At 44.1% G+C, this 226,216-nt stretch overlaps 7 protein-coding genes and 1 pseudogene across 19 annotated transcripts; 6 read left to right on the top strand and 2 right to left on the bottom strand.

Moving 5' to 3' along the window:
* Positions 1-29,041: 29,041 nt before the first annotated feature.
* On the top strand, positions 29,042-124,173 carry slc8a2b (solute carrier family 8 member 2b). 2 transcript variants are annotated; one of them, XM_064974512.1, is made up of 13 exons: positions 29,042-29,198; positions 90,536-91,024; positions 96,869-97,006; positions 97,559-97,786; positions 97,887-98,228; positions 98,924-99,379; positions 101,589-101,965; positions 105,134-105,237; positions 105,797-105,814; positions 108,997-109,121; positions 111,451-111,550; positions 116,003-116,281; positions 118,412-124,173. In XM_064974512.1, the coding sequence occupies exons 2-13, from the start codon at positions 90,632-90,634 to the stop codon at positions 118,786-118,788; spliced, it is 2,937 nt and encodes a 978-aa protein (XP_064830584.1). In that variant the 5' UTR covers positions 29,042-29,198; positions 90,536-90,631; the 3' UTR covers positions 118,789-124,173. The 2 variants fall into 2 exon arrangements, with proteins under 2 accessions (XP_064830584.1, XP_064830586.1); XM_064974514.1 differs by lacking the exon at positions 29,042-29,198 and adding an exon at positions 54,834-54,856.
* A 1,665-nt stretch (positions 124,174-125,838) lies between these two features.
* LOC135546245 (serine/arginine-rich splicing factor 7-like) lies at positions 125,839-132,652 on the top strand. 5 transcript variants are annotated; one of them, XR_010456555.1, is made up of 8 exons: positions 125,839-126,038; positions 126,602-126,830; positions 127,039-127,221; positions 129,192-129,260; positions 129,340-129,378; positions 129,582-129,626; positions 129,749-131,025; positions 132,221-132,652. XR_010456555.1 is itself a non-coding variant. In XM_064974510.1 (8 exons), the coding sequence occupies exons 2-8, from the start codon at positions 126,610-126,612 to the stop codon at positions 132,270-132,272; spliced, it is 717 nt and encodes a 238-aa protein (XP_064830582.1). In that variant the 5' UTR covers positions 125,839-126,038; positions 126,602-126,609; the 3' UTR covers positions 132,273-132,652. The 5 variants fall into 5 exon arrangements, 2 of the variants coding, with proteins under 2 accessions (XP_064830582.1, XP_064830583.1); XR_010456554.1 differs by having other exon boundaries at positions 129,337-129,378; XM_064974510.1 differs by having other exon boundaries at positions 129,337-129,378; positions 129,749-129,853.
* Positions 132,653-133,029: 377 nt separating this feature from the next.
* LOC135546244 (heterogeneous nuclear ribonucleoprotein L-like) lies at positions 133,030-142,018 on the top strand (annotated as a pseudogene).
* Positions 142,019-145,019: 3,001 nt separating this feature from the next.
* Positions 145,020-147,817, top strand: LOC135545256 (delta(3,5)-Delta(2,4)-dienoyl-CoA isomerase, mitochondrial-like). The gene is given in 8 exon segments (XM_064972885.1): positions 145,020-145,183; positions 145,293-145,332; positions 145,494-145,558; positions 146,685-146,755; positions 146,882-146,953; positions 147,030-147,049; positions 147,052-147,179; positions 147,450-147,817. Coding segments are annotated over 8 exon segments (615 nt in total). The 5' UTR covers positions 145,020-145,069; the 3' UTR covers positions 147,555-147,817.
* A 553-nt stretch (positions 147,818-148,370) lies between these two features.
* On the top strand, positions 148,371-155,182 carry LOC135545255 (thymus-specific serine protease-like). Its single transcript, XM_064972884.1, has 12 exons — positions 148,371-148,467; positions 149,850-150,025; positions 150,433-150,532; positions 150,751-150,880; positions 151,155-151,278; positions 151,360-151,437; positions 151,608-151,655; positions 151,818-152,102; positions 152,547-152,688; positions 153,842-154,021; positions 154,518-154,672; positions 154,962-155,182. Exons 1-12 carry the CDS (start codon positions 148,407-148,409, stop codon positions 155,019-155,021), a joined length of 1,539 nt encoding a protein of 512 aa, XP_064828956.1. The 5' UTR covers positions 148,371-148,406; the 3' UTR covers positions 155,022-155,182.
* A 6,470-nt stretch (positions 155,183-161,652) lies between these two features.
* Positions 161,653-201,169, bottom strand: LOC135546242 (ras and Rab interactor 3-like). Of its 6 annotated transcripts, none has more exons than XM_064974502.1 (11): positions 201,026-201,169; positions 197,256-197,319; positions 197,049-197,121; positions 195,713-195,988; positions 192,370-192,598; positions 189,893-190,540; positions 189,389-189,706; positions 189,084-189,215; positions 186,939-187,349; positions 178,421-178,498; positions 161,653-162,323 (listed from the first exon to the last, which is right to left on the bottom strand). In XM_064974502.1, exons 4-10 carry the CDS (start codon positions 195,752-195,754, stop codon positions 178,425-178,427), a joined length of 1,854 nt encoding a protein of 617 aa, XP_064830574.1. In that variant the 5' UTR covers positions 195,755-195,988; positions 197,049-197,121; positions 197,256-197,319; positions 201,026-201,169; the 3' UTR covers positions 161,653-162,323; positions 178,421-178,424. The 6 variants fall into 6 exon arrangements, with proteins under 6 accessions (XP_064830574.1, XP_064830579.1, XP_064830573.1 ...); XM_064974507.1 differs by lacking the exon at positions 161,653-162,323 and adding an exon at positions 173,666-174,384 and having other exon boundaries at positions 201,017-201,169; XM_064974501.1 differs by lacking the exon at positions 161,653-162,323 and adding an exon at positions 173,666-174,384.
* Positions 169,033-178,603, top strand: LOC135546243 (homeobox protein meis3-like). Of its 2 annotated transcripts, none has more exons than XM_064974509.1 (13): positions 169,033-169,485; positions 169,895-169,993; positions 173,578-173,717; positions 173,941-174,115; positions 174,337-174,387; positions 174,536-174,586; positions 174,826-174,975; positions 175,173-175,281; positions 175,448-175,593; positions 176,203-176,279; positions 176,609-176,667; positions 176,838-176,924; positions 177,184-178,603. In XM_064974509.1, the coding sequence occupies exons 2-13, from the start codon at positions 169,982-169,984 to the stop codon at positions 177,372-177,374; spliced, it is 1,248 nt and encodes a 415-aa protein (XP_064830581.1). In that variant the 5' UTR covers positions 169,033-169,485; positions 169,895-169,981; the 3' UTR covers positions 177,375-178,603. The 2 variants fall into 2 exon arrangements, with proteins under 2 accessions (XP_064830581.1, XP_064830580.1); XM_064974508.1 differs by having other exon boundaries at positions 169,033-169,491.
* A 5,943-nt stretch (positions 201,170-207,112) lies between the features above and the next one.
* On the bottom strand, positions 207,113-210,420 carry dmac2 (distal membrane arm assembly component 2). Of its 2 annotated transcripts, none has more exons than XM_064974499.1 (6): positions 210,341-210,420; positions 209,293-209,483; positions 208,897-208,977; positions 208,598-208,737; positions 207,967-208,129; positions 207,113-207,646 (listed from the first exon to the last, which is right to left on the bottom strand). In XM_064974499.1, exons 1-6 carry the CDS (start codon positions 210,356-210,358, stop codon positions 207,493-207,495), a joined length of 747 nt encoding a protein of 248 aa, XP_064830571.1. In that variant the 5' UTR covers positions 210,359-210,420; the 3' UTR covers positions 207,113-207,492. The 2 variants fall into 2 exon arrangements, with proteins under 2 accessions (XP_064830571.1, XP_064830572.1); XM_064974500.1 differs by lacking the exon at positions 210,341-210,420 and adding an exon at positions 209,960-210,293.
* Positions 210,421-226,216: the final 15,796 nt, after the last annotated feature.

Genomic DNA, 226,216 nt, shown 5'->3' with positions numbered 1-226,216 from the left:
TAGAAAGCGATCTCCCCTGTCCTCCAGCCACAATGAGGACACTACCCCTATCTCAGAGACCTCCAACATACACACACACATTAAATGTATATGCTTTTCTCCCCCAAAGAAACAATGGATTAAATAATGCCCTAGCAGCACAGGCAGTCCTTTTAGCACCAGAGCACCTGTGAAATGCACACCATGGCAGAGTATAAGGGAGAGCAGGAGACAAAGAGGTATTGAAGATAGAGCCTGGAGGATGGCTGGGGCTTGGGGAGGGGTGGGGGGAAGAGGCCATTGTCCGGGTCCAGGTCTGATTAGGAGAGGGAAGGTCAACGACAAGAGAGGGACCCGTGTGTGAGCGCATGTATGATACCTAGCTTTCAGTGAGATGTCTGGCACTGGGCAGCATGTGTTAGCAATTTAGCAGAAGCCTGTGGGCTGTGGTCCAAGTACCCCTCTCTCTGCTCTCTGCTCTCGTCTCTCCTCCTCCCACCTCACCGGAATGTTGATGTAAAAAAGACACATGGTGTGTCAATAGAAGTTTATCAAATGAAGTCGAGGCCTCGGGCATTCCACTAACGATTAGTGACACCACTGTGCCTATGAGTTAGGCTGGAAAAAGCTGCAGTGCACCGATACTATAGCAAGGATACAGGGAAAGCCCTCGGACAGCAGTCCTGTTCTGCAACAAGAGACTTGCTCTCATGATGGCGATAAGTGTCCTTCTCTAGGATGGTGTGTGTCATGTACTCAAGTAGTGACTTAAAAACAGATAAGAGAATTTAGAGGTCATGCATGTGTGTTTTATGGTCCAGTATTAGAGTATTAGCGCAATATTCAGCAGAAATGTTCCAGCATCTTCCTTCTGCATGCAGGCCTGTAAAATACAGTACTTTACTCCAGCCATGACAATGAGCTGCAGATTGAGCCCACAGTTGACAGGCAGGGAGGTGAGGCGGGCCTGAAGGGTCTGGAACCGTCCCCTCAGTTTGGCCTGTTTATTTACAGAGCCGTTAGCTAGCGAAACCAGCTCTCACAGGGACAGGAGCAGGTGAAGACCAACATATACACACACAAACACACTTACCCACTAATTTCCCCGTTTTCTGTTTTAAATGTTCACATACTTTGGCCATGTGTTGACTGCTGCAGTGCCTCTCATATTTCACGCGCTCCCTCATCTTTCCCTGGCGTGACACTGAAACACTGTTCCTGTGCCAGACAAGCAGCAGACTGAGCATTAACAAGCCAATGCACCAACAAATCCCTCTCTCTGACCATGTCTATCCACACCCATAACACTACAAACATGTATTTACCCGTGTTCTGATTGGTCACACAACCTCAGTACGAGTCCTACCCGGCTCTTTTTCCATCTATCTCTCTGATACAGTACGCTGGGGGTCAAAGTGTGCCAAATCAGAGTACAGGTCAGCAGGTTGTAATTGCATTGTGCTGCCTGTGTTGCTGCTTGTCTCCAGCCGTTTCTCATCACAGAAAACATTGCCCCGAGGCTATGCGCTGGAATGCCACAGGGGACGCCACCGGACTGAATGTGGCAGCAATGGACGCCTTTACAAATCCCTGTATGCCTTCCAAAGAGCCCAGTACATCACCACTCAGCTCCAGATGGCACCACGAGCACACTGTGCAGGTAAGTACCCTTTAGTGAGTGTAATCTGTGTACATTCTATGAAATTAAGTCATAGATGCCTCCATCTACACACACATATTCATACTATACACATCGATACATACCATCTATCATTCATTATATGTACCAGGGATTGGCAACTTTGATGGGGGTGGGGGCCCCCCCAAAAAAATCAGAACATATTATAAGGTACTGCAGTTGCGCGTGGGTCTGCGTCTCTCCCCCTCCCACATTGCAAGTTCATTTCGTGCAGTTTAAAGCAAATTTGTTTCAAATCTACTCGTTTTTCCAGGGGGCAGAGAGGAAAATTAGCCGTTTTACAGCTAATTTCCTGCAATTCTACACATTTTGCCAGAGGGTGGAGAGAAATGTTTGCAGTTTTTAATATAATATCTTAGTGAGACTGACTAACAAAATCAATGGGGGCCCACCGGCTGGTAATTTGACCATGATTAAAAGTTTAGACAGCTGGCCGCTTAACTAATTTAGCAATCTGAAAAAAAAGTGCTGACATTGACTGACTACCAGTCATTGGAGGCTGCAGAGGGGAGGACTGCTCATAACAATGGCTGAAATGGAGTGTAATGGCTGGAAGAAGGTGAATAGAATGCTATCAAACACATGAAAAGCCCCCCAAAAACATGTTTGATACCATTCCATTTACTCCATTCCAGCAGTTATTATGAGCCGTCCTCCCCTCAGCAGCCTCTGCTATTACATTTACATTTACATTTAAGTCATTTAGCAGACGCTCTTATTACTGACTGACATAACAAGAGAAAAACTGTTGATGCACAACCACATTTTGAAATTGCACCTTGTGTATTCTATTATATTCTATATTTTTTGTTGTTGTGGAAATAGATCAGAGGGCCTTCAAAAGGGCCACAAGTTGATCATCCCTGATATATACAGTACACACAATCTATACACACTTCCGCTTGAATGATAAATTATGCCAACAGAAGTAGTTGAGGTAATTGCTGGACCTCCCACATTTTACGCTCGCTTCGAGGCAAGCAATACTGAAGAATGCACGAGAGCACCAGCTGTCCCGGACGACTGTGTAAACACGCTCTCCGTAGCCGGTGTGAGCAAGACCTTTAAACAGGTCAACATTCACAAAGCCGTGGGGCCAGACGGATTACCAGGACATGTACTCAAAGCATGCACCCATCACTGGGGCCAAGTATCCTGACATCCAGGACCTCAATACTAGGCAGTGTGAGAAGAAGGCCCAAAAAATTGTCAAAGACTCCAGTCACCCAAGTCATAGATACCGCACTGCATTTTTGCAAATGTATAAAAAATAAAATATTGCATTTACATAAGCAAATGTGATTGTACATGAAGGCAGGGTAAAGTGACTAGGCATCAGATAGATAATAAGAATAAAATAAAGAACAGAGTAGCAGCAGCATACACTCAGATATTTCTCAGATAGAGTTCAGTGTGTCAAATCGGAGGGCCTGTTGTCCGGACCTCTGGCAGTCTCTATGGGGGTGCCACAGGGTTCAATTCTCGGGCCGACTCTTTTCTCTGTATATCCGCCATAAGCCTCCTCCAACTTCGCTTTAGAGAATTTTGGCAGTACGTCCAACCGGCCTCACAACCACAGACTACATGTAAATCCATAGATTAGGGCCTAATGAATTTATTTAAATTGACTGATTTCCTTATATGAACTGTAACTCAGTAAAATCGTTGAAATTGTTGCATGTTGCGTTTACATTTTTGTTCAGTGTAATTAAACCCACTGGACTTACTCCTTCTACCATCTGTTTATGTCTTGACTGCATCCCTCTTTCTTACTACAGGTCAGTCTGCATACCCCTCTATACTCGTGTCTATCTTTCCAGTTCATCCCTCTCTTTCTCACCCTTACATCTCTCCTCCCTCTCGTGGCCACTTAAATGCTATATACCTCTTTTCCAATCTAACGCTACATCTGTCAGTTTTTCACTCAGTTCATTTATACACACAACTCTCTCCTTCACTCAACCTCTTCTGTTTTACATATCCGTCCATCTGTAATTCCATGTTTCTCTCACCCCTCTCTCTCCAAATCCCTCCTCTATTCCCTGTTTCTCTCACCACTCTCTCCAAAACCCTCCTCTATTTCCTGTTTCTCTCACCCCTCTCTCTCCAAAACCCTCCTCTATTCCCTGTTTCTCTCACCCCTCTCTCTCCAAATCCCTCCTCTAGTCCCTGTTTCTCCCACCCCTCTCTCCAAAACCCTCCTCTTTTTCCTGTTTCTCTCACCCCTCTCTCCAAACCCCTCCTCTATTCCCTGTTTCTCTCACCCCTCTCTCTCCAAACCCCTCCTCTATTCCCTGTTTCTCTCACCCCTCTCTCCAAACCCCTCCTCTATTCCCTGTTTCTCTCACCCCTCTCTCTCCAAACCCCTCCTCTATTCCCTGTTTCTCTCACCCCGCTCTCTCCAAACCCTCATCTACTCCCTGTTCCTCTCACCCCTCTATCCAAACCCCTTCCCCTGTTTCTCACCCCGCTCTCACCCCTCTCTCTCCAAACCCCTCCTCTATTCCATGTTTCTCTCACCCCTCTCTCTCCAAACCCTCCTCTATTCCCTGTTTCTCTCACCCCTCTCTCTCCAAACCCTCCTCACCCCGCTATTCCAAACCCCTGTTTCTCTCACCCCGCTCTCTCCAAACCCTCATCTACTCCCTATTCCCCCTCTATCCAAACCCTCCTCTATTCCCTGTTTCTCACCCCTCTCTCTCCAAACCCTCCTCTATTCCCTGTTTCTCTCACCCCTCTCTCTCCAAACCCTCCTCTATTCCCTGTTTCTCTCACCCCGCTCTCACCCCTCTCTCCAAACCCCTCCTCTATTCCATGTTTCTCTCACCCCTCTCTCTCCAAACCCTCATCTATTCCCTGTTCTCTCACCCCTCTATCCAAACCCCTCCTCTATTCCATCCTCTGTTTCCAAACCCCTCCTCTATTCCCTGTTTCTCTCACCCCGCTCTCACCCCTCTCTCCAAACCCTCCTCTATTCCCCGTTTCTCTCACCCCTCTCTCTCCAAACCCTCCTCTATTCCCTGTTTCTCTCACCCCGCTCTCACCCCGCTCTCACCCCTCTCTCCAAACCCCTCCTCAATTCCCTGTTTCTCTCACCCCGCTCTCACCACTTTCTCCAAACCCTCCTCTATTCCCTGTTTCTCTCACCCCTCTCTCTCCAAACCCCTCCTCTATTCCCTGTTTCTCTCACCCCTCTCTCCAAACCCCTCCTCTATTCCCTGTTTCTCTCAACCCCTCTCTCCAAACCCCTCCTCTATTCCCTGTTCTCTCACCCCTCTCTCTCCAAACCCTCCTCTATCCCCTGTTTCTCTCACCCCGCTCTCTCCAAACCCTCATCTACTCCCTGTTTCTCTCACCCCTCTCTCCAAACCCCATCCTCTATTCCCTGTTTCTCTCACCCCTCTCTCTCCAAACCCTCCTCTATATGCTGTTTCTCTCACCCCGCTCTCTCCAAACCCCTCCACTATTTCCTGACAGGTATTAGTAGTAGAGTGTATATTCTGAATAAATTACCAATTTACCAGGCCACTGATTGGCTGTTGTGCCATAATAGATCTGATAGTACTCCAGCATGTGATTAAATATTTCAAACACATCTTTAGATATATATTTGTTCTATCAAAGACGTCTTTTTCATGCCAATAGTCTTCCTGTCTATAAATAACTGGTTTGCTCTTTTCGTCTCGACACAGAAATTGGAACATGGTTATATGACTGACAAGCAGCATTGCTTCAGCTAAGGTTCAGAAATGGAGTGCTTGTGTGAAATACATTATTTTATCCTGACTGCAGGTATCTCATCCGTATAGACTCACTGACTAGTCAGACTCTGTGGTTCTGTAAGAAACACAGTGGAGCGTCGTCTTCAGTATGTCAGCGGGAGGACGTTTAAGAAGACACTCTCTTGTGTCTGCTAAATGCTCTCTGCGCGTGGCTCACCACTTAAAATCAACATTGTATTTCAATTCAAGACTATACAAGCCAATACATGACTATAGTGCGCAGAAGAGAGATGCTACTGGTTTAAAATGTGTCATTTCTTTACCAGGGTGTCAGATGCCCTCCTGTCAGGCACCATGTCCCCTCCCCCATCTAGCTCGGTCCCCTCCCTGGGGGTTGAGGAGTGGGGACATGTCAGACCCAGGAGGATGAGGGGCTGCGCTGGCACTTGAGATACAGATGACAGTGGAGAGCTGAGCAAACGTGAGGCACGGCCGCTCCGCCTCTACCTGATCAGGAGGTTTGGTCTACGTTGCTGTGCTGAGAAGTTTGCCCAGTACTGTGACCACCACAGGGAGCGCAGCCTCACCCTGTCTGGGGCTGGGAGGTGGGTTTGGTTCTAGGAGAGAGTTGGGTTTTGGGTTTTGAGAAAAAACATCTGAAGAGGTGAATATGGGTAAAGATTTGGCCTTTTGATACGTTTAGTTTGTTACCACTTTGAGCTGAGAGGCTTTGAGTTGTGAGATCAGCCCTTCTGTATATGCTATGTAAGACCAACTGTATTTGATGAAAGTCCAAGATCGGTTTAGAAAACCACTCAGTGGTCGTTTAAGTGGAACACTTTATTTGTCGGTGTCGGTGCCAGGTACATGTTTTGTCAGAGAAAAAGAGTCCTTTCTAGCTGGGAAATTGGATCTCTCTGCTCTCTTCTTCATGAGTCACATTTTAAGTAGTGCCAGGAGGAGGAGAGGTGGGGGGAGTGTGTGTTGTAGAGATGAGTGAGGCGAAGGTTAAGTAAATTACTATCAGCGAATCCACAGAGCGAGAGAGAGGAGAAGGAAATGGGTACAGGGCATCGGAGAGAACAGGAACCGATGGAGTGGATTGAGGCATTTCTAAGCTCTTCCAACCCACTGCTTCTCTCTCCCTAGGCCTGTCCACATTGTATATGTGCTCTACTGTATCTTAGCATAAAGATGTGTTAAGATTAGCCCCGTTAAATTACATGGAGGGTGAGGAAATACATGATCTCTCTTAAGAAGCTCCACACATACACAGATCCATGCCATTCAACCATATGAAGACCATGACAAGATGTGGTTTGAGCAGTAACAGAAGCTGTGTCTTCTCACCCCATTGTATAGACCTGTCAGCAATGTCCCTCAGGGGCCCAGACCACAGGAGGTTGGTGGCACCTTAATTGGGGACAATGTGCTTGTGGTAATGACTGGAGTGGAATGATATCAAATACAACAAACACGTGGTTTCCATGTGTTTAATGCCATTTAATTTGCTCCATTCCAGCCATTATTGTGTGCCGTCCTCCCCTCAGGATCCTCCGCTGGCCCAGACCTTCTCCATACCAGCTCCAGATGGGTCTCTGTGTTTTGATTTCTCTCTCCCTCTCTCTCCTTCTCTCCATTCCATGTACGAGAGGGTGAGAGAGCGGGAGAATGAGACAGAGGAGAGAAAAAGGGTCTTTTACCTCCTCAAGGTTGTACTAGCTCACCAGGGATGGCTGTTTCGAGCTCAAATGGTCACCCTGTCAGCTATCAATCCCACCCGACCCTTAACCTCCGATTATTCAGTCTAGATGAGGCGTAGTGACAGCTTGGGGAGAAGGTGAGAGGTGTTGTAATGGCTTCTCCCTAACACACGTATCCATCCCCCAGACAGTCCCGGTGACAGTAATGGGAATAATGAGGAAGGCCTCCAATGATTCAGAACGACTCGTCTGAAACAGAACTAAAGCCCACAAGACATTGGTTAGAGGTCCTGTTGAATTAAACAAGACAGTCATTCATAAATTATATATCTCTCTCTCTCTCTCCACTCCTCCCCTCCCCTTACCTCTCCTTTCCCATCCTGTTTCACCTACAGTATCTGTCAGTAGAATCGAGGAGGGAAGACAGAGGGAGAGCATAGAGAAACAGAAGATCCAAGCCTGAAGCCTTGGGCCTGTATTAATTAAGCGTCTTAGAGTAGGAGTGCTGATCTTGGATCAGGTCCATGTAATCTGATTCATTATGATCTCAAAAGCGAAACAGATTCCAGAACAGCACTCCTACTCTGAAACGCTTGGTAATACAGGCCCTGAAGACCTGCATTCTGCTCCACTCCTGTCACATTGTCATTGGAAGGTCCAGTTCTGCTGTACTTTGTACAGCACAAACATAAGGCCTCAATTGAAGCGCCGTTGCAGAATATACAGCCCACCGAATGGAGAATATAGTCTCCGCTTTATTTTAATGTGTCCTATGTCTTTTGTGTTATCTTGTCGACTATGATAATTTACTCATATTCATGTTTATCAGTAATGGTCTTCTGCTGTAAAACCACAATGTAACTTGTGTATTTGTCATTTTAATCCTTAAACTCCTGCTCAAATATTTGTTGACAATAAACAACATGGATTTTAAAAATACAATACTGCAGTGTACAGATCTGTATATGGATTAACCCCCCTGGAGAGCAAGTGGCATCGTGAAATGATTTTACTTTCCAGGTAGGGTTTTCATCTGTGTGTGTTTATGATGAATTCAACAAGAATTTCAATATCTTTTGAAGGAATCACTGACAAATGGAGATGTATGGCGCTCAAGTCTACATCGTGATTGATGGAGGACTGGACATAAAAGACATTCCTGCGAGTAAAGCAGCGATTTTGAAGAGAGCAATTAGCTAAAGCTGGGGTAACATCTCCTGGGAAGGATGAGATGGGTTACATCATGATGTCTTGTCTCAGTTTTTTATTTATTTTATTTCACCTTTATTTAACCAGGTAGGCTAGTTGAGAACAAGTTCTCATTACAACTGCAACCTGGCCAAGATAAAGCATAGCAGTGTGAACAGACAACACAGAGTTACACATGGAGTAAACAATTAACAAGTCAATAACACAGTTGAAAAAAAACAGAGTCTATATACACTGTGTGTAAAAGGCACGAGGAGGTAGGCGAATAATTACAATTTTGCAGATTAACACTGGAGTGATAAATGATCAGATGGTCATGTACAGGTAGAGATATTGGTGTGCAAAAGAGCAGAAAAGTAAATAAATATAAACAGTATGGGGATGAGGTAGGTGAATTGGGTGGGCTATTTACCGATAGACTATGTACAGCTGCAGCGATCAGTTAGCTGCTCAGATAGCAGATGTTTGAAGTTGGCGAGGGAGATAAAAGTCTCCAACTTCAGCGATTTTTGCAATTCGTTCCAGTCACAGGCAGCAGTGACACCGCAATGGGGAAAGTATTGGGCCTTTACAAGTGAGGCAGGAGGGGAAACTGCCTGGAAGTTGGAAGCAGGTGGTAGTGATGGCAATAGGTAAACCTGGAAAAGACTCTACTAGTCCTTCAAGCTACAGGCCGATAGCGTTGACGTCTCACGTATGGAAACGTATGGAAAGGATGATAACATAAAGACTGACATTCTGTACTTTCTGGAGAGTAGAGGACTAGTGGCAGGGTAGCCTAGTGGTTAGAGCGTTGGACTAGTAACCGAAAGGTTGCAAGTTCAAACCCCCGAGCTGACAAGGTAAAAATCTGTCGTTCTGCCCCTGAACAGGCAGTTAATCCACTGTTCCTAGGCCGTCATTGAAAATAAGAATTTGTTCTTAACTGACTTGCCTAGTAAAATAAAGGTAAAATAAAAAATAAAAAAATGTCACCAGGAAAGGCAGGGGATCCTGTACTGCCTTGAGTCAGTCATTCGGGAGGCACTGGCAAATAAGGAGGTGGTAGCCATTCTATTCAATGTACCGAAGGCCTATGATATGATGTGGAACGAAAGCCTACTTATCAAGCTGGAAAACATGGGGGTTGGAGGAAGGGTTTTTAACTGGATAAAGGATTTTCTTTTTGGGCAATCAATACAAGTCAGGATGGGGAGCTCTATGTCAGAAAGCTATGAGGAAGATAATGGTACCCCCCAGGGAGGTGTCATTAGTCCTTTGTTGTTCGCCATTATGATTGATGATGTATTCTTCCAGGTGAGACCTGATATTGGGAGGTCATTGTTTGCGGATGACGAGGCACTGTGGAAGAGGAGGAGAAATATTATCCATACAGACAGGAGATTTCAAAAAGCATGGTACCTCGGGTGGGGCTTTAAGTTTTCAGTTGAGAAAACAAAGACAGTTTTTTTCGAGGAGGAAGAATGGGTATGGAATATACTTGAAGTTGTATGAAAGGAATCTGGAGAGGGTGGGAGTGTTTAGGTTCCTGGGGGTCTGGATTGACACTCGAATGACATGAGCAGAGTATATTAGAAGAGTAGCTGTCAAAGGAAAGAAAATATTGAATGTTGCTTGTCAGGAAGGGAGTGGGGGCAGATAGAATGCCATTGAAAATTATATATACAGCGCCGTTAATGTCATCAATGGATTATGGAAGTATAGCATATGGATCAGCAGCTCAGACATCTTTAAAAAGCTAGATGTTATCCAGGCTCAAGCCCTAAGAACATGTTGTGGAGCCCTCAGGACCTCCCCGGTGGCAGTGATGCAGGTAGTGTCACACACAAACCCATCTGTTTCACTTGTCTTTGTGATAGTCTCCACCCCCCTCCAGGTGTTGCCCATCTTCCCCATTATCCCCTGTGTATTTATATCTGTGCTCTTTGTTGGTCTGTTGCCAGTTTGCCTTGTTTGTCAAGTCAACCAGATGGTTTTTGTTCTCAGCTCCTGATTTCCACAGCCTCTCTTTTTTCTCGCCCTCCTGGTTCTGACCCTTGCCTGTCCTGACTCTGAGTGCGCCTGCCTGCTGACCTGTACCTTTGCCCCACTTCTGGATTATTGACCTCTGCCTATCCTGAGCCTGCCTGCCATCTGGTACCGTTGCCCCACCTCTGGTTTACTGACCCCTGCCTGCCTTGACCTGTCTATCGCCTGCCCCTGTTGGATTATTAAACCATTGTTCATTTGTCTGCATCTGGGTCTTACCTTTATACTTGATAGGTAGAGTTGGGAGAGATACCGTTCAAGTTAAGAAGACAACAGCCATGACATATTGGGTAAATCTACAAGGACACAAGGTTACACGTCTTACAACAAAAAGGTGCTCCTAGAGTGCTGGGAACATGAATGAAATCTGAATAAAGTTTTGGGTGGATAGGCAATTGCATGGCGAGAGAGATGGGGTTGTTTGGGAGGGAGTTTAGCCCCTCTCTGGTTCTTCCTGCCATCCCACCTCCCTCAACCAGTGATAGATCTAGGGTTGCTTGAGAGGGTAAGACATGTTAAGGAGTAGATTCAGTTGTAAGTGAACATTTAAGGACACAGTGCTATGCCTTCTTGAATATATTCACAGATGGATTTGAGGACAAGAGCAGCTTTTACTTTCCTGAGTTTAAGGTGGCAGTGACAAAAATAGCCATGAACAATGAACACTTTTTATTTTAACTTAATATAATACATCAATAAAATCAATTTAGCCTCAAATAATGAAACATGTTCATTTTTGATATAAATAATGCAAAAACAATGTGTTGGAGAAGAAAGTTCCTTGCTCAGAACATGAGAACATATGAAAGCTGGTGGTTCCTTTTAACATGAGTCTTCAATATTCCCAGGTAAGAAGTTTTAGGTTGTAGTTATTATAGGACTATTTCTCTCTCGACCATTTGTATTTCATATACCTTTGACTATTGGATGTTCTAATAGGTACTTTAGTATCGTCAGCCTAATTTCGGCTTGAAGTCATAAACAGCGCAATGCTTGAAGCACAGCGAAGAGCTGCTGGCAAATGCAGGAAAGTGCTGTTTGAATGAATGCTTACGAGCCTGCTGCTGCCTACCACCGCTCAGTCAGACTGCTCTATCAAATATCAAATCATACACTTAATTATAACATAACACACAGAGATACGAGCCTTAGGTCATTAATATGGTAAAATCCGGAAACTATCATTTTGAAAACAAAATGTTTATTATTTCAGTGAAATACGGAACCGTTCCGTATTTTATCTAACTTTTTATCTAACTTTATCTATCTAATTTAAATCATCCCCCGTTTGGCAAAGTTGGCTGTCTTTGTTAGGAAGAAATGGTCTTCACACAGTTCGCAACGAGCCAGGTGGCCCAAACTGCTGCATAAACACTGACTCTGTTGCACAGAACGCAAGAGAAGTGACACAATTTTCATAGTTAAAATAATTTAATGTTAGCAGGCAATATTAACTAAATATGCAGGTTTAAAAATATATACTTGTGTATTGATTTTAAGAAAGGCGTTGATGTTTATGGTTAGGTACACATTGGTGCAGTAACAGTGCTTTTATGCACTTGTTAAATCACCCGTTTGGCAAAGTAGGCTGTGAGTCAATGATAAATGAACTGTCATGGCTCTCGTCGGAATGTGGATCGGACCAAAGCGCAGCGTGATAAGTGTTCATGATTTTTATTGATCAAAACACTCGAACAAAATAACAAAGAGAAAAACGAACAGTTCTGTAAGGCAAATAAACTATACAGAAAACAACTACCCACAAAACACAGGTGGGAAAAAGGCTGCCTAAGTATGATTCCCAATCAGACAACGATAGACATCTGCCTTTGATTGGGAACAACACTCTGCCAAAAACAAAGAAATAGAAAACATAGAAATAAAAAACTAGAATGCCCACCCTCGTCCCACACTGGCCTAACCAAAATAGAGAATAAAAGCCTCTCTATGGCCAGGGCGTGACATTAACAAGCACCACATTGATTACATGCAATGCAGGACAAGCTAGATAAACTAGTAATATCATCAACCATGTGTAGTTAATCACTAGTTATGTTAAGATTGATTGTTTTTTATAAGATAAGTTTAATGCTAGCTAGCACCTTACCATGGCTCCTTGCTGCACTTGCATAACAGCTGGTCAGCCTGCCACGCAGTCTTCTCGTGGAGTGCAATGGAATCTGCCATAATCGGTGTCCAAAAATGCCGATTACCGATTGTTATGAAAACTTGAAATCGTCCGTAATTAATCGGTCATTCCGATTAATAGGTCAACCTCTAGTTGATGGCCATACTCTTGGCGGCAGACTGGGTGGAGGAGGTGAGGCCAGACAGGGTAGTCATCTACTCTGACTCCTGTGCAGCACTGATGAGCCTAAATTCATGTGTCTCAGAGCAGACTGGATGTATTGTATGAGGTTTTGCAGTGTTTGTATAGAGTGAAACAGATGTTTTTTTTGTGATGTTCCTCTGGGTACCAGCTCATGTGGGAGTAGAGGGGAATGAGGAGGAGGGTGTTATCGCCAAGCAGGCTCTTAAACATCCTAATGTTGAGATGGAATTGCCAATCAATAAAGCAGAAGCCAAGGGGTTGATAAAAACAGTGGTTAAAAACAAATGGCAAGAGTTGTGGAAAGGGGAGGGAAAGGGAAGACGCCTGTATAAGATGCAGGAAAAGGTGGGGGCAGGGAGGTCATCAGGCTGAGTGAGAAGGGAGGAAAGTGTAGTCACAAGGCTGAGACTGAGAAACACAAGGCTCAATAGTCCTTTGAAGTTGGTGGGGAAACATCTGACTGGTAGGTGTGATCATTGTCAGGAGGAAATGGAGACAGTGGAACACGTTCTATTTTCGTGCCAGAAATATGGAAGTGAAAGAAAGAGTAATGGGGTTGAAGAGCCCGAATTTAAGTGAACTGATGGGAGAATGTTCAGGGGATGTAGTATTTAATTATGTATTTAGTTTCCTTAGGGAGACAAGGATATTGGGTAGGATTTAGACCTCCACTGTTTCTGGTCCACACTCCAGTCCAGTTGGTGGCGGTAATGCACCTTAAAGTTGGTTGCCAACTGCCATATAAATCTACAGAAGAAGAAGAAGTTAAAGAAGAAGAAGAGGCCTCCCGAGTGTTGCAGTGGTCTAAGGTACTGCATAGCCGTGTTTTAGGCATCACTACCGATCCGGGTTCCATCCCAGGCTGTGTCATAACCGGCCGTGACCGGGAGTCCCATTGGGCGGTGGACAATTGACAATCTACTGGCAAATCCTTTTCATATTAATAACATTTTTATTTAACCAGGCAAGTCAACTTAGAACAAATTCTTATTTACAATGACGGCCTACCACGGCGACGCCAGGCCAATTGTGCGCCACCCTATGGGACTCCCAATTACAGCCAGATGTGATACAGCCTGGATTCAAACCTCTTGCACTGAGATGCAGTGCCTTAGACCGCTGTGCCACTCGGGAGCCCAAAAGAAAAAGAGAAATTATGAATAGAAATTATAGATAAAACATGTCGGTGCTCATCGGCAATTGGACATAAACATTACACAGCAAGTTGGAAATTGCAAATTGAGTGGTTTGGAAGGAATCAGTGGCTAACTGCAAGCATTGCGATGCAATCACTAGTCTGCTATTCAGTGCAGTGGATGTGCAGTGGATGTGTGATCCAAGTCTGGGTTTAAGGGTCTCTTTTCCAAGCTTAAAAGGATAAACACTCAACATTGGCCATTGTCTATCCAGCATGACTTCTGCAGCGTTCAAAACAACTAGAAACTCGGAACTGGGAAATTTCAGACTTCAGTAAGTTCAAGACAACTGGGAACTCTGAAAAAAATTAGCTCCGACTGGGAAAATACGTTTTGAATGGTCATCCAACTCGGAATTCCAAGTCGGGAACTTGGGCCTCTTTCTAGAGCTCCGACCTAAAGATCACTAACGTCATGATTCAGCCTTGCTTTTTTCAGAGTTCCCAGCTGTCTTGAAAGCACCATAAATCCAGAGAATGCCAGACTTTGATGACAGAGGTTGTTGACAAAATTTTCCCATGAAGGACCATCACGCTGCCTTCCTGTTCAAGTGAGCACAGCACGACAAGGTGTCCAAAACTGTCTTGTGTGCTTTTGCATAAATTATGTAATATGCCAGGGAGATATGTATACTGTAGCTAAGACAGTAATACTAAGTGTATGTTGTGTAGTAAGCTAGCCCATGTGCCTCACCCTAATAATGTGGTCCCTTTTCCCCTCATAATTTAGCCTACTGTTCTGACTTGGTGGTGCACATGTATCCTATAGCCTGTTTTAGACAAATGTCATCATCGAATAATGTAAGAGCTTTCATTGTCTGCTTATATGCCCCCTTTATTTATCATACGGTTCTGACTTGGTGTACAGGGAGAATACTGTAAGAACTGCCTATGTTCTGAATTCTGTCTCTGTACATTTCAAAAGTGCTGAACAAATAATTGTATTGACTATGTACATCCTCGCTCGCTCATTCATGTTTTAATCGAAATTACGGATTGCCTCTTATCCGCTCGTCCCCGCATAGTTTGTACATCTCAATTGTCAGTAGAAACCAGATTTGTTTAAGTAAGTCAGCCATATCAGCTATGTTTTTTAAAAGTCTGTAAATGAGGCTGAGTGAACTGTTTCACTGCCAGACGGCTCCTGTAGCGATGGTAAGCTGTTGGGACTGCTGTTGGAACTCTCTAGGCCCTAACATTTTGTGGGTACCGTTTGTCACGTTATAGTCCAATTAATGTACTATTTAGTGGCTTTGCTGGCATGTATCTAATTGTGTTGTTGTTCAGTTTGCCCCACCAAGATTGACATGCTAAAATCGTCACTGCACTGGCAGCATTTCAAGCTGAGGGGTGAATTTATCCCGTATGATCTGACCCATTACATAAACATATCTGCAACATAATTCTGTGCACTCCTACAGATGAAGTCGGAAGTTTACATACACCTTAGCCAAATACATTTAAACTCAGATTGTCACAATTCCTGATATTTAATCCGAGTTAAAATTCCCTGTCTTAAGTCAGTTAGGATCACTACTTTATTTTAAGAATGTGAAATGTCAGAATAAAAGCAGAGAGAATGATTTATTTCAGCATTTAATTCTTTCATCACATTCCCAGTGGGTCAGAAGTTTACATACACTCAATTAGTATTTGGTAGCATTGCCTTTAAATTGTTTAACTTGGGTCAAACGTTTCAGGTAGCCTTCCATAAGCTTCCCACAATAAGTTGGGGGAATTTTGGCCCATTCCTCCTGACAGAGCTGGTGTAACTGAGTCAGGTTTATAGGCCTCTTTGCTCGCACACGCTTTTTCAGTTCTGCCCACACATTTTCTATAGGATTGAGGTCAGGGCTTTGTGATGGCCACTCCAATACCTTGACTTTGTTGTCCTTAAGACATTTTGCCACAAATTTGGAAGTATGCTTGGGGTCATTGTCCATTTGGAAGACCCATTTGCGACCAAGCAATGGCGGTTTTGGGGCAGTGGCATCTTCCTTGCTGAGTGGCCTTTCAGGTTATGTGGATATAGGACTTGTTTTACTGTGGATATAGATACTTTTGAACCTGTTTCCTCCAGCATGTTCACAGGGTCATTTGCTGTTGTTGTGGGATTGATTTGCACTTTTCGCACCAATCTACGTTCATTTCTAGGAGACATAACGCATCTTCTTCCTGAGTGGTATGATGGCTGCCTGGTACCATGGTGTTTATACTTGCGTACTATTGTTTGTACAGATGAACGTGGTACCTTCAGGCATTTGGAAATTGTTCCCAAGGATGAACCAGACTTGTGGAGGTCTATAATTGGCTGATTTCTTTTGATTTTCCCATGATGTCAAGCAGAGAGGCACTGAGTTTGAAGGTAGGCCTTGAAATACATCCACAGGTACACCTCCAATTAACTCAAATTATGTCAATTAGCCTATCAGAAGCTTATAAAGTCATTACATAATTTTCTGGAATTTTCCAAGCTGTTTAAAGACACCGTCAACTTAGTGATGTAAACTTCTAATCCACTGGAATTGTGATACAGTGAATTATAAGTGAAATAATAAATGACTTGTCTCATGCACAAAGTAGATGTCCTAACCGACAAGAAATTTGTGGAGTTGTTAAAAAACAAGTTTTAATGACTCCAACCTAAGTGTATGTAAACCTCCGACTTCAACTGTATGTCGGTGCAATTGCCATGTTCAAGAGTAGCGAAGAATGACAAACAATTAGCCAATGATATTGATAATGCCTGTTATGCATGGTTTTGTGTGTTAAATGTTAGGATATTCTTGTGTTTAAAACTACTCTTGTGACTACAAATGTCTGCGAGAGACCCAGTATTTCAGATAATCTCTCAAATTTGACCAGGAGATGGGGTTATTTGACCAGATACGCTCCCAGCCCAGAAGCAGAACAGCACCTCAGTGCAGGCATACATAAAACAAAATGAGATGTTTGCATGCACGTGAATGGTTGGATGGATATGTGAGGTTATTTGTATGCTATGGGCTCCTGTATCAAAGGAAGGTACCCTAGTGGTTAGAGCATTGGGCCAGTCACTGAAAGTTTGCTGGGTCGAATCCCCTGAGCTGACTTGGTGAACATCTGTTGTTCTGCCTCTGAACAAGGCAGTTAACCCACTATTCCCTGGTAGGCCGTCATTGTAAATAAGATTTTGTTCTTAACCTAGTTAACCTAGTTCTTGCCGAGTTGAACAAAGTTTACATTTTTTTTAAAGGACCAAGACTGTGACAAATGGCTGGAGCATGACCATGAGGTCATACTGGGTGATAAATATCCCAGCAATCTCCAAATTGGTTATATATCTCACTCCCCCTTCCCAATACCCCAACCCCTTGAGAAACTCAGACATTTGCATGCTATGATGAATCTATAATTCATGCAATCCATAGCTCTTTTTGCAATACCATATACTTTGGATATTGACATCTATGTTTTTCCAATTCTGCTGTTACTGTTCAATGCCATCACCCTGACTTAATGAGATGGAAACAGAGGAGATTCTATTAGATTCCACTGTGGGGTTGAATTGTCTGGGTCATTCAGCTTTACATATGACACCACATAGATTTGGCTATTTCTATTAAATAAAATACAGTTTTTTTCGGTCACAGAGCTGGATTTGGTTCATTCTCTAGGACCTGTTTTCACAAAGTGTTTCAGAGATGTAGTGTTGATATGGATCAGGTTCTAGGTAATCTTATCCATTATTATCTAAAAGGCAAAACTGACTGAGATCAACACTCGTACTCTGAGAAGCTTCATAATTTGTGTTTGTGTACTTATATGATATCTTAATTTGAACAGGTTCTAATACAAGGAAAATAATCCTGCATCAACAGGAAATGTGAAATATTACTTGGATTCTAATTAATTGTAGGGAATGATTATTTTTTGTTGATAAATGATAAATCAAGTCTGATATTTTAACTGGGAAATTACAAACTTTAGAAGCCTTTTCAAACCTTGAATACACTACAATTTGCATTTCCTGCTGCACAGGACAATTCTCTGAGACAACAGAGTGATCAAATTAAGAGAGCACACCTGTTTTGAATGAATTTACTTTCCAACTAATCACATGCTAATTGGGAATGGAGTCTCTGGTTAAAGCTGAGTGTGATTAAGCAGCCTGCAACAATTCTCTCTGACGTCTTGCCAATTGCCATGTGTCATACTGCATTACTTTATGACATCTAAATATTGTTCTGTTTTTCCTCATCATTTTCTCAGATGCTCTGTTGGCAAACACATTGTTTTGACAGGAGACAAGAGCACAAGTCAATGTGACAGCAGACATAAGGCTCTTATATCTCTCTTTTTTCCTCTCTCCTCACCTTTCTCTGTTGTTGTGGAACTCGAGTCTCCTTCTCTCCTGTTCACCATTTCTTCTCTGTTTTTCCTCCATCCTTTTGGACAGCTCACACACTGTGACACTCCTCAGGGCATGAGCAGTTTAGTGCTAATATAGCTTTAAAGGTATATTCATTCTAATTTCATACAGCACAAAAGGCACTGCTCTTACACTGATGACCACAGGGCATTGCCATTCATTCTTTTCTCTTCCCTTCCTCTCTCTCCTATTCTCCATATTCCAGAATCCTCTCTTTCTCTCTCACCCAGTGTTGAATTCTTCCCCTCCTGCATTCTCTCCATCCATTGTGAAGGGGTTTCCTTTAGTTAAAACTGAGATCTTAGGCCTTTATTTATACTGTGCCACAGTTCAAAGCAAGGTGTCTTCTTAATGATTTCCAATAGGTCCACCCCGCCCACCCACCCACCCACCCAGCGACCGTTCAGCTCAGACTTCATCACGGATGGCTCGTGTTCAGTCCTTGTACCTCTGAGGGCATTGATTTAACTCTAATTTGTTTTTCTTTGTGGAGAGCGGCCTCCCATTGGTCGGTGCAGATTCAATTTAGATTTGTGTGACACACAGGGATCGGCTTGCCCCAACCGCTTCCTTTCCTGTCTACCTGGTACCTCCATTATGGGTACCAGACTTTGGAAGATGCATTATTAAAAAGCTGTCCTCTGTTGTATTTGAAGACGCGGCAAGTCTGGTGTTTGAGCTCTTGGGCTTCCTGGTCCTACGTATGTAAGATGAAGATAATTCCACCACCACAGTCCCCACTGGGCACAAACTGGTTGAATCAATGTTGTTTCAATGTAATTTGTGACATGGAATCTACATGGATAATATATTGGATTTGCAAAAAGTCAACAACGTAAACTGTTGTTTTATGGTGAAATTTCTACCACAGGATTATGTCATCATAGTAACACATCTTTTTATAAATTCCTAATATTAAGTTGCACCCCCTCACCCCCCCTCCCCCCACAGGTATGCTGGCCCATGTTGACTCCAATGCTTCCCACAGTTGTGTCAAGGTGGCTGGATGTATTTTGGGTGGTGGACCATTTTTGATACACACGGGATACTGTTGAGGGTGTTGCCCGTCAGGAAGTCTAGGATCCAGTTGCAGAGGGAGATGTTTAGTCCCAGAGTCCTTAGCTTAGTGATGAGATTTGTGGGCACTATGGTGTTGAACGCTGAGCTGTAGTCGATGAACAGCATTCTCACATAGGTGTTCCTTTTGTCCAGGTGGGAAAGGGCAGTGTGGAGTGCGATTGAGATTGCGTCATCTGTGGATCTGTTGGGGCAGTATGCGATTTGGAGTGGGTCTAGGGTTTCCGAGAGGATGCTGTTGATGTGAGCCATGACCAGCCTTTCAAAGCACTTCATGGCTACTGACGTGAGTGCCACGGGGTGGTAATCATTTAGGGAGGTTACCTTTGCTTCCTTGGGCACAGGGACTATGGTGGTCTGTTTGAAACATTAGATATTACAGACTCAGTCAGGGAGAGGTTGAAAATGCCAGTGAAGACACTTGCCAGTTGGTCCGCACATGCTTTGAGTACACATCCTGGTAATCCGTCTGGCCCAGAGGCTTTGTGAATGTTGACCTGTTCTAAGGTTTTGTTCACATCGGCTACTGAGAGCGTTATCACACAGTCATTAAAAACAGCTGGTGCTCTCGTGCATGCTTCAGTGTTTCTGGCCTCGAAGTGAGCATAAAAGGGATTTAGCTCATCTGGTAGGCTCGCATCACTGGGCAGCGTGTCTGGGTCTCCCTTTGTAGTCCGTAATAATTTTCAAGCCCTGCCACATCTGAATAGCGTCAGAGCCGATGTAGTAGGATTCAATCTTAATCCTGTATTGACACTTTGCCTGTTTGATGGTTCGTCTGAGGGCAGAGCAGGATTTCTTATAGGCGTCCAGATTAGTCTCCCACTCCTTGAAATCGGCAGCTCTAGCCTTTAGCTCGATGCAGATGTTGCCTGTAATCCATGGCTTCTGGTTGGGATATGTACGTACAGTCACTGTGGGGATTACGTCGTCGATGCATTTATTGATGAAGCAGATGACTGAGGTGGTGTATTCCTCAATGCCATTGGATGAATCCAGGAACATATTCCAGTCTGTGCTAGCAAAACAGTCCTGTAGTGTAGCATCTGCGTCATCTTACCACTTTTGAGCGAGTACTTCCTGCTTTAGTTTTTGCTTGTAAGCAGGAATCAGGAGGATAGAATTGTGGTCAGATTTGCCAAATGGAGGGCGGGGGAGAGCTTTGTATGCATCTCTGTGTGTGGAGTAAAGGTGGTCTAGGATTTTGTCTTCTGTGGTTGCATGTGACATTCTCGTAAAAATTTGGTAAAACTGATTTAAGTTTGCCTGCACTAAAGTCCCCAGCCACTGGGAGCGCCACTTCATGGTGAGCATTTTCTTCTTTGCTTATGGCCTTATAGAGTTGGTTGAGAGCCAGCTTCGCTTTGTGGTGGTAAATAGACCGCTACGAATAACACAGATGAGAACTCTCTTGGTAGATAGTGTGGTCGACAGCAATACCTCAAGACTTCTTTAATATTAGACATCGCTCACCAGCTGTTATTGACAAAAAGACACACACCCCCACCCCTTGTCTTACCAGAGGTCTTGTCTATGTTCTGCCAGTGCATGGAAAATCCGACGAGCTCTATATTGTCTGTTTCTTAGTTCAGCCACGTCTCGGTGAAACATAAGATGTTACAGTTTTTAATATCCCATTGGTAGGATAATCTTAATAGTAGGGCATCAATTTTGGAAGGCATTGGGAGTTTACTCACTCGCCTACGGATTCTCAGAAGGATCCCTGATTTGCGTCCCCTTTTCCGGCATCTTTTCTTCACGCAAAAGGCATGGATCTGGGCCTGTTCCAGTGAAAACAGGATATCCTTCTCATCGGACTCGTTAAAAGAAAATGTTTCTTCCAGTCCGTGGTGAGTAATCGCTTTGCTGATGTCCAGAAGTTATTTTCGGTCATAAGAGATGGTAACAGCAACACAAGTTAAAAAATAAGTTACACAAATGCAAAAAAAAAAATTAATTGCACAATTGGTTGGGAGAACGTAAAACGTCATGTTCTTTGGCGCCATCTTAAATCTTCAACCAGCTTCATGAGGAATGTTTTTCCAACAGTCTTGAAGGAGTTCCCATATGTGCTGAGCACTTGTTGGCTGCTTTTGATTCACTCTGCAGTCCAACTCATTCCAAACCATCTCAATAGGTTTGAGGTCAGGTGATTGTGGAAGCCAGTTCATCTGATGCAGCACTCCACCACTCTGCTTCTTGATAAAATAGCCCTTACACAGCCTGGAGGTGTGTTGGGTCATTTTCCTTTTGAAAAACAAATAATAGTCCCACTAACCTCAAACCAGATGGGATGGCGTAAGGCTGCAGAATGCTGTGGGAGCCATGCTGGTTAAGTGTGCCTTGAATTCTAAATAAATCACTGACAGTGTCACCAGCAAACCACCCCCATACCATCATACCTCCTCCTCCATGCTTCACGGTGGGAACCACACATGTGAAGATCATCCGTTCACATACTCTGCGTCTCACAAAGACACAGTGATTGGAACTAAAAACCTCATATGTGGACTCATCAGAACAAAGGACAACTTTCCACCGGTCTAATGTCCATTGCTCGTGTTTCTTGGCCCAATGAAGTCTCTTCTTATTATTGGTGTCCTTTAGTAGTGGATTCCTTGCAGCAATTCAACTATGAAGGCCTGATTCACGCAGTCCCCTCTGAACAGTTGATGTTGAGATGTGTCTGTTACTTGAACTCTGTGAAGAATTTATTTGGGCTGCAATCTGAGGTGCAGTTAACTCTAATGAACGTATCCTATGCAGCAGAGGTAACTTTGGGTCTTCCTTTCCTGTGGTGGTCCACATGAGAGGCAGTTTCATCATAGCGCTTGATGAGTTTTTGCGACTGCACTTGAAGAAACTTTAAAAGTTCTTGAAATGTTCCATATGGACTGACCTTCATGTCTTAAAGTAATGATGGACTATCGTTTCTCTTTGCTTGCATGAGCTGTAATGCCATAATATGGTCATGATCTTTTACCAAACAGGGCTGTCTTCTGTATTCCAACCCTACCATGTCACAACATAACTGCATTCATAACTCGATTGTGCCCTCGATCTGTAAGAGTTTGTGAGTGTTTTCGATGACAAGCCAATTTTCTTCAGCCTCCTGAGGTTGAAGAGGCACTGTTGTGCCTTCTTCACCACACTCTCCACTACTGTCCTGTTAATGTGGATAGGGGGGTGCTCCCTCTGCTGTTTCCTGAAGTCCACGATCATCTCCTTTTTTTGTTGATGTGGAGTGTGAGGTTATTTTCCTGACACCACACTCCGAGGGTCCTCACCTCATGAAGCTGGTTGAGAGAATGCCAAGAGTGTGCAAAACTGTCATCAAGGCAATGGGTGGCTACTTTTTATTTTATTTGTTTAACACTTTTTTAGATGTTTCAAATGTGTTATTTCATCATTTTGATTTAGAAAATTGTAAAAATAAAGAAAAATCTTTGAATGAGTAGTTGTGTCCAATCTTTTGACTGGTACTGTATATGTAATTAATTTGAAGACAAACTGGATATAAAGCCAAACTAAGTCAGTTGCAAAAAATATACACTACAGTTGAAAGTTTGGGGTCACTTAGAAATGTGCTTGTTTTTGAAAGTCCTCAACTGGCAGCTTCATTAAATAGTACCCGCAAAACACCAGTCTCAACGTCAACAGTGAAGAGGCGACTCCAGGATGCCGGCCTTTTATGCAGAGTTCCTCTGTCCAGTTTCTGTGTTCTTTTGCCCATCTTAATCTTTTCTTTTTATTGGCCAGTCTGAGATATTTATTTTTCTGTGCAACTCTGTCTAGAAGGCCAGCATCCCGGAGTCACCTTTGACATTGATACTGGTGTTTTGCGGGTACTATTTAATGAAGCTGCCAGTTGAGGACTTGTGAGGCGTCTGTTTCTCAAACTAGATACTCTAATGTACTTGTCCTCTCGCTCAGTTGTGCACCGGTGCTTCCCACTCTTCTTTCTATTCTGGTTAGAGACAGTTTGTGCTTTTCTGTGAAGGGAGAAGTACACAGCGTTGTACGAGATCTTCAGTTTCTTGGCAATTTCTCGCATGGAATAGCCTTAATTTCTCAGAACAAGTATAGACTGACGAGTTTCAGAAGAAAGTGCTTTCTTTCTGGACATTTTGAGCCTGTAATCAAACCCACAAATGCTGATGCTCCAGATACTCAACTGATCTAAAGAAGGACAGTTTTATTGCTTCTTTAATCAGAACAACAGTTTTCAGCTGTGCTAACATAATTGCAAAAGAGTTTTCTAATGATCAATTAGCCTTTTAAAACGATCAACTTGGATTAGCACAATGTGCCATTGGAACACAGAAGTCATGGTTGCTGATAATGGGCCTTGTACACCTATGTAGATATTCCATAAAATATCTGCCATTTCCAGCTACAATAGTAATTTACAACATTAACAATGTCTACGCTGTATTTCTGATCAATTTGATGTTATTTCAATGGACAAAAAAGTTGCTTTTCTTTCATAAACAAGGACATTCCTAAGTGACTCCAAACTTTTGAAGGGTAGTGTACATCTCTATCAAATGTTGATATTTGGTTGCGTTGACAACCAAACATAATTCAATATCACTTTTGCAATACAGTAAAAAGTGTAATAACTTGTCGAGAAGTTAACAAATTATATGTAGGATTCAGTTCTTCAACTAAACTAAAAAGCACAGTGGTAACACATTAAGTTGTTGCATAAATACAATGTATCTGAAATTGTATTCCCATTTGAACTTGGTTGTGCTTTCAGATGGTTGAAAGCACAGTGAAAACACATTGGGTATACAACAAACTTCTGGATGTCTTTTTGAGTGGGTGAATAAAGGTTGAAATCTCATTGATCAACGTCTCAACCAAATATTACCCACATTTCCATGTTGAAATGACGTGGTGTGCCCAGTGGGATTGTGCTGTGCGTGGTGGTAAATAATGACAAAATGAGCTACTGTATTTTTTATTATTTTCCTACCTCTCTCAGTATGAAAACATAACACCTGCTCTACTTCTCTACTTTGACTAAGTACAGATGTAGGATCTTAATTTGATTACTCTTTTGTTGCTGAGAATTTTCCAGCACAGCAGTACATGCACATTTGTAGTGTATTCAAGGTTAAAAAGGCTTCTATATTTTTGTAATTTACTCTTTAAAATGTTAGACTTGATTTGCCCTCATGAAAAATGTATCAACCCCTACAAAAAAATCCATAAATTATATTCCACATTTCCTGTTGCTGCAAGATTATTTTCCGGCTGTAGCAAACGGTCTCAAATTAAGATCCTACGTCTGTTAATCTCTGTGGAAGACTCAGCACTGGCAGCATTGGCATTTGCAGCATTGTCCTGCCTTGAACTGCTTCCATCTCCATCACTTCTTCATCCGACTGGTCCCTGTCTGAGAGTGGATGGATTTCTGGGACTGTACCGTCTTGGTTGAGTTACGCTGCAGAATTGTTGATTACCTTAGCTGTTCTGGTTCCAGAGGAATATCTTACACACACACACACACACACACACACACACACACACACACACACACACACACACACACACAGACAGACAGACAGACAGACAGACAGACAGACAGACAGACAGACAGACAGACAGACAGACAGACAGACAGACAGACAGACAGACAGACAGACAGACAGACTTGTATAACTAACCTTGTGGGGACACACAATTCAGTCCCATTCAAAATCCTTTTTTTCCTAACCCCTACACCTAAACTTAACCCTTACCCTAACATTAATCCTAACCTTATCCCCAAAATCTAACCCTAAAACTAACCCTAATTCTAACCCTGACAGTAATTCTAACCTTAACAACAAACCCCCTACAAATAACATTTTACCCTGTGGGAACTAACAAATTGTCACATTTTTGTTTGTTTACTACTATAAGTGTAGTCACACACACACACACACACACACACACACACACACACACACACACACACACACACACACACACACACACACACACACACACACACACACACACACACACACACACACACACACACACACACACCCCCCCCAGCCCCTGGTGATGCTGATAGCGCTCTGTTGAGCAAAATGTCTAATAATTTGACAATCAGTCAAATAATAATATCTCCCAGAGAGAGGAAGTGACAGGTTTGTAGCTTTCTATTTTTATGTCTCTGTCACTCTCTCTCACACCCCCTCCATCTGGAAGAGATGAGGCTGTGTATTGTCAGGATGTTTGACTCAGGGAATTAAATGTTTACTTTTCACGTCAGGAACCACGGTTCGCTTTCCTGCCCCGCAGTTCTCTACAATATCAACATTTGATTATTGTATATACACAGTGCATGCACCTTCATGGCATCCATCAAATTGATATTCATAAATAGCCTATAACCAAAACACAGTGGAAATAGAATAATATGAAATATATGATCAGCAAAGGAGGATTACAGACAATAACTCGTTAAAGTAACATCAAAGGCTCCTTCACACTGTATTTAATTGGCAAATTTGCATTGTTGATACATGCAAGATTCTCGCCGCAGAGTAGATAATTTAATGACTAATGTGTTATTTATAGACAACTCAGCTCACTTCTCATCTCGGCATGATCACAGGATCATACAGGATCATCGCTATGCTTGAAGGCATGTAGGAGAAATACACAGCTCTGTCTTCACAACTCACTGGTAGATATAGCAGTAGTAGTCATTGGAAATACAGTACCAGTCAAAAGCTTGGACACACCTACTCATTCAAGGGTTTTTCTTTATTTGTACTATTTCTACATTGTAGAATAATAGTGAAGACTTCAAAACTATGAAATAACACATATGGAATAATGTAGTAACCAAAAAAAGTGTTAAACAAATCTAAATATATTTGAGATTTGAGATTCTTCAAATAGCCACCCTTTGCCTTGATGACAGCATTGCACACTCTTGGCATTCTCTCAACCAGCTTCATGAGGTAGTCACCTGGAATGCATTTCAATTAACAGGTGTGCCTTGTTAAAAATTAATTTGTGGAATTTCTTTACTTCTTAATGCATTTGAGCCAATCAGTTGTGTTGTGACAAGCTAGGGGTGGTATCCAGAAGAGGGCCCTATTTGGTAAAAGACCAAGACAATATTATGGCAAGAGCAGCTCAAATAAGCAAAGAGAAATGACACTCCATCATTACTTTAAGACATGAAGGTCAGTCAATACGGAACATTTCAAGAGCTTTGAAAGTTTCTTCAAGTGCAGTCGCAAAAACCATCAAGGACTATAATGAAACTGGCTCTCATGAGGACCGGCACAGGAAAGGAAGACCCAGAGTTCCCTCTGCTGCAGAGGATAAATCCATTAGAGTTAACTGCACCTCAGATTGCAGCCCAATCTGCTTCACAGAGTTCAAGTAACAGACACATCTCAACTTCAACTGTTCAGAGGGGATTGCGTGAATCAGGCCTTGGACACTGTGCTATCTAACCTCCAAACGAACTTCAATGTCATACAACACTCCTTCCGTGGCCTTCAACTGCTCTTAAGCGCTAGTAAAACCAAATGCATGCTTTTCAACCGTTCGCTGCCTGCACCTGCACGCCCGACTAACATCACCACCCTGGATGCTTCCGACCTAGAATATGTGGACATCTATAAGTACCTAGGTGTCTGGCTAGACTTTAAACTCTCCTTCCAGACTCATATCAAACATCTCCAATCTAAAATCAAATCTAGAGTCGGCTTTCTATACCGCAACAAAGCCTCCTTCACTCACCCCGCCAAACTTACCCTAGTAAAACTGACTATCCTACCAATCCTCGACTTCGGCGATGTCATCTACAAAATAGCTTCCAATACTCTACTCAGCAAACTGGATGCAGTTTATCACAGTGCCATCCGTTTTGTTACTAAAGCACCTTATACCACCCACCACTGCGACCTGTATGCTCTAGTCGGCTGGCCCTCGCTACATATTCGTCGCCAGACCCACTGGCTCCAGGTCATCTACAAGTCCATGCTAGGTAAAGCTCCGCCTTACCTCGGTTCACTGGTCACGATGGCAACACCCACCCGTAGCAGGCGCTCCAGCAGCTGTATCTCACTGATCATCCCTAAAGCCAACACCTCATTTGGTCGCCTTTCATTCCAGTTCTCTGCTGCCTGTAACTGGAACGAATTGCAAAAATCGCTGAAGTTGGAGACTTTTATCTTCCTCACCAACTTCAAACATCTGCTATCTGAGCAGCTAACCGATCGCTGCAGCTGTACATAGTCTATCGGTAAATAGCCCACCCAATTTTACCTACCTCATCCTCATACTGTTTATATTTATTTACTTTTCTGCTCTTTTGCACACCAATATCTCTACCTGTACATGACCATCTGATCATTTATCACTCCAGTGTTAATCTGCAAAATTGTAATTATTCGCCTACCTCCTCATGCCTTTTGCACACAATGTATATAGACTCTCTTTTTCTACTGTGTTATTGACTTGTTAATTGTTTACTCCATGTGTAACTCTGTGTTGTCTGTTCACACTGCTATGCTTTATCTTGGCCAGGGCGCAGTTGCAAATGAGAACTTGTTCTCAACTAGCCTACCTAGTTAAATAAAGGTGAAATAAAAAAAATAAAATAAATAAATAAATAAAATAATCGAATTGCTGCAAGGAAACCACTACTAAAGGACACCAATAATAAGAAGAGACTTGCTTGGGACAAGAAACACGAGCAATGGACATTAGACCGGTGGAAATCTGTCCTTTGGTCTTTCTGATTTTTAGTTCCAACCGCCGTGTCTTTGTGAGACGCAGAGTATGTGAATGGATGATCTCCGCATGTTTGGTTCCCACCGTGAAGCACGGAGGAGGAAGTGTGATGGTGTTCAAGTCACATTTAACCAGCATGGCCACCACAGCATTCTGCAGTGACATGCCATCCCATCTGGTTTGCGCTTAGTGGGACTGTCACTTATTATTCAACAGGGCAATGACCCAAAACACACCTCCAGGTGGTGTAAGGGCTCTTTGACCAAGAAGGAGAGTGATGGAGTGCTGCATCAGATAACCTGGCCTCCACAATCACCTGACCTCAACCCAATTGAGATGGTTTGGGATGAGTTGGACCACAGAGGGAAGGAAAAACAGCCAACAAGTGCACAACATATGCGAGAACTCCTTCAAGACTGTTGAAAAAGCATTCCAAGTTACCCATTTGAAGGAGAGTAGAATTCCACAGATATCATTGGGCACCAAACCCCACTGGGAAGCCTATTATTGAGTACCATCCACTGAAATTGTGCTTGGTCAGCTGACATCATCAGGAACAAGGGACTTAGTGGACAGTAAAAAAAGGTAAGGACCCTGTTCAAGACTCTGAAAGAATATATATATATATTTCCTTGCCTTTCATGGCACAGTGACATGTGACACACTGACACATATGTATCCCTCAACATGATGGAACCCTTAGCTGTCCTCCCATCAAATAATGTCTCAGTGATTACATTGAGGAACGGATAGTGTTCCACCTGTACATATTTTAGACAACCTGAAATGCGACTGTTATTAATTAATAAAGAGAGTAGGTTAGCTCATACATCATTTCTCGAGCGGATGACACGTGGTCGTAACACTGTGCCATGCGCGCTCCTAAACATAACTCCCTTCCCAGAACGCGCACTTCCAATGTGATTGGGAGAGACTGACTGAGCGTGTTTGTGAGTGTAGTCTGAATGCGAGCCGATCCGCGGCTAGAACAGCAAAATTAACGGGAACAGTTTTTCATGTTAACAACAGCAATATGTGCCTTACGACCGCACCTGCTTTGAGCTACTCTAAAAACTAGGATATAAGGTAAGAATGTGTTTATAAAAGTGTTCAGTTTTGAATGTTGAGGACTTATGTCAGATGTATTGAAATATGTACTAAGTCATTGCCTTTTACACTTTAATAACAATTCTCGATCTGCCCTACACTGACTTGCTCGATGTTTGTTTGGGTTCTGGGTAGACTATTCTCTATGGATTAATATGGTACAACAATGTACCATGTGGGGTAGCTCTAATATTCGATTTGATCCATTGATTTAATAATAATTGAAAATGCAAAGTAGTTATCAGAAGTACGATTTACAATCAAGCAAATAATATTGATGGGAAGATTGTGAGCACAACCAAGATGTAACCCTGTCACTGTGTTTCCGTTTATTGTAAAAGGCTGTGTTGATAAAATGCACAGTCACATATCAATATAAAATACCATGTTGTATCATTTCCCTGAAGTGTTCCGCTGCGTGATTGAAATACTTAAAGGTGTTGCCTATATGGAACGGTGCTTTAGGCTACTCAACACGGTGCGCACAGTGTGTAGAACCAATGTCTTTATTTGTCCACGGATAAAAGCCTCATTCAATTAATTTGAAGGCAAATGTCCATATGTCAATTGCATACAGCTTATTAGTTGACACAATATGTTTCTTTGTGATAAGGCATAAAGCTCAACATATAGCCTATCAATTGGAAATCCTAGAGACCTTTAGTTCCCTTGTGATTTCGCCTGGATCCATAACTGCAGGGGTGCTGCAGCACACCCTGATGAATTCAAATTAATAGTAAACAAATGAATACAAGCAGTTTTCCACGAAATTAGTTAACTAGGCCTTTATAACTCCTGTATGATTGGAGAAAAAAAACACTTGTCAAACCTCCTCCTCCCCCCCCCCTCAACCCAAAACACCATCCTGCAGCAATGTCTCCATCATCTATAGGTTCTTCAAAGACACATTACATGACAGGCTTTTCCAACTATAAATGTATACCGTTATACCCCAATACCGAATCACAGCATCATTGTTAAGCAAGTGCAAGGCTCAATTGGTCCCCCTTTAAAACGGATCCTCTATTCATTGTGCTTGCGTCATTGAGATGGGAAGTGGGGATTCACCCAGCTCAGTGCAGCTGTAGTGGTGCAGGCTGTAGTGGGGCAGGCTGTAGTGGGGCTTTCCTTAGTGTGGACATTTTCTGCCGTTCGGATTTCCCTGCATGCGCTATATCCCTCCACTCCCCACCCCCCAAACTAACGGAGGAGAACCCACTATGTATTGCTCCTTGGATGGCAGTTTGTGAACATTGACTACATGTAGGTTATATGGTTCATTCCTCCCTTTTTCATTACAGTCCGAGATCCCAAATGGGATTATTTTATCTTCAATGTATCCGAGTGCTCACCTCCCAATTGATCTATTATGGGATCTTTTCATACAGGGGATAGGCTATTATTTGCAGAATTGCACAGACTGCAGACTAGACTATCTGTTAGAGGAAACACAATTGAAATCTGTCTGTCTCGATCTCTCTCTCTCTCTCTCATAGGTTACAGAGTAATAACTCAAGTGTAGATGTTTGACAGTCTGCATATTCACCTCATCCCTTCCTCGAATGCCCCAGAACAAACATCAAGCGTGTTTCATTCAGTTTGGAAATACAGTCCTGATTGCTCTCTGAGGGGTGAACAGGCTGTTCAATCTGTCTAATGCCACCCAAAGAGCAATTTTCACAGTTTTTTAATTACACAAATTATGTGCTTGATTAGTTTACACTAAATTTGCGCTGGGCCTTTGGAGTAGTGGAGTGGAAAGGTTTAGTGTGAGGGTGGAGGGTAACATGGTGTTTATGTAGACCCCTGCAGGATGGGGTGTGGGTGGGGGAGATGGGACGCAATGTGTAGTGTGTGTATGCGTGTGTGTGTGTGTGCGTGCCTCCGTGCAGTGTGAGGCTGAGCAGTGAGACGTGAGCGGGGTGTTCTTGGAGAAGACCGGGAGCTGCTGCAGTGCTTTGACAATGGGTGGCGGTCTGAGGATGGCTGAGGGAGCTCCCTTCTCACTGCCACTCCCACTCTGCAGTTTGGGTGGGGGGTGAATGTGTGCATGTCCTGTATGTGCTCCTATGCTGTGTGTATGTTGACCTTACTGTATGTAGTACAGTGGGTGTGTGTGTGTGTGCATGTGTGTGCGTGTGTGTGCGTGTGTGTGTGTGTGTGTGTGTGTGTGTGTGTGTGCGCGTGTGTGTTCAGTGCACTGTACATCTGTGCTGTTCCTCCATGCCCAGCTGTGGGGCTGAGAAGCGTGTGGTCTGGTCTGTCTGTTGGGTGTGTCTCGGTGTGTGAGCCAGCTTCTTATTGGTGTGGAAACGACAGAACAGAAGTGTATATGGGGAGTGGTTCCCCCCTGCAGTAAGAACAAACAGAAATGAGCTTTTCCCGTTGTGAACAGAAGCCTCTCTCCCTCTCACCATTTCATTGTCACTTTTTCTACCTCCCTTCCTCAGGCTGCTGATGAACACAGTAACCTTATCCCTCCCTGGCATGGCTTTCATTAATATTTATGAGGATTATAATGTCATATTTCTGTTTCTTAAAGGATGGTGGGTATTTTTTACCCTGACACACACACACATAGGATTAGCCTGCCCTGCTCCCTGTGCGTCCCAAATGTTACCCTATTCCCTATATAGCGCACTACTCTTGACCAGGATTTACATAAAGGGAATAGGGTGCCGTTTGAAACGTAGTTGCCTGAGTCACTGAGCTGGTCTTCTCATTGGACTCCTTGGGTGAAAAGGACTCTGGGGCTTTACTGTACAAATCCAGAATCAGGGATCAGGGATTTCCTCTCTGGGTATGTTGCATTTTCACCCTCTCTTTCAGTGGATTTCTGGTGATCCTTTTAGGTTTGGTGTAGTCAGATGAAATGCCAGGTGGTTCGAAGCCATCTCTTGGTGACAGGTGTTTATCATAGTCTTTATGTCCACTGTATTGATGCTGTACCTATGGGATTGGAGGAACGAGGGATTGGTCTTGGTTTTGACTCCATCCTTCCTCCTAACAGATCCATGTAGAATATCTCACATGGGAAACACAAGTCCTGCTGTGATGGCTCGTCATACACATGGGAACACGGTAGCCAAGGAGTCGGGACACACGCCCAAGTGCCCAACTGCTCTCGCCCACACACACCCAATGGATGTTATCCAAGCACTATGGTACCAGCTGTCCCCTATCGGTCGGTTCTGCTGTCGTCGAGGCAGGGGCTCCGGTTTCTGCTGTGCGTATCATGCACACCCTCAGCAGTCACCTCTCATCTCTCTCTCTCTCTCCTCCCTCTCCCTCTCTCTCCCTCTCCCTCTCTCTCCCCTCCCTCTCTCTCTCTCCTCCCTCCCCTCTCTCTCCCTCCCTCTCTCTCTCTCTCTCTCTCCCTCCCTATCTCTCTCTCCCTCTCCCTCTCTCTCTCTCCCTCTCCTCTCTCTCTCCCCTCTCTCTCTCTCTCTCTCTCCCTCTCCCTCTCCCTCCCTCTCCTCTCTCTCTCTCTCTCCCTCTCTCTCTCCTCTCTCTCTCTCTCTCTCCTCCCCTCTCTCTCCTCCTCTCTCTCCCTCTCCTCCCTCCCTCTCTCTCCCTCCCTCCCTCCCTCCCTCTCTCTCTCTCTCCCTCCCTCCCTCTCTTTCTCTCTCTCCCTCTCCCTCTCTCTCTCTCTCCCTCCCTCTCTCTCTCTCTCTCTCCCTCCCTCTCTCTCTCTCTCTCTCCTCCCTCTCTCTCTCCATCTCCTTCTCTCTCTCCATCTCCCTCTCTCTCTCCCTCTCCCTCTCCTTCTCTCTCTCCCTCTCTCCCTCTCCCCTCTCCCTCTCTGTCTCTGTCTCTGTCTCTCTCTGTCTTAGGCTCAATCAGATCTTTATCAATCTGTCCTGTATAATAAGATTCAGAGCTGCTGAATCTCCACCACACTCGTTCCAATCCACACATTGACCCTTGAATTGGCAGAGGCAAAATGCAAACAGGCTGCTGTCTCAATGATGGACATGTGTGTTGGGTGGTAAAGAACACAGCTTAGCGTTCTAGATGCAGCTGAATTTCCTCTCCCATCAGCCGCTCAGAGATTTCCTGCAGGTGGCTTTTTGACTGTCTCTTAATTGATATTTTTCTGATATAAGAAGCTGATCTCATGCGTCGAGATTTCACGTCCCATTTTTCTTTAACTCTTTGCACTCTTGTGTGAAGTCTCGGTCTAATCCGAGGAGTCGTTACGTGACATGTTGATTTACATCTAACCAGATTTCATGTGCTTTCGTGCAGTGTGCTCATCCAGATCTCTGGATCTCTACAAATTGTGTTTGCATATGTCAGAGCTGTGTGCTTATCTGTCAGCATGCAGCCAGACCTTGGGATACCTTCTGTGTGGATGATAGAGAGTCAATCCCCTGCCTGCCTGCGTGCGTTGGCTGTGTTAGCGGGGTTTGTTTTTGAGAGCATAGGGCCGTCGGTGGACAGTCAGTTAGCTCAGCTCTAGGCAGGGTGGTGCAGCTCTCATTGTTACTGTTGGTCCGTTGGCACAAAGTCACAGGGCCTATTATTCAGTAGTTGTAACAGGGCTAACCTCAGCCTATGCACACACACACACACACACACACACACACACACACACACACACACACACACACACACACACACACACACACACACACACACACACACACACACACACACACACACACACACACACACACACACACACACACAGGGTGCTCTCTTTTTCTAAACGTGAGCGAGTGTTTTGTTTTCTCTCTCCACGTAGCCTGTAGCTTTGTGTCAGTCTAGGCTGTTATCTCTCTGCCTGGATGATTTTGCTGTTTAACACTTTGTTGCTCTGGCTGCCTCAGTCAGTTAGCATGGCAGTTAGCTCTGTCATCCAGTTAGCTACCTAATGAGAACCTATCAAGCGATGGAGAAAGGATGAATGAGTGCAGAGTTAGCTGAGGATAAGTGGATGGAGAACGAGGGAAGAGGTGAGGGAGGAGAGGAGAGGAGAGCAGGATTGGCCTTGACTCCAGCCCTTTTTCAAATCTATTGGAAGAAGCCATAATCCTCTCTGGTCCTCACATAGACCTCAGAGGCACAGACACCTCCGCCCCCACTCTCACTGCTCCTAGCATTATAGGTGGTCAGGATGTTCTGGGGTGACAGTCACTACTGTTTCCTCCTCCTCACATGCTCTATGGTCATAACAGACCAGTAAAATACAGTTGAAACCAGAAGTTTACATACACCTTCGCCAAATACATTTAAACTCAGTTATTCACAATTCCTGACATTTAATCATAGTAAAAATTCCCTGTCTTAGGTCAGTGAGGATCACCACTTTATTTAAAGAATGTGAAATGTCAGAATAATAGTAGAGAGAATGATTTATGTCAGCTTTTATTTCTTTCATTACATTCCCAGTGGGTCAGAAGTTTACATACACTCAATTAGTATTTGGTAACTTTAACTTCCTGACTGATGTCTTGAGATGTTGCTTCAATATATCCACATCATTTTCCTCCCTCATGATACCATCTATTTTGTGAAGTGCACCAGTCCCTCATGCAGCAAAGCACCTCCACAACATGATGCTGCCTGTTCTTCGGCTTGCAAGCCTCCCCCTTTTTCCTCCAAACATAACGATGGTCATTATGGCCAAACAGTTCCATTTTTGTTTCATCAGACCAGAGGACATTTTTCCAAAAAGTACGATCTTTGTCCCCATGTGCAGTTGCAAACCGTAGTTTGGCTTTGTTATGGCGCTTTTGGAGCCGTGGCTTCTTCCTTGCTGAGCGGCCTTTCAGGTTATGTTAAAATAGGACTCGTTTTACTGTGGATATAGATACTTTTGTACCTGTTTCCTCCAGCATCTTCACAAGGTCCTTTGCTGTTTTTCTGGGATTGATTTGCACTTTTTGCACCAAAGTACATTTATCTCTAGGAGACAGAATGTGTCTCCTTCCTGACTGGTATGACGGCTGTGTGGTCCCATGGCGTTTATACTTGCGTACTGTTGTTTGTACAGATGAACGTGGTACCTTCAGGCGATTTGGAAATTGCCCCCAAGGATGAACCAGACTTGTGGAGGTCTACAATTTTCTTTCTGAGGTCTTGGCTGATTTCTTTTGATTTTCCCATGATGTCAAGCAAGAGTCAATGAGTTTGAAGGTTGGCCTGGAAATACACCCACAGGTCCACTTCCAAATGGCTCAAATTATGTCAATCAGCCTATCAGAAGCTTCTAAAGCCATGACATCCTTTTCTGGAATTTTCCAAGCTGTTTAAAAGCACAGTCAACTTAGTGTATGTAAACTTCTGATCCACTGGAATTGTGATACAGTGAGTTATTGTAACGGCAGATTTCCTCTTCGTCCGAAGAGGAGTAAGGATCGGACCAAGATGCAGCGTGGTAAGTGTTCATGACGATTTATTAAAAACGAACTGAACACTGAAATACAAAACAATAAACGATGTGATGAAAACCGAAACAGTACCGTGTTGCGACAAACACTCACACGGAAACAAACACCCACAAACCAACAGTGAAACCCAGGCTACCTAAGTATGATTCTCAATCAGAGACAACTAACGACACCTGCCTCTGATTGAGAACCATACTAGGCTGAACACAAAAACCAACATAGAAAAACAAACAGACTGCCCACCCCAACTCACGCCCTGACCATACTAAATAAAGACAAAACAAAGGAAATAAAGGTCAGAACATGACAACTATAAGTGAAATAATCTGTCTGTAAACAATTGTTGGAAAAATGACTTGTGTCATGCACAAAGCAGATGTCCTAACGAACTTACCAGAACTATAGTTTGTTAACAAGAAATGTGTGGAGTGGTTGAAAAACAGGTTTTGTTGACTCCAAACTAAGTGTATGTAAACTTCCAACTTCAACTGTAGATACTGTGCCTTATCCAATGTTACACCTAACGCTAAGTTAGATCTAAACCAATGCACCCTATTCAGTACAGCTACAGTACCTGGCTAAGCGGTGTGTCTGTCAGCCCAGGATGAGTCCTGACAACCATGGTTCTCACTGAGGCATAATGCATGCAGTCTGCAGGAACTTTGAGGAGGAGAGATGGCGAGAGAGGGAGCGAGAGGGAGGGAGGGAGGGAGGGCATGTCCTGTCAGCCTGACTTCCTGAATGTTCATTCTCTTTGAGGGGTAACAGGAGCGTAGGCACGCAGGTGGAGGCGGTCGTGACTCTCCAGGGGGAGGGATCAGCAGCACTGTTTCTCTGTTGTTTTCACTTTGTCTGTTGCTCGAGCACAGCTCTCACCCTCCAGGTATATCGTATGAAATGCAAAGGTTGTTAGGAACAACAAGGGAAGTGAAGAAAACTGTGTGTGTGTGGGTGTAGGTGTGTGTGTTTGTGGGAGAGAGAGATAATGAAAACTGTGTTGTTGTCTGTATCAGTGTGTCGGTGCAATCTCCCAGACCCTCTATTTTCCTGTTTTTCTCATTCTCTCTTTCTCTCTTGTTCATCCAATCCTTGCTGTCAGGGCTGTCTCTGGGCTTTGTGTGAGAGTGGTGCAGCCTGACACAGAGTGACACACACACACACACACACACACACACACACACACACACACACACACACACACACACACACACACACACACACACACACACACACACACACAGGGTGGGTTGGGCAGCTGGGTGCCTCGGAGCGGTAGAGCAACAGGACAAGAGGACGTGGTGACAGGATCTGACAGGAGGAGAGCCGGACCGCGCCGGGCCACAGCAAATACCTCAAATACCCACACGCCTCTGTCACAGACCATGGCCTAACATTAAGAGTGACAACCTGGGGATATGGGGAGTGCCAGGGGTTTCCTGGTGCTACTGTAGTTTACAGAGAGGAACACGGGAGGGAACAGTATAATGGTATAACTAAGAGGTAATTTTCTACTTGGTTAGCTAGACTGTATTTGTATAAATGTAGGGTTTCCATGTTAAGTGCTGAGCTGTGAAAAAGTACAGTGCACCGAGGCCTTGGCCATGATCGTTAATGTTCACAATGAGTCCCCATTTAGACCTTACATATAACCTCCAATAAGTACAATCGCATGTTTGAAGGATCCTGTTGATAATGATAGTGCTTTGAATACCACACATGCATGCTGACTGAAAAAACGTGTTGGAACTCTAAGCCACTGTGTGTTGGTTGAGCTGCTTATCTTGTGTCTCTTATGATGCACTCTAATTGTCTCCCAGGGACAGTAAAGATTTACTGAACTGAACTTGGGTGAACCAAAGCAATTTACATACTGGCCTTAGCTGAAGTACTGCTCACTGTCTGGACCTCAATGAGGCTTTTCACGTCTTACTCCAGGTGCTACAGATTGAGCTTGTGTCCCAAAGGGCACCCTATTCCCTATATTGTGCACTACTTTTTCTCGGGTCACAAGTAGTGCATCATATCAATAGGGTTCCATTTGTTATACTGTTATACTCTTCTACCGTTGACTTCCATTGTTATTGCCTTTCTGTCTGTGTGGCTAAAGCCTAATGAGTCCGAGGTTTGGTGAAGTGTTACGAACGAGTCCCTATGAGATGTCTTCCTCCTCAGGTCTTGCTGGTATCTGGGTCCAAGGCTTTCTGATTATCATGTTGTTGTATCATACTGTATGGACTTTGTCAAGCATGTGAACCACTGCATGAATACATAAGTAAATGACTGAATGAGTGTGAGTAAATTAATGAGGAATGATTCATTTATTCATTCATCTGCAGATATACTGATTTATTTGAATTCAACTAAAATTCCTTTATTTGTATGTGCTGTCGAATATATAGTGTACTCACGCCTGCTGAATAGGAAGGGTCAACTCTTTTTTTACTGCTACTGCAGTGGGATTAATTGCTCTATTCTGGCCCCCGCCAGATGATTTCGGACAGCAGGTTTTATTACACCGAATAAATGAAAGGAGATCGAAATCAATTAAATGGAAAGATTTAATTAACGTCTCTTTGTGTGGCATCAGCATGAGATAGACTGAGAAAAAAATAGAGAGAAAGAGGAAAAGTGTGTGTGTGTGTGTGTGTGTGTGTGTGTGTGTGTGTGTGTGTGTGTGTGTGTGTGTGTGTGTGTGTGTGTGTGTGTGTGTGTGTGTGTGTGTGTGTGTGTGTGTGTGTGTGTGTGTGTGTGTGTGCGTGCGTGCTGCGTGTGTGTGCGTGCGTGCGCATGTGCGTGCATGAGTAAAATCACTGGGGAAGCCAATACATTTTTTTTGAATTGCCATATTACAACCTATGAGTTGTGATAATTGCGTTGTTTGCTCTATATCCTAAGCCTGACACAATAAGAAGACACAATGGCAGAATAAATTAAAGCACACATTTGTTTGATTACAAAACCGGAAAACAACATCTGTCCGATGAAGTCCACAAAGCATATTGCAAGTAACAGTTACATGACCTACAGCATAGTCAAGCAAGTTAATGTTTCCTACATTTTCGGACTACTACACAACTATTGATTTAGAACCACAGAGAGTTAAAACAGGCGCTGCCTCCACTATTCCAGCACCATTTCAACATCACCTATGCTTAGGCTAATACAGTGACAACTAAAAGATACCAAAAATGATTTAGTCCAATCAACGTAAGCTAAATATGATGTGTCCGCCACCGATTTATGTTTGTGTGTCTTTGTGTGTGTGTGTGCGGAGAAGTAGAAAAACATGTTGACTCACCCAATGCCATCCTCCTCTTTCATGTTCTCTAAACGGTCTATGTCATACAGTACACACGCTAAAATACTTGCTGCTAGCCTAACTTCCTTTCATGGGCAACGATACGCCAGGCTAGCTAGTTAACATTAATATACTAGATCTAGCAACATTTTGAACTTTCATTCCATCAAGCGAGGGCAATATGGTTGGATCAGAATCACCGTTATAATCATTGGCAAGTACAGAGAATTAAGTAACACCACAAGTCCAAATTCCTATTTCCATCAATGGGATAATTTAGGAAAGGGCTAATTTCAACTAGCTAGCCAACCACCAGAGGACAACAACACAATGAGATGAAACAATACCCCCCAAATTCTGTCAATAATGAAGTTTGGCTTAACCCTAACCCAAACTGGCTTTTTGGTGCCCCACGAACATTCACAGCTGAGCTCACTCAATTTAGCTCAATTCTGATTGGCTAATATTATTATATTTTTTAGCAAAGGAGGCCAAATGCTCGCTGGCTTCCCTTGCATTCAATGCTATGGGCAGTAACAATGTCATACTCTTTCTGACCAGATAGCATCAGATAGATACGGTACACATACTGAGACTGGGGCGCTGTTTCGTTTGCTCGGATGCTTTCTCCGGTGAAATACAGTACATTCAGCCTGTTACGAATTGAAGGAAATGTATGAAACACAGAGAGACGAAAGATAAATTATTGTGTATGTTTTTCTTCTCCTTTTCTTAGTAAATGTGGAAGCCTGGCTTCCCTTGGCATCCATGAATACATGCCACCGTCCAGTACCCCTTGCTAGCAGCACCAGGAAGAGAACATTACTCATTCTCCATCCTCTATGTTTCCTCGATTCGACCACTAAGTACACTGAAACTGTCAAAGATTACCTGACATGGGGTGCCTATTCATCCATTCGTTCTCTCCTTCCGTTTTTGTGCTGACTTTGGCTAAGGCTGCTGGCTAGCTAGCCTAGCTAGGCAAATCCCTGCATTATCTGTACTGAACCATCTGCAGGACAGGACCCCTCATGGCTCGGCCACGCGACACCCAGCAAGCTGAGGCCCTGTGAATGAATCCTCCAGCTGACGTAATTAATATGGGTAATTGGTCAAAATCAGGATTTTTTTATAAAAGGACCTGTACGAGCAGCCGTAAACAACGATAATCTCAACAGCCCAGAGAGGCTATTGCATTTGACTGGATGAGCTGCCTCTCAGGGAAAGATCCGTGCTCAGCTGAGCTCACAGATATCAGATACTGCAGCTTTTAAGACGTAATAAACAACCTGCCTAATTAGCCCGTTACCCATTATTGAGCTGCTGCCGAGCAGACACTCTATTCCTGGAATTAGGAAGTTAAACAGAACAGAATAAGAGAAACCCTCTGTTTGTTCACGATATAGGTTGAAGATAAGATACTGTTCATATTGCATCATCTTACTGTAGTCCATATCCTTCCTCACCCCGTTTCTCGCCGAAAGGTGGGGCTTGCATCGGTGTGTTCACAGGTGTTCAGGTAGAGCTGTTATTCACTCCTCTATGATGAAAACACACGCACACAATCTTCCTCCCTGTCCTTCCCCCCCTCTCATGCTCTTTCTCTCCCTCTCCTTCTCCCCCTCTCCCTCTCCCCCTCCCCCGTGTCTATTAAATGCTAATCTTATGTGTCCAACCTATTACAGCTGTCTGACAAGTCTTTCATTTTAGGGCTTTCATCTAGACGTGCACTGTCAGAGACTCCAAAATAGTAATGGTGCCAGGAAGGGATAAAAGAGAACCTCCCAACCCACGCTATAAAACGTTGTTACGCAAACAGCAGATTAAACTGCCTCTGTAATGTGTGAATTAGGAAGGACTGCCTGTGCAGTCTGACGATCACTTCATTATTGATCATGCATAGAGATAGCCTGTGCTCCAATTGGTATCCTATTCCCTATACAGTGCACTAAACCATATGGGCCCTAGTCAAAAGAATGGAACTATTATAGATAATAGGGTGCCATTTGGAATGCAACCAGGATCTCCCAGCAGGATGCTAGCTAGCTCCCCTCAGCGCTGAGGACCCCTGATCCAATCTTTCACTTAATTGGTTGTTAATACCAATATGTCTTCCTATATTCCGATCATGGCCTCATACAGTCCACATTGTACCTCATCGTCCTTCAAATCATCATCATCTATAACACTCATGGCCTCTCACAATGACACGTGCAGTATAGAATCACATTCAAGCTTTGTTAATGAGACACGATACTGCTTGCATCATGGACTGGCATTACATAATGTAGTGTAGAAATAATTAAGGGCAGATAACAGGGTAATTAATTAACAGCATTTACCATACATCTCTTCTATTCCCCCATCTTCCTCCACCTTACTTACCCCTTTCCCTCACACACACACACACATGCACACGCATACACCCCACTATTGTGTTTGGGGTACAAACGTCATAGAAAACACAGAGTGGCACCAGAGCTGTTCTCTCTCTCTGACTGAAATAATTAGCAGAAATAAATTAGGTGGATCTCTGCCTCAGTTAGGTTGCCAATGAGTGTTATTTTTCTCCCAGCTTCCACTGAAAATGTAACACAGCAGTCATTTCTCCTAGTGTTGATCTTTCTCACAGAGATGGACACATTCTCTTTCACATTATCCAAAGTCCTATTGTATTTCACTGGGATGGCAGGGATGGATTATTATAGCTCATGTCAGTCAAGCACCGAAGACATACTGGCAGGAGGAATCATCCCAAACTAGCTGCCATTCTGCCTACAGAGAAATAAATGATGCACTGTTAATTGCAGCAATTTGCATTGTGTGCCAGCCTCTGTCTGAACCAATTTACCCCTATACTACCCCCTGGGCAACCAACTACCCCCTGGACATCCAACTACCCCCTGGGCAACCAACTACCCCCTGGACATCCAACTACCCCCTGGACAACCATCTACCCCCTTGATAACCAACTACCCCCTTGATAACCAACTACCCCCTTGATAACCAACTACCCCCTTGATAACCAACTACCCCCTGAGAACCAACTACCCCCTTGACAACCAACTACCCCCTTGATCACCAACTACCCCCTTGATCACCAACTACCCCCTGGGCAACCAACTACCCCCTGGGCAACCAACTACCCCCTTGACAACCAACTACCCCCTTGATAACCAATTACCCCCTTGATAACCAACTACCCTCTGGGCAACCAACTACCCCCTTGACAACCAACTACCCCCTGGGCAACCAACTACCCCCTTGATAACCAACTACCCCCTGGGCAACCAACTACCCCCTTGATAACCAACTACCCCCTGACCAACTCATAACCAACTACCCCCTGACCAACCAACTACCCCTTGACAACCAACTACCCCCTGACCAACCTCAAATAAATGTACTCTCCACCTCCATGATGTTTGAGAGTGTTATGACAGTTATTATTCCCATGATGCTCCCCTGGATTCAGTGGGCCTGATAAGTCTCGGTGTGACATGAACAATGGCTGGTAGAGTCATAACAATCAGTGTTCACTACTGAGTGTCTCACCACACCGTTAGTACTCACTGTCTGTTGAGTCAATTGGGAGTGAATGGGAGTGGGCCAGCCAACCATTCACACAGCTCATTTGTATTTAAATGCAGTTGCCGGCCGAACATGGCTGTACCTGGGGAATAGAAAAGAGAGAGGAAAGAGGAGAGATCAATAAAAGTGGAGCACAGAGAAGAAGAGGATGAACACTCGCTTTATCTCTCACATTGTTGTTCTGTGAGTGTCACTGTGTTTGATGATACAGTGTTCTTTTAGTGTTATTGTGTTGGCCCGCCTCTGTTCGCTGGATGCAGCCTGATTTGATTTGTCTGCCTCCAGTGTGGCTGTTTGTAGAGACGTGCCCAACACCATAAGAGGAGAGGAGAAGAGCTGTAAACAAAGACTCACATTCTCATTCTCCTTACTCACTCAGATGTTCTTTCTGTGCTGTCGAAATATAGACACTCAACAGGGCAAACTGAGCTCCCATAATTGCTGCTGGCTCTAATTTCACACATACACACACTATAGAGACGTAGTACTGAGATAGACACACATGTATTCAGCCATGTATTCTCTCTCTCTCTCTCTCTCTCTCTCTCATACATATATATATATATATGCAGTGGGGAGAACAAGTATTTGATACACTGACGATTTTGCAGGACATTTTTATCATAGGTACACTTCAACTGTGAGAGACGGAATCTAAGACAAAAATCCAGAAAATCACATTATATGATTTTTAAGTAAATCATTTGCATTTTATTGCATGACATAAGTATTTGATACATCAGAAAGCAGAACTTAATATTTGGTATAGAAACCTTTGTTTGCAATTACAGAGATCATACGTTTCCTGTAGTTCTTGACCAGGTTTGCACACACTGCAGCAGGGCCCACTCCTTCATACAGACCTTCTCCAGATCCTTCAGGTTTCGGGGCTGTCGCTGGGCAATACGGACTTTCAGCTCCCTCCAAAGATTTTCTATTGGGTTCAGGTCTGGAGACTGGCGAGGCCACTCCAGGGCCTTGAGATGCTTCTTACGGAGCCACTCCTTAGTTGCCCTGGCTGTGTGTTTCAGGTCATTATTTATTTATTTATTTTACCTTTATTTAACTAGGCAAGTCAGTTAAGAACAAATTCTTATTTTCAATGACGGCCTAGGAACAGTGAGTTAATTAACTGCCTGTTCAGGGGCAAAACGACAGATTTGTATCTTGTCAGTCCAACGCTCTCACCACTACGCTACCCTGCCGCCCCCGCCCCTCGTGTGTCATGCTGGAAGACCCAGCCACGACCCATCTTCAATGCTCTTACTGAGGGAAGGAGGTTGTTGGCCAAGATCTTGCGATACATGGCCCCATCCATCCTCCCCTCAATACGATGCAGTCGTCCTGTCCCCTTTGCAGAAAAGCCACACAGGGTCCTGTGTGGCTCAGTCGGTAGAGCATGGCGCTTGCAACGCCAAGCGTCGTGGGTTCGATTCCCGCTGGGGCCACCCATATGTAAAAGTAGTGGCCCCAGCCGACTTGTAAGTCGCTTTGGACAAAAGCGTCTGCTAAATGGGATATATATATATATAGAAAAGCATCCCCAAAGAATGATGTTTCCAACTCCATTTCACGGTTGGGATGGTGTTCTTGGGGTTGTATTCATCCTTCTTCTTCCTCCAAACACGGCGAGTGGAGTTTAGACCAATAAGCTCTATTTTTGTCTCATCAAACCACATGACCATCTCCCATTCCTCCTCTGGATCATCCAGATGGTCATTGGCAAACTTCAGATGGGCCTGGACATGCGCTGGCTTGAGCAGGGGGACCTTGCATGCGCTGCAGGATTTTAATCCATGACGGCGTAGTGTGTTACTAATGGTTTTCTTTGAGACTGTGGTCCCAGCTCTGTTCAGGTCATTGACCAGGTCCTGCCGTGTAGTTCTGGGCTGATCCCTCACCTTCCTCATGATCATATGCCCCACGAGGTGAGATCTTGCATGGAGCCCCAGACCGAGGGTGATTGACCGTCATCTTGAACTTCTTTCATTTTCAAATAATTGCACCAACAGTTGTTGCCTTCTCACCAAGCTGCTTGCCTATTGTCCTGTAGTCCATCCCAGCCTTGTGCAGGTCTACTTACACAGCTGTCTGGTCTTGGCCATTGTGGAGAGGTTGGAGTCTGTTTGATTGAGTGTGTGGACATGTGCCTTTTATACAGGTAACGAGTTCAAACAGGTGCAGTTAATACAGGTAATGAGTGGAGAACAGGAGGGCTTCTTAAAGAAAAACGAACAAGTCTGTGAGAGCCGGAATTCTTACTGGTTGGTAGGTGATCAAATACTTATTGCATGCAATAAAATGCAAATTAATTACTTAAAAATCATACAATGTGATTTTCTGGATTTTTTTGTTTTAAATTCCGTCTCTCACAGTTGAAGTGTACCTATGATAAAAATTACAGACCTCTACATGCTTTGTAAGTAGGAAAACCTGCGAAATCGGCAGTGTATCAAATACTTGTTCTCCCCACTCAAAAAAATAAAAGGAACACTTAAACAACACAATGTAACTCCAAATCAATCACACCTCTGTGAAATCAAACTGTCCACTTAGGAAGCAACACTGATTGACAATAAATTGCACATGCTGTTGTGCAAATGGAATAGACAACAGGTGGAAATTATAGGCATTTAGCAAGACACCCCCAATAAAAGAGTGGTTCTGCAGGAGGGGACCACAGACCACTTCTCAATTTCTATGCTTCCTGGCTGATGTTTTGGTCACTTTTGAATGCTGGCAGTGCTTTCACTCTAGTGGTAGCATGAGACGGAGTCTACAACCCACAGAAGTGGCTCAGGTAGTGCAGCTCATCCAGGATTGCACATCAATGCGAGATGTGGCAAGAAGTATGCTGTGTCTGTCAGCGTAGTGTCCAGAGCATGGAGGCGCTACCAGGAGACAGGCCAGTACATCAGGAGACGTGGAGGAGGCCGTAGGAGGGCAACAACCCAGCAGCAGGACCGCTACCTCTGCCTTTGTGCAAGGAGGAGCAGGAGGAACACTGCCAGAGCCCTGCAAAATGACCTCTAGCAGGCCACGAATGTGCATGTGTCTGCTCAAACGGTCAGAAACAGACTCCATGGGACATCATTTCTCGCTCCATCCACCAACGCCACGTTGCACCACATACTGTCCAGGAGTTGGAGGATGCTTTAGTCCAGGTCTGGTAGGAGATCCCTCAGGAGACCATCCGCCACCTCATCAGGAGCATGCCCAGGCGTTGTAGGGAGGTCATACAGGCACGTGGAGGCCACACACACTACTGAGCCTCATTTTGACTTGTTTTAAGGACATTACATCAAAGTTGGATCAGCCTGTAGTGTGGTTTTCCACTTTAATTTTGAGTGTGACTCCAAATCCAGGCCTCCATGGGTTGATAAATTAGATTTCAATTGATATTTTTTGTGTGATTTTGTTGTCAGCACATTCAACTATGTAGAGAAAATAATATTTAATAAGAATATTTCATTCATTCAGATCTAGGATGTGTTATTTTAGTGTTCCCTTTATTTTTCTGAGCAGTGTGTATATATATATATATATATGGGGACGAGTGTGACAGCTGCATCCTGCCTATGGATTAGCTTTCATGGCATTTTTGATCTGTATTCCTCTCTCTTTCTTTATTAATGAAATGTGGCAAGAGAAAAAGACGGAGAGAAGTAGAAGAGAAGAGCGGGATTAAAAAAGGGACTCAGGAGGGAAGCATGGAGAGTCCATTACAAAACCTCCTCCACTCCTTCTCTCATCTCCATCTTCCTCTGTCAACCAGAGCTCAGTAATCAATAGAAGGCGATCCCGTCAAAGAGCATGTTTTAACCAGATTGACACATGCACAGCCGTGGAAAGTAGGGGTGCAGAGTGGGGAGAAATGCCCCCTCCCCCAATCAGCACCCCCCCACCCCAAAACATTTTCCTGCGGCCATGGAAACAGGAAGCTGTGCTACTTGTTCACTGTTACTTGCTCAACCTTGTGGCCTTTCGAGATGGTGGTGTCTGGTGCTGGGGAGTCAGGTTGAGTGGGTGTTGTATGTAGACAGAGGGGAAATACAACAAGGGAGAGAACCCACAGTCAATGCTGCTGTTGTATTATATACTACTGCATGTCCAAGACATTATCCACTTTAAAAACAGTAAATACGGTCATACTTAACATAGCACATTCAAATATATGCTGTAACAGTTCTATCCTGATGTGTACATATCATTTTATTACTTGATTTATTACTCCTATGCGGCTTAGTTGCTAGAGAATGGCACTGTCGGAGTTGTGGGTTTGATTCCTGCTGTGGCCACCTATACAGAAATGTGTGCTAGTCTCTTTGGATAAAAGCGCTGCTAAATGGCATACAGTGCCTTCAGAAAGTATTCATAACCCTTGAGTTGTTCCACAGTTTGTTGTGTTACAGCCTGAATTGAAAGTGGATTAAAAAAAAAATATCTCACCAATCTACACACATTACCCCATAATGACAAAGTGAAAACATGTTTTTAGAAATTTTTGCAAATGTATTAAAAATGAAATGCAGAAATATCTCATTTACATAAGTATATTCACACCCCTGACTTTGTAGAAGCACCTTTGGCAGTGATTACAGCTTTGAGTCTTTTCTGAATAAGACTCTTAAGAGCTTTCCACACCTGGATTGTGCAATATAAGCACATTATTATTTTTAAAATTCTTCAAGCTTTATCTAATTGGTTGTTTATCATTGCTAGACAACCATTTCAGGACTTGCCATAGATTTCCAAGTAGATTTAAATCAAAACTGTAACTCTGCCACTCAGGAACATTCACTGTTGTCTTGGTAAGCAAGATTTGGCCTTGTGTTTTCAGTTATTGTCCTGCTGAAAGGTGAATTCATCTCAATGTCTGCTGGAAAGCAGACTGAACCAGGTTTTCCTATAGGATTTTGCATGTGCTTAGCTCCATTCCGTTTATTTTTATCCTGAAAAACTCCCCAGTCCTTAACGATTACCAGCATACCCATAACATGATGCATCCACCATTATGCTTGAAAATATGGACAGTGGTATTGGATTGGATTTGCCCCAAACATAACACTTTGAGTTTAGGACAAATGTGAATTGCTTTGCCACATTTTTTACATTTATGTATTCTTATTTTTTGGCAAATGTCTTTGCAGTAATACTTTAGTGCATTGTTGCAAACAAGATGCATGTTATATACTATTTTTATTCTGTAAAGGCTGCCTTCTCTTTACTGTCATTTAGGTTAGTATTGTGGAGTACTACAATGTTGTTGATCCATCCTCAGTTTTCTCAAATCACAGCCACTAAACAAACTCTGTAACTGTTTTAAAGTCACAATTGGCCTCATGGTGAAATCCCTGAGCGATTTCCTTCTTCTCCGGCAACTGAGTTAGGAAGGATTCCTGTATCTTTGTAGTGACAGGGTGTATTGATACACCATCCAAAGTGTAATGAATAACTTCGCCATGCTCAAAAGAATATTCAATGTCTTTTTTGGGGTATTTTTACCCATCTAGGTGCCCTTTGCGAAACATTGGAAAACCTCCCTGGTTTTTGTGGCGGCAGGGTAGCCTAGTGGTTAGAGCGTTGGACTAGTAACCGGAAGGTTGTGAGTTCAAACCCCCGAGCTGACAAGGTACAAATCTGTCATTCTGCCCCTGAACAGGCAGTTAACCCACTGTTCCCAGGCTGTCATTGAAAATAAGAATGTGTTCTTAACTGACTTGCCTGGTTAAATAAAGGTAAAAATTAAAATTTGTGGTTGAAGGTAGTCATTCAAAAATCATGTTAAACACTATTATTGCACACTGAGTCCATGTAACTTATTATGTGACTTATTTAGGCTTGCCATATCAAATGGGTTGAATACTTATTTCAGCTTTTCATTTGTAATTAATTTGTAAACATTTCTAGGGTGTGAATACTTTCTGAAGGCACTGTATATTATTATATGAGACTCAGTGAGAGTCTGCTGGCTGGTGTTGAGGGCAAGTTGCTCTTGTCTGTACTGTCCCAGTCTGCAGTGAAATGATCGAGAATGTGTCATTGAGTCTCATTATCCCAGAAATGACCATTTCTATTCCCCACATCCATCTATTCCCCACATCCATTGCAGGTACATATTGAGTGAAGCGTTGTTCATGTGGACCAAAGGCTATTCAAGTTTTAGCCTCACAGAGGATGGTGATCGGTGGGATACAGGCAGCTGTATACTGCACCCTAGTTGCCGCTTGATTATAATCCCCCTTAAGGATGCCCTCAACTATTAGCTAGTTGGTTTTGGCAAACAGGTCTTGGGTAAACAGATCTCTTAAACCCAGCTTAGCTCATCTCCAGTGGCTGGAGGTTTAAGCATGGCATTCTATGCTCCAATACTCATTGATGGGGATATAGGAGTGAATGGTTCATGACTGAGCACAACACCAGTTATGGGGCTCTATTGTTTCATTAGTTGGATCGCTCGCACACACACACACACACACACACACCACACACATGCACACACTTCTCATTGTCTTTTCTTCACACGGCCAGGAAGTGTTATCGATACTGGGTGCTTTCCATGGGCTGCCGCCACCCTGATTCAGCCATCAGCTGGACACACACACACACACACACACACACACACACACACACACACACACACACACACACACACACACACACACACACACACACACACACACACACACACACACACACACACACACACTTATTTGTGTCACTTAGGGCCCTCCTCCTCAGGTACGACCTTCCTCCTCTATTTGATTATAGGTCTGGCCATGAAACCTGCTCTCACCGCCCACTCAGCTTCTCTCTCTCTCACCATTATGAGGCCCAGACCCTGCATACATATATCTAGTTATATTTGGAGCCATATGTGGTGTTTGTTTTGGTAATAGCCTCATTTGATGCAGCGCTGTCTGGCGAGGGTGAGGAGGCCCTCCAGGCACCAGTCGCTAGGTCCTAAGTGGGAAGGCGAAGCGTGCTACTGATTGGCTGACAGGTGGCAGCGAGCGGGGATGAGGCGAGATAGGCCTCTGTAATGAGGATTTAATCTGTTGATGATTCTGTCATCTCCCTGGGTAACTGTATCGGGCAGACAAAATAGGTTTTTAGACATTTTTGCAAATGTACATTACCCGTCAAAAGTTTGGACACACCTACTCATTCAAGGGTTTTTCTTTATTTTTACTATTTTCTACATTGTAGAATAACTATGAAATAACACATATGGAATCATGTAGTAACCAAAAAAGTGTTAAACAAACAAACATATTTTCTATTTGAGATGCTTCAAAGTAGCCACCCTTTGCCTGGATGACAGCTTTGCACACCCTTGGCATTCTCTCAACCAGCTTCACCTGGAATGCTTTTCCAACAGTCTTGAAGGATTTCCCACATATGCTGAGCACTTGTTGGCTGCTTTTCCTTCACTCTGCGGTCCAACTCATCCTAAACCATCTCAATTAGGTTGAGGTTGGGTGTTTATGGAGGCTAGGTCATCTGATGCAGCACTCCATCACTCTCCTTCTTGGTCAAATAGCCCTTAGACAGCCTGGAGGTGTGTTGGGTCATTGTCCTGTTGAAAAAGAAATGAAAAAGAAATGATTGTCCCACTAAGCGCAAACCAGATGGTTCGCAGAATGCTGCAGTAGCCATGCTGGTTAAATGTGCCTTGAATTCTACATGAAATAAATACATTTGCTCCCAAGAGGCACAGTGGTGTAAGGCACTGTATCTCAGTGCAAGAGGTGTCAGTACAGTCCCTGGTTTGAATCCAGGCTTTATCACATCTGGCTGTGATTGGGAGTCCCATAAGACAGCGCACAATTGGCTCAGCGTCGTCCGGGTTTGGCCGGGGTTGGCAGTTATTGTAAATAAAAGTTTGTTATTAACTGCCTTGTCTAATTAAATAAAAGTTAAATAAAACAAATAAACTGACAGTGTCCCCAGCAAAGCGCCATCATAGCTCCTACTCCATGCTTCACAGTGGGAACCACACATGCGGAGATAATCCATTCACCTACTCTGCATCTTACAAAGACACGGCAGTTGGAACTCGTCTTTTTATTGGTGTCCTTTAGTAGAGGTTTCTTTGCAGCAATTCGACAATGAAGGTCTGATTCACGCAATCTCTTCTGAACAGTTGCTGTTGAGATGTGTCTGTTACTTGAACTCTGTAAAGCAGATTGGGCTGCAATCTGAGGTGCAGTTAATTCTAATGAATTTATCCTCTGCAGCAGAGGGAACTCTGGGTCTTCCTTTCTTGTGACAGGCCTCATAAGAGCCAGTTTCATTATAGTCCTTGATGTCGTAATGTCACGACTTCCACCGAAGTTGTTCCCTCTCCTTGTTCGGGCGGCGGTCAACGTCACCGGCTTTCTAGCTGCCACCGATCCATGTTTCATTTTTCCTTTTGTTTTGTCTGTTTACACACTTGGTTCCCATCTCATAATTACGTTCCTTATTTAACCCTCTGGTTTCCCTTTCTGTTTTGTGCGTGATTGTCTTTCGTGTATTCCGGTGTGTTGTATTTTGAGTCCTGTTTTGTCCTTGTTTGGAACGGGATTTTGTTACGTTTTGGATTGAGTAAATCAGTGATTGTTACTCTTACCTGTGTCCAGCGCCTGACTCCTTCGCTATCTTTTAGATAGACTCTGACACTTAAAGTATTGATGGACTGTCAATTCTCTTTGCTTATTTGAGCTGCTCTTGCCATAATATTGACTTGGTATTTTACCAAATAGGGCCCTCTTCTGGATACCACCCCTACCTTGTCACAACACAACTGATTGGTTCAAACGCCTGGTAACTCTAATGAACTCATCCCGTGCAGCAGAGGTGACTCTGGGTTTTCCTTTCTGTCACGGATCCCTCCGGAACTTTCATTACATACACCTGTCCCCTATTCCCACTGATTAGTACTTGTATAAGTGTGCCCTTTGGTTTCCATTGGGCTGTCCATTATTGTTACAATGTCCGTTGGTGCATGTGAGTACCTGTGCTGTGTGTTTTGGGCTTTCGTGCCATTGTGGATTGCGCAGATGATTACGGGTCTCGTCCCGTATGTTAATCATTGTGCGCTTGTGTTATTTATTCAAGGTACTCCTTTTGTTTGGGTTTCTACCCTGTGTTTTCTATAGTGTTTGTTTGGTCTTCGTCCCTGTGCCTTTAGACGGAATACCGTAATTTGGGGTATAATAAAAAAAAACATTATGCATTCCTGCTCCTGTCTCCCGAATCTCATCATACCAACGTGACACTTTCCTGTGGCGGCCCTCATGAGAGCCAGTTTCATCATAGCGCTTGATGGTTTTTGCGACTGCAGTTGAAGAAAATGTAAAAGTTCTTGAATTTTTTTCATTGACTGACCTTGTCTTGATGGAGAGTATTGATGGACTGTCCTTTCCCTTTGCTTAATTGAGCTGTTCTTGCCATAATATGGACTTGGTCTTTTACCAAATATGTCTATCTTCTGTATACCACCCCTACCTTGTCACAACACAACTAATTGGCTGAAACGCATTAAGAAGGAAATAAATTCAACAAATTCACTTTTAACAAGGCACACCTTGAAATGCATTCCAGTTGCATTCCAGGTGACTACTTCAAGCTGGTTGAGAGAATTCAAGGCAAAGGATGGCTAGATTGAAAAATCTCAAATCAAAAATATATTTTGATTTATTTAACACTTTTTTGGTTCCTAAATGATTCCATATGTGTTATTTCATAGTTGTTCATAGTTCATATTGTAGAAAATAGTAAAAAATTATGAAAAACCCTTGAATGAGTAGGGGTGTCCAAACTTTTGACAGGTACTGTATTACAAATAAAAAACTGAAATGTCACATTTACATAAGTATTCAGACCCTTTACTCAGAATGTTGTTGAAGCACCTTTGGCAGCGGTTACATCATTGAGTATTCTTGGGTATGACGCTACAAGCTTGGCACAACTGCATTTGGGGAGTTTTTCCCATTCTTCTCTGCAGATCCTCTCAAGCTCTGTCAGGTTGGATGGGGAGCGTCGCTGCACAGATATTTTCAAGTCTCTCCAGAGATGTTCAATCGGGTTCAAGTCCGGTCTCTGGCTGGGCCACTCAAGGATATTCAGAGACTTGTCCCGAAGCCACCGCTGCTTTGTCTTGGCTGTGTGCTTAAGGATGTGGTCCTGTTGGAAGGTGAACCTTCACTCCAGTCTGAGGTCCTAAGCACTTTGGAGCAGGTTTTCATCAAGGATCTCTCTGTACTTTGCTCTGTTCATCTTTCCCTCGATCCTGACTATTCTCCCAGTCCCTGCTGCTGACAAACATCCCCACAGCATGATGCTGCCACCACCATGCTTCACCGTAGCGATGGTGCAAGGTTTCCTCCAGATGTGACACTTCATCAGACCAGAGAATCTTGTTTTTCATGGCCTGAGAGTCTTTAGCTGCCTTTTGGAAAACTCCATTCGGGCTGTCATGTGCCTTTTACTGAGGCTTCCGTCTTGGTTGTTCCAAACTTCTTCCATTTAAAAATGATGTAGGCCACTATGTTCTTGGGGACCTTCAATGCTACAGAAATCTTTTGGTACCCTTCCCCAGATCTGTGCCTTGACACAATCCTGTCTCGGGGCTCTATTGACAATTCATTCGACATCATGGCTTGGTTTTTGCTCTGACATCCACTGTCAACTGTGGGACCTTACATAGACAGGTGTGTGCCTTTCCAAATCATGTCCAACCAATTGGATTTACCACAGATGGATTCCAGTCAAGTTGCAGAAACATCTCAAGGATGATCAATGGAAACAGGATGCACTTGAGCTCAATTTCGATTCTCATAGCAAAGGGTCTGAATACTTATGTATTATACATTTGCAACCATTTCTAAAAACCTGTTTTTGCTTAGTCTTTATGGGGTATTGTGTGTAGATTAATGGGGATTTATTTTTATTTGATCCATTTTAGAATAAGACTGTAACATAACAAAGTGTGGAAAAAGTCAAGAGGCCTGAATACTTTCTGAATGCACTGTGTGTGTGTGTGTGTGTGTGTGTGTGTGTGTGTGTGTGTGTGTGCACATGAATGAGGCTGTTCGCTGAGCACTGCCTCATAAGGTCACAACTGTGGGGATGACAAAGACAAGGTCTCTTTAGCCCCACTTAACTAGGGTGATACACAATCATCTCCATTCTGCCTGGGAGATGCTCTGTTCATTCTCTCTCTATTTCCCCCTATTCTCTCTCTCTCTCGCTCTGTCTTTTTCTCAAAGCTATTTCTTTCCCTTTCTGTGTTTTCTTTATTTTCTCATTTATAAATGGTTCTGTCTTGGTTATTTATTTTCATTCTCTGATTGTTAAGGCTCCTCTTCTCTTCTCTATTGGATTCATTCCCTCTGGCTGTATCTCTCCCCTCTCTACTCATCTCTTCTCTTCTGCCTCTCTGTCCTAAGTGGATAAAGCTCTCTGCATGGTAATTTTCCCCTTAATTTTCCCTTTTTGCCTCTCTCTTTCCAGTTATTCTGCCTGTTCTATGAGGCCTCCCAAAGTTCAAGTGTTCCTCGGGTCATGCATTGACTGCTGTTTTGAATAGCCCCCATCCTCCCCTCCATCACTCTGACCTGCAGCACTGTAACGTTGTCTGTCGACCAGGCCAGGGCATACGCCGTACCGGGGACCGTATGCGGACCGCGACCTGATTCAATACGGCCCGCGGAATCATGCTCAGATCACATAAAGAATTTGCGATAGTAAAGTTTTGAAAAACGTATCTGTTATTCAAATTAAACACCCAATTAATTCTCACTTTTGTGTAATGATTTAACTCTCACTGCTTGTGGGACATTTATTTTGAAGGCACATATAAATAACAACTGCACGACGACAGACAGTAACTGACAGGCTGACACACATTTCGTCGCAGTTACAAATAGTAGCCTAGAAATTGGGCAAAATTGAGTTTTTCAAAGAAAACGAAAGTAGGCAATGGATGTATGGTGTTCCAGCAAGAGTGAACATCGAATTATTTATTTGTTTAGGTATCAGGGGTAGTTGTAACACTTCAAGACGAAGCGTGCAGAGAAATATAGGAATTAATGCCTTCTGAGCAGAGGGCAAGTGCATCGAAAGAGTTGCTTCCTCAGCAAACGACAGAATTGCAAGAGCTAGCTATATACTGTCCCACAAAAGTCCTAAACATAGCAAGCCATTCGCTGAGGGCGAATTCATTAAAGAATGTTTAATTGACTCTGCAGCAATACTTCGCCCGAGAAAAGAAAGAGCTGTTTGAAAATGTTTCCCTGTCAAGACGAACAGTGACACGACGTGTTGAGGACATCGCAGAGAATGTGGAACAACAGTTGAAAGACAAGGTAAAGCATTTCACCGATTTCTCCTTGGCCCTGGATGAGAGCAGTGATGTACGTGACACGGCGTTGTTGATATTCTTACGAGGCATAACCCCAGTCTTTGAAATTACAGAGGTGCTTCAGTGCAGTCAATGACGAGGACAACCACAGGGAAGGATGTATTGGAGGTTAATAAGTGTGTGGCAAAGCTGAGACTCAGTTTTGAGGAGCGACAGGTCATGGTGTGTGATTAGGTGAGACGTTGGTGGCAGCGGTGGGATCTTTGATAAGCGCAGGGTATTAGATGTTGTGGAGGGAAGCTTAATTACAGCAGTGCGTTCGGTGGAGGATAGATGGTACTGAGAGATCCTCCGGCCGTGCAGGCTGGATGGCTCTTCTGTTTAGCAGCTTCTCACTAGCCAGAGGGCAGAATACAGCCCGGGTCAGAAGTAGTGCACTCTACAGGGAATAGAGTGCAATTTGGGATTCAGTCACATACTCTAGGGAGAAAAGAGAGAGAGACACCGAAGTGTTGGGTTGTAAAGTTGACATAAGTGACATTGTAGTGACACTGTGTCACATAATCAGATCATCCTCCCCATCTCCCACCAGCCTCCCCAGCCTTAGAAGTGTCAGATGTGGCTCTGCATTTATGATAGCAATAAAGGGGTTTGTTGCTTGTCCTGGCTGATATATAGTAGATTATGTTAAATCTATATGTCCCTAAATGGTTTATTGTGCCATCAAATGCATTCACACGTGATGTAATCTCATTGTAAATGGTTTACTGGAGAGCATATCCCGATGGCAATGATTTGAAAAACAATGGGAGACATCAGGTGGATGAACAGTGAGTGCTGCTCAGCATTCGTATGTCATAGTGTGTGTGTGTGTTTGTTTGTACGTGAATACGTATTTGCATGTGTGTTCCAGAGTGTCTGCGTGTGCACACTGTATATGATTGTTTGTGTCTGAGTGTTTATGCATGCACAGCTGGTTGGCTGGTTCCCAGAGCATCCCACTGTGTTTGAACCGGAGGTGGCTGTTCAGTAATGAAGCTGTTTGGTCTTGCCTGCAGGGTGGTGATGGATGAGTGTGGTGCCTCAACAGTCCATGGCTGTTGTCACTGTAAACACCTGCAAAGAGAGAGGGGGGGGAGATGGGAAGATGGGTAGGTGATGAGGAGAAGATCTATGATTGGCAAGGTGTTGCAGTAGTGTGAGATCTGAGGCTGTGTGAGATCCTGGCTGAACAACAGGACAGTATGTCTCTATGTGTTTCTGTTGGCTGTGTCAGATCCTGGCTGAACAACAGGACAGTATGTCTCTATGTGTTTCTGTTGGCTGTGTCAGATCCTGGCTGAACAACAGGACAGTATGTCTCTATGTGTTTCTGTTGGCTGTGTCAGATCCTGGCTGAACAACAGGACAGTATGTCTCTGTGTTTCTGTTGGTTGTGTCAAGGCAGACTGGCTCACAGTGTGTAAAGTGTTCCTTCCCATGCCATGGTGTTGGCCCTGAGCCCTGGGAACCTGCAGGAGGTGTAGAGATGAACTGAGACATCATGGTTGTTTTCCAAATGGCACACTATTCCCTATATAGTACACTACTTTTGATCACAGCCCTATGGTCAAAGGTAGTGCACTAAATAGAGAATAGGGTTAAATCCCCTTGAATTGAATAGGGTGGCATTTGGGACACATGCCGTGAGTCATCCCAGGTGTTCCAATACACTCTTATTACTACCCACCCACCCACTCACCCAAACAGTCAACCCAAAGTCATTCACTGTCCCCACCCCGTATACATAAAGCATCTCAGAGTGCTGATTTAGGATTACTTTAGCCTTTAAACTCATGATGAGTAATAGTATTATGGACAGTTGGGACCTGATCCTATATCTGCCCCTTTTTGAATTGGGGCCCAGTGCTGGGCTCAGCATGGAATCAGGTTCTTAGGTGATATACTGAGAGCCTGGCTCCCATCTACACGGACACTGATGCCAATTCCTTCCCAATTAATCATGCTCACATTGTCCCATTCTGATCCGTTTCATCATATTACGACCGACTGTTATGTCATATCCCCTCCAGTTTATCATATTAGCAGTGACTCCGGCTTCATGTCCTTCACATCTTCTCCATTTTTATGTACTGGAGCATGAATGTTGTCCAGCACGTCAGATCAGATTGACTCTCCACAAGTAAATGAGATGTCCTCGCAAAACAACATACTGCCACGATGTCCTGGTAAAACGGTATACTACCACGATGTCTTGGTAAAACGGTATACTGCCACGATGTCCTGGTAAAACGGCATACTGCCACGATGTCCTGGTAAAACGGCATACTGCCACGATGTCCTGGTAAAACGGCATACTGCCACGATGTCCTGGTAAAACGGCATACTGCCACGATGTCCTGGTAAAACGGCATACTGCCACGATGTCCTGGTAAAACGGCATACTGCCACGATGTCCTGGTAAAACGGTATACTGCCACGATGTCCTGGTAAAACAGCATACTGCCACGATGTCCTGGTAAAACAGCATAATGCCACGATGTCCTGGTAAAACAACATACTGCCACGATGTCCTGGTAAAACAACATACTGCCACGATGTCCTGGTAAAACAGCATACTGCCATGATGTCCTGGTAAAACAACATACTGCCATGATGTCCTGGTTAAACAGCATAATGCCACGATAAACTGGTAAAACCGCATACTGCCACGATGTCCCGGTAAAACAGCATACTGCCTCGACGTCCTCGTAAAACAACATACTGCCTCGACGTCCTCGTAAAACAACATGCTGTCACATACATGTGTGAGTGGTGGTTGTTGATCTGATTGACTTTCTACCTTATGCCCAGTGTTACACGTCACTGAGCTGTGATGGGAAGCAGTGAAGAGCAGCCACCACGGCAGTTGATCTCTGGCTGAGCCTCTATCAGAGCAGGAGTCATTATGGCTGACAGCAGGCCCTGATCCATCATGCCTCAGCCTGGTTTACTGAGGGGAGCTCTGGCTCTCTGGTGTTAACCCCGCGTGGCCCGTCCCCTGTTTGTTGAGTACTCAACCCTGTCAGTTAGGTTATCGAGATGCAGAGCGGGACCTCTCTTCACTTCTCACTCACCCTTCCTCTTGCCTCTTCTCTCCACCCTCCTGTACCCACTCAATTAACATCAAAGGGAGAGGCTAACCCTCTTAAGGAGCCATCCACTGCTGTGTGACTGTGTAACGGCACTCTTTTATGCCCTTTCTTTACCTTACCCCCTGTAGTCTACAATCACAACCAGATACTTTATCTCTCCTAATAGCTTATAGCTTCTTTTCCTTGTTTCTACGAAGTCCTGGCCACCTATCTTTAGATAGACCTAAAGATGGAGAGACCTAAAGATAGATCTACAGTAAATGCAATGTGCAAAAAGAAACCTACCATACGTTTCAATAAACATCTAAGATAGTGGAGCAGTCAGGCTTTTTTTGTCTTCGTCGTGTCCCGTGTATATATCTTTATATCTTTTTATATCTTTTTTCTTCGCATATCTTTCTTTAGATTTTTCTTAACCCCAACTGCAACATACTCTCCTGCAACCCGCCTCACCCAATGTGTTATGGATCTGCTACTTTCTTTACTTCAGAACTGGAACCCCAACAGAAGCTAGGCAGCTAACTAGCTACTAGCTCGTAGTCAGCTAGCCACTGCTAGCGGTCATCAGCTAACCTTTTGCCAGGACAACTCCTGCCAGTCTGTACAGCGTGTTTCAACCCAGAGCTTATCGGGCTCCTTTTTCTCCATATCTCCGGATTCCTACCGCAAGCTCCTAACCTCTTCACCTGGATCTTCGCAGCTAGCTAGCTGCTATCCGATTGGCTTCTCCTGGCTAATGTCTTTGTCCCGAAGCAAGCACCAATTAGCCTGGAGTTAGCTTATGCTCGGCCCATCTCCCAGCTCGCTGAGGAGGTCCATAAGCCACTCCTTGGGGTACAATACCTATTTTGCCAATTGGCCTGGACCCCTTTTTATGGCGATACGGAGCCCCGCCGATCCATCACGACTGGACTACACAGGGTTCAATTCTCAGGTCGACTCTTTTCTCTGTTTACATCTCTGTATACATCTCTGTACCACTGCTGGCTTGCTTCTGAAGCTAAGCAGAGTTGGTCCTGGTCAGTCCCTGAATGGGAGACTAGATCCTGCTGGAACTGTTGTTGGAGGGCCAGTAGGAGGCACTCTTTCCTCTGGTCTAAAAAATATCCCAATACCCCAGGGCAGTGATTGGGGACACTGCCCTGTGTAGGGTGCCGTCTTTCGGATGGGATGTTAAATGGGTGTCCTGACTCTCTGAGATCATTAAAGATCCCATGGCACTTATCGTAAGAGTAGGGGTGTTTAACCCTGGTGCCCTGGCTGAATCCCCAATCTGGCCCTCTAACCATTCATGGTAGAGGTCGACCGATTCATCGGAATGGCCGATTTAATTAGGGCCTATTTCAAGTTTTCATAACAATCGGAAATCTGTATTTTTGGACACCGATTTGGCATTTTTGTTATTAAAAAAAATATCTATATTTTTTTATACTTATTTCATCTTTATTTAACTAGGCAAGTCAGTTAAGAACACATTCTTATTTTCAATGATGGCCTAGGAACGGTGGATTAACTGCCTCGTTCAGGGGCAGAACGACAGATTTTTACCTTGTCAGCTCCGGGATTCAATCTTGCAATCTTACAGTTAACTAGTCTAACGCTCTAACCACCTGATTACATTGCACTCCACTAGGAGACTGCCTGTTATGCGAATGCAGTAAGCCAAAGTAAGTTGCTCGCTAGCATTTTAAACTTATCTTATAAAAACAATCAATCAATCATAATCACTCGTTAACTACACATGGTTGATGATATTACTATTTTATCTAGCATGTCCTGCGTTGCATATAATCGATGCGGTGCGTATTCGTGAAAAAGGACTGTCGTTGCTCCAATGTATACCTAACCACAAACATCAATGCCTTTCTTAAAATCAATACACAGAAGTATATATTTTTAAACCTGCATATTTAGCTAAAAGAAATCCAGGTTAGCAGGCAATGTTAACCAGGTGAAATTGTGTCACTTCTCTTGCGTTCATTGCACGCAGAGTCAATGTATATGCAACAGTTTGGGCCGCCTAATTTGCCAGAATGTTAGGTAATTATGACATAACATTGAAGGTTGTGCAATGTAACAGGAATATTTAGACTTATGGATGCCACCCATATTCTACCATTCCAGTGTTTAATTGCTAAATTGTAATTATTTTGCCACCATGGCCTATTTATCGCCTTACCTCCCTTATCTTACCTCATTTGCACACACTTTATATAGACTTTTATTTTGTATTTTCTTTTCTCTGTTGTGTTATTGACTGTATGTTTGTTTATCCCATGTGTAACTCTGTGTTGTTGTTTGTGTCGCACTGCTTTGCTTTATCTTGGCCGGGTCGCAGTTGTAAATGAGAACTTGTTCTCAACTAGCCTACCTGGTTAAATAAAGGTCAAATAAAACAAAATAAAATAAACAAATAGGGATGATGGGATCCCTGGCAGGTGGCTTGACCTATCCTGTCAGTCTTGTGTTGTCAGATCAGTGGCCAGGGTGGAAACGGCCTCTGATCATGGCCTAATTAGCTGGCAGATGCACTCTACCCCCCGGTGTGTCCTAGGTGGAGGGGTTGTTCACTGTACTATTACCCAGCGGTCCCCGGGAGTCTCCCTGGTCTCTGTTCTTATTCACTGCTGATGACATTAGCATGCTAATATGCGTTCAGTTAGCAAAGATCCAAATTCACTTTAGGCATTTCCCCTGTTCAGTTTCATTACTATCTAACGAACCCAGATGCACCCCCCCCCGTCCTCCTCTCCGTTTCAATTAATCTCGCAACCTCTCACAACCTTGAAGGTGGCCCGAAGACGTTTGTTTTGTATTTTGTCAGCCACGACCGTCTCCATTGGGTGAGTAACAGCCAAATGTGATTTTCCCGGGAGGAGTGTTCAATTAGCATGATGGTGGCAGATCTGCTATGGAGACGCACAGCGTTCTAACCGTGTCCCTGCGATGGCCAGAACATTATGCTTCGACTGCTTTCTCAGTCAACATCTTCCGAGGTGAGAGTGACTGTGAGACAATGTACCTGGCATCTGGTAAGTGGCAAACGTGAAGCCTGCTTGGCCTCGCCATTTTTGCTCCCAGAGAAAATTGTCACCATTTCAGGCCGGCTTGAATGATTGCCAGCGAATAGAACATCTGTTACATGAATCTCTTTGACTATCAGTGGGTTGTGACAGCCTCAGAGAGAGAACATCATTGCTTTTACTCCCAGATGGGAAGGGAGAGGTGACACACACGGAGAGAGAGGGGAAGCTAACAGTGTTGTTAATAATCCACCTGCCAGACAGTGATGTATGACTGGGTTCCTCCGAGGGCCATTGCTACAGACCAGACACTGTCTAGTCTGTCTGGGGGAGGGATAGGAACTGACCACTAGGTCTGGATGATGACCACTGAGAGGCAGATGTAGTTCATGCTAACTGGGTCTGTTCATTGCCAAGTCCAAACAGAAGGGACAGTGGATGATGTGGTGGGGGGGGGGGGTTGTGAAGGGACAGTGGATGATGTGGTGGTGGTGGGGGGGGGTTGTGAAGGGACAGTGGATGATGTGGTGGTGGGGGGGGTTGTGAAGGGACAGTGGATGATGTGGTGGTGGGGGGGTTGTGAAGGGACAGTGGGTGATGTGGTGGGGGGGGGGGGTTGTGAAGGGACAGTTAAGAGACTCGTGTAGTGTGTGTGTTCTCAACTCCTTTCCGGGGACTGTTTTAGGTTGTCAACCAATGGGCTCTTGTGCTTGGAGCTGAGGATGTGATCAATATATTGACCGTGTGGTTTGCTGCCTTGGCTAGTGTTGGATGTCCAGGGTGGTTATTGCTGTTTTTCACTTACTCCTACCCTGCTTCCTTCCCTCAGCAAATATGACAACTTTTGATGAGCTGGTGGTTCATATCTTCTCGTGATAAGATTTACAGTGACAACCTGTCTTGAATGTGAATGATTACCGGTCATCCGCCACATACTGAGGCATCACCAGTCAGTGTCGGGTCGTTTCCATTCTCAGAGAATCCCTTGTTCAATTATTGAGAGTTCCCCTTCTCCGTCTCTCCCTTCACTCCTCCATCAGGGAAGAGAGAGGTGGACTCAGTCTGTCTCGGAAATCTATTTCTCATTATGTACAGCGCTCTGTCACTCACTCACTCACTCACTCACTCACTCACTCACTCACTCACTCACTCACTCACTCACTCAGTAGTGGGGGGACTGTGTGTAGCTGAGCCCTGCCTGTGGCTTCCTGACCCCGGGAGGCAGAGAGAGACGTGGAGCAGGAGAAACACAGCTCTCTGCTCTGGGCTCTGTTGATCTCCCTCACCTGGCATTCCCTCCACGCACACCCTCCTTCATCCCCCTTTAATACAGAGAGAGAGCATAGAGGGGGAGGGAGAGTAGGGATGTTCAGTGATAGTCAGAGGAAATGAGCGAATGGAAGCTATAGGAAGAGTGAGCAATAGAGGAACAGGGAGGAGGAGAGAAAGAGAGGGAGGGGGTTGACACGTACAAAACAAATGAGAAGAAAAACATTTAGATTCCAAGTTGACAAAGATGGGGACTGCAATGATGAGGGAGAGAGAGAGGCTGTTGTCTGAAGTGAGCGAAGACATGATACTAACATTGTTAGAGAAAGAGGGGATGAAAGGAGAAGGAAACAAGAAGCAAAGACGACGGTAGGGCGAGCCAGAGAGGGAGAGAGGAGAGAAGAGAGGGGTTGGTCGAGTGGGCAAGACAAAAAGAATGAGCGAATGAAAGAGATGGAAATAGGAAATGACAGCGGCTTGGAATCTCGCCAGCAACAACGAGGCCCCCAGTTGATTTATTTTGTGTCATCATTATGGAATTGGCGGATTGGTGAATCCAGTGGAACGGTGCAGCTGCCTAGAGCAGAGCTCTATGTTTTATAGACAGATATAGAAATCCCAGACATGACCAAATCTGTGTACACACCAACAGACCCAGTGGCAGCTTTTGGCACCATATCTAATGCATCGCTGACAAGGCTCCACATCGGGAGTAGAGGGAGGGTAAGTCAAGCTGATGCTATGGCTCTGTTTCATTATGTAACTCAATAATTAACCCTGCCTTTGTGGCCTCTTAATGATCCAGAGGACTGTCTTCCATATGTCATAAGGTTTATACTTAAGCCTCACTTGGCACAGACAACAATTCAACATCTATTCCACGTTGGTTCAACGTAATTTAATAGAAATGACTTGAAAACAATGTTCATTCAACCAGTGTGTGCCCAGTGGGAGTTATTAATATAAATATGAAGGCTTCCACTGTCTTCCCTGTGGAGGAGGCTGAAGGCCCTGAGCTTGTGATGTCAACCGCGTTAACATTGTCAACTTCATTATCGTCGTTAACGTTGTTGACATTTCACTGTCAGGGTTGAAGCATGATCTAGACGCATAGTACGTTTCAAAGCCTCTCGGCTCTTTTCACTCCCATTTGAATGTTTTTTTAATATGGTTTCACTCTGAGGACTTCTTGAGCTTCTTTATACATTTATACATGAAAAGGTTTTAATGAAATTATAGGAGACCGAATTTCTCAGCCACTCATGGTGTAAAGAAGGGTTTCACAGTCACTTGTAACAGCATGTTTTACCAAGAATGGTTATAGTAAAGACATATTTCTCTGTGGCAGGAAGGCTATTTTGTCAAATGACCAATGGCTCAACACCAGATTGACATACGAGCCGGCCCTAACCTTTTGGGGGCCCTAAGCGGAATTTTGTTGGGGTGCACCCCCCCTCCCTCACCTTGCGGGCAAAACACCCTTGATGGCGGAGAGAAAGTTTTAGTTAATTTCCTGCAATTCTATACAATTTTCCATGGGGTGTAGAGAAAATACTTCAGAGTAAATAAGTAAATAACACAGACACTAGAGAAGCTTCACCAAGTTTAATTCTTCCCAAAGGGTCTTTACAGCTGTAATTCAGACAACACAACATTTCTCACCATCACAGGTATATATATCCCCCTTAAGACACTCTTCCTTCTCTCCAATCCTTACATCTTATGGTTCCACAGGAAAAGGGTAATAACCCTTTATTTCTCCCTTCAGGAGATCTGACCTGACCTCAACCCCTCCTTTGCCTAATCCACAGATGTCCATCTTCTTCCCCTATAGCAATCCTTTGATCTCCTCGCATCCACCCAGCACATTCCACAGCCACTCTGTCTTTCCACAGAGAACCATTAACTTCTGACATAAAACCCAGTCTCTTTCGCTCCTTATATTCTATGCTCCTGATCTATAATTGATTTAATATCTCAATGTTAAACGTTTTGAATACAACACTGGCTAGACTAACATGATTACCACAGGCTGGCTAGACTAACACGATTACTACAGACTGGCTAGACTAACACGATTACTACAGGCCGGCTAGACTAACACGATTACTACAGACTGGCTCGACTAACACGATTACTACAGACTGGCTAGACTAACACGACTACTACAGGCCGGCTAGACTAACACGATTACTACAGGCCGGCTAGACTAACACGATTACTACAGGTCGGCTCGACTAACACGATTACTACAGACTGGCTCAACTAACACGATTACTACAGACTGGCTAGACTAACACGATTACTACAGACTGGCTCGACTAACACGTTTACTACAGACTGGCTAGACTAACACGATTACTACAGGCCGGCTAGACTAACACGATTACTACAGGTCGGCTAGACTAACACGATTACTACAGACTGGCTCGAATAACACGATTACTACAGACTGGCTCGACTAACACGATTACTTCAGACTAGCTCGACTAACACGATTACTACAGACTGGCTAGACTAACACGATTACTACAGACTGGCTAGACTAACACGATTACTACAGGCCGGCTAGACTAACACGATTACTACAGGCCGGGTAGACTAACACGATTACTACCGACTGGCTCGACTAACACGATTACTACCGACTGGCTCGACTAACACGATTACTAAAGACTGGCTCGACTAACACGATTACTACAGACTGGCTAGACTAACACGATTACTACAGACTGGCTAGACTAACACGATTACTACAGGCCGACTAGACGAAAACAATTACCACAGGCTGGCTAGACTAACACGATTACTACAGACTGGCTAGACTAACACGATTACCACAGGCTGGCTAGACTAATTTACCAATCAATTTTTTTTTTTGCTGACATGGGCTAATTGAGTGACTGTCAGTGCATCCAAATTTCGAAATTGCACCATATACATTCTACTATTCTAACTCTCAACAGTAAGTTGAGACCGTGACTGAGGTCGGAGGCCCCTCGCTTAGTTTCTAGGGCCAGCCCTGATTGACATGCACACATCTGACTGTGCTTTTCTTATTAACAGGCTGGCTAGACTAACACGATTACTACAGACTGGCTAGACTAACACGATTACTACAGGCCGGCTAGACTAACACGATTACTACAGACTGGCTAGACTAACACGATTACTACAGGTCGGCTCGACTAACACGATTACTACAGACTGGCTCAACTAACACGATTACTACAGACTGGCTAGACTAACACGATTACTACAGACTGGCTCGACTAACACGTTTACTACAGACTGGCTAGACTAACACGATTACTACAGGCCGGCTAGACTAACACGATTACTACAGGTCGGCTAGACTAACACGATTACTACAGACTGGCTCGAATAACACGATTACTACAGACTGGCTCGACTAACACGATTACTTCAGACTAGCTCGACTAACACGATTACTACAGACTGGCTAGACTAACACGATTACTACAGACTGGCTAGACTAACACGATTACTACAGGCCGGCTAGACTAACACGATTACTACAGGCCGGGTAGACTAACACGATTACTACCGACTGGCTAGACTAACACGATTACTACAGGCCGGCTAGACTAACACGATTACTACAGACTGGCTAGACTAACACGATTACTACAGGCCGGCTAGACTAACACGATTACTACAGGTCGACTCGACTAACACGATTACTACAGACTGGCTCAACTAACACGATTACTACAGACTGGCTAGACTAACACGATTACCACAGGCTGGCTAGACTAATTTACCAATAATTTTTTTTTTTTTGCTGACATGGGCTAATTGAGTGACTGTCAGTGCATCCAAATTTCGAAATTGCACCATATACATTCTACTATTCTAACTCTCAACAGTAAGTTGAGACCGTGACTGAGGTCGGAGGCCCCTCGCTTAGTTTCTAGGGCCAGCCCTGATTGACATGCACACATCTGACTGTGCTTTTCTTATTAACAGAGCTGGACTGTTCTTGCTGTTAGTTTCTGTTTAAAGGAGCAATTTCTATGGATATTTTACGAGAAAAATCATTGAATTATAATTTACCCTTTTCATGAGGAACAAGAGATAAACATGCATTGAAGGTGAAGGGAGCGACCTGCTCAAAAGAAAGCAAATTCTCTACAAGGCTTTCCAGACAGATACACAGCTCAACCAGGACAATGTGACAAGGGAATACCGTTTTTATTTTCTACAACTGTTTTTACAGTTGGGGCGGCAGGGTAGCCTAGTGGTTAGAGCGTTGGACTAATAACCGGAAGGTTGTGAGTTCAAACCCCCGAGCGGACAAGGTACAAATCTGTCGCTCTGCCCCTGAACAGGCAGTTAACCCACTGTTCCCAGGCCGTCATTGAAAATAAGAATGTGTTCTTAACTGACTGACTTGCCGGTAAAATTAAAAATTTAATTAAATTACATTTTACATCCCAGGTGTGACTTTTCGATAGAAACTTTGATGATGATGCTGTTTTTCATATTATATTACATCCCCTATTGAAATGTGCTTTTAGTGGATTTGTTCCGGTTGGGGACATTCCTCCGTAACACTAAACAGAAAATACACAGGTTTCCTAGTAACTGCCACCCACACTGATTGGAACGTGTAATTGAATTAATTTATCCAAGGACATGTGTTTGTCTTGTTTAAAGAGGTAGACCACAATTTGTTTGTTTGCGAGAGTGGGAGTATTTGGTTTCGGGCTTGTGCTCGACCAATTGATTCATGTTTGGTAATAAAGGTGTGTGTGAGTATTGGCTGAGACGTTTAGCTCCGTGATTGAGGACATGTGTGAGACTGGAGGGAAAAGCAAAGTTCTTAATTTGATTATCAGGGACCAGGTTTTTTTGAGCCCTTCAAACATTTTGTTTAGTCTCTGTACTGTATGTAAAGTCTCATGACAATAGAATCCAGCCCACGCAGGCTGTGATGCCAACGGTCTTGGTCAACAAGCTACTATGATAACATGAAGTAACACTGAAACCCCAAATCGAATCCTGTTTCAACTGTCACCTTACTGTTAACCTATGACCGATACTACTTGGGACTCGTTTATTCTTTTTTATTCTGGTCACTGACCATTATTTGCTGTCTCTCTGTTTGAGCAGCAGGACTGGTGGCGGCTGTTGGAACAGACTGTTACCGACCAAAGAGATGCTGTGTTGTGATGCAGTCTTCTGTTCCGTGCCCGGGCCTCTGTCATTAGGGACGGGTCTGGATAGAGAACATGGGCCTTTTGCGCTGTTCCTGTGACATCCCATCAGCAACTGCTTCCCACTGATAGAGGGAGGGAGGAGAGAGAGGGAGGAGAGAGATGTACTGTGTCTGTATGACTGTGATGTTAGTAAAGCTGGGGCAGAACAGCATAATTGTCAGTCTATATAGAAGATAGCGAAGGAGTCAGGCGCAGGACACAGGTAAGAGTAAAAAACACACTGTATTTACTCAAACCAAGAACGTAACAAAAACCCCGTTATCAAACAGGGACAAAACAGGATAGAACTCCAACACACAAAAGACATAACAAAAGAACTAAGGTCAGAACGTGACAATAATAAGTAGATATCTGGGCTTTCATCAGTTACTATTCATTTGTGTCTTCCTGGCTGCATGTATCTCTCCTGGCTGCATGTATCTCTCCTGGTTACGGTCTGTGTCTCTCCTGGCTGCATGTATCTCTCCTGGTTACGGTCTGTGTCTCTCCTGGTTACGGTCTGTGTCTCTCCTGGCTGCATGTGTCTCTCCTGGTTACGGTCTGTGTCTCTCCTGGTTACGGTCTGTATCTCTCCTGGTTACGGTCTATCTCTCCTGGTTATGGTCTGTATCTCTCCTGGTTATGGTCTGTATCTCTCCTGGTTACGGTCTGTATCTCTCCTGGTTACGGTCTGTATCTCTCCTGGTTACGGTCTGTATCTCTCCTGGTTAAAGTCTGTGTCTCTCCTGGCTGCATGTGTCTCTCCTGGTTAAAGTCTGTGTCTCTCCTGGTTACGGTCTGTGTCTCTCCTGGTTACGGTCTGTGTCTCTCCTGGTTACGGTCTGTATCTCTCCTGGTTACGGTCTGTATCTCTCCTGGTTACGGTCTGTATCTCTCCTGGTTACGGTCTATCTCTCCTGGTTACGGTCTGTATCTCTCCTGGTTACGGTCTGTATCTCTCCTGGTTACGGTCTGTGTCTCTCCTGGCTGCATGTGTCTCTCCTGGTTAAAGTCTGTGTCTCTCCTGGTTAAAGTCTGTGTCTCTGCTGGTTAAAGTCTGTGTCTCTGCTGGTTAAAGTCTGTGTCTCTGCTGGTTAAAGTCTGTGTCTCTGCTGGTTAAAGTCTGTGACTCTGCTGGTTAAAGTCTGTGACTCTGCTGGTTAAAGTCTGTGTCTCTGCTGGTTAAAGTCTGTGTCTCTGCTGGTTAAAGTCTGTGTCTCTCCTGGTTAAAGTCTGTATCTCTCCTGGTTACGGTCTGTGTCTCTGCTGGTTAAAGTCTGTATCTCTCCTGGTTACGGTCTGTGTCTCTGCTGGTTAAAGTCTGTATCTCTCCTGGTTACGGTCTGTGTCTCTCCTGGTTACGGTCTGTGTCTCTCCTGGTTACGGTCTGTGTCTCTCCTGGCTGCATGTGTCTCTCCTGGTTACGGTCTGTGTCTCTCCTGGCTGCATGTATCTCTCCTGGTTACGGTCTGTGTCTCTCCTGGCTGCATGTATCTCTCCTGGTTACGGTCTGTGTCTCTCCTGGTTACGGTCTGTATCTCTCCTGGTTACGGTCTGTGTCTCTCCTGGCTGCATGTATCTCTCCTGGTTACGGTCTGTGTCTCTCCTGGCTGCATGTATCTCTCCTGGTTACGGTCTGTGTCTCTCCTGGCTGCATGTGTCTCTCCTGGTTACGGTCTGTGTCTCTCCTGGCTGCATGTATCTCTCCTGGTTACGGTCTGTGTCTCTGCTGGTTAAAGTCTGTATCTCTCCTGGTTACGGTCTGTGTCTCTGCTGGTTAAAGTCTGTATCTCTCCTGGTTACGGTCTGTGTCTCTGCTGGTTAAAGTCTGTGTCTCTCCTGGTTACGGTCTGTGTCTCTCCTGGTTACGGTCTGTGTCTCTCCTGGTTAAAGTCTGTGTCTCTGCTGGTTAAAGTCTGTCTCTCTGCTGGTTAAAGTCTGTGTCTCTGCTGGTAGTCTACATGAGCTGGATCCTTGTCTTTGATTCAGATGGGTAGTATTTTATTTGTATCCCCAGCAGCTACACTTCCTGGGGTCCACACAGAACATAAAGCCTGACATAACAAAGAACATAAAGCCTGACATAACACAGAACATAAAGCCTGACATAATACAGAACATCAACAGACAACAACAGCTCAAGGACTGAACTTGGCAAATTGCTTTAGAATCATAGGAGTTTAATGATTGAACTTTTCCACAGTTTTAATCAGACGGGTGCTGAGAGAAGGTGACACTTCAAAAAGGCACAGGGCCAAGAAGTGGAGGTAAGGCTGCTGTGAAGCATGCTGGGTAAAGACTCACTTGCTCATTAGCCATATCCCTTGGCTATCTCACAAAGCTGTGATGAATGGGTGCTGTAGGGAAGGCATTACTGTACGTCAGTGCACCGAATGTGCGGTGTGTGTGTGTGAGTAAGTGTGAGAGTGTGTGTGAGTAAGTATAAGTGTATGTTTGTGTGTGTAAGTAAGTATGAGTGTGTAAGTATTTCTTTTACCTTTATTTAACTAGGCAAGTCAGTTAAGAACAAATTCTTATTTTCAATGACGGCCTAGGAACAGTGGGTTAACTGCCTGTTCAGGGGCAGAACGACAGATTTGTACCTTGTCAGCTCGGGGATTTGAACTTGCAACCTTTCGTTTACTAGTCCAACGCTCTAACCACTAGGCTACCCTGCCGATGAGAGAGAGAGAGTGTGTGTGTGTGTATAAGTGTATGCTTTTTGTGTGTGTGTAAGTATGATTATCTGGGTGTCTGTGTAAGTAAGCGTGTATGAGTGTGTGTGTATACCATATGTGCTATACTGTGTGTGTGTGTGTGTGTGTGTGTGTGTGTGTGTGTGTGTGTGTGTGTGTGTGTGTGTGTGTGTGTGTGTGTAAGTATGATTATCTGGGTGTCTGTGTGAGTAAGCGTGTGTGAGTAAGTATGAGTGTGTGTGTGTGTGTGTGGTGTGAATACCATATGTGCTGTACTGTGTGTGTGTGTGTGTGTGTGTATACCATATGTGCCATACAGTATGTGTGTGTTTTCCCTGACTTCTATGTATACCACCTTTACTGTTGACAGTGGGCAGTTGCCATGTACATCCATTTGTTGCCATTTACATCCACCCCCCCTCCCCTCCCCCTTAGCCTACCTTCCCCTCTCTCCCCTGCAGCTCTCTCACCAACATTTATTTCCACCCAATGTCATTGATGTAGAGCGTAATGGAATGGTGTTGGAGGATGACGGAGCAGGCTGATGGGAAAGGGGGCTGTGGCGTCTAGAAATTTGGTCTCGCCTGCTCCGAGAACTGTGTATGTGTATTTGAATGAACCTCATCAGGGAGATTTGACATGGATATATTAATGGTGGCACTTAAGGAGAGCGAGGGAGCTGTGACACGAGCTGAGGAGGTTATATATGAGAGAGCGAGGGATGGGGGGATAGGGGGAGAGATGGGGGGGGGGATAGAGTGAGTGAGTGATGGGGGATAGAGAGAGGGATAGATAGAGATAGATGGGGAGAGGATAGATGAGGATAGAGTGAAGGGGGATAGAGTGAGGGGGATAGGTAGAGCGGGGGTGTAGAGGGAGGGAGAGGATGAGGATGGGGGAGTGGATAGAGAGAGATGGAGGGGGAGAGGATAGAGAGAGATGGGGGGAGAGGATAGAGAGAGATGGGGGGAGAGGATAGAGAGGGGATGGGGGGGGATAGGATAGAGAGAGATGGGGGGGGGGAGGATAGAGAGAGATGGGGGGGGAGAGGATAGAGAGAGATGGGGGGGGAGAGGATAGAGAGAGATGGGGGGAGAGGATAGAGAGAGATGGGGGGGGAGAGGATAGAGAGATGGGGGGGGAGAGGATAGAGAGAGATGGGGGGAGAGGATAGAGAGAGATGGGGGAGAGATAGAGAGAGATGGGGGGAGAGGATAGAGAGATGGGGGGGGGAGAGGATAGAGCGAGATGGGGGGAGGGGAGAGGATAGAGAGAGATGGGGGAGGGGAGAGGATAGAGAGAGATGGGGGGGAGAGGAGGAGAGATAGAGAGAGATGGGGGAGAGGGGGGGGGAGAGGATAGAGAGAGATGGGGGGAGAGGATAGAGAGAGATGGGGGGGGGGAGAGGATAGAGAGAGATGGGGGGAGAGGATAGAGAGAGATGGGGGGAGAGGATAGAGAGAGATGGGGGAGGGGAGAGGAGAGAGAGGACGGAGAGGAGAGAGAGAGATGGAGGGGGAGATGAGAGAGAGAGAGAGAGAGAGAGAGAGAGAGAGAGAGAGAGGAGTGATGGAGGGGGAGAGGAGAGATGGAGGGGGAGAGGAGAGATGGAGGGGGAGAGAGAGAGATGGAGGGGGAGAGATGGAGGGATAGAGAGGAGAGAGGGAGGGAGGGGGAGAGGAGAGAGAGATGGGGAGGGGAGAGGAGAGATGGAGGGGGAGAGGAGGAGAGATGGGGAGGGGAGAGGAGAGATGGAGGGGAGAGGAGAGATGGAGGGGGAGAGATGGAGGGAGGAGAGGAGAGAGGGAGGGGGGAGAGGAGAGCGAGAGATGGGGGGGGGGGAGAGGATAGAGAGAGATGGGGGGGGAGAGGATAGAGAGAGATGGGGGGAGAGGATAGAGAGAGATGGGGGGAGAGGATAGAGAGAGATGGGGGGAGAGGAGTGAGAGAGATGGAGGGGGAGATGAGAGAGGGAGAGATGGAGGGGGAGAGGAGAGATGGAGGGGGAGAGGAGAGATGGAGATGGAGGGGCAGAGGAGAGATGGAGGGGGAGGAGAGAGGGAGGGGGGAGAGGAGAGAGAGGAGGGGGAGAGGAGAGAGGGAGGGGGGGAGAGGAGAGAGAGATGGGGGGGAGGAGAGAGAGATGGGGGGGGGGAGAGATGGGGGGATAGAGAGAGATGGGGGGGGAGAGGATAGAGAGAGATGGGGGGGGAGGATAGAGAGAGATGGGGGGGGGAGGATAGAGAGAGATGGGGGGGGAGAGGATAGAGAGAGATGGGGGGAGAGGATAGAGAGAGACGGGGGGGGGAGGATAGAGAGAGACGGGGGGGGAGAGGATAGAGAGAGACGGGGGAGAGAGAGAGATGGGGGGAGAGATAGAGAGAGATGGGGGGAGGATGGAGAGAGATGGGGGGGGGATAGAGAGAGATGGGGGGAGAGGATGGAGAGAGATGGGGGGGGGGGGATGGAGAGAGATGGGGGGAGGATGGAGAGAGATGGGGGGAGAGGATAGAGAGAGATGGAGGGGGAGAGGAGAGAGAGAGAGATGGGGGGAGAGGAGAGAGAGATGGGGGAGAGGATAGAGAGAGAGAGAGATGGGTGGGAGGGGATAGAGAGAGATGGGGGGGGAGAGAGAGAGAGATGGGGGGAGGAGAGAGAGATGTGGGGGGAGGAGAGAGATGTGGGGGGAGAGGAGAGAGAGATGGGGGGGGGGAGAGAGAGAGAGATGGGGGGGGGAGGGAGAGAGAGATGGGGGGAGAGGATAGAGAGAGATGGATAGAGAGAGATGGGGGGAGAGGATAGAGAGAGATGGGGGGAGAGGGAGAGAGAGATGGGGGAGAGGATAGAGAGAGATGGGGGGAGAGGAGAGAGAGATGGGGGGAGAGGATGGAGAGAGATGGGGGGAGAGGATAGAGAGAGATGGAGGGGGGAGAGAGAGATGGGGGAGAGGAGAGAGAGATGGGGGAGAGGATAGAGAGAGAGATGATGGGTGGGAGGGGATAGAGAGAGAGATGGGGGGAGGAGAGAGAGATGGGGGGAGGAGAGAGAGAGAGAGGATGGGGGGAGGAGAGAGAGAGATGGGGGGAGGATAGAAAGAGATGAGGGGAGAGAGATGGGGGGAGAGGATAGAAAGAGATGGGGGGAGAGAGATGGGGGGGAGAGGATAGAGAGAGATGGAGGGGGAGAGGAGAGAGAGATGGGGGAGAGGAGAGAGAGATGGGGGAGAGGATAGAGAGAGATGGGTGGGGGGATAGAGAGAGTGGGGGAGAGGAGAGAGAGAGATGGGGGGAGGAGAGAGAGATGGGGGGAGAGGATAGAGAGAGAGAGAGATGGGTGGGAGGGGATAGAGAGAGATGGGGGGAGGGAGAGAGATGGGGGGGAGGAGAGAGAGATGGGGGGAGAGGAGAGAGAGAGATGGGGGGGGAGGGAGAGAGAGATGGGGGAGGGAGAGAGATGGGGGGAGGAGAGAGAGATGGGGGGGGAGAGAGAGAGATGGGGGAGGATAGAAAGAGATGGGGGGAGAGAGATGGGGGGGGAGGAGGATAGAGATGGAGGGGGAGAGGAGAGAGAGAGAGATGGAGGGGGGAGGAGAGAGAGATGGGGGAGAGGAGAGAGAGATGGGGGAGAGGAGAGAGAGATGGGGGGAGAGGATAGAGAGAGAGGGGGATGGGTGGGGGATAGAGAGAGGTGGGGGGAGAGGAGAGAGAGATGGGGGAGAGGATAGAGAGAGATGGGGGGGGGGGATAGAGAGAGATGGGGGAGAGAATAGAAAGAGATGGGGGGGAGAGAATAGAAAGACATGGGGGAGAGAATAGAAAGAGATGGGGAGAGGATAGAGAGAGATGGGGAGAGGATAGAGAGAGATGGGGAGAGGATAGAGAGAGATGGGGAGAGGATAGAGAGAGATGGGGGAGAGGATAGAGAGAGATGGGGAGAGGATAAAGAGAGATGGGGAGAGGATAGAGAGAGATGGGGAGAGGATAGAGAGAGATGGGGAGAGGATAGAGAGAGATGGGGAGAGGATAAAGAGAGATGGGGAGAGGATAGAGAGATGGGGGGAATGATAGAGAGGTGGGGGGAAACAGGGGTGGGGGGGAGAGAGAGAATAATAAGACAAAACGTAGAGGTCAAGAGGAGAGAGAAAGATTGAAAAGTAGATTGAGTAGAGGAGAAATGACAGAGTGAGGGAGAGGCGAATATTGTAAAAGAGAAATAAAAGAATACTAGCTAAGACAGATGCACCTGACTACTCCTATTACATTCAGGGTCCCAAATTAACCCTATTCCTTATGCAGTGCACTAATTTTGAGTGGGGTCCATAGGGATGCTCAAAAGTAGTGCATGAGGTAGGAAATATGACGCCATTAATATGGTTTAATTTGGGACATATCCTCAGTGTTGCATAGAACCCAAGAGAGGGGGCTTCAGAATGGTGTGACCACCACTGCAGTAGGCCAGGCAACATAGGGAAGATGGAGCCAGTCAGCCTCAGCACCGTATTCCCCAGCACCCAATCAGGAGAGAGGAGAAGGCGGGTTGGCTGGGGTTTACACTGTAAACACAAGATGGAGGAAATAAGGGCCCACTCCAACAGAGGGGCAAATCCAATCATATCTAATCATAATCGGATTTGATTGGTCTGGGAAAATACACTTGTATTATATTACTCAGGGTGCTTGACTTTGTAAATAGATGCTTAGAAGAATCCTAGTCTACAGTATGCTGATATTTAACCTGACTGAGATAATTTATGAATAATCGTTTTTTATATTTTAAGTCCAGAAGTTGTATTTTCAGTCAGCTACTCGGAGCTACTGCTGGGTAGATTTAATGGTGACAGCAGTGCATTATCTTATGTGTGTATGTGGTGTATACATGTGTTTGTGAAATTTGTGTTATGTGTTTGTGTCTGTGCGTGTGTGTGTGTGTGTGAGCTCTGTAAGGTATTCATACCACATGAGCCTTAAATGACATAATAGCAAATGATTGTCCTTTTAAAGAGCGAGCCACTGAGCTGTTCTTTCCAAGAGCGGATCAACCAGTGTCATACGGGGTCGTTTCATGTTCCATCAGTGGAGAAGTCATCTTAAATCTGCAGAGAGCCCACTTCTGTGGGTGTGTCTCTTGGTGTGCTTGTATGAATGTGTGAGAGCTTGGGGAGCAGGCAGGATTACTTGAGGGAGGTGATTGAAGTTTAATTAAGCTAAATCAATCCTTCCTGTGGGTAGATAGATGGGACCGGACCAACCAATCATGTTGCTCCTTTTGAGTTACCGCACTTGGATTGACTGGCTGCTGAGACAAATCAATTCCTGTTCTTGGCCAGTGAGGTTGGGCTTCATCGCTATGAGTCTCCCATCGTCTCGATGCTGGTTTGTCTGTAGCTCTGGTAACTGACACTTTCTAGGCTGTCTAATCAACCTCTAGCGAGTCACACTCCAGTATTCCAACAAGGGAATTCTGAAACTGGGATACACATGACTGCATTTTCAGCAACACTTCTATACTTTCTTTAGTCACTGTGAACGTTGTCATATCAGCAAAAACCAACTAAATAACTAGGTTTCAGGGCCTCCCGGTGGGGCAGTGGTCTAAGGTTGTGCCACCAGAGACTCTGGGTTCGCGCCCAGGCTCTTGTGCAGCCGGCCGCGACCGGGAGGTCCATGGGGCGACGCACAATTGGCCCAGCGTCGTCCGCGTTAGGGAGGGTTTGGCTGATATCCTTGTCTCATCGCGCTCTAGAGACTGCACGCTGACCAGGTCGCTAGGTGTACTGTGTTTCCTCCGACACATCGGTGTGGCTGGCTTCCGGTTTGGAGGCGCGCTGTGTTAAGAAGCAGTGCGGCTTGGTTGGGTTGTGTTTCGGAGGACGCATGGCTCTCGACCTTCGTCTCTCCCGATCCCGTACGGGAGTTGTAGCGATGAGACAAGACAGTAACTACTAACAATTAGATACCATGAAATTGGGGGTAAAAAATAAACTAGGTTTCCATCCAATAGGCGACATATTTTAATGTGAATATTATAAACAATATGTGCCTTTCCCTACCGGAGATGTTTACATTAAATTGACTTTTTTTCCGGAGGATCTTCAATGCCCGCCGGCTTATCTGACAGAATGCCAAGGGGGAGGGAGATGGAGGAGGAAGGCACAACCTTTATCTATCTCCTGCCGTGACAGAACAGAGCACATCTGGCCTCTATAGAATCCAACACAATAGCCGGCGCCAGGCACCACTCTGTGACAGCGGGGAGCAGCACCCAGCCTGCCTGCACTTATTAGCATTGACACTGAACAAACACACTCACTCAGTCATGAAAGTTGACGAGTTCAGCTATTATTTTGCATGAACTTGCTATTTCTGACAATAAAGTGAAACTTTCAAATGCTAACTGTTTTATTCTGAAAATATTGTCTGTCCAGCTCCTCAGGCGCAGACCTCCGCCTCTGTATAGACTTCCAGATCTAATGAGAGTGATATTTCGGGGCAGACTTCTTCAGACACGTTTGATTACAGAATATTCACTCTGACGACTTAGTTCATCCTAAATCTCAACGCTGAAGTTCCCTCAGAGCCCTTCTGCTTGATGAAATATGCAGAGAAGGACGGGGTAGTTCTCTATCCCAGCGTTCTGCACCTTTTTCACATGCAAGTTCCAATAAAGACAATTATCCCCGAGTGCCAATGGAGTTCGTTTGCGTTTTATCATGTGACTTCATTCAACATGATCTTACATCATGTGATCTGGGTTCCACCGATTAGGTCTAACGAGGAACAGGAAGGAACCGTACTTCACTCTAGGGCATGTGACAGAGAGTACTACCGCACACACTGCAGTTATACATGGACTATACCATTGCTCTTGTAGTCTGGAGAGTGTGTGTGTGTGTGTGTGTGCGTGTGTGTGTGTGTGTGTGTGTGTGTGTGTGTGTGTGTGTGTGTGTGTGTGTGTGTGTGTGTGAGAGAGATCCGGACTGAGTTAGTGAGATTCTTCATCTACTGTACACATTACCATACAATACTGTATTTCCCAAAGGTAGTAGTATTTGACATGTTATTCACCATTCATAATATGACAATGCAATTCAAAATGAACTAGAAATACTCAGTGCAGTTCAGTACGACTGTAGCCTGTAGGCTATTTAAGCAATAAGTCCCGAGGGGGAGTGGTGTGTGGCCAATATACCACGGCTAAGGGCTGTTCTTAAGCACGACGCAACGCGGAGTGCCTGGACACAGCCCTTAGCTGTGGTATATTGGCCATATACCACAAACCCCTGAGGTGCCTTATTGCTATTATAAACTGGTTATCAATGTAATTAGAGCAGGAAAAATCAATGTTTTGTCATACTCGTGGTATACGGTCTAATATACCACGGCTGTCAGCCAATCAGCATTCCGGGCTCGAACCACCCAGTTTATAACATGCTGTAGAGCCTAATGCAATAACACCCCTTCAATACACCATACAGCCCTCAAACTCAACTCTGGTGGACCACTTCATTTGTTCATTGTTCCCCTCTAATCGGGGACTGATTTAGACCTGTGCAATGAATGATCAGGTAGAACAGAAAAGCAGCAGGCTCCGGACCTCGTAGGGTCAGAGTTGAATACCGCTGTCGTACAGTATTATCAGCAAGTCCTCTATTTAGTCCCCATGTGTATCAATACTTAACACATACTGTCCCTACCCACTCCTAGCCTGGGAGAGCTGTTACACACGGGTCTGGGCAGGAGGCCATTGTAAATGCAGTATTTGCGCAGAGTTGTGCTTATTTCTGGTTTAGCTTTGATTGGTTCTCTCAAACCGTTATGTCTTTTGTTGGCGGGCTGAGACCTCACGTTGTTTGAATTTGAAAATCCAACAGTTGTATTGGAAGGGGGCGGCGCTCTGCGGCTGTGTGTGGTTTGGGCGAGAATTAAAAGACAGAGGAGAACCAATCAAAAAGGCGTTAGGCGTTAGCCAGACTAACACACTCCAACCTTTTCTCCCTAATCTGATTATTCCTTATCTGGTGTTTACTGTATAGTCATTTCGACAACCCCGTACTCTCTTCAGTGTCTGTGACATCATGTACCTCGGAGACCAAGATCAGGAAGGGATGTTACCATGACATTAACCTCCAGCCCCTGGGTAATGGACCTGCCATCAGCCGTAAAGTACTTCCTGTCTGGAGGATGGATCTCAGACAGTGCTCTGTCAGGCAGGGTTCTGAGGGCAAAGTAGATCATTGGGTGTTTGCATTTGGAACGAACCAATCAGTCCTGTTTGTTTGACAGGTACGAGAGGATGAACACACTGTGCCTCCTCACAGGGTAATTGCCATGTTCAGCCTGGCCTCGCTGTTTGCTGTTGTGTGGGTGTGTGTATGTGTGTGTTCTCTGTGTGCTTGATTTTGTGAATATGTTAGAAAGTGTGTGAGTGCATTAGACTGTTTCTGTGTGTTTTAAGAGACGCAACACCAGTTGAAAAACACAGCATTCCCTGGGCTACCCCACATTTCTCTCTCTCTCTCTCTCTCTCTCTCTCTCTCACCATCCCCTCTCTCTCTCTCTCTCTCTCGCCATCCCCTCTCTCTCTCTCTCTCTCACCATCCCCTCTCTCTTTTCTCTCTCTCAAGAGGCAACACACACAGTACTTCGGCAACAACAACCAGCTTCCTCACAACAGCAGATAAGGCACACACACACACTAAATTAAGATTAGGGTCATGCAGTTTCCAAACAATCAAATCAAATGTTATTGGTCACATAGACATGGTTAGCAGATGTTAATGCAAGTGTAGAGAAATGCTTGTGCTTCTGGTTCCGACAGTGCAACAATATCTAACAAGTAATCTAACAATTCCACAACAACCACCTAATGCACACAAATCTAAAGGGGTGGAATAAGAATATGTACCTCTAAATATATGGATGAGCGATGCCCGGGTGACAGAGGCAAGATGCAAAAGATGACATAAAATACAGTATATACATATGAGATGAGTAATGCAAGATATGTAAACATTATTAAAGTGACTAGTGATCCATTTATTAAAGTGGCCAATGATTTGTAGGCAGCAGCCTCCCTGTGTTAGTGGTGGCTGTTTAACAGTCTGATGGCCTTGAGATGGAAGCTGTTTTTCAGTCTCTCGGTCCCTGCTTTGATGCACCTGTACTGACCTCGTCTTCTGGATAGTAGCGGGGTGAACAGGCAGTGGCTCGGGTGGTTGTTATGCTTGATGAACTTGTTGGCCTTCCTGTGACATCAGGTGCTGTAAGTGTCCTGGAGGGCAGGTAGTTTCCCCCCGGTGATGCGCTGTGCAGACCTCACCACCCTCTGGAGAGACCTGTGGTTGTGGGCGGCGCAGTTGCCGTACCAGGCGGTGATACAGCCCGACAGGATGCTCTCGATTTGCCTCCTTGGCGAACGTCTCTATGTACACAGGAGATACAATGTCAGGTTGAAGTGTGAGTGTGTTGAAATCCTGTATTGTACAGTACTTGAGGTGAGATTGAGCCAACAGCACAACAGCATCAATCACAGTAACAGCATGTATGACTATTAAGGGTATTTGTTCCATATGAACCATAATTGGGGCGTTATTTGGCATTTAGTTCACATTTACTAATATTCATGGGCACTGGTGACAAATAGACCCAATCTGTCTGGGACAATGATTAACCATTTAATGTCACCAGTAATGGGGTTGACGTGATGAAGATGATTGGTTGAGCGTGACAGCTGATGCCCCCACTCCTGTGCTGAGATGAGTAGTGTGTTTATGGTTGTGACAAGGCCTTGGCGAGGGGAACACTGATGAGGTGTCTGAGGTTACATTAGTCTTAACTAGTCTGTACAGTATAATCTTAGAAAAAAAGGTGCTATCTAGAATCAAAAAAGGGTTATTTGCTGTCCCCATAGGAGAACCCTTTGAGGAACCCTTTTTGGTTCCAGGTAGAACCCTTTCCACAGAGGGTTCTACCTGGAATCAAAAAGGGTTGTCCTATGTGGACAGCTGAATAATCCCTTTGGAACTCTTTTTCTAAGAGTCTAGAACTGCAGAACAGTAGAAATAAATGTCTCCTCCTACACAATCTCTCGCTACCTCTCATCTGATAAGTTTATCCAGCTCGTTGTTCTTCCTGGCTGTCATCTATCTCTGTACCTTTCTCTCTGTCTCTCCATTTCTATTGACCTTTGTCTATCTCCAATGTACCTTCCTCCCTCGCTTTGCCTCCCTCTTCCGTTCTCTCTCCTCCCCCACTTCAACTCCCCCCTCTCTCCATATCTACCCTTTCACCCCCTCTCTCTCCATCTCTACCCTCTCTCCCCTCCCTCAACCTCTCTTCCTATATCTCTCCCTCCCCTTCTCCCTCCCTCTCTCTTTCCCTCCACCTATTCTGACTAGGCAGGGTGAGGAGTGTGTTCAGACAGGCATGTGTTAATTGGAGGAGACGGGTGCGTCCGTTACCCATCTCGGGCCATTTCCCTCTCCTCGCTGAGGGTCACGACCCCGGGGAGGGAGGGATGCCATCATCCACGTCTGACACTGTTCCCTCACCATCACGCTCACCGCCTCCACCCCCCCGCTGCTTACCCAGATGCCTCTGTGTTGCCCACTAACAGGTGACATTTTGTAATGGACTGACACACCAGAGGAGGCTGGTGGGAGTAGCTATAGGAGCTCTGGCTCATTGTAATGGTTTGAATAGAATCAATGGATAAATCATTGTAAATAAGAATTTGTTCTTAACTGACTTGCCTAGTTAAATAAAAAAACATTTTTTAAATGGTGCGCAGTCAAACATTTTGTTTCCATGTGTTTGATGTGTTTGGTACCATTCCATTGATTTCATTCCAGCCATTACAATGAGCCCATCCTCCTTTAGCACCTCCCATCAGCCTCCTTTGTCACACATAAAGGTGATATAAGGACAGTGTGAATTTTTCAAAGATGGAGAAAGCAAGCTGTATCATTAATACTGCATAGTCTCTGGCAGACAGATATAACAATAGAAATGCAGCATTAATAAAGAATTGAGATCAGCTTTGACTTTCCCCTTTTGATTGTTCTGAGCAATCAGCTTTGATTGATGATGGCATTTCAAGCCTCTGCGAAAAGCAGACAGATCCCAATTAGGAAAATGAACGAAAGGACCCTAATCAGATAGACACTTATCAAACTGAGTGCTTTGCACTTCTGATCTGGTTTGATTAAGGAATCAACCTCTTTAATCTGCTTTTGTGTTTTTCCCCCAGAGAGAACAAATGGTCCATTAGAAAATGAGATGCCCCTTCAAAAAGCAGGTGAGGGATGGCATGAGGGTTTGGTAAGGGCGTCTGAAGGGCACCTGGCATAGACAGAGCTGTCAACAGAGACTTGTTTCTGGGTGGGTAGAGTCTAAACCAGCTCAGCGAGACAGACAAAAAAGGGCCACGGACAACAGAAATAGATTAGTGAAGCACCCTGGGACGAGGCGCCCTCTTTGGAAGGCTGTTTGGCGGGCATCTCGACCTGGGGGGGGGCGGGGGGTTAGAAGCTTGTTCAATGGTAGGAGCACTCCTCGGGGATCTCTGTGTCATAGGTGGAATGCTCTTTGAGATGAGCTTTTTTTTCCCTCCGAGTAATTTTCCTTTTGAAAAGTAAACCAAGCAAAGGTGTTTCTGGTAGGGCAGCATAGTGGTAATGGATTCCTCAGTGAGAGCCTCTCATTCACTCTGTTGCTATTGATATCTAGGATCGATTTCCCGTTTAGAATGTCTTAGGAGGCGAGATGGCCTGCCGCTAGTCACCTGCATTCAAGAGGCATCACGCATTACTTGAACCTTGCTAATGAGAACAGAATAACAGAGTTACATCAGGTGACTCCTGACCGTATGGCCTCAACGTCCATATCCCGTTGAATCTTGAATATGAGCTAATGTTATTGCTCCGAGCATGACATAACTAAAACGGAGTAGGATGTGTTTATGTACAGCACCTTATTAAACAGAAATGATCGCCCATCACCGTGTATAGTCAGGCAATTGGTTACAGAGGCATCCAGCCTCCCATCGGTCAGGCAGGGCTCTGTGCTGAGCCAAAATGGACACTGTCTTGTGTGTCCTGTTGGGCTTTTGCCAGCACCAGCAAGCCTGAAGTAGTCCCAGGAAGAGGAGGAGCGGGGGAGACACACGCCAGACCTGCCCTTTGATTAAATACATGTGTACGTACATCCTGTTTATAGTGACGCTTACTGTCGTCTTCAAGTGGCACCCTACTCTCTATAGTGCAATACTTTTGACCAGAGTGCCCTGGGTCCTGGTCAAAAGTAGTGCACTACATAGGGAATAGGGTGCTGTTTGGAACGCATGGTCATTATTTCCTGGATACTGTGTGTCAGGTGAGTTGGGTAATGATGCATGAATATGCAGGATCTGTTTTTACTTTACAGCTACTTGATCATTTGAAAATAGATTTTCTAAAAATGTCCAACAAAGAAATATGTCCATATCTTGGCCATATCACTAGAGATAGAAGAGGAACTCACAGTCACTGTGCGCTGGATAGAGGGAGGATAGATGTGAAAGCACAAAGAGATAGAATCACATCTGTCACACGGACCAAAGTGGCCTGAACAGCACAGTCTAGCAGAACAAGTCTCCCTGAGTAAGCGTTTGACGCAAAGTTTGGAAGTCGAAAGCTTGTGTGTTGACAAAGCTACGCTACCGCTCCTTCAGGTATGCAACTCAAACTACTTGCCTAATTGAACTGCAGCTAGCGATTCCGTGTCTGACACCTGCCAGGCCGATAATGGCTGCTCAACCTTTCAAAAGGCTAACTCGGATAGAGGCTGAACTTAACCAAGCGTATAAGGGCTTTTTAACTCTCACTGAGTTTACCAACATGCATTTGTATGACTCTTTTCAAGACACAGGGTTTTAAAATAACAAGGGAAAAACGGGTAGAATAGTCCATTATTATTATTATTTATTTATTTATTTATTTTACCTTCATTTTACTAGGCAAGTCAGTTAAGAACAAATTCTTATTTTCAATGACGGCCTAGGAACAGTGGGTTAACTGCCTGTTCAGGGGCAGAACGACAGATTTGTACCTTGTCAGCTCAGGGATTTGAACATGCAACCTTCCGGTTACTAGTCCAACGCTCTAATCACTAGGCTGCCCTATTATTATCACAAATCACACAAGCAATATGATAAGCAGATAAATCAAGATGCGTTCAGCGCCCTTATCCAACACCTTGTTAGGCTAACAATGCCCAGTTTTTGGTCTAGTATAATTGTATCAGAAGCACAGCTTTTGATAACGAGAAAACGTGGTCTGGCCTCTATTACAAAATAACTAATTCTTAAATGGTGAAAGAAAAGTGTTAATCCAGGATTTCACCTTCAAACTTCACAGTAAAAACAAAGCATAATAATAAGAAATAATAATAATATCTCCAACTAAAAAGCCTTAGCAATGCTTCAGCAGACAACAGGGCCAGTGACCAAGGCAGGAATGAGCATAAGGTACAGAGTGCTCTAAGCTCCTTATGTACAGTCAGAAGTTTAACATACACTTAGGTTGGAGTCATTAAAACTCGTTTTTCAACCACTCCACAAATTTCTTGTTAACAAACGATAGTTTTGACAAGTCTGTTAGGACATCTACTTTGTGCATGACACAAGTCATTTTTCCAACAATTGTTTACAGACAGATTATTTCACTTATAATTCACTGTATCACAATCCCAGTGGGTCAGAAGTTTACATACACTATGTTTACTGTGCTTTTAAACAGCTTGGGAAATTCCAGAAAATTATGTCATGGCTTTAGAAGCTTCTGGTAGGCTAATTGACAGTCATTTGAGTCAATTGGAGGTGTACCTGTGGATGTATTTCAAGACCTACCTTCAAACTCAGTGCCTCTTTGCTTGACATCATGGGAAAATCAAAAGAATTCAGCCAAGACCTGAAAAGAAATTGTAGACCTCCACAAGTCTGGTACATCCTTGGGAGCAATTTCCAAACACCTGAAGGTACCACTTTCATCTGTACAAACAATAGTATGCAAGTATAAACACCATGGGACCACGCAGCCGTCATACCGCTCAGGAAGGAGATGCGTTCTGTCTCCTAGAGATGAACGTACTTTGGTGCAAAAAATGCAAATCAATCCCAAAACAACCGCAAAGGACCTTGTGAAGATGCTGGAGGAAACGGGTACAAAAGTATCTATATCCGCAGTAAAACAAGTCCTATATCGACATAACCTGAAAGGCCGCTCAGCAAGGAAGAAGCCACTGCTCCAAAACCACCATTAAAAAAGCCAGACTGCGGTTTGCAACTGCACATGGGGACAAAGATCATACTTTTTGGAGAAATGTCCTCTGGTCTGATGAATCAAAAAGAGAACTGTTTGGCCATAATGACCATCGTTATGTTTGGAGGAAAAGGGGGGAGGCTTGCAAGCCGAAGAACATCATCCCAACCGTGAAGCACGGGGGTGGCCGCATCATGTCGTGGGGTTGCTTTGCTGCAAGAGGGATTGGTGACCTTAACAAAATAGATGGCACCATGAGGAAAGGAAATTATGTGGATATATTGAAGCAACATCTCAAGACATCAGTCAGGAAGTTAAAGCTTGGTCGCAAATGGGTCTTCCACATGGACACTGACCCCTAGCATACTTCCGAAGTTGTAGGACAACAAAGTCAAGGTATTGGAGTGGCCATCACAAAACCCTGACCTCAATCCTATAGAAAATGTGTGGGCAGAACTGAAAAAGCGTGTGTGAGCAAGGAGGCCTACAAACCTGACTCAGTTACACCAGCTCTGTCAGGAGGAATGGGCCAAAATCCACCCAACTTATTGTGGGAAGCTTGTGGAAGGCTACCTGAAACATTTGACCCAAGTTAAACAATTTAAAGGCTATGCTACCAAATACTAATTGAGTGTATGTAAACTTCTGACCCACTGGGAATGTGATGAAAGAAATCAAAGCTAAAATGAATTACTCTCTCTTACCATCATTTTGACATTTCACATTCTTAAAATAAAGCGGTGATCCTAACTGACCTAAGAGAGGGAATGTTTACTAGGATTAAATGGCTGGAATTGTGAAAAACTGAGTTTAAATGTATTTGGTTAAGGTGTATGTAAACTTCTGACCTCAACTATCTGACAGCTTCATTTGCAATTGTACATTTTATTCTTTTAGCAGACCCTCTTATCCAGAGCGACTTACAGTGCATTCATCTTCAGATAGCTGGGTGGGACAACCACATATCGCAGGCATAGTATGTATACTCTTCCTCAATAACGGAGCTATCAGCGAAGTCAGAGGTAGTGTTTTTTCAAGTTCGTTCAAATACATTCCTTCCATAACATGCATATTTTTACCCGACCTTAAGCAATCCTATACATTCTTACAACAACATCCATTTCTCTGTAGCTCATCTAAGCTCAGGACACCCCCCCTCAATACACATGCTAATGCTATAGTCACTAACTCCTTTATAGACCTTTTTTTTTATAGCTGACACTATCTATCGCCTGACGATAATCGGGTACCATTGACCCAAGCAAGGCTGGGCACATTCTCTGTGTGTTCGTGGGTGTGCACAGGCTGCCTGGTGCATGCAAGCATAACCAGAGTGGTTTCTCTTCCAGTCTATGCCTAAATATGGACTTCCCTTTCCTAGGGTCACCCCAGACCAGACCAGTGACTTATCCTAATCATCCATATTACTTCAATTATACATTTTCATTCTAATTCAATCAAGTCTGTCCAAATTCACTTCTTCTTATGCGTCTCTGTGGAGCCTGGCGAAAGCAAACCCAGCACAAACCCAGCACAAACCCAGCACAAACCCAGCACAGGACACAAACTCATTTGGGGTTGTTGATTCTGTCGAAGCTTACATTTAAAATAAGATCATGTGGGAGGGAAATCAGTGCATGGTGAAGTCACCGTAAAGTTCTTTCACCTGTTAGTAAAGTGCATAAAAACTATCTGTACAAAGTGAAATGCATCGACCCTAGTGGCTCTGTTTTCTATTCTGTTGTTGTCATTTTTACTCCCTTTTCTCCCCAATTTCGTAATTACAATCTCATCGCTGCAACTCCCCAACGGGCTCTGGTGAAGCAGTGGCTCTGCTTTCTGAAAAAAAGACAAGAAAATACAAAGACCACAACATTCACAGTTAGAATGGACTTTCGAACATGTCAAATGTCTGAGTGCAAGACGTCCATCAACAAAATGACATCTTGCATGAAAACCCCAAATACATTTTGTCATAAAACAATATGAATACACACAAACACACCGTCCACGTGAAACCCTAACCCCACATGGAACAGTAGATCCTCATCTTACCCACACTGCACTGGGTGAAATGACATATCAACATATACATGACAATTAAAAAATTCATCAAAATACAGCACCTAAAGCTTTACATGAAATATGTCATTCTGATAATTACTCGCACTTCAAATAATGTTAACAACTCCACAACGTGGTTCTGAGAGCCCTGGTATTCAGCCAGCAAGGCGCTAACATCCCCATGTCATTCTGAAAGTATCAACAGGCTAACATGACCATCTGGCATAAATATTACAAAATGCTGCAGATTGTGCAAAATATGATATATTCCAGTACGAGTGTAAAATAAAACGTTTTCATTAACCCAATGTAACGTTGGACCCACGATGGATTCTTCTTCTATGGTATATTGGGGATCGCACAATTTAATGTGCATTCCGCCCCCTATTGTGCAGGATGGAAACAGGATAATTCAATCACATGGTTGCAGTCACTGATAAGGGTGGACAGCTGTGGATTAGTGAGGAATGTGGGCCGAGGTCCGGTTTGGTCACATGACGGGAGAAGGAACAGTTTATTACCTGTATCACTTAACTTCCTGCCTAGCAACAGATATGTATGGCTGTATTGGCTGTCCAGATGTGTAAGGGGGAGACACAGCTGTCCAACTGTTCATCCACTTCCTCCATCTTTCCTCTCCAGTCTGCTCCCCATGATGGATTACAACAGCTCTCCAGTGTAATTGCTTTCTCTCACTCTTACACATTGTGCAGGCACAATCCCATAACTGCTTGCACACATTATTTACAGCTCTCTTAAAGGGACAGTGCTCCTAAGTGGATCCAAATGAATACAGCTATGTGCTTTTACCACCTGGCTACATCTGGATTCAATGTCCATTGTCAATGTCCAGTGTGTGTGTGTGTGTGTGTGTGTGGGCTACGGTCAGCCTGGGGTCATTGTGATTTAGCTGTGGTATGTGAGTGCGGTTCAGCAGTTTTGCTGAGGCAGCTATACATACCCCAGGCCCCCAGTCGCCACCAGTCCCAGACTAGCCAACCAGGCTGCTTGGAGAGCCCTTCCCCACAATACCCAGCCCCACAGGGCACTTGTGGGCACGTCCATGGAAGGCAGTATGCAAATGACAAAGAGTTCTCCTAGGCTCTCTGTTTCCTACTTCCTCCCTTCTACTCTCTCCTTCCTCTCTTCTTCTCTCTCTCCTTCCTCTCTTCTTCTCTCTCCCCTTCCTCTCTTCTTCTCTCTCCCGTTCCATCTGTGATCACTCTCCCAAATGTTCACCAGGTCGCCATGGAAACACTCTGGCCGTGCTGAGAATATCTATTAACACACTCGTCATGGCAGGACTACCCCACTCTCTTTCATTTTTAGTCTTCCTTTCTCTCTCATCTCTCCATGGTTTTCTCACTCCCTTCCTCTCGTCCTCTTTCTTGTCCTCTCTCGCTCTGCTCTTCTGCCTCTCTCTCTTCTTCTTGTTCACTCTCTCTACATTCATTTTTAACCCTTCTCCTTGTCCATCATGCTGAGTATCAGCAACCCTCCTCTCATGGACACCTCCCCCCTCCTCAACCATCCTCTTCATCACATATCCCATTTAAACATCTCTTCAGATTCCTTTTTTCTCATTTTGTCCTGCAGCATCCCTCCATCTTGTCCCCCAGCCTCGGAATGGCTCTGGTTACCAGGTCACAGAGGAACACAACACAAACACTATACATTTCAAATAGAGAATGCATCCCAAATGGCAACATATTCCCTATATAGTGCACTTCTTTTCACCAGAGCCCTATGGGTGGACTTTATATAAAGTGGACTTTATATGAAATAGGGTACCATTTGAAAGACATCAAGAGTGCTGCTCTCTGAACAGTGCAGGCCCAGTGTGAGCAGCCAGCCTCTCCTTCTTCCTCCAGTGCCCCCCTCTATTCTCCTGCTTGGTATTCAGGTGTGGTGCTGGAGGTGCAGTCTGGTAGAGTGCAGTATGGAAATGGAACTACATCAGCCCTCCATCATTAGACATTCCTCTCTAAGCAAACACACAGCCCGTCTGGACTGTCAGTCTGAGGGGACAGAGAGACAGAACACGGCTGCACACTGGAGGTGTGTGCGTGTGTGTGTGTGTGTGTGTGTGTGTTTGGGGCATGATTGTGTGTGTGTGTGCGAGTGTGTGTTTACTAAGTGAGTGTGTATGTGTACGCGCGCACGTATGGGAAATATCTCATGTTGTTAAGACCAATTACATGGCAGCCCGGACTGAGTTTAACCTGAAACTCTGCAGTAGCAGCGATGCGTTGCGTATAACCTGAGTTATTCCTATTGCAAAAGCATCAGATGATGGTTTTGTGGGTAGCCTCTCAATATAACATTCTTGACATAGGGATCCTCAATCCTACTCATCGTTGCCGGGTGCATGGTGAATAATACTGTATATAGACGAGTGCATTGAGATGGATATGCTTTCAAGGGCCTTCAGCTGCTCTATAATGTTAAAGCTGGACTGACAACGTGAGAGGCAAAGATAAAGAAGGCGATAGAGAGAGAGAAAGAGCGGGAGAAAGGTAAAGAGAGAGGTCGTGCGTGCGGACAGACGTCTACACCCCAGGCTACCCTCAGTAGGTCTCTCATTGTGCCTGTAATCTTCTTAACTAGCTCTCTGCTCTACACATTCTCCCTTGCAGATGGTGCTCACACACTGCATCCAAAAACTACACACACTGTAGAGTAGGAACCCGGAGAGCAGGAACACAATACAGATACAGTGTACTGTAAGTAACACCTGGTCAAAGAATGGTTGAATAACAGGTACTGTATACACATAAATGCCCTCACAAACTGGATACGTGAGTGTGTGTACAGGCCTAAAGTTGTGTGTATCTGTTCAACAATTTTACTCACTAGGCCTTTATCCCAAAAGAAATGGCACCCTATTCCCTGAGGGCCCTGATCAAAAGTAGTGCACTATATAAGAAATGGGATGCCATTTGGGACTCACACTAGTAGAATAAACAAGCAAACCAACTAACTTTCTGTACATACTGCTTCAAAAACACACTCCCAGTCAACCATGGACCCTGACCCACTTTTACAGTGAGAGAGAGTGTGTTAGAGTTTCTGAGTATCTTGCTGCTCAGTGTTCGGGCTCTCAGGGTCATTGTGTTCTCAACCGAGGGAACAGGTCTTTGTGGAGAGCCTGGTACATTGTCACAAAGCCAGTTGGAACAGCGCTGTCACTGTCATCACAGAAACCACCATGAACTATCTCTCCCATCCAAACCCCAGCCTTCTCTCTCTCTCTCTCTCTCTCTCCAGGGCCAACATTCTCCCTCCGCTTTGGGCTTTAAGCCTATTCAGAGCCATGTGTTCTATTCAGACAGCTCCCCCCCATCTCTCTCTCTCTCTCTCTCTCTCTCTCTCTCTCTCTCTCTCTCTCTCTCTCTCTCTCTCTCTCTCTCTCTCTCTCTCTCTCTCTCTCTCTCTCTCTCTCTCTCTCTCTCTCTCTCTCTCTCTCTCTCTCTCTCTCTCTCTCTCTCTCTCTCTCTCTCTCTCTCTCTCTCTCTCTCTCTCTCTCTCTCTCTTTCTTTCTCTTTCTCTCTCTCACTCCTGTCAATAGAAAGCAGAGAGCATGTACGCCAATGTGGGCGCCTCCAAGTTGAATAGCAGTGAAAGGTTTATATTCATGATTCAAGGGCATGACGTTAACATTTACTATTCAAGTGCATGTTGACATTTTTGTTCTCATATTGCAGTTGGAAACCTTCCACAGCAACTGGAAACAAGGACAATGGTTAAAAATAATTTGTTCTATGTCATCCACAATAATGATCCAGTTATCAAATGTGGAACATTTTTATTTAGCTAAAAATATATATATTTTGAGGCAGATGGTTTATTTATCTTGTACTCCATACAGGCCAATGAAAGGCTGGTGTATTTTTGCTGCTGGCTCCACCCAAGTATTGTTCTCCCTCTGTTCTCTCTCTCTCTTCTACCTAATGTTCTATCCATCTCTCTCTCCTCCTAGGTGAGCTAGTCCTACCCCTCCCAGCCACGCCTGGCATCTTCTCCCCGTCTCTCTCTTCGTCTGCCTCATCCATCTCTTTCCCCGGCATTCTCCGCCATGGCGCTCCTCTCCACCTCTCTATCTGCCTCCGTCCCCTTCCTCCTCTTCCTCCTCCTCCCCCTTCCTTCGCCCTGCGCCCTGGAGTCTCTACGAGGAGGAGGAGGAGTAGGAGAGGAAGAGAACCGCTCCATCTCCACCATGTCCTATCCCTCCATGTCTCCGGAGTTCTGGAGCAACAGCAGCACGGGGCTGGGCAGCAGTTCAAAGTGTTCGCAGCCGGTGGTGTGCAGGCCGGGCACCCTGCTGCCCGTGTGGAAGCCCCTGAGCCCCGGGCTGGGCGACCAGGTAGCCAGGGCGGTGGTCTACTTCACCTGTCTCATGTACATGTTCCTGGGAGTGTCCATCATCGCAGACCGCTTCATGGCCTCTATCGAGGTCATAACCTCACAGGTTGGTACCGTGGGACAGATTGATCCATATGATAGAGTTGTTAAAGCATTGTACTAGGGATGTCGTCTCATTCACTACATAATGAAAATGACATAGAAATAGAATGAAGAGATGCTATTTTTACAGAGAGAGCTCTCCCACTCTTAGACCCAGTGGTTGGCTCTCCTTTCTCACCTCTCCCTAGACTACGTTAACTGTCACTCAAACACAGTGAACATCGACAAACTCTATAATAAAGGCATTGTAAAACTCGCCTCCGCAGGGGTGATAGACATAACAGTTTCCATCTCCAGGAATACCGCCTTGCTTCTCGGTGTTACCACAGACAGCTCAAATGAACGTGTTATTTCTTTGTTTGGGTTTCTACATTTCCTGTAGTGACTGACTCTGGGGCCATATGGAATTCCAATATTTCAATATTTCTCTGCTGACTCAATAAACTGAAAGAGATTCTACCCTTGGGTTGGAACCGGTTCAGAGAACCGAACCGAAAACCCGGAAAATAATGAACATTTTGAAGAAACGGAACCCGGGAATGAGAGTGATACAGTTCTGCAGCAGAACCATTATTTTAAAAGCATGGGAACTGGTTCAGAGAGTTACTTTATGTTCTGGACATGTTTTTCTAGTGCCACAAAATGACGCAACAAAGCAGCTATGCAAAAAGCCCTCACTCTGTCACTCGGAAACTGTGTCCAGTGTCTGCCTGCAAGCTGAAACTCTTTGCCAGTGTGTGTGGGTGTAAGCTACCTGCACTTCCTCCTCCGACGGAGAGAAGCAACATGGTGCAGTTTGAGGCCATGTGGCCAGAGAGTGATGCGAGGGCTGGAGATGTCATCAGGTGGTTCTGGGCATGTGTTATGTAGTTGAGGGTTGTGTGATGTCGTTTGTTTGTTTTGTATTGTTCGTTTTTTTTTAAAGATAGTTTTAAAACATTTTTATTAGAGAATAATAGATTTTCAATGCTAGTTAAAAAGGAACAGAAAGGAATGATATAAACAGGTACTTTTAAAAGTTCGAACTGGTTCAGAATTTATTTAGCTGGTCGGAACAGTGGAGCGAGATGAGAAATATGGTGGTTCTGTTAAGAACCAAAAGATTGGAAAATAATAGGAGACTTGGTGTATTGAATTATTGGTTCCATCTCATTTAAAGCTTCAGATAATTGGTCCAGACTCTTTGACATGGTTATAAATTGGATTTCTCTGCCGACGAGAGTTTTTTTTCAATAAACTGAAGTAGATCGCAGCCCTGGAATCGATTCAATAGTCAATGAACCTGCTAATGATTATTCCATTTCAGTTCATTGTTGGGCCATCGAAAACCATTGTGAATTTACTAGTTACAGTTGAAGTCGGAAGTTTACATACACTTAGGTTGGAGTCATTAAAACTCATTTTTCAACCACTCCACAAATTTCTTGTGGCAGGTTTTGGCAAGTCGGTTAGGACATATACTTTGTGCATGAGACAAGTAATTTATTATTTAACTTATAATTCACTGTATCACAATTCCAGTGCATGAGAAGTTTACATACACTAAGTTGAATGCGCTTTTAAACAGCTTGGAAAATTCCAGAAAATTATTTTATGGCTTTAGAAGCTTCTGATAGGTTAATTGACATCATTTGAGTCAATTGGAGGTGTACCTGTGGATGTATTTCAAGGCCTACCTTCAAACTCAGTGCCTCTATGCTTGACATCATGGGAAAATAAAAAGAAATCAGCCAAGACCTCATAAAACAATTGTAGACCTCCACAAGTCTGGTTCATCCTTGGGAGCAATTTCCAAACGCCTGAAGGTACCACGTTCATCTGTACAAACAATAGTACGCAAGTATAAACACCATGGGACCACGCAGCCATCATACCACTCAGGAAGGAGATGCGTTCTGTCTTTGGTGCGAAAAGTGCCAGTCAATCCCAGAACAACAGCAAATTGACCTTGTGAAGATGCTGGAAACAGGAACAAAAGTATCTATATCCACAGTAACACGAGTCCTATTTCGACATAACCTGAAAGGCCGCTCAGAAAGGAAGAAGCCACTGCTCCGAAACCACCATAAAAAAAGCCAGACTATGGTTTGCAACTGCACATAGGGACAAAGAACTTACTTTTTGGAGAAATGTCCTCTGGTCTAATGAAATAAAAATAGAAGTGTTTGGCCATAATGACCATCGTTATGTTTGGAGGAAAAAGGGGATGCTTGCAAGCTGAAGAACACCATCCCAACCGTGAAGCAGGGGGTGGCAGAATCATGTTGTGGGGGTGCTTTGCTGCAGGAGGGACGTGCACTTCACAAAATAGATGGCGTCATGAGGTAGGAAAATTATGTGGATATATTGTTGCAACATCTTAAGACATCAGTCAGGAAGTTAAAGATTGGTTGCAAATGGGTCTTGCAAATGGGTCTTCCAAATGGACAATGACCCCAAGCATACTTCTAAAGGACAACAAAGTCGGCCATCACATAGCCTGACCTCAATCCAATAGAAAATTTGTGGGCAGAACTGAAAAAGCGTGTGTGAGCAAGGAGGCCTACAAACCTGACTCCGCTACACCAGCTCTGTCAGGAGGAATGGGCCAAAATTCACCCAACTTACTGTGGGAAGCTTGTGGAAGATTACCCAAAACATTTGCCCCAAGTTCAACAATTTAAAGGCAATGCTACCGAATACGAATTGAGTGTATGTAAACTTCTGACCCACTGGGAATGTGATGATGAAATAAATCATTCTCTCTACTATTATTCTGACATTTCACATTCTTAAAATAACGTGGTGATCCTAACTGACCGGGAATTTTAACTAGGATTAAATGTCTGGAATTGTGAAAAACTGAGTTTAAATGTATTTGGCTAAGGTGTGTGTAAACTTCCGACTTCAACTGTATCTGTTCGTAATATTGTCCTCTTTATAGCCAACCATGCGTTCAACATCATTGCTCATGATGGAATTGGAATAGCATAGATTTCTCCCTTTTACAATTTTCTCTTTGACCGAGCAAATTCTACACAATTGTTTTCATAAGTTCATAATGCATCTACTAGGATAGTATTTACCAGAAGTGCATCCATTATGAAGGATTCAGACCCCAGTGGCCTAATTGGAGTGTATTGTAGTGTTTTGTATTATAACAGGGAGGATTTTCCAGTGTTTGTCCTGAGGTTGTGCAAGACTAAGCACACTGAGATTGTCTGGATCTTATGCTGGCGGAAAGGAGCACAGGCTTGGCTCTCTCTGACAAGGAGCACAGGCCTGGCTCTCTCTGACAAGGAGCACAGGCCTGGCTCTCTCTGACAAGGAGCACAGGCCTGGCTCTCTCTGGCAAGGAGCACAGGCCTGGCTCTCTCTGGCAAGGAGCACAGGCCTGGCTCTCTCTGGCAAGGAGCACAGGCCTGGCTCTCTCTGGCAAGGAGCACAGGCCTGGCTCTCTCTGGCAAGGAGCACAGGCCTGGCTCTCTCTGGCAAGGAGCACAGCCCCGGCTCTCTCTGGCAAGGAGCACAGGCCTGGCCCTCTCAGTAATACATTTCAACTCTATATCTGACATCGTATGGGTGTCTTCTTTTCTTTAAGCCCATAATCATGTGTGTGAGGTGTAGACTTTTGTTTCAAAGTAGATTTGTTTACGACTACCAAGAAACACTTTGTGTGACCCTGATTTAGCCCACTGCAGTAAAATGAACCAACGCCACATCTCAAGTTCACTGTAAATGTAAAGGAACCTGCAAGGCAGCAATTCGTAGGACAGTGTATCCCATGCATCCAACTAATAAAACCTGAAACGTCTCCATAGCCCGTCGTCCATCACTCCTTCACTAGATCACTAGGGTAGGTAACAACATCTCCACCCCGCTGATCCTCAACACTGGGGCCCCACAAGGGTGCGTTCTCAGCCCTCTCCTGGACTCCCAGTTCACCAATGACTGCGTGGCCACGCACGCCTACAACTCAATCATCAAGTTTGCAGACGACACTACAGTGGTAGGCTTGATTACCAACGATGACGAGACGGCCTACAGGGAGGAGGTGAGAGCCCTCGGAGTGTGGTGTCAGGAAAATAACCTCACACACAACGTCAACAAAACAAAGGAGATGATTGTGGACTTCAGGAAACAGCAGAGGGAGCACCCCCCTATCCACATCGATGGGACAATAGTGGAGAGGGTAGAAAGTTAAGTTCCTCGGTGTACACATCGCGGACAAACTGAAATGGTCCACCCACACAGACAGCGTGGTGAAGAAGGCGCAACAGCGCCTCTTCAACCTCAGAACACTCCGCAACATTTACAGATGCACAATCGAGAGCATCCTGTCGGGCTGTATCACCGCCTGGTACGGCAACTGCTCCGCCCATAACCGTAAGGCTCTCCAGAGGGTAGTGAGGTCTACACAACGCATCACCGAGGGAAAACTACCCGCCCTCCAGAACACCTACACCACCCGATGTCACAGGAAGGCCAACAAGATCATCAAGGACAACAACCACCCGAGCCACTGCCTGTTCACCCCTCTATCATCCAGAAGGCGAGGTCAGTACAGGTGCATCAAAGCGGGGACTGAGAGACAGAAGCTGTTTTTCAATCTCAAGGCCATCAGACTGTTAAACAACCACCACTAACATTGAGTGGCTGCTGCCAACATACTGTGGCAAAGAAGGGGGTCGAGTGGTAAATGGCAGATATGTGAGAGCAGAACTAATAAACGGGCTCTGCCCGATCACTAAAATGGCCACCCCTGTCAGAACTACAGATCACAAAATGGCCAACCACCAAAACTACAAGTCCCAGAAGCAAGGGGAACCCTCAGAAGGTGGAGCCAACCCACAGATAAAGGGTCAAGAAAAACCAGGAAGAGAAGAAGAGTGCTGGAAGGATCTATGAACAATAGAGAAAGAGACAATAGAGATTGGCTGGATTTACCGTGTATGAGCTGGACTGTTTTGGACTTACCTGTTGGCGTTTGGACCTGGACCTACCGAGAACCCGATTCGTGTACCGAACCCTGCTATCCTTGACCTCGCCTACGGCCTGGGTGGACCAGGACCGAGAAACAAACACACAGGTACTGTCCTGTTCGAAAGAACTCTCATTCTTGGGTGATTTGGTGACAGTTTACCACTTAGTTTGTGACAAACGCTCCTAACCTTGAAGAGGTTTGCCACAATACTGACTCAACTCCAGACACTTTAATAATGGAAAGATTGATGTAAAAAATGTATCACTAGCAACTTTAAACAATACGACTTAATATAATGTTTACATACCTTACATTACTCATCTCATATGTATATACTGCACTCTATACCATCCACTGTATCTTGCCTATGCCGTTTTATACCATCACTCATTCATATTTTCTTTTATGTACATATTCTTGTTCATTCCTTTACATTTGTGTGTGTATATGGTAATTGTTGTGAAATTGTTAGGTTTGATTACTCGTTAGATATTGCTGCTTTGTCGGAACTAGAAGCACAAGCATTTCTCTACACTCGCACGCACATCTGCTAACCATGTGTTTGTGACAAATAAAATTTGATTTGATTAGAATAGAATAACAGATTGTCCCCTCCTTCTGCCAGGCAGTCAGGGACACGTCCTCCCTCGTGGCAGGACACTGTAAATACCATCCGTCATGCTTCTATGTGGAGAGGAATGAAATCTCCAGGTTCCCACTTCTACCCATCTCAAGCCTATGAGCAGTTTTTTCTTCTTTTACAGTAACTGTCTAAATGAGATGAAGATATGTATGAGTCTGGTGGTGAGATACTGGAGTGTGATGGAGGGGGAATAGAGTGATGGCCTGTGTGTGTGACCCTCCCCCTCTCTGTCGGTCCTGCAGGAGAAGGAGGTGACCATCACCATGCCAAGCGGAGAGACGTCTGTGGCCACTGTACGCATCTGGAACGAGACGGTGTCCAACCTGACTCTGATGGCTCTAGGCTCCTCCGCCCCAGAGATCCTGCTGTCGGTCATAGAGGTGGGTGTCACATCATAAAGACTCCTCCGACCACAACTCATAAGCGGGTGTCACATCATAAAGACTCCCCCGGCCACATCTCATAAATGGGTGTCACATCATAAAGACTCCCCCGGCCACATCTCATAAATGGGTGTCACATCATAAAGACTCCCCCGAACACATCTCATAAATGGGTGTCACATCATAAAGACTCCCCCGAACACATCTCATAAATGGGTGTCACATCATAAAGACTCCCCCGAACACATCTCATAAATGGGTGTCACATCATAAAGACTCCCCCGACCACATCTCATAAATGGGTGTCACATCATAAAGACTCCCCCGACCACATCTCATAAATGGGTGTCACATCATAAACACCCCCACCCAGCGACATCATATCAGCAGCAGTGTATTATACTGGAATGAAGCTGAAAATGAAATGGATATCTACTTTAAACGTATTGTCAAATCTTACCAATATAACATTTACGTACAATTTGTACATGGCCTTTTTGATTTATAGTTCTCTAAATGTCTTTCTCTCCTCTGTCTCCCGGGGGTTAGGTGTGTGGACACGGGTTTGAGGCGGGTGAGCTGGGCCCTGGCACCATCGTGGGCAGCGCTGCCTTCAACATGTTTGTGATCATCGCCATCTGTGTGTGGGTCATCCCTGAAGGAGAGACCAGGAAGATCAAACACCTGCGCGTGTTCTTCATCACAGCCTTCTGGAGTATCTTCGCCTATATCTGGCTCTTCCTCATCCTCTCTGTCATCTCACCCGGAGTAGTGGAGGTGTGTGTGTGTGTGTGTGTGTTAGCAAATGTGTATAAAACAATTAATCCCAGTTCGGATGTATGTCTTGTAATGGTCCCCTGTCTTTGTTTGTGTTCAGGTGTGGGAGGCCCTGGTCACCCTGCTCTACTTCCCAGTGTGTGTGATCCTGGCCTGGATCGCCGACCGACGCCTGCTTTTCTACAAGTACATGGCCAAGCGTTACCGCGCCGACAAGCACGGCATCGTCGTGGAGACGGAGGGGGACACAACTCCGAAAGGCTTCGAGATGATTATGGACGGAAGGTTCCCACCAAGGGGAGGGGCGGTGGGAATGATGCCCAGTGAGAACTGCCAGGATGGGGCCAACAATGTGGCGGGCACCGTGGCCTACCTGCCCAACTCCAACAGCACCATGGTGACCGTAGAGAATGCCAAGGAGCTGGACGAGAGCCGCAAGGAGGTGAGAGAGACCTGCTGTTACAGGGATTAGAGAGAGAGAGGTGTACAGTAGGGAGGAGAGAGAGAGAGGTGTACAGTAGGGAGGAGGAGAGAGAGAGGTGTACAGTAGGGAGGAGGAGAGAGAGAGGTGTACAGTAGGGAGGAGGAGAGAGAGAGGTGTACAGTAGGGAGGAGGAGAGAGAGAGGTGTACAGTAGGGAGGAGGAGAGAGAGAGGTGTACAGTAGGGAGGAGGAGAGAGAGAGGTGTACAGTAGGGAGGAGGAGAGAGAGAGAGAGGTGTACAGTAGGGAGGAGGAGAGAGAGAGAGAGAGGTGTACAGTAGGGAGGAGGAGGAGAGAGAGAGGTGTACAGTAGGGAGGAGGAGGAGAGAGAGAGGTGTACAGTAGGGAGGAGGAGGAGAGAGAGAGGTGTACAGTAGGGAGGAGGAGGAGAGAGAGAGGTATGGTGGATATACTCATCCCATTCATGTCCACCCACATAGCACCTGTCAGGAATAGATATGGCTTGAGAGAGTAAAAAGAGATGGAGAGAAGAAGAGGATACACCCACCTCAACTACACATACAAACACAGTGGAGCAAAGGAGACCATTAAGAGCTACTAACGTGCTGAACCTACAAGACTCACAAACCTTCTCTCTGTGTCGAGGTTGTGTGTCTGTGTCCCTCTTTTTCAGCACCTGTTCCTCTGCCCCCAGGTGATCCGCATCCTGAAGCAGCTGAAGCAGAAGTTTCCGGACAAGGAGCTGGATCAGCTGGTAGATCTAGCCAACTACTACGCCCTCCTCCATCAACAGAAGAGCCGCGCCTTCTACCGCATCCAGGCTACGCGCATGATGACCGGTGCCGGCAACGTGCTCAAGAGGCATGCCGCCGACCACTCCCGCCGCGCCGCCGCCGTGGACGAGGAAGTGGTCTGCGAGGACGACGACCTGGCTGAGTGCAGCCGCCTGGCGTTCGAGAGCACCCACAGCCAGTGTATGGAGAACTGCGGCGTACTGAGGCTGGCTGTGGTGTGTCAAGGGGGCCTGGGGGAGAGCACCTTCTACGTGGACTACCGGACCGAGGACGGCTCGGCCAACGCCGGGTCTGACTACGAGTACAGCGAGGGAACGCTGGTGTTCAAACCCGGAGATACCCGCAAGGAGATCAAGGTGAGGGGTCAGTGGAAGGGGAGGGAAGTAAACAGTAATGTACAGTTATAATCAATTATAGTAAGAAGCATTGCACAACTGTGCTGCCAAGCAGATCCCCAGCTCGGTCGTTAGACCTGCTTGTGGTGGGCAGATCCAGACGTCACGTAATGGACGGAGCAGAAAACAGCCGTAGCAACCGATTACCCTCTGAATTAGAGTCCTCTCTGTCCCTGATCAACCGTCTCATATTGTCTTAGAGGAGCCAGTAGAACTGGAGAGTCTTCCGGAAGCTGGAGCACATTAAAGTCTGCCTCATGGTCCTGACTGACAGTGGATACGACTTCATCTGAGTGGGAGAGACGGTAAAAAAAGGAGGAAGTGGGCTGTGAAGTGTGTTGTCCTTGGAGAGGATGTTTCTCTCTTTGAACTTGTCGTAGTTTTCAAGTCATTTCATGTTCACGCTTAGACAGAGGACAAAGAGAATGTGTATTTCTAGACCGCAGGAGGGGTGTTGAGGAAAGGGAGAAAACTAGGAATGTGAAGAGAGAGAGAGAGAGAGAGAGAGAGAGTTAGGGAACAACTCAATTGCGTTATTTCATCACAGTAGCTTGTCAACCATTAGACATGAATGAGTGACTACAACAATCAACCCCTTAGTGTCCCAAGTCTTTGACGATCAGTGAGGTTGATTTGATGCGTCTCTCTCAAGCGTTTGTGGTCTGCAACAGCTGTCACATTCTGTCTTCAAACAACAGTGTTTCTCTTATCCTTTTAAAGACTGGCACTTCCTCCAAGACGAGTGAGTACACAATAGTTAAAATATCAATAAATTAATGTGTATTGCGTGTATCTACCGACGGCCTGTACAGGTCCAGAAAGATACATCCGTTGTTTTGTTCTTTTTGTCTTGCTCTGCCTGCAAAACATGCTGGATGATTCAGAATCAATTGAAGAGCTTGAACGATTCATTTGCGAGAGATACTTACGAACTCAAAGGTTTCTGAGGATTCAAGCATTGTTATTAAGGACAACCAACCAACCCAATCAGCAAAACAAACCAAAGCCAAGTTGGCCAATTGGTATCAGCGATGGAACCAAACCATCCCCTAGTAAGAAGGCGAGGTTTACTGATATGGATGTGGACTTCTTAAAATCCATCAATGAGAGGCTTGCCAAACTTGATATCTTGGATACATTACGAGAAATGTCCTTTGGTCTGATAAAACAAAAATAGAATTGTTTGGCCTTAATGACCATCGTTATGTTTGGAGGAAAAAAGGAGGAGGCTTGCAAGCTGAAGAACACCATCCCCACAGTGAAGCACGGGGGTGGCAGCATCATGTTGTGGGGGTGTTTTGCTGCAGGAGGGACTGGTGCACTTCACAAAATAGATGGCGTCATGAGGAAGGAAAATTATGTGGATATATTGAAGCAACATCTCAAGACATCAGTCAGGAAGTTAAAGCTTGATCGCAAATGGGTCTTCCCATTTGTTGTGGCAAAATGGCTTAAGGACAACGAAGTCAAGATAATGGAGTGGCCATCACATAGCCTGACCTCAATCCTATATAAAATCTGTTGGCTGAACTGAAAAAGCATGTGCGAGCAAGGAGGCCAACAAACCTGACTCAATTACACCAGCTCTGTCAGGAGGAATGGGCCAAAATTCACCCAACTTATTGTGGGAAGCTTGTGGAAGGCTACCTGAAACGTTTGACCCAAGTTCAACAATTTAAAGGCAGTGCTACCAAATACCAATTGAGTGCATGTAAACTTCTGACCCACTGGGAATGTGATGAAAGTAATCAAAGCTGACATTAATCATTCTCTCTACTATTATTCTGACATTTCACATTCTTAAAATAAAGTGGTGATCCTAACTGACCTAAGAGAGGGAATTTTTACTAGGATTAAATGTATTTGGCTAAGGTGTATGTAAACCTCCGACTTCAGCTGTAAATTCAAACAATACTAATACCATTTAAATATAATACATATGGAAGTTGTGCTGGACTATGGTAGATGAATAATCAGTTTATCTTTTCAGACTGTTAAAGTATTTATGTCTGTAACAGTGTGATATGTGAAAATGTGTTCGTATTATAAATTGTATTTTAATGTTTAAGGACTCTTGGAAGATTACTCCAAATGAGGACTAAAAGAGATCCTAATAAGATCAAATGAAAATCAATTCTTCATCACACCTCCATCCTACACCTTTTCCCAGGTCGGCATCATCGATGATGACATCTTCGAGGAGGACGAGCACTTTTTCGTGCGGCTGCTCAACTTGCGCATCGGTGACGCCGAGGGGATGTTCGAGAGTGATGAGCCAGGCGCGAGACCCAAGGGTCGCCTGGTGGAGCCACTGGTCGCCACGGTGACCATCCTGGACGACGACCATGCTGGATTCTTCACATTCCGTAATCGGCTGGTGCGCGTCAGCGAGAGTGTTGGCACCATGGAGATCTCAGTGGTGCGGAACTCGGGCGCCCGCGGCACGGTGATCCTGCCCTATCACACGGAGGAGGGCACGGCGAAGGGGGGCGGCGTGGACTACGAGGACACCCAGGGAGAGCTGGAGTTCTCCAACGACCAGACAACGTGAGTAGTGATGGACGGACGTCCACACTCCATCGTTTCCTACTCTACCCTACTCCCTCATTCCCTCCCTCCCTCCCCCTTCCCTCTCACTACTCCATGCCAGTTACTGTTCTCCATTATTCATGAAGGCCAAACTGGAGTGAGCTTTCGCTCATCAATGGCTTGTGTGTTTGTGCTCAACTCATAGCCAATACTGTATTCACACTGCTATGTGTTGCTGCCTTAAAGTAGGCTACATCATGCTATATTATCATATTATTATCATATTATTATCATGCTATATTATCATGCTATATTATCATGCTATATTATCATGCTATATTATCATATTATTATCATATTATTATCATGCTATATTATCATGCTATATTATCATATTATTATCATATTATTATCATATTATTATCATGCTATATTATCATATTATTATCATATTATTATCATGCTATATTATCATGCTATATTATCATATTATCATGCTATATCATCATGCTATATTATCATGCTATATCATATTATTATCATATTATTATCATAATATTATCATGCTATATTATCATGCTGTATTATCATGCTGTATTATCATGCTGTATTATCATGCTGTATTATCATGCTGTATTATCATATTATTATATCATGCTATATTATCATGCTATATTATCATGCTATATTATCATATTATTATCATGCTATATTATCATGCTATATTATCATGCTATATTATCATGCTATATTACCACACTATCTGTATTCATGTCACAGTCTTAGCTCATTCTGGTTCTCTTTCTCTCTTGCCACAAAATTTGCACAGTAATGGTCATTTCAACATCTTGTTTATTTCTCATTCAGCTCTAATTTCACTCTCATCTCGCTATATCTATCGTTCCCTTCTTCCTCTCTCTCTCTCTCTCTCTCTACAGATCTAGGATCTTAATTTGATCACCCTGTTGCAGGAGAACGTTCCTGCAATGCAGTAAATGCAAAACGTGTAGTGTATTTAAGGTTTTAAAAGGCTTCTGAAGTTTGGAATTTCCACTTAGAAATTTCAGACTAGATTTTTCCCCCCAAAATATTGATCAGAAAAATGTCCATTGATTATAATCCACATATTAATTCACATTTCCTGTTGCTGCAGGATTGTTTTCCTGCTGTAGCAAAATGGCTCAAATTAAGTTCCTACATCTGGATATCTCCCTTCCCCCTCTTTCTCTCTTCTCCCTCTCTCTTTGTTTCTTTGTTTCTCTCACTTCACTTGTTTATGTTTGCTCTGCCAACAGGGAGACTGTTGCTGTGGTGACATTTTCAGGCACAATGTCCTGGGAGACATTATCAGGACTAATGAGCATAATAAAAAAAAGTGAAACACGTCTTCCAACTCCCCCTCCTCTCCTCCCCTTCACCCCCTCCTATTTCCTCTTTTCATCACAGCCACTCCACATCAGCCTGTGTAAAAGCTGACCGCTAGCCCTGCACTACTCTGTAAAGGGGGGGGAGACCTATGGGTTAGATCTCCAAGAGAGGCTAAGGTTGTTCAGTAGTAGGTACATTCAAATAACCTACAGTAGGTAGTACAGTAAAGGACCTCCAGTAGGTAGTACAGTAAAGGACCTCCAGTAGGTGGTACATTAAATGACCTCCAGTAGGTGGTACAGTAAAGCACCTCCAGTAGGTGGTACATTAAATGACCTACCAGTAGGTGGTACAGTAAAGCACCTACAGTAGGTGGTACAGTAAAGCACCTACAGTAGGTGGTACAGTAAAGCACCTACAGTAGGTAGAATCACAGGATGGAAGGAGCAGTGGATGGGGATGGGGGGGGGACCTATGGGTTAGATTTCCAAGAGAGGCTAAGGTTGTTCAGTAGTAGGTACATCAAATAACCTACAGTAGGTAGTACAGTAAAGGACCTACAGTAGGTAGTACAGTAAAGGACCTACAGTAGGTGGTACAGTAAAGGACCTACAGTAGGTGGTACATTAAATGACCTACAGTAGGTGGTACAGTAAAGGACCTACAGTAGGTGGTACAGTAAAGGACCTACAGTAAAGGACGTACAGTAGGTGGTACAGTAAAGGACGTACAGTAGGTGGTACAGTAAAGGACGTACAGTAGGTGGTACAGTAAAGGACGTACAGTAGGTGGTACAGTAAAGGACGTACAGTAGGTGGTACAGTAAAGGACGTACAGTAGGTGGTACAGTAAAGGACGTACAGTAGGTGGTACAGTAAAGGACGTACAGTAGGTGGTACAGTAAAGGACGTACAGTAGGTGGTACAGTAAAGGACCTACAGTAGGTGGTACAGTAAAGGACGTACAGTAGGTGGTACAGTAAAGGACGTACAGTAGGTGGTACAGTAAATCACCTACAGTAGGTGGACAGTAAAGGACCTACAGTAGGTGGTACAGTAAATCACCTACAGTAGGTGGTACAGTAAAGGACATACAGTAGGTGGTACAGTAAAGGACCTACAGTAGGTGGTACAGTAAAGGACCTACAGTAGGTAGAATCACAGGATGGAAGGAGCAGTGGATGAGGGATGGAGCAGTGGATGAGGGATGGAGCAGTGGATGATGATTGGGCCACAGGGGATGATATACAGCAGGGGTGGCGCCCCACTGTGTTGCAGACCCCTGGGTGTCCCCTCCCTGACTGGTGTGCATGTCTGCATCTGAATTATTCAGCCGTGGAGTGATGAAATATTGATGCGGGTCCTCTGTTGTGATTTAAGTGCAAGCTGTGCCTGTTAATTTGTCTGGGGAGGCACCGGGGAGGAAGCCATCGTTTGTCTGGCTTTGTGCGGCTCCCCTGCCTGCCTGTTGCTTGATGGCTCTACGTGGCGCATGGTTAGCTCATGGATAACTGGGAGGGACCCGCGGTGGAAAGAGAGCCTTGAGGCTCTACATTAAGGACAAGATTGTGTGTGTGTGTGTGTGTGTGTGTGTGTGTGTGTGTGTGTGTGTGTGTGTGTGTGTGTGTGAGGTGAGGTGAGGTGAGCTCTCTCTGTAAAGTACAAAAAAAAATCCCTGACTAACCCCTGGGATCACATCCTTCCACTGATCCCTTTAACTGTTGAATAAAGTTAAATAAGACAGTCTCATCTATTTGTTGATTTAATGACCTTGGATACTGACCTGTGTGGGTGGGTGTGTGTATGTGTGCGTGTGCAGTCAGACCCTGCAGGTGAGGATCATTGACGATGAGGAGTATGAGAAAAAGGAGAACTTCTTCATCGTACTAGAGGAACCACGCTGGCTGAAGAGGGGAATCTCAGGTGTGTGTACTTGTAGTGTGTGTGTGTGCTGTGTGTCCTTTTCTGTTTTCCTGATGTCAGTGGTTGGGAATGGGTTGGTGCTGACTGGTATGGAGAACTGCACCTTTAATGAGTTGTGGCACCTCTTATAGAATACTGGCTCTAAAGCACAAACCCAGGTACGCTACAATTAAGTACCTGTTCCTTTTTCATCGCACTTCAGGCACTGACTGAGTTGGGCCTGATAGCTAGTACCAGTCAGGCACTATAGGTAGCTTTGTTTGGTAAAGAATGAATTTTCAATTCTGCTGGTGAGATGAAGATACAAGTAGAGATCTTTCAGTCGCAGAGCCAACCAGAGAGCTGCTGATGTCCAATTGTGTGTGTGAGGCTAAGAAAACAGAGAGGAAATAGGCCTAGTGTGTGTGTTTCGTGCCTGTGTTTTAGAGAGAGAGAGAGAGAGAGAGAGAGATTTTACTGAACTGAGGCTCTCACAAGGTCAGGGAGGTGTAATGATGTGCACTTTGACTTGTCTGGAGGTTGGACTGCTGTACTGACGGTTCTTTCTTCTTTCTTCCAGCCCTTCTGCTCAACCAAGGTAAGACCATCAGCAACTTGCCTCTCACAACCAGCCTAGAAATAGCAGACATAGAACTTTTTATTATCCCTAAATGCCCAAGGGGGGAATTGATTTTGGATTAGAATCATCCATAAAAACAACAACAAACCTTTCACATGAGTTGGTACACTATATAACAACATCAATTTAAGGGTCTATGAAGAACCATAGGAAGAAAATCCAAAACCGGACATGTTTTGGGCCTCCAGGACTGGAATTGAATAGCCCTGCTGTAGAGTTTTAAGCCTTACTTGCGTATTTCCCAGGGTGCCTTTTCAAGTGAACGTTAAAGTTACTAGTATCACCCATAACTGTGATTGCTAGTGACAGAGACATGGTTGTTGATTTCATCCATTCTCAGTCCTGTGGCCTTCACCAAGTGAGATCCCAAGTGAATACATTGTCATTAACATGTCATTCTTTAAGACAAGACAATACAATACATATTTCATGAAGCCTTCTTCTGAGGGCTTAGTTTTACCCTAATCCTGCCTGCAATCACATTATGCTAGTTTACAAAGAGATGTGCAATTCCTATTGGAATCCAGCCAGATTGGGGATATCCGACATTTGGAATTGTATTCACTCACAACTTGCATTCAGAATGACTGCCAGTGTTGGGAAGACTGAGATATGAGATTAATTTAAACAACCATTTCAGTAGCGGGTGCAATAAATCCAAGTAACAGATTGGATTAGTTTAGAAAAATATATGTTATTTATATTTGAGTAGCATAATATTAAATGTAGACTCGGCACACAAGCAGCACAGCAGATATTGAGTTGCACAGTATTTGCGCATGTGCACGGGTTCCCTTCATGCTCTTACGACCAAAACAGTGGATAAGTTGAGCTTCAAGCTCTTAGTTTTTGCAGAAATTGACCCACTAAGTGGTTTACTTTCTGCATCGATGTCATATCGCTGAGTCTAACTTTAAATGAATTCATCGATATACATGCAAAAACATAGATATTTAAACAAACAATTCTAAAAATCTACTTGCAATAGAGCATGCTGGGAAATATGATAATAAAGGGTGTGGTTTTGGTTCAACTCTGGCTATTAACACTAACTCTGGGGTTATTTTACACCACTGAGTGTTAATTTAACTCTTTACATTGTTAATTGGACTCTTTAATCAACACTGGCTAATTTGCTGTGTGCTATGAAAGGGACACATCTGCAGGCTTCCATACATTTCAAGAGCCTTTTAGAATTCTGAAGAAAAATAGATGCCATGTCAAGAAGCTCACAATTAACTCAAAGGTTCTTTATCAGGCAAGAGTTCTCCAAGGAACCTTAAAAGCCGAGGAAGAACATTGTAAGAACCTTTATTTTGTTCACACCTCTGTTGCGGTTTTAGCCACTTAGGGATTAGCACCCAGTGATACCTTGGCCACTGTGGCATAATTTACAAGTCTATTTACAGCATAAATCCATGAGAAGGACCTGCTCGCACCATAAAATGCATCACTCTCACATCGATTTGTATCCATCCCTGGATAAATATTATATGCGTATATATCGTACAACTGGCTTCTCTTGGATAAATATTATATGCGTATATATCGTACAACTGGCTTCTCTTGGATAAATATTATATGCGTATATATCGTACAACTGGCTTCTCTTGGATAAATATTATATGCGTATATATCGTTCAACTGGCTTCTCTTGGATAAATATTATATGCGTATATATCGTACAACTGGCTTCTCTTGGATAAATATTATATGCGTATATATCGTACAACTGGCTTCTCTTGGATAAATATTATATGCGTATATATCGTACAACTGGCTTCTCTTGGATAAATATTATATGCGTATATATCGTACAACTGGCTTCTCTTGGATAAATATTATATGCGTATATATCGTACAACTGGCTTCTCTTGGATAAATATTATATGCGTATATATCGCACAACTGGCTTCTCTTGGATAAATATTAGAGTACTGTCCTTCTACAGTAGTCTAGCAGTGTCCCATGACACACTTTATTCTAATGCATGTCTTAAACAGGTGTTGAAGAGCCTTACCCAATCAGGGCCCATATTCATTAAGCATCTGAGAGCAGTAGCACTGATCTAGCATCAGTTCTGCATTTTAGATCATAATGAAAAAAGAGATGGACACGAGCTGGGAGGATCTGATCCTAGATCAGCATTCCTACCCTGAGCTGCTTTGTGAATATGGGCCCTGGGATAATGGTGCTGTAATTTACCCACAGTAACCGCAGACCAGCAGTACACTTCATCATTAGAGTGTATTCGTATTTAGTATCTGGTGTAAACCCTGTAAGAGCATCACGATGAAGGAGCTGGAGCGTTGGGGGAATACAGTGGGGCAGTTGCCATGTGGTGCCTGGCAGCTCTCTAGTCCTTTCATAATTACAGCTTGTGCTTTGAAGGCAGAGGAGAGGAACTAAGAGGAATAATATCTGCCCACTCGCCACGCGGCGACGACGACACACAAACAAAGCTTCCCGTGCGTCTTCACGGCTCACCATCTTTGTCGTCCCTCCAATGAGAGGATGTGTAATTATACGCTATAAGTAGATAGGAAATATGATGCTGAATGGAAGCAGGGAGAATGGGTTTTGCCCAGCTGTTTATAGTGTATTTGAGGTGTTATTTTAAATGCGGCTTTCTGAGGACTCTATTGGTCCAGTTAAATTTTTTAACAGCCACTAAATCACACTTTGGGACATTGGTCTTTGCCCACCTCAAGTCAGCATAAATCTACCCTCATTTCAACTCACCTTCTGTCTGTTTCTTCCACAATTTCTTTCTCCAACAAAATGTCTGGCTATCTTTTTGTTGCTACGTCTCCCAGACTGCCCTACTTTCATCTTCTCATGAATATACCCCACTAATCTCTCCTTATCTCCTCACCCACACATTCACCATCAACCTCTCATCTCTCCTACTCGCCCTCCCCCACGTCTCCACATACATGAGTGATGTACTGTAAGAAGAGGAAATAATGTTGACTCAAACTCAATTATTGATAGGACACTGGCCTTGAAAGATCTGTTTGTGAGGCATGTTGGCATGTTTGAGTTTCAATTTCTCTCTCTCTCTTCACTCAACCCCCCCTCTCTCTCTCATTCCCTTCAATGTTCTATCGATCTCATCCCTCCTGTCTCCTATCTCTTAGAGGATCCTGATGGCCAGATGAGTGCAGAGGAGGAGGAGGCGAGGCGCATTGCAGAGATGGGAAAGCCCATCTTGGGGGAGCACAGCCGGCTGGAGGTGGTCATTGAGGAGTCTTATGAGTTCAAGGTATATAGCCCCTCTTCTCCTCTGCTTCACTCGATTGGCCACATCAGCGCTCAGTAAATGCATCGAGCATCACATGGTAGGCGTGCTGATCTACAATTAGTTCCATATAATCTTATTCGTTGTTATCTACTAGGCAAACCTGAGACCACATACAGCCCCAGAGCCACACAGTTGGTTTAACACCAACCCACTGGGCACAGTTGAGGGTTGTTCCACTTCAAGAAATCCAATGCAAGTCAATCGTACCTACATTAGCATATCCAAATCATCTATAAGTAACATCATTGACTAACACAATCCATTTTTAGATACTTTAGGATGATTTGGGCATGAAGGATGAAAAGGCTAATATAGGTACCATTGACAACCCTCAACTGTGCCCATTGTCGGTCCTCAGAAGGGTTGGTGTTTAAGCTAATTGATGAATCAATATTTTCGTCAAGTGAACCAACGGTTGTGACGGACAACAGCGAGCTCATTTAAGTCCTATAGCAACATGCCTCGGGATTTAATCCAATCAGGCCGTGTGCCTCTTCTTGACTTGATTAAGATTCATTTGTTATACATAATAAGATTGCGCTTGTCACTCATGATTTGTAGCAGCACAAAACAAACACAACAGGTAATTGAACTCTCAAGTCATTTCAATGACTGGCACTTGGCTTTATGAAATCCTAGATCAATGTCACATCATTTAATAGCATTGTTAGCTCTATGGATGGGGGACGGAGTTTGCAAAAAAAAAGACCAGTGAGAAATGTTTACACAGGTGAAGTTTCCACAACAACAAGTAAAAACGACTACCGCTGAGCATCACATACTGTATGCCCAGGCAGCTCCTATACCCTGGCAGTCATAGAAAACGTTTACATCAGTGGAGGCTGGTGGGAGGAGCTATAGGAGGACGGGCTCATTGTAATGGCGGGAATGGAATCAATGGAACGCAATCAAACGTGTGGTTTCCATATGTTTGCTCCGTATGATACCGATCCATTGATTCCATTCCAGCCATTACAATGAGCCCGTCCTCCTATAGCTCCTCCCACCAGCCTCCACTGATGTAAACATACTCTAATAATACAATCTTAAACTGGATTATGGCAGTAGGCCGACAATGGCAATAGTCATGTGAGCCCTTTACTCTGCTGATCTTACATCGGCGTAGGGTTAAATCGAAGTAAACCTTCGCTGGTTAAAACATCTGCTTCTCTGAGCATTCTTTCACATGATTAGGACATGTAAGGTGAAGCAATGTCCCAGCGGTGCGTTTGATCTATGCACCGGTAGCCAAAGCTTCCCTCTTATGATCTATGCACCGGTAGCCAAAGCTTCCCTCTTATGATCTATGCACCGGTAGCCAAAGCTTCCCTCTTATGCGCGAGTGACGTGAGTTCGGATAAAACGGAAAGTGTGCATCTTAGAATTAGTTTTCAAACACAAACTTTATATGTCCGAACTCCGAATCAAATAGGCTTCGCAAAGTTCACCTGGCTTCTGTGGTGCAGCGTTTATTTTGATTGGCGATTTTCTGCATTTATTTTTCCCGTCGGAAGCCTGATTTCACGTAAACAGGATTATTCAGAAAATCGTTCTTCTTGCAGAGCATGTAAATGTTTTGAACAAATCTTATCTAACTATCCACAATAATCGTATTATTGCGTCCATGAAACCATACCCGTTATTGAAAAGGACAGCATGTCCCAGTTTTCTAGAAGGCTGATGGCCATCGCCTGTAATCCCCAGTCTTACAGAGGTTTACCCACATTGGTGAGACCTTTCTATCCAATGAAACCTCCTATCCAGTCGGGTTTGGCTCGGGTGCTTCATAGGATCTTTTTATTGGTTAGATTGAGGAGGAGGAAGTTACAGTTTGGTGCAGTTAGTACTTGAGTTCTGGATATGATGCTTTTCTTCAGTGCCTGGGTGGATCCCAGGACTCAGCATGTGGTTTGCTGTGATTGCTTGGGAGGAGTGTCCTTATAAACACAGCATGTGTTTATAAGGACCACAGCGCGCGCGTGTGTGTGTGTGTGTGTGTGTGTGTGTGTGTGTGTGTGTGTGTGTGTGTGTGTGTGTGGTGAAAACAAATACTGCTATTGTGAATTCATATTACCCCAGAAATGGACCCCAGAAAGAGTAGCTGCTGCTATCACAACAGCTAATGGGGATCTTAATAAAATATCAACTATTACTGCACTTCTCATGGTAACGATGCCACTTCCTCAAACTCTTCTAGGCATTCTCCATTAGTGTTCCGGTCACGCACATGAGTTCGCCTTCTTCTCTATAACAGGATGTTGACGATGCGCTTTTTGTTTGTGATTGGCAGAGCACCGTTGACAAGCTCATTAAGAAGACCAACTTGGCCCTTGTGATTGGCACTCACTCCTGGAGGGAGCAGTTCGTGGAAGCTGTGACTGTCAGCGCAGGTCAGCTTTTGGTATTTGTGCATGTGTGTGATTTCTATTGAGTGAGAGAAAGATGAATAACGTGAGTCTCACTGTTGACATTGTATTATATACACACACACACACACACACACACACTGACTAAAGCAGGCCTGGGCAATTATTTTCCATGGAGGGCCACATTAGAATATATTTTTGCCATCGCGGGCCAGAATCATATTACAGGATTATATGTCGTTTTGACAGATATATCTACTGTAAATCACGTCCTGATATGCTACTCATTTAACTTTTTTAACATGCACAGAGGTAAACCACATCCATGTTCTCCTTTTGGTATCTTCATTATTAAAACTTCCAATGAACGACATGGAGGGATAAGTACACTGTGCATTCAGCACCACGGACAGAACTCTTGTTAACGGCACAACAACACAAGAAAGAGAGCTCAACACTACATTTAAACTACTCAATCAGTGTGAGGAGTGAAGTCTCTGATGGGCATTGACTAGAGCAGTGAAGTCAGGTATAGTTTCTGACGTCTCTATGCGCAGGATTGCTGAGAGGTCAGAGTCCGTAAGAGATGATCGGTGCCTTGTTATATTTCATCACTGAAAACGTCTGTTCACATACATAGGTTGACCCAAACACTACAAACATCTTCTGAGCATGACTCCTAATCTTTGGAAAGTTTTGTTCATCGAGAGATGCATAGAACCTCATCAGTGACATTGTTTTGAATAGTTCTCCAATCACTGCATCAGATCGATAAGCTCAAGTTGCAGGTCAGTGGGAGCGTTATCCACATTGAGAGGAAACCAACCAAGGAAAGGAGAGGAAACCAACAAAACGAGGAGAAATCTCACTGTTCAAAGCACGCAGCAGCGATGTATACTTCTCCCGCTGGTCATCTGACAGGGAACAGACTAGTAGCGTTGGATGTTGGGTGAGATTGTTGGCTTCTACTTGGTGGGTCAGGAGGATTCATTTTCCCTTGAAGGCTTCGACAAGGCTGTACATCTGATGTGCAAAAAGGCCCTTCCCTTGCCAGGATGTCCATGGTGAAGGAAAAATCAGCCAGCCATTCTTTATCTTTTAGTTGAGGGAATCCACATACTTTCCTTTCATTTGCAAAAACTCAGCAATCTCTGACTTCACCTTCCCCAAAGGTTTGTGTGGTAGAGGAGATCTGCATAACCCGACTCTGTCTCTTCCAACAGTGAGACAAACTGCCTGTGGTTTAAAGATTTTGCTTTTATGAAGTTTACCACTGTAGGGACTGTATCCACAACATGGCTCATTTTCAGAACACATTTACAGAGCACCTCCTGATGAATAATGCAATGCAGGAAAATAATTTTCTGATCTGGGTTCAGCTCAGCTACTTGATCTTGTATCCTTTTCAAAAGGCCAACGCTTTTTCCTGTCAAGTTTGGGCACCATCAGGGGTCACACTGGATAACCTTTCAAACCTGAGTCTCAGCTTTGCCACACACTTATTAACCTCCAATACATCCTTCCCTGTGGTTGTGCTCTTCATTGACTGAAGCTCCTCTGTCATTTCAAAGACTGGGGTTATGCCTCGTAAGAATATCAACAGCGCCGTGTCACGTACATCACTGCTCTCATCCAGGGCCAAGGAGAAATCGGTGAAATGCTTTACCTTGTCTTTCAACTGTTGTTCCACATTCTCTGCGATGTCCTCAACACGTCGTGTCACTGTTCGTCTTGACAGGGAAACATTTTCAAACAGCTCTTTCTTGTCGGGGCAAAGTATTTCTGCAGAGTCAATTAAACATTCTTTAAGGAATTTGGCCTCAGCGAATGGCTTGCTATGTATAGGAATTTTGTGGGACAGTACATAGCTAGTTCACGCAATTCTGTCGTTTGCTGATTGAAGTTTGGTGAAAGTCCTTGCTGCTTCTGCAACTGAGAAAGCAACTCTTTCGATGCACTTGCCCTCTGCTCAGAAGACATTACTATATTTCTCTACATGCTTCAAATGGAAGTGTCGGGACAAGTTGTCGTCCTTCAAGACAGCGATGTTCTCTTTGCTCACTAAGCACACAGCTTCCCCTGATACCTCAATGAAGAAATATTTGCTGGAACATCCTGCATTCATTGTCTACTTTCCTTTTCTTTGAAATCTTTGAAAAACACATTTTTGCTCAATTTCTAGCTAGCTACTATTTGTAACTGTGACGAAGTGTGTGTCAGCCTGTCAGTCACTGTCTGTCCTTGTGCAGTTGTTATTTATTTGTGCCTTCCCGAGTGGCGCAGCGGTCTAAGACACTGCATCTCAGTGCCAGATGCGTCACTGCGGTACCTGGTTTGAATCCGGGCTGTATCACATCCGGCCGTGATTGAGAGTCCCATAGGGCGGCGCACAATTGGCCCGTCTGGGTTTGCTCCGGGGAGGCCGTCATTGGTAAATAAGAATTTGTTCTTAACTGACTTGCCTTGTTAAATAAATAAAGGTTACATTTGTTTTTTTATCCCACAAGCGATGGGGGTTAAATCATTACACAAAGATGAGTATTCATTTGGCTTTTAATTTGAATAACAAATACGTTTTTCAAAACTTTACTATCTAGCAAATTCTTGATGTGATCTGAGTATGATTCCACAGGCCGTATTGAATCAGGTCATGGGTCGCATACGACCCCCAGGACGGCCATTGCTCAAGCCTGGATTGGAGCCATAATGAAGGACTTCACAGCTGCTTTATGAATGTCATTTCTTGCTCATGCTTTGAATAGTGATCTGAGTGCTTTTTGTCCAGAGCCATAATTACATCAAATATTTGGAGTCCTTTGTTGTTCTTCCAAAGAGCTGCCCAAGCATTTCATTCAGGGAGTGAGTGTTAGCTTGCTCGTTAAGTTTGATATGTCAAGGGGAAACAAGTGAGGACACAGCCTTATTTTCGGGATCCTCATTATAACAGGAAACAACTTGTTTTGAAAGGTGATAATTGCAAACCCGCAGACTTCATATAAAAAGGTTTCTGTGATATTTATCTTGGTAATATCTATTATAAAGTGTAATATTGACTTAAGAAAGCAAAGCTGTCTTCCACAGTGTTGAGTTAATGGGAGAGATGTCTGACTGTCTATGTCCGGTGTAAAAGCTCCCCCTGGTGGACTGTTATATTCATTACAGATAAACATGAATATAACAATACACCAAGTAAAACACAGGGGTGTGTGTGTGTGTGTGTGTGTGTGTGCCAGTGAAGGCTCCTCAGAGGAGGTAGAGGAGGACCATCCTTAGTGAGGTTATCCTTTTTAGGTAAAACTCTACTAAATAATTGATTAAAAAAACACTGTTTTGCAGTGAAGGTCTACAGTAACCTCAACAGCACTCTTTGGAGTAGCACCATGGTGTAGCCGGAAGACATCTAGTTCCCGTCCTACTCAGGGTACATTGACTTCGATACATAACCTAGGAGGTTCATGGTTCTCACACCCTTCCATAGACATACGCAGTAATTATGACAACTTCCAGAGGACGTCCTCCAACCTATCAGTGTGAACTGACATGTTGTCCACCCAATCAAGGAATCATAATGAATATAGTACTGAAAGCATGAGCTACAGCTAGCTAGCACTGCATAAAATGTGGTGTGTAGTTGACTCAAAGAGAGAGAAAGACAATCGTTGAACAGTTTTGAACAAATTAATTTCTTCCAAAATGAAGGACATGCGAGTGAGTGTCATTTTTTTTCAGTTTCACTTATTTAGATACCGAATGCAGAAAGCTAGTTTAGCCTACTCAAACAAAGAGGGGTGCTATGTTAGGTAGCTGGCTATGGGTATCCAACACTGGAACTCTTCCAAATCAAGGGAAGCTTTTGGTTTTATTAATTCATTGCCACCGGGGCCCGCAGGTGTAACTGCTAAACTGATTGCTGACTGTAACCCTGTACTGCATGATTGTAAAGGATTTACTAACTCGTTAGTTCTAGTAGCTAAGTTGACTATGACGTTAGCTAATTTGATGACAACGGCTGTGTGTAGCGGTTAGGGGTTATGATATGAAGGTTTGGCTTGGAAAGGTTTTTTCGCCTGGTCACAAACAGCTGTTGTTTGCAACTGTTGGCCTAATGATTACACCCTAGATCAGCTAGAAGCAGGCAAGAGTGTGCAAGGCGGTATTGAATGTGTCACTGTCTGTCACTTTGATGAATCATTATTTTCTCTCAACCTGTGCACCTACGTTGTAAACTTTCATTCAAAGGCTAGGTTGTAGCAACCTGATGGGTATAGGCATATAGTAGCCTAAACGTATCGATCTTACATTGATCTGGGTGAATGGAATATGAATGACAGTCATCCAATATGTTGTAATAGAAATAAGGCCATGCTTATAAAAAAAAAAAGAAAGTATTGTCCTCCCTCGTCTTAAACGGCACCAACCACCACTGGTGTGAGCGCCTGCATAAGTCTCTTATGTTTTACTGTATCCACCTCCCAGGGGATGGTGATGACGATGACGAGGAGGGGCGTGAAGAGCGTCTGCCATCCTGCTACGACTACGTCATGCACTTTCTGACGGTGTTCTGGAAGGTTCTGTTCGCCTTCGTTCCGCCCACCGAGTACTGGAATGGCTGGGCCTGCTTCTTCGTGTCCATCTCGGTCATCGGTATCTTGACTGCCATCATCGGGGACCTGGCCTCCCACTTTGGCTGCACTGTGGGCCTCAGGGACACTGTCACTGCTGTGGTGTTTGTGGCTCTTGGCACCTCTATTCCTGGTGAGAGATTATGTATATACAGTTGAAGTGTGTGTGTGTGTGTGTGTGTGTGTGTGTGTGTGTGTGTGTGTGTGTGTGTGTGTGTGTGTGTGTGTGTGTGTGTGTGTGTGTGTGTGTGTGTGTATGTGAAATAGAGGCACTATGGGCTCAAGTACATCTGCCTCACCAGGCAGCCATATTGGTAGGATGTGTGTATAGACCTCCGAGCTCTAAGGTGTCCTATCTGGATGACTTATGACCAGGCCACAGATAGTAACAGAGATGTATAGTTGAAGTCGGAAGTTTACATACACTTAGGTTGGAGTCATTAAAACTCGTTTTTCAACCACTCCACAAATCTCTTGTTAATAAAGTATAGTTTTGGCAAGTCAGTTAGGACATCTACTGTGTGCAGTAATTTTTCCAACAATTGTTTACAGACAGATTATTTCACTTATAATTCACTGTATCACAATTCCAGTGGGTCAGAAGTTTACACTAAGTTGACTGTGCCTTTAAACAGCTTTGAAAATTCCAGAAAATGATGTCATGGCTTCAGAAGCTTCTGATAGGCTAATTGACACCATTTGAGTCGATTGGAGGTGTACCTGTGGATGTATTTCAAGACCTACCTTCAAACTCAGTGCCTCTCTGCTTGACATCATGGGAAAATCAAAAGAAATCAGCCAAGACCTCATTGTAGACCTTCACAAGTCTGGTTCATCCTTGTGATCAATTTCCAAATCGCCTGAAGGTACAACGTTCATCTGTACAAACAATAGTACGCAAATATAAACACCATGGGACAACGCAGCCGCCATACCGCTCAGGAAGGAGACGCGTTCTGTCTCCTAGAGATGAACGTACTTTGGTGCGAAAAGTGCAAATCAATCCCAGAACAACAGCAAAGGACCTTGTGAAGATGCTGGAGGAAACAGGTATAAAGTATCTATATCCACAGTAAAATGAGTCCTATATCGACATAACCTGAAAGGCCGCTCAGCAAGGAAGAAGCCACTGCTACAAAACCACCATAAAAAAGCCAGACTACGGTTTGCAACTGCACATGTGGACAAAGATCGTACTTTTTGGAGAAATGTCCTCCTTTCTGATGAAACAAAAATAAAAGTGTTTGGCCATAATGACCATTGTCATGTTTGGAGGAAAAAGGGGGAGCCTTGCAAGCCGAAGAACACCATCACAACCGGAAGCACGGGGTGGCAGCATCATGTTGTGGGGGGTGCTTTGCTGCAGGAGGGACTGGCGCACTAAACAAAATAGATGGCATCACGGGGGAGCAACATCTTAAGACATCAATCAGGAAGTTAAAGCTTGGTCGCAAATGGGTCTTCCACATGGACAATGACCCCAAGCATACTTCCAAAGTTGTGGCAAGATGGCTTAAGGACAACAAAGTCAAGGTATTGGAGTGGCCATCACAAAACCCTGACCTCAACCCTATAGAACATTTGTGGGCAGAACTGAAAAAGTGTGTGCGAGCAAGGAGGCCTACAAACCTGACTCCGTTTCACCAGCTCTGTCAGGAGGAATGAGCCTAAATTCACCCAACTTATTGTGGGACCAAATTTAAACCATTTTAAGGCAGTGCTACCAAATACTAATTGAGTGTATGTAAACTTTTGACCCACTGGGAATGTGATGACAGAAATAAATAATTCTCTCCACTATTATTCTGACATTTCACATTCTTAAAATAAAGTGGTGATCCTAACTGACCTAAGACAGGGACTTTTTAATAGGATTAAATGTCAGGAATTGTGAAAAACTGAGTTTAAATGTATTTGGCTAAGGTGTATGTGAACTTCAGACTCCAACTGTATCTCCTAATGTCATTTAAATACCACAACCATTCCTCATATAATGAGGGGTTCGGTACAAGGTAATAGGGTTAAGGTAAAAAAAAAATGTATACGATTACTCAGAGTGAAATAGCAGAAATCCCTGCTTTGCAGCTTGTCCAGTTAGTGAAATCCTTGTGTGTGTGTGGTGTGACTACAAGGTTTGACAACAGCATGGACCCGGGCTCCCTGGCCTACTCCCTCAGCCTCTTCACCAGCTGTGATGACAGGTACTTCACCTATCTCTCTCACTTCTCTCTCTCCTTCCCTACCTCCCCTCCTCCCTCCTCAGACACGTTTGCCAGCAAGGTGGCGGCCACGCAGGACCAGCACGCTGACGCGTCGGTGGGCAACGTGACTGGCAGCAACGCGGTCAACGTGTTCCTGGGCATCGGGGTGGCGTGGTCGGTGGCGGCCGTCTACTGGAAGGTGCAGGGCAAGGAGTTCCGCGTGGACCCTGGCTCCCTGGCCTTCTCCGTCACCCTCTTCACCAGCTTCGCCTTCATCTGCATGGGCGTGCTGCTGTTCCGCCGGCGGCCCTCTATCGGGGGGGAGCTGGGCGGGCCGCGGACAGCACGCATCATCACCAGCCTCCTCTTCCTGGGCCTCTGGTTCCTCTACGTCCTCTTCTCCAGCCTGGAGGCCTACTGCCACATAGAGGGCTTTTAGAGGACACATGAGAGCAGAGACAGGGCTACTAGTCAAAACACTGATATACATTATAGTTATTATAATACACACATCTACAACAGGACAGGGCCCAGGCCAAAGGTTGGGACCTGGTCATTATCACTGGATCGCTAATACCTAAGGGATCTGTAGACATACCCGATATACACATACACACACACACACTTACATACAGACACATACACACACGTATTGAAACATGAACTGTATATATAACTACATGCATGCACAAACAAATGCACACGTGGTCTCTCACCAAGACCAACACACACATACAGCACTGTAACAAGGGCACCACACAGGTTGCGTGTGGCCTGGATCCTGGATGACACCCAGTTAACATCAACCTCCTATTGCACACTCAAGTGTTATACACACTCACTGGACAAACGAGGAAGAGAAGGAGAGAAAAGAAAGTATTGGTCAAGGAAGTGACGAAGGAAGTAAGACTGGAGAGATTTCAAAGGAAGCATGTTCAGAATGTAAACCAGCATGTCGTAAAAGAGGGAGAGTGAAGGAGAGAAAGAGACAGACAGGTGTGTAGAAACTAAGTGTTGCAGTGGCATTCTATTCATTCCGGCTGACTGCGTAACATGGTTTTGGGTCCAGACTGCTTTAATTGAAGCAGGGTCGAGTGCCGTGTGTTTTGCAGGGTGGGCCGTAGCTCCGTCATTGTTGCAGGGAAGGCGAACTAGACTCGATCCACTCGACTCAATCCATGTCTGTGTGGCCTTAAAGCAGTACCCTTTCATTGGGGGTTCCTTTTCAAAGGCAGAATCCACACACGTAGAAGCTGTGGTGGAAAAAGTACTCAACTATCATACGTGAGTAAAAGTCAAGATACCTTAATAGAGAATGACTTGAGTAAAAGTCACCCAGTAAAATACTACTTGTTCTAAAAGTATCTGGTTTTAAATGTACTTAATGTACAGTGGTGCAAAATGTACTCAATTGTCAGACTTGAGTAAAAATTTAAAAAAGTGAAAGTAAATGCTATACATCAAATTCCGTATATTAAGCAAACCAGACCGCACAATTTTCTTTTTCTTTCTTTTTATTTTCGGACAGCCAGGGGCACACTCCGACATCGTTTAAAAAACGTAGTATTTGTGTTTAGTGAGTCCGCCAGATCAGAGCGAGTAGAGATGATAATGTGTTATATTGATAGGTGCGTGAATTGGACCATATTACTGTCCTGCTTTTGGGTGTCAGGGAAAATGTATGGGAGTAAAAAGTCCCCCAAAAATTAGGAATGTTGTGGAGTACAAGTAAAAGTTGTCAAAAAATAGTAATGTGCAGATACCCCAAAAACTAGTAGTACTTCAAAGTATTTTTACAAAGTTACTTTACACCACTGCGTAGTAGTGGAATGGGTCCATCTTCAGTCGCTATGACAGAGCACCATGAAAATGGTTGATTAATGAGTAGTATGTTTACATTTAGCAATGGGAGATAAAACAACAACAACAAAACTGAAAGTCCCAAGTTGCCGTTACTGTATGGTTTCCCATACAGGGGAGGTGGGATTTACGTATGACATTGAAACAAGCTCTCAATTCTGTGTTGGTGTAAATACAATAGGAGTGTATATGTATTTGTTAGAGGGGCTTCTCTACAGATATGGTGGGATGGGGTGGCCAATAATAGATATAATGCATGGGGTTCAGAAACTAGTCACCACTGTCTTACTTCACAGGAAAATGACTTTTGCAGGTAGCTTGTGTAAATTATGGCTCCGAGATGAGGTATCATCCTGTCTCATAACCACAATCCCCATCCATCGAACTATAACATAGAGTCGATCCAGAGGGATTAAATATAAATGTGCCTCCTCATCTGTGGACTTCTGAATGAAGGGAAGACCGAGTTTCTGGAGGCACGACTCTGAATAACGAAAGTCTCACACCCAGCTCTTGAGGCTCTTACTGTTGTGTCTCACTGGACTTCAGATCATAGATCTGCATTCCACTCCAGCAGACAGTAGAGTCCTCCATCACCATCATGTTTGAGACGTTGTACATTTTGAATGACCTTTCGCAAACACAATGAGAGTGAAATGATGATTTAGCAATGCAGGCACGTTGATGGTGTAAATATTATTTGATGTTACTGTCCAAGGGTGAGTTACTATCCACTGAAGCTCAGCACAAAGCGACACAATCTCCTAGAATGTCGAATGCTACGACAAGAGTGTATCGCTATCTGACATATACTTTTCAAAAACGATCCTTTACCTGAATACAGGTATAAAGTCAAACCTTTACATCTATATAGTGTATCCCTTTGGCTCCATGCTTGCTCAGTGGACAGTAACTATTCATCATTCTTTGGTGGATGAAAAGGTAAAAGCAGAGAGGGGTGGTGAGGTTGAGGGTAGCGTTTGTTTGGTCCAAAAGTTATCCTATGTGAGGATATTGGCCACCTGTGTAGGACTTCAGGACCGACAGAGTTCTGTACCGTGATGTTTATATTGTTGTTCATTCAATCGAAATCTGTCAATATTTGTGGGGGGAAAAAAACACGTTGTTCATTTGTGATACTTGTGATACTATAGTGGAGCACCTTTTTAGGTATGGAGGGCTTGTAAACCCTCTGCTGTGGAATACTGGGTAGAGATGCATGACATGACAGAATAATAGTGACAGCACAGCACCGGCATGGACAAAAAATATATAATGCATGGGTGGTGACAAGAGAATAGTGTTTGTCTTTTATGTGAGAAAGCAGAAGGTCCAGACTGCAGCCAGACCTGTGAAGAGCATACAGACTGCCTCTGCTCCTCACCTGTTTACAGTAAAGGCTGCCCTGAGATCAGCTCAACCCAACCCCAGCTAATTGGCCCCAAGTACAGCAACACTGGCCCACCATCAGTACTTAAGACCATGGCATATAAATTATCTTATTTTGGAGTGAGGCTTACAGTACATCAATTTGTCCAACAGTGTTGGTTCAAATGCTCCTATTCTTCTGTTTGTTTTTTTACCTTTTGAAATCCCAAACCTCCCCGTTTGCTTGACAGTGAAACTGGGATAGATTACATTTCAAACGGTGAGTTCTCATCAGCTACAGACTGTTATTCAGTAACTACTGATCGTCGCTACTGTAATTCTGCATCATACCCATTTAATGCCTTAAAGTCTAGTACTTACTATTTAGTCAAATTTGACTTGTCTTGTGTGTGCTTTGAGTGGGCATCAGAAACCTAATTGATTAGTCTGCAATATGTGGAACCAGTCAGCAATCTCTACTACTGAGTTAAGAAGAGTAGCAAGAGCTAATATGATTACATACAAACTGAAATAACATCTTCTTGAAAGATCAACTTAGCGATACTGTATTTACTCTGGATCTGACTCTACCATATAATATATTGTTACCCCTGCCCCAATCTCAATGAGATGAAAGTGCAATTAATAAGATAGTGGGAGATGGGGAGGGGTATTGAACTTTTACAAGACTGTCCATGGTCCTTACATGTGGTTCAATCACCTGACTTACTGAGTTGCTAAGAAAACATGTGGAATAACAGAAGAGAACAAGGCTGACACAAAATGGAGGTGGGTTTATCTCAGTATTGCCAGGTGTTCTGAAGTGAATATGGAGACAATAGGACACAGCAGTGAGGCTCTGAGTTAATATGCTGCACAATACTAGAGACGGATGTTATATCGTATGGGAGTTTTCCCCACTTATTTTACAGTTCAGGATACTTGGAACTCTAGTTGAACTGTAGAGTTGTCCATCAGTGCAACCAGTGAGAACGATTAACATTTAAATATTACAAATGCAAACAATGGATTAAAAAGGTAATGACATTTTGGAAGTTAAGTGAGTAAACAAATTGACCCAATCAAAACTATAGATTTATTGGTTCAAATAGTAAAGGCTCACTTGAGAATAGTCATGTATAAATATGCTTATTGTTGCTTGTATAACATATATAATATCAACAAAGATTTCAGTTACCTTGGCCCTCAGTGTTTCCCCAGTCTTTGTCAACTTTTGAAAATAAACGTCTCTTCAGATTATGTTGATAATGCTGGAAGCACCATAGACGTAGACCCAATGGTTTAGGAGGGTAATTAAAGAGACATTTAGATATTTCTCTAATTGTTCAATTTGAAGACAAATTTCCCCTTGAACTAGTCATTTGATGTAGCACAAACTACATGTACATTTCTGTTGCCCAGATTATTTAATTTATTTATATTTATTAATAATATTTTATTGTTCAACGGCTCCTTGAAGCAAACCCTTTGAACTGTTCCGATGCTTCAAAGAGAGTGGGAGCAATGTGCAATATAAAGCTGACTCTTCTTCGCTTTCATCTTAATGAGCAGTCAACTCGGCTCACTCGGTGGGAGTGAAACACTTATTTTCTCCAGTGTTTGTTGCGCCCTCGGCCAACCAACAGATTTATTTAATTCACTTGAGATTAGCATGTTTACATACAAATTTGTAATGGACATTCCAATGAACCTTGTCAGTTTGTTCAGGGTTGTTATACATAGGATGACATTTTACAGGGCCTTTACTGTGGTCATTGGGTTGGTTATGACGTACTTTTTCCTGAATTGAACTGTCTACAATGTTCAGACAATGTTCAGTGTTTCAATGACTTCTATTTAACTATCTGGCCTTTGCCATTGCTGTAGATCAGATATCACTCCCAGATGTTTTATGTGTTGTAAATGCCATCCTATGTGCAAATGCATGAACATTGTGTGTTAGCATGGTCTGTTAAGGACATCTAGGTTTACATTTGGATCGGGTTATCCCAAAACAGTTTTTGGCCTGTGTGGCTGCTTGCGTGGTCTGCTCGCGCTTGCAACAAACTGAGCAATGTCGACTTGGTCGAGCAGCAGGTGAATTGTCATTTTTTGATTACGTGTTAACAGTCTACTTACTTAATTCACCACCTATAAAAGCTGTGAAAAGAAAGCCTGACTTTTCCCGTCTATGTCTGAATGTCTCTGATCATTTGGTTGTCAGTTTGTTGGAGTTTGATATTTCTGTGTCTGTGTCCGTGCCCCTCAACTTTCTGTATTGGGGTGAACCACCCCAGGTCTTGCTCTTCAATGTGTACTTGGTGCAGTTTTATCTGTGAACCTTTCTCTCTGCCTGACATTTGTATGGAATAGTGACTGACTTAAAGAAGATATGTGATATTTACATTTATTCAATACTGTAATAAATGATTTGAAAATTATATTACATTTTTTAAATGAAAGGATAAAACAAAGGAAAAGAAATGAAACTTGTTTTGGAGAACCTATGGCATGAGGTGTAATGTGTTCTGAAAAAACAACTATGTAATCAACTCAAGTTAACCTTATTGAATATAGTTTATTTATTTTCAACGCTTACTGTGTCTGTGTAATCATTTTATGCATGTTGAAAACAAGTCACCGACGACATTGATAACAACTTACATTTCAAGTCATTGAGTACGCTGCACGTTCAAGACTCTCATTATATACTGAACAAAAATATAAATGCAACATGCAACAATTTCAAAGATTTTACTGAGCTTCAGTTCAGTTCATATAAGGAAATCAGTCAATTGAAATCCATTCATTAAGCCCTAATCTATAGATTTCACATGACTGGGAATACAGATATGCATCTGGTCACAGATACCTTAAAAGAAAATGTAGGGGTATGGATCAGAAAACCTGTCCGTATCTGGTTTGACCACCATTCACCTCATGCAGCAGGACACATCTCCTTTGCATAGAGTTCATCAGGCTGTTGATTGTGGCTTGTGGAATGTTGTCCCACTCCTCTTCAATCGCTGTGCTGGGTATTGGCGGGAACTGGAACACGCCGTCATACACATTGATCCAGTATCTCTGTGCATTCAAATTGCCAACGATAAAATGCAATTGTGTTTGTTGTCTGACGTTTATGCCTGCCCATACCATAATCTGTTGACAATGTTGACATCAGCAAACCACTCGCCCACACAATGCCATACATGCTGTCTGCCATCTGCCCGGTAAAGTTGAAATCGGGGTTAGTCCCATGAACACTTCTCCAGCGTGTCAGTGGCCATCGAAGGCGAGCGTTTACACACTGAAGTTGGCTACGACGCCAAACTGCAGTCAGGTTAAAACCCTGGTGAGAATGAAGAGCACACTGATGAGCTTTCCTGAGATGGTGTCTGACGGAAGAATTTCTGTTGTTCAAACCCACAGTTTCATCAGCTGTCCAGGTGGCTCGTCTCAGACCTGATAATCTCTCTTATTTCTCTCTAATTTTGTGCGCACATTTTTTTACATCCCTGTTAGTGAGCATTTATCCTTTGCCAAGATAATCCATCCACCTGATAGGTGTGGCATATCAAGAAGCTGACGAAACAGCATGATCATTACACAGGTGCACCTTGTGCTGGGGACAGTAAAAGGCTACTGTAAAATGTGAAGAAGCCAGATGTGTAGGTCCTGGGCTAGAGTGGTTACACATGGTCTGCAGTTGTGAGACCAGTTGGACATACTGCCAAATTCTCTAAAATGATGTTGGAGGTGGCTTATGGTAGAAAAATGAAAATCTCATTCAGCTCTGCATTCCTGCAGTCAGCATGCCAATTGCACACTCCCTCAAAACTTGAGACATCTGTGGCATTGTGTTGTGTGAAAAAACTGCACATTTTAGAGTGGCCCTTTACTGTCCCCAGCACAAGGTGCACCTGTGTAATGACCATGCTGTTTAATCAGCTTCTTGATATGCCACACCTGTCAGGTGGATGGATTATCTTGGCAGGGGAGAAATGCTCACTAACGGGGATGTAACAAATGTGAGCACAAAATTAGAGAGAAATAAGATTTTGTGTGCATGGAATATTGTAAAGTGTTTACTGAATGGAATATTTCTGGGATCTTTTATTACACCTCATGAAACACTTTACATGTTGCGTTTATATTTTTCCAGTATATCTAAAAAATTAATACATATCTGGAACATTTTAGGTATAAACTCAAGACGTCTCTCAAACCTGTATGTCAGAAAAACAACACATGACCTCACTGTTGTGGGCCACATTACTGCGCAAGTGCAGTATTGCACGGGTAGTCTGACAGAACAGTGAATGTTTGTTGGCTTGTGAAGAATTTGAAATCCTGTAAAATAAGTAATCAAAATAAGAAATAATTTAAGACATTTCGCCCATGTCTTATTTCTGTAAATTGAGCAGAGTCTGATAAATCAATCGCGGAGCTGTGGGGATAAAGGTAAACGTGCGGACGCCATTGTTACTTGAAATCGAATCTAGTGTAGCTAGCTAGTTTTATAAGGAAGATGTAACGTTATTTTACTAGCTGTATCGTCTATGGTTAATTTGAGTGTCACTGGCGATAAAGCAACACTATAATAAGGAAGAAACATTGTCAGAGATAGTTAATACCCCGTTATTCACTAAAATTGCGAGCTTGGGTGTATCCATTACGCCGTTCCCGTTGCAAAACGTTTCTTAAATGAAAGCAAATTGAACGAAACGGTGATGGACCTACCTGAATATGTCCAATAGAAACTCTTATTTTGCTCTGCTAGCTTCCGTTTTGTTCTTAAACGGTATCCGTAATGAATACACCCGTGGCTAGTTGTTTTTTTGTCTGCTACCTTTATGTTAACGTTACGCCCCGGTAGCTTGTATTTATAGCTAATGTTAGCTAGCTATGCTATTTATATTAGTAGCTAGTTAGCTTCATACTCTCAAGCACAGCTCAATTTTAACTAACTTTAGCTAATTAACTGGTTAATTTAGGATTTTGACAGTTTCTCCCTATTTCCTCAGGTGGGAAGATGTCATATCACTCGTCTTCTCACAGCTCTTCGCCTAACACCGATTGCAAGGTCTATGTTGGGGACTTCGTCAACGGTGCTGCTAAGGCTGAGCTAGAGCGGGCGTTCAGTTACTATGGCCCTTTACGCAGCGTTTGGGTGGCCAGGCCCGCATGTTTCGCCTTTGTGGAGTATGAGGATGCCCGTGACGCAGAGGACGCAGTTAAAGGCATGGATGGAAAGTAAGTAACTTTTATATTGACCTACACATCTAACAGCCCATAATGTTTTCACATCAGTTTATACATATTTTGGTTGAAGTGGTGTGTGTTCAGTTTCGGGATATTAATTGTTGTAATTCAGGCCATAATCTTGCAGATGTTGCCCAGTATTACATGTTTTCTTTCATATCATATTATCACTATATTCTGCCCTCTCTCCCTACCCCAGGGTGCTGTGCGGCTCTCGGGTCCATGTGGAGCTGTCCACTGGCATGTCACGGAAGACCAAACATGACCTCCCCAGCCGTCACCACTTTGACTCTCAAGACTGCTGCTACCATTGTGGGGACAGGGGCCACTATGCCTACAACTGCTACCGTTTCAGCAGGAGGGGTGGAGGTCGTCGGAGCAGGTATTCTTCTTGCCCAATATCTGCTGGCTGCCTCTGATATACAGCCAGTAGCAGTCATAATTCTGCAAAGTTTTCCCTTTATACAACATTGTTCTTACTACATCACAGTATTAATAAGCTTGAGAAAAATGTCACTATGAAACAATTATGCACAGACAATATGCTGACCTGGTTGTATTCGTCTCAACTGCTGAGGGGCAATGCTGTCCTCTTTATACACTGCTCAAAAAAATAAAGGGAACACTAAAATAACACATCCTAGATCTGAATGAATGAACATAGTTGAATGTGCTGACAAAAAAAAATCACACAAATGATCAATGGAAATCAAATTCATCAACCCATGGAGGTCTAGATTTGGAGTAACACTCAAGATTAAAGTGGAAAACCACACTACAGGCTGATCCAACTTTGATGTAATGTCCTTAAAACAAGTCAAAATGAGGCTCAGTAGTGTGTGTGTGTGTGGCCTCCACGTGCCTGTATGACCTCCCTACAATGCCTGGGCATGCTCCTGATGAGGTGGCGGATGGTCTCCTGAGGGATCTCCTCCCAGACCTGGACTAAAGCATCCGCCAACTCCTGGACAGTCTGTAGTGCAATGTGGCATTGGTGGATGGAGTGAGACATGATGTCCCAGATGTGCTCAATTGGATTCAGGTATGGGAAACGGACGGGCCAGTCCATAGCATCAATGCCTTCCTCTTGCAGGAACTGCTGACACACTCCAGCCACATGAGGTCTAGCATTGTCTTGCATTAGGAGGAACCCAGGGCCAACCGCACCAGCATATGGTCTCACAAGGGGTCTGAGGATCTCATCTCGGTACCTAATGGCAGTCAGGCTACCTCTGGCGAGCACATGGAGGGCTGTGCAGCCCCCCCAAAGAAATGCCACCCCACACCATGACTGACCCACCGCCAAACCGGTCATGCTGGAGGATGTTGCAGGCAGCAGAACGTTCTCCACGGCGTCTCCAGACTCTGTCACGTCTGTCACATGTGCTCAGTGTGAAACTGCTTTCATCTGTGAAGAGCACAGGGCGCCAGTGGCGAATTTGCCAATCTTGGTGTTCTCTGGCAAATGCCAAACGTCCTGCACAGTGTTGGGCTGTAAGCACAACCACCACCTGTGGACGTCGGGCCCTCATACCACCCTCGTGGAGTCTGTTTCTGACTGTTTGAGCAGACACATGCACATTTGTGGCCTGCTGGATGTAATTTTGCAGGGCTCTGGCAGTGCTCCTCCTGATCCTCCTTGCACAAAGGCGGAGGTAGCGGTCCTGGTGCTGGGTTGTTGCCCTCCTGCGGCCTCCTCCACATCTCCTGATGTACTGGCTTGTCTCCTGGTAGCGCCTCCATGCTCTGGACACTACGCTGACAGACACAGCAAACCTAATCGCCACAGCTCTCATTGATGTGCCATCCTGGATGAGCTGCACTACCTGAGCCACTTGTGTGGGTTGTAGACTCCGTCTCATGCTACTACTAGAGTGAAAGCACCGCCAGCATTCAAAAGTGACCAAAACATCAGCCAGGAAGGATAGGAACTGAGAAGTGGTCTGTGGTCACCACCTGCAGAACCACTCCTTTATTGGGGGTGTCTTGCTAATTGCCTATAATTTCCACCTGTTGTCTATTCCATTTGCACAACAGCATGTGAAGTTTATTGTCAATCAGTGTTGCTTCCTAAGTGGACAGTTTGATTTCACAGAAGTGTGATTGACTTGGAGTTTATTTTTTTGAGCAGTGTATTTCAATACTGTGGTAATATATCAGAGCAGGGGTCCTTAAACTTTTTCAGCTCGAGACCCAAATGACAAATTGACTGTCCTCCTGTGAGCCAAATTGTCCTCCGATCCAAATTAAGTAGAAATAGTGTGTGATTATAGATGTCTTCTCAACTGGCGATCCACCTTTCACAGAAAAACCCTGTATTAGAGACATCACAGCCTGTTTCTTGTATTCCAGATCACGGTCTCGTTCCGGATCCAGGTCACGTGGCAGCCGTTATCGATCCCGTTCCCGCAGCAATGACCGGTAAGTAAACAGAGTTTTTGCTACTGTCATTCAAACCTCTCCCTGTGCTGATACTGATCTCTCTCCTACGACACAGCAGCAGGCACCGCTCCCCAACTTATCCCAAACATAGGAAGAGGTAATTGTCTACGGTTAATTTTGCATGCTGATGACATTGCATTTTTCTTATTGTCATAGGAATTATAGTCTACATTTCTATTCTGAGCAAACCTGTTGTTCCTGCAAATGTATTCATATGATTGTTTTCATTTAATTTATCTATTAGCTTCAAAACAGGTAATTTTCTTGAAACACTTAAAACACTTCCCACTTCCATATTAGGTCCGGCTCCCCTGTGTGGTCCAAGTCCAGGACATCTGTTAGGAGGTAATCCACTTGTATATTACAGTTGCACAATAATTTTCTCTTGAAAGCTGTCCTGTCTATGGATCCCATCTGAAGTTGGGGTGCCTGCGTTTTTGCTCCCATGTTTTTTTTTTTTTTTGCAGTCGTTCTCGGTCAGGGTCCCGGGCCAGAGGGCGCTCGGCGTCCCGCTCTCTCTCCAGATCCCGCTCTCTCTCCAGATCGCGCTCTCCCAGCCATAAGAGGAATAGGTTAGCTCTCTGCCTCGTCAACCCATACCTTCACAGCTGCTCCTGTACTGTGTAAATGCCATGACTTAAAATGATCGTCTTTGCTTTGTATCCCATATTGTACAATACTGCTAATTATACTTCATTTGGATGATTTGGAATATTGTTTTGCAAATGTGCTGGAAGCCTCTCCCCTCCCTCTTTTAATCACATTTTTCAGAGATGACACTCCACATTCACTCAGCTTAAGTTTAGGTATATTGCTATCTGTTAGACAGGGCTAGGTGTGATCAGGTAAGTCGTGGGTAGCTGCCCCCTCAGACCAGCCTCCACCCGAAGTCTGCGGAGTCGACCTTCCAGAACGCACAGAGCGACAACTCATCAGAGAGATGGCTGCTGCTGGAGATGGGGAGGGGAAAGAAATAGTTAGGGACTCTAACACACCCCAAGCTAGAGTGAGGAACACCCCCAAACCCCCCTCCCCCTTTATCTTTTCCAAATACCTGATTTTAATGTTCTTTTCTCTTGGAGGTCCCTCTCCTAGAATGACCAGGCCAGACCTTGATTAGCTTCAGTGAGTTGCACACAGAGCTGATGAGCCTATACTCTGAGAAACAGAGGCTGTTTGGGTGACGGCTGGGGGAGCGGGGCTCTTCTCTTTTCTCTTCTCCCTCAGATCCAGCCTCAATTTGATTAGCTTCAGAGGGCGATAGAACCTCAAAAACCCAAAATAGAAATCTGTCGTGATCAGACTCCAGTGACCAATCACATCAGGCCTTTTTTTAAAGAGTGTGGGGAGTCGACTGACTGCAGAAGCACTGACCAGGGTCATCCTTGCTGTGTTAACGTCCTTCCTGAGGGTGAAAAGGGCTACCCAGAAATCAGCTTGCACCGCGCTGGTTAAAGAGGTCGCCTGATGAACGTTCTGACGAGACACACCATCCTACTCGCGTACGCAGTTGTTCCACCCACCACACTCACTCCCAGAACCCACGCACCACAGACTTGAACGCTGAGCCAAGTCCAGTCGACAAGTTAAGGCCCCTTCCCTACCGAGCCCGGCCTCTTGCTTAGCTTCTGGGAGGGTGAGAAAGGAGAGCTGACGAGATCAGACTTCAAGACCCTCCGAGTGTGTCTTCGAGTTCTAGAATCCGTCGCTACTCTGTACATGTTGTTTCTGCCACTCTCCAAAGGTAATGAAAACCCAAGAGTCAATGTCATTCATGATCAGAACGCATACGTATAGTCTGATACTCCCTAACATACTGTACACTAACATTCAACTATACAGAGCATGCACTGTCCAAATCCACAGGTGTGTGTGTCTGTCTATGGGTGGGTATTTGAGTGTTAAATATTATCTTTGGAGACATATTATCCTGGGTGTAGTGATAAGTGTAGGATTTTTTTTAGGGGGAATGTAGATACCTTGATGGTGCTTGTCCTGATACTGTATATTAGGTCAACCTATTTGAATGTTTGCACTGTTCCCTGCAAACTGTCTGCACATAGGTGATAGTTTACCATATCGAGGTAGGATTCTAAAGACGTGTGCTTGCAAAAGGCAAGTTTATTTTATTTGGTCAGTGTTTGTTTTGGGTGGAATTCTTAGTTCAGATCCTACCATGGTCTTTTGTTTCATTGTGTGAAAATGCAAGGGATGGTTTTATCACCTCAAACCCCCTTTAAAACATCCCAGTCTCAACACCCAGCTCCTTCATTTCCTTGACCTCTGGTACTTTCACTTGTTGATTTAATTATGCAAAATTAGGGTACCCCTCCCTACATGTTATAATTAGTGGATGTTGGCGGTATCCAGTGTAGCTGTAACGTGTCCTGACCAAGGCAAACTGGTTGTAAGTGGGACACAGTGCATTATGGGCAGTAGTGGAAAAAGTACCCAATTGTCATACTTGAGTAAAAGTAAAGAGACCTTCATAGAAAATGACTCTGGTTAGCCAGGGGCAAGCTCCAACGCTGACATAATTTACAAACAAAGCATGTGTTTAGTGAGTCTGCCAGATCAGAGGCAGAAGGGATGACCAGGGTTGTTCTCTTGATAAGTGTGTGAATTAGAACATTCTTCTGTCCTCCTAAGCATTCAAAATGTAATGAGTACTCTGGTGTCAGGTAAAATGTAGTAAAAACGTACATAATTTTATTTGGGAATGGAGTGAAGTGAAAGTTGTCAAAAATATAAATATTGAAGTACAGATACGACTTAAGTACTTTACACCACTGATTATGGGCCAGCAGGGTTGGAGCTGTGATTGGTTCTGAGATGTGTGCTGGGCTAGTTGAGTGAACAAGATGGGTGCTGGCCGGGCTGCCTGTTGATTGGACATGCTCTGTCTGCCCTGTTCTTACACCATTCTCTGTCTGTTTCAGTTGTTCCAGATCTCCAAGCCAGAAAAAGAGCCCCACCCTAGGGGAAGATTGATTTGAAGACAACTCATCCCCATCCCCCTCCAACCAACTGGCTTTAGCCTTGCAGCTATTTGTTTTGTCTTTGTTCCCTGCATTGATTAGAATCTACCCCTACCTTTCTGATGCTGTATAATTACACTCTACAGGATTAGTTTCATATCTAACCATGCATCCCCTACGTGATGTCACATTCCTAAAATGGCTCTTGTGTGTCAAAACAGTTCAAATAGCTAATTTCAGAAGTGGGATTTGTGAACCAGAACTTTGTATTTGTTATTATTTCTTATCTACTATATTCAGTGTGGCATTGCGTTAAAGAGCTGTAAGATACTTTAAATGTTGCTTTCCCTTTTTTATGCCACTGGCAGATTTTGGAATAAATCGACACATTAATTCAGTATTATTCTTTTGAACACTGGGAACATCTACAGAATGTGTCTTACATGGAGATGTTTAATAGTGAAAAAGGAAATGACATGGTATGTTTGCCATGAGAAATGGTTTGCAGTCAATAAGTTTTCATTTTCAAACTTATACCCCAGCTAATGCGTCGTACATAAAAACAGCCCTTAGCTGTGGTATATTTGTAATCTTGGCTCTTTCCAACCTTGCTGATTAAAGTCCATTCTCAAAAAAGCTGTAAACCACCTAGATTACTCGCTTGAATTGAAAATGTATTTATTGTAGAAATAAAGATTATCTTAACTTTATTTAATTTTACAGATAACAGATCAATACAGTAGTAGTGGTTTGAGCTCTAAAGAAAAATTGGTGATAGCGTTATTGACGTGCCTTTTAGGCCAATTGGAAACCGCAGCGGACTCTTGAAGGCGGGCCCATGTGTGTCTTTTTCAATACTTTCCCGTCCATTTCATACGGTCGCTGCTTCCAACCTTCTTAACTGGGACAACATGGCTATGGCAGGCCGTTATTACGAAGGCGGCAGGGCAACGAAAAGACTAAAAACCAACGACGGAATGACAACGGTAAATAATGAATGCTGATTTCTGTGATATAACAAAATGCATTTAAGCACATGCATTGAAATGTATTCTTTAAATACCACATACTCATGACGCGGCGTTTCAAAAAATATATTGCACCCAGCAACGTTAGCTAGCTCGTTTTCCCTTGTTCCACGATGTTAAACTTTTTTTTTGTGAAATACCTTTCGTTCTGTTTATGTTTAGCTTAAATTGTCCGCGGACTAAACATATATAAATGTAGCTAGTTAGCTAACTGGCTTGCTAGTTATGTTTTTCCAACAATTGTCTAGCTAACGTTAGCTGGCCTTTTTTCCGTTTGAATGAATCGGTGCAATTCAGGCCACGCCACAAATCATACGGTAGCTAACGTTAGCTAGCGGTAGCGTTTTTGCTTTGTTCTAGCTTCGCGGTGTCGTTTTGCCAAGCAGCAAACACGAGTGGGTGTGTTAAATTGAAATAAAACTAGTAAGATGCATTATTGACTCGTTCTTTGATGTAGCTGGTAACTAGTTAGCGAGCTAATTAGTTTGCTACTTTACCCAGTCAAAATTTTAACATTCTCGAAATGCACCTTATCGGGGGCCATGTTCTCGTAATATTAGGGATAACAAAATACATTTCCTCACTAATATTCCCAACAGTTTAAGCTGAATAGTTACCCCTACTTCATGACATTTCGTCTGGTAGTGTTAATCTTTCCCGCAAAGGTGAATAAAATATAGTTTAGATTGGAAATAGAATGGATTGTGATTACACATTAATTGCTGTCCAACTCCATGGTGAAGGAAGTTTGAACTCCACCAACGGAGTTCAGCAGAGCAGGCTTTGTGGAATTCAGCTCTGACTAAGTTTTTTATTTTATCTAACAAGGATAGTTAATAACAAATTGTTATTCGATTCAACTTGGGCTCCCGAGTGGTGCAGCGGTCTAAGGCGCCTCATGTCAGTGCTAGAGACGTCACGACAGACACACTGGTTCGAATCCAAGCTGTATCACAACTGGCCGTGATTGGTAGACCGCAGGGCAGTGCAAAATTGGCCCAGCGTCGTCCAGGTTTGTATGCATCATTGTTGATAAGAATGTGTTCTTAACTGGCTTGCCAAGTTAAATAAAATAACTTATGTTTAGCCTCTGTGGTTGCGTGCCTTTGTCGAAATCCATACGTAAAAAAATATCAAATAACGTAACAGTCACCGGCTTTCGTTGAGATTCAATGGACACAGTCGGTGGTTGTATCTGGTTAACGTTTATTGGATTAGTATGGATTTCAGCACGCAACAGCACAGGTCATGGCTACCAGGTAAGCCTTTCATAGTTTTTATTTTTAAATATTGACCTTGGATGAATCAATGTAGTCTGTGCTGAATTATGCAAAGCCTGGTCTCTACTCAACTCATTTCACCGTGTAGTTGAGTTTAGTCAGCTAGCTACATACATTGGCATCCTCAATTCTTATAAAGCATGCTTTGAGCTAAACAGGAAACATGAGTTTATTGCTTGAATTAATTTTTTTAACTAGGCAAGTCAGTTAAGAAATAATTATTATTTACAATGTCGGCCTCCTGCGGGACAGGGGCTGGGATTAAAAATAAAATAAATGAACATAGTACAAAACACACACCATGACAAGACACCACAACACTACATAAAGAGAGACCTAAGAGGAAAACAGCATGGCAGCAACACATGAACACAGCATGGTAGCAACACAACATGGCAGCATCATAATACATGGTACAAACACTATTAGGCACAGTCAACAGCACAAAGGGGCAAGAAGGCAGAGACAACAATGCATTATGAGAAGCAGCCACAACTGTCAGTAAGTGTCTATGATTGAGTCATTGAATGGAGATAATGGGCCTGTTCTTTTTTGCAGGAGGGCTATGATGACCCACATAAGACCCTTCCCTCTCCAGTTGTGCATGTGCGGGGCTTGGTGGACGGAATTACGGAGGCTGACCTTGTTGAGGCTCTGCAGGAGTTTGGAGCTATTAGGTGATGAATATGCACATTGAGTAACTGTCTGCCTTAAATATCTGCATGTTTCTTCTTCACGACAACAGGGAAATGGCTTGGGCAGAAGCAGACTGGTACCCAGGCTACTTCACTTACAATGCACACATTTCACGGTCAAAATTTTGGTCCACACAATGCAACCATTTATAGTTGGTTACTGTTAAATCAGTGATCGCTATCTTTACCTCAGAGGAGCTTCTGGGTGTGCAGGCTTGTGTTCTAACAAAATTGATTCAGCTGACGTTCCCGATGAGCAACTAGAATCCGGTGGGTGGTTGTGCTGAAACAAAAGCCAGCTCACCCAGAAGCACTCCAGGGGAGGCTAGGTCACCTCTGGTCTGTAAGCAAAGCAAGTAAAGAAACGTTGTCCTCTTGACTTGGTTATGCGTCCTTCATTAATATAACTGTTTTGTTTACAGCTATGTGGTGGTTATGCCCAAGAAGCGTCAAGCCCTGGTTGAGTACGAGGATCTGAATGGGTCGTGTACTGCTGTGACGTATGCGAATGACAACCAGATCTACATTTCCGGGCACCCAGCCTTTGTCAACTACTCCACCAGCCAGAAGATCTCCCGGCCAGGCGACCCGGACGATTCTAGAAGTGTCAACAATGTGCTACTTCTCACCATCATGAACCCAATCTACCCCGTTACCACGGTAAAGTGCGGGCGACCTCTACCTAACCTGTTGATTCTGTTGTGCTGTGTACTTCAATATTATTTCTGATTATATGAATTACTTGTCTACAGGATGTGCTCTACACGGTCTGCAATAACTGCGGCCCTGTCCAGAGGATTGTCATCTTCCGGAAGAATGGTGTTCAGGCCATGGTGGAATATCCTTTGCCGCTAATTTTTTGTTGTTGAAAATGTAGGTATTTTATGAAACAATTGCATGCTCTCTGGTAATCCTGGGTGGAACTAAAACTTCTGGAATTTTAAATTGACATACTGTCTCTACATACCATGTCAAGCAATCTGCATTCTGGAACATGTCATTTGTTTGTAGCACATACTGTATGTGATGATTGATATACTATTTACCTGAATTCTATATATATATATATATATATATATATATATATATATATATATATATATTAGCACAAAGACTTGTAAACAAGGGCTTGTGCAATAAGTGTCGGAATTACCAGAACATGTTATGGTGTCTGTGCGAGGTGCTGTTCTCAAAACTGTAGTCTGCATGTCCTTTCCTTGACTCCCAACACGTTTGATTCGGTGCAGAGCGCACAGAGGGCGAAGGCCTCCCTCAACGGGGCAGACATCTACTCTGGCTGCTGCACCCTGAAGATCGAATATGCCAAGGTAGAGGAACATGCACATCCGTAGCGCTGAAGCGCTTCTAGTGTTCCATGAAATGGACTTTGAAAAAATGCTTTGATGGAATTAATTTGTATCTTCTCCCACAGCCAACTCGTCTCAATGTGTTCAAGAATGACCAGGACACTTGGGACTACGCCAACCCCAACCTGAGTGGTCAAGGTAACGCATACAGCCATCTGTGGTCCTTGCTGACACTACCAGCACCCTTACTGCCACTGTGGGGGAGGGAAGGGGGGGTTGGGTGGTAGACCTTCAGGGGTAATGCCACTGAGCACAGGAAGTGCTCCTTTAACCAGCTCAATATCCAACTCCTTCAAATGGTTGCAGGGCTGGGTTGGTATCTTTCTCACCAGCTGTAATATTGGTTTAGCGAATTACAGTTAACTCTTGTCTTGGGCTCCATTTCAGTGGCATTATAACTGAAGTGATGATACACTGTCCGTCACACAGCTAGACACGCTAGGGATGAAAGGAGCAGCTGAGTGGCCAGATATTCTTCACTCGAGACTAGTTATTGCTCAAGGCTTTTACTTGTACACCTATTTAGGAAAAATAAATGTAAAAATTGTGACCTCCTTAACCCAGTGCTATCAGATCTAATGGTAAGTGGGCACTATGGGTACCAAATCAAGATCCCGTGAGTTCTTGCATGCATCTTTTCTAGTTTGGCGATGATTGACTTGCACCCGAAGCTTGAGAAAGTAATAAAACTACCTGACGAAGCAGTCATTTTTTTTTGCTCATTCATTGTGAGGGAAGGAAGCATTCTAGAATGTTGCTTGTAAATCTCACCACTGAGCCATTCATGTCGTACATTCTTGTCTGAATATCTGCTTGATGGCTTCTCAGCAGTGTCTGATAGTGACATTATGCCTGTGTAAAAATATACTTATACATACTGAGTGATCTGTATTATTTTTGCCATGGCAACCAATCTGATGCACTGCCCATGGATACATCAAGTTGTAAGACAAGACAGCCTGAGCATAGATACCCACTTGAGTCTCTTGTGAAGCTGGGTCTACTGACAGCCAATTGCTCATTTCATTCCCAGTGCACTTGCCAATGTTTAGATCTGTTCATCTATACAGGCTACTTTAAGCATAGACTATACTGCAAAACAAAAGCCACTCTAGCTTCTCGTCGGAACACCTTGGAGCAACACATTTCCATATATGCATCGGAGACACATTGTTGCCATCAACACTACTCTCAACACCACCTCAACCTCACCGCTCCTACGTCAATAAGGACACATCCACTTGCAACCGCATAGCTCCAAAGCCACGAAGACATCCCCTATACCTTTTCTATGGCATGACACATTTTCCATGGGGGGTTTGGTTGCTAGTACATTGGCACTAAGCTGTGCTTTCCACACCCTCCCAGTTTTGAGACCCAGCAAGACATGCCTGACACATTGAAACACGCCATCACCCAGATCTCACCTGCAAGTCATCACCTGATACACATCCACAGGAGACCCACCTTATAAAGACAACATCCAGAGACCTGTAGTGACGAGCATGCTCACACAAACACAAAACAGATGAACCATACTGATACAAACCAGTTGCTCAAGACTACACAGCCCTGTCCTGTTCTCTGTACCTGCCTGTCTTTGGTGGTGCAGGTGGTTTTGCTCTCTTGTGCCCTGCTCCTGGTGTTTAACATATCAAACACTACTCAAAACCCTCCACTCCTGTTGCCGCACTGACCCCATAGATGATTCGCACCGTCACTGTCAGGCTGTAGCCAGTCACATGGGAAGGAATACAACAGACAACTGATGAAGACACTACAAACATGAACAAGCATACGCACATTCAGACAGGCCATATTTTTCTCCCCATATATGCATACCTCATGGAGTCGGGTGTTCCGTTTTGCCTCTTCTCTTTCCCCCCTCCTTTCCTCCCTCTACTGTTCTTGCAACATGCATCCCTGTCTAGTTTCTCCATCTTTTTCTGAATGCAGCTCTTTTGTGGAAATTTGACCTTTTTTTAGTACCTGTGTAACACCTTCCATGTGACGCAGGTCTGGAAATTTGCGCCTAATGAGGACCCAGGTCTGAAATGTGCCAAATGGCTGTTTTACGGCCTGCCATTGGCGTGTGTTCGATAAGACACTTGGAGAGTGGACCACCAACCACAATGGATATTGCCACAAAAAAGGGGCAGAAATGCGACTAAGGTGGAAATGTTCATCCAAAGGGGAGTGGCGTGAAAGGATGAAATGAACACGGAGAGAAGTAATGGACCCACTGCCAAAAACAGCCAGTGTCTCCAGCCTCAATCTTTGTCCCCCAATATATCCATGCTGTAAGTAAACTGATCCCCAGTTTGTTACACAACACATGTTCCATTTCTTACACTCGGGATGTCTTCAAAAATATATTGTGATATTGTCGTCCTTGGAAGGTATTTTTGTTATTTTTCTGTCTTTATATGGTGTTCCTCTCCCCCTGTTCTCAGTGACACCATATTTCCCCTTGGAGGGGACTTGTAGTGCTTTCCCTGTGGGCATTTTGTCCTCTGTTGAATGACTTGTCTGAATAAAGCTGGTGTTTGGGTGGCTCTCCACTAAGGGGCTATATGTAGCATTTTAATTTTTCGAGACTTGTAGGTATAATTGAAATGTGACGTATTTGTATATCCTAGTTACGGTATGGAGATAATGGACTGAATGTATTAAAATAGTAGAATTTTGAAACGGTCCGATTTTTAAGTGCACCAGTGATGCTTTTCTGAATTTTTATCAACTATCCATGTGTGGGTGAATGTGTTCAATCTGGCCTGAATTTAATGTGTATGAGATGTGTACCTGTACAGATGCAGAAGCTGATGGCAATGGGAGCAATGCTGGAGGTGTGTTTGCAGATTTCTGTTGGCTTCATTCTCACCCACCTCGTTCTCCCTTATACCATATGCTAAAACATTTAAAATGGAGGATTTATCTAGAGTTCAGGATTGTTTACTTGTTAGCATTTGTTAATTCATTCTTAGCTGTAGTAATAAGTTTGTTGCTTTAACATTCATTTTGTCATAGAAACTTATCCAACCTTTGGCATCAAAATGCCATGACTGAAGCAGCAGTAGATATACTATGGAGATGTTTTTGTTCAGTGGTTAGTGTGCTTTCTCTAGATGTGGAGGTCGTCTTGTTTGCTCTCCTTAATTCTAATTGAACATCCGCTACTGCGCTGCGTTGTCCTGTTTCTTTCCAAATTATCTATCGCTCTTCCTCCCCTCTTTTCTTTCCTCTGCCTCCTGCCTTCATCACCTCAGAAGATGGGAGTGCCAACCCCAACAAGCGTGTGAGAGCGCCGGCTCTGCTGGGAGACCACCCTCCAGAGTACGGTAAGGCTTTAGGCCCGGGGGTGGCGCACACGGGCTGGCCCTTTTTGTAGTGCTCTCCTCACCCTAAATTCACCTGCAAAGTGCAGGTGGTGGGTAAAAATGTATGACTAAAAATGGGTACCCCACAGTGGCAGCGAAGTGGTGTGGTACATTTTCTTAGCTCACCTAATGGAATGTGCCAACCTTTTATCAAAACCAAATGTTTTCGTCATGGTGAAATTGACCACTTCTTTGGAATGTCTACCCTTTATCCCTATCAAGCCATGTTTCCTGTTTGAGCCTGTGGTCCCTTGTGTTCCCAGCTGGTGGTTACCATGGATATGACGAAAGTGGTTATGGTCCCCCGCCCCCCCCACACTACAGCGAGGGCCGTCGCATGGGTCCTCCCATGAGGGGACGAGGGGGGGCACACAGCTACGGTGGGGGACCTGGCTACGGCCCTCCCCCTCCACCCCCGGCGAGTACAGTGCCCACGCAGACTCCCCTGTAGTCATGGTCTACGGTCTGGAGCCTGCCAAGATGAATGCAGATAAGGTGTTCAACGTTTTCTGTCTCTACGGCAATGTGGAGCGGGTAAGTGTGGAGGGAAAGGAGGCAAGCCATATCAGTTATTTCCACAAGAGCCTGCTGGTATTGAGTGACTCCATATATCTGGTCCCCTACCTCAGGTGAAGTTTATGAAGAGTAAGCCAGGAGCAGCCATGGTGGAGATGGGAGACTGTTACGCTGTGGATCGGGCCATCACTCACCTCAACAACAACTTCCTGTTTGGACAGAAGCTCAACGTCTGGTAAGATGTAGATCTGAAATGCCTGTTCATTCAGTGCCTTGTCATGTAAAGTTGGTGCTTAATCTTATTCGCTGCCTCTTGCCATAATAAGTGACTGTTCTGTGAGGCTTGTACAAGTTCCATCTCATGCTCTTTTCCCCTTAGTGTGTCTAAGCAGCAGGCCATCATGCCCGGTCAGTCTTACGAGCTGGAGGACGGCAGCACCAGCTTTAAGGACTTCCACGGCTCCCGCAACAACCGCTTCACCTCTCCAGAACAGGCTGCCAAGAACCGCATTCAGCACCCCAGCAGCGTCCTGCACTTCTTTAACGCCCAGCCAGACTCGTCCGTAGAGATTTTCACTCAGGTGAGTCCCAAAGCATGCTGTTGAACCATTGTATGTAGGGAGCAGGGAAATAAAGACCCAATGTGCCTACGAAACAAATCAATTGACCGCTGCCTTGTTGTTTTCAGATCTGTGAAGAGGTTTGTGTCAAAGCCCCTGCAAACATCAAACTTTTCACGGGAAAGAGTAAGTGTACATTTTAGATGTCATTTTGAAACCACATACTATTTGGTATGCATGACAGTGGTGTTAAACTGAGTTGGGCTGTCTTATTAGGTGCAGGTCCAGGTGAGCGCAGCTCTTCAGGGCTGTTGGAGTGGGAGTCGATCAACGATGCCATGGAGGCCTTGTCCATGATAAACCACTACCAGATGAAGAACGCAAGTAAGTGTTTAAGCACTAAGCCTATATATGAAGTAATTTCACATTTTATTCAAATGGTGTAGGGTGGTGATTGCTGTTTTCTAATAGCTTCTGTCTTTCTCTTCAGCTGGCCCGTACCCATACACCCTCAAGCTGTGTTTTTCTACCGCTCAGCATGCAACCTAAACAGCCACCATCGTGGACAATGTTCCACATCAAACCATTGTCCCTACAGTCTTCACCCCTATTTTGACCATGTCTGTTTTAGGCAGTTCATGAGTTTGTCCGCAGTCATATCGGTTTGTCCTTATTTGATATTGAGCTCATAAGAGCGAGTTGTGTGAACTGGTAAAGTAGATTGTTTTTATTCCTGATGGATGAAATAAGGAAATGCTTTTGTATAAGTATTGTTTTGCATCTTTTATTACCATGTGTTTTTTTGTTTTCTCTTCCTGCTCAGTACCATGCCTGTATGTCTGTATTTGGAGGAAGGAGTGTTTTATTTGGTTGGAAAACATCAATTTCAAGTAATGTATCTTTTGAGAGCCCTCAATAAAGGAACTTTATTCCAGATTGCCAGTTAACAATTTTGTTGTTAAATTATACTGCTAACAACTATTGTAAGAATTCTAACGTTATCCTGTATTTGTTCTGTTAAATTATTTCGCCCATAATTGGATAGAAACGCTAAGCTATCCTGCCCCATTGAATGCTCTTTTTTTAAGCCTTCCTCCATCCGGTAACTCAAATGTCACGGCGCCTAGAATAATGGAACAGATATTGAGTGTCGTATTTACAGCATGGGTTCTTTGTTCACAGTAATAGTGAACACCGTTGTCGTCTTTTCTGTATATTTTATTGCATTAGGCTAGCTTTGAACAACCATACTTGACAGCCAGTTAGCTGCCGTACAACAACTGACAAGTCACGTTAGACGAACTGCGCCTTTTGTTTGTTTCCTTATTCTCGTTGATTTTAGTCAAATGGCAATACCATTATTTACCCGATCAGCGCTCATGAACAGTAAGTGTACAGGATTGAGTGTAAAATGCATGGGGTTGTCCGCTCTAAAACGTCGCTAACTTTAGCTAAATGTATGTTTTGTGCACAGGTCGCATCCATTCAATTAGCCAAGGCTAGCCACCTGACATCAGGAAAAGTAATTGGCAGCATAATTATTGGAGACCGGGACCAGATTCGCTAGCTCGCTACTGTAGTTAACTAATTTGGCTATAGATTACTACTTAGATGTCAACACTGTTGGCTACATTGCTAGCTAATAAACTGTTTGGTTAGCGTCTTGGCTAAGTAGTTGAAAGTTGAATACTATGCAACACTATTCTGTATAGGGGTGGATAGCAAGGTGGTTAAGCAGGTCAAAAAGAGTGCCAATAACTAACTTAAACTGTTGCTCTAATTCCATGAATTTTTCTTTATTTAATTTGTATTCTATCAACCCTGTTCTCTACCTCTCATTTGGGTGCTGATCATCAGACAGGAGTCTGTGGCTACCTGGTCTCAGTGCTGTAAGGGCCTTTTCTTCTCCTGGGGGCCCCACTCCTCCTTTTACCACCCTGTCTGTTAGTCCACCTGCAACCTGCCACAGCTGTCACGTAGAGCTGCACCGACCAGAGAAACGCAATGCCACGTATAAAGCCTTCTTGGGGTAACACCTGGCCCAAACACCACTACTTGAACACAGCTGAAGCGTTCCTGTTTCTAGTTGAACTTTTGTGTACTCCAGCATTACAGCACTGTGTTCATGAATTTGTGAATCCTATATTTCTTAAATGTATTTTCTCTTCCACCGAACATCCCCATTTTCTCTTAGAGTAATGGTGGAGTGCTTTACACAGATAGCTAGGGACCTGGATTGCCGGTTGGTTGTTGTCTCAGGTGCTGGAGAAGTTTTCACAGCTGGTAAGATGTTTCCCAAAGGCTTACAATTGTCTCATGTTGAACTGGGTGATGCTTATCAATAGGATGTACCGGCAATATACCAAACATAACAGTGAAAAAATATACACTGCTCAAAATAAAGGGAACACTAAAATAACATCCTAGATCTGAATGAATTAAATATTCTTATTAAATACTTTCTTTACATAGTTGAATGTGCTGACAAAGTCACACACAAATTATCGATGGAAATCAAATTTATCAACCCATGGAGGTCTGGATTTGGAGTCACACTCAAAATTAAAGTGGAAAACCACACTACAGGCTGATCCAACTTTAATGTAATGTCCTTAAAACAAGTCAAAATGAGGCTCAGTAGTGTGTGTGGCCTCCACGTGCCTGTATGACCTCCCTACAACGCCTGGGCATGCTCCTGATGAGGTGACAGATGGTCTCCTGAGGAATCTCCTCCCAGACCCGGACTCAAGCATCCACCAATTCCTGGACAGTCTGTGGTGCAATGTGGCATTGGTGGATGGAGTGAGACATGATGTCCCAGATGTGCTCAATTGGATTCAGGTCTGGGGAATGGGTGGTCCATAGCATCAATGCCTTCCTCTTGCAGGAACTGCTGACACACTCCAGCCACGTGAGGTCTAGCATTGTCTTGCATTAGGAGGAACCCAGGGCCAACCGCACCAGCATATGGTCTCACAAGGGGTCTGAGGATCTCATCTCGGTACCTAATGGCAGTCAGGCTACCTCTGGCGAGGACATGGAGGGCTGTGCGGCTCCCCAAAGAAATGCCACCCCACACCATGACTGACCCACCGCCAAACCGGTCATGCTGAAGGATGTTGCAGGCAGCAGAACGTTCTCCACGGCGTCTCCAGACTCTGTCACGTCTGTCACGTGCTCAGTGTGAACCTGCTTTCATCTGTGAAGAGCACAGGATGCCAGTGGTGAATTTGCCAATCTTGGTGTTCTCTGGCAAATGCCAAACGTCCTGCACGGTGTTGGGCTGTAAGCACAACCCCCACCTGTGGACGTCGGGCCCTCATACCACCCTCATGGAGTCTGTTTCTGACCGCTTGAGCAGACACATGCACATTTGTGGCCTGCTGGATGTCATTTTGCAGGGCTCTGGCAGTGCTCCTCCTGCTCCTCCTTGCACAAAGGTGGAGGTAGCGGTCCTGCTGCTGGGTTGTAGCCCTCCTACGGCCTCCTCCACGTCTCCTGATGTACTGGCCTGTCTCCTTGTAGCGCCTCCATGCTCTGGACACTACGCTGACAGACACAGCAAACCTTGCCACAGCTCACATTGATGTGCCATCCTGGATGAGCTGCACTACCTGAGCCACTTGTGTGGGTTGTAGACTCCGTCTCATGCTACCACAAAAGTGAAAGCACCGCCAGCATTCAAAAGTGACCAAAACATCAGCCAGGAAGCATAGGAACTGAGAAGTGGTCTGTGGTTATCACCTGCAGAACCACTCCTTTATTGGGGGTGTCTTGCTAATTGCCTATAATTTCCACCTGTTGTCTATTCCATTTGTACAACAGCATGTGACATTTATTGTCAATCAGTGTTGCTTCCTAAGTGGATAGTTTGATTTCACAGAAGTGTGATTGACTTGGAGTTACATTGTGTTGTTTAAGTGTTCCCTTTATTTTTTTGAGCAGTGTATATATTTCGGATTATGACTGCGTGTAGGCGTTGACTTCATGGACATGGCCAGTGAAGTCTTACAGCCTGAGGGGGACGATATGGCCAGGACTTCCTGGAACATGCGACGCATCATTGCCATGTACCAGGAAACCTTCACCGTCATTGAGAAGGTCTATATGAACTTGTGAAATGCTTACTCATGTGCAATATGTTAGGGATTGATGGTGGACAAGTAGGCAAATGCATTCTCTCTCTTTTCCACCATCCCCTTTCGTGTAGTGTCCGAAGCCTGTGGCAGTGAAGGGAGCTTGTGTTGGAGGTGAGCTTTGGGGGTGTATTACTGATTTGCTTGTGACCGTGAAGTCTTGCAAAAGCTTTCATATATTATTCATTCTTTCCAAATGTGATTCTCTTCTCCCGTGAAGGTGTTCTGCAATAAAACTGTAACGGCTTGTCATGCTATAACGTGTGTTCCGTTAGGCGTGGATCTGATCAAAGCCTGTGATATCCGTCTCTGCACTCAGGATGCCTGGTTTCAGGTGAAGGTAAGTGGGCTTAAATATCCCCAATGATCAACTCCATGAGGACCAGGGGACATCTAAAGGCCTGTACAGACTGTACGTCGGATGCAGCCTTTTACGATTATCACGTCACACTGCGATGTAACCAAAGGAAAGTCTTTGGCCAGATTGAACAATTTGCTTCAGTTCTGTCTTCATTCTGCGATTGGCTTGCGAGGCTATGTCAGCCGACATCAACTGCTGCTGTGTATTTAATCTGCACATGTGCCTGCAGCGCTAATGTAACTATGCTTATGTGCAGAAAACTTAAAGTAGATGTCTTAGAAATAGTTTTCACATACAAACTTTATATGACCGAACTCTGAATCAAATACGCTTCCACAAAATAACAATGACACTGTGGTAGAATGCTTATTTTGATTGGCGATTTTGAGCATTTATCAAAATCCCATCATGTCACCTGATTTCAAATGTCATGTAAACCAGATTATTAGGGAAATTGCTCTTCTTGCACAGCATGTAAATGTTTACATCAAACTATTATATTCATCTGGCTATTCACTCGTATTATTGGGTGCACACTCAGTGTTCCTATTGGTCAATCACCACGATCGGCTCGTAACATCAGCCACACTACATGATAAAGGCAAAACAAATCTGACACTGCCAGAACTTTGTCGGACCGCACCAGTGGATGCTGCTGAGGGGAGGACGGCTCATAATGGCCGGAATGAGGTGAACGGAATAGTATCAAACATGTTTTCGTGTGTTTGATTCCATTCACTCCAATTCAGCCATTGTTTTGAGCAGTCCTCCCCTCAGCAGCCTCCGCTGGACCGCACGTAGTGGTACTTAATCGGCAGACCTAGACCCTGTCACACCGAACGACCCGAGACGTCCAACAATCGTTTACGACCTAAGAATTTGCCCACGACGTGGACAGTTTGTCTGGGACTGCAAAGTCGCTGCATAAAAGGGCTAAAATCGCACCGTCTACAATGGCCCACACTGGTAGCTGTTTTCATGCGTTTTCTGTAGCAGCCCCCAGGGGGACTCTCATAGTAAAGGATAGACAGAATGATGAGAAACATGTACATGTGCGTTCTGCATTGTGTCTCTGAGTGTTGTGAATGGTCTGCCTCTCTTACAGGAAGTGGATATTGGCCTAGCAGCTGACGTTGACACTCTACAGCGCCTACCTAAAGTCATTGGGAGCCGCAGGTAAGAGCAAGCATTTGATATGCTTTCATTACAACACAATGCTGCGTGGTAGTCCCTTAGCTTGCATACATACACCCAGGAACACTGAGTGCTGCCAAGTATTGTATAATCTTCCTGCCTCTCCAGCCTGTTGAATGAGTTGGCTCTGACAGCGAGGAAGATGTACGCTGATGAGGCCAAGGAAAGTGGATTAGTCAGGTATGGATACAACGTGCGTGTATTTGTTGCGTATGCGTGTTGGTTTTGTGTATTCATACACTCTTTCCTTGTGTAGCCGTGTATTTCCAGACAAGGAGGCATGATGGCTGGAGCTCTTGAGATGGCAGGGGCGATAGCAGGCCCCAGCCCTGTGGCTGTCCAGGGAACCAAGGTCAACCTGATCTACTCCAGAGACCACAGTGTGGCAGAGGGCTTGAACTACATGGTGAGGCTCAATACTACAAGGATGCTCACAACACCACACACATCAGCGTGGCAACAACACAGGCTAACAAAAACACAAACCCAGATAACCATGGGTCTCTTAAACAAGTTTTTTCTGATAAGGTGGGTGGGTAACTTTATCCTACCAGGGAGCACATTTTATAAAGTAGATATCATTGGAAGACCAAATCTGACATGTAAAAAATAAATTAAAATGGAATGAATTATTTACTGAAACAAGAGTTCAGTCTCTCTTTCCTTCGGTCTTCAGGCAACGTGGAACATGAGCATGCTGCAGAAGGAGGATGTCATGAAGTCAGCTGTGGCCTCCATGGAGAAGAAGAGTCCTAAAACAATAACTTTCTCCAGGCTCTGAAGCTGAGCTGCAGATAGAGGCCGGAGTTCAACTTTTCTTAGCCGATGGAAAGTCGGGAGAGAAGGGGAATGGATGGAGGGGTGGTGTAGAAAGTTAAATTAAAGGAATTCCTGTATCTACTTAACCAGAGTCAAATGAACTAGTGTATACAACTGTTATGTCTCTGTGTACAGTATAATGGAAGTTAGATGTAGTTTGGGGTGTTTGATAAAGGGCCATTGCCAAAATGATCAACTATCAATTTATAAACAAATGTAAAAATTCTCTTGCCTCCTGACTGCAAATGTTTGTGTGTTGGTGCCTTTTTGTCTGTATAAATCACCCAAAGCAGAGCTGTCTGTAAAGATGTGTTATTGTCCTCTCTTGCTGGCTCTGCATGCAGGATTCAGGTTGGATACTCTACCAACCACCCTCACACTCTTGTAAATGTACATAAATGATTGCATACTAACAATAGAAATGAACTGAGCCAAAGTGCCCTGTTTCTACATGTTAAGTGTTTGTGCTGAGATTTAGGCTTTGAGCATACAATTCAAAACCTAAACATGAAACTTAAGCGCCTTTCACCAAGCAAACGCTCATAGCGTCGCGTTCCAGTTTGGACCACTGCCACCTTTAGAGGAGATATGCCTATTGCCCAGACTCACTTGCCGCGTCTTCATTACGCTCAATTGCCAACTTGTTGACTATAAATACGCACAGCGGGCATCAGGGGAGCCCTGGGGTGGGTGGATTAAAAACTTTGGTCACGCCTTAAAAGCAGAAATTCTCCTTGCATTGAGACGGCAAGGTGGTCTGACCATAGTGTAGACCTATATCAGTAGGTCAGAGGTCGTAGTTGGAGGCCTGAAGATGCTTTTGTCTCCCAGCCGTTGTATCATCCTTATTCTACTTATCAACTCCGTCTGTTCTGGTACGTTAACGATCCACAATGACCTGAGCATTTTTTTTTAAATACTTAAATTATCAGATTCATGAGATGGCAAAGTGGGGTAGGTTGAGGAACCCTTGTTTCTAGGAAACCATACACAAAATTAATAATTTAAACAAATATTTAGGAAGATGTCATTTCATGAAGAAACCACATGGAACAAGTGGTAAGCAAGTTGGGTTTAAAAACTGTTTTTCACCAAGTTAAAGTATTGTGTTAGAGGTTTCATGATGCTTGTATTGAAACAAAAGTTTATCATTTTAAGATTGTTTATACATCAGTTGTGGTCTCTTAAAGCTTCAATATTAGGTCCTAAACCTAGCATGAAAGTGCATCCTTGTATCTCTATGGGCTAATTTAATATACACTTTGGTCAAATATAATTTTTATGTATAGGCCTATAGTTTTAAATATTGAGGTGAATCCATAAAATTGTCGTGTTCAGAGAAACGAAATTGGCTGGCGTATAGGCTATAATTAGATAATTATGCAAAATGCTAATTAGAAATTGAGCCGCTTCTATATCTGGAAAAGTTGATTCTGTTCCTGACTACATGGTTTATTATTACTTTAAGTATGTATTGAATTATAAAACTCATGAAAATAAAATAACGCGCAACTACAAACGATTGATCTAATCGTATTATCTCTATCTTTGCCCGTCCTGTGTCCCTCTCGTCTTTTGCAGTGGTGTAAAGTACTTAAGTAAAAATACTTTAAAGTACTACTTAAGTAGTTTTGGGGGGTGTCTAATACTACTTTACTATTTATATTTTTGACAACTTTCCTTTTACTTCACTACATTCCTAAAGAAAATACTGTACTTTTTACTCCATACATTTTCCCTGACAACCCAAATAACTCATTACATTTTGAATGCTTAGCAGGACAGGAAAAGTGTGAAATTCACGCGCTTATCAAGAGAACACGTGGTCATCAGTACTGTCTACGGCCTGACGGACTCACTAAACACAAATGCATATTTTGTAAATAATGTCTCAGTGTTGGAGTCTGCCCCTGGCTATCCGTACATTTTAAAAACAAGAACATGGCGCCGTCCGATTTTGCTTAATGTAATAAATTTGAAATGATTTATACTTTTACTTTTGATATTTAAGTATATTTTAGCAATTAAATGTACTTTTGATACTTTAGTATATTTTAACAATTACATTGACTTTTGATACTTAAATATATTTAAAACCAAATGCTTTTAAACTTTTACTCAAGTAGTATTTTACTGGGTGACTTTTACTTGAGTAACTTTCTATTAAAGGTATCTAAACTTGACTCAAGTATGACAATTGGGTACTTTTTCCACCACTGGTCTTTTGATATGTCATATCACATTTTATATTTCATAGGACGAGTTCTGAGGAAGATTAAGGAGCGCGTGCGTAAAATTCAGTATGAAAAAGCGAAGAAGAATGTGCTGATGAGCGCAGTCAACGGGCATAAACCCATATGCGAAGTGAGAGACGGGAAAATTCACCAACCCCTGGACCACTTCGACAGTCAAAACGATGAAACCTTCCCTCAGGTGACCCACCATCGAAACATGCACCGACAGTGAGGTCCAAAAGTATTTGTACAGTGACATATTTTTTGTTGTTTTGGCTCTGTTCTCCAGCACTTTTGATTTTAAATTGTACAAAGACTATGAGGTCAACATGCAGACTGTCAGCTTTCATTTGAGGGTATTTTCATCCATAGGGTGACAGCACTTTTTGTACATATCCCCCCCATTTTAGGGAACCAAAAGTATTAGGACACATTCACTTATATGTGTATTTAAATATTCAAAAGTGTAGTATTTGGTGTCATTCCTAGCATTCAATGACTACAGCTTGTGACTAGAAACTTGTTGAATCCATTTGCACTTTGTTTTGTTGTTCTCTTATTCTCTCGCTTCCTCTCCCTTTCTCTCACCCTCTCTCTCTCTCTCAGAGGTTTTTAGTGAATGAAGCCTATTGGGAGCGTCCTCATGGCCCAGTGTTCCTGTTCATCGGAGGGGAGGGCCCCATCTCTGAATTCGATGTGCTGGCAGGTAAACACAAATCTCCCCCGTCACGCTCTTAAGTAATATGAAAAGAAAGTGGAAATGCATTGACACGATAAGTTAGGCTTACATAGGTGTTATGAATATGATACTTGTATTTAGTTACCAGTCAATACCTGTTCTTTGGTTTTTGTCTAGTTGATACCTCTACCAACTCTTAACCTCCCCCTTTTTCTCCCCTGCTCCTGCTTTGCGTGTATCTGTAGGCCACCATGTGGACATGGCTGAGGAGCACGGGGCCCTGCTTGTGGCCCTGGAGCATCGTTTCTACGGCGAGAGCATCAACAAAGATGGCCTGGAGACTGAGAACCTGGGAGACCTGTCCAGCCAGCAGGCGTGAGTACTGGTGGGGGAGGGAGTCAATGTGATGACGTTGAATCAATGTGGAAAACTGATTGGATTTGCAGAAAGTCATCAATGTGAGGGAATTTTGCATTTTTTTCACCTACCTTTGACCCTAAATCCAATGGCATGGTGATTTTTTTGGGGATTTCATGTTGAATTCACATTAGTTGACAACTCAACCAAATGTAAATGCGGAGCGCTTTTGAGTGTGCTTGAATTGGGCAGAGATTAAATGTCATTTTCTCTGCCATCTCTTGGTTTCCAGTCTCGCCGACATCGCAGAATTCCATCAATACATCAGCGATCGCTTTGACCTCTCCGACAAAAATACCTGGATCAGCTTCGGAGGTTCCTATGCTGGGGCCTTGTCTGCCTGGCTCAGGGGAAAGGTCTTTATTTATACTTAGGACTGGACAGCAGTGTTACATGGTAATAATAGTAAATCATGTTCTCTGTTCCTGCTCTTCCAGTTCCCCCACCTGGTCTACGGTGCTGTGGCATCCTCCGCTCCTGTCAAAGCCAAACTGGACTATTCCGCCTTCAACAAAGTAAAGATCTCATCATTAGTACTGCTTGTAGTAGTATTATTGGTACCAGTAGTAATAATAATAATAGTAGTAGTAGTAGACATACTAGTAACTGTTAATAGCATGGTAGATGTGATGTTCAGCTGTACAGACAAACGGTGGAAACAAACCGTGGTGTTGCTCTCTTCTAGGTGGTGGGTCTAAGTCTTGCAGACGAGGACGTTGGAGGTTCAGATAAGGTTTGAGAACATTTACAGTAGATGTGGGCGCTTGAAATCATGTGTTGGAGTGTCTGACTGTATGAGTCTTCTGCTGTGTGATTTGACTCTCTCTGTCTCCTTGTTACTGTCTCTCTCTCTCCGCTGTCTCTCCACCCCCCTCTTTCTCGCTCTCTCCTTCAGTGTGTGGGGGACATCTGGGAAGCCTTTGCTGCCGTGGAGGCCGCCCTGTTTGCGGGGAACACCACTGAGGTTGGGAAGGACTTTGGGTGCTGTGAGACTCCTGAGGATCTGGAGGACCAGATTGAGCTGATGCAGAGCCTGGCTGACATCGTCATGGGAACTGTGGCGTACAACGAGGAGGGAGGCATCCTGACTATTGAGGAGCTCTGTGACATCATGACCAATGAGACAGAGACCTTCGATTCGGAGACTGAGGCCTACGACCGGCTGATCAAACTGGTGCAGGTATTAGGTGTATTGTACATATTCAAACACACACACACACAATCAGTTGTTCACCTGACTAGGTATCCCCCCCACACACACACAGCCCCACACACACACACACACACACACACACACACACACACACACACACACACACACACACACACACACACACACACACACACACACACACACACCCCCCCCCCCACACACACACGCACAGCCCCACACACACACACACACACACACACACACACACACACACACACACACACACACACACACACACACACACACACACACACACACACACACAGCCCCACAGTGACAATTCTTTGATTAACCAGCAGAGGGCTGTATTGAGCTACAGTTGTGCATCCCCATGCCTTGACTGATGCAGAACAGTCAGAACACTGTTACTGTGTTTGTGTGCATGCATATTTATGTGTGTGCGTTTATTAGATAGACCGTGCCACTGGCGAGGAGCCCTGTCTGGATGCGTCCCACAAGCAGACCATCAAGGACTTGAGTGACACCAATCTGGACTCTGCCTACAATGGAGAGAGACAGTGGTACTACCAGACCTGCACCGAGTTCGGCTTCTGTGAGTAACGCTCCACCACACAACACCGTCAGTCCTAGAGGAGAAACAGTGAGGTCCGAAATTATTCATGCCTTTTGATAAAGATGAACAATAATGACCACATAAAATAAATAATTCAGTATGCAAAAAAATATGGGAAATTATATTATTTTATACTAAAACAATTGCTCAGAGAAAGAGATTTTGTTTACCAAGTAATGCATTTCTTTCTCTAGAAGGTAGGGGTCTAAATGATTCACACCCCTAAAAATTCTTATAAATAAACTAGTCAAATGTTTAGTATTTGGTCGCATATCCCTAGCACGCAGTGCCTACATCAAGCTTGTGACTCTACAAACTTGTTGGATGTATTTTCAGTTCGTTCTGGTTGTTTCAGATTATTTTGTGCCCTGTAGAAATGAATGGTAAATAATATATTGTGTCATTTTGGAGTCACTTTATTATAAATAAGCATAGATAATAAGAATGTTTCTAAACACATCTACAGTAATGTGGATGCTACCATGATTAGGGATCATTCTGAATGAATCGTAAATAATGATGATTGAGAACGTTACAGAGGATCAAAGATCATACCCCCAAGTCATGCTAACCTCCCCTGTTATTGGGAGCATCCACATTACTGTAGAAGCATTTCGCTATACTCGCATTAACATCTGCTAACCATGTGTATGTGACCAATAAAATATGATTTGATATGGGACCAAATACTATTAGTGTAAAATAATATAATTTCCCCATATTTTTTGTAGCATACAATATAGCTCAGTATTTGAATAATTTATTGCTCATCTTTATCAAGGATGTCAATCATTTTGCACCCCACTACATTTACCAAGCTCAAGTCATCTAGTATAACCGAGGTAGTTACTTCAGTCAGGGAGTTGACTGCTCACGGCACTGGAGGGTAAAGAAAAACAGGTCCAGAGTTCATTTCCCCTTAAGCAGCACCTTCATAAGCCCAGTGCATTAACACCAGCTGTACAAAGCTCCCACTCTTTAGTACAGTATCACTCATTATATGATCAGTATTACTATATGCCCATAGCCACTCAGCTGTATCTTACATTACGGAAATAGAACCACCGACCATCATCCAATAGGAATTCATTGTATTTCTATGGCTTACCTCATCATTGTTTGGTTGTGACAGTCCAGACGTGTGAGGATGCCAGCTGTCCCTTCTCCCGCATGCTGACCCTGCAGGCTCAGACCGACCTGTGTCCTGTGGTGTTCAACATCCCCCAGCACAGTCTGCCCGGACACATCGCCTTCACCAACAAGTACTATGGAGGAGACCACCCCAACACCGACAGGGTGCTCTATGTCAACGGTGAGCAGAGACTTCACAGATAGATACAGTAGATAAGGGATACCTTGTCAGCTGCACAACTGAATGAATTCAGCTGAAATTCAAGGGCAGAACAGAAGATTTTTCCACCTTGCCGGATCTGGGATTCAAACAAGCAACCTTTCGGTTACTTGCCCGATCGATCGATAGATAGATGGATGGATGGATGGATGAGGTTGGAGGTTTAAACCCTGACCTCTCATTACATCATAGTGTAATTTAAACCCACTGGCAGTGAATCAATGTACTGTGTCTATGTGAGTGATTGTGTGACATCAGAGGGGGTTAGTGGGAGGAGCTATAGGAGGATGGGCTCAATGTAATGGCTGGAATGGCATCAATGGAATGGGATCAAAAACATCAAGCGTATGGAAGCAACAATGAGCCCACCCTCCTATAGCTCCTCCCACCAACCTCCTCTGTGTGACAGTCAGTATATGACCTGTCCTTCTGGTCTGTGACCTGTGACCTCTGTCAGGTGACATTGACCCCTGGCACGAGCTCAGCGTCCTGGAAGAGGACTTGGACAAGGAGGACAAAGACATGACCATCCTCATCGAGGGCACCGCCCACTGTGCCGACATGAACCCCGATGGCATCGCAGACCGCCCCGCCCTGAAACAGGCACGCAAGGTACGGCACACGGCAGGCTAGACAACACTAAATTGATGTAACTGAGAGAGACACTGACTGTGAGCTTTGGTGGAACATGAAGAAAATGTATGCTTCAGAACTGTACAGTGTGTCTCAATTGAACACTTTAGGCCGGTTTCCCAAAAACAAAAAAAGCATGGTCAATGGTCAATAGCTTTTTAGTCGAGGACTAATCTTAATCTGTGTCCAGGAAACTGCCCCATAGTCTATATTATTTGAAAACTTCTCTTCCCCTCATCCTGATCTGTCTTTTGTCTCTGTTTGTCAGGCCATTGAGAGGAAGGTTGCCAAGTGGCTGAAGGAAGCTGCCTGGAAGCTTGTGGGCTGATGGACCCAACGGCAGGTCACCTGATCATCTGACTGTCATGACCATCACTCAGCCCATCAAACTGATCTGACCTGGTTGTACTGCGGTGACCCCTCCTCCTCTTCCTGTAGCTCCGTGCTCATATTACACATGTACCATTACTATAACCACAACTATGGCCCCTACAGCAAATCATTTTATGTGTGTGTGTGCATGTGCTTGTTTGTGTGTGGAAAACTTTGGGCAGTGAATCACATGGTCCTGTTTCCTGAGCCCATCTCTTCATGTTTATTCCCATGATGATCACATGACCATTGGGTCACGTCCTCTAAGGTTCTTCTGGTGGTTTTTCTAACGATTTTCTAGTGTTTTTCTTCAGTTTTTATAGTGTGCTTGAATTCACTCCAGTATACAAGTTTCAGGGCAGGTGAGGCAGAGCCCCACGTGTTTTGAGCCCCACATTTTTAGCTAAAAAATAAAAATAATAATTTGTATTTGTATTTTTTGGACTTATTATTATTTTTTTGGCATTAATGCGTGTTATATATCAGTTTGCTAACAATATAAAAAATATATATAAATTATTGAGTTAATAAAGCAGCACACAAACATGGTCACTATTTTGTTTTCTTGAGTAAATGCAGGTGTTTCAGCCAAGCTCAGTGCTTTCTGTGGTGGTGTGGCAAGCCAGAATAAAATACAGAGCGTTGCGCTGCGATTGGCTCAGTGTTCCGTCACTCCTGAGGACACTGCGTCACTGCCAAGTCTAAGGGTAGACCTGACGTCATCATGATTGAACCTTTTTTTCTGAGTTCCCAGGTTTCTTGAAAGCACCATAAATCCAGAGAATAGCAGACTGATGACAAAGTTTGATGACTAAATTTGCCCGCGAAGGACCACAGCGCCACCTTCCTGTTCAAGTGAGCACAACAAGATGTGTCCAAACATGTATTGTATGCTGCTGCATAAATGATAATATGCAGGGAGATATGTTACTGTAGCTTAGATATGTTACTGTAGCTAAGAAAGTAATACTAAGTGTGTGTTGTGTCGTAAGCTGTTAGTAGCCCATGTGCCTCACCCTAATCATTTGGTCTATTTTCACCTCTTAATTTTACATACTGTTCTGACTTGGTGGTGCACATGTAGCCTATAACCTGTTTTTGAGAAATGTAAGCATAGAATATTGTAAGCGCTTCCATGTCTGCTTCTATGCCCCCTTTATTTATCCTATAGTTCTGACTTGGTGTACACTGTAAAGGAGAACCCTGTAATTTTCTGGATACTGTCGCTGTACATTTCAAAAGTGCAGATCAAATAATTATATTTTTAAATATAAATGGTTTAAATTGAACCTTTATTTAACTAGACAAGTCAGTTAAGAACAAATTCTTAGTTACAATGACGGTCTACCCCTGCCAAACCTGGACGATGCTGGGACAATTGTGAGCTACCCTATGGGACTCCCAGTCACGGCCGGATGTCATACAGCCTGGATTTGAACCAGGGACTGTAGTGACATCTCTTGTACTAAGATGCAGTGCCTTAGACCGCTGCGCCACTCGGGAGCCCGAATTTGACTACGTCCGTCCTATCTCACTCATTAATGTCTTAATTGAACCCAAATGATCCCATAGTTTGTACATCTCAATTGTTAGTAGAAACCACATTTGTTTAAGCAAGTCAGCCATATCAGCTATGTTTATTTAAAAGGATGTAAATGAGGCTGAATGAACTCTGCTGATAGCCAGGTGTAGTAGTGGTAAAGTGTAATTAACGTATTGTTTAGTGTTGTGTAGTGGCTTTGCTCGCATGCATTACTCATTTCATTTTTTAGCCCCACCAAGATTTACATGCTAAAATCACCACTGATAGGCAGTTTTAGTAATTTGGGAAACACTTATAATGCTGTACACAGTATTTAAGTTTTCTAGCTACATACTATTATAGCTAACCAGAGAGTCTCAGTTTACAGCCTGTGCACACAGGCATTTTCCTGTGTCTAGATTCAGTGAAGTTATCTCAGACAATGCATCATCTGAATGTATTCTGGATTGCTTTGTAGCTTGTGTTGATCTTTTCAAATCAAATATTTGTCACATGTGCCAAATACACAGGTTTAGACATTATTGTGAAATGCTGACTTACAAGCCCTTAACCAACAATGCAGTTCAAGAAATATAGTTCTTCTTCTCACAATATTTACTAAACAAACTAAAGTAAAAAAAATAAAAATAAAAATGAACACAATAACATAACAATAATGAGGCTATACACAGGGGTTACCGGTACCGAGTCAATGTGGAGGCTATACACAGGGGGTACCGGTACCGAGTCAATGTGGAGGCTATACACAGGGGGTACCGGTACCGAGTCAATGTGGAGGCTATACACAGGGGGTACCGGTACCGAGTCAATGTGGAGGCTATACACAGGGGGTACCGGTACCGAGTCAATATGGAGGCTATACACAGGGGGTACCGGTACCGAGTCAATGTGGAGGCTATACACAGGGGGTACCGGTACCGAGTCAATGTGGAGGCTATACACAGGGGGTACCGGTACCGAGTCAATGTGCGGGTGTATGGGTTAGTCGAGGAAATTTGTAATGTGATAATAAACAGCGAGTGGCAGCAGTGTAAAAACAAGGGGGGGGGGGGTCTTATGGCTTGGGGGTAGAAACTGTTAAGGAGCCTTTTGGTCCTAGACTTGGTGCTCCTGTACCACTTGCCATGCGGTAGCAGAGAAAACAGTCTACGACTTGGGTGACTGGAGTCTTTGACAATTATTTGGGCCTTCCTCTGACACCGCCTAGTATATAGGTCCTGGATGGCTGGAAGCTTGGCCCAATGCGCACTACCTTTCTGTAGCGCCTTACTGTCAGATGCTGAGCAGTTGCCATACCAGACGGTGATGCAATCGGTCAGGATGCTCTCGATGGTGCAGCTGTATAACTTTTTGAGGATCTGGGGACCCATGACAAATCTTTTCAGTCTCCAGAGGGGGAAAAGGTGTTGTTGTGCCCTCTTCACGACTGTCTTGGTGTGTTTGGACCATGATAGTTAGTTGGTGATGTGGACACCTCCTCCTATAGCCTGTCTCATCTTTGTCTGTGATCAGGCCTACCACTGTTGTGTCGTCGGCAAACTTAATGCTGGTGTTGAAGTTGTGCTTGGCCACGCAGTCGTGGGTGAACAGGGAGTACACGAGGGGACTAAGCACGCACCAATGAGGGGGCCCAGTGTTGAGGATCAGCGTGGTAGATGTGTTCTTGCCTACCCTTACCACCTAGGAGTTAATTTTGTTTAATCCTGCGAGCTTGAAAATGATCATCAGTTTGCTGATAATCTGGTGTCTGATTTCTGTGGATTGCGGGATTTTGTCTTTGACTAAAATTCATTTTAAATTCATTTCAACCCAAAAACAGTTGTTAGCATTTTGTTTGTTAGTCCAGTTACTACAATCCCAGAAAAATGTGCATGTCAGCAGTCGGGTTGTCGAGATGGTGCACTTCCAGTACAGAGCAAAACTCTGGTGATTATAAATTATATTCAAATGGCTAAATACTCTTAAGATAGTTTTGAGTAAAATATCCCTTTTTTAATTGTTTTAATCTGTACTCTCAGCAGGGGGCGCTAATGCCATACACATATCCCCAGTCAATGGCAAATATCCACTAAATAAAAACACTATTGTGTTTGAGTTTGTTTACATGCATGTTTGTGTGGTCTTCATGAATACATTGACGTAAACAATGTGCCTGTAGATGTTGAGATATTTAGCACCATGTGTGTCTTTGTGTGTGATTAATTATTTTGCACTGTGAGTGTGTGGGTATCTGATCTGTAAGTGTGTGGATCCTGTCATGTGTGCATCCAAAAGAGTGTGTGTATGTATGTATGTGTCATTTTTTGTCTACATCATTGTGTGTGTGTGTGTGTGTGTGTGTTACGAGAGAGGTGAGCAAGAGCCAGTTGTCCCAAGGCCATCTGTTTCCCTGTGGGGTGGAGGTGGTGGAGGGGTGGTGATGGTCCTGCTGCTCAGGCCTGCCCCTCGCTGATTGATGATCTCCACTCCCCCGGATTCGACCAGGTCACGACCTCCCACCACTGACCACCCTACAGAGAGAGCTCAAACACACACGCACCCATGCACACAACTCCTATATTAGTTTATACACTACAGTTTATTTTCTAGTTTAACCGGGACACACACACATAATAACACACACACTCTCAAATGTATTATACTTCCATGCACACAGTACCCACCCACATGGACCCTCTCAATGTGAACACATACAGTGTGACTTCGATTCACTCACACACACACACACACACCATTTCCCTTGTGCTTGTCTCTCTGGTGGATGTTTGAATTATAGTTGTGTGGAATGATAAGGTCTTAACTACTTCATGGTTTGGAACTGCAGTGAGTACACACAGTGAGTACAGTACACACAGTGAGTACAGTACATACAGTGAGTACAGTACACACAGTGAGTACATACAAGGACTATTTGGCATGCATATATTCTTATTAGAATGAAAGACACACGTCTTATCCAACACTGGGCCAGAGAGAGAGAGATGATCACGTATTTCCCACAGATCAGAGACCCACAAAGAATTTGAAAACATATCAAACATTGATAAACTCCCATATCTGTTAGGCAAAATACTGCCCTGTGCAGTAAAGGACAAGAAAAGGACAACCAGGAGCACATTGTAAATACAACCTATCTGTTTATTTATCTGTTCATACTTAAACTACTTGCACATTGTTACGAGACTGTACATAGCCAATAATATAACATTTTAAATATATTCTTTTAAAACTTTAGTGAGTCATTTTTACTAATGTTTCCCTTGTTCATTTCCCTTTGGTTTATTGTCTATTCCATTTGCTTTGGCAATGTAAAGAGAGAGAGAGAGAGACCAACCTTCTGAGATACTTGTACATATTAACATTACTATATCACATTTTATACATCTATACTAATATAGGCCTACACCAAATATGATAACACTGCTTTTAGGCCTCTGACCAACAAACCCCATATCTGTTACGTTATGTATTTACTATGCACACCGACATACACACACAAACGCAATCAGCAAGCACTGACAGAGTGACAGGGAATGCTTTTTCTCTCTCTCCCTCTCTCATTCCCTCCCTCCTCTCATGTCCTCTCCCTCCCTCCCTCCTCTCCTGTCCTCTCCCTCCCTCTCTCCTGTCCTCTCGCTCCCCCTTGCATGTCCTCTCCCTCCTCTCCTGTCCTCTCCCTCCCCCTCGCCTGTCCTCTCCCTCCCCCTCTCCTGTCCTCTCCCTCCCCCTTTCCTGTCCTCTCCCTCCCTCCTCTCCTGTCCTCTCCCTCCTCTCCTGTCCTCTCCCTCCCCCTCGCCTGTCCTCTCCATCCCCCTCGCCTGTCCTCTCCCTCCCCCTTGCCTGTTGTCTCCCTCCCCCTCGCCTGTCCTCTCCCTCCTCTCCTGTCCTCTCCCTCCCCCTCGCCTGTCCTCTCCCTCCCCCTCTCCTGTCCTCTCCCTCCCCCTTTCCTGTCCTCTCCCTCCCTCCTCGCCTGTCCTCTCCCTCCTCGCCTGTCCTCTCCCTCCCCTCGCCTGTCCTCTCCCTCCCCCTTTCCTGTCCTCTCCCTCCTCTGCTGTCCTCTCCCTCCCTCCTCTCCTGTCCTCTCCTGTCCTCTCCTGTCCTCTCCCTCCCCCTTGCCTGTTGTCTCCCTCCCCCTCGCCTGTCCTCTCCCTCCCTCCTCTCCTGTCCTCTCCCTCCTCTCCTGTCCTCTCCCTCGCCTTACCTCTCCCTCCCTCCTCTCCTCTCCTGTCCTCCCCCTCGCCTGTCCTCTCCCTCCCCCTCGCCTGTTGTCTCCCTCCCCCTCGCCTGTCCTCTCCCTCCCCCTCGCCTGTTCTCTTGATCAATGAGTAAGTTCCAGAGCCACTACTATTAATCAGAGCCTATCGGCTATCTGTCTCCCACAACAACCAATCACAGCAGCCCGACAGCTGGCCCATGACAAATGGAGCTGGGAGAGGGGGGTGGGGGGTGGGGGGGTGGCACTTTATCTGATCTTAGTCAGGTCACAGCACATCTGCGCTTACAGTTGATTCAAGATGATGATTGAAAAAGCACACAATAATATACACACAAGTGCATAGACAAGTGCATAGACAAGTGCATAGACAAGTGCACGCTCAGCCACCTTTAAGAGCACGCACAACCACACACATGCACACGCATGCATGCACGCATTTGGACACAAACAAAGGAACACAGCACACACATGAACTCACATACATTTGGTGCTGCATAAAAGAACATCCGTGTATGTAGCCGTAAAGGGACGTTTGCTAGTTTGCATTCCACTGCATCCTCTAGTGCTGTACTTGAAAAATGAATCTGTCACTTGAGGAAGAACTGATCAATGATTCCATGTTCAGCTTGTCTGTTGTTAGGGGTAAACAAACCATGTTCTGTTTCCATGCTGACAGTTCTGAAAACATTCTCAAACAAACACAGATAGACCCCCCCCCCCCCACACACACACACATATATACAAATGTATACACACACACTCCCTTCTTGGCCTATGGGCTCCCTAATGCACAGGAGGGCCAATGAGGAGAGCACTCTCTAATTGACTACAGTTTTGTTCCTGTTCTCGTGAATGTGTGTTGTTACTGAACCTCCAGTCTCCGCTGCACCGTAGAACTACACAATGGCTGTTTCCTGATCATATCTCCTGAAGTGTACACACGTTCACTACTTCTCACAAATCAAAAGACATTGGATTGGTCGAGGCATGGGTTACAGGGAGGTTTCGCCATATTTCTATATACCAGTCATTTTCTTTCAAATCAGTGGAGGAATATGAACAAGTGCACACTTTGGGAGGAAGGAGAGAGGTGTCCCACTATCAATGGAACCAACAGTCACTCTTGTAACGGGGCTAAGCACAACTGTAAACAGTATGATCAACCTGCTGGTTCTGCTATGGCCTCCGTCCTCAAACCTGAGCCTCGATCCAAACAAATAAATGTTTCCTTTGCATCATGACCCATCGCCCAAGATCCATTCAGATATGATTGTTAAGATCAGATGGCATCTCTTGACATTACTTACATTTCTAGCCTGGGTTATCATGGCTCTGGGAGATCTTAATGTGTGACGCAGACCAGGTTCCCGTCAGATTTATGGACCTCTTGACTTCCCTTCTTTCCTTTGCCCCTCTCTTTCTTCTCCCCACATCTGTCCATCTATCATCCCCATGGCCAATGGAAGAGAATTAATCCCTCCATCCCATACCTCACTATCCTGGACAGATGAGAATGTGGAGGAGGGGAGAGAGAGGAGAGGCTTGGATTAGCTTTCATAATATTTCTCCAACATTGAGGGGGAAAACGAGTCAAATTACACATAATATATGCAGGGTTATCGTTCACTTCTCTTAAGGTGGTCGCTTCTTTGATAATAACAACAGGTGTGTGTTGGTGTGTGCAGGCCACGGACCATAGCACAATGTGTGATGGCGTGATGTGAGTTTGTTTGTGTATGCATGTGTGTGTTTCGCACATGTGTGTACTGGGGATTTGAAACATGTAGATGCACAGTACTTCCAAGGTGCATTACATTACCTCAATGCAAAAATGTTTCCCTTCATACCAAACAGCGCACATCCACATAACAACGTAACAACATACAGTATCTGACGCAACACTGTTTAAGCAGCCAGACACACACAGGCACACAAACACCCGGAATTCAATACGAAATTCAATAACCTCAAGACAATCAATTAGTTAATGAGGACATTTAATTACTGCAGTACTGGAGGGCGTCTTTTCATGTAATTGTTTGGGGGAAGGACAGAGCAAAAGAAGGGTATGAAACCTTTAACCAATAGTCAAGGCGCTGTATTGGCCAGTTCTCATCTCTTTCATCCTCACTCCCTCTCCTCCCACCTCACCCAAGGCCCAGCCTCCTTCCCCAGCCTTCCCCGAGCAATGACAGGTAGATTAAAGGGCGTGATAGATGTCCCTCTCTCTATCTCCCTCTCTCCATCTCCTCCCTCCCTCGCTCGCTCTCCCTCCATCTATCACTGGACCTGCTGTAATTGCGGCTGCGTCGAGCTGGCACTGCAAGCCTCCATCCATCTCCTTAATAACAAACAGTCATGGAAACGGATGGGGCTCCAGCCCAGACTTAATCTCCATCTATAAGGAGAGTGGAGGAGGGAGAGAGAGAGAGAGAGGGAACTAAGGGAGAGAAACGGGGGGAGAAAATGAGATAATGGCGAAAGGCAGTGATGACTTCTCCAAACGAAGAGAAACATGAAATGATGGAGGGATGGAGAGGAGAGTAGGGCTTGAGTGGGAGAGAGAGAGGTTATGTGTAGTGAAGGAAGTACAGTGTCAAACCAGGTGGAGACAGAAATGCAGACAGGCTGAGAGAGAATAAGTTCACAGACAACACTGTACTGTAAGAACATGGTGATGAGAGAGAGAGAGGGGAGAGAGAGGGAGAGAGAGAGAGAATTTATGTCCATGCGGCCAGACAGCCCAGAAACCGGAGAGGCACACGCTCATAAAAAAGCACTCTGCCCCTCCCCTCCGTGCTTTTACCCCTCTCTCTCCCACCTCTTACCCCCTTCTCCCCTTTGGAGAGTGCCGCTCCTTGACTGGCGGGTCACCCCATTCAGATGTTCCCTCTGGACCGTGGGTAACCCAGGGTCAAGGCAACCATATTCCCTTTATGGCGGAGTCAACCGTGTCAACTAGCCTGGGTGGCCAAGGTTACCAAACCAAGGGCAACCGGTGGTGTTTATCCCATTGGCTCTCTCTTCCACAGGCAACCAAAAAAATCTGATCTCATCATGAAGAGCCACAGTGGCTCGTGGGTCTGCGTACTGGGTCTGCAAACGGCTCTTAAATGTAAGTTAAACTAAATGCATGCTCTTCAACCGATCGCTGCTCGCACCTGCCCGCCCGTCTAGCATCACTACTCTGAACGGTTCTGACTTAGCATATGTGGACAACTACAAATACCTAGGTAAACTCTTCTTCCAGACTCACATTAAGCATCTCCAATCCAAAATTAAATCAAGAACCTGCTTCCTATTTCGCAAACAAAGCATCCTTCACTCATGCTGCCAAACATGCTCTCGTAAAACTGACTATCCTACCGATCCTCGACTTTGGTGATGTCATTTACAAAATAGCCTCCAACACTCTACTCGGCAAATTGGATGTAGTCTATCACAGTGCCAACCGTTTTGTCACCAAAGCCCCATATACTACCCACCACTGCGACCTGTATGTTCTTGTTGACTGGCCCTCGCTTCATATTCGTCGCCAAACCCACTGGCTCCAGGTCATCAATAAGTCTTTGCTAGGTGAAGCCCTGCCTTATCTCAGCTCACTGGTAACCATAGCAGCACCCACCCGTAGCACGCGCTCCAGCAGGTATGTTTCACTGGTCACCCCCAAAGCCAATTCCTCCTTTGGCCGCCTTTCCTTCCAGTTCCCTGCTGCCAATGACTGGAACGAATGGAAAAAATCGCTGAAGCTGGAGTCTTATATTTCCCTCACTAACTTCAAGCATCAGCTGTCAGAGCAGCTTACTGATCATTTCCCCTGTACACAGCCCATCTGTAAATAGCCCACTCAACTACCTCATCCCCATATTGTTTTTTATTTTGTTGCTCCTTTGCACCCCACTATCTCTACTTGCACATTCATCTTCTGCACATCTATCACTCCAATGTTGAATTGCTAAATTGTACTTATTTCGCCACTATGGCCTATTTATTACCTTACCTCCCTAATCTTACTACATTTGCACACACTGTATATAGATTTTTCTATTGTGTTATTGACTGTCATTGTTTATCCCATGTGTTGCTCTGTGTTGTTTGTGTCGCACTGCTTTGCTTTATCTTGACCAGGTCGTAGTTGTAAATGAGGACATGTTCTCAACTGGCCTACCTGGTTAAATAAAGGTGAAATAAAACTTTAAACATTTAGAAAATATTCACATCCAGACCCACACATGCAGCCAGTTATCATATGATATCTGAGTGAGAGTGACTAACAAAATCAATGGTGGCCCCCTGGACGGTAATTCAACCATGATTACTACAAGTTAAGATAGCTGGCGAGACTAACTTACTCACAACTGCTGATGCACAACCAAATTTCGATATTGCACCTTGTGTATTCTACTATTCTAACTCAACAGTAATTTCTTCTAAATCTGCAGGCCTACAAAAGGGGGGCCACCGTCAGTTGCACATCCATGGTCTATGTTGTCATGTTCACAAACGACTAGATCACTATACATCTGATATTTCCTAATGTATATATGTGCACCTGTGCTATCTACGTGATCTAGAAGCAATGATAATATATATATATATATATAAACACTCAAAGTGAAGGCTACGCAGTATAAATCATGACTATATGGACCACAGAAGTTTTGTATTGCCATGAATGTAGAGGGAGAGATTCCAGCTAGAGATAGGCCTAGTGTTGATAATGAGGAGATGCTGAGTGTTTCTGCCTTTGGATACAGTAGGAGTGTATTCATTAGGGCACATTGCAGTAGACTTTAGCGAAATGTTTTGTAACAGAAAAGGTTTTGCATCGAAAACAAGAGATTCTTATTGGACAAGTTCAGGTTAGTTCCTCCCTGTTTGCTTCCGTTTGGTTCCTAGTGAATACACCACAGTAGATTGTGGACGAGGATACCTCTCTATGGGCTGGCTGATGTACCGGTCCAGTAGGGGCGGAGAGTTTGCACAATGTCCCTAAAAACCATTCGATCATGTTGAGCATGTCGACATTTGGTTAAGAAACTATTCTCAAATCACAAAAATAGACAAACAGATGCACATTGACAGGCAAACCGGTACATATACACACCCAAACACACACACACACACACACACACACACACACACACACACACACACACACACACACACATGCAGTCTTGTATAACAGACCTTATGGGGACACACAATTCAGTCCCATTCAAAATCCTATTAACCCTAAACCTAACCCTAGCTCCCCACAAGTATAGACAAACACGTCCACCTTTTCCATTATCTCCTGTTGTTGTTTCCTGCTCAGCCACTCTCTGCTCTTTAGCCTTGGGCAATGCCTGCAGTAAGCATTGCTTTGAATCACGAGCACCTTGGCATTGACCCCCCCCCCCCCCCCACACACACACACACACACACACGGCAGCAGCCGCTCCAACCCTGACAGGGCCTGACAAACGACTGCAGCAGCTTTGCCATATGGGCTACTCAGAACTATTCCTTCTGACATCCTCTCCATACACTGAAAATATTGTGCATATAGTGTGACGTCCTTGGTACACCAGCATCCTTGTCAAAAGATTCTGACCTCTTGCCTGAATTGTATAAGTTGGTTGGACTTAAGCTTTGTTCACACTGCAGGCCTTGACACTCAAATCAGTTTTGTTTTTCAAATCCGTTTTGGAATAGTGACTGTCCAAACAGCAAGTTACAAGTGATCAAATTGGATGTGTGTGTTCAGATAGCGGTCATTTGCTGACATGGCTTCACTGGTTGTCATAGTAATGGCAGTTGTATGCGCAGTGGTGTAGGCCGATTGGTGGTGGTGCTCCTGTTTCCTATCACTCAGAAGTTATGTAGCAAGCTAAGGTGACAACAATGCCTGTCCTTGGACGTTTCCCTGTTGCTTTGCATGTTCAAAATCATAGTGTAAGAACACATTGTAAAGCCTCAAAGGATAAGATGATCCAACTTTCAAAATGAGTCGTTTTTGGCTAGCCACAGCAGTCAACTAGCTAGCTAGGTAGCTGTTTAACTTTCTAGCACATTAACTCATTTGTTTGTAAACAATTAACAAGGTACCACGTGTTCTTGTCAAAACAGTTGACAGAGTAGCTAGCAAGCAACAAAATATGCAAGATAACAGTCTAAAAACCTCTTGAGGGCAAATATATCAGATTTGACTGTTCAGACACAAGTCACATGGCCAGGAATCAGATTTGTATCTGATTACAAACTACCTACGAAGGTTGTTTGTCATGTGTATTGAAATATCAGAATCCATGTGCTTTTTGGCTGTTCAGACTGCAGGAAAAATAACAGATCAGATATGCAAAAAAATAGGATTTGAGTCACTTCAAACTGCCAGTGTGAACAAGGTTTAAGAGATGCTAGGTTGAGGGTATAAATGGGCAATCTGCAATTGGCTACATCAATTTTTTGACCATTGACTATTGAAGAATATCTTTTACTTGCCTCATGGCCTGAGTTCAACGGTTGCACCCCAACAGAACCCCAAATATCTGTAAACAATATAATTGTAAACAAACACTGTATGCCTCAAAACATGGCTAAAACGATCATTTCGTTCTCATGGATGGTCAGTCCTTAGCATCCATAGCTGTATCTATGAAATTAAGTGTGGCTACATTTCTTTAGCCCCATTTCTCAGCTGTAGACCAAATCAGTGGCAGGGTGGTCACTTGGTTGTTGTTTCAACTGCAGATTCCCTATTTAAGTCCCGAGGCTTTACCTCTAAAGTCACTGCATTGGTGTCAGAAATGGGATGACATGGACTTCATTGACGCACAAGGGTGTGCTTCCCGAAGGATAGTGATGCATCCCTACAACACCAGCAACCTCATCAAGATGTTTGGATCTTGCACAATAATGGCTTGGATGTTGGACTGACAAAGATAAGGCCATAAAGAAAAAAGCCAAACATAAAACAATCAGAATAGGACTGCACCTGGATGTATCAATTAATCAGTTAATCAATTAGAAATATCCTATTAGGCGGTCTATTTTCCTGTCCGTTCACATTTTTCATTGATGCTATGGATTCGGTGTTAGAGGTGTCTAAAGGCTATGATCATCGTCATAGGAATTACCCTCCCGCTGTGTTAAAAGGCCACAGGTTCGTTGATGTTACGGCGCTCAAAGGCTGCACAGCAAATCACGCCCGACGCCGCCCGCGGTGAAGACTTGCCCCGGCCCATGTGGCCGCAACCGCGCTGCCGATTGAAGTTCGGCCGCCTGTTGGTTCCTCGCCGCGTGAGAGGTGAAAGAGAACCGTTTTGAATAATTATTATGTTACTTAAGAGTAATTTACAACACAAGACGAGGTCCACGGAGCTGTGAAAGTTTTCCCTCCAGTTAGAATGAGACGAAAGGTAGCCTGGTTTTTACACATCTTCAGATCAATAAAATGGCCAGCTGTTACAAGCAAAGTGGGGACATTTGGCCAGTTTAATGGAGAATTGAATTGAATTTATTTTATTTTTGGGAACATACATATACAACAACATGTACAATGTGGACCCACAGGATATCACTTGAAAGTATTAATTAAAACGCTTGTTTCCAAAAGTGGTCCTCGATGGTAAAAACAACAACACACGTAACAAAGATCTATTACATTAAGTCAACAAAAACAAAACACTACTATAGTCATTATCAGCCAATAAATGTATTGTCATAGGTCTTCCCTACTGAAAATCATTTATGACCTGATTTGCCATCCTAAAATAATGTTATCTTGCGTAAAACTATAGGATATCTTGCGTAGAACCAATGTCTGAGACATTTAATAGCCTCGTCTATAATTACTTACTGTATATGTTACCAAAATGCACTGTGGTGGGTTGTTCCAGGGTTGTTAAATTAACCTGGCTATACAGAAATGTATCTGAATCCTGTATTGTGCGGCCAATAACCAACATGTCAATAGCCTATCAGAAAGAATCATCAGCATTTTATGTGAATTTTACTTACTTTGCTACTAAAAACAACAAATGCAGTCACTGAGAGTTGGGATACCCCAGATGCTTGAGGCAAGTGTTGGAAACAATATGAACATTATTTCCAATACCAATAACGGTTGTATGGTGCTCATTAATAAATGCGCGCACTATCCTGCAGATGATGGAATATGAAGAAAAGTCTGTGTTCGACTTCACATCTTCGAGTTATCAGGCATTATCTTGTCATGGCTCAGCAACCGTGAACAGGAGCGAATAAACTGTGCTAATGCATGCTACGTGAGTGTAGTGCGTGCCATTGGGATAAACGAGGGGATCCTGCGTTTGTAATGCGCGAGTGTGTGTGAAAAGAAGGTGGGGGTGAGAGACCCCGTCGTGTTTTGACCCCCCAAACAACTCCCGACCACCATCTCTCCCCACATAGTCTCTGCCTATCTCAATGTTTAAAGCAACATCACTCAAGTCGCTGTGACATTTTCCAGCTTGCCGCGACAGTCCATGGACAGCGAGAACGGCCAAAAAGGACGCTACTTCTCCTCGCCAAGCATCTCGCCTGCGAGCCGGACCCAAAGACATAACGTGCGGACCTACCACAACGCTCTCGAAACCGAAGCCCATGCAGGATATCTCGAGCACGGCCTGAGAGTGACTATAGACTATACGTCAAATCTAGGTTTCGGTGGGATATTTTATGGAATCATATTTTTCTAAAATAGTGTATTGTATTTCTGTAATCTTTGATGCCTGCATGTAACAGCCTAATGGTTGATGTATTCTTAATTAGTGATATATATTAAATACATATCGCTTTTATGGTCGTGGACCTCTAAGTTTGGATCATAAAGCTGCTTGCTTGCAATAAAAGTAACGATTCGATTTACTTGGGAAATATATGTAGCCTATTGTAGCCCATAGTAGCCTCGGCTATTGGTGTAGCCTAATTATGGTATACACTCTGGTGCAGCTGTTCATTTTTTCTAACCAACCCCCTTTTAAATAATGATGAGACTTAAGTGTTTGATGCTTGATCTGTTATAATTCCACCTCTATTAGTTTATTAAAGAGCGCGTTCTTTTCATCAGATCATCTGGATACAGGAGGCAGAACGCCTGCGCTGGACAGCGGGTCTGGTCTCATCCTTCCCGGAGTAGGATTGGCTTCCGTGTCGCATGGATAAGAGGGTAGGATGGCTGTTTACTCTATTCTACTGCATCCTTTACACCCAATCATCATTTGTAGTATCACGGTCGTCTGTATCATTCTCTCCAGATAATAATCTTGCTAGTTTGGTTATTATGTAGCATTTTGCCTCTATGCTCGGTCCTTACGCTTTGACGTAGCGCCCCTCGCTGCCTGTCTAGACTCTCTCCCTGTCCTCCCTCGCGTAGGCCACAGCTCCCAGCTATACAGGGCAAATGAAGGCAGCAGCAATATGTCAAGGAGTTCACATCAATGTATTAAGGAATAACCTTATTGACATAATTGTGCATGCTCTAAATATTCCTAAATAGACTGACCTGACCTAAACGATTAGGGTCGTGTTGATATAATGTCAAGTAGCCTAGTTTGAAATGTGGAAATAGTCTATACATTTCATATAGACTACATAGTGGCCTATACATTTCTTATATTATCTCGCTTATAAATGAGCTGTTAACTTTTCTTTATCTTTCAATATAGGGTCACGTATAAGTGAACAACTGTCAGAATGATACTATTCTCATTGTTTTACAAGGGCTTTAGGACTATAAACATATAATCAAATCAAATTGTATGAGTCACATGCGCCGAATACAACAGGTACATTTCACCTTACAGTGAAATGCATACCTACGAGCCCCTAACCAACAATGCCGTTTAAAAAAATACGAGTAAGAATAAGAAATAAAAGTAACAATTAAAGAGCAGCAGTAAAATAACAATAGCGAGACTATACACAGGGGGATACCGGCACAGAGTCAATGTGCGGGGCACGGGTTAGTTATTATGGTAATATGTACATGTAGGTAGAGTTATTAAAGTGACTATGTATATATAGATGATAACAACAGAGTAGCAGCGGTGTAAAAGAGGAGGGGGGCAATGCAAATAATCTGGGTAGCCATTTGATTAGATGTTCAGCAGTCTTATGGACTATATAGCTCTTATACAGGGTGTAAAAACTCTATTGATAACCATAAACGTTTATCTGGGTTTCAATATGTATAGTGTAATATTTGAAATACAGTATATTTAAAACTGATACATGTGTGTTTCCTGCTGGGATGAATAGTCGATTATTGGACTAATAAAACTGGTTGTGAAAGTGGAAAGATGATATGTCCATATCAGCATGATGTGTAGTGAGGAGGTCGAGGAAGAAGAGAGACAGGTGAGGCAGACCAAGTCGCTAAGTGGGTCAACTCTTTTGCTTTCGTGAGTCGGCGGCTCGCGGATCCCGTTGCCATGTGCACTGAGCTACTCTTTCCTATTCCTAAAGATAATTGCCATAGTAGGCTACTCATGACATTGTATCACACACACACTTAACACACACACACACACACACCAATAACCCGCTGAATATCTACCACATTTTAGAGTAACTTGTCAAACTCCCACGCAGTGAACTATTGCTATTTTCTGTATCTCTCTTGTTGTTTAATTAAAACTGAAAAAAAGGTAATAGGTCAGATGAAATTTAGGCTATTTGTTATCTGTGTTGTAATAACACGTTCGGCTTGCAGTTGATTGAGGAAAGACATTTTTTATATGTCATATAGCCTGGGTGTCAACAGCTTCGGGTCGTGCAAATCAAAGTAGCATTCCAGGATAGGATTTTTCGGGTTTTCTGTAATTAGGCCCACAGATGACAATTACGCACTCGCTTTTCATTGATATTTTACATTTGATTTTCGTTATATTAGTCTAATCCTGTTAAGAATTTCGTAATTTGCGCTAATTAAAGTCAACAAAACGGGTCCTTTATTTGTCAAATTCGATTACAATTCAGACATAGGCTACTTTAGTTCACTGAAACAAGGTCAAGAAAGTGTATCAGTCAATTATCCATAATTAGCCCAATTCTGGTTATATGCACCGAAGGGAAGTGAATTTGCTAAAATTATATATGTTGTGCCATGTACTGTAAAATATACAGTTTATCCTACTGTTTACAATTGGTGGCACTTGTCTGTCATTCGAGCATATTGCTAGTAGGCTACCTTCAACGGAAAGAAAATAGATCCGTTTGGAAACCTGTAGAGCTTTCTGTTTTTGCATAGACTATCTACGTGTATTAGGCCTACATGTACACTAAATAGAAAACTACTGTCACAAACTCTATCATTTTTCATTGGAATACGCGGGGTGTTGGGACAACGTAGGATACAAATGTACATTTACGTAGTCCTACCCATTGTTGCTTTTTATTTTGAACATAGGCTACTCGAAAAAAATACATTGCATTTGTCTGACAAAATGTTGGACAAAAACATATTTTGTCCTTGAGAATAGTGAAACTTGAATGGCTTTGGGAATACAGGCTAAAGGCGAATGTTTGCAAACTTTGTTTTTGCCAACAGGCAATTTGGTGGAAAGTGATTTGTATGTATTGAATATATTGCACATTGCAAGTTCAAACAAGACTTTGAATAGTTTCTTCTATCTGATTTATTAAGTAAAACAACTGCAAGAACAATATGAAGGATGCGCCTTTAAATATGAAGGATGCGCATGCTGCTATGTATCCATCCACTGGTATGTGGTTAATTGTTAGCATTAATATTTCTAATATATGTAATAGCCTATGTGGTAAAAAAAAAAACATGTTCAAATTAGTTGCCGAGAAGAGAAAATTAAATGATATAGCTTATGCCTATATATTCGTATAGAAAACTAAGCTCTCTCTTTGAGCTATCATGATAAATACGAGGATTGCAGTTAATTATAATCGTATGAACATTGTAAGTGTTTCTCACATTTGAAGCTCAGCCTCATGCCTTTTGGGACAATTTGAAGAATTCGTCATGTTGATTTCGATGCTTTGATCGGTTGACGCACAGCGGCTACAGTCGCATTGTAATCGGAGAGCTCGTGTAAAGAAAGGCGCGGAATCTGATATTGGCGATTGCGAGTAGCGAGTATCCATGAAATAAAAGGTGGCCCGACAAAAACCGCAGAGCAGGTGCACGCTGTGATCACGCGGCCATATGGGACTATGATTGGCCATACTTTAATCCAGGAGAAAACCGCTGGTTTTTGATGACAGGAGAAAAGCCTTGGAGACTGAAGTCAGCTGCAGTTTAACACACATCAGCTCTGTGAGGTTGAGAGAGAGATATGAGACTGACAGAGTGTGAGAGAGATAGAGAGCATAGGCTCATGTTTATGTATGAATCTGTGTGTGTTTGTTTAACTCATGTCAATTGTCCCAGTGTGGATGTGCTTTTCCCTCTGAAAAACTGCTCAGCAAGGAGCCTCTAGTCAGAAAATTAGCTACAGCTTCGAAGTGATCTGCTTCCATATTCACAGGGGGCCACATCTCCTAATTTCTCTCTCTCTTTCTTTCATTCTTGCTCTTACGAACGCGCACACACACACACACACACACACACACACACACACACACACACACACACACACACACACACACACACACACACACACACACACACACACACTCTCTCTCTCTCTCTCTCTCTCTTTCCACAACAAAGTGCAGATGATTAAAATACACCCCAACACACATGTTCAATATGTTATCCCTCTCCCCCCTGTTCCTCAGTATGAAGACCTGGTGCACTACTCAGGGTCTGAGGGCATGCCCGTGGGGGGGTATGGAGAGGTCATGAGGTCACTGCACCCCCCTCACTATGGCCACACTGTCCCAGATTCCCTCAAACACCACAGGGACCAGATCTATGGGTGAGCAGAAAATAACTATTTCACTGCAGTTTGTGTTTGTTAGATTTCTTTTTAATTCTAACAGTATGCATGTATATTTACTGTCAGTGTGCTCTGTGCCTATACACATTTGCTTCGATGTGTGTGTGTGTATTGTGTACATGCATGTGTGTGAGGACAGCGAGAGAGAGAGTGTGTGTGTGTGTGTGTGCCTATGTTAACTGTGTGTGTTCTGTGTGCACAGTCATCCCCTGTTTCCATTGCTGGCCCTGGTGTTTGAGAAGTGTGAGCTGGCCACCTGCTCCCCGCGGGACGTCACATCCCACTCAGTCCCTCCCCACCTCCAAGGCCTGACCAATCACAGTGATGTATGCTCCTCAGACTCCTTCAACGATGACATCGCAGCCTTCGCCAAACAGGTGAGTTACATCTCCACGAGCCAATCAGAGAACAGCTGTGTACTGTATGTGTGATGTGTCATAGTGACAAGGATTCATGATTAGATTAGATTTTAGATTAGAAGTTTAATAGTCACATGTACAGGGCTGCAGGTGTAATTACAGGGTACAGGGAAAATGGTAAGCTCCGAGCTCCAACCATTATCCAAATGACCGTGGACGTCTTTCCTTGTGTAATTCAGATTCGCTCAGAGAAGCCCATTTTTTCTACAAATCCTGAACTGGACAACCTGGTATGAAAATGAATACACATGTGTATACTTTAATAAATGCTTATTGCATACATGTAGCGACACACAGTAACTTAGAAATTGATTAAGAATAACTCATACACATGTTTTTCAGTCATAGTAACAGCTACCTATCTGTTCTTCTCCTCAGATGATCCAGGCCATCCAGGTACTACGTTTCCACCTGTTGGAGCTGGAAAAGGTATACTTCTTCACTCATCTAAAATATATTGTCTCTCGCTCTGTCTCTGTCTCTCGCTCTGTCTCTCTTTCTGTCTCTCTCTCGTTTTCTCTCTCTCTCTCTCTCTCTCTCTCTCTCTCTCTCTCTCTCTCTCTCTCTCTCTCTCTCTCTCTCTAAACCTAGTGACAGGCCAACCAGGTAGTACTATACTATTTCCTGACACCACCTGTTCTCCCTCTTCCTCGTCTTCTATTCTCCAGGTTCATGACCTGTGTGATAACTTCTGCAATCGCTACATCACCTGCCTGAAGGGCAAGATGCCCACAGACCTGATTCTGGATGACAAGGAGGGCGGGCCCAAATCCGACGTGGAGGATTTCACTGGCTCCTGCACTAGTCTGTCAGAACAGGTAGGTGACACTTGAATGACGATTGGCTAGCAGATTTCACACTATATCTTTCTCTCAATATGTCTCTGAAAAAGACACCGATGAAGCCCTGTCGGGCAAAACGCTTTCTTTGACTACAAGTACTGAGTGCGGACCGTCTTCATTCTCCAGTTCATCTCAATATGTTTCTCTCTCTTTCCTTCCTGCGCTCTCTGTAGAATCAGTCGTGGTTGCGGGATCCTGATGACTGTGCGTCCACTCCGCTAGGGACCCCTGGCATGTCGTGTGGCCTGCCTTCACACAGCACAGACAACTGCAGCGATACGGGTACCTCTAACACACTAACTCATACACACGCCTGCACAAACACACACTTGTCTTTTCAAACACTCATGCTAACAACATAATCGACATACGCAAATAAACCTGACATCAATTGGACATGTTAACGCACGCACGCACGTAATGCCATATCTCTATTGTCCTCTGGCAGGGGATGGTTTGGATGGGGGCGTGGCCTCCCCCAGTACGGGAGAGGAGGACGATACGGACCGAGACAGAAGGAACAACAAGAAGAGGGGCATTTTTCCCAAACTGGCAACCAACATCATGAGGGCATGGCTCTTCCAGCATTTATCGGTGAGAAAAGAGAGACAGTAGAAAGAATAGTGAGAGAAAAATGACAGATAGAAGCAGAGAAAAGCAGAGGGGAGCCGAGAGGAGAGGAACGAGGGAGAGGAGGAAGGGGATATCGTTCACATAATGCAAATAAATTAGTTGAAAATGGGATGAAATGACAGAGATAATGTGTGAATAAGAGGTTCAGTATTGAATAGTTCTGAACAGAGAGAGAACAATTTATGGTGAATTGAAGTCATTCTGATAATTAGCAGTTATATTGGAAAACTCTGAAGTCATTCTCATTAATTATGACTGTGTGTGTGAGAGAGAGAGACAGAGAGAGAGAGAGAGAGAGAGAGAGAGAGAGATATGAATTCAGATGTAATGTCAGTCATTAGTATTCATCTAATGGTTGTAGAACTCCTTATTTACATGCTTTGGGGTTTTAATTCTACATAGATACTTGTGGAGCCATTTGTGTGTGGTTTATGTGTGAGCCAAAATTATACTTTTGATGATTTTATGCAATAATAATCTATGCCAAAAGCAAAGGCTAGACATGCTCTTGCTGAATCTCAACCAGTTTGGCAAATACATAATGCCCTTGTTCTGAATGTCCCTTCCCAGCACCCATACCCCTCAGAGGAGCAGAAGAAGCAGCTGGCACAGGACACAGGCCTGACCATCCTGCAGGTCAACAACTGGTCAGTACCCCCCTGATCAATAACCAATGATCAACTCGGTATTTTACTACTGTACTGTGTCCCTCGTCGACCTGGACCTTAGCATGACCTCCGCTGACCCCATCAATACTGATCAATCCATTATCACCCAGAGATCCATACTCCCCCTGTCCTAATGTGGATTGACAGTGAACCATGAAGGGGTTAAGTGGTTGTAAAAGTGAAAGGTTAATATTCCCAGAGTTAGTCCTTTTCTCCATTAACTGACTCTCCTTACATTCAATTCTCCTCCTCTTTGTGTACTCCACTCCTATTCTCCCTCTTTTTCATATCCCCTCCTTCCTCTCCAGGTTTATCAATGCAAGACGGAGAATAGTACAGCCCATGATTGACCAGTCAAATCGCTCAGGTAATAATTACCACTGTATTCCCTCCTCTAATGTTTTGTTACTGGTGTATCTATACATTCCTAGGTTGTATTGATGCTATAGGTGTGTATTTTGAATGCATATGTGTGTAGCTGATCGATATGGACAGTCAGGTTAGGTGAATGATGTGGGTGTGTGTTTGGTTGACCAGGTCAAGGTGGTCCTTACAGCCCAGAGGGAGCAGCACTGGGGGGCTACGGACTGGACGGCCAAGCCCACCTGGGTCTCAGGGCAGCAGGTAAGAGACAGAGATAAGGACGACTGGGTCATGTTCATTAGGCAACAAAGAGAAGAAAACGGACTGAAAGCAGGGAGGCAGTACCAGAACTCCAATAAGAAATGCTCTTTTCCATTTTCCCATTTGAAAAGGTTTTGCTATGGTGTGCCAGACTGAACATGACCCTAGTGCATGTGGTATGTTGTTGTACAGTACCTCCTAATATAAATTCCTCTCTCTCGCACTCTGTCTCTCACTCTCACTCTCTCCCTCTCCACAGGTCTTCAGGGGATGCCGTCTCTTCCCGGAGAGTACCCCGGGGCCCTGCTGTCCCAGTCTGGCTACCCCCACGCCGGCCCGTCCCTGCACCCCTACCCCGGCCCCCACCCCGCCATGCTGCTGCACCCACCGCCCCACCCCCACCCCGCCGATCCCCTCATAGGCCAGGGCCTGGACATACACGCCCACTAACTGAGAAGGAAGGGTGTGAAGGAGAGGGGAGAGAGGAAAGGGGAGAGAGGAGAGGGGAGAGAGGAGCCATCCTGGGGGAGATGGGGGGCTCACACACCCGCCACACGCTAACTACGACAGCATGGCGCAAGTCCAAATGTTTACATTCCCGCCGTAAGACACTGACTTCCACAGTCACTCAACCCACTCAAGCCATTGTCTGCAACATGCATACACTTCCCTTAACATACCACCGCTGGCCCCTCTTATACCATCAATAACATACTTACATTCCATCTCAGACGTAGACAAAGACACACACCACACTGAGCCCCTGAGTGTGAGCCAAACCCAGCCCCTTCCCCCTCTACATATTCTATGGTGACAGTGAGCTGTCTGACTCCCAGGATAGCGCCCCCCCCCCCTCCCCCCCCCGAGGAGCATAGAGGAACACCCCACACGGACCACTGACCAACCATCTTGCCTCTCTCTCCCACCTGGCCTACTGGCCAACCAAACGGAAAGACGGAAGGACACAGGTCAGACACACAGCTCCCGATCTGCCTGGGTCACCTTAACCTCCATAACTCTTATGACCTCACCCAGCCCAGGCTTGAGGCGTTGTGATTGGACAGAACGCCAGTGATACACTCTAACCTCTCTCCTCCACGTCCCAGGCCACACCCAGTCTTCCCACACCGTCAACTGTCACACACACACCGTATTTCATTAGACTTTTTTTTTAGATCTATTTTTGTATTTATATGTGTCAGAGAGGTGGGACCTGACAAAAGTCCTGTGAACAGTGATCTTCCAGGGCATCACTCTGCATGACTCTTGTTCACTATGAATGAGCTCAATTTGTCTCTCTCAAGTTGTTCAAGGACGTACCTTGGTTTGTTTAAATACGTTGGAATGAGTTGATCACTTACCTCCTTAAGATCCTGTCAGACGTGAATAGTAGGGTTTACTGTGGGATCCACATCATAAGCCAAACAGTGAACACACACGCACGCACACACACACACACGCACGCACACACACACACACACACGATCCTGTCATACCATTTCATGGTCCATGTTGTCTGCCGTTGTGTTTGAGGAGGACAGCCAAGGACATCTTCCTCAGTCCCTTATGGGTCTCTGAAAAAATAATTTATTTCCAAATGTTGGTGACAATAATTGATGATAACGATGTTACAGTTATGATTTTGCTTATAGTATTAAAACCTTTCTTTTGTAAAAGTGTGTGAATTACTTTTTCTTTGAGTTTGCCCTCCAATTATTTGCTGTCAGGTGTGAAAAGTCAACACGGTAATGAAATTCACAAATCAGTATTAGGTCATCTTGAAAACATTCATATTTTCTTCCTGGTACAATCACATGTCGTTACTATATGCTAATTGTCTCATTTTCAATTGATGTATGCTGCAGTTTTGTACCCCCTTCTGTTCTTATTTTTCTCTACTAGCCTAGCATCTTCCCTGACCTCTCTCCCTTAGTTTAGCTCTTTGTTAATGTTTTACTCCTCATTTTCACTCTGTCTTTCCAAATTCCTTCCTCATTCACTTTATACCTCCTCCCATCTGCAGGGCCATGTGCAACAAGGTTCAAATCCAAGCCAAAGTGATTACTCATTAAATGTCAAACACAATTCAAACGCATTTGGCCTGGCCTAAACCCTCCTCCTCCACCCGGCCATCCATTCAAACCCCACCTCACCCCTGTCCTGTGATAGATGCAGCCTGCAGCAGGGGTCAGAGTTCATACAAGGGTCAACAGGAAATGGCCTGGCTTTATGACCCTCAGGGCTGACTCCAAGTCCCACCACATATTTTCCTGTCCACACACTCATTCGCCTTGTCCATCTTGTCACTCTCTCTTTTTCTGTGTGTAACCCATGCCATGCTAGTCGTGTCCCAGCTATAAATTTAGTCCTCAATCCGTGGACACACACAGTTGGTTCATAATTTGTTGCACTGCAGGTCCATTGTTTACACCGAGCTTCCTGAACATGTGTATGAGTTCATTTATGAATGTGTTCCTCTTGCTTATTATCTTGACTATGTAAAGTGACTTTGGAGCTGGAAAAGCACTTACAATTACTATTTAAACACCAAAGTCCCATAGAGAACATAAGTGACTGTATGATGGTCTGAAGGAGATCTCAGAGCCAACAGCAAACATACAGACAGCAGGAGTGAGATGCTATTCATACTGTTTTCACTTTATGATTGCTTTTGATAGCTAGAGTCCGTAGCCTCACACAAACACAAAATCCATTAGCTAGTGGAAATTGCATTGCATAAATGTGCCAATACTGGGAAAGACAAGGGAGAGAGAATAGTGTGCACAGCCACAGAGCTCAGTGAGGGAAACGTATAGCGGGAAGTCATTATGGCAACTAAGTCTATCTTAACAATGAAATAACCCAAAACTGGAGGAACTGGAAGGCTAGAGCAGGAGAAAATAGAGATGTAAAAAATATATTTATATTGTAAATATAACAGTAACCTAACCTTAATGTAAACCAGATGTATCCAATATTTGTGAGAACATTGTACTTTTATAATGAATCCCAGCAGGATTTTGGCAGACATGTGTTGCAGATTATTTGAGTTACAGAAATACAATGGCTAAACAATATTGCTTCCTATTTTTTAAGTCTTCATATGAGCAACTCTGTTTGAGGATTGTGTTTTGAGAATAAAAATAGGCATACTGTATGTGTATCAATGCTATAGCTAATAGGTCTGAATGAACGAAAAGGTGCACGAAAAGAGGAAAAAAATCTCCATTTTGTTTAGATGTCTGTGTTTGTGGTTTGTTTTTAAGCGGAATGCGGAATGTTGAATGTGTGTGTGCGCGCGCAAGTGTGTTTGTGTGTGTGTGTGTGTGTGTGTGTGTGTGAGGAGGGCCTCTGGTGGTCATTAATCATTCAATTACACACCTGTCAGAGTTCAGACAAGGGGGAGAGAGCTGCACACAGGGGGGGGAGAGAAAGAAAGAGGGAGAGAGGGGGAGAGGGAGAGAAAGAGGGAGAGAAAGAAAGAGGGAGAGAGGGGGAGAGGGAGTGAAAGAAATAGGGAGAGAAAGAAAGAGGGAGAGAGGGGGAGAAAGAAAGAGGGAGAGAAAGAAAGAGGGAGAGAAAGAAAGAGGGAGAGAGGGGGAGAGGGAGAGAAAGAAAGAGGGAGAGAAAGAAAGAGGGAGAGAGGGGGAGAGGGAGAGAAAGAAAGAGGGAGAGAAAGAAAGAGGGAGAGAGGGGGAGAGGGAGAGAAAGAAAGAAAAGAGGGGGAGAGGGAGAGAAAGAAAGAGGGAGAGAGGGGGAGAGGGAGAGAAAGAGAGAAAGAGGGAGAGAAAGCGAGAGGAAAATTGTCTGAAGACAAAGCCTCAACAGGGGGAAGCGGTTTGTGACAACGAGTGAAAGAGCAGAATAGGACAAAAGGGACAAACAAAATAAGAGTGGAGGCCAGAGAGACAGTGACAGACAGATGAGCTCAGTGACATGCTGTCCCATATGGAACGACCATCGTCAGAGCAGACAGGTCAGGATCCAACGACGACGCTCCGCTCGCTTTCACAAGCCTTCATTAAAGATCGCGCAGGACGATGTAGAATGGAACCATTTTATCTGTCGCCAGAGAGGGGAAAACAAGAGTTGGTCGCTCCGACTGTCGTTTACCACCAAGTTCAAATATTGTTTCCAGCCTGGGAACAGCCCGGATGTGTAGCAGCCTGATGATGCATAAACTGGAGTAATGTCGTGAATAATTGATTGAAAAGTGTTTGGTCCTGATTCACAAATGTCTCTCATCTATTTATCACTATTAGGAGAGGCTGCCAGGCCCATTAGAACAGCTGCTCGTTAGATGCCTGTCAATCAAGGGGGAGGGGAGACACACCAGGCACACTGATACTGGTATACATTTAGTGTGATGAACAAGTGTTTGTGATATACTGTTTAGTGTGAATATTCATGTTTTTCCAGAATGTGTGTGTGACTGTCTATTGTTCTGGTGTTGCCTTGTGCTTGGATGTGCATGTACTTTGTGTGTGTGAGTATGTGTGTGTGCGAGTGGGTATCTTTGTTTGACCATCTTTTTTATTTCTCTCTCTCTCTTCTCTTCTCTCTCTCTTCGCTCTTCTCTCTCTCTCTCTCTCTCTCTCTCTCTCTCTCTCTCTCTCTCTCTCTCTCTCTCTCTCACTCTCACTCTGCATCAGGACGGCCTCTATGTTTAGCTGCAGCTAGCTAGCGAAGTCCTAATTTTAAAAGCCTCAGGCGTCTGCCATCTGTGTGCTCGTCACCGCCATATATCAAATGCACGGCTGGACTGAATGTGTAATATGGTCCCATGTATGCATAATATATCACGTGATCATGTAGGTAGGTGTGTGTAGTAGGTAAAGTCTCAGCCAATGTTCCTCCATCAGTCTCTCTCTCATCAGATTTGACTGGGATGATGAAGGGCCCAGATGTTTCTTAGACCTGGTTAAAAGACTGAAAAGCAGGCAGAATGCCAGATGTCTCATTAGGCAAATTTGATTAGGTTTCTCATTTAAAATTCTGAATGAGGCAGTTCCATATGTATGAATGTATGGGAGGGCACGTGTGTGTGCATTCATTTGCATACGAGGCATTCTGTATAAGTAATTGCATGTGCATGTATATATTACAGTATGCCCGTGTGTGTGTGTGTGTGTGTGTGTGTGTGTGTGTGTGTGTGTGTGTGTGTGTGTGTGTGTGTGTGTGTGTGTGTGTGTGTGTGTGTGTGTGTGTGTGTGTGATCTGTGTCTATGTGGTAGAGCTACCATGTGTCTGTGTATGGTAATACATGGGCTTGCATAAGGACCTGTCTGCTCCACTGTTCACTCTTTAGCATCAAAGTATTCTAATGTGCAGATGTCTAGAATGCTGTTTTTACTGTATGCAAACATCATTTCACATTCCACCATCCTAAAGCATGAAAAATAATGTTGATTAAAATAATGACAGAATGAAGTTAAAAACAGAGTACATATTACACACAACATAATACAATCTGATCAACAGTTATTTCTTGATAGCTGTTAATTCAGGCATCCCAACACATTTCTCTCCCTTTCTCAAACTCCTAATGCACTAACGAGCTCCACTGTTACGCTTGACTATTGCAACCCAGAGGAAACAGACAAAAGTGGTGTGGTACTGCAACCTAGTGGTCAGCATGGAAAACACATCAACAGTGTTCTAACCATGGAGCCGGCCTGCCCCAATTTTAATTTAAATTTAAATTTAACCTTTATTTAAATAGGCAGGTCAGTTAAGAACAAATTCTTATTTACAATGACGGCCTCCTGCAGGGACAGGGGCCTGGGATTAAAAATAATACAAATAAATACAATATAAATATTGGACAAAATACACATCACAACAAGTGAGACAACACAACACTACATAAAGAGAGACCTAAGACAACATAGCATGGCAGCAACACATGACAACACAGCATGGCAGCAACACAACATGGAAGCAACACAACATGGTAGCAACACAACATGGTAGCAACATAACAAGAACATGGTAGCAACACAACATGGAAGCAACACAACATGGTAGCAACACAACAAGAACATTGTAGCAACACAACATGGTAGCAGCACAAAACATGGTACAAACATTATTGGGCAAAAACAACAACACAAATGGCCAGAAGGTAGAGACAATAATACATCACGCAAAGCAGCCACAACTGTCAGTAAGAGTGTCCATGATGGAGTCTTTGAATGAAGAGATTGAGATAAAACTGTCCAGTTTGAGTGTTTGTTGCAGCTCGTGCCAGTCGCTAGCTGCAGTGAACTGAAAAGACAAGCGACCCAGGGATGTGTGTGCTTTGGGGACCTTTAACAGAATGTGACTGGCAGAACGGGTGTTGTATGTGGAGGATGAGGGCTGCAGTAGATATTTCAGATAGGGGGGAGTGAGGCCTAAGAGGGTTTTATAAATAAGCATCAACCAGTGGGTCTTGCGACGGGCATACAGAGATGACCAGTTTACAGAGGATTATAGAGAGCAGTGATGATATAAGGAGCATTGGTGGCAAATCTGATGGCTGAATGGTAAAGAACATCTAGCACCTTGAGATCACCCTCACCTGCCGATCTATAAATTACATCTCCGTAATCTAGCATGGGTAGGATGGTCATCTGAATCAGGGTAAGTTTGGCAACTGAGGTGAAAGAGGACCGATTACGATAGAGGAAACCAAGTCTAGATTTAACCTTAGCCTGCAGCTTTGATATGTGCTGAGAGAAGAACAGTGTACAGTCTAGCCATACTCCCAAGTACTTGTCCAGACTCCCTCAAGCTCTAAACCCTCAGAGGTAGTAATAACACCTGTGGGAAGAGGGGCATTCTTCTTACCAAACCACGTGGCCTTTATTTTGGAGGTGTTCAGAACAAGGTTAAGGGTAGAGAAAGCTTGTTAGACACTAAGAAAGCTTTGTTGTAGAGCATTTAACACAAAATCCGGGGAAGGGCCAGCTGAGTATAAGACTGTATCATCTGCATATAAATGGATGAGAGAGCTTCCTACTGCCTGAGCAATGTTATTGATGTAAATTGATAAGAGTGTGTGACCTAGGATCGAGACTTGGGGTACAGCCTTGGTGACAGGCAGTGGCTGAGACAGCAGATTTTCTGACTTTATACACTGCACTCTTTGCGAGAGGTAGTTAGCAAACCTGGCCAAAGACCCCTCAGAGACACCAATACTCCTTCGCTGGCACACAAGAATGGAATGGTCTACTGTATCAAAAGCTTTGGCCAAGTCAATAAAAATAGCAGCACAATATTGCTTAGAATCAAGGGCAATGGTGACATCATTGAGGACCTTTAAGGTTGCAGTGACATCCATAACCTGAGCGGAAACCAGATTGCACACCTGAGAGAATACTATGGACGTCAAGAAAGCCAGTCAGTTGACTATTGACAAGTTTTTCCGACACTTTTGATAAACAGGGCAAAATAGAAATAGGCCTATAACAGCTAGGATCAGCTTGATCTCACCTTTAAATAAAGGATGAACCGTGGCTGCCTTCAAAGCAATGGGAACCTCCCCAGAAAGGAGAGACAGGTTAAAAAGGTCAGAGATAGGCTTGGAGATGATATGGGCAGCAAACTTAAAGAAGAAAGGGTCTAAACCATCTGGCCCAGATGTTTTTTGGGGTCAAGTTTCAGGAGTTCCTTTAGCACCTCAGACTCAGTGACTGCCTGCAGGGAGAAACTTTGTCGCGGGGCAGGGGGAAAACGAGGGGAAGCATCTGGGATAGTCGCATTAGAAGGGGTGGGAGATGAGGAAATGTTGGACGGGCAAGGAGGCATGGCTGAGTCAAATAGGAATCCTGACTTAATTAAGTGGTGATTTAAGAGCTCAGCCATGTGCTTCTTGTCAGTAACAACCACATCATCAACATTAAGGGACATGGGCAGCTGTGGAGGAGAATGATTTATTCTCCAGGTCTTTAACAGTTTTCCAGATCTTCTTGGGGTTAGACCCACAGAGAGAGAACTGCTCCTTAAAGTAACTAACTTTGGCCTTCCAGGTAGCCCAAGTGCACTTATTTGTCATTTGCCTGAACGACAGCCAGTCAGCCTGAGTACGCGTGTCCCAAATGCCAATTCTTGAGTTGGAGTAACTCTGCCAGATCACGGTCGAACCAGGGGCTGAACCTGTTTTTAATTCCCATTTCTTTACGGGGGCGTGTTTGTTCACAATACCACTGAAAATATCAAAAAAGAAGGTCCAAGCATCTTCGACAGAGCTGATTCTATACCATTTTACAGAGGCCAGTTCATGAAGGAAGGCTTGCTCATTATAGATTTTTAGCAAGCATCTATGACAAATCAGGACAGGGAGTTTCACTGAGCAGCCATTACGAACACAGGCTGTAAAACAGTGATGACTAAGGTCATTACTGAAACACCAGACTGATACCTATCAGGATTATTTGTGAGGATAACATTGAGGAGAGTAGCCTTTTCTGGGTGTTTAAAGTTTAATGCTTAAAACCAGCAAATCAAATCATTTCGGGACAGACTTGGTGGAGACCACCAAGCACTGAAGGTGATTCTCGGTAAAGATTGCCACTCCCCCACCTTTGGAAGATCTGTCTTGCCGAAAAAGCTTATAACCAGAAAGGTTAGTATTCAGTATTCAGTATTCAAAACACTCTTCCTTAACCCCGTCTCAGTAATGACCAACACATCTGGATTGGAGCTGTGAACCCACACTTTCAATTGATCCATTTTAGATAATAAGCTTCTAGTGTTAACGTGCAGAAAACCCAGGCTTTTACGAGAGCAGAAATCCGTGAAACAGATATTGGAGCACAAGTCAGAATTGGGGCTAACAACAGTAGATGGGCCAGGGTGTACATGCATATTTCCAGATATCAACAGTAATACAATCAAGGCACGACAGAGGACAGGGAGAGCTCTGCAGTGCTGATTTATGACATCTGAATTTGCATCAGATGGCAACAAGATCATATTGTACAGCAATTTCATCAGGTAACATGAATACAAAGCTGCCGAAAGGTGGCTAGAATAGGATGGGAGGCCAAAAGTCTGTGTAACCAATAGAGTCAGAGTCCCGAGTGTGGGAACAAACATAGTCCGTCCCACAGTTGGGTAAAGAAAGTTTGTAGTTAACAAAGTATGCAGAGGAGTCATGAGTCAAAAAGCAAAATAGCAAAATGCACAAGAAAATAATAAAATATATAACGACTTGGGTTTAGCCATTGTAAGTTCAGAGTTACTCGCCCCAACAGTGCGTGAGTGCTGGAGTCGAGTGAAAGCTCGGGAGAGAGGGGTGAGTGTGGTGGGGATACCTGTAACAGACAGAGGGAGTTAGGCCAGGGCAGACAGAGGGAGTTAGGCCAGGGCAGACAGAGGGAGTTAGGCCAGGGCAGACAGAGGGAGTTAGGCCAGGGCAGACAGAGGGAGTTAGGCCAGGGCAGACTGTGAACAGATCGCCAGGTGGAATCCAAGCAGCAGTGCAGCAGGAAACAGGAATAGGTGTCACACCCACTTGGGAGAAACTTTTATTTCTGGAGGCAGATTTCTTGTAGAAAATCCCAGTGACTGGTCTCTGAACAGCAGGAGGTGGCTTCAGAGGATGCTTCAAAGACTCCTGCAACTTGTTGGGCCCAAAGGCCTCGACACCTTTGCCTTCACACCTTAGTGCTAATTGAATTTGTATCTGGTCTGTCCTAGCAAGCCTGGGAGCATTAGCTCAGCTATCCGTACCCATAAAATAAAATATATCACTGTAATGTACTTTCTTTTTCTTCTTGGCTTTCAAAATAGCATCAGACCAAACACTACTCACTCAGTTCCAGGTTGGATGGTGTCCTCAGGTCTCTGCTGTTTGTTTGCTAGAGCACCCTCTGTATAGCTTGGAAACAGGAAACCTTGCTAGCAGTAACCTATCCAGTTAATTTTGGCCAAAATTAGGTTGTAGGTTTGGAGTTTTGATCTGGAGCAAAGGCCATGCTGTGGAGGGTAGCATCTGTGGAGTGCCTCATGGACGCTGCGGAGACTAACCTGAGTCCTGTCTCCCCTTCTGAGGTGAGGCCTGGAGTTGTACAGCTGGGGGTCCTTGGCCCTCTGCTCTGCTGCCCTCCTCCTCTCTCACCGCCACCACAACCTCTGAGATTATGTGCAGTGCCTTTGCCAGAACACTAGAGGGCGCCGGTGGGTCATCAGTTACACTTCCTATGCCAGTTTCCGGCTCTGCATCACTGGAGTATTCCTTGCCCTTCTCGCTGTGCCCAGGTCTCCGGAGGGTCCTCCGATTCGTGCTGCGTCGTGATTGGTTGCAGTGCAGGGTGCGCCTGCGTTGCCATTTGCTCAGGGATTGTTGGGCCTCGGTGCTGAGCTGGCGCATGGCGAGACGAGGGCGGAAGCTGCTGATGTAGAAGAGAGAGGCGTACAGGGACGTCAAGTAGTAACCTCCTGCAAAATAGAGAGACAGACACAGAGGTAGAGAGAGAGAGAAACAGTGATCGAAAGAGGGTTACTACTGTATACGGTGGGCTCATTTCCAGTGAGTGTCCGTGTACACATACAGTATCAGTCAAAAGTTTGGACACACCTAGTCATTCAAGGGCTTTTCTTAATTTTTTTACTATTTTCTACATTATAGAATAATAGTGAAGACATCAAAACTATAAAATAACACATCTGGAATCATGGAGTAACCAAAAAAGTGATCAAATCTCATAATTGAGATTCTTCAAAGTAGACACCCTTTGCTTTGATGACAGCTTTGCACTCTCTTGGCATTCTCTCAACCAGTTTCATGAGGTAGTCACCTGGAATGCATTTCAATTAACAGTTGTACCTTTTTAAAAATTATTTTGTGGTATTTATTACCTTCTTAATGAGCTTGAGTCAATCAGTTGTGTTTAGGGGTTGTAAGGTAGGGGTGGTATACAGAAGACGGCCCTATTTGGTAAAAGACCATGACTATATTATGGCAAGAACAGCTCAAGTAAGCAAAGAGAAATGACAGTCCATCATTACTTTAAAACATGAAGGTCGGTCAATCCGGAAAATGTCAAGAAGTTTCAAAGTTTCTTCAAGTGCAGTCGCAAAAACCATCAAGCGCTATGATGAAACTGGCTCTCATGAGGACAGCCACAGGAAAGAAAGACCCAGAGTCCCTCTGCTGCAGAGGTTAAGTTCATTAGAGAGTTACCAGCCTCAGAAATTGCAGCCCAATTAAATGCTTCACAGAGTTCAAGTAACAGACACAACTCAACATCAACTGCTCAGAAGAGACTGCGTGAAACAGGCCATCATGGTTGAATTGCTGCAAAGGAACCACTACTAAAGGACACAAATAAGAAGAAGAGACTGGCTTGGGGCAAGAAACACGAGCAATGGACATTAGACCAGTGGAAATCTGTCCTTCGGTCTGATGAGTCCAAATGTGAGATTTTTGGTTCAAACGCTGTCTTTGTGAGCTGCAGAGTAGGTGAACAGATGATCTCTGCATATGTGGGTTCCACCGTGAAGCATGAAGGAGGAGGTGTGATGGTGCATTGCTGGTGACACTGTCTGTGATTTATTTAGAATTCAAGGCACACTTAACCAGCATGGCTCCCACAGCATTCTGCAGCGTTAAGCCATCCCATCTGGTTTGCGCTTAGTGGGACTAACATTTGTTTTTCAACAGGACAATTGTCCAACACACCTCCAGGCTGTATAAGGGCTGTTTGACCAAGAAGGAGAGTGATAGAATGCATCAGATGACCTGGCCTCCACAATCACCCGACCTCAACCCAGTTGAGATGGTTTTGGGTGAGTTGGACCACAGACGGAAAAAAAAGCTGCCAACAAGTTCTCAGCATATGTGGGAACTCCTTCAAGACTGTTGGAAAAGCATTCCAGGTGAAGCTGGTTGAGAGAATGCCAAGTGTGTGCAAAGCTGTCACCAAGGCAAAGGGTAGCTACTTTGAAGAATATCAAATCTAAAATATATTTTGATTTGTTTAACACTTTTTTGGTTACTACATGATTCCATATGTGTTATTTATTCCATAGTTTTGATGTCTTCACTATTATTCTACAATGTAGAAAATAGTTAAAATAAAGAAAAACCCTTGAATGAGTAGGTGTCCAAACTTTTCACAGGTGCTGTACATGTTTCTGTGGGTCTGCGTGATACGTTTGTATAATTTGTACCCTCTCCCTGCAGCTGTGTGGGGTCCAGTAGCTCCATCATGTAGTCAGTGTCCAGCTGCAGAGTGACCACATCACCACGCAGAAGCACCCAGGTCAGACAGGGCAAGAAGTCATCAGCCCCATACACCACACCTGAGACAGATGTGAGGAGGGAGTCAAAGGTCAAAGAACTCCAAACATTATCCTTAATAGAGTGTATGGTGAATTTCACCATACCTAAAGAAAGAGAGAGACATACACTAACCCTAACCAACCCCATTTACTCCACATACCGAGGCTGAGGAGGTGTACCCTGCACTACCCACCTGGGTTGGCATTGGCCGTCATGCTGTGGTAGATGGTCTTGCAGACCTTGAGCAGGATATGGACCTTCCTGCTGGGGGAGTAGGACTGGTGCATGGCTGACCACCTCTGCTGGATCTTCTCCAGGGTGACAGGGTCAGGGACCCCCGCCCCAGGTGTCCCTTCCAGCTCCTCCACCCCCCGGCCCTCCAGGAGCCGCTGGTTCTCCCTCAGCTTCTGCAGGCTACCGTCGTGGTCCCGACAGCTCTGGAGGCAGGTGTACAGGTGGGCGTTCACAGGCTTTAGGGCCACCTTGTGTAGGGAGCGCTCCAGTATGGCATCTAATGTAGATGGAGGACAGAGAGAAGGAGAAAATGGATGATAAGGAGAGACTGAGGTGTTAGAAACCAATTCTGGAATATTATGTAGTTGAGTATTCGTCCGCCTTGGCTTTGTGGTGGATAGTGAACTAAAGCAGTTTTTTTGTATAATAGTAGTGATATTCTGTAGTGAATTCTAACACTCACCCAGCTCCCAGTCTGTTGTGTCGGCCATACTGTCTATGAAGATGTGTATCTCAGGACAGTCCAGCAGTGTCTCTCTCAGGGCAGTGAGAGCCGTACGCACCTCCTGAAGCAGGTCTGCACCTGTCATGTCAGGGATAAACCCAGCCCCCAGGGTCATCTCAACGAATCCCATCACTGCCTCGGCAAACACTCCGTCCCTCCGCTTGCTGAGCTCCTGCACCCGCTTGGTCAGCCTCTTCTGTGAATGCCCCAGCCCACCAATGGCGAGGCCCACAACCGAGAGGCGGTGCATCACCTTGTCGGCCAACCGATGCGAGGGGTGGGGGGAGTGGGGGGGCCTAGTGACCGACTCCGGCTCCTTCTCGACGCTGTTGATTGACAGCGAGTCTAGCTCCGGGGAGGGTGGGTGGAGGAGGGAGAGGGATGGTGGTTGGGAAAGCCATACATTGTCCTCAATCCAGGACAAACTCTGAGGCGACTGAGGGGCAGGGCTGAACAGGGGCTTGGGGTCTGAGGGGGGCCTGGTAGTGCGGTCCTGGCTCCCTGTTCTGTGGAGTGACTCAATGGAAGCATCCCTACTGGGGCTCCTCAAAACCACCCCCTCTTTAGGGGTGGGGGGAGACGGGGCAGCCTGGACTACAGGAGACCCTATAGACAAGATTAAACATACAGTGCATTCAGAAAGTATTCAGACCCCTTCATTTTTCCAAATTTTGTTAAGTTAGCCTTATTCTAAAATGGATCAAATATCTTTTTTCCCTCAATCTACACACAATACCCCATAATAACAAAGCAAAATAAATGTTTGCAAATGTATATGAATATAACAAATATATATTTACATAAGTATTCACACCCTTTGCTATGATATTTGAAATTGAGCTCAAGTGCATCCTGTTTCCATTGATCATCCTAGAGATATTTCTACAACTTGATTGGAGTCCACCTGTGGAAAATTCAATTGATTGGACATGATTTGGAAAGGCACACACCTGTCTATATAAGGTCCCACAGTTGACAGTGCATGTTAGAGCAAAGGACTTGTTCGTAGAGCTCCGAGACAGGATTGTGTCAAGGCACAGATCTGGGGAAGGGTATCCCAAAAAAATTCTGCAGCACTGAAGGATCCCCAAGAACGCAATGGCCTCCATCATACTTAAATTGAAGAAGTTTGGGACCACCAAGACTCTTTCTAGAGCTGGCCGCCCGGCCAAACTGAGCATTTGGGGGAGAAGGGCCTTGGTCAGGGAGGTGACCAACAACCCGATGGTCACTCTGACAGAGCTCCAGAGTTTCTGTGTGGAGATAGGAGATCCTTCCAGAAAGACAACCATCTCTGCAGCACTCCTCCAATCAGGCCTTTATAGTAGAGTGGCCAGACGGAAGCCATTCCTCAGTAAAAGGCACATGACAGCCCGCTTGGAGTTTGCTAAAAGGACTCTCAGACCATGAGAAACAAGATTCTCTGGTCTGATGAAACCAAGATGGAACTCTTTGGCCTGAATGCCACCCGTCACTGTAGGGCACCATCCCTTCAGTGAAGCATGGTGGTGGCAGCATCATGCTGTGGGGATATTTGTCAGTGGTAGAGACTGGGAGACTAGTCAGGATTGAGGCAAAGATGAACAGAGCAAAGCACAGAGAGATCCTTGATGAAAACCGGCTCCAGAGCACTCAGGACCTCAGACTGGGGCGAAGGTTCACTTTCCAACAGGACAACAACCCTATGCACACAGCCAAGACAACGCAGGAGTGGCTTTGGGACAAGTCTCTGAATGTCCTTGAGTGGCCCAGCCAGAGCCGGACTTCTCTGGAGAGACGTAAAAATTGCTGTGCAGTGACATTCCCCATCCAACTCCCCAAATACAGGTGTGCCATGCTTGTAGCATCATACCCAAGAAGACTCGGCTGTAATCACTGCCAAAGTTGCTTCAACAAAGTACTGAGTAAAGGGTCTGAATACTTATGTAAATGTGATATCAGTTTTATTTCTTTAAAAAATAAAATAATGTTTTTGCTTTGTCATTATGGGGGATTGTGTGTAGATTGATGAGGGAATTAAAAACAATTGAATACATTTTAGAACAAGGCTGTAAAGTAACAAAATGTGGAAAAAGTCAAGGGGTCTGAATACTTTCCGAATGCGCTGTATCAGTTAGTTGTTGGTTGATTTTGGCATAATGGCTCGTGAGCTCTAAGATGTCTCATTAGCTACAGAGAGAAGATTAATGAGGTGACATTTTCCCACAGACAGGATGGACATGGATAATAAAACACCTTTAAGGTCCAATGCAGTCGTTTAAAATATATATATTATTTTTTATATCAAATCATTTCAGCTCTTACACTAAAAGGGCATCATCATCATTTTCACAATTTCACAGGATTATTCCAACCTCGTAGTGAGGAAATAATGATAAAACTAAAGAAATCATGTTTTCGACCCCACTGGGCCTTTAACAGCAAAAGCACTTTACCTGGATTATTAGGACTAGAGTTGCAGGGCTCCTGCTCCAATGAGATAGATCTCTTAGTAAGAAGATCCGCCCCTGACCAAGATCTGGTACTCAGTTGTCTCTCACACTTATAATTGGATGGCCGATTAACTCGCTGTGGGCTGGTTGGTTGATGCGTCAGCCAGTCATCGCCATGCTCATGGAGATACAGTGGGTTGATGATGGACAGAGCACCATTGGCTGCTGTCAGCTATTGAACAGAAGACACACTTGAGAGGGAGCTTGACTGTCTATTTAAAAGACATGAAGATCTTCCCGAAAATGTAAAATTATCATTGGAGAATGATTTGAACTTGATACAATATAATGGTTACAGTATTAAAGGTTGTTTTTATCTCAATATCACATTATTTCTGGGTAAGAAATAAATACCTTACTGTAGTGGTCAAAAATAAACAAAAAATAGCTTTATAGCAAAATAATCTTTCTTAATCAATAATTTTACTAGGATTGTTTGGGAGAGGTCTGAGTGTGAGGGGAAGGGCACCAAAGTGGAGTACGGGCCTAATGGGAGAGAGGTTATTGGCAGAGAGGTTTAGAACTCTCTTTGTCATTGGTCTATTACACCTTGTACCGCCTGGTGATGTCATCAGGCAAGCCAAAACTCCACCCATGCACCCATTCATCCTGTGTATGCGAGCCAGAAACTATCAGGAAATAACACTAACCACGTTTCCTTCCACAGTTTTTATGTGAGTAAAGTCATACCGTATAAAGAAATCACGACAGCTGTGATGGAGACAGGAAGTTTCCATCAACTTTTAAAATGCAGAGATCATTTCTTCTTTCGACATTGCACAATTTTTTTGTGTCTGTAAAATTATTTATGTGAGAAATGGCGGTGAAAACACATTTATGCGCAAATATTGATTTAATAACCATCATATTGAAGTAAACACGCATGAGGTCCTCCCACTATGAATCTGGCTCCAGATAAAATAAGTTATGATGAACTTCAGAGGATGGTGAAAGTGCACGGTGATGAGCTTGATGCTCCTTTCCAATCAATATCCAGGGTGACATGGTGACATGATGATCGATGCTTGACTGCCATTTGACAAATAAAAATATCCTTGCTCTTATCCATAATAATCTCATCACGTAGACTAGCACAGTATCTGTGAGCTGTTGGATATTGCGCACGGGCCAAGGCCAAAGAAGGCACATTTGCTATTTAACACAACAGTTTTTTGTGACAAAACTGTAGGTAGAGTTGAAAATGAGATGGAAGCACATTAAACTTATTCTGTACATGAAAACTCATCATGATTTATACACAACAACAAGTCAGTTTGGTGGAAACAAACCACTGGTGAGAAAATGCACGTTTTCTTTAACGCTGATTCTAGAATATTTACTAATTGGATGGAAACCTAGCTACTGATATAATTTATTCACACTTTTAGTGATAGCTTCTTCCGCTGTTGTACAATGTGATATCAAAACACAAGAAAAACATACTTTTGACTGCACTGGGCCTTTAAAACCTATATAGATTTGAAAAAGGACATACAGCATTCAAATGTAAGATACAACTCTTCGAATGAAGAGCAATAGGAGCTGTGAAGTCAGTCTGAACTGAGGTACACCTCTACTCATCTATAATTCTGAGGGACATTTGACTGAGATATTGTTACAAAGCAACAGGAACACCCAGAGCAGACTTCTGCTCAACGTGAACCACATGCAAAACCATGGCAACACATCCGCTGGAATGGGTCTCTATTAAAGCAGATTGCAACACAGTGAATACACTATATATACAAAAGTATGTGGACACTCCTTCAGATCAAGGAGTGTCTAATAAAGATTAGTGGTTTCGGCTATTTCAGCCACAAAAATCGAGCACATAGCCATGCAATCTCCAAAGACAAACATTGGCAGTAGAATGGCCTTACGGAAGAGCTCAGCGACTTTTAACAGCAGGTAGCCTAGTGGTTGGAGTATTGGGCCAGTAACCGAAAGGTTGCTAGATTGAATCCCAGAGCTGACAAGGTAAAAAAATCTGTTGTTCTGCCCCTGAACAAGGACCCTGAACAAGGCCCCTGTAAAAGAAAGCACACAGCTTGAAATAATAATTTTAACATGTTTGTTCATGTTTTGAAAATAACTTTTTAGTTATCAGATTTGATTTGTTCATTCACTGTTATTCACAGGTCCTAGGCCATCATTGTAAATAAGAATTTGTTCTTAACTGACTTGCCTAATTAAATAAAGGTAAAAAAAATAAATGTAAAAAAATGTGGTTTTTAGGATGCCACCGTTCCAACAATTCAGTTCGTAAAATTTCTGACCTGCTAGAACTGCCCCAGTCAACTGTAAGGCCCAGTGCAGGAAATGTTATAGTGAAGTGGAAATGTCTGGGAGCAACAACGGCTCAGCCGTGAAGTGGTAGACCACACAAAAATTGTCTGTCCTCGGTTGCAAGCTTACTACTCAGTTTTAAATGGCCTCTGGAAGCTTCTTCAGCACAAGAACTGTTCGTCAGGAGCTTCATGAAATGGTTTTCCATGGCCGAGCAGCCGCACACAAGCCTAAGGTCCCCATTCGCAATGCCAAGCGTCGGCTGGAGTGGTGTAAAGCTTGCTGCCTTTGGATTCTGGAGCACTGGAAAAGCGTTCTCTGGAGTGATGAATCACGTTTGACCATAGTCTGACGGACTAATCTGGGTTTAGCGGATACCAGGAGAACGCTACCTGCCCAAATGCATAGCGCCAACTGTAAAGTTTGGTTTGGAGGAACAATGGCCTGGGGATGTTTTTCATGGTTCGGTCTAGGCCCCTTAGTTCCAGTGAAGGGAAATCTTAACGCTACAGCATACATTCTAGACGATTCTGCGCTTCCAACTTTGAGGCAACAGTTTGGGGAAGGCCCTTTCCTGTTCAAGCATGACAATGACCCTGTGAACAAAGCGAAGTCCATACAGAACTGGTTTGTCGAGATCGGTGTGGAATAACTTGGCTTGCCTGCACAGAGCCATGACCTCAACCCCATTGAACACCTGTAGGATTCATTGGAAAGGCAACTGCAAGCCAGGCCTAATTGCCCAACATCAGTGCCGACCTCACTAATGCTCTTTGTGGCTGAATGGAAGCAAGTCCCCGCAGCAATGTCCAATAACTAGTGGAAAGCCTTCCCAGAAGAATGAAAGCTGTTATAGCAGCAAAGGGGGACCAACTCCATATTAAAGCCCATGATTTTGGAATGAGGTGTTCGACGAGCAGGTGTCCACATACTCTTGACCATATAGTGTAGGTCCCAACCTTTATAGACATGTTATGAAGCTATGAATACAGCTGATTACCTGTATGGTGCACATGGCAGTACCAGGAGCCCTCTGAGTCATGTGATCAGGCTGGAGGTCAGAGGTGAGACACCACCAGGACACTACACACAAACAGATACACAAACAGAAAGGGAGGAAAGGAGGAGTGAACGGAAGATGATAAGTGGGAGAGAGCGTGGGCGAGGAAGAGGAGAGACGACGAGGGTGAATTCAGACTTGGACCCAGCTGGGACAGACTGCTGGACTGTAGCTGATCTGTTACACTGTAGAGCCAAAGAGGGATGAACAGACACACTGGAAACATGAGAAAGAGAGAGAGAGAGATATGGAGTGTGAGAAGCAAAAAAGAGAGAGAGAGAGAGAATTGAAAAAATATATGAAAAAATGTTGAGAGTGAGAACTTCCATTACAAAGCCATCACCTACAGAGAAATAAACCTGAAGAAGAGCCCCCTCCATAAACAAGCTGGTCCTGGGGTTGTGTTCATAAACACAAACAGACCCCACAGAGCCCAAGGACAGTAACACAATTAGACCCAAACAAATCATGAGAAAACAAAAAGATTACACATTGGAAAGAATTTACAAAACAAACAAAGCAAACTAGAATGCTATTTGGCCCAAAACAGAGAGTATATGAAGTGGCAGAATACCTGGCCACTGTGACAGACCCAAAATTAAGGAAATCTTTGACTATGTACAGACTCTTTGACTATGTGAGAGAGGTCGCCGAAAGCAGACCTGGCTCTCCAGAGAAGACAGGCTATGTGCACACTGCCCACAAAATGAGGTGGAAACTGAGCTGTGCTTCCTAACCTCCTGCCAAACGTATGACCATATTAGAGACACATATTTCCCTCAGATTACACAGACCAACAAAGAGTTTAAAAACAAATCTAATTTTGATAAACTCCCATATCTACTGGGTGAAATACCAGTGTGCCATCACAGCAGCAAGATTTGTGACCTGTTGCCACAAGAAGGTCAGCCAGCGAAGAACAAACACCATAGTAAATACAACCCATATTTATGTTTATTTATTTTCCCTTTTGTACTTTAACCATTTGCACATCGTTACAACACTGTATATAGACATAATATGACATTTGTAATGTCTTTATTCTTTTGAAACTTCTGTGACTATAATGTTTACTGTTCATTTCTATTGTTTATTTCACTTTTGTCTATTATCTATTTCACTTGCTTTGGCAATGTAAACATATGTTTCCCATGCCAATAAAGCCCTTAAATTGAATTGAGCGAGAGAGAGAGAAAGAGAAGTTAATGAGATATATCAGATGCATAACTGATAAATACTGTAGTCAGTATATATACCGTAGGTTGTTGTAACTCACCTGCTCAGCGAGTAGAAGACCACTAACTGAGCCGGATCAGAGAAGCCTAAATATGACTGAGATGGCTGATAAACTGAGAGAGTAGAAGAGAGAGATTATTAAAAGATGTAAAACAAACTAAGAACTTGAGATTAACTTTACGTTTTTTTTTTAAACAACGGGGAAGTATGAAGTATGGCTGTTGAGGTTCTGGACAGGAAAACATACATGTGTGTGTGTGTCCTGCCTGTATGGGGTTGTCTCAGGCAGAGTCCCTCAACACCAGGAAGCTCTGTGAAAGGAGAGAGAGAGGTGACAAGAAGCCTCATTACACTGTGTTTGGGCGTTAGGAAACAGTGATTGTGCCGAGCAGCTTCACAGAGAAGGACAAGATGGACGTACTCATTGTTTTGTAGACCAGTCATTCAAGACCTACAGAAGTGAGCAAGCCAGGTTAGCCTCACACCAAAGCTAACTAAATGGCAGAGAATGTGCAAGCACAAATAACACACACACATTCATATACTCACCACAAACGCACAGTGAAATACAGTACCAGTCAAAAGTTTGGACACACCTACTCATTGAAGGGTTTTTCTTTATTTTTTAAAAACCATTTTCTACATTGTAGAATAACAGTGAAATAACACATACGGAATCATGTAGCAACCAAAAAAGTGTTAAACAAATCAAAATATATTTAGATTCTTCAAAGTAGCCACTCATTCTCTCAACCAGCTTCATGAGGAATGCATTTCAATTAAGAGGTGTGTATTGTTAAAAGTTCATTTGTGGAAGGTCTTTCCTTCTGAAGCCAATCAATTGTGTTGTGACAAGATAGGATAAAGTCCAAGTGGCAAGAACAGCATTATGGCAAGAACAGCTCAAATAAGCAAAGAGCAAAGACAGTCCATCATCCATCAACCACTGCCACAGGAAAGGAAGACACAGAGTTACCTCTGCTGCAGAAGAGTTCATTAGAGTTACCAGCCTCAGAAATTGCAGCCCAAATAAATGCTTCACAGAGTTCAAGTAACACACACATCTCAACATCCACTGTTCAGAAGTGACTGTGTGAATCAGGCCTTCATGGTGGAATTACTGCAAAGAAACCACTACTAAAGGACACCAATAATAAGAAGAGACTTGCTTAGGCCAAGAAACACGAGCAATCGTCATTAGACCGGTGTAAATCTGTCCTTAGGTCTGATGAGTCCAAATGTGAGATTTTTGGTTCCAAACGCTGTGTCTTTGTGAGATGCAGAGTAGGTGAACAGATGATCTCTGCATGTGTGGGTTCCACCGTGAAGCATGAAGGAGGAGGTGTGATGGTGTGGGTGTGCTTTGCAGGTGACACTGTCTGTGATTTATTTAGAATTTAAGGCACACTTAACCAGCATGGCTACCACAGCATTCTGCGCCGATAAGCCATCCCATCTGGTTTGCGCTTAGTGGGACTATCATTTGTTTTTCAACAGGACAATGACCATACACACCTCCAGGCTGTGTAAGGGCTATTTGACCAAGAAGGAGAGTGATGGAGTGCTGCATCAGATGACATGGTCTCCACAATCAGCAAACCTCAAACCAATTGAGATGGCTTGGGATGAGTTGGATCGCAGAGTGAAGTAAAATCAGATATTCAGCATATGTGGGAACATCTTCAAGACATTTGGAAAAACATTCCAGGTGAAACTGGTTGAGAGAATGCCAAGAGTGTGCAAAGATGTCATCAAGGCAAAGGGTGGCTACTTTGAAGAATCTCAAATATAAAATATACTTTGATTTGTTTAACACTTTTTGGTTACAACATGATTCCATATGTGTTATTTCATAGTTCTGATGTCTTCACTATTATTCTACAATGTAGAAAATAGTACAAATAAAAAATAAAACTTGAATGAGTAGGTGTGTCCAAACTTTTGACTGGTACTGTAAGTGAGTGCGCAATAAGGCTACAGAAGTGGGTTTAATGAACATTGTGTTCAGATGCCTGACTGTGATAGTGAGTGACACATTGGTATGTTCACATTGTGCCAAGAACAAACTATGGGAAGCAGCAGTTTGATGCAAGGCAAGCTATTTTAAATATCAAGTTCTCTAAATATCGATGCATATCGTCAACTAAATTTGGGGAAGAGAAATTAACTCCCCTTTTTTCACTTCATAATTTGCAGTGCCTTCAGAAAGTATTTATACCCTTGACTTATTCCACATTTTGTTGTGTTACAGCCTGAATTCAAAATGGATTACATGTTTTTTTTTCTTCACCCAACTACACACAATACCCCATAATGACAAAGTGAAAATGTCCAAAAATTATTTTGCAACTTCACTGAAAATTAAATATAGAAGTATCTAATTTACATGAGTATTCACACCCCTGAGTCAATACGGGGCAGCAGGGTAGCCTAGTGGTTAGAGCGTTGGACTAGTAACCGAAAGGTTGCAAGTTCGAGTCCCCAAGCTGACAAGGTACAAATCTGTCATTCTGCCCCTGAACAGGCAGTTAACCCACTGTTCCTATGCCATAATGGAAAATAAGAATTTGTTCTTAACTGACTTGCCTAGTAAAATACTTTATAAAAGCACCCTTGGCAGCTATTACAACTGTGAGTCTTTCTGGTTAAGTCTCTAAGAGCTTTCCACACTGGGATTGTGCAACATTTGCCCAATATTCTCTTCAAGCTTTGTCAAATTGGTTGTTGATCATAGCTAGACAACCACGTTCAGGTCTTGCCATAGATTTTCAAGAAGACTTATTAAGTCAAAACTGTAACTCGACCACTCAGGAACCAAACTGTCTTTTTGGTAAACAACTCCAGTGTATATTTGGCCTTGTGTTTTATGCAATTGTCCTGCTGAAAGGTAAATTAATCTCCCACTGCCTGGTGCAAAGCAGACTGAACCAGGTTTTCCTGTAGGATTTTGCCTGTGCTTAGCTCCATTCCATTTATTTTTTTTATCCTGAAAAACTCCCCAGTTCATAATGATTACAAGCATACCCATAACATGATGCAGCCATCACTATGCTTGGAAATATAGAGAGTGCTACTCAGTAATGTGTTGTATTGGATTTTCCCAAAACATACTGTAACACTTTGTATCCAGGACAACGTGAATTGCTTTGCCACATTTTGGCACTATTATTGTAGTGCCTTGTTGCAAACAGGATGCATGTTTTGGAATATTTTTATTCTGTACAAGCTTCCTTCTTTACACTCTGTCAATTAGGTTAGTATTGTGGAGTAACTACAATGTTGTTGATCCATCCTCAGTTTTCTTCTATCACAGCCATTAAACTCTGCAGCTGTTTTAAAGTCATCATTGGCTTCATGGTAAAATCCCTGAGCGGTTTCCTTCCTCTTCGGCAATTGAGGTAGAAAGGACGCCTGTATCTTTGTGGTAACTGGGTGTTTTGATACACCATCCAAAGTGTAATTAATATATATTAAAATATTCAAAGTCTGCTAATTTGTCTTCTACCAATAGGTGCCCTTCTTTGCGAGGCATTGGAAAACCTTCTGTGTTTGAAATTCACTGCTCGACTCAGATCTTACAGATAATTGTATGTGTGTGGTACAGAGATGAAGTAGTCATTCAAAAATCACGTTAAACACTATTATTGCACACAGAGTGAGTTCATGCAACTTATTATGTGGCTTGTTAAGCAAATATTTACTCCTGAATGCCTATTGACTTAATTCAGGGTTTCATTTTTAATACATTTGTAAAAATGTTGAAAAAACAATTCCACTTTGACATTATGGGCTATTGTGTGTAGGCCAGAGACAAAAGTAAATCTAAATTGAATATCTTTTAATTGCAGGCTGTAACACAACAACATTTAGAAAAAGTCAAGGGTTCTAAATACATTTTTGAAATGTGCTAAATGTGTATACCACCAATTCAACCTAAACCCTGACATACAGTAGTTCTTACAGTGTAATAGGATGCTGTATCCAGATACTGGATCACCATTGTCTCACCATACTCACTTGCCTCAGTGGCTGATCTTGTTAAAACAGGGTCCTTAAGATAGCTGGGGTTCTTTAGCAAACCAAATATATTTTCTGCCTCGATCAACTTCTACGCCGCTACTCAGTCCGTTTCGCTTTCTTTCAGTCCATCTGTATCTCTCCTCTCTTACTATTTCACACATGCAGTACTTCTCCATTCATTTCCCTTCATGCAAAGAAAAGGGAACTACAAGAGTAACTCGACATAATGTAAGTGTCTGCTTCCAAATTCATCTGTAAAATCGCAGCCTGTCCACATGCTAACCTAATGCTAACCTAATGTACCAAGGTGGGCCTGGATGCAGAGAGGTCAACCATGAGGTCAGACAGTAGATAGTGTCATGGGCCTACACAGTGTGTCTGTCCTAAATGACACCCATTTCCCTACATAGCGCACTACTTTTGACCAGAGCCATTTGCCATTTGGGACGGACAGTGACCTGTGTAAAGACAGAGGTCACCCTAGCAGGACGGCCCCAGAGGGCAGCATGGGCCTCGTCTCTATCCCAGTGGCCCAGGTGTCCTGACACCGTCGCAACCTGTCCAGCAGAGTCAGGGGCCTCCATTCTCTGTCCTCACCGTGCCACAGATATTGACACAAAAGGTAGTTTGAGGCTTCATAATATGCTGTTACAGGATACAGGGGAGGTTTTCCAGACACATATTAAGTCTAGTCCCGGACTAAAAAGCATGTACAATTTTAAATGCCTGTTCGTCCAGGACGACGCTTAATCGGTGTCCTGGAAACCACTAGAGAGCTCGTATAAAATAGATCTATAACCCCAGTGGGTCCCTAATAACGATCCATGGGGTGGAGAAAAGATCCTCACCTGTGAGTCATTCTTCTTATCTTGATCTACAGAACACCCTCATCATCCCAGACTAGAGAGGACACCACAGAAACATAGTGTACAAAATGTTTAGTGTGTGCCAACTGCGTACGGATTAAGATGAAATCCAATATATCAACATGAAATATATGGAAAAAAGAACATTAAACTATTTGAAAAAGTTATTCTGGAAAGAAATAGTGATTATATCCTTCCTCAACTAACATTTGAAGGGATAGTTCACCCAAAAATTGGTGAACTAACCTTTACAGCTGATTTGAGATGATAGATGTATTAAAAAGGGTTACTTAATGTTACAGTGCCTTGCGAAAGTATTCAGCCCCCTTAAACTCTGCGACCTTTTGCCACATTTCAGGCTTCAAACATAAAGATATAAAACTGTATTTTTTTGTGAAGAAGCAACAACAAGTGGGACACAATCATGAAGTGGAACGACATTTATTGGATATTTCAAACTTTTTTAACAAATCAAAAACTGAAAAATTGGGCGTGCAAAATTATTTAGCCCCCTTAAGTTAATACTTTGTAGCGCCACCTTTTGCTGCGATTACAGCTGTAAGTCGCTTGGGATATGTCTCTATCAGTTTTGCACATAGAGAGACTGAATTTTTCTCCCATTCCTCCTTGCAAAACAGCTCGAGCTCAGTGAGGTTGGATGGAGAGCATTTGTGAACAGCAGTTGTCAGTTCTTTCCACAGATTCTCGATTGGATTCAGGTCTGGACTTTGACTTGGCCATTCTAACACCTGGATATGTTTATTTTTGAACCATTCCATTGTAGATTTTGCTTTATGTTTTGGATCATTGTCTTGTTGGAAGACAAATCTCCACCCCAATCTCAGGTCTTTTGCAGACTCCATCAGGTTTTCTTCCAGAATGGTCCTGTATTTGGCTCCATCCATCTTCCCATCAATTTTAACCATCTTCCCTGTCCCTGCTGAAGAAAAGCAGGCCCAAACCATGATGCTGCCACCACCATGTTTGACAGTGGGTGTGGTGTGTTCAGGGTGATGTGCTGTGTTGCTTTTACGCCAAACATAATGTTTTGCATTGTTGCCAAAAAGTTCAATTTTGGTTTCATCTGACCAGAGCACCTTCTTCCACATGTTTGGTGTGTCTCCCAGGTGGCTTGTGGCAAACTTTCAATTACACTTTTTATGGATATCTTTAAGAAATGGCTTTCTTCTTGCCACTCTTCCATAAATGCCAGATTTGTGCAATATACGACTGATTGTTGTCCTATGGACAGAGTCTCCCACCTCAGCTGTAGATCTCTGCAGTTCATCCAGAGTGATCATGGGCCTCTTGGCTGCATCTCTGATCAGTCTTCTCCTTGTATGAGCTGAAAGTTTAGAGGGACGGCCAGGTCTTGGTAGATTTGCAGTGGTCTGATACTCCTTCCATTTCAATATTATCACTTGCACAGTGCTCCTTGGGATGTTTAAAGCTTGGGAAATCTTTTTGTATCCAAATCCGACTTTAAACTTCTTCACAACAGTATCTCGGACCTGCCTGGTGTGTTCCTTGTTCTTCATGATGCTCTCTGCGCTTTTAACGGACCTCTGAGACTATCACAGTGCAGGTGCATTTATACGGAGACTTGATTACACACAGGTGGATTGTATTTATCATCATTAGTCATTTAGGTCAACATTGGATCATTCAGAGATCCTCACTGAACTTCTGGAGAGAGTTTGCTGCACTGAAAGTAAAGGGGCTGAATAATTTTGCACGCCCAATTTTTCAGTTTTTGATTTGTTAAAAAAGTTTGAAATATCCAATAAATGTCATTCCACTTCATGATTGTGTCCCACTTGTTGTTGATTCTTCACAAAAAATACAGTTTTATATCTTTATGCTTGAAGCCTGAAATGTGGCAAAAGGTCGCAAAGTTCAAGGGGGCCGAATACTTTCGCAAGGCACTGTAATGGCCCTAAGGGCTGCTTGTCAAAGTAGCTGCGACTTTATGTGTCTCCCCTTCAACCTATCAGAAACTCCACATATCTCGTCATGTTGTCAGCCTAACAGAAACTCCACATATCTCGTCATGTTGTCAGCCTAACAGAAACTCCACAGATCTCGTCATGTTGTCAGCCTAACAGAAACTCCACAGATCTCGTCATGTTGTCAGCCTAACAGAAACTCCACAGATCTCGTCATGTTGTCAGCCTAACAGAAACTCCACAGATCTCGTCATGCTGTCAGCCTAACAGAAACTCCACAGATCTCGTCATGTTGTCAGCCTAACAGAAACTCCACATATCTCGTCATGTTGTCAGCCTAACAGAAACTCCACATATCTCGTCATGTTGTCAGCCTAACAAACTCCACAGATCTCTTCATGTTGTCAGCCTAACAAACTCCACAGATCTCGTCATGTTGTCAGCCTAACAGAAACTCCACAGATCTCGTCATGTTGTCAGCCTAACAAACTCCACAGATCTCTTCGTGTTGTAACCTTGTGCCTACAGACCTGTGCTCTGACATTCTAACTATGTTGCTCTACAATTTGTCTTATAGGTGAAAAATAACAGGGTTAAACGTTTGTCTACTGCAGATTCCGTACCTCAGCAACAGTCTTTCTCTGTTCCGTCAGAAGTATATTTTGTGTCGATGCATCACCTGCCTCTACCACACACCTTGACATTTGATGTTGCACTTCCACTTGCCCAAAAGTTCTCTATTTTTATTTTTATCATTCTCTCATCCTCATTCATCTCCCACCCCCTTCATGTTGTTAACCTTGCTAACACATCTAACATAAAGAAATGAGTCTGCTTTTGCCTTTATTCTCAAGACCTGAATAATGTTCATCTCGCTCTCTTTTACCCAGAGACACATCTGAATGTTGCACTTTATAGAGCTGAAAACACAGACAAAATGGATGCAGTTCAAAGCTGCATAGGAATAAAAGGTGGGATTCTAAGTGTACTGTAAATGTGCAATAGTATTTTCTGTTCAACTCACGGCTACAATACATTCAACATAGAAATAAACAACCCATGCACCCCACACAGACAACATCAGTTTTACCAATCAACATTAGTTGTACCAGCTGTGTATGAGCTCAATGCTTAATATGCATGAAAAATACCAACTTCAGTGGGAGACCTTGCCACATTATTTTGTGTTTTTACTTGTTGTATCACACAAAATCTTCTAGAAAGCATGGAGTTGCATTTGGTCAACACCAGAGATGTACTGCGACATCATATCACACCACTGTGGTAACTTTCTGCTGCATCATTCGTGCTGAAATAGGAACGTCCAACGCCAACATCCACAGGAAGTAGAGAAACCAAATACCACAATAATAACACAATACCACAATAATTCTATTAAAACAACTGATATAAACAATAAGAATAGAAAGCAATGCCATGAATAACAAATGCATAATTATAATTGATTATAAATAGTAATTGATCATAAAATGCTTTATTATATATTTTTTTCATTCTATTTACAGTAGTTGTGTCACTGCATCAGTGGATGAATCAGCCATTCATCATCTTTGTTACCCTGCCATGGCTTCTATACTTTCTCACTTCCGTCTAAATTAATCAACTAACTGACTCAACAGAGCTAGTTGGCATGCTGACAGCTCAGTGTCTGTAGGTCTCTCCCTCAGAAGGAAAAGTATGCTCGTTTTAGTATGTATTGCTATAAACTCCATCTGTGGGAACTGTCAAAAGACAGACCAATACACATAGTAGGAGTCAGGAAGTGGGTTTATATCAAACAGAGGTTGGAGAGGAGAGGGAAGTTAGTAAAGTGCAAACTAAAGGGAGAAAATCCAAAACCAGACAATAGAGCACAGTTCTGGTTACTCTATGCAAATCTGCTTCCAGACTGAAGCCTAGTGATGGGTTGGAACCGGCCAGTCTCTCATTGGTTATTCTACCTTAGCCTTCCCTGACCCCGCCTTCCCTGCCTACATTTGGGGATGTCATCAGAGAAGATTTTCTCTGCAGGTCAGAGGTAAAATAGCATAATTCAACAATTATTTTAATAGCACCCACATTCCTTTAAAAGTACAACTTAATTAGCATATCCATGTAAATGAGTGTCTACCTAGGTGGTATAACAGCGTTTTGTTAAACCATCACAGTTAGATATTACCGTACCACACTAACCTTTCATCCAGTCCAAGTCCTACTCTTCCCAGCACATAAATCTGACAGTGAGGTGTAGAAGGTGCCGTGGGCTTCAATCAGGTCCTCTCCCTCCAGTCCTGCTGCCACACGTTCCAGGGTGTGACTATTCTGCACAAACCAATATGGACGACCCCAATAACAATTCACGACAGGCTGTAGGTGACTACCTCAGACACAGAACAAAGGATATGAAAGAATACCGAACCTGTGAGTAGCAGCGTTTGAGTAGCCCCTTGTTCTTCAGCAACTTGATGAAGTAGTGACATACTGTGGGCTTAACACACAACAACACTGCTGTTAGTGATACCTAATAATACACAGGCACCAACTGCACAATTCAGGAAATTAAGTTAAGAAAAAGCCAGAAAATAGGCTTGATCCTACCTTAAACTGTCCTGGGTACAGCTCCCTGGCCAGGGAAAAAAGGGCTCAGGGTGTTTCTGATGTAGAAATAGAGGGGTGAATCTTGACTGGTGATAGCAGCAAAGAACAAAATAACCTGTGTAGGTTATTATGACTGACTAGAGTGTTATGTACCTGCATAAGTAGTTTAAGCATGAGGTCATGGCTGCAATGTTTTGAACAGTATGATTGCAGGGCAGCAGGGTAGCCTAGTGGTTAGTGTTGGACTAGTAACCGAAAGGTTGCAAGTTCAAATCCCCGAGCTGACAAGGTACAAATCTGTCGTTCTGCCCCTGAACAGGTAGTTAACCCACCGTTCCTAGGCCGTCATTGAAAATAAGAATTTGTTCTTAACTGACTTGCCTAGTTAAATAAAGGTAAAATAAAGAAAAAAATATTGCAACAGTATAAGGTAGTTAATATATCATGACTTCAGTCTACAAAATATGTTACTCTCTCCATTTTCCTCTTGAATCTTTATTCCTCCTATTCAAAGGCAGCTTTAAGGTCTCCTCTCCTCAGTCTCACAAAGGATTATGGGATTTACATCCCTCACGGTTAATAAGATTCACACCCGTTTTAAAACGCTAACCATGACTTGGTTTTCTGTGTCCGCTTCATAAATGTCTGTATTGATCCAGAAGTACAACAGGAGGCATACTTTACAAATAGTTTTATTTAAATCACCAATACAACGCATAATAATAATAATAATCCATACCATCATCATATATACATATTTTGAAGGAAATATTTCGACTGATCATTTTGGTAGCTTAAGGACGACAATGTTGCTCTACAAGTAAGTAAAACCCTTCTCTGATAATTTATCTTGTTTTAAATCAGTGAGGATCTACATCACACACTAAATGGGCATCCCTCCCTGCCTGTTTGTCCGTGTGTGTATTAGTTAAAGAATCAAAAAGAGAGCGAATAAGAGCATTTGTCACCATGCCCAACTTCGATTGTCTCTCCACTTCTCTAGTCAGATTTTGACGTCCAGCCTCTGCCTGGGCCTTTATCTGTGTCTGGGCGTCTAGCCGTCGGTCTGTGTGGGGCTGTAGATCAGGCTGTGGTCGTACCCGACAGCAGTAACATGGCAACGAGGAAGCATCTCCTCCAGCAGGATGGCGACCAGCCCAGGGTTCTGGAGCCTGGGGAGGGAGGACACGTTCAGCCGTCGCAGACCCCTGATACACAAGAGGAAGAGAAGGGATGTTTGTATCAATTTGTGACGTTATGGAGTCCATTGACCCCTATATATACACACGTATACAAATATATTTATGGCAAGTGCCATGAGGAAATGCATGGACATTTTAGTGATGCCGTCTCTTTCTCAATTAATCTTCCCATGATTCCTTGTGTTCTCTCCTCACCTTCTTCTCAAAACGCATCCTCCAATCCATTTTAAGGACGAAGCAAGGAGATAGTCTTTTCTCGGTTCCTCACGTACTAATTGATAAAACACCTCTGTTTTTGTCATTTCCTCCCGTGTTGGTCAGTGTACCTCAGCTTCTGCAGTGCGGCCAGGCCCCCCACAGAGATTCGGGGACAGTTCGAAATGTCCAGCTCCTCCAGGGTGTCCTGGAAGATATAGAGGCGGGACAGGAACCAGTCATCCACCTCAGCGCAGCCACTCACAGAGAGAGTACGCAGCCCCCTCTGTTTCACTGAGAAAGAGACGAGAGAAAAAGGAGTTACATTTTACAGCATTGAGCAGCGGTTCCCAACCTTTTCCATTTCGGGGACCACCAAATCACTGCCGAAAGTTTGAGGAACACCATCCGCAGAGTCGCAAAACTTTTTAACAAAACCCTGCCGGTCAAATTTAGAATACATTTGATCAGTGACTAACAGATTAAAGGCCTATTCTTATTTTTATAACAATATGCATTGTGAAAAATAATGTAAAATAGCATATAATACCAATAATAGTGCCAACTGTTATTTAACGTTGAAAAAAATAATTTAAAAAACCCTGCGGAAAACAGGTTGAAAACCACTGGCACAGAGTACATACATAATAATACATATCAACCAAAATGCTAAGTTATCCATTAATATTTAGGAAGGGTAACTTGCAATGTGAAACAAATACAAATCCCCCCCCCCCCAGACATGAATAAAGTGGTATGTACCGAGGTTTTCCAGGCCTGTGTAGTTAATGAGCGTGTTGCGGACATCCACTTCCTCTATGGAGGTGTCCCGGTGGTTCATGAAGTCCCAACTGAACTTCCCTCTTCTGTCTGATCGGAACCACTCTGACTGCCCTGCAAACCTGGAGGGTCAAATGACTAGTCATCACTAACAAGTGAATTACACAGTTATCAGCAAATACAACAACAACAAAACTGAAAGCACATCAATATTCACCAGCACGTCAAAAAGGGGGCAGGCACAGGCGGTTATGGGCAGCCCAAGATGGCGGAACAGTTACCTGAATCCTCCCTTCAGGCTAAGGATGTAATAAGCAGCTGCAATGTTGTCCCCATAGTTTTGCTGGGTGTAACCATAGAAACTGTGAAGGGAAAGAGACAGTGGTTGGGCTGAGAGCAATGTTTATGGACTTGGGACAGCAGAGTTCCAATTCACTCCCTACACATTCGCCTTCATTGCATGAAGATCTAAAAGGGTCTGGATAGCATAAGCAGTGTTGGAGCGTCCACCATTTTGCTTACCAACGCCTTATAGATGGTGCATTGAAGAGTAAGGGCCAAGGGGGAGGGACTGATTTGGGACCAGATGATAACCTACACGTTCATTTTAGACCGTGGCGCGCTGATAGAAATGCATGTAGCTAGAATAAATCGGTGTGTTTTCCTGTTACACATACAAATTCTTCTGTCGTAGACCTCGGTTCTTGAACCAGGAGCTCCAGCTGAGGAGAGTCTCAATGTCATGGAAACGCTGGCTCAGGAAGAGGAGGAGCCTGGACTGTTTTGAGGGCGGAGCCACAGGGCTAGAGCTCCAGTAACGCGACGTGGCGGCCAAGGGGGTCACCTGCCTACAGCTTCGCCGCATCAACTGAGAAGACAGATACACAGAACATGAACAGTGAGAAAGGAGAGAGGCAAATGCAAAGGAGGGGAAATCTACTTGCCATGCTAATATGTGGTAACTATAAACCCAGGAGTTGTGAGAGTAGTGCTTTAGTTTGCACCCCCACTCTTGTCCATGTGTGATGTTGCATAGTTTGGGTTTTGACTTCATAGACCAGGTCATCACTCCTGTTCTTGGAGGGCCCCCATGTATGTGTAGACTTTTGCACTCCAACTGTTGATTTGATTAGTTAGTTACTTTTCAGCTCTCAACGGCCCACACTGCTATAGCCCCCCACGAGTACCAAACATATCACTTGATCCACAAAAGTATATCACATCCACTTTATTGATAATCTAGAAAAATGTGATAGGTATCACCTTTTTAAAAGGTGCACCACTGATTTGTCTTTTACGCTATAAAACAACATTTGAGCAGGCAGAGGTGAGAAGACAATATACCTGGAGCCATAGCTATGTGCCATGTGTTGGGCCGGAGCGCCTGGTGGTGGTTGTCCTTGCTTTAACCTGCTATTTGTAATTCTGCTAAAATATGGATGCTCATAGTACTTATGTATGCATTTGATCATGTAGGTGTTGCAGAATATTTCCTGTCACAAAAATATTAGTATAGAAAATGTTGCACTGAGACATCACTAACGTTATCGCGATACTCTCACCGTTATGTGATCCCTCCACCTTTTTTGCTATAGCGTGTATATTCTGGACGCTGAACCCAGAGATTACATACAACTTCAAAATATAGGCTACACTAATGCAAAATACCGGTTTTAATTGGTATTTATTAGCGTTAACGACGTGAGAAGCGAAGGATATTCTTACCATCAAGGGAGCAGCCATATTGTTAACGTACTACGGGCAGTAGTTTGGGACAAAATTAGCGCTTTTGCGTTCTATTTACCTTGTGGATATCTCTCAAAACGCAGGGGGGCGCTCGAAGAAGTCTCACAAAATGGAAAGTACCAGGAAAAAATAATGAAGCGCAACATAGGTGATTTAACCAAATTATACACTGTACAACCTTTACATTCAATAAGCTACTGTAATTTGACGCCAAGGTATGTTGTTTAGGCCTTTCCATAATAAATAATTTGTACTCCGTCATCGGGTCGGCAGGGTAGCCTAATGGTTAGAGCGTTGGACTAGTAACATAAAGGTTGCAAGTTCAAACCCCCGAGCTGACAATCATTCTGCCCCTGCAGTTAACCTACTGTTCCTAGGCCGTCATTGAAAATAAGAATTTGTTCTTAACTGACTTGCCAAGTTAAATAAGTTCACAGTTGTTGTTTGGCAACACTACACTTTACTGTCAATGTCGGCAAACTAGACCACAGCCAAAATAACAGTAGGGTAAGCTATTAATAACTGTCTGAGAGCAGGTCAGTCCTAGATTCATTTTAGGACCTGGAAATTGGTGGATCGGTTAATCATTTTGGGGGTGCAGGACTGCAGGTGGTGTGTTGAGTGAATGATTTGATAAAGTATGACTGGGGAATACAGGCAACATGGAGAATTGAGAGCTGTACTAACTGAAAGAGAGTGATAGAATAGCCTAAGTAAGAATGTAAAAGTGAGGCAACATCTCCCCTGTCTCATTCCAATCCATTTATTCCACAATCCCATTCTCCCAATGGCTTCTCCCTCATCTCCCATCATCTACATTTCCACATATGTTGCAGGTATAGGAGAAAAACAGGTCTGACAGATGTGCAGACGGCTCGATACATGGAAGAAAAACAAACATCCCCTTTGTCTCTCCTTGTCTCTTCTCCCAGGATCCACTGGGGCAGTGCCAGACCAACAGACAGCTCTCACCTGCTGTCACTGGTAACTAGCAAATAAGTTTAGCCTTGCTGATGATTTACTCCAGTCCTAATATTGATTTTTTCTATATGTATATATATATATATATACAGTGCCTTGCGAAAGTATTCGGCCACCTTGAACTTTGCGACCTTTTGCCACATTTCAGGCTTCAAACATAAAGATATAAAACTGTATTTTTTTGTGAAGAATCAACAACAAGTGGGACACAATCATGAAGTGGAACGACATTTATTGGATATTTCAAACTTTTTTAACAAATCAAAAACTGAAAAATTGGGCGTGAAATGAAACCATGAACCCTTGTAGTATCTTTCATAACAATCTTCATATTCAAAACCCCTTGTGAATGTTGTTGAATAATGTGTCGTGAAGGTTGTTATGAATGATACAGCAACACTCGTAATGTTGTTATGACTGGTTTCATGAATGTGTAATGTGTACCCCCCCTAGAAAGTAAGGTATTACCCAGGTGACTTAGAAAAGCATCAGATTCACTGAGAGACAAGGCAATGTCAGTTGAATGTGATCTGAAGCTAATCGTGGAGGATAATGTGTGAATGGTTTACTAATAAATGAATTCATGAATAGATGGTTGGGTTGTTGGAATGGAACTACTGTAGCAGACGGCCCAGGAGGAGGTTGTTACTGGTTTTGGTTTTTCCATTTATGTTTTGAGGTTGGACTTTAGCATGTATAGCTTGTTAGCACAATTGGCGCACCGATTGGTGTCACCTCGTTAGTCAGTATGTGTTACACCTGTGCTGGTTGCTGTCTGCTGGCACATGTGATATTTAAGAGTGCTGGCTGAGTGCTCCAGTTGTCTTGAGAGATGTGTAGGGTCAACACCTTTAGTTAGCGCTCCCTATTTGATTTCTAGAAAAAAAGTATTTGTCTGATTTCCCTGATTTTGTTTTGCTCCTGTCTTTAAGTTTGGTGTGTTTTTTAAATTTTATTTGCTTCAAATTTAGCAGCCGCTCATGGTGGTTGTCTTTTAGGTTCCAGTTGTTGATGCAAGTCAACTTTCAGTGGACACCCCCATGAGTGTCTTTCAGAACCCCTCCTAAAAAAAAACACCTGTTTCGTTTTGGTTGTTGTCAGTGACACTGTTAGTTCCCCCTTCTGTTTAAGCGACGTTTTGGATTTCTTGCTGGGGAATGTAACAAGGTGGTATAGAGAGTATAGACCTCAGGGAGTAGTCTAGTCTCTGGGAATGTCTGGACATATCTACAGACTATAGAGAGTCGGTGTAGAGCCCTCAACTTCAAATCTGGACCTCGAAGCGTTTCACTGCTTTTTTAAATTCATCCTCTCAAATATGGGATTGATTTAGAGCTGGGACATTAGGTGTATGCAATTAATTATCAGGTAGAACAAAACAAACAGCAGTAGTGCTGACCTCATAGGGTATGATTTTAGCACCCCTGGTGTTGACACTCTTCAGTTTTCACACACAGTTTGTCTATGGTGTGTGTAGTGTATTCGAGGTTAAAAAAAAGAAGGAAAGAATAAATCTGACTTGACTTGCAACAAAAGAATGTATCAACCCCTACACAAATGTCCATTATTTATAATACACACAATAATTCACATTTACTGATGCTGCAAGATAATTGTCCTGCTGTGAGAAACTGTTCAAATTAAGATCCTACACCTGTAGTACATCACAAACTATGTTGCCATTAAGATCCCTTAATGGTGTTATTTTGTGATGCAATTTCAAATGAATATGAATGTGTACAACATCAAAGGCATTTCCCATAGAAATTCAGCCAGCTCTACTGTTAAAGACATTCTCCAGTAGCTTGTATACTTTTGAGTCAGTAGTTCTGAAAGTAGAGTTCACGAGCCAAAAGTGTTCCCCGAAAAGGACATAATGCATCACATTTGTGCAGATATGTGCACCACGTTGTTGCGCTCTCTCCCTCTCTCTCTCTCTCTCTCTCTCTCTCTCTCTCTCTCTCTCTCTCTCTCTCTCTCTCTCTCTCTCTCTCTCTGCTGTGTCCACTGAGCCGTTGAGCCCGCCCTGCAACCTCATTCGATAGCGCTGGGCAGGGCTCTTGCTAGCTGTCACTCAAATGCGAGCGGCTGAAACTCATTGGCTAGAACTCAAATTGCTGGGGGCTGGCCCACGTGGGGGGAATGTAGGGAAAATAGATTTCTAAATGGCTGCCCGTGAGGTGTATTCTTTTAAACCTCCCATAAGGTCACAGGGAGGCTGGACATGTAAATCACAGCTTGAAAGATTGATAGCGCGTGTCCTTCAGTATCGACTGGCCACATAGAGGGGATAGGATTCACACTGTACATGATGCAGTACACACACACAAACAATACGTCTGCTTGTTTCTCAGTGTGTTAGATGGTATTTATGCTGCTGACGCAGAAATAGCCCATGATGTTGATGTGTGGAGATAGTCACTGCAACGTGTGTTGCCAAGGATACCAGGAGAAGTTCTTCAGATTTTGACCCAGTGCCAACTGTTAGTGCATTTTTTTCTTTAATTGGTTTGGACTGTATTTTCAACTTGCGTCTATCGCCCCGTTTGCTGCAAATTTTAGCCCGTTCCGGTTAATTAATAGTTAGTTTTATCCCACAGGTGATGACGCTGCCGAGGGTAGCTTCACCTTTAAAAGGCCTAAACAATGAGCAATTATCTGGTTGGCTGGGTCTCCAAAGTCCCTCTCAGCATGTCTGCTGTTACTCTGACAGTTGACTAAATAGAACCAACTCTTATCAAGTTGGTTTTGTCGTCCATAGCAGAGTTGGGGTTTATTTTGTTTTCAATTCAGTCAATTAAAAGAGTGAATAGGAATGAAATGAATGACGCGGAAATTGACCATAGCAGACACACACACACACCTAGTCCTACGATTGTCTTGTGCAGTTAACGGTTTCAATTCCGTACAAATAAGATGTGTCGGTATCTCATACGGAGTACTCAGTCCCACTGTTCTGTATACTAGTGCCGTTACCTCGGCTTGGTGTCTTGCTGAACCCACGCTACTCTCGAGATTGGAGCTGACAGCTGCAATTACCACAGTGAGGCATGCTAATGATTGCACGATGCTGAGCCAGTCTACCGTTTAACTCAATGAAATGACTTCATTAACTCCACAGCTGTCTGCCACTCAAAATGGCCGACTGTAGCTTGTTGCACAAAAATAGCTAAATACTGTAGACTCCACTATAATTGAATAGTCTCCATAAAAACACTTCACGGTTGAATTTGTGAAAGGGAATGAAACTGCACGCCATCCAGTTTTGCAGATCTGCAGACACACACACACACACAAACACACACACACACACACACACACACACACACACACACACACACACACACACACACACACACACACACACACACACACACACCACTTAAAAGCCCACCATCTGAATTCCTCTGATGTGCGGCCCTGAGTGCTGAGTGTGAACTGTAGTGAGAGCTTAGGTTAGAGATACAACTCCACAGGGACAACACAGCAGAGACACTAACTCTGTAGATACAAGTTCCCTCGAGCCCATAACTCCTCTCTGATCATCCAGGCCGTCTCTGAGCGAGACGAGATGTCAGGGATTCCCCTAGGGAACTGTTTGAAAGTAGCGTTACATAGTATAGCGCTGGATGAATAATGCATTGGAGATAAGAGGCTACTTGGTGCTATGATATGGATATAGATTATTGTGTGATGCTACGGTTTATGGGTCTGCACGTTTAAGCGTCCGTCATGCCCGTTGTGTGTGTAAAAGGTTCAGTGACTTCTGACACCGATAAAGCTTTGTTCCAGTTGATACTAAAGGGGATCAGAGTCTAAGTGGTATCAGGTGGTTTGGTTGGTGTGGTTTCATGCTTTCAGTTTAGTTTATTTGACTTTGCTAAAACAAAGAAACAGTGCTTTTAATTGCTTAATTTACACAAAGGCATTCTTTACATTACTGCTATTAAAGGTCCTCAATGATGTCACCATTGCACTTGATTCTAAGAAATGCTATTTTTATTGACTTGGCCAAAGCTTTTGATACAATAGACCATTCCATTCTTGTGGGCCGGCTAAGGAGTATTGGTGTCTCTGAGGGGTCTGGTCTGGTTTGCTAACTACCTCTCTCAAAGAGTGCCTGTCACCAAGGCTGTACCCCAAGGCTCGATCCTCGGCCCCACGCTCTTCTCAATTTACATCAACAACATAGCTCAGGCAGTAGGAAGCTCTCTCATCCATTTATATGCAGATGATACAGTCTTATACTCAGCTGGCCCTTCCCCGGATTTTGTGTTAAATGCTCTACAACAAAGCTGTCTTAGTGTCTAACAAGCTTTCTCTACCCTTAACCTTGTTCTGAACACCTCCAAAATAAAGGCCATGTGGTTTGGTAAGAAGAATGCCCCTCTTCCCACAGGTGTTATTACTACCTCTGAGGGTTTAGAGCTTGAGGTAGTCTGGACAAGTACTTGGGAGTATGGCTAGACTGTACTGTCCTTCTCTCAGCACATATCAAAGCTGCAGGCTAAAGTTAAATCTGGACTTGGTTTTCTATCTTAATCGGTCCTCTTTCACCTCATTTGCCAAACTTACCCTGATTCAGATGACCATCCTACCCATGCTAGATTACGGAGATGTAATTTATAGATCGGCAGGTGAGGGTGATCTCAAGGTGCTAGATGTTCTTTACCATTCGGCCATCAGATTTACCACCAATGCTCCTTATATCATCACTGCTCTCTATAATCCTCTGTAAACTGGTCATCTATGTATACCCATCGCAAGACCCACTGGTTGATGCTTATTTATAAAACCCTCTTAGGCCTCACTCCCCCCTATCTGAAATATCTACTGCAGCCCTCATCCTCCACATACAACACCCATTCTGCCAGTCACATTCTGTTAAAGGTCCCCAAAGCACACATCCCTGGGTCGCTCGCCTTTTCAGTTCGCTGCAGCTAGCGACTGGCACGAGCTGCAACAAACACTCAAACTGGACAGTTTTATCTCAATCTCTTCATTCAAAGACTCAATCATGGACACTCTTACTGACAGTTGTGGCTGCTTTGCATGATGTATTATTGTCTCTACATTCTTGCCCTTTGTGCTGTTGTCTGTTCCCAATAATGTTTGTACCATGTTTTGTGTTGCTACCATGTTATTGTCATGTTGTGTTGCCTCCATGCTGTGTTGTCATGTGTTGCTGCCACACTATTTTGTTGTCTTAGGTCTCTCTTTATGTAGTGTTGTGTTGTCTCTCTTGTCGTGATGTGTGTGTTTTATCCTACATTTTTATTTGATTTATTTTGAATTCTAATCCCAGCCCCCGTCCCCGCAGGAGGCCTTTTGCCTTTTGGTAGGCCGTCATTATAAATAACAATTTGTTCTTAACTGACTTGCCTACTTAAATAAAGGTTAAATAAATCAAAATAAAGTATTCACTTGCGTTGTATTATTCACTTCCTTTCCCACACCCTCTCCCTCTGCCCTTTATTTGTTTCAAATCTCTCTCAATCTGTTCTTCCCTCTTTCGCTCGCCCATTTCCCATATACCTTTTTTGTCTCTCTCTACTTTTCCCACAACAAGCCCTAAGTCCCATTCCTCTTTCTTTTTCAACTCATTTCCCCACCTTCCCCAACGTGGAAATTCAGCATCACTGGGATATCGTTTTCTTTTCCTTTCTCCTCAGTCTCCCTCTATCTCAATACTCTGCTAGTCAGCAGGATCTATAATGCACCATGCTGCTTCTAGTGTGAAATTAGCTGTGTGAAAACACTCTAATGCACACACACACACACACACACACACACACACACACACACACACACACACACACACACACACACACACACACACACACACACACACACACACACACACACCCAACGTGTATATAGCCAAGTTACTGTTACTCACTGTGTATTTATTATTACTTGTGTTATTACTTTTGTATTATTTCTCAATTTTCTTTCTCTCTGCATTGTTGGAAAAGGACCTGTATGTAAGCATTTCACTGTTGTTTACGAAGCATGTGACAAGTAAAATGTGATTTGATTTGACACACGTATTTAGGAAGCAATACAAATGACATAATAATAAATCAAATACTTTATGACATATTAATGTTCTATCAGGGTATGCCAGGAGTCATCGTCATTCATATATGCTGATCATTGTTTTTGTACTGCCAAGAGAGGACTGGCTCCTCCTATGCTTAGTGAGCAATTTCACCAATCTGATCTGTCTATTCAAAGCATCTAAGCTAAAAACCCAATGGTTAAAGTGCATGCTTTGTTTTACGGAGTCAAATCCCATTTTCAAAGTCCTTTGGCTTTACTTATTTAAAAATATTCAAAATGCCCATTTCTAATATCTTCATCTCTACGAGGCCTATATATCACAATATGGCATTGACCTGTTATGTGAGAGCAAGTGTCATACTATGGATTATGGATTTGTTGTATAAGCCTCCAGTCTGAACTCTCATTCACCCGTCCCTTGTTATTGGGCGGCCCTGTGCTCTCTCAGGTGATAAGCTGTTTAATGACTGTCTAATTACAGTAAGGTAGCGGAAAGGGCAGGCGATTAACAGCAGCCTCGTTAGGCCATCTTGACATCCTGCTACTGTCATCCACCCAGATATTACTGTCACGGGATGCATCCCAAGTGGCACCCTGTTCCAATGTAGCGTAGTGCACTGTAAAGGCCATAAGGTGCCATTTGGGATGCAGACACACTAACAGGAAGACAGGAGGATAGTCAGTGCCCCTGGCTGCAGACTGGCTGGCCTTTCTGAGGGGCCTTTCTGAGGGGCCATGGTGGTGAGGGGACAGACTGACATACAGCCTTCACTCACAGTCTTATCCATAGTTGTGAAAGTCAACCCATACCTCTGGTGCTCCCTGCCTTTCTCCACTCTCTATCACTTCTCTCTCTGTTTTCTCTTCTCTTCTCTCTCTGCAGCTTATTGTCTCCCCCCCTCCTCGACTACTCATTAATTCACTCTGACACAACCATAATGTCCTTCCCTCCTTCCCGCCACCACACCAGACAGCAGATATGTCCTCCCCTCCTTCCCTCCTCCCCCCCATCCTCCCATCTCTCTCTGTCCTCCTCTCCTCCATATCTGCTGTCAGGAGTCTACTCTGTCATGTTGAAGGGTCTTGGTTGAAATGTAATTAGCTTTACACATATTTCATAGCAATTCCTAATGAGAGTGGTAGGTTGATGTCATTAAATCACCGAGGATTGGACTAGAGAGTAGCCTAGTAGCCATCTCCTCCCTCCTCCTCCTCCACTGTGAGATATGGATACCCAGTCACAGACTGGAAATAGACTGGGGTTAGGATCATTATCTTTCTATTAGAGAGGAAAACAAAGACAATCTATTCTGATTTTCCAGAATGGGGCTAGTATCGAACCCGGGAAAGACAAGAATACATAAAACAAAAGCCAAAAATGTCTCAGAGGTCCGTCTTTGAGTACATCAGAAAGCACGTCCGTGTTTTAATTAAGCACCGCCCTCCGATGCTCCTCGTTGTTTCTGATGTGTCTGACCTTCCTATTGATTTTGTAATGATGTTATCTGAAGCTGCTCTCGGCCAAAACCACTTTAAGCTTCGCTGTATTTTCAGTATTTCTCTCGTCCTTAGAAACAACCACTATATCAAGCCTTATGCGTGTTGGTGTGTATGTGTGTGTGTGTGTGTGTGTGTGTGTATATGTGAGAGATAGATACTGTTATTGAAATTGACTGTACATACAAGGAAAATGTAGAAACCAAGCTTTTTCTTAATCCATTTTGATCCCTCTTGAAAAATGAAAATCCTCAGAGTTTTACCATAACCTAATAAAGACAGACGATATATTCATGAAAGATTATGGTAATGAATACTTTAACTGCATATTCAGCAATGGAAAAATGGAAAAGGCTATTTTAAGGTGAAAATGGCAGGATGTTCTGCTTCGCGTGAGTAGTCTTAGAGATAGGCACATTAACAAAGAATGTCTATCAAATGCAACACTTGGAATTTTGTTGTAATACATCAAATTGAAGCTGACCGTTCAACTATTCAAAAAATATGGATTTGTTTAATAATTTATGAGTGGGGGGGGATTATTCTGTGCTACCGTTAATGCATAGATGCGGATTTAGTTCCTGCATTTAAAATGATACAAAATCTATGGAGAATGTAACTGCAGCCATTATGTTGAATCATGGAACGCTGTATCAGGTCTGCTTGAGTAGTGCGTTTGACTCTGTGTGTCACATGTGCTCCCGCTTCGGCCTCTAGGTCACCAGGCTGTTCTTTATGGCTCGCACACCTGTCACCATCGTTACGCGCACCTGTCACCATCGTTACGCGCACCTGTCATCATCGTTACGCGCACCTGCGCGTCATCAGACTCCCCTGGACTCCAGCTCCCTGATTACCTTCCCTATGTATGTCACTCCCTTTGGTTCCTTCCGCAGGCGTTGTTGTTTCTGTGTCAGTTTCATGCCTGTGCGTTTGTTCGTGTGTTCTTGTTTTGGATTATGTTTTGTTTGTTTATTAAAACACTCCCTGAACTTGCTTCCCGACTCACTCCTTACACTGTGGACCCTATTAATCTAAAGTATGATTTTGGTGAATATTGTATCTCTCCCGTGGGTTGTTATGTAAACTCGTAAATCCACAATATTAAATTCCTTGCGTAAAACTTTATGGATTGAGGCTTATTTTCAATGGAAGACAATTCAACCCCCCCGGTGTGACGCACAACAACAAGACACAATCATCACCCATCAAACACTCTCAGATCTCCTGTTTTACACTGTCTTCCATAGTACTCCCTATGGCCCTAAAGACTTAGCAAGGCAGCAGAAGCGGTTCTATAAGTGAGGGGCCAGCCTTAAAAGCAGAGGATCTCAGAGGATCTAAGAATTACATAAGGACTGTACAGCTCTCAGAGTTATTATGACAGAGAGTCCATTGGTCTTTTGGGAGATAATGTACGCCTATATTGTCTCCCCCTGTTCCTCTGGTTATGTAAGGACTGTCTTGTTTACAATGGGTTAGAGTTGGATCGGTTTTAGGGTCAGAGGAATACAAGATATGGAACCTGATATACAGGATGTAATCAGAACTTCATGTTCAACTATGGACAATCTTTTTATTCATGTGACTAATTGTAAGATGCAAAGTGTTTAGGTGTTTTTCTATCCTTGTCTTAACTTGTAGATGTGTAGCCTATAGTATCCCAGCACTGCTCTAAGTGGTCCGTCCCCGGCCTTCACTGCTTGTCAGCCTGATGAATCTCTGCCACGTCGATATGCAGGGTGGCGTGCGGCGCTGAGGAGAGGGCCAGACATCGCCCGTGTCATTCCACGGCAACCTTGCCAACCCATCAGTGTGTGTGAGAGTGGGCGAGGGCGCCAAGGAAGGCTGGTGTTTGGTGTGTGCCGCTAAGATCTGCTGCTTCCTATTAGGGCACACTTCACTTCCTCTCAGCCACCCCACAGCGACAGCCTCTGTCTCTCTTTCTCTGTCTCAGCCTCTCACTTGCACTTTCTTTGTCTCTCTCTTCCTCTCTCTTATTTTCACATTCTCTCTCCCTCTCTCCCTCTCTCTCTCCCTCTCCCTCTCCCTCTCCCTCTCCCTCTCCCTCTCCCTCTCCCTCTCTCCCTCTCTCTCTCTCTCTCTCTCTCTCTCTCTCTCTCTCTCTCCTGCTCAGTTTGTCTCCTCTCCTTTCTCCTCGGTCTCTTAATGACCATCTCACCGCTTCTACCTTTTATCATTTCCTCTCTTCTTTGCTTGTCACCCTCAATGAAGTTCCCCTTAACCATCTTTGTTCTCCTCAACTCTCTCTCTCTCTCTGAACACCCTCTATTGGTTCCTGTAGTAGTGTCCCCTCCCCTTCCTCCCTCCTTCTCCCCTGTCTTGTGGCCCACCCCTCCCTGCTTCTCAGCTGCTCCCCTGAAGACAAGGCAGGAGCACTCAGGCAGAACATCCAGCTTGTTCCCAGCTCTGCAGCCCTCTAACCCTCTTCCTCCACCCCTCTACTCCTCCTCCTTCCCTGAGTTGTCCTCTAGCCCTCTACTGCATCCTCACACTGCCCTTTTCTTCTCTCCTCTACCCCTTCCCTTCTTCATCTGCTCACCCCGTTACTTTCTTCCCCCATTCCTCTCCTCCTATTCCTTTAACCCTCTCTCCTCTTCGAACCGTCTTACCCGCAACCCCCTCTTCTTCTGTCCTTGTTCTCAGTCCACTAATCATCTCCTCCTCCTCCCTCTCTCATCAGCACCAGGAAACATGCTTGTTTTCATCGGGGTACATTGTAACATTGATGGTAATGTACTTGTTTGCACATATAGTTTTTGTTTCTCTTTGTTCTATGCACACATTTGATCATCCATATTAGATGCTGCCCTGCAGTGTATTGCATCATATGTATTTTTTAAGATAGATGACAGATAAACCTACATGGGCATATTACTGGGATAGTTGTAATGATGTAATGATTTGCCAGCTGGTGAATGTATTGATTGTTATTGATTGTTATGAAGATGGTTTTGATCATGCCGATGATGATGATGATGATTACATTTGTGATGAATGACACGGTGATGGCGAGGATGATGATGATAATAATGATGATGAAGATGGCGGAGATGTTTATGATGACACTAGTCTTGATGATGATGTGTATGGCAGTGATGATGAAGATGATGATGATGGCTGCTGATGTTCACGATGATACTAGTCTTGGTGATAATGATGATGAGGACGAAGGCCATATTGCTGATGGTGATGACACTGGCTGTCACAGTGGTCAGGAAGTGACGCTGTCCCCCGGCCATCTGTCTACAGATTAATCCTTGCTGCGCTTAGAGATATTACTGCCAGGCTTATCGCCGTGGCAACCAGCCCTCAATCCCAATTCAGTATGGCGACATCAGAGACACACACATATACACACACTGCACACACTTTCTCCGTTGCCAGTGCCGCTGCTTAGTGCAACAGACATAAAAGGGAATGCACACACACACACACACACAAATGCACACGTATGCTCACACCGAGGTTATAATAGTTTTGTGTTTATCTATTTTTTATTTAAGTTGACCAGAGCTAGCTGCTATCCCACTGGTGCCAATGTGAAAGCTGTAGGATTATGCCGAATATTAAAGGTTGTCCATAAAAAAACACAGTAACTGTAGTACACAACAACCTCTCCCTCAATGTGATCAAGACAAGGAGATGATTGTGGACTACAGGAAAAAGAGGACCGAGCACGGCCCCATTCTTATCGACGGGGCTGCAGTGGAGCAGGTTGAGAGCTTCAAGTTCCTTGGTGTCCACATCACCAACAAACTAACATGGTCCAAACACACCAACACAGTCGTGAAAAGGGCCCGACCGAACCTATTCCCCCTCCGGAGACTGAAAAGATTTGGCATGGATCCTCAGATCCTCAAAAGGTTCTACAGCTGCACCATTGAGAGCATCCTGACTGGTTGCATCACTGCCTGGTATGGCAACTGCTCGGCCTCCGACTGCAAGGCATTACAGAGGGTAGTGCGAATGGCCCAGTACATCACTGGGGCCAAGCTTCCTGCCATCCAGGACCTCTATAACAGGCATCTACATGTACATACTACCTCAACTAACCGGCACATTGACTCTGTACCTGTACCCTCATGTATATATTGTTATTTTTTACTGCTCCTCTTTAATTACTTGTTACTTTTATCTCTTAATCTTATCCGTATTTTTTGAAACTGCACTGTCAGTTAGGGGCTCGTAAGTAAGCATTTCACTGTAAGGTCTACACCTGTTGTATTCAGCGCATGAGACTTTTTTGAGCATTCTGAGCCCAAACTGACATTTTTCCAATAAGTAGATTAGGAGGAAAAACAACTTAGTTGTCAAAGTGCATGAAGCAGTCGTCTCTGCCTGCTAGTCGCTAGGCTACCCGAGAAAGCATGCTCATGGGAGAGGGGTAACGCCCACTTACACAGACCTGAACCGTGACCCTTTTTTTCAATGGGAAACTAACTGCCTTTCTGCTTCGTCTCAATTCCTCCATCATCTCTGGTGAAAGCTAGTGATAGTGATGCACAAATTAGATTCAGTAGTTTGAAAACCCCATTGAAAACCTAGATTGAAAGGTTAGGGAAAAACACTCAAACTGAACATAATTCATGTGCTTTTTATTGTTTTTTAAGTTTGTTTTGGAGTCAAAGATAATGGTTTCAGTATAGTTTTAGTTTTTCCAAACGTGTTTGTTAATTATTTAAATGAACTTAGTTTGCTATGATTCGTTTTTGTTTCAGTTCCCTATTATAACCTTGCCCCGCAAACACACACAGCATTCTCTCCTCCCTTTTCCTCGCTATTATCACGGATGCCATTAGTGCGAGCAACGATTTGGAATTGTTATTGTTTTTGGTCAGCTTTACCATTTCACCAGCAGCACATGTTGATGTGTCATGTGATAATATTATGCTTTCGTTTTTTCGATTCCATTCACCTGGACATTCTGACATCTCAGTATCCCACATCTCTCTCTCTCTCTGTCTCTCATACACACCAACACATGCAGAACATCCCTTCAGATAGGGCTGCACACTATCAATCACCATAAGGTCAAGCTCAGCGTGTGTAACATTCAAGGTTTTATTCAGTCTTCACATACAGTACACAAGTCAGAAACAATGGTCAAGGAGCCTTCAAATAAGGTCAGTTGGATATAAAATGAAATCTGCAGTCAAAATAACAGATTTTCCATTAAAAATCACAAACAAGTGGTTTTTATTTTATTTCTTGGCATATTTCATTTTTTTTACATCCATGTAGATGTTGGATATATACAGAGCTATGATGAAACAATTAGATGTTCTTCTACAGCTCATGTTTCCCTTTCTGCTCCTTTAAGAACACACATACCTGACGTCCAGTCATTTTAGTACCCTGTGGTTGCAACCAAAGCCAAATATAGACATTACCTCGTCCTCGACCCACTCTCGTACCCAAACGCGTTGTTGATATGATTCTGATATGATTTATGCCGGAACCAGAACAACCACTCCTGTAAGGAACCCTACGTTCATTTTACAGTGCAGCGGTGTTGTTGATCAAGAATCAATAGCTTTTTAAAAAATCGTTTGACTCTAGCTCGCTAGCTATGCTACTTTATGACACAAAGGGCCACTGTGTCAGGTGAGGGGACTGCTGCGGTACACGTAGGCTATACGAACTAGTAGGCGGTTTCCCCACACTAAAGCTTCCCCTCTGAAAAACCTCACAGCCTTAGCCCCGTCCTCACTAGATCCAGTAGCTCTCGGTTGAATGAAATGGCCTCATCACTATTGATATCATGAGAGATTAAAGGGTTGGAAATTGCCCCCATAAACTAAATAAATATGCCTAATCCAGCTCGATGTGGCTGTTTGTGTCGACTACATCAGCACCATGCATCGAGTGCACTTATAGCATGTTGAAGCCTCGGACTCAGTGGGTGTCATGTCCTTCACATAACAAGACAGAGCTGGCTTCATCATGGCTCCGACTCTCAGAGTGGAGAGTGGGATGCTAAAGGAATGTAAACAAGTATCATCATTGGTGGGGGGAGCGTCATGTTCGCTGTTGCCTTGTGTAGATATTCCTGAGCTAGAGTTCCGATGTGTTTGTCTTTCAGACTAGTGAAGTTGACGGCACCGCGTATCACCCATTGGCACAAGGATAAAGGTTTGATTAAGTCCTTGAGCAACAGACACCACATCCTCTTAGGGAGATAATTATTGGGATAGCGGTATGTTATGTTTCTATGGTGAAGGGGGATGAAGGAGACCAAGACACTCTCTCTGTGCTGAAACTATAAAGCCCTTGTTTATAAAACCTTCAGCCGGTCTCGTTAAAATGTTTAGACGGGTCCCTTTGTCTCCAGAGTGGGCGGTGCCAGACCTGATGACGTTAACCTGGGTCTGTTACCTCTCCACACCCTCCATGCCACTGGTTTGATGCAGCCCTACATGTGAGGTTAGGACAGGTGGCGCTGGTGGTAGTAGTGCGCTAGAGTGACAGTACATCAGGTATTTAAAAGTGTCACAAGCTCCAGGGTTTGCTCTCTGCCACCACAGATGGTGTCCGTTCCTGCCAATTGGAAGAGTTGTCTGTCCTTGCTTGAGAGGTCCTTGCTTCCATCTCCTAGGAAATAGTTATCTGAACTTGCCTGGTAAATGACCTTCTTCCTTGTCACTGATTCAATGCATCACAGGGTGAGGGTAGATTAGCACCAATGTTTCAGGCTAGAGGGCTGGTTGAGGCTTGGATACAAGAAGTTATGTAACAATACTAATGTGTGTACTGATTGACAATACTTTATGTGCCCGTTTGAGCTATATGCTGTTTCCTGTTTTAAGAAAGGATGCAGGTGTTGTCTGATAACGTTTAGAAAAGTTTTGTGGAATTAATTGTAGAAATATGAATAAAAACCTAGTTTTAAAAGATTGCTACTCATTTAGCAGTGCATCATTCCTGAGACTGTTTGTATGATGTGCAGTAGCCCTCAATGTGTTGACCTGAAGCAGAGGGCTACACAGTCCCCATAATGTTACTGTGTCGTAGGGCTTCACTGATTCATTCATCAGAGCTAATTAATTCGATCGTATTTCATTTACATTACTCTGGAATGTTGTTTCCTCTATTTTGTCAATGTAGTGTTTATTTACCCTGAAACATTTGTCTTACAGTACACAAAAGTATAATTCAGAGTATTCACATCTTAAGTGTTGTTATTTTAAATATTTTATAGCAGGTAATTCAAAGTAATCTCAAAATGGTGGTAAAAAAACAGCAGGGCTGAACCCTACGCTACTCCGTTTAGAAATGACTAATTGAGTTGGT

Source organism: Oncorhynchus masou, chromosome 9, assembly GCF_036934945.1.
Source record: "Oncorhynchus masou masou isolate Uvic2021 chromosome 9, UVic_Omas_1.1, whole genome shotgun sequence".
Taxonomy (NCBI): Eukaryota; Metazoa; Chordata; class Actinopteri; order Salmoniformes; family Salmonidae; genus Oncorhynchus; species Oncorhynchus masou.
This window is presented reverse-complemented; position numbering and strand designations above follow the sequence as displayed.

Bases quoted from the DNA above. Each gene is read 5' to 3' on its own strand.
- LOC135546245 (XM_064974510.1), top strand. From the start codon at position 126,610: ATGTCATATCACTCGTCTTCTCACAGCTCTTCGCCTAACACCGATTGC. The intron at 126,831-127,038 runs GTAAGTAACTTT...TCCCTACCCCAG, and splicing joins GTTAAAGGCATGGATGGAAA to GGTGCTGTGCGGCTCTCGGG. The intron at 129,379-129,581 runs GTAATTGTCTAC...CTTCCATATTAG, and splicing joins TATCCCAAACATAGGAAGAG to GTCCGGCTCCCCTGTGTGGT.
- LOC135545255 (XM_064972884.1), top strand. From the start codon at position 148,407: ATGCTTTTGTCTCCCAGCCGTTGTATCATCCTTATTCTACTTATCAAC. The intron at 150,533-150,750 runs GTAAACACAAAT...GTGTATCTGTAG, and splicing joins TGAATTCGATGTGCTGGCAG to GCCACCATGTGGACATGGCT. The intron at 150,881-151,154 runs GTGAGTACTGGT...CTTGGTTTCCAG, and splicing joins GACCTGTCCAGCCAGCAGGC to TCTCGCCGACATCGCAGAAT.
- LOC135546243 (XM_064974509.1), top strand. The intron at 174,976-175,172 runs GTAGGTGACACT...CGCTCTCTGTAG, and splicing joins GCACTAGTCTGTCAGAACAG to AATCAGTCGTGGTTGCGGGA. The intron at 175,282-175,447 runs GTACCTCTAACA...GTCCTCTGGCAG, and splicing joins AGACAACTGCAGCGATACGG to GGGATGGTTTGGATGGGGGC.
- slc8a2b (XM_064974512.1), top strand. From the start codon at position 90,632: ATGGCGCTCCTCTCCACCTCTCTATCTGCCTCCGTCCCCTTCCTCCTC. The intron at 109,122-111,450 runs GTATATAGCCCC...TGTGATTGGCAG, and splicing joins AGGAGTCTTATGAGTTCAAG to AGCACCGTTGACAAGCTCAT. The intron at 111,551-116,002 runs GTCAGCTTTTGG...TCCACCTCCCAG, and splicing joins AGCTGTGACTGTCAGCGCAG to GGGATGGTGATGACGATGAC.
- dmac2 (XM_064974499.1), bottom strand. The intron at 208,978-209,292 runs GTATGTGTAACA...TTCCCTTCACAG, and splicing joins GGTCTACGACAGAAGAATTT to TTTCTATGGTTACACCCAGC. The intron at 207,647-207,966 runs GTACACTGACCA...CTTGTGTATCAG, and splicing joins GCCGCACTGCAGAAGCTGAG to GGGTCTGCGACGGCTGAACG.
- LOC135546242 (XM_064974502.1), bottom strand. From the start codon at position 195,754: ATGACTCAGAGGGCTCCTGGTACTGCCATGTGCACCATACAG. The intron at 190,541-192,369 runs GTAAAGTGCTTT...TCTTGTCTATAG, and splicing joins CTCTAGTCCTAATAATCCAG to GGTCTCCTGTAGTCCAGGCT. The intron at 178,499-186,938 runs GTTAGTCTCCGC...TTATTTTTTCAG, and splicing joins GAAGGGGAGACAGGACTCAG to AGACCCATAAGGGACTGAGG.